The 253,869-nt window shown below is 46.5% G+C and overlaps 4 protein-coding genes across 9 annotated transcripts in view; 3 read left to right on the top strand and 1 right to left on the bottom strand.

Moving 5' to 3' along the window:
* The first annotated feature begins 39,200 nt into the window (after positions 1–39,200).
* Amotl1 (angiomotin like 1) lies at positions 39,201–166,233 on the top strand. Of its 6 annotated transcripts, XM_006990515.4 has the most exons (15): positions 39,201–39,383; positions 56,915–57,043; positions 70,590–70,640; positions 118,366–118,515; positions 121,123–122,083; positions 133,757–134,045; positions 136,067–136,211; positions 137,165–137,254; positions 145,090–145,235; positions 148,460–148,609; positions 152,086–152,276; positions 156,102–156,227; positions 157,251–157,477; positions 159,618–159,893; positions 160,551–166,233. In XM_006990515.4, exons 2-15 carry the CDS (start codon positions 56,935–56,937, stop codon positions 160,655–160,657), a joined length of 3,018 nt encoding a protein of 1,005 aa, XP_006990577.1. In that variant the 5' UTR covers positions 39,201–39,383; positions 56,915–56,934; the 3' UTR covers positions 160,658–166,233. The 6 variants fall into 6 exon arrangements, with proteins under 6 accessions (XP_006990577.1, XP_076431792.1, XP_042136357.1 ...); XM_076575677.1 differs by lacking the exons at positions 39,201–39,383; positions 56,915–57,043 and adding an exon at positions 57,060–57,102; XM_042280423.2 differs by lacking the exons at positions 39,201–39,383; positions 56,915–57,043 and adding an exon at positions 59,221–59,375.
* Positions 166,234–203,596: 37,363 nt separating this feature from the next.
* Cwc15 (CWC15 spliceosome associated protein) lies at positions 203,597–213,939 on the bottom strand. Its single transcript, XM_006990513.4, has 7 exons — positions 213,801–213,939; positions 211,872–212,010; positions 211,210–211,322; positions 210,568–210,656; positions 209,125–209,232; positions 206,279–206,397; positions 203,597–203,770 (listed from the first exon to the last, which is right to left on the bottom strand). Exons 2-7 carry the CDS (start codon positions 212,000–212,002, stop codon positions 203,641–203,643), a joined length of 690 nt encoding a protein of 229 aa, XP_006990575.1. The 5' UTR covers positions 212,003–212,010; positions 213,801–213,939; the 3' UTR covers positions 203,597–203,640.
* A 54-nt stretch (positions 213,940–213,993) lies between these two features.
* Kdm4d (lysine demethylase 4D) lies at positions 213,994–238,185 on the top strand. The gene is made up of 2 exons (XM_006990512.4): positions 213,994–214,441; positions 235,809–238,185. The coding sequence occupies exon 2, from the start codon at positions 236,133–236,135 to the stop codon at positions 237,645–237,647; it is 1,515 nt and encodes a 504-aa protein (XP_006990574.3). The 5' UTR covers positions 213,994–214,441; positions 235,809–236,132; the 3' UTR covers positions 237,648–238,185.
* A 14,102-nt stretch (positions 238,186–252,287) lies between these two features.
* The window catches only part of LOC143274185 (lysine-specific demethylase 4D-like), a 2,914-nt gene continuing 1,332 nt past the window's right edge, over positions 252,288–253,869 (top strand). Inside the window, exon 1 of the mRNA XM_076575675.1 lies at positions 252,288–253,869. This exon is cut by the window's right edge and continues 1,332 nt beyond it. Coding sequence (XP_076431790.1) covers positions 252,797–253,869 — 1,073 coding nt within the window. The 5' untranslated portion in view covers positions 252,288–252,796.

Below are 253,869 nucleotides of genomic sequence, written 5' to 3'. Positions count from 1 at the left end.
CTGGCTTTAATAAAGGGTACTGCATTATTAGATTAGATAAAAGGAGAGGACTTAAGACAGACTTGTATGACAGGCACTGTGCTGGACTCTGAGTCTTATGATTCTCCTTAAAGTGTCACTTTTTTTCCTAGATATTTATCAGTTCCTTTTCTCATTGCTGTGACCAAATCCTTAACAATAAGCAACTTAAGGAAGGAAGGGTTTATTTTAGCTCACAGTTTGAAGGGATAGTGCATCATGGAAAGACAGGCATTCAACTGTAAAGACAGGCATTCAACTTTAGTGTCTGCAGAGGCCAGTGGCACCCTCACATATCCATGGATCAGAAGCAGGGACACGACAGGAAGGCCTGTCTCTCCGGCAACCCACTTGCTCCAGCTAGGCCCCGCCTCCTGAAGATCACAACCAACCCACTTGCTCCAGCTAGGCCCCGCCTCCTGAAGGTTCCATTATCTTGTCCAATAGCAACACCAGCTGGGAATAACGGATGGAACACACAGGCCAGTGGATGGAACACACAGGCCAGTTCACATTCAAACGCCGAAGAGGCAGTGTCAAGTTGGTGTTTAAGGACAGGGTTTGGGGGGATTTCACTTTCATGGGGCACGGGGAGGAGATGGAAGACGTGAGTGCCATAGAGGTGCAATAATCATTTTTTTAATAAAAATCTTTGCAAGGAATGAAGGTGACTGATAGGTTTTAAATGTCCCAGCTTCAGGACCCACTACGATGAGATCTGGTAACCATGGCTCTCTCCATGGTGCCCATTGCCCTGACCTGAGCATAGCAGAGGCAATAGATGTGGACCATTTCTGCCTAGCGGGAGACTTCACCATCACATAGCCTTGCCTCCTCCTGAACATGGCCAAGTCTGTCCCAGAGACGTGCTAGAATTTCTAGCTCTTTCTTCCACTCCACCTTCCTTCCTCACCTGCTCTTACTGGTGGCACACGGGTGCTGAAGACTTGATACCACCCAGCCTCTCATCCACCTGTCTCCTTCCTATGGCCTCGCCCCACTGGGTCTCTGACATCTCTTTCTCCTGGTGTTTGCCACTTGGGAGATCCAAGCTGACCCAATTCTCTTCGTGAAGCCAATCTTGTTTTTTTTTTTTTTTTTTTAATGAAAAGTACTTTTAGTCTCAAAATGTCTACCAATCAAAACATGACATCTAATAGAAACTGTGGACTGTAGGACACCATAACCTTTTCAATGCTGGTTTTGATTTGGCAATTTCCCGTGGGAAACTTTGCTCATACGCCTTTCCTAGCTGACTCCAAGATCCCAAACACAGAATGTCAACTGCTCTTGAGGCTTGTTGTCCAATGTAAGGGACACGTTGCTCACGTTAACCTGAGCTTGGCACTCCAATTTGACCCAGTGCCCACTGGCCAAGAATAACCCAGCAGCTGCTCCTGGAGGAGGAAGGGAAGACTCCTTTTGTAGATTCAAACCACTTCTGAGTGTGTTGTCTGTCTGTCATTCACTGAATCCTTGCTTTCCTGACTACCCAAGCCCTGGTTCTCCTATGGTCGTGGTACCCCCAATGGGCCAGTCCGTGGCATCATTTCCAATGAAGAAAGGATAAAGAGATAAATAAAAAAAGACAAAATAAAGAGCCTGCCTATGTGCTGTTTATTGAAATGGCTTTTTGTTTTGTGTAACCATTAATTTTAAATTGTGAAAATTATAGGTGTGTACTATGAAATATGTGGAAAATACAAAAAAGTAGAAAAAAATCACCAATATTGGTACCAGCCAGAGGTAAACATGGTCAGCGCGTGGACATGTTTCATGTTATACTTTAGCTGCACTGTACATGCAGTTATGTAAACTTTGTTTTCCATGTAAGGTTATAGTGTGTATGTTTTTCTATTGGATTACAAATTTTCTGTAGGCATGTTATAGTGACTAATAGTGCACTGTGTAGATGTAACAAACACCTTTCCCTGTTCTTATTGTATTTTAATTTGTTCCCTGTTATGAAAATATGGCATACAATCTTTCTCCCATCGTGTTTTGGGGTGGCTTCGTGAGATTGGGTTTCTGCAAGAAAAATTTCGGAGTCAAAAAGTTCTAATACATAAAAAAATCAGTCTTTATTACTAATAGTATTCATGTGTGGGTTGTTTTACCTGCATGTATGTCTCTGCCCCGTGTGTGCGCGGTCCTGCAGAGGACAGGAGAAGGCACTGGATCTCCTGGAACTGGGGTGACAGACAGTTGTGAGCCACCACAGGAGTGCTGGGAATTGAACCCAGATCCTCTGGGAGAGCAGCCAGTGCTCTTAACTACTGAGCCGTCTCTCCAGCCCCCAAAGTTTCTAATACATTAAAAGCTGTTCATTGCCAATTTCTCTGTTCTCAGGGGGGCACTATAGTCAAATCTGCATCTCCACCAATCCGAAAAGGACCGTTTGTTGGTGGTGGCCTCATGCCCGGGTTCGTATTTATATTAATTAGATAATTAAGTAAAAATAAATTGAAAATGCTTATAGGTCATTTGTATTTTTGTTTGTTCTTAAAAATCAACTTATAGGAAGCCTTTATAAAGACCATAACTCTTTGTTTTCAATTTGCTGTGCGCTTTGAAGTAGTATGACGTATGTATTTTTAAACTACACACATTTAAAGTTTCTGTATTCAAATGATCACACATCCCTTTAGTTTATGAAAACTGAACTAAAACTTGACAACAAGAAATAGGAAAAAGGCAGATTTTAAGGAATCTGAGGGTGCCCTGCAGAGACAGTGTCAGAACCACACACACCATAGCAAAGTCAGAGACACTCGGTTACACACCACAGCAAAGTGAGAGACACTTGGTCACACACCACACACCATAGAAACATCAGAGAATGAAGTGAATTCAGGGAAAACATAAAAAGTCAACACCCAGGAGTGTTCTATTTGACATGTATGGCCATAGAAAAACAAAGCATGGTTTGCTTTCTGTTCTATCTCTGTGATTAGACACCATGACCAGGGGAACTTTCCATGAAAGATGTTTAATTGTCTTACTGTTTCAGAGGTTAAGAGTTCATGATGGCAGGGTGAAGGTATGGCTGTGGGAACAGGTGAGAATTGGTGAGAGCTCACACCCATCCAGAGATAGGAAGCACAGAGAGAGCTAACTGGGAACGGCTGAAAGCCTGCCCAATGGCATCCCTCCTTAACAGGTCACTCCTAAGCCTCCTGTTTTCACCACCTGGGAATGAAGCACTGGAACACACAGCCTCTGGGACCCTTCCTAACCCAGCACAAGCTCCGAATGCACCTAGAGCATTGTCCTCAGACTGCACGGTACCAGGGTGGAGGAAAGTGTCAAGTCTTCAGGAGAGAAATAGACAGGCAAAGCCCAAGGAGAAGCAGAAAGGTGACATCTTTATAATCTAAAGGGAAATGATTGATGAAGCTAGTATTCTGTCTTTCAAGAAGGAGCAATGTAAAACTTCAAGTATAACAAAGGTCCACTGCTTGGTTATTGAAAGGTCTTCCAGAGCGTGCCCTTCTGCAAGATAGTGGATAAGCCCACTGAAAGAAACACGCTGAGCTTAGTCAGTATGGCTTTGTAAAGCTAAATTGTATCAGCTGTAATCAACGGTGAGCTATCAATGTGGGCAACAGTAACAGCACATTTGGAGGGAAATTTTGATCCTGTCAGGAAGGAGGCTAGAGATAGTAATGCTATGCTTGATTAGAAGATAAAGTTTTCATTGTACGGACCATTTTTTAAAAGTTTATTTTAATGTATATGGGTGTTTTCCTACATGTACATCTGTACATCACATGCACACCTGTCAGCTGAGGAGGCCCCAGGAGGGCACCCAGCAAGAGCAGCCACCACTCTCAATGGCCAAACAGCCATGTCATCTCTCCAGGCCCGGAGGAGGCTCGGCTTTCAACCCAAGACTTGAGCTGAACTCAGTGGGAGGGAAAAGAGAACAAAGAATTGTTACATACTTCTGGAGCAAGACCTCCCCTCAGCAGCCTGCCCTGGCCGGCAAATTAGAATCAAAGCAGAGGAACCACCCAAGTGGCTGTTTGCCTTATTGACTCTGATCGGTGCCTGTCTGTGATTGGCTGAAGTTCAGCTGTCTGTGATTGGCTGAAAGTCTGCTGTGCACAAAAATGTGGCTGTGGTTTGTTGCACAGTAACTCAAAGTATGGAGACAGATTTAGACTCATGCTTCTTGGCTTATTTTAGTTAGCAGGATACAGCCCTTTCAGCAGAGGCCAGAGAAAGTGTAAAGGAGGAAGAAAAATGAACAGAAGCAGAAAATACCATGTACGGCAGGAAAAAGACACGGAAGGACATCATAAAGGCAGCATTATAAAAGTTAGCTAGCTATTACTAAGACTATGAGACTGTGTCTAAAGAACTGAGCAATGTGTTGCCTCTATGAAACACATCTAACATGGAAAACAGAAAGCGCCTAAGAGAAAAGTGAGGAAGAGTGCCTGCTGCTCCTGCAGAGGACCTGAATTTGGTTCCCAGCACCCACATGGTACCGCACAACTGTCTATACTCCAGTTCCGGGGGATCTGATGCCTCCTTCTTCCTCTGCCGGCTCCCACATTTATGTGGTACATACACACTTATACAAGCATACACTCAGACACAGAAAAATAAATTTCAAAATAAGGAAACACATACTTTGTATTAGTAGCTGAAATAAAATCATAATAGGTATATAAGTATCAAATGAAAACAAAAACTAAAAGTAAGGATATCATGTATTTCTAAAAATCACCAAAAAGAATCTAGAAAGGATGTAATAATCATGTAATAACCACATGAGCAAGCACACATGTGACAGCGACCTGAAATGTGAACATAAGACAGAGCGTTACAAAGACAAGCTTAATATTCCCCCCCCCCCCCCCCCCCCCCGGAAACAGGGTTGACCGCCCAATAAGAAGTCCCATTCTTTCTCGTTTGTTTACTTTCCATTGTGGAATCTTCCAGATCCAGGTGTGGGCGTAGCGTGCAGCCCCGCTGCCTCCGGTCACAGTGCTCATATCTACTTCATTGTCTCCCAGTCACTCTCCCGACCTCATTACTTAGACTGGGCAGGGGTGGACTAGGAGGACGAAGTTTTAGCGAAACTCACGAATTTAAAAAGCAGGCGCCGGGCAGGCAAGATGGCACAGCAGGGGAAGGTGCTTGTCACACAAGCCTGAAGACCTGCATCTGATCCCCAGAAGCCACCTAAAGATGAAAGAGGGGACCAGCTCCACGGAGTTGTCCCTGACTTCCACATGCGGGCCACCCCACCCCTCACCACATATACACAACAATAGTGAAAAATATAAATAAACAAAAGGGGGCACGGTAAAAATGAAAAACTTAAGGTTCAGCAAGAGTCAAAATGTGAGACTGTTAGAACATGTTTACTCATCTTTCTGAAATTTGACACACTGTTATATAATTTTTAAGACTATGTAAATTAGCCGGGCGGTGGTGGCACATGCCTTAAATCCCAGCACTCGGGAGGCAGAGCCAGGCAGATCTCTGTGAGTTCGAGGCCAGCCCAGGTTCCACGAAAGGCGCAAAGCTACACAGAAAACCCTGTCTCGAAAAACAACAACAACAAAACAAAAAACAAAAGAGAATTGATAAATTAACAAAACTTGGCAGGACAAAGAGTAGAAAAAGCCACTATAGTGTGAGGTTAAGCACACGAGTTCCGCGGTTGGAATGCAGACTGGCTGGCTTTGACTTCTGGCTCTACTGCTTACAGTGAGCTGGACAAGCGACCTGAGCCCTCTTCACGTCTCTCCTCATATGTACAATGGTAAGAATTGCAGCAGCCCAAAAGACGCTGTGTTGACTAAGTAAATATCAGCCGGGGGTGCTGTAGCTTAGAGGAAAAGCTGGCATTTGGTGTATTAACTCTGCCAGTGCAATAAAAACAGAAAAAGAGCAAGAAGTGTCGGTCACCAAAAGTATCTTCCCCAAAAAGAAAAAAAAGCATCAGGAAAGATTGCTTCACTCAAAGGACAGATCATCCCATCTTATACATGGTGTTCCAGATAATAGCCAAGGACAAAGCCATCCATTCGTTTTATGAGACAATATAATTTGATTCCTAAGCTAGTCAAGGACAGGATATGCCACCCCATCTAGAGACATCTATGTAACAAATCTGAAATCTTTGCAAACCCAGATTAGTACAGACAGAGGAAACGTTTAAAAAATAAGGCCAAGCTTGGTTTACCCCAGGAATGTATAGGAGACTTAGCTTTGGGAAAAACTATCATGCTATTTATCAAACAGCGGATTAAAAGTCACAGTCCATAGGACAGTTATGGGCACTGAACAAGCACTCAGGAATACTTAGCACTCATTTGTGATTTAAAAAGGCGACAAACTCTGAAGCAAGAAAACCTGAAAATTCTTGGCCTCACAAAAAGCATCTAAAACTCCTCCATTGTGTGATGCATTTAATGCATTATAATGGGTGTAATAGTGGCTTTTCCATTCAAGTTAGGAACAGGAAGCTGGCGTGGGACACAGGCCTACAGTCCCAACATTTGGAAACAGAGGCAAAAAGATCAGGAGTTCAAGGCCAGCCTTAGCTACATGGAAAGTTTGAGGTCAGCCTAAGCTACATGAAACTGTCTCCAAAATTACAAAAACAGAAATAAAGAGAGAGAGAGAGAGAGAGAGAGAGAGAGAGAGAGAGAGAGAGAGAGAGAGAGAGAGAGAGGCAGAGGAGGAGGAGGAAGAGGAGGAGGAGGAGGAGGAGGAGGGAGATCTGATAATTTCTTCTTGGTACAGTGGTCTATTACAAAGTCTAAGCAGTCTTACAGAACCAACATTTTCTATGGATGAATCAAAATGCATCCAATGCTATTCTTACAAGGCAATATTTACACAAGCTGGAAAAAATTCTCACTGAAAATAATCAACTGCCTAAGTACACAAAACAAAAGATTTGTAAACTTCTTGACTGAGAAAATATCAGTGTCATTGACGTTTTCCTAAGTTGCTCTTAATGAACTATGCTCCTGAGAGAAGAATCAATGTGGTAAAGATTTGTCCTCAAAGCAATAACCTGTGCAATTCCAATACAAATCCTAATACAAAACTTTATACATTTACTTTAAAATTCATGTGGGAGAATAAAAGTCCAAAATAGTCACTAGAGCCCTGAGAATATCAAGAAAGAACTATGTATTTTACCAGATACCGAAGTCTATTATAGAGTTGACTGAGTGGAATAGTGTGTTTTAACCTGAGCTATTCATGGATAGCTTCAAAATTCTCAAAACAAGTCACCACATAGACACTTCGTCACTGGGTGATGCTGGTACCACACACCAGGAGGCTGTGCTAAGAGAACTGAGCTTCATGATGGTGTGTGTGTGTGTGTGTGTGTGTGTGTGTGTGTGTGTGTGTGTGTGTGTTCTTACCTGAAGCGAAAAAGAAAGAGAAGTTTCATTAGGTTGAACGTAAGCGACCAAACTTGACAACTAGGAGAAACTATGGGGAAGGGCTTTGGGAAGCTGGAGCAGGAAATTCTTCACAAATCACAAGGGAAACGTCTGGAGCCTCAGACTCGGTCATAGTGTGACCTTCTGAATGACACATGAGCCAAAGTCCTGCTCAAATGGAAGACTAGGTCAGTACATTTGTGACAGCACTCATGCAAGAGGAGCAGTGCCCAAAGTCCATCACTGATTTTATTTTAGCCTTAACTATGTGTATATATGTGTGTAGAACATATGTGAACATGTGTGTAAGTGCTTTTGGAGGCCCAAAGAGGGCACTGGATTCCTCAGTGCTGGAGGTACAGGATGTCGTGGGGTGCCCAGTGTGGGCAAACTGTGTTCTGCAAGAGCAACATGTGTTCTTAGTCACCAAGCCATCTCTCCAGGCCCTGGGGATATTTCTGAGCACTTAGTCATTCTGGCACCATGATAGAGCGATGGCCAGTCCTTGGTCACAGCTGCCCATGACCATGAGGTTCTAACATGAGCCAGTTTTGAGCCTGTTCTGAAGCACAGAGAGTATCCTGAGCCACAGTAACACAAGGCTATTTGAGGAGAGGTGACCCAGAGCCCTGGGAACGTCAGAACCTGATCCAGGGTTACAAGCACCCATGATGTCAGTGTGGAGAACGATCCTTGAACTCTGTGAGGCCCACAGTGGAGTTTGCTGGTAATGCACCCACACCCTGGGCAAGAGCCACACCCGGTTCATAAGCATATAGAGAAACTGTGTAAGACACATGAGAGAGTTTCACACCAGCTCCTCTTAAGTAAGAACTGGTAAGAGTGCTTCAGAACTAGCCTAGCTTCAGAACGGGCCCTGCCTCTTATCTTTTGTGTCTCACTCTGCTCTGATGAGGATGTGAGCTGTACATTCTGTGCTGGAACATTCCTCCCTCCATCAGGGCTTATCATCACCCAGTGTTCCCTGCTTTCCTTGCTTTCTGCACTTGCTCCACCCCGTCACCCCACCCCCACCCCCATCAATTCCTGGAATGGTTTCCTAAGATGCTGCTGGGGCTCTGTCTCTGACCTGGGCTGTCTGTGCCTGGGCCTGCCTAACTGTAGCTACTGAAGCCTTCCGTGGAAGCCAGCTTTCTTCTTAGTGTTGGGCTAATGGGCCAGAGTATTAAACTCCTTTTGACAAGAGTTGCTTCTGGCTGAAGTCAAGTTCCTGGTACCTGCAGGATGTGGCATGACCGGAGGGACCCCATAAAACATGCGCCACTTTGCTTCTTCCTTGCCAGCCAAATGTCTTTGCTCTTAAACACTACCCCAGATGAGCTGGGACATGACCACTGGCCACTGATGACAGTATTTAACATGGTCCAGAATCCCTTGGGACTTCCCTTTTTCTCTGAGACCTGCCCCCTGTTGTGCCCAGGTCGAAAGACCGCCTGCTCCCCCCCCCCCCAGCAAGACCACCACAGAGCCGATATCCGATGCAAGCACACAGGGATTTATTAATAACAAAACAAGCCCGGGCTTTGTCCATGTCCAACACTGGACACAGCGGGTGGAGGAGGACGGCCCCAAGCACTCACTTTAAGGGGTTTATATAGGAAAGGTTTACCTGCAGAGAGTTACTTATCTCGGGATTGGATGAGGGGCTAGCGGTGAGGTAGTTCTTTGAAGTTACTGGATGAACTATAAGCATGGGGTTCCTAGTGGCTGACAGGATGCAGGGTATCTACAGAGACATTTTTCTTTTCACTCCCTATGTCCTGTTTTGCCAAGTCCAGGACACATAGATTTACTGTTCCAGCCTTATCTTCCCATGAGCTCAACTTCCGGTCAGTTCTAAAACTGCTGGTCAGTAAATACCTTTGGAGGAGGGGGGTGGGGAGGGAGTGTCTCTCAAGAGGGCTGCTGACTTTTCCCTTCCACCCCCAAGCTTCTCTTTTTACATGGCCACCAGAGGTGGAGTACTACAGCATGATTGTGGCATGTGTCTGTCTACTCCAGCCACAGAGGGCCACATAGACATGAGCAGTGGGGCCAGGAGAGAGAAGGAAAAACAGGGCCTAATTCTGCCTGAGACAATGAGATGAGTGAGCATGTGGCTGGGGGTGAACGGAACACACTCTAGCACTGGAGAAGCTGGGCATGGCTGCCTGGGGTGTTAGAAGGCCATCCTAACTCCTGTGGCCAGGATGTGCCACATAGGACCAACCTACAGGACACTTGTGTTTCCTTAAGAGAAATTCTCCTGATTTTACTAAGGTGAATTGAAGAAAGATGATTGGTTACAGAGGAAACGGGCAGGAGAGCAAGAGATGGGAAGAGAGACTGAGAGGCTACATGAGTGTGAAGTGGAGAGACAGCATGGGGGTGTGAAGAGAGGGAGAGACAGCATGACTGTGAAGAGAGGGAGAGACAGCATGACTGTGAAGAGAGGGAGAGAGAGCATGAGTGTGAAGTGAGGGAGAGAGAGCATGAGTGTGAAGAGAGGGAGAGACAGTGTGAGTGTGAAGAGAGGGAGAGACAGTGTGAGTGTGAAGTGAGGGAGAGACAGTGTGAGTGTGAAGAGAGAGAAAGACAGCTCAGCACATGGAAAGTGTGGTAGGCAGAATTTTTAAACAGCCTCTGTGGTTTCTTTTTTAAATTTTATTTTTTTTATTACTTTAAATTTACGGGTATGTTTGTGTGTCTTTGTGTAGTGTGTGCACATGGGTGTAAGTTTCTGTTGAGGCCAGATGAGTTGGATTCTCTTGAGCTGAAGTTACATGTGGTTGTGGTCCCCAGATGTGGGGTGCTGGGACTGAACTTGGGTCCTCTGCAAGAGCAGGAAGTGCTCTTCACCACTGACCACCGAATCATCTTTCCATCCCCAAACCTCTGTAATTCTCCCCACTCGTGTGAGTGTGTGAGTGTGTGTGTGTGTGTGTGTGTGTGTGTGTGTGTGTGTGTGCATGTGTGTGTACATGAAATCCCTCCTTCAACTGCTCACTGCCTCATTCTTTTTCTGCCATATTGTTCAAGGCAGGACCTCTCAGTGAACCTGGCACGTGGTGTTTTGCTCCACTTGGCTGAAGAGTGAACTCTAGATCCTCTTGCACACATCCTGATGTGCCCGGCTTTCAGATGCTGCTGGGCGTCCAAACCCAGAGCCTTGTGCTTGTTCAACAAGCACTTTACAGACTGAGCTGCATCCTCGGCCCAGCCTCTGTGATCTCCATGCCAGTGTTGGCAGCTGTGATGGGTTCTGCAACTCTCTCTGCAGTCTCTAATTAATTGACTGTAAGTTATTAAGAAAAGGGGCAACAAGGGACAAGATGCTTGAGTCCTACAACTGTGAGAACACGCTTTCTGCACATGCCTCTGTGAGCTTGGAAGACCTTAGGCCTCAGGTGAGACACTGCCCAGCTGTCAATCAGACTTTCTCAGCCTATGAGACTAGAACCCTTACTCTCAATTGAATCTGCTATGCAGAAAATGAGTGAGTAGCTGTTCATCTGGCCTGCCATGGCTCCAGTGCATCTGCAGACAGTGACCTGAGAGGCAGCTCAGTGCATTGGCATTGCTGGGGTTTACTTTGCCCCTGCAGCCTGTCTGCAGGCTCTTCCTTCACTGAAGTCTCAGGAGAACCAACCATTCCTCAGCAGATGTCCTGCAACTGATGCCTTGTCGTGAAGAATGCATTGCTCATGGGCCCCAGGGAGAAGAGAAAGAGAAGAGGGGACATGGTTAGGATCCCTCATCCTGGGGACAGAGCAGGTGTGAAATTACACTGGCTGAGACAGGACGTAAGGGCAAGGGGCCCCAGGGAGAAGTGAGGCAAAGCTGCTACTTCAGTGGAAAGGCCCTGGCTCGCTTTGCATCCAACACTTCACTTGGATCAGCTCCCTGCCCTCCCACCCCATGTTTATTAGCCAGAGTCAACCAAGTCATGGGCGCCAGCAATCCTCTGGCTATTCAGAATGGAAGTTTTGAAGGTTAAGAGGCATGCGATTTGAGAGTCAGGCTAAATAACCATCCCAAATGAAAGACACAGGACACATGACAGCTACGTAATGTACCACACCTTTCAGACTGTTGCAAGTGACATTGCTCATTTGGTTCCAACAATCTTGGGTATACAAGTGACTATCATTCACTTTATTTATTAAGGTGGGGTCTCAAATAGCCCAGGCTGTCCTTGAACTTGCTTTGTAACGGAGGATAACCTTGAACTTCTTTTGATGCCCTTGCCTTCACTTCTGGAATTCTGGGATTGCTGTCATGCACTACCACATCTAGTTTATTCAGTGCTGGGGATGGAGCCCAGGGGCTCACATGTGCAAGGCAAGTGCTCTACCAACTGAGCTACATCCCAGCCTCATTGTTCACCTTTCTAGGTGAGAAAATTGAGATCAAGACAAGTTAACCATGATCACACAGCTTAGGAGTGAAGAAATGGGGAAAGAAGCCAGGACCTTCCTCATAACATCCCTTGGCTCGGGCTGGAGAGATGGCTCAGAGGTTAAGAGCATGACTACTCTTCCTGAGGTCCTGAGTTCAAGTCCCAGCAACCACATGGTGTATCACAACCATCTGTAATGAGATCTGATGCCCTCTTCTGGCCTGCAGAATACTGTATACATAATAAATAAAATTAAAAGACAAACAAACAAATCCTTGGCTGACTCATGGCTTTCCCCAAGATGTGTCAGTGGTTGTCCTAGTGCCCGACACTGTATCATGGGGGCATGTCAGTGAACAAGGCAGACGTGCTCTAAGCACCCATCAGTAACCACAGATTGTGCAGGAACTGTACAAGACTCCACAGGAGCTTAGCTGAAAGACCTGCCCATTCTTCTGTGGTAAAACTCAGCAAGCTAGGTCTAAAAACTGACACTTGCTATCCAAGAGACTGGCAAGGGAGAATATTCTAGATGTGGGGAACAGCTTGGCATCTTTGTGCAAAGGAAAAGTCTGGTAACACAAAAGGGAAACATAGTAAACTAAGGAGGCAGGAAGGGACCAGGGACCTTAAAATTCCGGTCAGAATTCTGCATGATTCAGAGAAGGATGGGAGCCTTGACGTCATTAACCAAGGCTCTAACTTTCAGATTTGCTGTAAGAAAATACTAATATGACTGCGGGGTTGGGAAGAGGGTGGGACTAGAGAGGAGCAAGAGTCGAGATGGGGAGAGAAATCAGGTCACTGTGGTCATCCAGGTGAAGGGGGGGACACAGTGGCAGTGGAGACACGGGAATAAGTTGGGGCTAATCAACACGGCAGTGGCCGAGAGCGGCAGGGATTGTAGACTTGTGTTTGATTCCCTGCACAGGGGTTCTTTATGCCCCAGAACAAATGGTTCCAGCATCTTTTCCTTCCTACACAGCCGATGCCAGGTCCTTGTTCACCACCTCTGGAGCAAGGGCAGCCTAGGCAGCAGTCTGAGGAGAGCTTTGCAGAGATCTGTTGCTCTGGATCCCCACAGCAGCAGGGCAGACACGTGTGTCAGCCTGAGGGTCAGACTCTTAGAGGAAGACGTTGAACCCCTCAAGGGGAACCTAAATCACCTGGAAGCTGTGGTAAAGAGCCAATGTCTAATGACACAAGGCAACCACATTGCTTTTTCTTACCACTTGGAGATCCTCGGCTGAAGAAAGCTACTTCCTGTATACCCACACCTATATGCCTTTCTGTTCTGCATCTCACTTCCTCTCTCTGCCCAGCTACACCACTTCCTGTCTGTCTGTACAGACCTCAAGACCTCTATGGTTAGTGCTGAGATTAAAGGCATGTGTCACCATGCCTGGCTCTGTTCCCCAGCGTGGCCTTGAACTCACAGAGATCAAACAGATCTCTGCCTCCCAAGTGATAGAATTAAAGGTGTGTGTGCTATCATTTTCTGGCCTCTGTGTCTAAACTAGTGACTGTTCTGTTCTCTGACCCCCAGATAAGTTTATTAGGGTACACAATATACCAACCACATTTCCCCCACAAAAAGTTATAACTAATACAAGAAAAACTATAAACAATATATACAGTCAAGAATTACATTAACAATGTCTGGTCCGTTAACATTTGACAAATTCAGACAAAAAATTTTATTATTTATCCTATTTTGGTGAGTCCAATACAAAATTTGTATACAATATAAAGAAATCCAATCCAATGTAAAATATTTAAAACAAGTAGTTCCTTTATAAAAGTAATCAATAATCTACTTTTTTATCTTATCATCGAACCTATTGAGAACTGCTGGTAGCAAAAGACCATGGGAGTATACAGCAGTGACTACTAGAGCTCAGAAGGTCAACCTATCAGAACCAAGGGTTCTGTTGGAGGAAAGCATCATGCAAGGTGTTATGGAATTACAGTCTTTTGAATGAACTGGCTGTCTCTTGTTGTAAACTTCTTGTGCAATAGCAACTATGATATCTCCTCATTTACCATGCATTTCCATGTTATATGTAAATGTAATCTCATGATTACATCTCAATCTTATGAACACACATGATTGTGGATAGTCTAGAAGATGGTTTCTTATTTAACTGTACGATTTTTTATGATTAAAAACATACTAAAATATTCTTCATAACTAGGTCTATTGTTCCATGTGGACTGTAGACACTTAGAGGTCTTGTTCTCCATCCTTAGACACTAACAAGGTAAATATTGGCCAAAGTGTCCTCATAGAACATTCACAGAGCAGAATTGCTGGTGCCTGGCCTTGTTGGATCAAAACTCTTCAGAAGAATTATTAGTTTTTTTTTAAATCCCCCCCCCTTTTATTTAAAAGATTTATTTATTATGTATACAGAAGAGGGCGCCAGATCTTATTACAGATGGTTGTGAGCCACTATGTGGTTGCTGGGAATTGAACTCAGGACCTCTGGAAGAGCAGTCAGTGCTCTTAACCTCTGAGCCATCTCTCCAGCCCTCTTCAGAAGAATTATAGTGAACCAGAAGTGATAGTGCAGGTGTCTGGCCCTGGTATATCTTAGTCCTTCAAGAGATCAATAGCACCTATGTTGCCCTAAGCTTCCTCCACCAGCACCTTCCCCCTCTGATTCAAAAAACAATTAACACTTTGTATTTAATACAAGATTTTAGGTTTAGTAGACTAATTATGTATAGGTCCTGTGATTCAGGTGATTAACAGAAAAAGGCTGTTATCTGATATTATTAATGTTTGGATATTATTAATTACATAAAGTAGTACATGTATTCTTTGCCTTTTCCTTAAATCTCTCACTGGTTTTCTTTCTTCCCTTGTAACCCTTGTAGCTATCCCTTTAAGAGAAAGCCAGAACTTTTTACAACCTACAGCTATTGTCAGTCACCAGTTGAGCTGACCAAGTCTTTGCCAAGTGTGACTCTTATCAGAATACTTGTCCCTGAGAGTTTACTTTGTAGTTTTTACTAACAAGTTGTTAATAAATGGAGATTATGTATCCTAAAGGGTAGAGCAAATGGAGAACGAAGATGGAAAGAACTAGATAGAACAATGAGAGAACAGGAGAAGGGACAGAGAGGAGCTAAGTAGGAGAACAGAAGAGAAGAAGTGTAGATAGAATTGGTTTAGAAGAATAAAGTGAATGGACTAAAGAGCTCAGTGTGCTTAGATTCATTCAACACCCCCAAGTTTAGATCCTCAGCTGGCTGTTAGATTCTTCCACAGACCCTGGGAGAAAGCAACAGGGGCTGGACCTCTTTTGTTTTCATTAGGAACCCAAGGGAAAAAATGGGCTTAGCCAGTTTTTTGATTCCTTGGTGCTGAAAGGAAAAGTTCTTCCTTCTCATTAGCAATAAGGAGAATGGCGCTTCTGTTTGAAATCAGGTACTCATAACACATCTCATAATGTAACTTTTACCTTTAAAAGTCCCCCCCCTCCGTGTGTGTGTGTGTGTGTGTGTGTGTGTGTGTGTCTGTGTGTGTCTCCCCTATCTGCTTATTTTGTGAAGTTGATGTGGAACCTCAGGAGCATAGGACACAAACTACAAGCCAGCAGGAGAGACATGGCAGAGAGATGGGAAAGAGGCCTTTAGGACTGGGTCTTGTCAATTTTAATGGAGAATGAAGGGGTGAGTATTCTCACAAAGAGGACTTACTATCCAGCTGGGGGACAGGGAAAAAGAACCTGTGGCAGGGTCTCCATGGTAAGGGCTGTTCTTCCCAAGTCCGAACACAAGTCCTCAAATCTTGCTCAGAAGAAAGCAGATAAATAAGAAGGCTGGGGCGATAACTCCAGCAAATGTGAGCACCAGAGCTCTGATTTCCAGAGTCCCACACAAATGCCGAATACCGGATAGGCCTGTAATTCCAGCCTTCAAAAGTAACCACAGAGGATCCCCAGAGCAAGCTGGCCAGCAAGATCATCCATATCAGAGCTCGGTATTTGACTGAGCAGCCTTCTTCAGAGCAGGCTGAGGTAGGTGAGCACTGAGGATAATAGCCTACATCAAGTTTAGGCTTCTACATACAGTGCACACAAGTGCTTGTGTACTCACACATAGGTGCCTCCCCCATGTAGCATGAATCTTAAATGGTCTTATTAATAAAAACAAATCCGGGGCCAGGTATTGGGTTAAATGCTGGAAGATCAGAGAATCGGAACAAGCCATAAGCCACAGCTTCCTCACCTTGCCAATTCCTCAGCTGGTCCTGTTTTCTCAGACTGGAAGCCTCTGAGTCCTCATCCAGAATGAATCTCAGCTGAACTGTTTGTTGCTCAAAAGCCTAAAAGCTTAACCAGCCAAAAGCTTGTAGTTTCTGGTCTTCACGCCTTATATAACTTTTTGCTTTCTACCATCACTCCCTGGGATTAAAGGCTCACTTCGTGGCATTAAAGGCGTGTGTCACATGCCTGGCTGTTTCCAATGTGGCCTTGAACTCACAGAGATCCAGAGGGATTTCTGCCTCTGGAATGCTAGGATTAAAGGTGTGAGTGTCACCTTTTTCTAGCCTCTGTATCTAGTGGTTGTTCTGTTCTTTGACCCCAGATAAGTTCATTAGGGTGCACAATATTTTGGGGAACACAATACCACCACACCCCACACAAAAGGAAACATAAAAACAATCTTTTAAGGGTTTTGTTTTAGAGGAATTAGGTTGTTTTGAAGTCAGAACCCAACATGGCCACTTTGGGGTGCATAGGGTTACTGTTCTGATCTAGTCCTGTGACATTATCCATCTCCTCTCTAAAACGAATAACTCAGTGAGTTTCCGACAGCCAGCATTTGCTTTTGAAATAGCTACCACAGAAGGGCAGCCTCTGAACCCACTTTGAGGGACCAAGGGCTCCATCAGTTTTTAATCCAAGGTCAATGGTGTTCTTTGAATATCCATTCTGCCCTGGTTTTACAAAACACAAAGCTGCTGTGAAGATCTTGGGGCTGGTGCGGGGGAACAGGGGTGTGAACAATGATGAACCCACATGTAGAGGCAGCTCTCAGCTCTGAGGCCACGATGAGGAGGGGTGAGAATGAACTGTGTCAGCAAGGAGGTGGAAAGGGCTGAACTAGGTTTGAAGGGAGAACAGCAGAAATTTGCAAGACTTAGGGAACACAGGCAGGCGGGAGAAACACATTCAAGTAATAAGCAGCTGGGACTTCTGAGCAGCACCCCTCCCCCAGCCCCCAGTGGGAGTTTTGTGAACCTTTCTTGCTTTCTGGGCTGCAGAGCATTGGGCAGACTGTGTCCCCAGCTCTGTCCCCATTCCTCGCCATTGCTCAGTGAGCCCACTTTTAGCTAGTTTTGATCCGTGCTCCAACCAGATACCTATTGGGGGTTGTCACTCTTTGCTTTGAACTTTAATGGGGACAAGTTCTTTGTGTTTTATGGAGAAAAGGTGTCAGGTATTTTTAGAGTAAGACATTTTGGGTGCCCAGCCTGCAGCCCTGACCTCCCTGTGGTCCAGGAGTCTGTATGTTCATGAAGTGCTAAGCTCTGGTTCCTGTCCCCTCTTCCCTGGTTCTAGCCACGTGCACCTGATCTCTCCTGTCTGCACTGTCCTTCAGGCTGAGCAACAGCCGATTCTTGGAAAGGGACTGCCATCCCACACACATTCCACAGAAAGAAGAAAACAGGCTGGCCTATCACCCGTGATCTAGCTCTAACAGAAGCCGAGCTTCCTCCTTGGAAAAGTCCCCTCGCTAAGTCACAACCCACAGAGCCACCCGCTGATGTCATCCAAAACAATATTCGTCTTCTGAAGTATCCCATTTCAGTTAGAACCCCATCCTCCCTCCTCTGGTCCAGCACTGCAGCTCTTCTTCTCTGTGAGGGGAGGAAAGTGGAGAAGGAGCCTATGCCAGCAGCCAGTACTGAATGGACAAGCCCAGCTCACTCTCTCTCTCTCTCTCTCTCTCTCTCTCTCTCTCTCTCTCTCTCTCTCTCTCTCTCTCTCTCCTCCTCCTCCTCCTCCTCCTCCTCCTCTCTCCCTCCCACCTGCTGGGCTGTGTTGGAGAGCAGGCCCTGGTGGGGGAAGCCTCCTCCACACGCCCTCTGCTCTTGCATCTTTCCCTGGTAAGGTTTTACCTCAGAAGGGAGGCTCCCGGTCAAGATCTCCCCAGCGAGGGCCTGCAGCTCTACACTGCCATTCCCAATACTCAACTTCTACAATACTGGAGACCATTTACTCCAGCTCTCCCTAGCAGGGAACACCTCCAGGATCCGAGGGGAAATGCAGAAGCATGCTTGAGATGGAGTCCTTACAGTTTGTTCTGGCTTCTTAGAACATCCCCACAGTCAGAGGCCATGGGAATCTTAGGCATGGACACCTCAAGCTTAAAACTGGCTTGCGTCATAAAGGAATGACCATGAAGTGACCAGAGGTCATTGAGCCCCGAGTCCAGGAGGCTCTCTTCTCTCCTGGCCTGTGAGAAACTCACTTCAGAAAACGGAAACAAAAGAAAACAACAAAGGCTGTGGCCAGTGACATGCTCTCTAAGGATAAGAGCGTCGCACCCGGGAATGGCATCTGGGAAGGCCATTTGGAGCAGATATCTGCTGTGCCTAGAGATGCGTGAGGCGATCCCCTCACTCGGGCCAGTGCTGAATCCTTTCAGAGAGTGAAATGTCAGACAGAGAGAGGGCTGAGCTGGCAGTGGCTCCCAGGATAGCAGGGTTAGTGACTACAAGGGTGGGTGAATGGGAAAGAGAGTCAACTCAGCCCTGTTAGGAGATGACAGCAAATGTCTAACATTAGGAGCTGAGACGTGCCACTGAAGGTCACACATTTATACCGCACTTTGTCCCTGGTAGCTGTTGCTGGGGATATACTGACCCAGAAGTCACGTCGCAGGTCTGCACTGCTTGCCCACAGAGCCTAGCTTTCCCTACAATGAGTGAAAAGGGTAAGAGCTGAGGGGACTATGCAGCCCAGACTCACTGCCTCCTGGCTGTGTGGCCTGATCCTCAGTCTCTCTGTCTTTTCATTTCAATCCTACAACAAGGATTTTGACACCCACTCTCACTAATTCATTGCATTTGGTTTTGATCAGATAAAGATATCAAACCTGTGAAAAACCACTTGCTAGAGTCCGAATGTTGAACATTTCTCCAAAGTCCATGTGTTAAAGACTTGTTCCAGGGGTCTAGCGATAGAACTCAGTTGGTAGAGTGCTGTTGGGGTGGCTTGGAAGAGAATGGCCCCCACAGAATCATATTCGAATGTTTGGTTTCCAGTTGGTGGACTGTTTAGGAAGGATTAGGAGGCGTGGCCTTGTTGGAGTGGGTGTGTCACTGGGGTTGAGCTTTCAGGTTTCAAAGGCCCTCAGCAGGCCCAGTCTCCCTCCCTCCCTCCCTCCCTCCCTCTCTCTCTCTCTCTCTCTCTCTCTCTCTCTCTCTCTCTCTCTCTCCCCTCTCCCCCTCTCTCCCTCTCTCTTTCTCTGCCCCCATCTGGTGGATCAGATGTGGGCTCTCAACTCCTTCCAGCATGCTCTTCACCATGATGACAATGGACTAACCCTCTGAAGCTGTAAGTCCCCATTTAAAAGCTTTCTTTCATAAATTGCCTTGGTCATGGTGTCTACTAATAGCAACAGAACAGTAACTAAGACACCTGCCATACATGAAGCCCCAGGCCACGTCCCACCCTGGGACCACTTACACCGAGCAAGGTGGCACATGTCTGCTGTCTCAGCCCTCATCAGGCAGAGGCTGATGCCTGAAATCCAAGCCGTCTTCAGCTACACAGGGAGTTTGAAGACAGCCTGGCTTCCATAAGCTCCTGTCTCAAAAAACCAAACCAAACCAAGACAAGGATGCCCTCCCCTAAAGGACTCAGTGTGAGGGTGGTACTATTGGGAGGCAGTGGACTTTCAGGAGGAGAGGCCTCTGAAGTCACAGGGTGTGACATTGAGGACAGCACTGGGATCCTGGCCTCTTACGCCCTTTGACTTCTTGGCCACGAGATGAGCAGGTTGTTCTGCCTGGCAATTCCCGTCTTGGCCATCTGGCATGACTGCAAGAAGCACAGAGCACAGAGTCTGCAGGATCTTGGACTGGAAATAGTAAAATTGTGAGCCAGAACAAACATTCTCTCTTGATATGTTAATTAGACAGGCTGCCTGAGAAAAGCCTAGCTAGCAGATGTACACAGTCTGCTAGAGTGCAAACGGGCAGCTGGTAGACACGGTTTAGCTGGGGGATAGGCTTTTCAGGCTTTTGTTTTTAAACAGGAGGTTGTCTTGCTGGTGGAAGCCATGCAGGGACCTGTGGCTGCATGTGTGCTTTAATGTGGCTCCGCAGCGGGGTGGTGCTGTGGAAGTACCGTGTACACAGGCAGCTCTTGCCTCAGTCATCCCAGGTGCTGTACTGTCACCGATCTACAGCCTATTCGCCTGCTCCTTTCTCCAGAGGGAATTCAAGTGCCCCCGTGTCTGCTTCAGAACCAGCCTCTCACCCTCTCCGACACCCAGGGTGGGTGCAGTGTCTGTCCTTCAGCGAGGGTGGGATGTTCTTGAAGTCACAAGCCCCTATTTACCAGAGACTGTTGAGAGAAAGTGCTTGAGGCTGACAGTGAAAATCTGTGCAGTGGTGTCTCCTCCCTGGCTATTTCTTGAGTCTCTTACAGAGTCCACCTAACCCCCAGGAGTGGCTGAGATGCGGTCCTGCCTGGAGACTAGAGGAACGAATCTACCACCTTCTGAAATGTCAAGGTTCCTAGAGATTTAGTCACTAGACACAATGTTACCAGCACGTACCCCAAACGTTAGCCTGCTGTGGAGTGGTGAGGGTACAGCTGTGAGCGGCTACTATCTCTAGAACACAAATTCAGTCTCCCCGTGTGCATGAGTAGACTGGGAGGTGAATAATCTGGAGTAGTCCAAGTCTTGCTTTCAGGAGATCCCTGCCCCCCCCCCCCCCCCGCAGTTCCACAGCCTCACCTGCAGAGGAGGAAGACGACTGATAAACAGACTTCTAAATAGAAGGCAGAAGGGAAATAGGAAGGTCTAGGAAGGGCAATTAAAAGGAGGTAGGAAAGCTCAGTCTAACCCTCCAGTGCAGAAGCATGCTTTCCCCTCGTCCACCTGCTTGGCTGTCCTTGTTCTAGCTCCAGACAGTCTTGTGTGTGCTGTCAGTCAACTCCCATGGAGGCAACAAAATACCCAAAGCTGCCACTTAGAAGGAGGAGGGTTTATTTTGACTAGGAGGTTCATTCGCTTTCAGAGGCTCTGTGCATGGTCAGCTGGTGCCATTTGTCTGTGGTGAGACAAGGCATCCTGGTGACAGGAAGCCATGGGTCATCAAAGCTGCTTACCCTGTGGCAACCAGGAAACAGAGAGAAGGAAAGCAAGTGTCCCTGGGACACACACCCAGAGATCCGCTTCCTCTTACTTGGCTCCACTCTGAAGAGCTCACTTAGCTATGAACTCGCCAATGGACCGACCCACCATGACATTAGCTCCCTCTCAGCCCAGGTGCCTCTGTGTTCTAAGGACTCATGCTCCCTGCTAGAAGCCCTATTTATCTTCTGTACAGCAGCCAGAGCAGGCCTTCGGACCTCAAGCCTGCCTTGCTCTTTCCCTTAGTGAAACCTCTGTCTTTGTGTGGATGCCTCAGACAGTCCTATACATAGATCTTCAGCAACTCCGTTCCTACCCTCATTCCCACTCCATGAGCAAATCCAGGCCCCGCCTACCCGTCGGGAGCCGACCAATCCAGCTTCTGCTTATCTGAAAGAGCTATCAAATGACTGCGAGAGTGAAAGTCTGTACTTCTGTGCTTTCTGCTTTAGCGCCCAGACTGCAGTTCTTAGACGTGTCCTGATGTTCCTGTCACTCCACACTCACCGTCCTAGTTTTCAGGGTTTCTATTGCTCTGAAAAGACACCATGACCACGGCAACTCTTATAAAGGAAAACATTTAACTCGCTGGCTTACAGTTTCAGAGGTTTAGTCCATTATCACCATGGTGGGACAAGGCGGCATGCGGGCAGACATGGTGCTGGAGAAGGAGCTGAGAGTTCTACATCTTGATCCACAGGCAACAGGAAGTGAACTGAGATACTGAATGTGGTTTGAGCATATGTGAGGCCCAAAGCCCGCCTCCACAGTGACACACTTCCTCCAACAAGGCCACACCGACTCCAACAAAGTCACACCTCCCAATAGTGCCATTTTCTATGAGCTTATGGGGGCCAATTCCATTCAAACTACAACACTGACCCTCTCTGACATGGCCCATTCTCTAAAATAATCTCAATTTCCTCTCATATCTGCCAGTCAAAATTTCTCTCCATAGGAAATTGGCTCCTTGATTACAGTGGCTGAGCAAGAAAGAGGGCCAGGGTTTGGATGCCGAGCACTCATGTGAAAGCTGAGATAGTGGCACACCTCTGTGATCCCAGCACTGTGGAGGAGGGCTTGCTGGGTAACTGGTGAGAACTTCAGGTTACATGGGCAGCAACAGCAGGAGAAGACATCCAGTGTTGACCTCTGGCCTTCATATGTGTGCACACACAGGTGCTTACACATACATACACACTCACACACTCTCTCTCTCTCTCACACACACACACACACACTCACACACACACACACACACACTCACACACACATACATATACACACAAACACACATACACACACACATACACACACTCACACACATATATACACACACATACACACACACTCACACACACACTCACACACACATACACACTCACACACATACATACACACCTACACACACACACACACACACACACACACACACACACACACACAGTTTTAAGAATTTTCTTCCCTAGCCAGGTGTCCCATACAGGGTCTCAGGAGGGCCTGGGATTTAGGTCCCCTGTAGCTCAACAGTCTTTTCTCCAGGAACTACTGCCATGAGGCCTACCATGACTACAAATGTGACTGTCCTCCACGTGACTTCAGCTCAAAGAACAGCAAAATGGTTGAGAAACATTTCCAAGCCACCTGCCTTCCTGAGCTCAAGAGTCCAAGCCATGGCTTCCCGTCTCCCTTTCCCAGTGCACACAGTGGCAGGATGGGGATGCAGCTCTCCTCGTGGGAACCGCTGATGCACCCGTCCCAGCTGCAAGGCTGTGAGGCTGATGTTGAGGCGCAGCGAGATGCTTCACCTTACTGCACTGCCATCTTTGCAACAGCCCTGTGAGTCAGACAGACAGGTATTAATGTCCCCATCTTTAGCTTCTGAAACAAAGCTAAAAAATGTGGAAATACTGGTTCCTGATCTGTGCCAGATTTCTCCTCCATGCCGATATTTCTGTCCCTTACAATCTGAGGTAATGTGGCGGGCTGGCTGTTCCAACTCCTTCACTCTTTTCTTTCCTTCCTGCTTTCTTTTCATGATCTGGAATGCTGGGAACACAGACAAGCTCAGAGGCATGGGGCCTAATCCCATGATGACAGACAGACAGCTTTGGTAGAAATGCAGATCCATAGGAACTAGAAGACAGGACCAGGCATCTCTCAAAAGAATATACATGCCTTGTACACACACATGTGCAGGAGGGTGGTGATCATGACCTGCTTATAAGAAGAAAGAGCTTTGCTCGGTCCACCTGCCTTAGACTCTATTCAAATTTGATGGGCAGAATTCCTGAGAGCTAGACAAACAGGGAGGCACCCATTGCAGGGCCCTCTCTGGAGGCGTCTTTGAAGACAGCTAACCTGCATGGCATTGGAGGATGACTGACGCCCCTCTTCCAGGATAACCGGGTGGGGCCTGGACCTGTCCCAGCAGCCGTGGGTATGCCATCCAGACTTCTGTCCTCAGAAGCCCAGGAAAGGCGTGTGCAAACCGATCCAGGCAGGCCCTCTGTGGTTCTTAATATGAGCCCGTAGCACCAAAGGGAGGAAAAGGCTCTGAAAGTCTTCCTTTCTCAGAAATCCCCTTTCCCCCACCCAGCTCTCAGCCCCAGCTTCCTCCCAACTGTGTCCTGAGAATCATCCTCCATCCTGGTCCCTGCTTGACTCAGCTCACCCTTACCTTCGTGTGTGTGTGTGTGTGTGTGTGTGTGTGTGTGTGTGTGTGTGTGTGTGTGTGTGTGGTTTGGGGAGGCGTCTAAAGGACTCTGTGGACATCAGCAGTGGCCTCGGGACAGCTCCTGACTAGTTCCACCATGCAGGCCTGCCCTGTCCATCTCCTCTGATGTGAAATGGCCATCCCCAAGGCCTGAAGTGGAGGGAAAGGACACTAGCCCAGTATCTTGCAAATTCTAAATTAAGATTCTGCTGGTGATTGTTATCACCATGTGCTCTTTGGCTGGTTTGAGCCAGAAGATCCAGGGAACAAATCCAAATGATGTTTGGAGACAATTTGCAGGAAATAATCACCAAGAGACCAGGGGACGGACAAGCTGATTAAAATATCCCTGACCCTCAGTTGAGGGCTGAAGAGGGAAGGGAGCATGTGATATGGTGTGTGGCTGGCTCTCTTTGGACTGACAGGGAGGTAATAGGCATGGCTCAGTAGTTAATTCCCCGCCTGCTCCTGGTAGCAGCAAGCAGAAGAATCCCAGCAGAGCTCTTGGATCCTGGGTGGGTCACCTTCCCCAAAAGAACACTGGCTGTCCCACTGGCACTGCGTATTCTTAGTGGGAGTGGCAGTGCTCAGCAGGAGTGCTGACTGAGAGGAACTCATGGTCTCAGCCCTGCAGAACCAGAACAGGGCTCCAGATGGAAGGGGCTAAGACACGTCCTATGTCCGGGCTTCTAACTGCAGAACCATGCCCTGTTCAGCCACTGCATCAAGCTGTGTCCATACTGTGCAGAAGGTGCTCAGGATAAAGGGACCTGCATGATAGGTTAATCCCATCTCTTAGCATCAGTCTACTGAGGCACCCGTCCATCCTGGATGGGTTTGAGAACCAATTCAAAGCAGCTTTAAATTCAAAGCCAAGTGCAGTCTCCTAAAAACACTTACAAGATTCCCAGGTCTGAATCTAGATTTACATTTCTATGTGTGCACATATGTAGAGTTCCAAGGCTGGTGTCAAGAATGATCTTGTATCACTTTTCTTCCTGTTCATTGGGGCAGAGTCTCACAAACAAGTAAACAAGCCCGGATCTTGCTGATACAGCTAGTGTCACTAGCTACCTTCTGTGGCTTGAATTACAGGCTCCCACACCCACGTGGTATTTATGTGGGTTCTGGGTATCTGGGCTCCTATTCTTACCCTTGCATGGCAAGCCATTAACCACTGAGCCATCTTCCCAGTCCCTAGGAAGAGGTCTAAAGGAAGCGGGAGGGGGACTGAGAGGGATTAATGGAATATATGTGATGTGGAAGGTTCCAGGGACATTAGGAGTGGTCTTGGTGGGATGGAGCACAGTGGAGAGTGTGAATAAGAATTAAATATAATGATATATATGTATGAAATTGTTACTTCTCTCAGTATGCTGGCCAAAAGAAATTAATTTTAAAAAGATTTTCTGGTCTAGAATAAGAAACACACTTAGACTCAAGCTGTAACTCATCTACTTTCTAGTTGTGGGATCTGAAGTGCTTTTAAAATCATAAAACAAATAGTACTCACCTCAGTAAGATGCTGAACGTGCCTGGCACATAGCCGGCATTCAGAAAATTCCTGTGGTTCTCTATTGCCTCAGCTCAGAAGCCTACACTCTGAAGGCAGACAGACAAGGCTCAACGCTGTAATTATTTGTCCTAAGTAAATTAACTAAGTTGCCCAATCCAGAAACCTATGAGTCAGTCATGAGTTCTCCCTCTCTCCTCTTAGCCATTGGCGGAGTGTAACTCACTATTCACATATAGTTCTCAAATGTCTTTCCTGTATTTTCTTTGGCAAGGGGATCTTCATCACTTCAAACCATTTTTAATATGCAATATTAGCTTTACTATTGATCAGTTATGAATCAAAGACATGTACATCTGGCCATTAGTCTTATCCTATAAGACAACCACGTTTATTTCTAAAAGTATGGAAGGATGCTGCCCAGGCAGCTTACCTCTTACATGGATGGTTCCAAGTAGCCTGCTGCAGCAGGAACATGGCTCATGCTGTAGTTTGCATGTGAACCGCTCCCACAGGCTCCTGGGCTTGAATACTAAGTCCCCTGGTGGTGGTGTTGCTTTGGAAGGTTAAAGCTGTAGAATGTTTAGGAGGAGGAGCCTATCGGGAGGAAGTGGGTAGCAGGGTGAGGAGTGGAGTGAGTTCTCGTGGGGTGGGGGAGGTGTCACTTCCTGTTTGCTATCTGCTTCCTGAGCTCTGATGCTGTGTGACCATTGGCTTGCTCCTGCAGGCACACCTTATCAGCCACAGTGGACTGTATTCCTGACAGTGTGAACCAGGACAAAGCCTCTCTCGCAGGGTCGCAGCCATGAGCAAAGTAACACAGTGTTGAATCACCTTATCTTTTGCCAGCAGAGATCCTTTACCAGGTGCTTGTCTACAGCTTGTCCCTTGGGGCCTCCCAGGAAGCATTTTACAGACTGACCAGTTTGAATTTAAGCCACTACATTCTAGGTATGCTACTATCTCTGCTTCTGCTACCTCTTGCCTTTGAAAAATAAGATTTATTTGTGGGGATTGAGAGATGGCTCAGCACGTGAGACATACTTCAGGCACTTTGTCAACATCGTAACTAGAGGTCTGATGGCAACGCTGACCAACTCTGACTTCACAGGCTAAACCCTCCCCAAGGCAGCGCATGGAAGGCAGGATAGTCAAGCATGTTGTGCCGCCTCCCTACCTCTGGGTCTACTTCTAATCGGCCTGGGTTTCTAAGGCTCTTCATGTGGTAACAGAAACCTAATGCCCAGATTCTGTGCTGCTAGACGTGGTGGCCTCGGGGAAGTTCTAAGTCCCCAGCCTCTTCCTGATGCCTTCTGCTTTCCTTCCCAGTGAGACTCCATACCATCATGTCTAGCCAAGGCTTTGAGGAGCAAAGTACCTTACAATGCCACACTCTCTCCTGTGGGGCAAAGTACCTTACAATGCCACACTCTCCCCTGTGGGGCAAAGTACCCTACAATGCCACACTCTCTCCTGTGCTCTTTTCTTCATCCTCCTGCTGCCGACTCCCAGGGCAGCCCTGACTTTCACTTCAGCCCAAACCTCTCCATAGCTCCTGCTTTCTGGGTGGTGGCTTGGGCTCTCTCCTGTGCTGATAATGAGCTGCAAATCACCCGAGGGGCAAAGCACCAGTGCACAGCTCACTTCATGAGTGTCTTCTTCCCCCAGACTCTTCCCTTGCTCCCTTGAGTCCTGGCTGCCAAGGCAACGCCCTACCACTCAGCTGGTTTCAAATCCGCATTTCCCATTGTTGTTTGGTCTTCAGTGGGAGGTTGGCTCTGTTGCAAATTCATGGGGTGCAGCTGAAAGTAAAACCAAGGTTCCATTTAAAGAGAATTTCTAGATAGTTTTTAAGGTGATGAAAATGTACCTTAGGCATGGAGCTGTGGTAGCTTACATTTATAACCCCCACACTCAAGAGGCAGAGCCTGGAGAATCCTCATAAATTTGAGGGCAACCTGATCTGCACAGCAAAGTCTAGCAAGCCAGAGCTACATATCAAAATCTTCCTCAAAACAAGAAACAAACGGAAGAATCTAGGCATGGCAGCTCACATCTGTAATCTCAGCTCGTGGTAGGGAGGCATTCAAAATTCGTCTTTGCTGCCCTGTTTAGACAGTTCAGGGCCAGCTGAGCCATCAGAAACAGCTTCAAGAAACCCGAACCCTCAAATTACAACAACAAATAGAACCCAAACTTCTATCCTAAAGGCTGAGTCTGAGCAAGTCCCACTGTGTGTGTTTGGAGCTAGGAAGGCAATCACTTACACCACGTTAAATGCAGCCATGCTTCTGACTGGGTGTGCCCTCTCGGGCAGCTTCAGGGCAGGCCAGACTGAAAGTGACTGGGGGATAAGCAGAGAAGACCATGTTGTTGGCTCCTAAACGCCAGCGGTCTCCTCCTGTTTCATTTCTGTACGGCTAGAAGCCATCTGCCAGATTCACCAAAGAACAGCATTTTGGTTTTGAAACACCCCGCTAAGAACTCTTCTGTGCCGTTTTGAATTTCATGCAATGCTCACCTTGTATGCTAGCTTTCAAAGGCTCTCTCCGTGTCAATGGAGTTCTACCCACGGGGCATGCCTATTTCTGCTCTCAGTACCTCACAGCCCCACGCTGAGAGAGCCCTTACAGCAGGAGGTCTGTATGCCCTTGAGGTGACAGTCACCTCCCAGCTAAGAGGGGATGAAAATCCACGGCACTTTCTGCCTCCATACTGATTGTTCCTCATGCTTTCCACTCCCATCCCAACCACCCCGCCGCTTCCATCTTTGGTAAGTTTTGTGCATGAAAGATAGTCTCATGGCTTTGGTAGCATGTCTTTGGTAGCAAGAGGGCCTTCTTGTTGGTTTCATGCTGAGAAGTCTAAGGATGAAGGATGCTGGGCTCACACAAACTCAAGAAGGGCAGATCATGCTCATTGGCCACTGACCTCATGGAAGGGTTGTGAGCATGTATATACAGAAGGGAGAGGGAAAAAGAATGGAGGAAGGGGAAAATGAAAGAGAGAGAGAGAGAGAGAGAGAGAGAGAGAGAGAGAGAGAGAGAGAGAGAGAGAGAGAGAGCTGAATTCACTCTTTCACCAGGAAGAGTCCCAATTAGATTTCTTTTACTGTGGTTAAACACCAACCAAGAGCAGGCTGGGGAGGAAAGGACTTATTTCAGCTTAGACATAGACCATCATTGAGAGAAGCCAGGAACCCAAAGGCAGGGACTGAAGCAGGTGCCATGGAGGGACATTTCTCACTAGCTTGCTGGGAAGCTTGCTCAGGTGTAGTGCTTCCCAAAGGCTGAGCCCTCCTCCATCAACTAGCAATCAAGAAAATGCCCCCACAGACATGCCCACAGGATAATCTGATGGAGGCAATTTCTCAACTAAGGATCCCTCTTTCAAGATGTGTTAAGTTGACAACCAAGATTGTCCATCACAGGAACCGGTCCTTGAAATGACAGTACCAATTCACCTGCACGGGGAGACTGCTCACACTGGAAAGTCCCTGTCTCAACACTGTCCTTGGGGGCCTGTGGGGCATTTACCCACCAACCCCACAGCTCCCCAGAGTTTTCTTGAGTGCGAGCAGCAGGAAATATTAGATAGAAGGATTTATAGCGGAGAATCTTGCGGAGATAAACAGATAGAAAATAAAGGATAGCCTCGAGAGGGCCTGGAACCTATTCCAACGGGCCCGGACTGTCTCTGGTCCAGGGTTTTTATAGAGACGCCAAGGGGTGGAGCAAAAGACCTCCTCCCCCAGCACAGCCAAGTGCAGACCATCTCAGACACCTGCACTCAGGCCCGTGGTCCTGATCATCCTCTATGCGGATCTGCTGGGTAAAGCCACGAGGAACCTGAGAATGGGCTCCCACAGAGGCCAGAGCTTCCAGCATGATCTTTGGGAACCATGACATGTTTCTTTCCCACCTGCAGTGTCCCCTGTAGAGGTCTGTCTGGAAGCACTGTCTTAGTTAAGGTTTCATCGCTGTGATGAAACACAATGACCAAAAACAAGTTGGGGAGGAAGAGGCTTATTCAGCTTACACTTCCACATCACTGTTCATTGTCAAAGGGAGCCACAACAGTAACTCAAACAGGTAGGACCCTGGAGGCAGGAGCTGATGCAGAGGCCGTGGAGGGGTGCTGCTTACTGGCTTGCTCCCTATGGCTTGCTCAGCCTGCTTTCTTATAGAACACAGGCCCCATCCAAAATTGTCTGGGCCCTCCCCCATCAATCACTGATTTAAAAAATGCCCTATAGACTTGCCTGCAGCCCAGTCTTAAGGAGGCATTTTCTCAACTGAGGCGGCTTCCTCCTCTCTAATGACTCTAGCTTGTGTTCAAGTTACATAAAGCTGCCAGGGCGGTGGTGGTGCCCACCTTTAATCCCAGCACTCAGGAGGCCGAGCCAGGCAGATCTTGGTGAGTTCAAGGCCAGCCTGGTCTACAGAGCGAGATCCAGGACAGGCACCAAAACTACACAGAGAAACCCTGTCTTGAAAAAAAATTGCATAAAATTAGCCAGCACAACCACCTTCCTAGGGCTTTTGTAGTAAGGTATCACAAACAGGGCAGCCTCAGCTATAGAAATCTGCCTTATGGTTTCGGGAAGGCTCTGCTCTACCTCTCCATCTTCTGGTGATTTGTGGCAATCTTTGTCAAACCCTGGGCAGTAGAATGCCTCCCTGACTTCTGTCTTTATCGTCACATGCTGTTTCCTGTGTGTGTGTCTGGCTCCAAATTTCCCACTTTTACTGGGACACTAGTCAAATCAGATTAGGACTCACTCTGGTGACCTCATTGTAATGACAAACCTGTCTCCAAATAAGGCCACATTTGGAGACACCGAGTTTGGGCTCTAGCGTATGGGTGTCCACGTGACCCAGTCTACCAACACAGCCTTTCACTCCTACCCTGAAGCCTGGTGGCAGCCGGACTTAGGCAGTTGGATTTCCCCAGTTAGGGTCACGTGCTGGGTCAGAGACTAGAACACTGTAGAGTTGAAGCGTAAGGAAGGGCGATGAGCTCACACAAACTCACGGAAGGCTGAACATGCTCACTGCCACTGACCTCAGGAATGTCACGGAAAATGTTATAGAGATTCAATAGAAAGTACTCTGCCAACGTCTCCTTATAATCTTACTGCAAGTGACCAGGTCTCTCATGAGCCAATTCCAAGTTTGTCTTTGGTGAGGGATGCCTCATGGAAAAAGATAATGTGAGATTATTCAGCTGAGAGACTAAAAAGAGAGTATTGTTCCATTAAACAATGGAGTAAACACCGACATTGACTGCGAGAAGGTGGGGTAGGGCTAGATTCCCAGAACACGTCTTAATCTTACTCAAGTTAATCAGAAAACTGATTGATAAGCACTTTAACGGGAACCCACTCTAGAGATAACAGTCCAGTCTGATCCAGCCACAAAGGCTGTGCCTTCCACAGAAACAGACTCTGGGTTCCATCCTACGTCAGACTTAGAGGGAGATTTGTTTTGTTTGGGGCAAGGATCACTACTGGAGTTTGACCCCAAGGTGACCCCATGGGGCCACCAGACCCCATGCCCAGACCAGGAAGCTTTCTCTTACAAGGATTTCAGAACAATGCCTCTAAGAGTTGGGCTGCATCCTGAGGATCTACGGGTGCCCAGTGGTACCCTACTCCTTGGTCATTGCTCCATGCTGGCAGCAGGCCCCGCCCCTTCATTCCCAACACTCCAACTCCTCCAGGCCTTGCCGGATCCAGCCTTTCTCTCTCATCTGAGACCCTGGCCTTGGCTCACTCACTCTGTGCACGCGGGCCCGTTTCCAGTTTTAGGACTATCTCTTCACGCAGGGATTGCTCAGTGCTGGTCCCTGCCGGGCGTGTTTGGGGAGCCTGTACTTTCTCCCGTCTGGAGCTCTGTTCAGCGATCCTGGTCCCTAGAAGCTGCCCACCCTTCCATCCCGCCTCCTCCCTTCACAGTGCTCAGCACCACACACCTCTTACTGTGGCCCTTACTCCTGCTCTGGCTGTCTTAAGCTTGTTAGAGACACACGGACAAGAAACCTATCTGTGTTGCTTGCTACAGTATCCAGGCATCTGCTCTCTAAAACAGGCACTTAACAAGTTGTTGAGGAATACTTAATTCAAATGGGAAAACTGGATCAAAGGCCACACAACTTCAAGTGCTGCCTGGAGAATCCCGCTGGACCCCTTTCAGAGTCTCCTTTGTCTTTCTTCTGCATCCCGGAACTAGCATTCATTCATTCATTTATTCATTCATTTCTCTTTCTTTTTATTCCTATTTTGGGCAATCCCATATACGTATGCAACATACTGCGATTGTGATCTCCCCCATTACCCTCTCCTATCTCCCCCACTCCCGCTGGCCCCTCTTCCCAGCTGCAACACCATTTTCCTATTCCTGTGCACGCAGGTCTTATGCACGTAGCCTCAGCTTATGTGTGTTCATGATTACAGTGACCATATCACGCCCAGCTTTTCATAGCTCTCTTCCCTGTCTTCCAGCTCTTACAACCTTCCTGCTCCGTCTGATGCCGTTGTGGCCTGGGCCTTGGAGTGGGTGATAAAGATGTACGTTTGTGTATAAGTGTCTATGGTTGTGTATGTATGTGTATATGTGTGGTGTATGTATGTATATGTGTTGTATATATGTGGCTGTATGTGTGTGCATATGTGTGTACATATGGTATCTGTATGTGTTTATGTATATGTATGGTGTATGTGTGTTTTGTGCATGTATGTGTTGTATATATGTGTGTATGTGTGATGTATGTATGCTGTATGTATATGTATGCCTGTATGGTATGTGTATATGTATGGTATATATGTATGTTTGTGTATATGTGTAGTATGTATATATGTATGTGTATGCTTGTATACGTGTGTATGTGTGCTGTATTTTGGTATATGTGTGTGTTTGTATGTGTGTATGTGTGATAAAAGTGTGTGTGTTTTGTGCATATGAGTGTATGTGTAGTGTAGGTATTGGATATGCGTGTGTGTGTGTGTGTGTGTGTGTGTGTGGTATGTATGTATGTATATGTTTGTGTGGACATGTGCTTTATGTGTATGTGTGTTTTGTGCATGTTTATGTAGAAGCCCGAGGTTGGCATTGGGTGTCTTCCTCTTCCACTCTCACTGAACCCAGAGTTCACTTACTGGCCAGCCTGGCTGGCCTGTGAGGCCCTAGGACCTGCCTACTGCCCCCCACCCCCCTGCGTGCTAGAGTACGTACCACTACTCTTGGTTTTACGTGGGTGATAGGGATCTGAACTCAGGCTCCCGACATTTGTGGCAGACACGTTGCTGACTGAACCATAACTCCAGTCCCAGGAATTTCTTCCCTGTGCTTCATGTCCCCGGCAGCACTGTGATCTCTAATCGGCTCCCTAGCCTCAGATGTTCTTAGAACATCACTCAGCCCCTCCAGGACGTTGCCCACTCGGCACTTGCCCACTGTGAAGTCACCACCAGACACCTGCTCTGTGGAGCCATGTTTCCACTCCAGGGTCTTGTCACATTACTTCTCCATCCACTAAACCCAAGCCGCCCACTAACCTTCTCTGTCTTTTCTCACACCAGACTTTTCCTTCTCTGACCCCAGCCCCACTCACACTTGATTGTCCCCCATCCCAGGGTAGGCAGGAAACAACCCATCCCAGTAAAAGTTTTAGCCTATCAAATTCAAATAGATTTGTGAGGCAACCAGCTACATGCATCCCACGTTCTTGGCATGAGGTAGATTCTTAGGCCTTGCCGCTGCAAATTTGCTGCAGACTGTGGTCCTGAGGGGATCCTGAGGAGGCAAGTGGAACTGCCTGGCCTCGCCTCACATCAGATGTGAGTCTGGGACAATCTAAAATTAGCTGCCTTCCCCGCCAGCCTGAGACTCTGCTGGAGCAGCTGCAGCTGAGAGCACCCGCTGCCCTGGGGCTCAGTGGCACTGACGGGGAGGAACAGGTGATGGAAAATTGGCCCTGACAGAAGAGCCGGATCAAGTTCAGAAACTGGAACCAGAATGCTGGGTCCAGGAACCAGGACCACTAATCCGGGCTAATAAAGCCAGGGTCAAGGAGAGATAGCTTAGAGCCAAGCCAGACCTGCCCACAGCAGTTTCTGCAACTCTGGAGGGGAGGAGGTGTGGGGGCGGGGAGGTGCGAGGGGTGGGGTGGGGTGGGGGGTGGAGGGGGTGGGGTGGGGAGCAGTTAGGTACCTGCTGGGTGTCCTTGTGCTATATACAGTATCTTATGGTGGACCACTGACTTCTTCTGCCATTTGTCTCTTATTGTTAACCACGTGGAAGGCAGAGGTATGCTGCCGCTGTGTCAGGGTCACACAGCCAGTGAATGGTAAAGCCAGGATGCAGATCTAAGCCTGTGACACAAGCTCTGGCCCTTTCCTTGGACTGTTCCTACGAGTAGCAGGATGGGCATCCCCCCAGTGACTTCATTATCCCGGGTCATAGTCTAGTGATCTGGAGAACCTTGAGCATTTGTTGGGGGCCAGGAAGATGTTTCAGGGGGTCACAGTGCTTCAGGCCAAGCCTGGAGACCAGAGTTTGATTCTCAATTCCCACATAGGAGAAGAGGAGAATCAACTCTTACAAGCTGTCCTCTGACCTCCATCATGTGCCGTGGTGTGCATCACACACACACACACACACACACACACACACACACACACACGACATTTTTTTTTTTTTTTTTTTGGTTTTTCGAGACAGGGTTTCTCTGTGTAGCTTTGCGCCTTTCCTGGAACTCACTTTGGAGACCAGGCTGGCCTCGAACTCACAGAGATCCGCCTGCCTCTGCCTCCCGAGTGCTGGGATTAAAGGCGTGCGCCACCATCGCCCGGCTACACACACGACATTTTTAAAAGAAAAACATTGCTTAGGCATTAGCTCCCTGGCAATTCTGAATTAATTGTCCTGGGTTGTGCCTAAGAACAAATATTTCACAAATACCATGAGGAGGTCCACTGTGTGGCTTGGATCAAGAACTATGCTACATTAAACAAATAAACAAACAAAACCACACACACACACACACACACACACACACACACACACACACACACACACCAAAAAACCAAAACCAACCAGCTCAGTGGTGCTTTCATTTAATCCCAGCACTTGGGAGGTGGAGGCAGGGGGATCAGGAGTTCAAGGCCATCTTTGGTTATGTATTGAGTTTAGGCTATCCTGGACTATATAAATACCTTGTTTAAAACACAAGAACCATGTTGTACGCTTTCCTGGCCAGCTCCCCTGGACAAATAGGTCAACAGGGTGAATATAGATGTTGATGCCCAATTCACTTTGTTTCCAAACAGACAGGACATGCTCATAGACACTTCTCTGGTTGAAGACAATATTCTCAAATTCTCAAGTTAAGTGAAGAGTTAAAGCAGCATTCCCACAGAAAAGGAGGGAAGTCAGGAACCTGGGCTTAGAGTTCTGTAAAGCAGAACCAGATAGATAATACACTAAATGTTAGTGGATTAAACAGGCCAACAAAAGGACAATGTGAAGGTGGATTTAAAAAGGCACAGAGGCATATCTACTGTCTGTTATCTATAAGAAATTCTCTTGAATTTGCTTCTCAGTCTTTCAAGTGAAGAAATTTATTTTAAATATAAAATCAATGATTATCTGAGAGTGAATAGAGAATCAGTACTATGTGAACTGTAAGCTTATGACACAATGTTAATAACAGATGACGTAGAATTTAGGATAAAGTATTTTACAAGAAAATTGAGGACATTTATGATGATGAAAGGTTGATACATTAGTAAATAATCAGAAATTTCCAAGTACTCAATAATGGGTTCAAAATAAACAAAGCACAACATCATAGAATTAAAAAAAAATTGATATTGCTACAACCACAGATGAGATCTTAATTCCATAGCCCTGTCAACTCACAGAACAATACACTAGAACTTAACAGAGATCCAGTCTTGGTACAAGCTTGAACAACGATCTTATTATTGGTTGAAATTGTGGACCCCTAAAAGGAATGGAATCTTGCTCATGACTTTTTCAGCTGCTGTGTCCAAATACCTGACAAAGCAGCTCCAGGAAGGGGGTGTTTGCGTTGGCTCCCCGTTTGGGGTACAGCCTGCTGTGCTGGGAAAGCCTGTCAGCAGCAGTCAGTCACATTGCGCCCCAGTCAGGAAGCAGAGACGTGAATGCACTGCTCAGTTCTCATTCTCACACAGCTGGGATCCCTTGGGGGTCCTGCCCATTTCCAGGGTCAATCTTTTGGAAATGGTCCACAGATGTGGCCAGAGGTGTGTCTCCTAGCTTGATAGAAAATCCTGTCAAGTAAGAGTGAAGATTAACTACCATTTCCAGTACTCAGGATGTAATTTTATTAGAAACAGAATCTTTACAGATTTAAACAACGAGTCACAATATGTCTTTGGGACAGATCCTGAAGCTGAATTCTTGTAAAAAGAAATGTGGACACAGACACAGGTTGGGGGTGGAGGGAGCTAATGTAGAGACATATAGAGAGAAATCCATGCAAGCCATAGGCAGAGGCCTACCAGCCAAGGTAGGACAAGGATGCCCATTATGACAAGAGGCTAGGAGGTGGCAAAGAAGAATTTCCTGGGTCATGCTCCTGCTGACGGCTGGATTTTAGCACCCAGAATCATGAGACTATTAATTTGTGTAATTTAAGTCAATTTGGACCATATAGTTAGGACAGCCTTCAGAAACTAACACATTTATCAATCACCTTGACCTATGATAGTTATAGGACAGCATTCAGTAAAATATACACTCTGTACAAGTCCACATGGTCTGTGCACCATGACAGAATGTCTTAGCCATGCAGCTACCAGGCTTGACATCATGCAGAATAAGTCCTCTGACCATGTGGGATTACATTAGAAATCGAAAAGAATGCTGGGCAGTGGTGGCGCATGCCTTTAATCCCAGCACTTGGGAGGCTGAGGCAGGCTGATCTCTGTGAGTTCAAGGCCAGCCTGGTCTACAAAACAAACAAAAAGAAAGAAAGAAAGAAAGAAAGAAAGAAAGAAAGAAAGAAAGAAAGAAAGAAAGAAAGAAAGAAAGAAAGAAAGAAAGAAAGAAAGAAGGAAAGAAGGAAAGAAAGAAAGAAAAGAAAAAATAAATCAGTAAGATATTAGGAAAAATCAGGAATTAAATAACGTCTCTAAACAACCCATTGTAAGGAAAAGAAACAAGTAGACTCAGAAACATTTTATACAGAAGAGCGAAATATAACAGTTTGAAATTTGGGACTTCAGTTAAAGCAAGGATTAGTTAGAGGACATCTTTAGCTTCAAAATAAACTATAATAGAAGAATGTGAAACCAAAGACTTAAGACATCGTCTTAAGAACCTTCTAAAAGGAGAAAGTCAGGCAACATAAATCCAAAGTAAGCGGAAGGAAGAAACTATGTGCATTTTCAATCACTAAGGTAAAGGCTGGGTTTTGTTTGTTTGTTTGAGGTCAGTTCTTCCAGGATAGCTCAAGTTCTCTGTGAACTTGTAATTCTTCTGTCTCAGTTTCTTTAGTGCTGAGACTACATCCAACCTAACAATTAGAGCTTTAAAATGTTCATAAAATAGATCTTTGGACGACCAGTCAAGAAGAAGGGGAAAGAAAATACAGAGTATCAACATTAGAATTTAGAGGTTTTATATTCAAACACTAATTTTAGTAACCTTATAGAGTAAGGGTAGAAAATCAAATAGTCATCTTATAAGTTCAGTGAAGTTCAGTGCCCATTTGCAATAAAAACGTATAGCAAGCGTGAAGCAGAAGACAGCAGCCTCAATTTTGGCAAATTACTTACAAAAGACCTTCAACCCACATCATGCTTGTCAAATAGTGAGTATTTTTTCCCTAAAATTGGGGGCAAGGCAAGGACACCAACTATCACACTGTTTTTCCAATATTTGGCAGAAGAACCTGAGCTGTTAAATAAGAAAAATAAATCAATATGAGACTTGTCATTCTGAAAGACATAAATAAACCTCAGATGACGTGATTGCACACACAGACATTCTTTACATGAATTTAGCAAAAGTTACAGGACTCAAGATTAGCATGCTGGTCATTTGTATTTTTATGCAAGAACTAGAAAATTACAACTTAAAAATAATTTCATTCATAAGCGTCAAAAGGGAAATGTTTGAGACATTTAGGAGCCACAAAGGAGCAGAGCAGAATAGTAGTGATCACTGAAACGACTCAGCGCAAGTCCGCGCATGCTCACTGTAGGGCCAGCTCACCCTTCCTCCATGTTTGAAAATTTTAATACAATGTTGACCACAAAGGCAACTGGCAGGTTCTCTGCCCTCATGGATGATGTCCTGGTTCAGGGGAAAAGACGTGAGTGCCAGGAGATGAGGTCTGAAAGGAGGTCCTGTGTCCAGAAACTGACTTCTTTAATCCACTGTGACTTTGGTAGGGAACCTGAGAGCTGAGACAACACTGAGGACCAAGGTCTCCTATATCCCACAAAACTGGTGTCATCCCCTAGAACAGCCTTACTGACAAGATGGTGACTTCAAACTGTGCTAGCAGGTCTATTCAAGAAACGTGGACAGGGCCAGGCTGATGCCACGTATCCTCTATTGGACACTGACTGTGTGCCTCTCTCTAATCTAAACTTTGAGGACACTATGATGAATTGGATAAAATGGTTCCTGCCTCATTGATCTTACCATTGATAAAACTCCACCTCTCTTCTGTTTGATTAATGATAATTAATTAATAAGATAATTCTGCACCCTGAACAGAAGCCTTCCAAGTCCCTTCCTAGTCAGAGTTCAAACTCCCACTTCTACTGTTAAATTCTAATACAATATTTGATTAGATAGGGATAGTTTCTTGTTTTATTTTCTCTACAGTGAAATTTGGCACAGAGAGATAGCAAAGCCTCAGAATAGCTTAGCAAGAAATCAAATACATGTCCAGTGCCCTAGATTCCCCTCAAATGCCCGTGCCATGGAGGTATGGGCAAAGAGGCAGTCAGCTGCTCAGCTCAATCCTCTGTTCTGCTTCCAAGAGTGGGGAGCAGCCATCACCACTCAGCACCCCAGCTAGACCATGGGGTTGGCGTCAAGAGGTGGTTCCTGGACCACTGAGTAACAGCTCAACATGACCTGACTCCCATGTCAGAAACCCGATTGCTACGGTCTCTATTGAACACACAAAACCAAAACGTCCTTATGTCAATGTCCTTTCCCCTCTGGGAGAATGTGGACACATCCAGGACTGGTTTGTCAATATGACAAATGGCCCCACACACAGTTGGAGGAGTAAGAGAAAATGAAAGGCAGCCACCTCCGTTAGACAGGCCTCTTTGCTGGAGTGAATGCTTGGCCCCTTTGTGTGCCCTCACGTCCAGGAGCTCTGAGAACGCCTCAGCAAGGCGATTGTTACAAACTTCTTACCGCCCTCCCCCTGACGGGATGCCCTCCCTCCTCCCTCCTCCCCACCACTTTCCCAGGGATTATTGCCTCTCAGATGGCTAACTACCTGTTTTCTTTCCCTAGAGTGCTGGTTTTTTAGAGCTGGATTCTTGGGAGATAATGACATGGCTCACGAAGTGCGGGCCTGGCTTTCCTCCTGTGCCCCTGCAGGGAGGCGGAGGCTACTGATTGGTGCTTCAGGACTTGGAGAGGCTTGGAAACAACAGAGCAGGGATTCCAGCGCTCCACCTTGTGCGGGCTGAGCATGTCTGGGCAATGACTGTGGCTCTGGATGGAGTCACCACGGATGAGGCAGAATTGGCTCGGTCAGGGAGTACTCGTTGCTCTTTTTAAACTCCACGGCACCAGGGATGAAGTCACCTTTCTCCTTTTAAAACTGAGCTGACTTACTGTGAGTCCCTGTCCCTGCTGTTAGAACTTAGGGTTTTTTTTCCCACGGCTGGGCACCAGAACCTTCTCTCAGGTAAGCACATTTTCCTTTAGTAAGTTTCCACTCAGGGACATTGGGTTCAGGGACTTTGGAGGGCATCCTGGGGATACTGGAGTGAGGTCAGGAGACACTGGCTTGGATGGGGGAAGGGAGGTCCTTGGTCCTCACCTGTGGTGCAGCAGACACTGGGTGACTCAACTCTGAGCCTCATAGTGGAAAGGGTGCCGAGACTGGGGCTTGATTCAGGTGCCTCTCTTACAAGTTGTGATTTAATTGATGAGGGAGCTAGAAGTGACCCGTGTTGGGCTGGCGGCCTCCATATTCCTTTGCCTTTTTGACCACTGGCTTGAGTCAACTCTTGCAGAGTTGGGGTACAGAAGGACAGCAGCTCTGTGGCAAGCCCCGGTTTGTTCTTTAGCTGGCTTGACCGCCTTCCTTCTTCCCCAGGCATGTAGCAGGAGACAAAGGGGCCCAGGATCCCTGCCCTGACACGCAGGTACCTGAGTAAACAACGGCTGTGTTGCTGCATGCATGGTAGAAATGAGCAAACACATCCAAATGCCTGTCTGTGCAAGTTCTTCTAAGGAAATGGGCATGAGGTGTGTGTGTGTGTGTGTGTGTGTGTGTGTGTGTGTGTGTGTGGTGTGTGTGTGTGTGTGTGTGTGTGTGTCCCTGTGACTCCAAGGACCCTCCCTGCAGCACTATCTCTGAGTTACACTGTCACTGATTGACTCAGAGGTCTTACCACCTTTGGAAGGTTTGAGAAAAGCATCTAGATTATCACAGAGACGCCTGCAGATAACGAATGGAGTCTGGGGAACAAAGCTAAGCTATCAGCTATTCAGGGAATACTGGACGGGCAGACCTTTTACCTTGACATAGGACTCTCTCACACAAGGACTTGGCACAATCTTGAAGGACACCAAGACTGGCTCTTTAAAATTATTGTTTTATGTTTTGAAACAAGATTTTCTATGTAACTCTGCCTGCCCTGGTGTTTATTATGCCTTCCAGACTGGCCTCAAGCTCACAGAGAGCTTTCTGCCTCCGTGTCCTGAGTGCTGGGATTGCTTTTTATTTTGGGGCAGGGTCTCATTAGGTTGCCCAAACTGGATTTGAACTTACTGTAGTCCACATAGCATCCTCCAGTATCAGCTTCCCAAGTCGCTGGGGTTGCAGGCCTATGCCACCGGGCTGGGCTCGTGCACTTCTTGGCCTGGTCTTGGCCACACTGGGCAGTTAAGGACTGCTAGCTACGTTTCTCTATTCCTTTTCTCTGAAGGTTTGTGATCTCTCACTGTGACATACTGTGTGCGTGTATGAGAGAGAGAGAGGGGGGGGGGAGGGAGAGGGAGAGGGAGAGGGAGAGGGAGAGGGAGAGGGAGAGAGAGAGAGAGAGAGGGAGGGAGGGAAAGAGGTGGGGGATTTACCTGTACTTGGCACAACAGGAAGGAGGCACAGCAACAAGCACAGAGGAACACTTTGGCCGGGCCTGATAAATAGCACAGAACATTGAGACAGCAAGCAACCAGAAACTGTAACGGACACAGAAGCCACTGAGCATGTAAGAAGGGCCTTGCATGAGCTGGTGCCAGAGTGTACCTGCTGACAGAGGGAAACATTCGTGTCTAGCTCTTTTATGTTCCGAATCCTTAGAAATTTTAAACACATACAGGATTCTCTGATATTGAAGTAAGATCTTCCAGAAGGATTTGTGCTTTCTGAGTGACTTAAGGATAACCATGTTAATGCTTTAAGGCGAGCTCATTCACTCATTTATTGATTAAAGATCTGGATGTCTTCTCTGAGTGGGTTCTCGGCTGCTTTTTCCATGAAAGATGGATGGCCATTTTTTTCTCATTTGAACCTGAGCCAGCCGTGGGGAGCTGCTTGGCCAACAAAAAAGAAGACAGTGACATTCAGGGACAACCAGAGCTCAGAAGGTTTGCAGCTTCTGTCTGCACTTGTCTACCCCTCACTTGGGGAAGTCAGCCACCATGAAAAGTCACGTGCTGCTCAACTGGCCTCTGGGAAATGAACAATCAGCTTGAATTTTGTGTTGGCCAGTTTTGATGGTGCCAACACCCCCTGGGTGGCCATTTCAAGCTGCCCAAGTGGTATCCCAAGCACAGGTGGAGGGTACAGAGATCAGCTCTTATGAGCTGGTACAAGCTGGTATGAGCTGCTCTTGGACCATCATGGGGTGTCGAAGCCCACATTTCCCACATGAGTGGAAAGGCTGTGGTGAAGAAGCTGAGGAGATCTGGGATTTGCCATTCATCCAGCTAGGTAGGGACAGGAGCCTTTAGGTGACTTCAGAGCCACTGCTGTCAGAAGACTGCTGTGTGGGGAACTCCCAGAGTAGGACTGAGAACCTCCCTGCGCAGCCCAGCCACCCACAGAACCCCGGGAGATAACAACTTGTGTTGTCGAAGCTTGGGGGTGGATGTATGCAGCACTAGATGACTTGACTGGAGTGGGAGCCTCGTTTACTCAGACACCAGCCTGGGTAGAGGCCCTGAGCTGGTGTAAGGCTCAGAAAGACGCATCCCATGATATCCTGGGTTAAAAAACTCAAGGTCATTATTTGTATTTATTTTTGTAGGAAATTTTCACTAAGTCAACAATTCCTGTTTAACAAAAGTATGAGAAACTCAATAACTTTGCTAACAAGTCTTTCTTTTATGTGCACAAATGTTTTGTCTGCATGTATGTATGTGCAACAGGTGCCTGTCTGGGGCCCTTGGAGGTCAGATCCTCTGGAACTGGAGTTACAGATGGTTTGAGCCACCATGTGGGTGCTGAGTCAAACCTGGGTGTTCTGTAATAGTAGCCAGTGCTCTTAACCACCAAGCCATCTGTCCAGCCCACTAACAAGTCTTATCACTAGAATAAAATCATCGGGGAAGCTCCCTGTCACACTTACACACGTTCGCAGCATCTCCTGCCATCTCCTTCACACCCAAGTCTCTTTATGAAGAGATCACAGAAGCTCTGTCTTGCCTGCCCTTTTGACGCCATCTTGCTTGAAATCAGATTGACTGCAGTTAGAGTCAAGGTTCTGATATTTCTAGTTGGCTGACCCACGACAGTATGGAGACATTTCTTTCCTTAGTTCCCTCATCTTTCAAGTCTTGATGGTGATGTCATTGCACTATGATTCTGTGAAGATTAAGTAAGACGATGCTTGTCAGATAACAGTCATACAGCTCCCCACACATACATGTTACATAAGCAAACTTCAGCTAACTGTGGGAGTGATCATGTCGGTATGGAATGTCGGAGTGGCGCCACCACTCCAAAGCCACAGTATCTCGGACACATCCAGGGCTTCAGTCGGTCACAGTCACAGTGCCCAAGAGGAGCCTCCTAGTTGATATTTACATTCAACTGAATACTTGCCTTGTGACTATCTATCCTCATACCCAGATTTTTCCTCTTACCGTCCCAAATGCATGTCCAAAGGTTACCAAGGCTTGCTGGGCAATGTGAGGCCTTGTGTTTTTGACTTCTTATGAGTCATCTTCTAACCCTCTTCTTACCTGTGTAGCTGATAGTTGAGTAGTTTGAAGCTCCACACATTCGAGCCACTATTGTTTTTAAAATTCTGGGCCTATTTTAAGGAGGTGGTTTCATTTGTAAAGAACTCACACCATGAGGACCTAATTTCAAACCCCAGTACCCACATAAAAGCATGCCTGTAAAACCAGATCTGGGGGTGTGAAGGCAGAAGGATCCCTGAGGCTCACCAGTCAACCAGTCTCGATGAATCAGTGAGCTCTGGGTTCAGTGAGAGACTCTGTCTCAAGAAATATAGTGGAGATAGATTAGGAAGACACCCACCATCAACCCCTGTCCTTCACATGCACACACGCAAATATCCATGCACACATGCACACAATTCTATTTAAGGAGACAGTGAGGCTGGGTGACTTTACAGGGATCGTGAGCCCAGGGTGCTCCAAAAAATTTCAGTTTGCCAGCTTACAGCTTCCACTTTGGTAAGACAGTCAGTAAGAATAACATCACTCTGGAAAGCAGGCGGTAAATGTTCAAGTCACCTGCCTTTTTTTATACCTTGTGAATAACAAATTTTAACCTATGAAAATTTAATTTATTGATTAATTCTTGGGAAGCAGGTCTCATTAGGCCAGTCATGCAAGAGTTCTAGATGAAGCATGATGCAGACATTCTGACCATGACAGAATGGCTGGCTCATGTATTTTACATCTTTTCTTATGAAACATTGATAGACCCACAAGTCTGTGGTCTACTTCACCAAGCCTCACTCAGATTTCACCTTCTGCATAAGTGCAGTGCTGTAGCAGAACTGGGTCACTGATGCTGGTACAGTCCACAGCACTCCAGTGTGTGTGTGTGTATGTGTGTGTGTGTGTGTGTGTGTGTGTGTGTGTGTGTGTGTAATCGTGTGCAATTTTATCTCATGAGCTTCATGTGATTACCACCTCAATAAGATACAAAGCCACGTCATAACTGCAGACCTGTTTCCACCGCCTCCTCCTGTTTCCAGCCCCTTGAAGCCATTGTGTATAGATCATGCTGTTTGGAAAGTGTGCTGTGGAGGAATTCATGTGGTGTTGGAATGTAACCTCGAGGACCCCCAGATTTTTGCAAACATCACTGCTGATTCTTTCTCATTAGGGAGTGGCACTGCATAGCATAGATATACTGCAGTAGGCTGGCTATTTGGCATCCTGCCCGTTGGAGAAGATTAAAGCTGTTTCTATCTTTTCTTTATTACAAATGCATTAGTTACTTTTCTCATTGGTTCAACCAAATATGCAACACAAAGCAATTTGGGTTACTGTTTGAGAGATGCAGTCCATCATGGCAGGGAAGGTGTGATACAGGCTTGAAGCAGTGGTCACATCACATCTGCAGTCAAGAAGCAGAGAGGAGACAGGAAGTGGGTGGGACTATAAAATCCCGAAGCCTTTCCACAGGGAGCCACTTCCCCCGGTGAGACTCACCCCTCCTAAAGGTCCCACAATCTTCTAAAACAGCTCCATCACCTGGGAACCTGAGCCTCTGGAGACACTTCACATACAAACCCTAACATCAGGTAAAGCTGCCATTAGCATCACGTACAAGGTCTTCACGAAGGGAAATGTCCACTTCTGTCATAAATGATGAAGATGCTGTGTCTGACTCCCATGAGACGCTGAGACGCCGAACTAGTTTTCGGGAGAAGGGGTTATGATATTGCCAGTAGCCGTGTGTGACAGTGGAATTTGTCTGTCTCTTCGCCAGCATTTGCATTTTAACTGTTTCTTATTTGACTCGTTCTGACGATGGGTCATGAGCTCTACTGCGGGTTACTCTGTGCTCCCGTAGCGGGTTTTAATGTGGTTATTTGCTGTCAGTCTGTACTTTCGGCGACATGTGTATTTGTGTAGTTTGCCTATTTAAAAATTGGCAAAAACTTTACTGCATATACATACATACATAGTCTAGAAACAAGCCCTTTACCATATATTTGCAGATATGTTCCCCAAGTCTATAACCTTTTGTAGAACAAATACTTAATTTTAATAAAGTTCAATTTATCAATGTTTTCATATGATTTTATCAAGTACCTCTCAAATACGTCACATCCCAGCCTCTCAAATTTCCCTTTGCTGCATTATGCTCTTATTGATAGTTTTAATCTTTTACCTAACCATAATTTTTGAAGACTCTCCTTTATTTTTTCTAAAAGAGTTGTAGCTTTACATATTGCATTTGCATGTTTGATTTACTTTGCATTGGTTTTTATGAAGTGCTAGGTTAAATCAAAGTTAGTTTGGAGGGAGGGTGTACATTTGTTAAAATGACCAAGCACCATTTTAATTTTTAAAGGCTAAACCTCCTTCATGGTGTTAGTTTTGCACTTTGTCAAAAGGAAGCTGGGCAGGGTTTGGTGGCACAAGCCTGTAACCCTAGCACTTGGACGGCTGAGGTGGGAGGACCCCTGAAAGTCTGAGGCCTGCCTCGGTGAATAAGGAAAGTCTTAAAAAAGAACAACCTTGTATGAAATTTCACTTCCTTCCCCGTGAGTGTCTCCACTCAAAGTCTGCGTTTGTCCTAGCCCTTCCTCTGTGTGATTTTAAGTATGTGTGTGCCTTTCTTTCATAATTGGACTCTATTCATAAACTGCTTTATAATTTACAAATCAGCATGATTTTCAGCCAGTTCTTAGAGTCTTACAGTGCTAATTTGCTTTAATGGCTGTGCAGTTCTGCAGTATAACTTGTATTTTGTTAACTGTATTTTGAGGGCTATCCACACATTCCCATTATTTTAATTAGGAGAGACTGCACATACACATCTAAGAACCACCTGATCTGTAACTGCATGCTGTGGGGTAGGTTTATCAATGTAGCCCTCCCCCACTGATTTGGCATGTTATTTTTACATTTTATTTTTTTAAGTCAGAGTCTCACTATATAGACCAGGCTGGCCTTGAACTCACAGTTCTTTGCCTCCTAAGTGCTGGGATTAAAAGTATGTGATACTATGCCTAGCTTTACATCAATGTTTTTTGACAAATAGTTTATTTCAGCTATAAGAGCACAGTGCTTTATCTCCGCTTTATGGTGAGTGTTATTATCGATGTTATGTATGCATCCTCATATTACATCTGCATATGCAAAGGTAATTATTGGAAATGAAATCAAGAAACAATAACAGTTACATCTGGGGAGGAACTGTTGGGATGCCACTGACGAGTGAGATTTCTCCTCTGGATCACACTCACTACCTATGTGTTCTTCAAAGCCAAGAAACAAACATTTTATGTGCATTTCTTTTATAATGGAAAAGAATGCTTAAAACCTAAGCCTGTAGGGGGCTTATTCTGTACCTCGATTCCTCCATATTAGAATAGCTTGGGGAGCTTTTGGGAGCCATGGAAGCCTGGGGACCACCCCCAGAAGTTCCATATTCTGCTCTGAATTCAGTACATTAGCATACGTTAAAAGTCCCCTGGAAAGTTCTGATGCACAGCAGAAGATGAGAACTTCTGCTGCAGGGAATGAGAGGCATCTCAGGGTCCCCAGAAGGCTGCCATGGTGAGGCAGTCTCAGCATAGAGAGATTTGGTAACACAATTCAGAGTGAGCTGGATCTCACTTCTCTGTTGTGCTGACAGGAAACTGTACAAAATAATCACAAGGGGAGGTGTGGTGGTCAAACTGCACCTAATTTGTGCACAAATCTTCACTTCTGGGGCAAGCCTTTCTTCACCAAAGAAGGGATATTAGCTTCCTCCACATAAGAAGATGCAAAGAACCCATCCCAGCCATGACCCTGAGAAACCACACCAAAAATCACTAATGGCCGGACAGCTGTTCCCAAGCTGTGATTGGCATCAGTAAGAGTCTGTTGTTCTGAGTGCCTCACAAAGGAAGTCTTCAAACATCTTTTATCTGGGAGCCACTATTTGAATGAAATGGTTGGAGGCCTGGTCTGGGCAGGAGGTTGGAGAACTCTGCCTGGCTTACTCCCCACCCAGTGCTCCTGCTTCAGGAAACCCACGGTGGGACTGGAAGGCCAGTGTGGGTAGCTCTTCCCTCCTCTGCTCCACTCTGTGCATCTCTCCTGATGCCTTTTCCATCCTGAGCGAGTATTCTTGACACAGCTGCTTGGCTTACCTCCCAGTGGTCCACCTACGGTAGGGTGAGATTTTCCACACCAGATGACTATCGGCATGTCTATTTGTTTGTGAAGGTGTGTGTCCCTATGACTGACAGGGCCAGGGGAAGGTGGGGAGCAGGAGTAGGGAAACAAAGCCACCGTGTGCCTGAAGGAAGTGAGCTGAGAGGTGTGCTTCCTTGCTGTGGAGAGTAGATAGAGCATACAACACGAACAGCCTGTCCAAGCCACGCCTTAAGTCAGTCTCCAGTGTGTCCTAGAGGACGGATCTCAGTGGAGTGTGGAACTTCCCAGAGTGGAATAAGATGCTGAGGGAAGCCTGGCAGGAAGATGGGGTTACCCCTGCATCCCAGACATCTCCAAAATCCTGTTCTGACTGCAAGAATCTAGACTTCTCAAAGGCCGTGTCAGCTGAAAAGAGCAGAGAGATGATGTTCATTTTGCCCTTGGTGTTGTATTTTGCTTTTGTGTAGCTCGTCAACCCTTGAAACATTATTTACTCCAGTGTAATATGAAAATATACATTGGACTTCAAATCTTGTGTGATAGACAACCTGACATTTATATTAATAATGTCTTATATTGATCACATATAAAAACACTATTTTGACTATGTAGATTAAATAAAATGTATTAACTAAAATTATTAATTAACTACAATTATGGGGCTGGGGAGATTGCTTAGTGGTGAGAGTGTTGGTTGTGGAAGTATGAGGACCAGAGTCTGCATCTCCAGAACACATAAAAGATGAGTGGGTGTGGCAGCCTGCTTGTAACTCCAGCCTCTCACACAGAGATAGGGGACTCTTAGAGCAAGGCAGCTAGAGAGGAGAGCCACACTTGCAAGCTCTGGATCTGGTGGAGAGACCCTGCTTTCCTGATAACCATTGACCTCTGTGTGCAGGTAGACACGTGTACATGCACCCACCGCATGCAAACACACACACACACACACACACACACACACACCATGTACATATACATACATGGAAATAGAAAAACAAAAATATTTCACCTGTGTTACTTTTTAAAATGAGTACTCACAAGTTGAGTGCTTGTCTCCCTTCAAATTTAAATCTATATGGTCAATATCTAGTCCTCCAGGAGATGGTATTTAGAGGTGGGACCTTTGGGAGTGGGTGAGGTCATGGGGTGTGGTGTCAGGATAATAAGGGTCCTTGTAAGAAAAGGGAGAGGCAGAAGCTCCCTTCTCTCTCTCCACCTTGTGAGGACACAGGGAGTAGGTGGAAAAGAGGCTTCTCTGTGGCATAGACTCAGGCAGTTGGCACCTTGCTCTAGAATCCCTCACCCTCCAGAACAGCTAGACGTAGACGGCTGTGGTATAAACCACTCAGTTTGTGGCATTCTGCTCTATTCAGCCAAGCTTGCTAAAGCACACAGCGATTAGAGAATTCAAAATTATTATGTACCTTATAGTGCTGTTTGGATGGTAACTTATTTGTTTCCCTCCAACTCACATATGCCTGTCAAGATCTGGGTAGGAACCACAGCCTCATGCTGGAAGATCTGCCAAGACTCTATTCTTGGATTGTAATCAGAGCTGAGGCAGTTTATCTCATCTGGCTCTGCCTCCCAGATCTGTGCCTTTTCTAAGACAGTTAATCCCCTGCAGTGGTTTCCCAGCACCCCATGTCCAGTTAGTCCTGGTTGTGGCTCTGCCCCAGGAGTCCTGTGGCACTCTTCACCTCTGCTGCTCCCTCTGGATTGCTTTCCTTCTCCCCATCGAGAACTGGAACGTGGCACAGCTGCACTCTTACCCACTTTTTCCATTGCTTTTCTTCCAGAGAAATGCACTCTAGCCATCGGCCCTTCCATGGAGATAAATGGCAGCCTTCAAAGCCTCTTCCCAGTTCACTGACTCCCTGTGGGACAAAAAGGACCCAGATACTCCTTCCTCTAAGTGTTACCCATGACAACCAAGAGCAGTGGCTACCAATAGCAGTTGATTTTTTAAAAAATGTGGTCAGCATTTCTAGTGGGAACGTTATAGACATTCCCCATTTGAGTCCTATAATGACCCGATGAGCATATGCTGTGATCCCATGTTACAAATGAGAAAAAAAAAAATCAGGCTCAGTTAGGTTATCTTGCCCAAGACTGCTGCTGGTAAGTGATGACTCCGGGATTTAGCTTCAGAGCCATCCCCCAAATCCTTGCTGTTAACCACCATTTACCCTGCCTCCCACAGATCCATCACCCCACAGCTTGAACAGCCAAGTTGAAACTCAGTGCTGAGTAGACTGCGCTGTCATAAGCAAATCTGCTAAGATGAGCTGCTTTCCTTTGGTCTTATTTTATTTTATTTTATTTTATTTTGCATACCCTCTAGCTGGCATCGAGTTTTCCCAAAACTGTGTTCAAGATGGAAGAAGCTTTGTAAGCCTTCCTTCACACATTGGAAAAACTGAGTTCAGGGGAGATTCTCATGTGGGATCAACACAATAAGAAAACCTGCTGAGAACCCCAGTTTCTTCAAATACGTTTCCCTTTTCTTTGTTATCAGTTTGTATCTGGACATTGAACTGCCAGGGTGGTAGAATTTGGTGGCAGAGCTTTCGCTCTGATTGCTGGGCTAACTGTGTTATGTGAGCAGTTTCTCAGCTGACAGTGTGGTACACCTGCCTCTGCTCCACAAGCTTCAACTGAGCCTGCCTGGTCATTGTGCTCTCTGAGAGAATGGAAGGGTAGAGAAGATAAGGCTTTGTCCTGAGGAGGTCACCTCAGTGTGAGAACATCACCTGGTGCATGTGTGTGCAGGGTTGATCCTCCAGCGGAAAAGGACTCTGCCGGAAGAGCACAAGGAGTTCTGGAAAGCAAGGGGACCAGGATCTAGTCTGCATGGGAAGGTCCTGTGGTGGACAGGGTTCCAGGTTTGACCTCCATGGACTAGCTTTAGAGATGAAAAGCCTGAGGTCAGCAGAGGACTTCATAACTTTTTAACTTCATTAGGCTTCCTAAAAATACGCTTGTTATCACAGCTCCTTGGAGAGTGTTACAAATTATTTATTGGCATACTTAAAATATTAACATCAATAAATTACACTGTAGCTTTGAAAACATCCTACCCGGTTGGATAAGCTAGTTTGAAATAATGTTTTTCAAGTTATTGAAAATTTCCCATTCTATGGTGTTGGGAGAATTCTCAGAAACAAGTAAGAAGCCCAGGGAATAGCCAGCTCAACTCCCAGACACCGAGCATCTCAGACGGGAGAGGGTTCGGCCCTTTGAAGTGCTTCCCACCCGTTTATTCACAATACATGTTCACCTGTTTTTCCATAGTTTAAATGCTACAGAATTAGATTTATTTATTTTTTATTTATTTACATTTTGGGTTATTCTGAGCTAGAAGAAAAAGGGTCTTCCAAGTTTAGACATTGAGACTCATCAGAATAAACCCTTGAGGCTGCCCAAAGAGGAAAGTACCCACAATTCAACTGTGGTCTCAGTCAGTTACAACTTTCTGGCATCTAAACTTGGATTTCAGGTATTGCGGTCTCAGCAGTCAAGGAGGTCAGGTCCGTACTGTGGTCACTTTCCTTTCCTGCTTCAACTGGCTGTTCCATTTAGCTCCTGGGAGGGACCACATAAACTGATGTCACCGTGTGCCAAAGGTGCGATGCTCTTCCTACCCCTGACTCATCAAAGAATCAGGCCTAGGTGTACAGCATGGAGAACACCAGAACTGGGTGAGATGTTGTTATTGGTGGAGAGATGCCCATCTCACCTTTAGACAGCCTAGAAGGGCAGAACAGGGTCCAGGAGGTACTGGAACAGTCAGATTGCAGGGGATTACAGTCTTGTTGAAAATCTAAATATGAATTGCTTGTCAGCTGTTCCTAGATGCAGCAGATTTAGCTGGGGAGCAAGAGAGCACTGTGTCCTTGGAGTAGCTGGGAGCAAGGGAGCACTGTATCCTGGGTTATCTGGGGAGCAAGGGAGCACTGTATCCTGGGTTAGCTGGGAGCAAGGGGGCACTGTATCCTGGGGTAGCTGGGAGCAAGGGGGCACTGTATCCTGGGGTAGCTGGGGAGCACTGTATCCCCAGTGAGGTTTCAGCTCAGGCTGAACAGCTTTTCTAGGGAGCCATGAAGAAGGCAAGGCTGGGCCTAAGACCACCAGATCATCTTCCCACTTCTAGATCTTCCTGTTTGCAAATCCTTGCTTCCCTGCTGTGTACCTCCATGTTTTGTTCTGTACTGACCTGTCCAGATATGTTTTCCCAACAACTCTGAAAACTTTTTGAAGAAAGGGACAAAAATCTATCTTTCTTGACTCCAAGTGTTTAGTCCAGTGGCTTGGACAAAAGAGCATTACATAAATATTTATCCAATGTATGGGTGAATTTATATGCATGCATTTATATTTTAATTTATAGTTCAAGTTATGAGTAGTCTTACTTGCCATGGTCCTGTCTACGTTCCTTAGAACCAATGGGTATTTAAATCTCTTAGCCACAGAATACACCACCTGATTCTCCAAGCATGATACTTGTAGTTTACTAATTCTTTAACAAATGGAATCACAGGATGCCAGAGCAGATAAGCAAAGCACAGGCAGGTCTTCTGAGTTGTATTTCTAGGTCAAGTTCATAACAGCAGAAATGGCCCTGGTGACTAGGAGGTTGGTGTCACAGGTATCAGGCATGTCAAGCAGATGGGAAGATATGCGCTGAAGTGGGATTATGGGTGGGAGTATCTCAGCCAGTTAAGTTAGATGGGGGTCAGGGCCAGGCAGAGCAAAGGTAGGTATGGTATGGTGAGGTGGAGAAATCACCAAGGCAGAGCATGTGGGTGAGGTTGCTGACAGCATACTTTTCAAAGAGACTTGTTAAACCAAGATAGGCTTGTGCCAAATACAACCACCCATTCATTCATTCCTAAGTGCATTCATTTGTTCAACCTGTGTTGTTTACTCTGTGATAGCCACTGTGAAAATGTAAATATACCAACACAAACAAGGTACAATCTCTGTTCTTAGCTAATATACTAAACCTTGCAGAGACAGTAGAGTTGTTATACAGTGTTGTAAACAGTAAGCATGGGTGCTGGTGGGAGACTCTGGGAACACACAACCAGGTCAAAAGTGAGGTGGGAAATGTAAATTGTAGTTAGCAAGCTGAGGATGGTGAGCAGCCAAAATATCCTGCTCAAGCTTTATGAATGACTGAAGATTCAAAAGACCAAGAAGGAAGCTTATTCAGGAGTTGCACACCCCAGCCACAGGCAGATCCTGCATGCACCATTGAATAGTCCTCTCTTTCTCCTAGGAGCAATGAATCGATTCAATTAAGGAGTGACATCATCAGATAGGTTTCAGAAACAACTGTTACAGCAAAAGTGTAGATAACAGAATAGAGGAGAGAAGGACCAGGACACACTGCAGTGAGTGCAGTGGGGCAGTGAGAACCAGTGTAGATGGAGTTATAGCAGGACAAAGGAGAGAAGGACCAGGACACACTGCAGTGAGTGCAGTAGGGAGTGAGAACCAGTGTAGATGGAGTTGTAGCAGGACAGGGGAGAGAAGGACCAGGACACACTGCAGTGAGTGCAGTGGGGCAGTGAGAACCAGTGTAGATGGAGTTATAGCAGGACAGAGGATAGAAGGACCAGGACACACTGCAGTGAGTGCAGTGAGGCAGTGAGAACCAGTGTAGATGGAGTTATAGCAGGACAGAGGATAGAAGGACCAGGACACACTGCAGTGAGTGCAGTGAGGCAGTGAGAACCAGTGTAGATGGAGTTATAGCAGGACAAAGGAGAGAAGGACCAGGACACACTGCAGTGAGCACAGTGGGGCAGTGAGAACCAGTGTAGATGGAATTACAGCAGGACAGAGGAGAGAAGGACCAGGACACACTGCAGTGAGTGCAGTGGGGCAGTGAGAACCAGTGTAGATGGAGTTATAGCAGGACAGAAGAGAGAAGGACCAGGACACACTGCAGTGAGCACAGTGGGGCAGTGAGGACCAGTGTAGATGGAATTACAGCAGGACAGAGGAGAGAAGGACCAGGACACACTGCAGTGAGTGCAGTGGGGCAGTGAGAACCAGTGTAGATGGAGTTATAGCAGGACAGAAGAGAGAAGAACCAGGACACACTGCAGTGAGTACAGTGGGGCAGTGAGGACCAGTGTAGATGGAGTTATAGCAGGACAGGAGAGAGGACCAGGGCACACTGCAGTGAGCACAGTGGGGCAGTGAGAACCAGTGTAGATGGAGTTATAGCAGGATAGAAGAGAGGACCAGGGCACACTGCAGTGAGTGCAGTGAAGCAGTGAGAACCAGTGTAGATGGAGTTATAGCAGGACAGAGGAAAGAAGGACCAGGACACACTGCAATAAGTGCAGTGAGGCAGTGAGAACCAGTGTAGATGGAATTATAGCAGGACAGAAGAGAGGACCAGGACACACTACAGTGAGTGCAGTGAGGCAGTGAGAACCAGTGTAGACGGAGTTATAGCAGGACAGGAGAAGGACCAGGACACACTGCAGTGAGTGCAGTGAGGCAGTGAGAACCAGTGTAGATGGAGTTATAGCAGGACAGAAGAGAGAAGGACCAGGACACACTGCAGTGAGTGCAGTAGGGAGTGAGAACCAGTGAGGATGGATTCTACTTCAGGGAGTCTCTGAAGGCCAGCGGTTGGCTGGATGTGCACATGATCAGCCAAAGAAGGCTGACCAGGCTTCTGGCCTGAGTAGCTGGGTGAATGCCTCGCTTAGGAGGCACATACACAAGAGAAGAGGATGTCAGTTTCAAGTGAATTGAGTGACAGTGCTAAATTTCCATGCATCTGAAGACCACTTTTACTCACCTGGCTCACCTCACTTTACCAAAATAAGCATGTCTGCTTTGGAAGTCTAAGACGATGTAAGGCCTGGCTGGGATCCTCACTCACTTGTCATTATTACTTATCCTTCATTTACTCAACCAACATTTATTAAACAGCAAGTATGTACTCACAGCATCCTGGTATCTCAGCCCCCAGTGTCCATGTGTGCAGATGGTTCATCTCTATCAAAGAAATTGTTCAGAGGGCAGCTAAGTTTCAAGTTTACACAGTACTGTATGCTCTGTCCCATGCTGCCAAGGACTGTCCTCATAGCTACAGCAATTTTTTTTTTTTTTGCCACTAAATTCCTATGGCTTTCTTAAATTTTAGCCCAGTCTTTGAAATTTTACTTGGGAAGAGGGTGAATACTCAGGGAAAACACTGGATAAACTGTTTTATATAGACAGAGGCCTGGAAAATATTTTCTAAGTTCTAGACTTTTAAGGGTAACCCTAGGGCTTTCTGGGACTCAGGGGATAGTGCTGAAGTTTCAGTAATAGATATGACCAATCCAAAGCCTTCCTCATGATATTTGAGTCATGTAATTTCATTTCATATTTAATGCTTGGCTTTCCCAAGCTGAGGTGTGACATTCAGGTGTCATAGACGTCAGTGGGGTCTACAGAAAGGAACCCAGAAAAGTTCAGGTGGCTAAAATTAAATTCCTGGGTTCGAGTCTAAGCCCACACATCCAGAAGTCAGTGTCTTGCAAATCCAATCCCTGGAAATCAGGGTTGTCTACATTAGTGGGGCGTGGGCAGAAGGATGAGGACTCAATTGTAAACACTACTCTCTGATCAGCAATTAAAAGTCAAACCAAGCTCTTGGCGTTTTCAGCTCCTCAAGGATACTGCACGGATTAATAAAAAAGTGATTTGGAATTTCTAGTCTATCGTAAATAAAATCTTTTTCAGAATTTATTAGTATTATTAATATTATTTAATGATCAATAAAGACATAATGTTATATATTTATTTCAGAGTCATTAAATGGCACCATTGTGAATATGGCCTAGGATTGGATTTATTCCAGAAACATATTTTTAGTTTTTAGTTTTGTTTTGTTTTAGGGGATACCTCATGCAGTCTAGGCTGGCCTGGAATTTTCTATGTAGCTGAAAATGACCTTGAACCTTTGATTCCCCTGTCTTCACCTTCCAAGTGCTGAGACAGGCTTATGTCACCTAACTTGGCTTACATTTTTAGTTTTGCACAGAGAATGTCTCTTGCTCAATAGTAGGTAACCTTTAGCTCAGTTGGCTATCTATTACATGCTTAGTCAACGAACAAATGATGCAGCTTCCGCAGTCCGCTGACATAGGAGAGAGATTGCCTTTGTGTCTTGCTTTTCTATTGCTATGAAGAGATAGCATGACCAAGACAACTTACAAATGAAAGAGTTTATTGGGGTTCTTGTTCCAGATAGAGTCCATGATAATCATGGCAGGTAGCATGGCAGCAGGAAGGCAGGGAGGAGTTGCTGAGAACTTACATCTGAATACACACACACACACACACACACACACACACACACACACACACACAAATGTGAGAATGAGATGAGATTGGGGGTGCATGGGCTTACATCCTCCAACAAGGCCATACCTCCTAAATCCTTCCCAAACAGTTCCACCAGCTGGGGACCAAGCTTTTAAATATATGAGCCTATGGGGCCATTCTCATTCAAACCACCACATATGTAAAGACAAAATGTTCTAGCCTGCAAACTTTGGAAGCCTGGACCATCCTCTGACAGCATCAATTCTGAGTTCTTTCAGTCAAAGTGGAAAAATTTAGCCTGGACAAAAGAATTTGTTCAAAGTTGGTGCTAGAGGCAGGCTCAGATCTGGATTTTGAAGTCTAGCAGGTCAGCGTGTCATATTCACTTTTGTTTGGAATTCTCTTCTAAAACCTCGAGGCACTAAAACCTTGCGGCTGAACACAGGTGTCTGGCGAGCTGTCTGGTGAGTGCATAACAATTTTTATCACCCTCAGTGCTTCATCGGAGACTTTGCTTGGTATAGCCCCCAGGAGGGCCACATCAAAAAAGCAGTAATCCATCCACTCCGTCTACAGCCCTGCAGGCTGTGCAGCGACCCACGGGGCAGCTCCGAGCTGCATTCTGCAAGGTTTAGAGACTAAATGGAGCCAGCTGCTCTGATTGCAGCAAACCATCAAGTGTGCCCATCCATTTAGGCTTCAGGGTTTCTGCCGCGCTGAGGTCTCACTTGCCACATTCACAGATGAGTCACTCAGTCATGTTCAATTATTCAAAACCCACTTTCATTTGATGCCCTGCTCCATGCACAGTGGTTGGAAGATCGCTTTGTAATGTGCGGAAAAGTCTGACCATGAGTTGTCATCAACCAAGATGCAGTTTATCTTCCAGGATGCTTCTCTGGGTAGCCAGTGTGATGGTTGGACCTTCTCATGAAAGCCAAGAGGCCTGTGACACAAACCTTCCTATTGGGCTTTGCAAATGGAAATGGAAAATTGGTCTCCAGGGTCCTTTGTGGTTCTGGAGTTTCCCTTTAACATAATATTTTTTGCAATGCTCTTCCTCATTACTGAAGCTTCTAAGGAACTGCAGAAATTTATGAAAAAAGAAGTCCAACATATTGATAGGTAGTTACAGCCTTTTAATTTGAAGGTTTTTGGTCTGTTTTTCAGGTATATATATGACTATATTCTCTCTTCCTCTCCTCTTCCTTCCCTCCCTCCATCTTTCTCCTTCCCCTGCCTCCTCTCTCCTCCCTCCCTCTCTCCCCATCTCTTTCCCTGAAAGTCTAGGAGTCTATAATACATACATGAAAGTGAAAAGGAAGTTCTTTGCCCAAGGTCCAGCAGTGATGACGGCAGCTTCCAGAGCATTTCTTAACCAAACGGTCAGAGGAGCGTGATTTGGGGATTTTAGCAGCACACACTCGGCCGTACCCACATCTTCACAACAAACTTGCCAGCCAAAATAATGGAGAGGACTGGAAATGGGTTACTTTGAACCAAGAAGGCTTCAGTCCCCAGGAGGGCGTCAGTAGTAATCCACATCCCTTCTCTATTGTCTTTCAGGCCTTTGATCTGAGGGCTGCATGCAGGAAGAACTTGGTGGAAGCATGGACCTCAGTGAACACTGGGTTTTGGAGGAAGGAAGCTGGCTGTCACACACTGGGGCTCATCACTTCCCCAGCACCAGAGCGGGTATGGCCGCTCCTCATTATTCTTGAGTCACATGGTCTCTCCCACTCCTGCCCCTCACGGTCAGTCTGTCTGTGCTTCCTGTTTGCCCAGAACTGTTGACTTTTCAAGGGCTGCTGGGCTTGGGCTTGAAGTCAAACACACCTATGTTCCGACCTCAAAAGTACTCATTATTACCTACGTTACCTTAAGAAAAACCATTGCCCTGGGGTGTAAGACGGAGTGCTCAACAGTCCTATTAATAAAAAACCGGGAGCCAGGCCGGGTGGCGGTGGTTCACGCCTTTAATCCCAGCACTCAGGAGGCAGAGCCAGGTGGATCTCTGTGACTTCAAGGCCAGCCTGGTCTACAGAGTGAGTTCCAGGACAGGCAGCAAAACTACATGGAGAAACTCTGTCTCGAAAAACAAAATAAAATAAAAACAACAAAAAAACTCCAAAAAACCAAAACAACAACAAAAACCCAAAAACCAAAACCAACCAACTAACCAACCAACCAACCAACCAACCAAACAAACAAACAAACAACAACAACAAAAAAACCAGAGCCAGATACTGGGGTTAAAACAGAGATCAGAAAAGCAGAAGGAAGTCAGCCACATTTTTACCACTTGGAGATCCTCTGCCAAAAAAATCTACTTCCTCTATACCCACACCTATATGCTTTTCTGTTCTGCATTTTACTTCCTCTCCTGCCCAGCTCTGTCACTTCCTATCTGTCTGTACAGACCTCCAGATCTTTATGGTTATCTAGTGTTGGAATTGAAGGCATGTGCCACAATGCCTGGCTCTGCTCCCAGGGTGGCCTTGAACTCACAGAGACCCAGACAGATCCTTGCCTCCCGAGTGATAGGATTAAAGGCATGTGCTACCTTTGCCTGACTTCTATGTCTAATAGTGGCTGCCTTTTTCCTCTGATCTTCATAAAATTTTATTGGGGGACACAGATAAAATATCACCACACTGGGGAGACTAGGATTAAGAACTCTGCAGAGTCCTGATGGGACCAGCAGCATTGTGGGTTGTCATTTTCTGAGCTCCCACTGTGGGTCAGGCACTGGGCTCTCGCTTTGCTGGAGTCCTCTGAATGGGCTCCAGCCACCGAGGCAGAGGGGAGAGCCGCCAGGGCCAGCAGTGCAGGCTGGCTCCCATTCTCCCATTCTCTTTGTCCAGTTATTGAACTGGTGGGGCCCGGCCTTAAATGATGGGGGCGAGGAGACTTCCCTGCAGCGCAGCATACAGATGTGAGTAGGAGAACACTGACACAAAGCTGTGGTCCTCTGCTGAGTTCAAGTCACCTTTCCATGCTCCCAACCTGCTAGAGCTCCATGGCAGTGGCTGGAGCCAGCCACTGAAGAGTTCCAAGATACCCGAGGTCCATGCTTTTTAAGAACATGCCTCCTGATTGTGTACTTACCCATATGAGAATATCATTGAGCACAGAGCAGATGCCAAGCAGCAGAAAGCTGAGAGAGAGGCGGGCGTGGGGGTGGATAGACATTGGGATCATTAGACATCACTCTGATATGCCCCATCTCTGAGATGGAGTAGCTGTCACTAGTGAGCATGGACAGGGCTTCTGTATCATACAGTAGTTCCTCTTCCCACCAGAACGACCAGAGGGAAAGCCTCTAGGTCAGTGGTTCTCAACCTTCCTAATGCTGTAATCCTGTACTACAGTTCTTCATGTTGTGGTGACCCCCAACCATAAAATTATTTCATAACTATAATTTTGCTACTGTTATGAATCATAAGGCAAATATCTGATGCAGGGTATCTGATATGAGACCCCAGTGGGGTTGCAACCCACAGGTTGAGAACCATTGCTCTAAAAGGAATGCCATATGGTCTGAGGGAGAAAACAAAACAAAATGAAACAAAAAACAACGCAGACATTTGATCCAGTGCCCACTCAGTGGTAGCTCCTGGGTGGCTGATGAATGAACGTGTGATGGATGGGCCTGTGCCCTATGGGTATCTCTGCCTCACCCGACCCTTTCACCTTGCTCTCATCATATGAACAGCATCTCAGCCAATGGCCTGAAAAGTGGAGGGGAGAAGAGAAGTCAGTGGGACTCCCTGGTGTCTTTGGTACCAGGCAATAGACTCAACTGTAGACTTTCAGAATGGGAGGACTCGGTGACCATGGTAACATGGGTGTGACCATGTTTATTGTGACCACACCACCATCACCCTCTGTATGCTCACAGATCTACCTTCCTTGGGGCAAGGCTGGTCATAAGAAGGGACTAGAGCTGTGCTGAGGTTGCTACAGGAAGGCCAGCTCTCAGGTACGCGATGAGTGCCTGAAGCTGATGGCGCTCTGCACACCAGAGGTGAGAAATCAGTTCAGATAACCAGTCTGTAGTGATGGAGACATCATCCAGGGCAGAATAATGCAGAATGACATTGGAGGACACAGCCCAGCAACAAGGGGTCAGCCTGGCTAGAACCCGAGTCCTTGTGGGCAGCTGGTATTGGGGTGATCCTCAGAGGACCTGGGCAGGGATTCAGGAAAAGTGCATGTGCTAAAGGGACAGAGTAGAGTCTGGTGAAGACTGGAAACAGGACGAGAAAACACATTCAGAAACCAACTGTACTAGCCCCTCATGGCAGAGCTAAGTCCGAACTGGATAAATTACAGAAATGATTTATTTGTTAGATGCTATTTCCTGACACTTGGCTCAGCACTTTTTGTGTAGATATAGATGATCTCAAACAATTCTTACTGAAAAAAAAATCATTTCAGTTGATGAATGAAGAAACTGGGCCTGAAGTGTTGAGCACTTGCCCGGGATCATTGAGCTCTAAGTGACAACTGAGCCTAGGTATGCACCACCAGGCACATAAGCCCCTCCCGTGACCCCCAACACTTCTCACTCTGCCTGTGGAATTTGAGATTTGGGTGGTTCAGTGACAGACTTGGATGGTGGACAACTTGATTGCTTGGTAGGCCATAGAAACAGAGGCAGAAACCACAGTGATGTTGAAACACTCAGATGTTCACCTGCACCTACATCTGTCTCTGTTTACACATTGCAAGACCTTGGTCCACCTGCTTGTCTCCTGAGGACATCCTCTCTTAGGCCATCTCCAGCCCCTGACTACTGGCAGCTTGGAGGCCTGATCCCCATGGCGGGGTATGCATTATAGTGAAGTTCCAAGGAAAGTTGTGTGAAGGCCTTAGGGCCCTGTTCTTGGCTTCCTGGAGTCTTCATCAAAAGGCAGGCTCAAAGCCGGGCGGTGGTGGCGCACGCCTTTAATCCCAGCACTCGGGAGGCAGAGCCAGGCGGATCGCTGTGAGTTCGAGGCCAGCCTGGGCTACCAAGTGAGCTCCAGGAAAGGCGCAAAACTACGCAGAGAAACCCTGTCTCGAAAAACCAAAAAAAAAAAAAAAAAAAAAAAAAAAGGCAGGCTCAGTGGAAAAGGCTCAGTCATCTTGAGTCACGGTCCACACAGCTGCTCCACTGTTCCCAGAGCTTCTCCAGGCAGCTGTTAGGGAGGGAATACCGCCGGAAGTTAGCTAGGAAGGCTGTGTGTGTGTGTGTGTGTGTGTGTGTGTGTGTGTGTGTGTGTGTGTGTGTGTGTGTGTGCAGTTGTTAGGGAATACCTCCAGGAAGTTGGCTAGGAAGACTGTGGGGTGTGTGTGTGTGTGTGTGTGTGTGTGTGTGTGTGGTGTGATTGTGGTGTTGGTGGAAGTGATAAGGAGTTTCCAAAGGAAAGTCCCTCTCCTGTTCCTACATACACACTTCCACACTTTCAAATACTTCAAAGGACTTGTATGTTCAAAGGACTTGGGATTTTCAAACCTATCTTACCACCTGGAACACATTCTCTGGATGAAATTGTATGCAATTTCTGGTACATAAAACACAAGGAGGAGGAGTGTTTGGCCACCACCCTGCTTCCGAGTGTCAGGGTACAATTTGGTCTGGCCTAGGCTACAATCTACCACAACTGCCTAGTGGATTGGAATTTGGTGCAGGGTGAACTGGCTTTTCGGGTACCCACAAAGCGTTTCCTTTTCTAGCTGCATTCACTCAGCTGTTGGGGCTGGAGGCAGGGGACTTCCCCCACCTCCTTCTTAGGGGAGAGGCAGGAAGACAGGGAAGCCTGTCAGCAGGAGGCGGGCAAATCACAGAAGGTCAGTGGTTAAGATCTCCACTGCGGTCATCAAAACAGGAAGATTTCCCTTAGTGCCCCAGGGCCAGGGGGAAGCCGGATCTTGGCAGAGAAGGAAGGAAGTGGCCATGCGGTGTACGCCAAGCACTGCTAGGCTCATGTCTACAGTCCAGAACTCTGCCCTGCCTGTCGTTTCTCTGCCAGTTTCAAAGGCCACACTCTCTGGACGCTCCACTTGTCTGTGACTATTGATGCTTTGTGTCTAGCATATATCCCATGGGCTGGAACAGAGAAGTACCTTTACCCATAATGTCCTGTTCGAATATGTCCTCCTACTCCATTTTACAAAGAGCATAGCATAGGAAGGTTTGGGGTCTTACCAAGAAGAGTGGCAAAGCCAGGTCCAGAGTGCAGGCCTCTGCCTGTCTCTGCTCCAGCACACCGAGCTGACTGCTAAGGTGGCCTCTTGAGGAAGCCATGTCAATGTGGACAGAGAGAGGCACCCAGGTAACCCAGGAAGACTCTGTGGTATCTCTAAAAGAGCAGTTCTCCCTTGAGTCCAAGACATTGGGGTGGGAATTGTGAGACCAGATTGGTCGTTGCCTGCTGGCATTCATAACCACTCTCCTGTGCACTGCGCTTCTTAGGGCTTGGTTGCAGATTCCAGTTACAGAAAGTGCATTTGCCCTAGTCCTGAAGCGGCAATTTTGTCTGATTTCAGTAGGTCCAGCTGAGTGTTAGCAGAACTATGATTTTCCTCTGCAGGGCCCTCTTTCTGTGTATTCTTGGAATCGTTTTCATTCTGATTCATGTCTGCATACATCTTCAAGGAGCATCTTGGCTCAGCCTGAGATGATTTCCTTTGATACAGTGTTGAGTGCAGAGCCTTTTAAAGCTTTTTCTTTGTACCATACTTGGCCACGGCATTGGGGGAAGGGGCTGGACACATCCAAGTTGCTTGTATGTTTCAAAAGGAATCTTGCTTTTGTTAGCAGTATCTCCTGTGTTAACACTTGGTATTTTAGGGACCCTACTTAGTGTTTTACCAGGATGAATCCTTGCAGTTTCTGCCAAGGTGACAATTGTTGTTTTTTTCAGATGTAGAATTACCTCCCAACCTATGCAGCCCATTTATTTATTCTCAAATTTATAAAGATAACTTGAAGCAGTTATCTGAGGTTTGGCTTTTATTTAAGGGGAGAGAAAACCAACTGTGTTTTCTTCCTCCTTTTCATCAAGGATCATGAAGCAAGCTTGTGCTAAAAGGAAGGAATATTAAACTCTAAGAGAAGGATGACGCCACTGGGCAGATTCAGCTCAGGAGCTAATCAGTCACCAATGACCTGCAAGCATCCTTTTGACAAGCAACAATAGCAGCAACACAAGACTGAACGCTCTACATGGGCTTGTGCTTGTCCTTGGGGGCAGCCTTCAGCTTGTCCTAGGAGGCCTGGGTGGGAGGGAGACATAGATCAGAAGCTGCCCTGGCGAAGCCACCACGCGAACATCGTCCTCCCCTGCTCCAGGGAGAGAAGGCAGGAAGGCAGTGGCTGCTTCTCCACTGTACCCTGCTCTTAGCTGCAGGGGCCTCCAGCAAACGAATACCTGCAGAAAAGATAGGCAAAGTGGGATGCCACAAGGAGGGAACAGCAATCAGAGAGGACAGCAACCGGAGTGCTCGGCTCACTCTGTCCTTCACTGGTGATCTCCCCAGGCACGGGGCTGGGAAGGCTGTTCAGATACCAGTGAGCTCTGGCCACTGTCCAATCTAACTTGTTAGGATGACATTTTCACAGCGCCCCCCCCACACACACACACCTTTTGAGACAATGTCTCGCTCTGTAGACCAGGCTGTTTTCCAGTCTGATATCAAACTCATGGCAGTCTTTCCTCTTTAGTTACTCAGGTGTTGGAATTACAAGCAAGAGCTACCATACTCAGCTTGTAGCTCTTTTTTTTGACAAGATAATTGGTAGCATATCCTGTGTTCTAGTGCTTTCTATTGCTGTGATAAAGACTGTGACCAAAAGTGAGTTGTAGGTGGGGTGGGATTTCAGCCTACAATCTATATATATAGTTCATCATTAAGAGGAAGTCGCTGCACAAACTCAAGGCAGGAACCTGGAAGCGGGAACTGAAGCAGGGACCACGAAGGAACACTGCTTACTGGCTTCCTCTCCTCTGCTTGTCCAGCCTGCTTTTTATAGAACCCAGGACCACCTGCCCAGGGATGGCATCACCTAGAGTGGGCTGAGCCCTCCCACCACAACCGCCAATCAAGCAGAAGCCCCCACAGCTGTGCCTACATGCCAATCTGGTGGAAGCGGGTTTTTCCGTGTTGAGGTTCTCTCTTTCCAGATGACACTACCTTGTGTCAAGTTGACAAAAGATGTGTTCCATGTGGCATTGAACAGTGACCACCCCCTACCCCCTGCAGACGCCAATCTAGAGGGAAAAGACTATTTCTGTAAGACACGTCTCTTTTTCTCCTCTACGTAAGTGATGAGCAGCCCTTGGTGAGTCTGCAAACTCAAAACTGCCCATACAAACTGTTCCTGGCACTTTCTTCAAGCAGACCTCAGGACAAGACTCCCTCAGCAGCGCATGCCCGGCAGGGGTTAGTAACCTTGCTGCACTGTTCAGGGCACACTCCTGCTGGGGTCTCTGAGGACAGTGGTAGTGGGCATTTTGCTAAGAACACCTCCAGCCATTCTAGAAAGCATTTGGAATGTGTTCTTAGCTCTAGAAATGGAGACTCAGGGAAGCTGTGTAAGTATACCTCAATAGTGAGAAATAAGATTCTGCTGAAATGTTCCAGATTTCTGAGGTACAATCCTTTAGACATCTACATTTCATTTAAAACTGTACAGCATTTGAAAAGTGGCCATGCTTTCTTTTCTGTGAGTTTTCAATATATTTGTTTGCTCTCTAAACAGAAAATAGCCATACCTCAGTTTATGCTTGAGAATGAAGCAACATTTAATTTATAAATATGTTGCCTTTAATTTAAAAAGCACTCTTTATTTTACATATGGAAGTACAACTTAGCCTTTTGTGTAAGTCACACCCAGCTTATTTTAACAATTCAAACGGACACTGTTTGTTCTTTGAAACAGGGTCTGGTTCTGTATCTCAGGCTGACTTCTGACGTGGTGTGTAGCTCACTTCAATTTGGGATCCTCCTATCTGAGCCAGGCATGAATTATAAGCTTGAGCCACTGCACACAGCTCACACACACTTTTAAATATGTTCAGAAGATAACTCCCAGGACAGACGAGTAAAAAGATGGAGTTGCATTTCAGGTCGAGGCTAGAGGTTAGGATAGATGGGAAGCAGGCTTTTACTATTTGTATTTGTATGTACCGAACGTACATACCTGGATCAAATGGTATAGTTTGTCTAATACTAATCACTTTTAAAGCTTCAGAAAACAAATAATACTAAGCCGAAGTCTGAAGTCACCTTCTAAAAGCCTGCTGGACAGTGACAAGGGCCGCGAGAAGCCATCATCCTGTTTAGTCTGCTTTTATGGGACCCTTACCTGTGCCACAGAAAGATGTTCTCTTTGCTGCTTTCTCGTTATGCGTCTAGCTTTTTAATATTGCTGCCCTCGACACAGGAGCAGAGACTCCCTCTTGCTCTCCGCAGGGCCAGGACGGCAGGACAGTCTCTCTTCAGCCGGGACGCAGAAAGGTAGCACTCTGAAGTGCTGGGAACCACTGTGCAGAAGGGAGGTTTAGTAGGCACCTGGTTGCCAGACGCCATACCTGCTCTGCTTCTCCCAACAGGCTAGTGAGAAAGTATGTCTTCAGGAGGCTGAGCCTTTGTGAGAGAGTTGCCAATCCTGAGAGAGTGTCCCTTCATAACTGACAGCTGAGGTGTAAACCTAATGAATGTGCAGTGTCCATGATAACTCAGCAATGCTCCCAAACCGTGGCTTCTAGAATAAGTACTTGGCGTGCGGCCACGGGAGCCAACAAGGTCCTCTATAGTGGAAACCCTTATTAGAAAGAGGTGGAAAGGGCAAAACAGATAGGTAAGTGCTTGCCAATCAGCTGTGGGGGTCAGAGTTCAGATTCTCTGAACCTACCTAAAGGCTGAATGGGCATAGCAACCTGCCAGTGATTCCAGACTCAGAAATCGAGGATGAGATTCCAGAGCAAATCAGCTGGTAATACGAATTATCAGTGAGCTCTGGGTTTGATTAAGAGAACTTGCCTCGTTGAATAAGGTTTTGGAAGAGTGATGGAGGATGATTGAAGACATCGGCCTTGGGCTTACACACACAGAGACACACACAGATATACACGGACAGACAGACACACAAAGATACACAGAGATGCACAGATAGTCATATACCCACACATACACACACACACACAGACACAGACACACACACAGACACACACACACACACAGAGTCGTATACCTCCCCACAGACACCCACCCACCCACCCACCCACCCCCCCCACAGATACACATATATACACACACACCCAGAGACACACACACACACAAAGTCGTATACCTACCCACAGACACACAGACACATACACACACACACAGAGTCACACACACAGACACACACACACAATCACACACACACACACACACACACACACACACACACACACACACGGAAAAAGAAAAGAAGGGAGGGAGGAAGACAACAGGAAGGTTGGCACTGGTCTACTCTACATCTGCAGATCAACACAGCCCTGGAAGCCTGGCAGATTCCCAGTGAACGTCTTTGTTGGTTAGAGACAGGGTCTCCTTTCGTAGTCCAGACTGGCCTCTAACTCATATCCTTCTGCCTCAGCCTCCAGAGTGCTGGGATTACAGGTGTGTGCTACCATGCCTGCCATAAACATCAAATATATGTGTGTGTGTATATATATATATATATATATATATATATATATATATATATATATATATATATAGTGTGTGTGTGTGTGTGTGTGTGTGTGTGTGATTTACTTCATAAGATGGAGTTTTTTAAGTAGCAAATATGTAAACTAGGAAATGTGTTCTCAATAGCTTCCAGTTGACTGGGAAAGGCAAGTCCCGGAAGTGCTGGGAGGAAAGTCCTCGGTTTGCATTCATCCATGTTTAGGACAAATCAAGCCCACTGCGGATTGGAGCAGTTTGGCAGAACAGCTTGGCAGGCTCCAGATCGTGATCACTTGTGGGACATTCGTCACACTCTGTCTTTATAGCTTCCTGTTGCTATAACAAAGCACTGGAGACTGGTGATGCATGATTAAAATGTACTTGCCCCATGGTTCTGGAGGCTGGCTCAAGCACATGTTGCTGGTGTGTGCTCAGCATCTGATGAGGATCTTGCTGCATCGTAACCTGGTGGAGGGTACCACATAAGGCCATAGCATGAGTTCCAGCTCAGACTTAGTTCCTCCTCTTAGGAAGCCACTAATGCCATCATGGGAGCCCCATTTACAAGTTCATCAAACCCTAATCACTTGTTAAAGGCCTTCTGCCTGAACACAAGAACTTGGGGGTCACAATTCCAGTACATGGGATGGGGATCATGTTTAAACCACAGCACTCTTCATAGAGGGTGAAGTTGTTGCCATGCAACCAGCTTTCAGCCCAATTAGTAGAACACGAGCCAAGTGCTTAATTTGAATATATTTTGTGGTGAGTGTTTTTCTTTCCATAACTAAAAATTTTAAGTGAACAAAAAGAGCCAATTGCCATGAGCTATAAAGGCTCACCACATCCAACAATAACCAACAACTTTTCAATCTTTACAACAGGCCATCTCTCTTCTTGGGATGACTGAATTAACTTGTGCTCTGACCACAAGCAGTTATTAGTTGACAATATAATCTCCATTTTTATAGGAAATCAAGGCTGGCTGAAATTGTCAGCCAACGGTGCAACTGGTGTAGCTGGGGTCTGAGTGGCACTGAAGCCCTCATTAGCAGGGACTGGCCATGAAACTGACGGCGGTGAGACTATTCTCTGCCTTGGCAAAGAACATTTCAGCAAAGCAGCCAGGCAGAAGCTGGTCGGCCGCCTCTGAGAGTAAAGGGAAGAGCCTGACTGACGCAGACGTGCTTTTGATGAATTCTGCTGTGAAGGGCAGCTAAGAAATAAAGTGGCCCCTAGAGAGAGACAGTCAAAGAAGATGGGAGTGAAATAGGAATTAGCATGTCTATACTCGTGATGGGAGGGCCTAGGGCAAAGGAAAGCATCCCTTTAGGTGGGAAAGGGAAGCTGTGTCCATCAGCTCTAGTTGACAATGGAACTGGCATTGGGTCAGGACAGGTGGTTCCTTCCTAGACCAGGAAGGCAGGGGAGAAGATGCAGCAGGAAAATGTGGAGTGGTTGCTAGGTTGGAGAGCAGAGGGAGTGTGGATTTAAGGGTATGAGAAACGAAGATTCCCACTTCATTATAAGAGCACCAGAGTGAGGCAGTTTACTCCATTTTGGAGTCCTGCATCAGCCCCTCATGGCGGCGTGCTGATTGAGCTGAGAAAACAGGTTTTAAAGCCCAGTGCATAAGCCTCTTCCTCCTCTCCTCTTTGTCTGTGTAATCCGAAGGGGACAACCTCACATCTCATCCAGGTCTTGTCTTTCTCTTTGTCACTTACGTTTGTATGTTTTTCAACAAAGCCACCTGTGGGGTCATCTCAGCATTTTACACCCTGTTTATTTCAAAGCTCTTTGGGCACGTGGTCTTGTCACACCTTCAGGTCACTAGGCTAGCGTGGCTGTTCATTTTCCACCCTAAACTTCCAGTTTGAGTGTTGGTGGAGCAGAGCATAGCTTAGTAGAATTCAGTGTGTGTGTGTGTGCGTGTGCGTGTGCGTGTGCGTGTGTGTGTGCATGTGTGTGTGTGTGTGTGTGTGTAGGAAAAGCTAAAGTGGTACACATTACAGGACTCTAGTGTTTTCTGTTCATTTGTAACTGGACATAAGCTGGCTTGAGGCACCTTTAAAAATGAACCATAGGATGGACTTTATTTGTTACAAGGGGACAAATAAATGAGAAATGATAACAATGGACCTGAAACTATGTTAAGAGATCAAGATGGGGAGTTCATGAGGGGAGTAGGGATCAGAGAAGAGATCCTGGGATGGTTCATTTAAATTCTGGTAGAGTCGAGGAGACTTCAGACTAAATAAAGGGACAGGCTAGAGAGGTAGGGGACGCAGAAGAGCAGAGTCCTGGCCGTGATAATAGGGGCGGTGTTACTCTGACAGTGGGGGCCTGGCTGGGGAGCAGGTCAAGGGTGAGAGAGAATGTCAAAGAGCTGAGCAGACCGAGGGTGAGAAGAATTCACTATGTGCAAATGGAAAAGTCTAGACTGCTCACAGGACTGTGACTGAGGAAAGTACCAGCAAGCCAGATGGCAATACCTTCAAAGGGTCAGAATAATTCCAGGGTCTGCACACGGCCAAAATGAACAGAGCAGCAGGGAATATGGTCTGTGGTTGGCAAGAAGAGCCAGGGTCAGACAGGGAGGATTTCAGACACCTTCAGCGGGGAGGCCGGAGATAATCACAGAAGCAATCTTGCTGCTGCTGAGAGCAAACGGAAGGGTCTGGAGTGTGTGTGTGTGTAAGGGTGGAGGGGTGTGTGGAAGGGTCTGGGGTGTGTGTGGGAGGGGTGAGGTGGGGTGTGGGAGGGTCTGGGGTGTGTGTGTGTGTGTGTGTGTGTGTGTAAGGGTGGAGGGGTGTATGGAAGGGTCTGGGGTGTGTGTGGGAGGGGTGGGGTGTGTGGGAGGGTCATGTGGGGGTGGTGGTGTGGTGTGTGGAAGTATCTTGTGTGGGGGTGGAGAGGTGTGTGGAAGGGTCTGGGGTGTGTGTGTAAGGGGTGGGGTGTGTGTGAGGGGTGGGGTATGTGGGAGGGGTGGGTGTGTGGAGGGTCTGGGGTGTGTGTGGAAGGGGTTGAGTGGCGTGTGAACAAGGTTTGCACATATTCAGTTCTCCAGTTTGGAATCTCCATCTTCCGTAACAGGGCAACAGTCTTGAGGATGGAGTGGCGGTTCAAGTCGGCTGCCTGGGTGGGCAGGACGACCTCTTCTCGGGGCTCCGTGGGAAGGGCAGGCTGGTGCTTCTTTGTAGTCTTCTTCAGTGTCGTGTAACCAAAGCTGAGCGTGGACACCAGGAGCTGTGTACAGGGTAACGCTTTGACCAAGACACAGGGCGGAAGGCTTCTGCAGTTACTGCCTGGTCACTTTGAACCATGGAGGGCCCCAGAAGCTCTGGGCTGCCAACTGCCAGTCCTTGAAGGAAAGAGAGAGCCAGGCTGCCATCTTCCTTCTTTGCCTTTCACCCCGCAGACCCCAAAGACTAGACTCACCCTGGCAGAGCCCTCAGTCACTCCTGGGGGAATACTGAGTGTGTGTACCCACTCTACTCAGTGATCCAGACAAGGTGATTCCCACAGCCGGAAGCTGTCCAGACACTAGTTACAATACTCAGATGGAAACCTCCATGTCTCCATTCTGTACTTGAAACCAGTCAAGGTACGCTAGGGAAAAAAGCCGATTTCTCTCCCTGCCTGTCACGACATGGAAGTCTGTGTGTCCCCAAGTTACTCAGCTCTTGCTTCCCTGCCTGTGAAATGGGGACCAAATTACTTAACCTATTTAAACCGAGGGGGTTATTCAGAGGAGAGACTAATGCTCAGGCTACAGCTAGAATGCAAGTTAAAAAGAAGGATGAGTGGAGGGCATGGGAAGCCTGCCCTGACTGCTGCCAAGGCAGTGTCCAGCTCTGGAAATCCTCTCAGGAGCCCTGGACACTTGGAGGAGGGCAGACCCGATGCAGAGGAGCAGGGGATCCATTCAGAGCTGGCAAGGCTTTAGTTTTTAACAAATGGGCAAAAGGGTTAGGGTGTAGGAGGACATCCTCTAACAGGGAATGGAGGGGAGTCAGCGAACCTCGTGATGGCCATGGTAGCCTAGCAACGGGCGGGCGGGCGGGGATGCACGCAGGCCATGGGGCCGGTTGGGCGCTTTGAGCCCTTGTCGCAGCCTCTGCGCGTTCACAAGCCTCCGCGATCTCGGAAAACTTTGGGCTTTCTCTGAGCTGAGGTGTCAGCGCTGGGTCCGGAGGACCCAGCGATGCGCCCCAGGGGCTGAGGGCAGATGATGGGGTCTCGGCCCTCGCTGCCCGGGAACTGCGCAATCCCAACCAGCAAAGTTGGTGCGCACCTGCGGGCTTCTGGATGAGTGCTCCTAGGCTGAACCGCTCCCCAAGTTTCTTCAGCGAGTCCTCACATTCAGTGGATGAGGCAGTCCGAATTCTGCGTGGATCAAGGTTCGCCAGTCTTAATCGCTGGAGAGAGCCCCGCGCTTTTCTAAGGGACCTGAGCTCTCTAGGATGCCCGATTTACTGAACCTGCATGGTTGCAGCGACTCAGTTTTTGTTTTCTGTTTTCCTTCTTCCCTTAGACAGTGATTTTGTGGACACCACTCCAGCACCTTACAGCCCGGAGGAGTTAGGTAAGTCTTTTCCTTTTTCTCGCCACTGCTGGAATTCCGTCCCGGAACCGCGACGTTCCAGAGGGAATCGGGTGGAAGGTGGATGGAAAAGACCAGGAGACATGCCGGGATGCAAGCTACATTCTCTAGGATTGGCTACCGGCCTTTCCTTGGTTGGAGCATTTTAGGGATCGCGTGCGCGCGCGCAAACACACACACACACACACACACACACACACACACACACACACACACACACACACACACACACACACCAGTTGCCACTTGCAGCACGACAGACTTCCCAACCTGGCTTCTGTGACCATCCTGAACTCCCGCTGGATGTTGAGGTGTCTGCTTCTGTCCTGCCAAGTACCAGTAGGAGGAGGACCCTGCAAGGGTATTCTTTCTCTGGAAGCAGCTGTGTAGTCATTAAATTACAGATCCTAGGGGCCCCTTCCCTCCCTGGTGTTCACTTCTCATTTAGTCTGTAGGCGTTAGGAATGGAACACTGCATCCTCCCGTGCCTGTGGCCATTAGAGACGCGTGGTCTGTGATTAGGGACAGACACTTCCCTGTGTGAAGGGAAGACGATCTTGCATCCCTGTACCCAGCCTCACTTGGTGGCCGGTAGTGGACTCGTTTCCCTTACTCTGCTCTTGGTGTTTGCTCAGCTGCCAGCAGCCTGGTTTGCCAAGGCTCTTCTGGTTGTTCTCTTACTGCCGTGAAATAAGATTTGCGGGGATGATGTAAGGTAGCAATAACTGGGAGGAGGAGATACTGCCCACAGCAGTGTTTGTCCATAGAGCCTGTTGCTGTTGCCGGCCTTATCCTGGGATATGTGTCTCTATGATGCACCATAGGGCTGGAAGTGAAATTCCACCCTAGCAGCAACTTGCATTCCCTTCTTGGTGCCAAGCACTGAAAATAGGTCAAAAGGTAGACATGGTGACTTGTGCCTGAAACCCCAGCACTTGGGAGGCTGAGACAGGAGGATCACTGTGAATATGATGCTAATCGGTGCTACAGACCGAGACCCTGTCTCCAGAATAAGAAAAAATAAAAGCAACCAGCCAAACAAACAAAAGGTCTGTCTCCCAAGGCTGCATCCTGAGGTAGGGGAGAGTGCTTTGTCTGTGCAGAAAACTTGTTCACGCAGTCGTGAGGTTGCTGCAGCTCTGTAGATGAGGCTGCTGCAGCTCTGTAGATGAGGCTGCTGCAGCTCTGTAGATGAGGCTGCATCTCCGATCCAACACTGGAGCAAAGCTGGTCTTACAGGCACAGTGGTGAATCCTCTCTGTAAATGCAAATGACATGCAAGCCGCTTTCCAGAAGTGGGTTATTAGAGGGACTGGGTCGTGTTTTTCACTTGTCCTTTCACACTGATGTCACCTCCACGACACAGTATGGCAGGTACAGTTCAGCCCCTTTGCTGGGGCTGGGCAAGAGCAAAGGCAAGCTCGCTCTGCTTGCTGGGAGGAAGGGGCTGTCTAGCTGCCAGTAGTTTGTCTGTCTCTGAAGGCCCGGGTGTTGGTCCTCTCACATCTCCACACCTCCCTCTGGGATGACAGACTGGACTGCCCTGCTGAGGCCCTCACAAACAGGAGCAGCGCCCCGAATAGGCAGTAAATGAGAAAATGGCCTTTTTTCTCTTTAATTTACAGTGAGAAAATAACTTTTGTTCTTCTCCAGCTTGCCTGAGACAAGCCAGTTTTCTCAGGTGGAGGTGAGGGTGGCTCTTCTGTTTGGGCTGTAAACAGTAATAGTGACAATAACAAAAGCCATCTATAGGCTGGGCCGTTGGTCAACAACAGAAATGTGTTGATTCTGATTACACTGTCTGGAGTCTTCTGCTTCCGGTGTCCTAAGGCATCTTGAGGGGCCGGAAGCTGAAGCTGTCTGTTGGATGTGCTCATGCTTCAGGCTAGTTGTTCTCCCTGGAGAGCTGCTCTCTGCAGGAGCCTGGATGAGTTCGTTCCACACAATTCAGGTCAGAGGGAGTTCCTGTTTCTCCTTTGGGAAGGAAGGGGCATGACAGTTGCTGGCACCTGGCTTGGACACATCAGGGAAAACACCCCTCCTGCTTCAATGAGCTTGGGAGCAGAGGTTGAGCCCTGGCTAGATCATCCCGAGAGGGAGAGGGGAGCTGGAGGAGATGATTTCTCTGCCCACCACCCCGTTGACACCCACTGGTAGGCTCCCTACACCAAGCAATTGTCCTATCCTGTGCAGATCTGACACGGTTGACCTACCATCTAATGAAATCCTGCCATTTCTTACCAGACTTAGTGTATGGTGTGGGTTCAGTCACACAAGGCTGTTCCCTCTTCAGATGCCAATTGCAAGCAGTAGCTTCACACTTCCAAGTGGAGTCACTTGACTACAAATTGACAGTTCCCACCACATTTTCCTCCAGTGATGTGGAATATTACTTTAACTAGGCAAAGATGTGTTCCATTTGTTTATGCTGCTTTTGTTGAACAATGTAAAGGTGTGTTGCTTTGCCTGCCTAAGGCACCTGATCGATCTAATAAAAAGCTGAACGGCCAATAGCTAGGCAGTAGAGGAATAGGAGGGGCTGGTGGCCAGGGAGCAAACATAGGAGGAGGAATCTAGGCTTGTGAGGAGAGAGAACGAGAGAGAGAGAGAGAGAGAGAGAGAGAGAGAGAGAGAGAGAGAGAGAGAGAGAGAGAGGAGAGAGAGACGCCAGCCAGGCAGCCACTAGCCAACAGACACCATGGAGTAGGACATACAGAAAGAAAGGTGAAAGCCCTGAGGCAAAATATAGATGAAGAGAAACAGGTTAAATTAAGTTATAAGAGCTAGTGGGATGAGCAGAAGATAAGACTGAGCATTCATAACTAATAAGAAGTCTCCATATCATGATTTGGGAGCTGGTTGGTGGCCCAAAGTCTGCCACACTCCAGTTCAATAATAGTCAATGAAACTCCAGAAAATGATAAAGAATACGAGGGAAGAGTCAAATGAAGAGCCATATAGGGCAAGATGTGCAACAGTCCTACGCACAGGGCCATCTGTCTTGGAAAGTACGCTGCTTCCTCACGTGGGGGTGTGATGGATGGCCAACCCCAGATCTCTCCAAATTTCATTTAGTGTTTAGAGAGGCTCTATTTTGTGTAGGTATGATAGGGATAATCTTCAGCTATTGGTGACTATTAATTTCTCTTTTGTTGTGTGATAAAACACCATGACCAAGGCAACTCATAAGGGAAGGGTTCATTTGAGCTCATGGTCCTAGAGGGGGAGTTCATAATGGTGGGGCAGGCACGGCAGGAGGCTGCTTGAGTAGGAATCTCAGAGATCACATTTCCACCCATATGTAGGAAGCAGAGAGCAAGCCATAAATTCTCAAAGCCTCCAGTGACATATTTCCTTCAGCAAGTCTCCACATGTTAAAGGTACCATAACCTCCCTTAACAGCACCACCAACTGGGGACCAGGTGTACATGTATGTAAACCTGTGGGAGACATTTTTCATTCAAGCCACCTTAGTGACTGACTCAATCTTCAGCCCCTCCCCCTTCCCAGGGACCAGGTAGGATCCTGGGAACTGAAAAGAGCTGCATCCAACCCAAAGTTCCCAAGTTCTAAAGATAGGGTGGTTCTGCTGACCATCAGCTCCTACCTCTGGTAGCTATGTAGGCACTTTCCATTTCTAGTACCTGATTAGAATAGACTTAGAAAAGGATTGTCAGCTCTCGGGAAATTCCAAGGTTTCTAAGAACTCTGTACCTGTGTTTGAAAAAAAAAAAAATGGCCCCCAAAGGGAGTGGCACTATTAGAAGGTGTGTCCTTGTTGGAGGAAGTGTGTCACTGTGGGGGCGGGCTTTGAGGTCTCTTTTGCTCAAGCTTCCCTCAGTGTGACAGTCAGTTGACTTCCTGTTGCCTGCAAGATGTAGCAGTCTCAGCAAGACATTTGCCTGGATGTTGCCATGCTCCCTGTCATGATGACAATAGACTGGACCTCTGAAACTGTAAGCCACTCCAATGAATGTTTTCTTTATCAGGGTTGCTGTGGTCCAGTGTCTCTTCACAGCAATAAAACCCTGACTAAGACAGAAGTTGGTACCAGGTGTTGCTGTGATAGGCCTGCCTATGCTTTTGTTTAAAAGAATATGGATTTTGGAACTGTGGATCAGAAAGCAGTTGATCGTTTTAAGTGCTGCAATGGGCCATACTAGGGAAGCAGGGAAGACAGAGGTGCTGACTGTGACTTGTTGAACTGTGGGTGCCTGGATCAAGAGGTTTCAGAGGAGAATTTTAGTATGATGCCTAGTGTTCGGATACAGCGGGAGGTTTTGGCAGGTAGGGCTAAGACGCCTCACAGTGGATGAGAGACAGAGATGCTATGCAGATAGCACTCAGTGAAGAATTTTATTTGATGGGGAAAGAGAGAGAGGGGAGAGGGAGAGAGAGGAGAGAGGGTGTACACCTTGTGGGAATAGAAAGAGAGAGGGTAAGGGATGGAGTTTCTCCTTAAAAAGAAGCGTTTATGTCAGGACATAGGGCAGTGCCAAGGGGTGGGATTTCAAGGGGCGGATCAGAATACTAACACCTAGAGATTGTTCTTGTAATATTTTGGTGATTTTTGCCCTTATCCAAAGAGTCTGCCTGAGGCTAAAATGAAGAGTTTTGGATTAATTCTGTTGGCAGAGGAAATCTCAAAACAGCCTGGTGTACACTCTGTCATGTGGTTACTAGTGTTCATACTTATAAAGATTTTTAATAAAAAGGAGCAAGCTGAGTAGAACAAATTACAAAATGTAAATTTTGAGGAGAAAACACCAGGAAGTGAAATGGAGCTAAATCCAATGTTCAAGAAGATAAATGGATTAAGACATATGGAATATAGGGAGTAATGACCTCAGGGTAAGATCTCATCTAGTTAAGTTTCCAACTTGTGAAAATGAACTAAAGAAAAGCTTAGAGCTGGGTATGGTGGGGCACACCTTTAATCCAAGCACTGGGAAGGCAAACGCTGGCAGATCTCTGAGTTTGAGGCCAGATCTCTGAGTTTGGTCTATAGCCTGGACAGCCAAGCTTAGGCAGTGAAGGACAGAAAGCTGGTGAAGATGTAATTGAATGAGGGGGCCATGTTCAGCCCTAGTAAGCAGCAGAACTTGGCGGCTTTGGCCACTTGGTTCTGGCTTTAGAGTTAATGATAGAAGAACCAGGTTATGGAATTTGCCTCCGCACCTAAAGAAAGCTATGAGGCCAGGCATGTGTCAGGGGTGTCCCTGAAGGCCTAGTAGAGAGGCCATTGCATGAAGCTGTGAAGTTTGAAGTCTGGATTGCCTTGGAGAACTCAAGATGTTAGTGATGCCAGAGTCATGGGATACCTGCTGAGGAGAGCTGCTAATAGGGAGTGGAACCAACTCAAGAAAGGAGTGTGTTGCAGTCAATAAAGCTGAACAGAATTAGAGATCTGAAGAGTGTTTTGACATCATACATAGAGATGCAGAGTTTGGAGTTTGTCCGGCTGGTTTTCAGTCTTGCTTTGGTCCAGTGTTTCCTTACTATGGTAATGTATATCCCATGCCATTATATGTTAGAAGTATGTGATCTGCTTTTTGATTTTGATTTTTACAGATGATTACAGTTAAGAGATTGCCCTGTGTCTCAGAAGAGACTTTGGACTTTGAAATAAGTTTGACACTGTTATAGACTATGAGGACTTTTGAAGTTGGACTGAATGCAATTTTCTATTATGATATGGCTATAAGCCTTTGGGGGCCAGGGAGTGGAATGTGATGGTTTAAAAGAAAATGGTCCTCAAAGGGAGGAGCGCTATTAGGAGGTGTGGCCTTGTTGGAGGAAGTGTATCACTGTGGGGGTGAGCTTTCAGGCCTCTTCTGGTCAAGATTTTCTCAATGTGACTGTCAGTTGACTTCCTGTTGCTTGCAAGATGTAGCACTCTCAGTTCCAGCACCATGTCTACCTGTATGCCACCGTGCTCCCCATCATGATGATAATGTACTGAACCTCTGAAACTGTAAGTGACCCCCCCCATTAAATGTTTTCTTTATAAGCATTGCCTTAGTCATGGTGTCTCTTCACAGCAATAAAAACACTAAGACAACAAGCAAAGGAAGTGAAGACCAAATGTACATTTATTATTCTGTACCACGTCACAGAAGTCCTTAAACACTTGGTTAGGATTTTTGTTGTTGTTGTCCATTTGAAAGACTCTGATTTACTATACTTGAATGATGGGATTGCTTTTATCAAATGTTCCATCTAGTAGCTAAACTATTTTAATTTCTGGAAGTCTCCTCATACCCTATCTAACACCCAAATCTCTCAGTTGAGGATGGTGATGAGGTCAATGGATTATCTAGGGACTTGTGTCCCTAGAACAGTGTGTGGAATGATTTTCCATCTGAGGTCTTCGGTGGCAAACTCCATTACTTTCTTGGCATATGATTGGTAGTCAATCTGCCTCTGAATTTTTATATCAATCTGCTAACAAATTAAGAAGAGTTATTTTCACTGTTGCAGATGGCAGGTTTCTCTAGTGTATAATGAAATTAAGTCACATAAACCAGAGATTTTGAAAAGGCAACAGAAAAAGGAACACATCTGCTGATGAATGTTAGTGGAAGGTTCGATGATGGGTCCAGACATCACACCCTCTCCACTGTTGGAGTTTTCTATGGAGGGAAATGACCATTCTGCAGTCTTGCATCCAGTGAATTTGATGGCTTTCTGTGGGAGAGGATAGCAAGGATGTGTGAGACTTGGAATGACCCTAGGCTTCACCACGTCTGCCCTTGTATAATGGTTACATTTCTTCTTGCTGTGTCAAAATATCCAATAAAGCAACTTAGTAGAAGAACAGTTTGCTTCAGCTCAGGGTCTGAGGAAGAATACAGTCAGTGGGGGTTGGGGAGGTTTGGTGTTAGGAACACGAGGCAGCTGGTCATGTTGACCCATAGTGAGGAAGCAGAGAGCAGACAGGAAATGGTCCCAGGTTATCAGACTTCAAGGCACAGTGACCCCGTTCTTCCAGTGAAGCCCTACTTCCATAACATTCCAAAACAGCATCATTAGTGGGGACCAAGTGTTCGCACATGAACCGTAGGGACTTCGCACATTTAAATCACAGCACTCTGCTTAATTGCCTGTAACTGGCTCTCCTGTAAACTAGGCCCTTGGTCCAACACTGGAAGATCTCTCAGATGTGCATTCTCCCATCCACTACAACATTCTAGTTGTGCTGGCCAGTTTCCTAAATCCCTTTGTTTCCTCTGCCTGCATGTTCTTCCTCCTCCCCCTTCCCCCCTGTAACTTGGATCCATCCTTCAACTCTGTTTCCATGTGCCATGCCCTCCTAGGACATCTTAGTTACTTTTCTGTTGCTGTGAAGAGACAACATTTGAGAGACAAGTGATAGAAGAAAGTTGATTGAGGCTTACAGTTTGAGGGTGAGTCCATGACCATGATATCAAGGGACTGGCAGCAGGCAGGTAGTAGACATGGTGCTGGAACAGTCACTGAGGGCTTACATCTGATCCATAATCAGGAGACAGAGAGAGGGAGAGGGAGAAACAGAGACAGAGAAAGGAGAGAAAGAGGGAAAGACAGAGACAGGGGAGAAACAGAGCAGAAAGAGACAGGGAGGAGACTCGAGACTGAGACTAGGAATGGTATGGGCTTTTGAAACCTCCAAGTCCACCTCCAGTGACACACCTCCTCCAACAAGGCCACACCTCCTAATCCTTCCCAAACAGTTCCATCAACTAGGGAACAGCCATTCCAATATATGAGCCTATGGGAGCCATTCTTAGTCAAATCTCCATGTAACAGTTCTCAGCCTTGGCTGAACATTGGCTTCTTTTCAAATCCTGAGACCAGTTCATAATCTTGAATTTCTGCAACACAACCCTTGGAGGGGAGACCCAAGAATCAATGTTGTTTTTCTTTGTTGTTCTTGTTTTGTTGAGTTACACAGTCCAGTGTGCAGGTAAAGCTAACATCCACTACACAGATCGTGGTTGTCCCTTCACCTTTACAGAATGCTGGACATATGTAAATCTTTAATAACTGCTTATTGAGTAGGCATAGGGAGGATGAGTCACCCCTATGGGACTTCCTTTCCTGGGTCGTTTTAGATCTCTAAGATTAATTTGCACTGGATGCAAAAGTGTCATGAGATACCACTGAGGGTGATTCTTCCTTTTTATTGTCCACCTAACCACTTGATTAGGTTAAGGGATGCTAAAGGTGTCACTGAGGCATACCCTTGCAAGTGTCTGTAAGAGTGTTTCAGCATTTCTAGGGATGATTAGCTTAGGGAGGAGACTTGCCCTGAAGGTTATGGAGCCGCCCTATGGTTGGAGTCCCTGACTGAATCAGAAGGGAAGAAGGAGAAAGCCAGACAGCCTTTTGTGCTTCCCCTCAGCTAAGATGTGAGCAAACAGCTTCTGCCAGCGTGTCTTCCCATCATGATGGGCTACATTCCCACCCTGAAACTCCATAGTGACAGAGGGAACTGGATTCCTGATCTACTATCTTCTTTATTTGTTCCTTGTGATTATTCAGTTTATTTTGTATCTTTAAAACTGACATTTTAGCCGGGTGGGCATGATAGTGTATGACCTTAGTCCCAGCACTTGGGGAGGCAGAGGCAGGAGAATGTCTGAATTCAAGGACAGCCTGATCTACAGAGGGGTTCCAGGACAGCCAGGGCTATACAGAGAAACCCTGTCCTAAAACAAAACAAAACAACAACAACAACAACAAAACCCAAAACAAAAAACAAACAAGAAATCCTGACATTTTAGAACTTTAATGTCTTAGTGTGCAGGAATACATGCTTATTTTAGAAAAATTGGACCTTGGGAAGAAACCCACTGGCACCCAAAGCAGACTGTGCCCATTCTCTGTTCCCTGGTTGCTTGTCCTGTGCAGTGGCTTCTTGTCTCGGCCCCTGAGTGAGCCTCGTTGGTGTCTGCTCAGACCCTGTGAACTGCCCTGGGAGAGTGGAAGACGAGGTCCCTGAGAACAGCCTTCTTGGGAGCCATCAGTATTAACACCCCAACACCCCCACCCCACCCCACATGGGCCAGTGTACCATGAGAAAGGGTTTGCACATGCTATTCTTGCCTGCCTTATCCGGGCAGGATGTGTGGGACCAGTTAAGGGAGAAAAAGATAGCATTTGTGTAATTTCCTTAAAATAGTAACTTAAATGTTCGCCCACCACAGCATCATAAACGAGGGAGGGCTTTGGAGCTGTGTAAGAGTCTGTATGTTTGACTCTGGATAGGCTAAACCCGAATGCCAGTGGCCTAACACAGGAAAATCTTGTTTCTGGCTTGTGATTGAGTCCAGCATTGGGATATTAGACCTCACTCCACACAGCATTGAGAATCTAGGCTGCTTTACTCTCTAGTATCACCATGAGATACCAAGGTCTTGGGGTTTATAAACTCCACTGGATCCTCTGTGTCCATTTAACAAAGAAGTGAGTCAGGGGTGTTAGGAAAAGAGTACACTCACCCTTGACAATCCTGCCCGAAGACAGAAGTACTCTTTCCCTCATATTCCAGCGGAGACCAGGGCTGTTACCTCTCTGGAAGGAAGGGCTGGACAGTACAGTCTACTTTGGTGCCAGAAGGACAGGGGAACTCATACACAGATGATCGTCCCAGCAGTCTTAGTTCTCTTACTGCTCAGACTGTGACCCAAGTCTCACTTTGGCCATAGACAAGCGTGGCCTCTTTGTTACTTGGGCTGCTCTCACGAAAGCCAACATGCATATGCTTAAACAGGGTCCAGGCTAATTTCCCTTTCCCAACAGGTATCAGCAGTCCATGACTGGTGGGGCAGTTTCTCCATGCTCGGGATCCTCGGGGGCAGGTCCACGCAGTGGTCAGAAGGAGCTGACTCCGATCCCACAGCACATCCACACTCCACAGGGAGGAAAGAGAAGGCTGAGGCAAGGCCTGAAAGCAGCACACAGCTTTCCTCTCTCCTCTGCAGCCTGAATCTCAGTGCTATTGCCGTTCCCAGCTCTGAGCAGGCTGGAAACTGACTAGACGAGGGAGAGAAGGAGTCTCTTATCGGAGTGGCGGGGTAGAGTAGAGAGAGGAAGAGGGGTACTGGGTAACAGCAGTCCTAACAGATTATGGGCAGTGTGTCTTAGAGGCCAAGAGTATGGACCAGAGACACACTGTGTAGGTTTGGATATTAGCTTACTTCTTACTTGCCTTGTGGTCTTGGGCAGGTTCATCAGTATCCACATCTCATAATCAGTAAGATCAGGTGCCAGCTATTTTCAGACGTATCTCCAGACCTACTCATCAGTCTTTTCCACTCTGTTCCGTGCCTTAGATAATTTCTCTTTGTGATGTGTTTCTAGACTTCCACCTGGACTGGGCTAATGAGAAGTTCTGGATGCATCTGGGATGGGGATGGGGACATTGGGAGTGTCTCTTAACCCAATCAAGATAGCACTTCAAATTAGCCGTCACAGGGACCGTAGCATCCCCCACTGTGACCAGCACTGGGTGATTCATTCTAACTCCTTGCTTTTCCTTAGCCTTGAGCATTACAGTTTGCTAAGCAGTCCTTCTTCAAATTCCCGTCAGTTACTCCTCTTGAACCTTGATTGATGCAGTAGGATAATAATGGTGCTGACCTCAGGCCATAGTGGTGAGCAGCATCTGAACTCAGCAGCTGACAGCAGGAACTCACCTTAGACATCTTCCTGGCCCTAAGCAGGGACTGGGACACTTTTCAGCATGATCTAAAATTTGTAAACATTTAATTTTTTACATTTGCACTTAAAATAATATTGCCACGTCTTCCCCGTTCTGTGTCAAGGCTTTAGAAATCTTGCACAGACCTCTCTGGGAGAAATCATCACAGATCTGGTTTCATCTTTCCCACTTATATGAGATGAGCAAAGATACAAAAGAACCAGACTTTCCAAGCACTTACGCTCTTCACGGACTTCACATAAAGGAACCATACCACCTCATCAGTGGGATTTAAGCCATACTCCCACCCCCACATTTGGTATCCCCAATAAAACAATTTCCAAGGACTCTTCAGGCACTTGACTTAAGTAACCATGGCTTTCTTTCAAGTTACCATCCAGTTTAATGTCCTTTGAATCCTCAAGGGAGGATGATGGCTGTGGCAGCATTGTGTCCAGAGATCAGGAAGCCAGTGTGCCTCACTGGATCCAGGAAACACCATGACCAGGTGGTGGTGGCGCACACTTTTAATCCCAGTACTCAGGAGGCAGAGCCAGGTGGATCTCTGAGTTCGAGGCCAGCCTGGTCTACAGAGCGAGTTTCAGGACAGGCTCCAAAGCTACACAGAGAAATCCTGTCTTGAAACAAACAAACAAACAAAACAAAAAACCCAAAAAAATCCCCAAACAAACAAAAACAAAACAAAACAAAAACCAACAACAACAAAACACCATGGCAAACAGTTCATGACCTCTCTTCTACAAAAGTGGTGGCCACTTGATGCTGGCCATTGCCCTTGGTGTCCTTGTTTACATCCAGACTTAGAGCCTTGGTCTTGGTGTGCTCAGTGCAGGCTGGTTCCCATTGTCCTGGGTTCTGCTGGCTGCAGGCATGAAGATTTGGTACCCAGGATCCTCTTGCAGTTTCAGAAAGGGCCTAGTCCTTCTGATAACTGCAGAAATCCAGCTCATCCTGGGGCTGAGATCCACTTGGCCTTCTGCCTAGCCTGAGCTCTCCTCCATCTCCACTCCTGGATCCAGCCCAGCTGTCTCCACCCCTGGGAAGCCTGTGGGTCTAGCTGTCTGCCTTGGAGGCATCAGACGGAACCTATGGGGGGCGGGGGAGATTTTACTCCAGATGAATTTTTTGTCCAAATGATTGACAGTGGAAAATTCAGTTCCCTTCGCAGGAAACCTCACCCTACCACAGGGTGTGGTCCAGCCTCCTGGCTCTAACAGAACAATCACAGAGGACTTCACATGATTACTGTCGCCCACACTGAGCTAAAGTTTCTGCTGACTTATCTTTCTGGGCATAGCAGCCTATTTCATCCTCAGACCAACTCAGTAAAGCCCACTAAGATATTTGTATTTTATGGAGAAGAAATAGAGGCTCAGAGAGATGGAATTGTCTGCCAGAGACTACCTAGCTAGTTAGCAGATTAGACATAGACTCCCTAGTTTTGGGGCCAATCTCACTTTCCTGGGGAAAAGAATACACCTTATCTTTTGGGGAGATTCAGTTGAGAGTTTAATAAAACAACAACAACAAAACACACACACACACACGCACGCACGCACACTTGAACCTCTTTACTTACTGATTTCACATTTATGGACTCAACCACCTGTGGACAGATTTTTTTTTTAAATTGTGTCTTTATTGAACATATATGCACTTCTTTTCATCATTCCTGAGACAACACAATGTAACAGCATTTAACAGTGTTTGCCTGTGTTAGATGATGTGAGCAGCCTAGACATGATTTAAAGTTTACAAAGGAGGACATGGGTGGGTTATGTGTAAAACCACACCCTTTTACTTGAGGGGCTTGGGACTTGAGCATCATGGATTAGGGGTGGTGGTCCTGAAGCTACTTCTCCCAAGTATGGGGAGAGGGGCCGTACCTATTGAGGGGCCTGGTCATACGTGGCTGTTTAGGACACATTGTTGAAGAGGTGGCAGTTGCTCAGAGCCCTGTGTTTGGGACCATCCAATAATAATAAGTATGCTCCAAAGGCATTTTCTCTGACAAGGTGGAAAGCGGCAGCTGCAGAAACTTCTCTGAGGTTCCTGTGCCGCTGCAGAAGGCCCTGGAACTGGAAATTCCTCTGGTTCCTGGTGATGCTGACACCCGTAAGGGGAGCGGAGCAGGGTGGGTGGGGCTGACACTGTGGGAAGGTGCTGGTCCAGGGTGGGGCTCAGCAGGCCTAAAAGGAATCCCTGTTTTCCCCAGAGATCTCTTCACAAAGTGTGGCCCAGGAGGTGACAGTCCCAGCTGGGAGTAAGAGTGGGCTGAGAAGGGGATAGTGGCTGAGCGTCCTAGAAGATGAGTGGGTGCCTACGATGGAAGAAAGAGAGAGAAAGGAGCAAGGGAGAATGTGGGATCATGGGATAAGCGCGCAGAGGAAGGAAAGAGCCTTTCCTCTGCCAGGTGGATGTTTCTAGTAGGAATGAATCGGACTGTGGCCAGTTGTTCCTGAATGTTCAACCGGAGTGTGCCCCCACAGAATCGCTGGTATTGTACCAATCGTTAAGCACTCTGGGGGGCTGAGGAGTGTGAATAACTGGTCTAGTCTTTTCTAGGGTGCTGTGATCATGGTTTCTGGGCACACTTGTTGAGGCTCTTTCCAGGTAGTGCCCTGTCTTATCAGGTGGACACATTAAGCTGACTTGCTTGTCACATGTTGCCAGCCCCCCTCCTCCTTTCCCTCCCTCCCTCTTCCCCTCCCTCCCTCCTGCCCCTCCTCCCCTTCTTCCCTCCCTCCTGCCCCTCTCTCTCCTCCCCTTCTTCCCTCCCTCTTTCCCTCCCTCCCTCCCATCCTCACGCCCTCCCTCCTGCCCCTCTCTCTCTCCTCCCCTTCTTCCCTCCCTCTTTCCCTCCCTCCCTCCTCCCCTTCTTCCCTCCGTCTTTCCCTCCCTCCCTCCCGTCCTCACGCCCTCCCCCCTCTCTCTTCTCCCTGCTTTCCTCTATCTCTTTCCTTCCCCCACTTCCCTTCCCCAAGTCCCTCCCTGTGCTCAGCTTCTCTCTCTGCTCAGGCCGGCCCCCTCTCTTACCTCTTATTCCTTCCCCTTTTCCATTCGAAGCTGGATGCCTTCCTAGGGCCCCCTGCCAGAAAGTAGAGCAGGTCAAATTATAAAAGGGGATTTAAACAAGAATGTTCCTTGGCAAATGGGGGAAACAGATGTTCAGGGCTGGCGTGGCTCTCTGGTTGTCTGCTGCTGCACATCCCTTCCAGGATCTCTGGAGATGAGCATCCATCCCCAGAGCACAGACATGTGTTTATTTCAACACCAAATGTATCTGAATATTTATTACTCCTGAAGTCTCTTCTCCCTTGGAACCTTGGAGCCCTCGGTCTGCCGTGGACATGGTGACTGGCCACTTGGCAGAAGTGCCATTTTCTGCTTGTTTTTACAGCTTTTTTAATGCTGGACAGAGTGGCTCCCTCACCTCTGTCCAGGCTACTCGTTACCAGGAAATGATTTACGGCAGCTCCTGCTTCTTGATAGAGCAGAGGAGTCTGGGAGTAGAACCTGGGCTGCCGTGGGGACCAGGAGTATCAGTTTGGTTGGGGGATAGAGGAGGCTTCCATATGGTCTGCTGCTGAGAAAGGGCGTTTGTTTGAGACAAGATAGTCTAATCTCAAATTGGCTACATAGTTAAGAATGGTCTTGAACCTCCTGTGTCCGCCTCCTACATGCTGAGACTGCGTGGGTGCACTACCATACCTGTCTGTGTGCGTGTGCACGTGTGTGTGTGTGTGTGTGTGTGTGTGTGTGTGTGTGTGTGTGTGTGTGTATCTATACATACTGGGCTTGTGGATCTGCCAGAATTCCCCTGTTCTTGTCTTCAAGACCTTCAGGAAATAAGAAACTTCTACGATTGGCTACTCAGCTTACTTAAATTTTTTTTTTGTGGAGGTGGGGGAGGGGAATGGGATCTCATGTAGCCGAATCTGGCCTCAAACTCACAGTGAAAACTAAATGTTTTAGTTAGGGTTTCTACTGCTGTGATAAAATACCGTGGACAAAAGCAGCTTGGGAAGATCCCACACGTGTGTTCCTGCATGCCAAGGGAGCCCTCTCCCAACTGAGCGACGTCCTTCTTAAACATAAAGCCCCCACCCCACCCCACCCCCGAACTCTACAAACTCTCAAAGGGAGGCCGCAAACTGATGGTTCACTGTGGAGACAGAAGAGGCAGGCAGCTCCAGGTCCCTGTCAGACAGACCCTGGTGTGGCTTAACCACCAGTGCCCAAGCCGAGGCAGGTATCTCTGTATTCCTAGCCCGGGGCATCAGTAAGTTTGGATGAATGAGCACATCTATAGCACAGCCCACATTCAATAAACACTGTTCTCCTCTTCTACTCCACTGCATTTAAATTAAGTTAAATGGATTGATCTATTTTTAAATTTTTTATCATCTATCTATCTATCTATCATCTATCTATCTATCTATCTATCTATCTATCATCTATTATCTATCATCTATCTATCTATCTATCTATCTATCTATCTATCTATCTATCATCTATCTATCTATCTATCTATCTATCTTTTTTTTTTTTTTTTTTTTTGAGACAAAGTCTCACTGTGTAGCTCTGGCTCCTAGACTTGCTCTGTAGACAAGGCTGGCCTCGAACTTGTGGAGAGTCATCTTCCTCTGAGTGCTGAGATTACAGGCCTGTCCCACCATTGCCTTTTTTTCCTTTTCTTTCACCACTCCCTCATTACTTCCTTCTCCAAGGTCCATGCTGTTCTCCTCCCTGTTCTTTTCACCTAGTGACACGGAATGGAGAGGAATGGGCAGGGGCAGGAAAAACAACCGCCACACCCAAACGCGCGTGGCTGTGCCGACCTCACAGGACTCAGGGAGGAGTTACTCAAGATGCTGAGTGCTAAGTGCTTAGTGTAGAGTTTATACTTCCCTCATGATTACAGTTGCTCTTTCGGGTGCATAGAGACTCTCAGGACTCCAGGGAAGAGGAAACAGACTCAGTCACAGAGGTGAGGGGACACTAAGCTTCGAGGATGAGGTTGAGATGTGAGTGGTATGGAGTAAGGCAGAGGATGTGAAAAGCATCGTGTCTGCCCTAGACCGGCCATGCCCTCCCTTTGAGCTTCTTTCACCATAGTCCAAGGACTGAGTTCAGGGAGGCGGGGGCAGGGGGTGGGGTGGGATCGATAAGGCTGAGTTTTTTTCCACATGCAAACCCAGATCAGCAGGGAACTACATAATGACCCCATTGTGTGCCTCCCAAAATGCTGTTGTGTCTTGATGCCCGACAGACTCTGTTTGTCACCCTCTCAAAAGGCACCCAAGTTTGACTCAGGTTCAGTGGGACAAAGCTGTCCTCACGTGTTTCCTACTGATTGAGTCACTCAGTTACAGACATTGTCCCTCTGTTACAAACGTTACCACTGGGCTACGGTTATCAGCTTCTTGTGGCTGACAGTCCACTGCTTACTGAGAGCTATTCCTCTCCTGGACTCTTCTGTGATGTCTTTGTTCATTTGTTTATAGTGCTGCTCATGTTAACTTGAGTTCAGGGCCCATGGATAGGCTGCCAACAACTCTTTTATCCTGACCCTTCCTGAGGTTTAAGGATATGCTCAGGATGAGTAGGGATTTGGCAGGCTCAGAAAAATAAAAGGACACCAGATTTATTTATTTTAGGTAAGATGATATCTGGGACATGCTGTGTAAACACTTCTGTTGCTTTTCTGAATTCAAGCCCTAGTGGTCTTCAGCTTTACCCAGCAGCCCTGGCTATGGGAACCCCTCTGGGGCTGCTGCGCTCTTTTTACTGGATTTTCTTTCTCTGTTAGCAGATGTGGCAGAGATGACTCAGTGCCATATCTCAGGATTAGATGTCACCTGACTCAGTCAGGGGCCTACAGTAATCAAACTTGATTTTCAATGGGCTATTTATCACCTTGATAAGACAATTGAAGCTAGACATCAACTCCTCCTACGGAAACCCCGGGTAGTCGGGGGTTTGACGTGGGTCACGTTTTGTGTGAACACAGGAGATCCTGTGATGGGGACGTTTCCGACTGCTGTCGTGAAACACCTGGCAAAAGCAACTTGAGGGGAGAGCTTACTTTGGCGTAGTTCTAGGTACAGTCTGCCATGGTGGGAAGGCGCGGCGCAGGAGAATGAAGTGCGGTGCAGGAGAATGAAGCAGCCGCGCAGGTGGCCTCTGCAGCCAAGAGGCAGAATGGTCACTGTGGATGTGCAGACGGCTTCCTCTTTCTCCTTTATCCAGTCCGAGACCCCATGGGCTGCAGCTCCTCAGTGACTCCTCTCTGGGAGCACTTCCTAGGTCCTCCAAGAAAGAAGTGTCTTCTGAATGGTTCTCAGTCTGGTCAAGGTGACAGGAAAGATGAACTGTCTGTCACAAGTCCTCTGAACTGGTGACAGGTCTTCTTGGATATTAAGATTCTGATCTTTTTTCTTCTTTTCCCTATCCTTTTAACAAAAACCAAGGCTGAGCTGCTCCATTTTGGAGAAGGCAGAGCATCTTAGTGTCCCCACGGGAGTGAGCCCCAGGACATCTTCCTTACTTCACACTCAGCATCGTCAGAACATCTGACAGGATGTCGTGTGACAGGGAGAGAAAACCCGGTCTGTCGTTGTACAGTGATAGTTAGTAACAAAGGTCGTAGAGGATTCTAGCTTGATTTCCTGTCTCCTTTGCCCAGTTGTCTACCTTCTGTCTTCTACAGCTTTATATATGTAACACACACACACACACACACACACACACACACTGTGTCCTAGCATAAGGATACATTTCCCATTTGTCACCACACATGTAAATATAAATACACACTAATTAAACAGAAATTCAGTGGAGTAGAAATTACCCTTTAAAACATATTTATTTTAAATGATACATATGTGCATGGCAGGAATATGTGCAGATGAGTACAGGCACCCATGGAGGCCGGAAGAGGATGTCAGAGCACTGAAGCTGGATTGACAGCTGTTGGAAGCTACCCTGTGTGGGTCCTGTGTGGGAGCAGCACCTGTGTTAACTGTGAAGCCACCTCTCTAGCCCTAGTAATCACCTGCTTTTAAGATTTCCTGCTTCGGAATTTTCTGTGATGTCCTAGTTCATTCATTTACAGTACTGGTTACTTGAAACTGAATTTATGGTCCATGAATGGACGGCCAACTACTGTGTAAGATACTGCATCAGATCCCTGTGGAACAAATGTCGAGTAAGTCTTAGCTCTTTAGACACCCAAAGCCAGGCATTAGATCATGTCGCAATCTCTCTTCTCCAAGCTAGAGGTGTTCTGGGTGCTCTGTCCACTTGCCTCCTGCCCAGCATCTTCTGAGTGCCTTGTCCTTAGGAATGTTCGCTGAAACCTGCCTTCTGCACTGACCACACAGCCTCCTGCATAGCTTGACTTATGTGTGGCTCAGTTAGTGGGTCATCAACCCCTGTCTGAGTTGCTATCAGCCCACAAATTAATTCTGATTTATCAGTTCACCCAAAATAGCTAACCTAGCCCATTGGTCCCCAGGGTTGTCTTTTAGGATATCTTAGGATATTTTCCTTACTTATGGGGATGGGGGTGGTGAATATCTCAAATCAACATGGCCATCTTTCATATTTCTTACAAGTACCCCAAACTCAAGAAGTATAAAAAGGAATCTGTATCTACCACAGTCTGTCCTGGCAACAATTAAAACACCTGTAAAATGATGCTACTTGATTAAAAAAAAAAACAAAAACAGGTTAATAACAACAGCTAGTAATTGTGGAGCACCAGCTGTGAGCCAAATGTGTAAGCAGCTGTGTTTGTGATAGCTGAATCTCTCAAAGCCTCTCAAGGCAGATACACAGGTCACCACTACTAATCAAAGGAGAAAACTCTGAGTTTTATGTAACTAAAGATCATCATCAAGTAACTAATAAATGAGAGGGCAGGGAGTCTATTCAGGACCATCTGAGTGTGAAGTCTATGTTTTAAAATATGCAACTGCTTCCTGCAGAGGAGAACATCTCTAGTGTTTTTGGGGCAGAGAGTATGTGGTGTGGTAGGGTCCTGCGAACATGAGGTCTCCAAAGATTTTGCTCCTTCCCAGAACAAGAGGAAGAGACTGAGATGGCCATAGGGACTCACCATTCACCCTCTGTTGCTGATGACTGCTCTAGGCAGTAAGATCTGGAGTCCTGGAGACTGACTGTCTTGGAAAGGTGAGCTGGGAAGGCTTGTAACCATGAGGAAACCTGCTCTGTCCCATGCTACCATGAGAGTTTACCTACCTCTTTTCTGTCTGATAATCCTCATAGTTAACCAGCCCTGCTGGGTCCCCGCACTGATAAAACCATCACGTGTACAATCATAGGACATGGAGGAGACAGTATGTGCTAGCTCAAGGAAGAAAGATCAGGATTTGATCGCTTTGTTCCTGCAACATCACTTGTTTGAACCCTCATTTAGACTGGGATTCTGAGAGAGTGACATGAGGAGCCCCCAGTGTCCTGAGCCAGTGGTTCTCAGCTTGTGTGGTACCTTGACAGGCAGCCTCAGTACCATTGGGAAACTTGTCAGAAATGCAAGTTGAGGCCCTGCCCAGACCTACTGAGTCAAAGCCAGGACAGACCTAGCGCTGCATTCACAAGCCTTGACGACGGCTCCCAGTCACTGAACTTTACCAGGGACTTCCCAGCCCTCAGAGACCACAGGTCTTTCTTTCTTGGTTTCCACTTCAATTGAATCTGTGTGTTCTCACTGAGCTGTACTCTGAGACTCCCTTGCCCATTCTGTGAATCTCTGTTCAGGGATTCATTGTCCCTAACTGTGTTCCTCTCTCTACCATGTCTTCTACAGCCTCTTGCTCTTAGGATGATGCCGGCTCTATCTCAGACACAATCATCCGGCTCTATTGCAGACATACATACTTTCTGATTTCTACATGGATAACTTAGAACATTTATCATGTCAGCTTAACACTTCCTCCAGATTTATGCTGTAAAATGATTCCCCCACCTTCTAAATTGAACTATTCCTAGTGGCTGGAGCCATTAGGAACAGTGGGGTGTTCCCTACTTCCTTATCTTAGCTTTTAAGGTATAAGAGCTGCTGGTCTGTAGTGTCCATTCTAAAAGAGGAGATAAATTGTACCGGTCACAGAGAGGCCGGTCCCTTCCATTGTTCTCTGGCTGTAGGTTAAAAAGATAGGTTTTCAGAATGAAACACCCAAGCTGAGCCTAATCCCTTGTAAGGCCTCAGCATGAACACTGTGATTGAAGTCATCTCTCTCATTGTGAAAATTCTTGTTGGTTGTGCTTGGATAGCCCTGGTCTAGAATTTTTGTTCCTGGGATTATAGGTGTATACTACCATGAAAGGTTCAAATCCTTGCTTTTAACAGTAGCTTAATGTTTTTAGAAACTCAGTGTGTTTTCAGTTTTATATATAAAAATGTGTATCACCACTAGGAATAAAACAATAAACTGTTTTCTTCAGGTGAGATATAATCATAGGGTGAACACAGCTGAGGTTGTTTTCCATCAAGGAAGGATCAATACAGAGAGAGGCCCAGGGGCCTCTTTCTCTATTAAGCAATGTTAATTAATTAACCAACTCAGTAATTCTCAGCCAAGGGCAGCTTAGTGCCCTAAGGTACAATTAGCGATGTCTAGAGAGCTTTTTTGTCTTCCTTCCTTCCTTCCTTCCTTCCTTCCTTCCTTCCTTCCTTCCTTCCTTCCTTCCTTCCTTCCTTCCTTTCTTCCTTTCTTCCTTTCTTCCTTTCTTCCTTCCTTACTTTTTTTTTTAATAAAAAAAAGATTTCTCTGCTGTATGTGTGTGAGGGTTTTGCCTGCATATATGTATGTGCACCATGGATGTTCAGGGCCTGCAGAAGCCAGAGAAGGGTGGATCCCCTGGAACTGGAGTTACATATGGTTTAAGCCACTGTGCGGGTGCTGGGAACTGAATCTTGGTCTCTGCAAGAGCAGCCAGTGCTCTTAAATGCTAACTTATCTCTCCAGTCCTGTTTTCTTAACCAGGCATCAAGAGGTGGTTGCTACTGACCCTCCTGCTACAATGTACAGAGCTGTAGCTCACAATGAAAGCTACCAGCCCATTGTCCGTCAGTGCCTAAGCTGAGAAACCCTAAATCAGAGCAATCAAGCCATAAATCAGAAAACTATCAGGAGCTCAGACCCGAGGGTTCTGTAGTGATAGTCTCAATAACAACCAGAATAGCTTAGTAATTCCAGTGCTCAATTATCTGAATAGTTGCTGCACCAAGCTTGTACCCACAGCTACTTGTCCTGTTCAGCATCCCCCAGGGTTGGTTTGTAGCCAGTTTTCAGAATGAAACACCTTCTACTCCTTCCCACTACTTTCCTATTGTAGATGCATTTTCCCTGGCCATGGTCTTATCTTCTTCGTCTCTCACATTTTAATGGATCCAATTACAGGCTTAGCGCATATTAGATAATAACACCCCCAGGAGGAACTGATGAGGCAAGAGGCCAGTGTGTCACTGAGGGTGGGAAACCGAAAGCATCCGGATAAACAGGCCTCAGACATAACTTAGTCACTGAGCCAAGCTCGCTGTGGCAGTCGTAGCTCAGAGCCTGGCCTTCCGTCAGTCTGTCCCAAAGCCTTCAGTGAATTTTAAATGGAGCAAATTTCCAATTGATGGAGTCTGTGCTGGTTGATTTTCTGTCAGCTTGGCACAAGCTCCCGTCGTCTGGCAGGTGAGATTTCTCAGTTAGGAAACTGTCTCCATCAGATGGGCCTGTGGGCATGTCTGTGGGGCATTTTCTTGATTAAAGATTGATGTGAGAGGCTGAGCCCACTGTGAGTGGTGTCACCCCTGGGCAGGTGGTCCTGGGATGTATGAGAAAGCAGGCTGAGCAAGCCATGGGGAGCAAGCCAATAAGCAGTGCTCCTCCATGGCCTCTGCATCAGTTCCCGCCTCCAGGCCCTGAGTTCTGCCCTGACTTCCTGTAATTCATGATGGACTGTAAGCTGTAAGATGAAATAAACCCTTTCTTCTCCAAGCTGCTTCTGCTCATGGTGTAGATTCTTTTATGTCACCGTTTTCTTAGGAGCAGCTTTCTCGTCCTTGGGCACAGTTTCCAGAACCCCCGAGGTATCTGACCCTGGATATCTGTCCTCTTTTACCTCCTTGCTCCTCCCACTCTGCTTTTCATTTTTCCACAGTAATGAATCTGGCCCTGGCAAGGGACCTTCTCCTACCTCTCCTCCTCTCTCAACACCCAGCACCCTATAGGCATTGGTCCCTGAATCATGGTGCTATCAATACTTCACAAGGTGGGGGCAGAGCATATGCCTGGCTCTGGTAGGAGGCATGCATGGTGTAAGACTTAAGAATATGATTTTATATCTGGAAACAAGCTGGGGAGGGAGAGACAAACTACTATCTTTATAAAACGCACCGATTGAATGAAAAGCTTGGGGAAATCTTTTTGTCTGTGGAGAGTATGGTAATCCAAAGAGGCTTGGGACCAGCCTGCCTGTGGGGCTGCCTCCTAGCGTGGCAGCTAGTTTACACTGTCAGCTTGATTGGGTTAAGAAGCAGGCAGGGCACCAATGAAGCATACTTTTGCCTGTGTCTGTCAGGGCTTTCCCCTGACATCAACTGAGGGTGGAGGACCCACCCGGAATGTGGGCGGCGCCATCCTATGGACAGAAAAAGAGTAAGCCAGGTGAAAGCTGGAACCCTCTCCCCCTTTCTCTCCTTCCTGACCTGCCCAGATGTGGCCAAGCAGCCCCACATTCCTGCCACCATGCCTCCCCCACCAGCAATGGTGTGACCTAAAATAAGTATTTTCTATCTTTAATTATGTCTTGCCAGATCTTTGGTTATGAAAATGAGAAAAGTGGCTGGACGATGGTGGCGCATGCCTTTAATCCCAGCACTCGGGAGGCAGAGGCAGGCGGATCTCTGTGAGTTCGAGGCCAGCCTGGGCTATCAAGTGAGTTCCAGGAAAGGCGCAAAGCTACACAGAGAAACCCTGTCTCGAAAAAACAAAAAAAAAAAAAAAAAAAGAAAAAAAAAAAGAAAAAAAAAGAAAATGAGAAAAGTAATTCACATGTCTACATGTCATATGCTTTTGCCTACACACATATATATATGATAAATTTAAATCATATAATAAGCCTATTAAAAAACTAACAATAATAACAATAAACTAGGGCACTGATACAATATATTGTTCAACCTGCTCAGAATGCCTTATATTGTAAGCACTGATGGGAGGGTAATGCATCCTGTGTGGATACACTGGACAAAGGAGGGTAGTGAGACATCGTAGTACTCACAAGGGTACTCGTAAAGCTTTTTTTTTTTTTTTTTGGAAACTTGCCATGTAGTAGTTTTGGACTGCAGTTGACTAGGTAAACTGAAACTATAGAAAATGAAATTATAAATAAGAGGATGCAGCCAGGCAGTGGTGGCACATACCTTTGATCCCAGCACTTGGGAGGCAGAGGCAGTCAGATCTCAGTGAGTTCCAGGTCAGCCTGGTCTACAGAGTGAGTTCTAGAAAGGCCAGGGATATTGGGATTATATTGCTAGCAATCCATGGAGTCTGTTTAATGATCAAAGGAATTTATTTGGGGGCTTAACTCACAAGACAGAACAAAGGAATTTGTCGCAGGATCCTGGAAGGGTGAGGCACAGTCCAACAGTGTTATCTGGCAAGCTCTGCCTTGGCCTGTCCCAGCATCCAAAGCCACGAGGTAGCAAAGAGAAAGAGCCACATATGTGCATCCCAGGTCTTAAGGGTCTTCCTTCCGCAGTGGCCACACCCCAGGAACATGTACCTCAAGGTCATAGGCAGGTGTAGCAGTTGCCTGCTACCTCACTAGGGATGGTGCTTCAAGACATGGGGCAAACAGCTCCCACTTCACAGGGCTACACAGAGAAACCCTGTCTTGAAAAACCAAACCAGCAACAGCAAAAAGCAAGAGGATGCTACCATGCATGGGTTCCTCCAATCCAGTGTTAATGTGGCCATTGTATGCTTGTGAAAAGAAGAGATCCAAAGGGAGAATGCTGAGGAGCAGATTGGTGTGTGCTTCCCTTTCTGGTGTCTAAGGCTTTGTCTGGAATATCTTCTTTTCAGTCCGGTGTGATGGGGCGCCTGTAGTCCCAACACTTGAGAGAAACAGGACAGTATTACCACGAGCCCAGCATTAGCCTAGGTGACAGTGAATGCCAGGACATCCAGAGCTATCTAGCAAGGGCCCTGCCTAAGACAACACGAAACCACCTGCAAACAGTGACAGCAGCGATCCCCTTCGCGGTCCTTCGGTCCCTTGCAATCCTTTGCGTACATCTGCTCTGTGCCTCAACGGTCCCTTGCTTGTGGCTTGTGTGTGTCAGCCACCACCCTTTACCTTCAGTGACTTGAGTTCTGGTGTAGCCAGTGCTTCTGATAGAATTGTGAGAGTGCCAGCACCCTGGTAAACATCTGAGAGACTCATTCTGAGCTCCAGCTCATGCTGACATGTTCTGAATTTGGAGCTAGGATATGGGGAATTCAAATTTCTACATGCATTCAGAAATAACAATTTGAAAAGTGCCGTGGAGCTGGAACCTTAAAACAATCTTCCTAGAAGGAAAACAAGTCACTTTAATCAAGGCTGCCTGACTGAAAGCTTCCATTGGTTTGTTCTTTTAATAGTCACTAACTGTGACCAATGTGAGTCTCTTCATGGTCATGTCTGCGGACGGCCCTTTTGTCCTCATCCTTCTCTTTCCCAGCAAGCTCAGCCTTCCTCTTTGGCTGCTTGGTGTCCATCTAGCAAGGCACAGGCCGATACAGACTTAGAGTGTGTATGCAGCTGAGTGCGCGTGGATGCAGAGTATTTGCATGCTAATGGAGTATTGAAAGTCCTTTGTATTTTGAAAATCTGGAGGGAAAAGAACATCGATATGTTATCTCAGCCCTCAAAGCAAGCGTAGGAGGTCATGCTGTGGAGAAAGCTGTGGTTTGCAGTGTTACCTTCCTAGTCTGGAAGGAGGTAGAAGTTAGGCTAGCACTCAGGTCTTACCCTAAGGCCGTAGTAATTCTCTATGTGGATGTCACCAGCAACTCATCCTCCCACCCTGCTGGTCTCCTACTGGCAATATCCAATATCCATCCTGTTTGGTCCCAAAGGGCACTAATGGCTCCATCACCTTCCCCAGCAATTAGCAAATGAAAGATTGAGTCACTTTAGAATGGATGTTGACACTTAGTGTGAGTATATAGATTGCCCCCAGAAGCACAGGTATAAATCACTGTTTTGCTTGCTAGTTAAGACAAATTATTTTATATGGTGATATTGTGTTCCCCAAAATATTGTGCACCCTAATAAACTTATCTGGGGTCAGAGAACAGAACAGCCACTAGATATAGAGGCCAGGAAATGGTGACACACATGCCTTTAATCCTATCACTTGGGAGCCAGAGATCCATCTGAATCTCTGTGAGTTTAAAGACTCACTGGAAACAGCCAGGCATGGTGACTCATGCCTTTAATCCCAGGAAGTGAGCCTTTAATCCCAGGAAGTGATGGCAGAAAGCAGAAAGGTATATAAGGCAGGAGGACCAGGAACTAGAACTGGTTAAGCATTTAGGCTTTGAGCAGCACAGTTCAGCTGAGATCCATTTGGATGAGAACTCAGAGGCTTCCAGTCTGAGGAAACAGGATCAGCTGAGGAAATGGCAAGGTGAGGTAGCTGTAGCTTGTTCTGTTTCTCTGATCTTCCACATTCACCCCAATACCTGGCTCAGGTTTGTTTTTATTAATAAGACCTTTTAAGATTCATGCTACAATTTTAAGCAAAATCTTACTAGTCACCATGGCTGGCCGGCCATTCTCTATGTGGGACCAGAACTTGCTGTGACACCCCTGCCTCTGCCACTCTAGAGCTGGTATTATTGGTGTGTACCATCATTTTTTATTTTTATCATCATCATCATCATCATCATCATCATCATCATATCTTGTTTCTGTTTGGCTCAAACGAGGCATTGGAATCTGCAGATAAATTTTCTTTGAAACATTGCAGAGAAAGCAGTGTTGGAGCTGTGGGAGCTGCAGCCTTTTCTTTCAGCCTATAGTTTCTGAGCAATAGATTCAGATGCATTTCATGTAGAAGTTCGCTCATGTCTGCATCCGAGGTACAGATTAGAGCAGTTGAGAGGGTTAAGACACGGGCTGGGGAAGCTGGCCTCCAGCAGGGCTCTCCGTTTGGGCTGCCATATGTGGCTACTTGGAGTCAATGGAGGAGTGTGGAGTGCTGGCGAGACTCACCTAATGAACTCCCAAGCTTCTCCGGCATGCAAGCTGTGCCCTTAGAGAGCTGAAGCCCTGGGCTGAAGGAGCAGCCTTGGAACCTGGCAGACTTTTCTTTCTCCAGCCTCTTCCTCCCCTAGTTTGATTTGGAAGCTTGCTTTCCGTATGAAGAACTGGTTTACACACTCACATCTTCTCTTTCCTTCACACTCCTGACCCCAGCGTTTCCCCCAGCAGACAGTAGGTCACTTACGTTTCCCTCAGACCAGCCTCTCCACTATTCTCATGACTCACTCTTCCCAGAAGGGCCCTTTCCTGTGCCTAGGGCTCCAAATCTCTTAAGTGTGTGGTTTTTCCCCTGGGATAGACATGTCAGTGAGAATGAGATCTCACTTCAGAGGCTGTGATCTTTATTTGATATTCCCATCCTCACTTTAACTTCACCCTCATCGCTGCTGTAGAGATCCAAAATGTCCCCATCCATGGGCTTTGGGGAGGCTTCCGGAACATCAGCAAATATATGCTTAGATACATTCTACTTTATATTTGTAACAAAAATGTACTGACTCCATATGTTTCAGTTCCCTTTCTGTTGTGACAAATGCCATGACCAAAAGCAGCATAGAGGAGAAAAGGATTCACTTCATCTTACAGATAACAGCCCGTTGAGGGACATCAAGGCAGGTACTCAAGCAGGAACCCTGAGACCAGGCCTGCTTGCTGTTCCGAACCGCATTTACCACTGACCGAGGAATTCACAGTGAGACAAGTACAGCAGGAACCCTGGCGGATGCCGCTTGCCAGCCGGCCCACAGGCCACGCTTCTAACTTTATAATACCAATGGGGACTGTTTTGCCCAGGGAATGGTGCCACCCACAGTGGGCCAAGATCCCCCTTACATCAACAATCAAGAGCTCCATTTCTGTTCATTACCTCTTCTCCATGTCTGTACTAAGCTTGTGGAGGCCCAGATAAACCAATGAAGCAGTTGCTCCCTCACCGACTGTAGGGCACAGACTCGGCTCCTAAGCCAGCACTCAGCATTAACACTGTGTGGTAGGAAGCACACGTGGGGTTCCACCCCTGACTTTGCCACTGAACTTGTTCTGTGACGTTAGGGAAGTCATTCCACAGCCCGACAGGAGTTTCCTCATCAGCCAAGCGAAAGGTGTGGTACAGTTTCTTCCATTCTTTCCAGACCTACACTTTTGTGACTTGTTCATCTTCCTTAAGCCAGCTGTCTCTTCCTTTCCCCCATTTTTACTTTCTCGCCAAGCCCTGAACCTTGCCAACTCTCTCTGGGATCCACTGCCCGCCCTGCCAGCCTCCTTTTCCTGCTCCTCTGATCTCCACCCCTCCCCCCTGCACTCTTTCTGCACAAGGCTGGTCTCTCTCTCCTGTCCAGACTTCTAACAAGTGAGGACCCACTACCCTGCCTTTTCTGTGCACATATCTTGGCTCTGTGTGTCGTACAAGGGCAGATGACTTTAAACGGAGCCTCTGCTTGAGAAATAACTTCGACAATTACATTTGGGCCCTCTGTCTGGGGAGCAGAGGTTGCCAAGTCAGAAGGCTGTCATGGAATCTGAATGAAGCCCGGGCGTGGTGTGTGTGTGTGTGTGTGTGTGTGTGTGTGTGTGTGTGTGTAAAGCTGTGAGCAGCTGAGTTAGGGAGCTGTCACAACACAGCCACGAACCCTTTGATGGCCTGGTAAGAAGGGAGAGAGGAGACAGAAGTCCTGATATCCCCTAACCCTCCAACTAAGGGCTTGGACTGCAGCCTCTCCTCTCCGAAGACCAGAAAGGTCCCAGGACATGGCTTCAAAAGGCAGCGAGTGTAATCCAGTATAGTGGTCTGGGTACGGATGTTGCTTAGGAAAGAGAGCCTGCTTTCAGAGGTGGGACAGAGTCAGAAATACTGTCCTAACACTTAGAATTCTTTGCTTCTGCTTGAAGAGATAACGGCCTGGGGATCGTGGCCACAGGATGTGCAGTCCTAGGAACTATTGAACATTTAAGGCTGTGAGGAAGGTCTGTTTAGGCCCTTCCTCTCTTCAGCAAAGCAGATCACAGCCCCTCCTATCCTGATCCCCCTACCTGATGGAAGTACTAGGGCCAAGGCAACGCTGAGAAAAATGTGACCACTTTCACCAGGGAATTCCACATAGGAGAGAGTTGACCCTAAATGGAACCTAGCCAGGAGTTCGGAGGCAGATCCTAGCAAAGGAGTCTGAGGCATTCAAACAGAAACGGTGAGTGTGTCAGGAATTCCAACGCGGCGGGGGACAAGACAGGGGAAGCCAGCTCCCTCCTTGGTCTAAGGGAGACACGTCAGCTTGAGCCCCGGCAGTTTCCGAGGTCCCGGGAGGGGCTACGGGAAGCTGGGGACGGGCTTTAGGGCCCCGCGGCCAGGGCCGGGGCGGGGTGGAGTGTAAGGTTACAGGGACCGGACTAGCGACCCTCCCGGGCAGCTCGGGCGGCCGGGAGCGGAGCGCCGGGCGCTCAGGGACCCGGCAGCGGGGTGGGGTGGGTGGGACTGGAGGGGGAGCTGGACATCCTTCTACTTCCCGAGCATCGGGGCGCCCCTCGCCGCGCCGCCCGACCGCCATCCCCCTGCCGCCATTCCCCTGCCTCCGCTGCCCAAGCCAGGATCGCTCCATGATCGCCCATGCGGAGGGCAAAGTCGCGCCGGGGACCTTGCGAGCCTGTGCTGAGAGGTAACCAGCTCAAGCCGGGGGCTCAGGGAGGGCTCCCTCGGACTGGGCCGAGAGTTCCCTGTGCTTCCTCCCGGGAGCCCAGGCTGACATCAGCTCCTCTCCAGATGTGGGGACTTGGGCAGTCAGGTCGGCGCCAGGGCCTCCGAGTGTCCGGTGAGGGATCCAGAAGGTTTAGTAAGACAAAAAACAGAATCCAGTTCCCTGCCACCCTCGGAGTGCCCAGTACCCACGGGGCAGATCCTCACGGGAGGCCGAGGACTGGGGTCCGCACGGCCCCGGACCCGGGACTGGCCTTTCCCGTGTGGCTGGCGGGTCCCGGTCGCCGGAGGGGCGGGCGGGTTGGCCGGTGCCGCTGTCCCGGAGCAGACAAAGGCGCTCGGGGCGCCCAACTTGGACCCCAGGACGCGCCCTGGCCGGGAGGCTCGGGCCCCCTCCACCCCTGAGCCGTCTTTGTTCTCCCCAAACAAGTTTCTTGCACAAATCGGGGCTTGGATCCGGCTTTCCCTGGCCTGTTGGCACTGCCTTGAAAAGAATCTGGTTTCCGGGAGGAAATGTAAACTTTCCAGGGGGGAGTTGGTTGAACTTTGTTGGAACGTGACATTTGTGGCTGGCGGGAGAGTGGCACCTCGGCCCACGACGGCCCTTGACAGCCCAGAGGACCCGCGGGTACTGCCTCCTAGGGAGCCATGCTGGGGGACGAGGTCCCCTGGCCTCGAATCCCAGGCCTCCCCCCTCCTCCGGCCCCTCTTTTTGTTTTTGGAAAATGTTTGCCTTGCTGCCTTTGTCGTGGGTGTGTTGTCCCCATTATCCGGACTGCGGCTTCAGGACACAGGTCTTGATTCCAGGGCCTTGATGCTTACATTTTGTGTGGAATTTGGCCCCCCTGCTTCCTGCCCCTGCCCACATGGCTCTTTCTTCCTCCTCTGAAGACTGTTAAAAGTTTGGCGGGTTTTGCTTATAAAAGTCCTTGGTGGTGGTGGAGGGTGTGTGATCCCTCAAAACAGTGTCAACTCGTTCATCAGAAATGAACACAAGCAGACTGAAGTAACATTAAACAGCTGCAGTTCCAGAAGACTCCTTTTCAGGGAGTGAAAAGTCAGGGCTTGAAGATGGAACGCTCCTGGCTTCCAGCTTCCAAAACTCGGCTGTGGCTCCTGCCAGACTGCCTAAGATTCTCCCTGGCGGCCTACCATATGGGGCCCAGGTTGGCACTGCCCCGTCTAACATTGCTGCTTAAGGGTCTCTGTGGTTCAAGTTCCTGACGATGCCAGTCGAGTACAGAAAGCACTTGCTAGGACCCTGCTCTGAACAGTATGTGATTTCCCTCCAAGATGGCTCTTTATGAGAATACCGAGGGAGCAGTACTTAAGTCGGACAGTGTGGGAGGAAAGCAAAGGACCAGAATGCATAGATTTGAGCAGAGAGAGAGAGAGAGCAGGGCATAGACTAGAATGTTCTAAAGACTTCTTACTTGGTGGGGTTCCTGGTGTGTGTGTGAGTGTGTGTGTGTGTGTGTGTGTGTGTGTGTGTGTGTGTGTGTGTGTGTGTGTGGTGGGGTCATGAAGGGAGCAGGGCATAGACTAGAATGTTCTAAAGACCTCTTACATGGGGTTCCTGGTGTGTGTGCGAAGGTGATGTTTAATTTTTAGGTGAGCTGGTTTTTGTTTCTTCTTGCATGCCACATTTTTTCCTGATGAGGAAAACTTTGGCCCACCTGGAGGTGACCAGCACATGAGAAGGGGCTATCCCTGCAGCTCCCCTCCTCTCCCCTTTTGAAAAATGTCTAGGTGGTGTTTCCGGTTCTGTCGAGAGGGTGTGGGCCGGAGCACACTGAGAACACATGGAGACTGAAGATTTCAGAACGCATCTTTCATCAACAGTGGTACATGAATGTAGCTCTGCCCATGAGTGGAGAGGGCCTGCTCCCAGCCAGCTTGTGTGTCTGGAGCTTCACTGGGTGGCACTATGCTCCTTCTGATGTCCAACCCCACCCAGATGTGTGAGCCTAGAGCCTAGGAGGGGGGCTGAATTAACTAAGGGGAGGCAGGGCCTCTGCTGGGAAACGGGAGTTGCCAAAGTTCATCCTCCAGGTGTGCTTGTGTCTTCTGGGGGTGGTGGAAGACCACAACATGCTGCAGCACACAGGACTTTAAGTACCCAGTGACAGATTAAGGGAGATATTAGGGGCACTATAAAATTTTTCTTTTCACATCAATAAGTTGAGCTTTGTAAGAATTGTTTGCAATTCTAACATTTACCAAAGTTTTCTCAAGTAACACTCCTTCTTGGCTGGGTTCTGTGTGTGCCCGTGCATGTGGAAGCTCAGGCTAGGAATTTTGTAGTATTTTGAATGTTTTTGTTACCACTGGAGGGTTCTTATCACCCAGAATTCAGTAGGTGACAGAATCCTTGAAAAGCAGGAGGTGGGGGAGGAGGTCAGGCCAGAGGATGTATTTGATTACAAAGTTTGCTGGGGATTGTCTGAGGTTATTGAGGTTTTTCTATTTGTTTGCCTAGAGTTTTTAAAGTCCTGTTGGTTTGACTTTGCTTTGTCTCGCAGGAGTGGTTCTGTGTACACCTGGCCATGGTGAGCAGGCCAGTGCACTACTGTTTCTGGAAGGAAGTTGTTGGCACTCTTGGATGTTGTGCAGGGTCTCGGTTGAGCCCTTCTGTCACTTGTGAAACCTTAGGGTGCATTTGTCTTAAGCTCCTGGTGGAACCCCCAGCCTCCCTAAGGGGCTTGACATTAGGATTTTTGTGTTGGTTTATTCGTTTGTTTTATTTTTCCCCCTTTCTTTTTAGGAGGAAGTAGAGGAGTTGGAGTTAGGAGCTCGTCCCTGCTAAGTCCTGGGTTCGGCTTTTTAAACGGTGTGCAGCTGAGCATGTTTGACTGTGTTTGGGGTCTCACTGGGCAGCTCTGCAGCTCTGCTGACTATATTCCTGTTCGTCGTCGTCTTTTAAGTATGCCTGTGCTTTACTCAGCCTTCACTTTCCATTTGAAATGATCGTAGATAGTTTCAGAGGATGTTGCAAGAATTAGTAGCGAGGTCCAGGGTACTCTTTCTCTTCTGCTGGTGACCATTACATCACCATGGCACCTTAAAAGAACCGAGGTTACGTGAGTGGAATCCTCAGAGCCTAGACAGGGGTCTTCAGATTGCATGCACATATGTGTGTGCTGTGTGCACACCTCCCATGCACTGTGACTCCAGCTCACACTCAAGATGCATGCAGAGCTATTCCGACTCTTGAGGCTCTTCCTTGTTCTCTGATTATGGTGGTACCCACTCTGTCCTCCTCCCCTCTGTCCCCGGATCACAGTCATACTTAACCTACTCATAATTCTCTACAATTCTGTCATGTTATGTTTTATGTAAACAAATCCTCGAAACATGGAACCTTTGAGATTGGCTTTTTACCCTGCGCTGTTTCCATGAGATCCACCATATCTTGCTTGTATTGGTGGATTGTTCATTCCCATTGCCAAGTAGTATCCCAAGGTCTGGATGTGGTTTGAGCACTTCTCTGTTAAAGGACACCTGGGTTGCCTTCAGTGTTGGTTTATCACCGATAAGGTTTCTGTGGATGTTCACAAACAGGGTTTGTGTGGACATGTTTCTTCACTATTTCAGGAAAGTACCCAGGAGGCTAGATTATAAGGCAACTGTGTGCTGTTAATAAAATAATTGCTAAAGGCTTCTCCAGAGTAGGCATTTCATTTTAGATTCCTCCCTGCAGTGGAAACACCTGGCTTTTCTGCATCCTGACCAGCATCTGATGGCACTGATTTTCATTTTAGCTGTCCCAATAGGTATTTTGATAAGTGCTGTAAGCTTACTGTGGCTTTAGTTTGTACTTCCCTGAGGTCCACAGGCTTGCACACCCTCTCTGCATATGCACTGTCTGCATGCCCTCTTTGGGGGAAGGGCCATTACTTCACTGCCTTAAGCTTCTTTCCCAACCGGGTTGTTTATTGAAGCACTGGGCTCCGAGCATCCTGAGTGTGCCCGGCTGCGCCATGCATCTTCTTCCCATAGTGGGTTTTGTCCTTTTATTCTCTTTCTGGAACCATTTTGAAAAACTAAGTCCATACTTTTGGTAAAGTCCAATTCACTGATTTTTTTTTTTTTTTCTCTTTTTATCCATGATGCTTTTGGTGTGCATTGCTCCTGAGGATGTCTTGCCTGGGCCTGTGTCCCAAAGACTGTGTATGCTTGCTTCTAAAATGTTCACATTTTATGTTTAAATTGTAAATTAGGTCTTTTAGAATCTGTGAGACTTAGTGTTGACCTTTATTCATTCTTACATTTTTGAAAAGAAAAGTGATTCCTTGTGTGTGTATCTGTGTTTGCATGTGTGGGTGAGCGTGTGGAGGTCAGAGGACAACTTGTAGGAGTTGGTTTACTCCTCTGCTGCATGAGTTCCGGGGACCGGACTCGGTTTGTCACCCTTGGCAGCAAGCACTCTTACCCACTGAACCCCATTTTTAAGTAAATTAGCATGAAAATGTGATTTGGCTATGATTTTCACACATTTTGTTTTGTTGGCAGTGTTCTCCCACACTCTTGCCTCCCATCCACTCCCCAGAAAAGCTCCACATATGTCCCATTATGACCTCTCTTCCCTTCCCCCTCCTTAAGTCCACCCCACCCCCACTCTGGTGGTCCCTTTTCTGGTTTCATGACCTGAACCTCCCATATGTAAAGCCTGAAGTGTAGGCTCTGTCTCTGACTCACAGCAATCTCCACTTCTAGTCCCACGTCTCTGACTCACAGCAATCTCCACTTCTAGTCCCACGTACTAAGGTTACGAGCTGCCAGGGCCAGCTAGTTGAGAGCTTTTTGAACAGCACATGAAACAATGGCGTAAAACACAGGTAGAAAGCATAGTGCTTATAATTCAGTAACACAAAGACTCTGAAAGAGTTGAATAGATTGAGTTAGGATATATTTAAAAACAAGAAAAGATTAAGAACAATCTTAACCTCTACCACCTCCTTACTGTGTGTCCACAGGGAATTTTGCCTCCGAGGTAGAGTGGGATGAAGATAGCTCCCATATCTCAGAGTTGCATGAGGGCGAAATAGATAACACATAGGTCACACTCAGCTCAGTGCAGACACATTGGTACCATTATTATTAAAGATGGCTACCATTATTATTAAACCATCAGAAGTGCTGGTGAGGTGCTCACTGGGTAAGGACACTACCACCATGCCTAATGACTTGAACGAGTTCCCTAAAGTTGTCCTGTGACCTCCTCATGGGTGTGGTGGCATGTGCCTCGCCTCCTTCCCACTAAATAAAATAAATGTAATAAAAAATTTACAGAAACAGTAGAAAAGCAAACTCCTTCCTAATGTTGTGTGTTCTCATGTTTACCTACAGAAACTCACCCTTCTCTGGCTTGCGGCATTGCTTCAAGCATCACATATGATTGGTCATGTAATATTGGAAATGACGATACTGTATTCACACTCTAGTTCCGACTCTAGAACAGGCCTTTTCCTTTTTTAAAACAATGAGGGAGTAGAAAAAGATAGCCTTTCTGTGCTGACCTCAGCAGGATGCATGGCCACTGCCCCAAGGTTGGATTCAGCCAGGATGTGATCTGAACCTCCTGACCCACAGCTGGGCTTCCTCTTCCTCAGTGACTTCATTATTTTGTTTACAGATGAAAAAAAAAAAAAAAGGACAATAATTCTCACCCTGAGGGTGAGCAGCAGAGCCCACTGGAAGGCTTGTTAGAGCACAGGGTGCTGGGCCAGCCCAGGAATTCTGCTCCAGTGGGTCACAGACAGGCCGCGGACTGTGTTTCTAACACACCTTTGAGCTGTGCTATTTGAACACACAAGAAGAGGCATGGCCACAGAGCGGGGGCCCTTTAAGTGGGGTCTGGCCTGAAGCAGCCTTCTTTGGAAGGAGTTTGTCTCTAGTTGAGAGGTTACATTTGGAATGGGCTGGTTTCTGAGGCGATTGGTGGGTGTCCCTGTGCTTTCTCCTCTGCTCTCAGGTCATACGCTGTCCCACACCCTTTCCCTCTCCCCACCTGTCTCTTGTCACTCAGAGGACATTCCAGGACTGGGCCTGTGCCACTGTAGACAGGTCATATTGCCTGAGAAAAGTCAGTTGGCCTCTGTAAAATAAATGGATTTGCTAAATATTTATATTCTAAAGTTAACATGGAGTTTAAGTGGAATAATGAGTATGAGAGTTCTACTAAGAGACAAAGGTAAGATACTACACAATCAGGTTGAAAACCATTTTATTTTTTAATTAATGTGTATGCACGTGTATCTGTGAGAGGCTATGTGCAGGAGAGTGCAGGTGCCCACGGAGGCCATCAGCCAGCCTTGCATCTTCTGGGGCTAGAGTTACAGGGGGGTCTGAACGTCCTGACACGGGTGCTGAGACCTGAACTCGGGTGCTCTAGAAGAGCCGGAGTTGGTCCTAACTGTTGAGTCGTACTCCAGCCCCTTTTTAAAAGTGATTTTGTGCATCCTTAATATGTCTTTGGAGCAGTGTTTTTGGAGTTGGGGTGGGCCATCTCTCCAGATGCTAAGATGGCGACCACCCACCTCTGCACATGCCAAGCACCATTGGTCACAGGTGCATAGACATATGGGGAGAATTCCGGCAGGGGATGAGCAGTTGGCTTGGGTGTTCTGGGCTTCGACACCAAGATGTTGTGAAGGCACATTGACAGATGGCTACAGCAGCAACCGGAGCAGGCGCGAAGCCTGGAGAGGTGGGACGTGCTGTTCCCTTGCAGGTCAGAAACAGGGTTCTGTGTGTTTTCCCCCGTCAGTTTAGGACAGATGAGATCTGTACCATATCTGTTTATCTTTTTCTTTTTTAAAGATGTAGACCTCTGGTGTTCCTAGACACCACCAGCCCCCTTAAATCAGTGGCTGCTTAAATCAGTGAAAAGCTGAAAGCCCGGGTCTTCAGCTCTGCTGGCCACAATCCAGGCTATAGTAATTATTTCCACCGTTACAGTAATTTCTGCCCAGTGAAGGTAGCTGTCAGGTGACAGCCAGGAGCACACTCAAGGAGAGGCTGAGCTGCTCTCTTGGAAGCCAGCTGCAGCCAGATGGGGAGTGCTCTATCCGTGGATGTCTCCCCAGGCCACTCTTCTCGTCATCTGCAGGACAGATGAGTTGGTATCTGTGATATGCCAGAGTGTAGCTCACAGGCTCTTATCAAAAGGTGCCTTCTGTTTCTAGGGCTGCTCAGCTCACGGGATTCTCCCAGGGGCTCCTCCTAGAGATGGATAAACAGAGGGCTGGGTAGAATTGGCACAGAGGCCCTTCCTTCTAAGCAAGGGTGACAAAGCTCCCTCGGCCACCCCACCGTGGTCAGCCTCACTGTTGAACCAGCTTTGGTCATCCCGAGCTGGGGGCTAGCCCGGTTCCGCGGGCAGTGTCTGGACTTGCTCACATCACTGCCGCGTGTGTCATCCTAACTGTTACGTCATTTGAGAGTCTTGTGTAAACTGTCGAGTTCTTCTTCTAACCAACCTCTCATCCCCAGGTCTCTGCAGATGACCTCTGAAACAGATACTTTGTACATACTTTCTCTTCCTTTGGTGACTAGTCTTCCTGGCTCTTGTTAGCCTCAGGCACCTCTGGGACAGGCTTCTGCCGTTGTCTCCCAGGCCTTCGGGGCTCTTGTCCTTTCTCTGTTTCTTCCCTCTTTTCCTCCATCATCGCAGAACAGGCCCAGCAAGAGAAGAGGGCAGACGGCTTGTCTTACAGGCTTGCTTTGCCAGCAGCCAGCGAGGAAGGAGGCATCTCCCGTTCAGCTGCTGCTGGTCCTCTACCGTTAGGGTAGCCTTGGGTACTGTGGCTCAGGAATGGGCGCAGGAATACAGGTGAGGGGCAAGCCTCTCCCTTCCGGAAGGGCTTTGGAACCACATTTCTTGTGAGCCAGTCTCCTCTGTCTGGGGCCTTGTGAAAGGAGTACTTCTCTGGTAAGGTCTGTTTCCCTGGGAGTGCTCCCTTCCTCCTTGAGTATCTGACATTGCTTCCCTAGGGGTTACCCCTCCCCACCCCCACCCCCCACCCCCCGTAGCTCTGATATTATTTTCATTGCTCATTCTGGAGATGTAGGGGAAAGTTGAAAGGTTTTTGTTTTGTTTTGTTTTGTTTTCTAAAACAAGGTTTTTCTATATAACAGTCCTGGTTGTCCTAGAACTTGCTCTGTAGACCAGGCTGGCCTTGAACTCACAGAAATCTGGCTGCCTCTGCCTCCCAAGTGCTGGGACTAAAGGCATGCGCCACCACCGCCAGGTGAGAGTTGAAAGATTTAAAGACAGGCGTACTAGGAATGTCCTTTCGTAGAGCTGTGGGGAATTGGGGGCACTGGAGAATTGAGGGTAGGTAGTCCAGGGCTGTGCTGTTCTGAGTGACAAATAGATTTACACATGACCCTGGGGAGTGAGAGCAGGAAAGCAGGAATAGATCTAAAAGGCCTACTCTGAAATACATAATTTCCTAGTTCCAAGTTTAAAAAATGAGATTTCCCAAAACTGTGAAGTTTCTTACATTTTCTCCAAAGTAAATTCCAGGAGTTTGTGGCGGGGGGGGGGGGGGGGGGGAATGAAATAAATACACATATTTATATTCTGGTAACATTTACTCAGTGACTTAGGTTATTTTATTAGTTTAGGAGCACAAAGCAGGGATTTTAATAAAAGCTGCTTGCAAACGAACAGGTTTTGCAGTATTGAGGTGGTTTGTATGTGTGTGCACACCCGCTCATGGATGTGGGTGCCAGAGGGCAATGCTTCCTCCATTGGCCCCTCCCCTGTTTCCAGTCTCCCACTGAATGTGGATTGGCTGGAATTGGTAGCCAATGAGCTCCAGAGATCAGCCTGTCTCTGCTTCTTCTGAACAGAGAAAGCAGGCCCTCTGGCCTGGGTCAGGTTTTGATGTGGATGGTGGGTGGGGATGTGAACTCTGGTTCTTACAGGGAAAGCAGGTCCTCTGGCCTGGGTCAGGTTTTGACGTGGATGGCGGGGATGTGAACTCTGGTTCTTACATGTGACAAGGACTTTTCTGACTGAGCCACCTCTCCAGCCCAAGGTTAGCCGTTTTTTATTGTAAGACCGCCATTACAAATACGTTCCTGGAATTTGCTTGGAGTATTTTCACTTTCTTTTGTGGACAAAGGTATCTGCCGAGCATTTCTGAAGTGATATTTCTTGTTTTTAGACAAATTAAGCAAAAAGTGTACAGACGTTTGAATGTGAAGTGTCCCCATAGGTGTTTGAACACTTGGTCCTGAGCTGGGGTAGATGTTCTGAAAGGGCCAGGGACATTTAGGAAGTGGAGCCTCACTAGAGGAAGTGAGTCGCTGGAAGTGGGCCTGGAGGTGTGGTACCCAGCCCTACTTCCTGTGCACTCCTGCTTCCTGATTGTGGGCACATTTTTATTACTGCCTCAGAGCTGCTCTAACCGTTCCCTCCGTGGTGGAAACCATGCACCAGATCGTAAGCCGGAATAAACCCTTCTGCCTTTAGTCCTTTTGTCACACGATAAAAAAATTCCTGATTTCAGAAGTATTCACTCTAACGGTGTCTGCCGAGTGGGTGAATCGACTGTGACCTCACCAAACATGAATAGAGACTCAAGTGACAGCTTGCTGAGGAGGGCGCTGATTACTGGGAACTATCAGTGTGACCCACCCTAGGATCACAATGAAGAACCGTGTGGACCAGGTTGCCTGTGGGACACTGTCTTGATGGTTGACTGACCCAGCCCGCTGTGGGTGGCCCCATCCCCTAGTCCGGTCCTGTTTAAGAGTGAAGAACGCTAAGTGAGCAGCCAGCAGCCAGTGCTGGTGCATTTGTGGTCCGTGCTCTTGACTGGAGACATGGTGTGACCCGAAGTCTCAAGGTCCTGCCACTGTGACTTCTCTTCAGTTACGGACTGTAACCTAGAATTGTAATCCAACAAATCTCTTCCTCCACCAAGATGTTTATTGTAGGGATGTTTTCATCACAGCCACAGAAATGAAACAAGAACAGTCACTGCGGAAACGGTGTGTCTTTTTGATATTCAAGGTCTCCAAGTACCAAATACTGGATGAGTACCAGCTCGACGTCCTCTGCCCCCATGAAACCTATATTTTTTAACTGTTTTTTATGTTTATATATTTTAGTGTGCATGTGTGTGCATGCACGTATGCTGACATTCACACATATGCATGCATGTGCATGTGGAGGCTGAAAGTCAGCAGTCAGATGCCGTCCTTAATCATTCTCCACCTTATTATGTATTTATATTTTTTTCTGCCACCAGGGATTGAACCTAGGACCTCATGCATGCTGGTCAAGTGTTCTGTCACTGAGCCATGGCACCCAGTTTTCTCTACCTATGTTTTGAGACAAGGCCTCTCACTGAACCTGGAGCTACCAGAATAGTGTTAGGCTCGACTCCCTGGCCAGGGGTCACTGGAGGCTCCCCATCGCACCTCCAGCACTGACAGCATATGTGTGCACCACCACGCCTAGCCTGCATGTGGCTGCCTGGGACCGTCATGCTTGTATGACAAGTATTTACCAAGCACGCCGCCTCTGCAGCCCCTGGAACTTATATTCCAACAGGAATTCAGTGTAGGAAGACACCAGAAAATAGACTGGGTGGTCTCCCCAGCCCAAAGCAAGAGCAATTTTTGTGTCTTGTTTCTCATCCTGGCTAGAACATTTCAAGGCTCACTGTGTGGGGGTGCTGAAAATTAATTACCACAAGTGTTATGATTCTAGAAACCTGCTTTTAGCCTCACACATTTAGTTTCCCCTATGTTGTCAGTGAAAGGGACTGAGTCACTTCCTCAGGGAATGCAGAGTACAGATTTGACATTGACCTTTATCTCAGTAGATCACTCATGAACAGAAAAATTATAGAGCAAATGTTCAGGAGAGGGCTGGTTTGTTTGTTTTCAATGCAGAAGGCCGATCTGTCCCACCCCACCTAGCATCCTGTCAGCACCAAGCTGTGAGGTGCTGTGAACCTCAGAGCCTGGCTTCTAATGGCTCTGCAGACCCCTTGACTCTGGGCTTATATGACACAGTAGCTGCACAATTTGGGGGCTTGGAAGAGTCTTGGGGGAACGCCAGCTATTCCTTTCTTTTGGTCTTTGCCAGCAGGACTAGAGCAGCACCGTGTCGGAGGAATTGTCAGGGTAGCCTTCCCTCCTAGTCCCAAGTCCTTAGAAGTGGAACTGGTTTACGTGTGGATTGTTAGCTGGCTGAAAACTCTGACCTCAGTGTGACCCTGCAAGCTTGATCTGCTGAGCTGCTTTCCCCTGCTCTTACAGACCTCACTGACTTCTCATCTTTATGTATATGAGTTCATGTGTGTGCGCAGGTGTGTATGCATGCATGTGTGATTGTGCATACAGAGACCATGGTTGACATAGAATGTTTCATCAGTAGCTCTCCATTGTATTCTTTGAGACAGGGTCTCTCACTGAACTTGGGTTCATGAATTTGTCAGGAGGTCTGCCTCTGTTCCCCAGTGCTGGGGTTTTAGACGCACCACCACATCTGGGTCTTCCCCTGGGAGCTGGTATACTAACTAAGGTCCTCATACTTATGTGACAGGCATTCGCCTGACTGAACCTTCTCCCCAGCTCACTGTGATCATCTTGTGAACAAGATTTTTACTGTTGATTTCCCCATTTTCATAAACTAGATGTATCTTTTACTGAGCACTTACTCTGTACAGGAGCACTGCATAGCCCTTGTCTCTTTTAGTGGACACATCAGCCAAAGTAGGAGTTGTATTATTTGCATTTGCTGTTAGGTAAAATCTGAAGTCTGATGTCCCGTAGTGATAGCCAGTGAAGTGACTGTCACTAAGCAGATTTGCCAAACCAAAGCCCAAAGCATGCATACCTTTGGCTGTTTTCTCCCGTCTTCATCTTTCTAATACTGGTGTTTTGTGCGGCAGGGTCATTCTCTTTCCTCTTCTTCTGTCCTCGTGTCCGTCCCCATGTCTGGGACTGTCCGGGACTGTCCAGGACTGTCCTGGCTTCCTGTTGGATGAGTCACTGCAGTGACTTTCCCACTTCCTAAGAGCAGAGTGTGTCACAGAGCCCTGCTTCACCCTGTGAAGTAGTCCTTGTTGGCTTACATTTTTGCTCATGAGCCTTCCCGCAGGGTCGGCTGGGCAGCTGTCTGTCTTAGGCTGGGCTGTCCTGAATCCACAGTCCCCTCATCCAGCAGAGTTCAACCGCCCTCAGCCCACCTGCCTCAGTGTTCGCCTGGAGGTCCTAGGCCTCCCCCACTTGCCTGGGCTGGGAGGTAACTCACTTCTAATTAGAATCTGTTTTTACATTTTCATCTTAAAATTCTCTTACATTTCACATCTTGCAGACATAGCCCATATAAGGGATGGGTAAAGTGTGTGTGATACAGAGCAGTGTTTCTCAAAGAGGTCTCTTTGGAACCCTGGGAGATTCCTGAGACTTAAACACCACCGTCCCAGTAATCCTGGTCACTGGCACTTTTTTCTGCATGTTGACGTTTGTCCTGGGTACAGAAGCGATGCTGTAGCAATGTTGCAGGGGGAAGAATGCCACACTTAAGTGACCAGTTTATTCTGCACATACAATAGAAGACGAAATTTAAAAGCCTGTTTCCCTCAAGAACACTCTAGATGGAGCAATGCAAATGATTGATGTAGTCAGATCTCAAGTTTGAGTACCATTTACTGTCCCATGTCCAGGAGGAACTGCCTCTGCCATAAGTGGAGAAAAGTACTTATGCACCTGAGATGAGGGACGTTTAATGAGCTGCTTTCAAAGGGAAAGTGTTTTTTAATCCAATACACATTTATTGTATGTGCATGAGTGTCTGCCTGCGTGTTTGTTAAGTATACCATGTGTGTGCAGTACCCACAGAGGTCAGAAGAAGGCATTGAATCCTCTGGAGCTGGAGTTCCAGACACTTGTGAACTACCACGTGAGTGCTGAGAATTAAACCCAGGTCCTCTGTAAGAGCAGCCCATGGTTACTGAGCCATCACTCCAGCCCTGAAAGTTGCTCACGGTTACAAGTTGCAGTAATAGTCTCCCAGTTCTGTTGTATTGTGAAAATAGCATCCTAGTACTGTGAGAACACACCCGTAGATGCTCAGTGTAGAGTCCGCTGCTATAGTTTCCCCCTTCTCTGACCCTCAGAGAAGCTGCCCTGGATTATCTGTTGTTGATATAAGAAGAAACACTGGTGCGACTCAGTCCCACGCTCTGCATTTCCCGTGCCACACAGATGTCCCTCCAGTTCCCCCTGTCCCCTTTATCTAGGGACTCCACATGACAGCCGCCTGCCTGTGTGCGGTGATTACCCCTGGATCTGCAAAGCCTCTCGCTCCTTTATCAGAGCCCTGGCTGTCCAGCAGAATCTGGGCAACTGTGCGTGTTGTTCAAGAAGCAAATCCTAGTATCTTAGGGGCAAGGACGGACTCGCTTATTTCCTTGTATTTACAGGTCCTGTCGCGCTCTTCTTGAACATGCTCAGCACTTTGGTTCACACTGATAAGAGCTCAGAGACATTTCTAAGCAAGCACAGCTGAGTTAAACTTTAGACAAGTTTAAAGCCACTTATCACATGTCATTTGGAGGGAGTCTAAATTAAGCAGGCGTCACTGCATTGGTTTAACATGTTTTCTGGAGTAGATGGCTTGGTCCATGGAATAGGATTCTTTTGATGCCGGTTTGGAAGATCATGTATGGGGCCGAGAATCTTGGAAGCTTCATTCATTACTTCCCACACTAAATCCCGTGTTTCCAATCATGTTTTTTAGGGAAAAAGAGAGTGAGAAAGCCTATTCCACTGTGCATTTCCTCTTAGAAAAGTACATATTGTGAACAGGTTGTGTGTTGTTCACAGGTATGTGTTTGTGCATAGATGTATATTATGAGCAAGTGTGTTGTGTGCAGGTATGTGTGTGTTGTGCCCAGGTGTGTGTTCACAGGTGTGTGTTGTGTACAGGTGTGTATTATGTATAGGTGTGTATTGTGAGCAGGTGTGTGTTGTGCCCAGGTGTGTGTTGTGTTAGGTGTGTAAGAATGAGGAGGACTTGCTGCCTTTACAAGTCTCGCCTTGTCTCAGGTGCCTACCGTATGGCTTGGCTCATTCCTTGCTTTCCGACTGTGTTCTTGAGATTTCCAGCTCCCTTTCAGCCAGTGTTTCCAGGCATGCGTCTCCTTGAGTGGGGTGCCCCACACCTCAGGAGAACCTCCAGTCCTGCCTGAACTAGGCACCAGGTCCCTGGCTCCAGCTACAGGCATTTGCACACTCAGCTAATTCCTTAGCCCTTCAGAAGCTGAGGCAGAAGCTGCAGTTGGTTGTGGTGGCTGAGAAGCCTTTTACACGGTTAGAGGAGGCTAGATGAGCTGGAGTGAAGCAGCTTTTAGGGGCAAGGGAAGCTTCAGATGATATGTAACAAGAAGTTTGACGTGTTGGTGACATCTGGGAGTCATCTTGCTGTCCCCTGCAGACCCCAGAGAACCAGTATTAGCTGCAGAGGGGACAGAAAGCATCCCTGTATTTTAGGGAGCCGAGGGGTGCAAGGGATTATCTGGAACTCAAAGGCTGCTCAGAGAGGGGGCCTTAGCATTTTCTCTCAACTGTGTGGTGCTGAGAGTGTCCCAGAGAAGCCTGCTTTGTTCTCTGTGTGCTCAGAGACTGTGCCTAACTGTATATGCTAAATCCACAAGTGCACAGCCCATCTTCAGAGGCTTCGCGGTCTCATGAGGGTGGTGGCACCGTCCTATCTTAAACAACACTGTCGCCACGTCCAGGGCTGTGGTGTTAAGGGTTAAGTTTTGTATCCTCCAAGCATAGGCTGCCGTGGTGGCTGATGGAGGAGTGTGTGCAGGAGAGGAGAGGGGTTATATGCAGGGGAGGGGAGGCCCTCCAGAAGAGGTAAACCTAAATAGAAGTAAATCTACTGAGAATTTAGAGCAGGGGGAAGGTGTGTGTGAAGCTAGGGGGTGGTACTCGGAGGATGAGGTGACATGCACAGGATGCAGGATGCTGCAGGATGCAGGATGCTGTGGCAATCAGTGAGATGATGGACAGCCAGAGGAGGAGCTTAGTGATAGACAGCCAGGAAACCAAAGACCAGAAGGTTATGTATGAAAGAAGTGGCATGTGGAAAGGAACCTAAGGACAGGGGAGTCTCAGTGCCACCCTCTCATGTGTGTGTGTGTGTGTGTGTTGGGTGACAGTAGTGTGACTGATGCCTGGACTTTAAACCTCAAAGTGTCTTCCGAGCCTGCTCAGTTGACATGGTGATGGATGCTGGAGCTGCCTCTAAGGAGTCCACCAGTTGCCATGGGAACAGAGTTGAGATGCTGCTTACAGTCCCTTGCCCTTCCTCTTTCCTCCCCTAGAAAGATGGTTTCATTTTAACTCTAATTCATTTTTCTTCAATGATGAGACCCTTTATCATCTCTACGGTTAGTGAGAGGAAAAATCTTGGTCAGGTTGCATCACCAGCCGGCTTGGAAGACAGTCACAACGAAAGGACAACCTAGAACTGTGGAGGGACATAGGTTTCTAGTGCCCCCAAAGCAAGCCAGAAGCACCTGAGCTCTGCAGAGGGGTGGGGGAGGGGGCAAGATTCTGTGGCTTGTGGATTTTGTCAGCCAAAGGAACGGCTCTTGGTGAAATGGGTCTTGTCAGTGTAGGGAAACATTGAACTTCCTAGAATTTCCTAGAGTTTCAGGGCATCAGCCTTTGTTGGTCACAATAGAGAAGACCCTTGCTTTTCTTCCAGTCAGGGGCACAGGGAGTTGCATGGACCTCCCTAGACCACCTCCCCAGAGACCTGGCACCTCACACTGAGCTTAGCCTCCTTTCCGGTGCTTTGGCCCTGTCTCCAAAACTCTCAGCAGAGGGTCTGGTTTACAAGAGGTTAGGTAACTTAGATCAGGGGGCCTTGCATAGAAGTAGTCCTTATGATGCCCGCCCACACAGCATGCTGTACAGCCATGCTGGTCAGATAGACTGCTGAGCCAGCAGCCAGAAGAGGCCCTTGATCTCCCTACTCCGGCAGGGTTCTTGGTCCCCGGGTCTGAGCCAGGCCTTACAGGGGCCTTCTGGGTGGTAGTGGCATCTGGAAGGCTTTTGTGGCTTCTTGCAGCTCCTGCTCCCCGTAAGGAAGTGCCAGCAAAGAAAACAGCATTCTGCTCAGGCTGTGCATCTGCTTCCAAGTTCTCATTTCAAATATCCTTGGTCTGGCGTTTTGCTTAAGAAAATAGAATGAATTTTTGCTAGAGAAGTCCCCTGTGCAAGACAATGAACTAACACAGGCAAGAAGGACTAGGAACACAGGCGAGGGAACACCAAGGCCTGGCAGACATTTTCTGTTTGACCTGGGAGTGCCGTCTGGGCTTTGAGACACGTACCACTGCCGCTTCTCCTGGCTCTATGTGAACTCTGGTTTCTCAGGGGGTCAGTGCTGGGGTAACCCCACTGTCTCTTGCTGGGGTGGACTAGAACTACCTGGGCAGCCTGTTCACCTGTAGGGTCTGTTCTCTCATTGTGGACCCTCTTGCCTTCCGTCAGCACCCAGAACCCTGGCAGCTGCGAAAATGTCTGTCAGCGAATATATGAGCCCTGAGTGTATGTGAAAGATGTCTTGAGTGACCATAGACCTGTGATCATAGCCAGACACAGTGTCTTGTGTGTGTGCGTGTGTGCGTGCGTGCGTGCGTGCGTGCGTGTGTGTGTGTGTGTGTGTGTGTGTGTGTGTGTACTAGTTCTTTCATTGACGACCATGTAGTAAAAGGCCGTGTGACTTTGGTGTCCTCTGAGGACAGGTTCCTTTAAAGACTGCTCTTCCATGGCATGCTCACTTACTTGGCTAGCCACGGGAAAAATGAGAAGAGTGGTTGGTCCGAACGCTGTTGCGGCTGTCATGGCTCAGTGCAGAGCCCATGGTGAGAACTATTCTAAAACCGCACACATTCTCTCTCCCCTATGTGCATTTGTATGCACACTATTGCTCTTATCGTATTCAAAGTCTGATCTCTTAGTCACATGACTATACAACAGCCTGTAAAGTTGCTGCATGCTGTCCCACAGCACTCCTGACCCAGCACAATATTAAGAAAACACCAGTTTGATCGGAGCACATGAACTCTTGACTCCAACCCCCACACTTGGTACGTGAGCTTTCAGTGTGGGGGTTTTGTGGGTTACTCTTTCCCCTGATATGCCCTGCTTTCCTCTAACTTTGGGACCCCCAACATTCAGTCCATATTGGAGTCATTCTGAGAGCTTTATAAAAGACAGCCTGGTGATACATGCCTGCAAGCCCAGCTACTCTGGAGGCAGAGGCGGGGGTGGGGAGGTGGGGGGTGCGGCGGGGGGGATGGCATGTTCAAGGTTTCCTTAACTACAGAGTTGAGTTGAGTTTAAGACTAGTCCAGGCAACTTAGTAAGACCCTTGATCAAAATAAAAAAAAAATATTTTAAGAAGCAAGAAATAGATATATCTTAGTCAGTGGTAGAATGCTTCCTGGTGTGCCCAGGACACTGGGTTCAGTACACATACACACACACACACACACACACACACACACACACACACACACACACACACTACAGTTGCTTGGGCCCTACCCTGTACTGGGATTTGAAAAGTACCCCAGGTCTCTAATATGCAGCCAAGCCTGGGCCTTGCTCCCTCTAGTTTGGCGCCCATCTGTGGGTAGAAATTAGGTCAGGATTTGACTGTGAGCAAAGCCGTATAGAGTCGCCAGTTCTAACCCTAGCTTTCAGATTTATAGGTCTAAGAGATGAGGCCCAGGAAGAGGTCTCATTTCTCTTCTCTTCAGGGCGGTCATTGCACATGGCTGGAAGGAGACGCCTCGGGCATTAAGACTGTGGTCTTAGACTGATCATGGTACCATATATCTTCTATGCTTAGTGTGTAATCATCTCTAACGTGAGAATCCCAACTGAATTTATTTATTTTAAATTTATGAGATAAGTATTTCAGCTGTGGGAATCATAACTCTATCTTTCTGAGCTAGATGTGCTCATTAGCTTGAGAGCACACTAACACATACGGATGCTGTTTTACCTGTGAGGGACAAGCACTCAGGGAGAGGCTGCGTTCTGGTTTTTTGGCCCTTGGTGTCATAAGTCACTAGTAGCTCTGATCTTGTGCAAAACTTAAGAGAAATTTCAGATGCCTGGTTTAAAACCATTGCTGAAAATTGTCTTGTTTTTGTTTTCCAACATGGAATTATCTTTCAGGCAAGTAGGCAGGGATTTTAATAAGAAATAAGTAATAACACGAGTCTCCAGAGTAAAGTGGGGGAAAATGCAGAGCTGTAATCCTGATGTCCACACAGAGGTATCAGAGCAGGAAGGGAAGACAGCCCAGTATGCCAGAGTCCCATGGCCCACACATGTGCTGTGGGTATCCCTGAAGTGGGAGCTCGCGTTTGGTAGCTGTGGGTCCGAGTTTGGCTCCGTGTGTGTGTGTGTGTGTGTGTGTGTGTGTGTGTGTGTGTGTGTGTAGCAGATAAAGGAGCTGAATGGTCATTGCTTGGCTGAGGTCCAAGCCCAAGCCCCTGGTTCTTCTGCAACGTGAGACTCAGCCACTTCCCAGGGAGCCGGAGCACGCGGGGCCCCAGCCTGGGACATTCTCTTGCCGACAGCTGTCCTCCTCACCTTCTCTTTCTGGTCTGCTCCACTCCCCCTCTCTGTCCTCTCCCTTGACCATTTCAAAGGTCGTGCCTCTTCCCGTTCCGCTGAGGACGGCGGGTGCTGCCACTGTGACAGTCTCGCGCCTTCTTCACTCAGCAGGTCTTGAGGACTCCTGGGTCAGCATGGTGGGTGGCTGGATTTGGGGCAGTTGTGAGAAGTACCTCTGGAATTTTATGAATGAAACAGGCAGACTCACTGCCAGTTGCCATGTGGGGGACGTGAGTCACGCAGGAAGGAGGGCCACGTGATTGGCACTAACACACATGGCTTTCTTTCTCCAGCTCCTCCCCGTGTCTGCTACAACCCCAGCAGTCCTGTGCAGATTCTAGAAGAGCCCGCCTACTTCTACCCAGACTTGCAGCTCTATTCTGGGAGGCATGAGGCATCCGCTTTGACAGTGGAGGCAAGCGGAGGCCTGAGGGGGAAAAGCGGTGAGTCTTTTTGCTGTCTGTGTGCTAGGAGCACGGAGGAGCAGAGTTTCTCATTTTCAGCTCTTCTGCAGTAAGTAACCCCTGTGCCTGTGGCTTCACTTTCCACCACTCTGCTTACCCAGCGTCTATGGTGATCTGAAGTATTAATTGAAAAATGCTAGAAGTAAATAGTTCATAAGTCTGAAATACTCTTAGGGCAGTATGTTGTCATAACGGAGCTATTTTACTATTGTCTATCACTAATAATCTCTTGTTACGAGTAATTTGTGTTCATTTTCTACATGTACACACACACACACACACACACACACACACACACACACATACACGCACACACAGGCACGTGGCATTTCCTGGATCTGGCACTGTCCTTGTTTTCAGGATTCCTCTGAGGGTCTTAGAATATATCCTTGAGGACGAAGGAGGGGCTGTTGTGTTTCAGACATTTCCTCATTCTCTAGCCTGGGGTCACCATACTGAGCTAAGAGTTGTCTCATGCTAGGGGATTTATTTTAATTTCACGTTGTGCCATGATGTTAATAAGACCATTTGGGGCTGGAAAAACAGCTCAGTTGGTAAGTATTGTCATCCAAGTACTAGGGCCTGAGTTGGATCCCAGAATGTAAAGAAACTGGGCGTGGTGTGTGCTTATCAGCCCAGCTCTGGTGAGGTGGAGAGAGGCAGGTCCCTGGAACTCACTGGTCTAGTTATTGATTCCCGGGTCCCAGTGAAAGATTGTCCCAAAAGACCAAGGTGACCTTCTCCCCCACCCCAAGGCTCAGAGAATATTGCGGGAGAGAGGGCAGAAACGGTGAAAACTTGGGAACAGGAGGGGTGGAGCTCTGTTCTCATGACATGGCTGTGGCATACTTGAGCCCCCAGCAGCTGTGGGACCCGCACAAGGCCAGCCCAGCTCCATCAGGCAGCATCCCAGCTGGCAGCACTGAACTTAGCAGGTTACAGAAAGTTAGAAGAAAGAAAGGGAGAGGATGGCAGGGTGGGTATGAAGAGATGGCGCCCGAGGTGGGTAGTAGGATCGAGATACACCATTTATGTGTATGGAATTGTCAAAGAACAGATAAAGGATATTCTGTTAAGAAAAATAAGTTCATGGTTCCTGAGGAGCAACGCGTGGAGTTGTGGCCGCCACACACACAGGTGTACCCAAACAAGCATGCAAATTCACTCCTATACACACCATAAAAAAGACGATTTCCTATGAGATTCTCTCCAGGAGAATCTTCATGTCTTCATACATAGGCGCTTCAGAATTAAATCCAATTATTCTCTGCTCAAATTCTAAATACGTTCTCCTGCCTGTTCTCAAATTATTTGCCTCTTTTCTTCCCTTCTCTGCTTTCATTTTTTTTTTGTTTTTGCAAATAAGTCAGAACTTCAAAATAAACCCCAAACCTTAGTAAATAAGGGACCTCCTCCTTTCAAACAACTTTCTGGTGGCGATGTCTCGGGGTGATGGAGAGAGTAGTGAAGCCATTTCAGGAAGGATCCCAGGGCTCCTGACAATGTGACCCCCTTTTCCAATGTAAAAAGAATTCAGTGATTTTCTTGACAGGTGAATGAGATGGCCGCTGAAATCCACAATGGCCGTCTCCCCTTGGGTTCGTTTGTTGTTACTGTTTTGCTGTCTCTCTGTGTAGCCCCGGCTGGCTTGGAACTGACTATACCGACCACTATACTGGTGGTCTCTGGGACAGGGAGGGAGACAATAAAGATTTTGTGGATCCGAGACAGAGGAGGTCAGAAGCAAGAGGTTTGGGGCTGTTTGGAATCTCCCAGAAACTGGTTAGCAGAGCCTGGGCCTGGGGAGGGGAGAGCGTGGAAGAGAGTTGAACAGAGCAGGTTGGGACAGAATCTGGGCTTGCTTCTGCTTTCTTACTGTCTGTCACTAGTGTGAAATTTCTTGAAAATAACCAAGAAACGAACAAGACACGGGATGCAGGAGTTGAGGAGGGAAGGACCGTGTGTTGGAAGTGCTGTCAGCTGCCATTGCTGAGGCGGGACCTTGACTTGGGAGCTGAAGACAAGCGTGGACATTTTGTTCAGTGGAGCTTGGGACATACAGACTAGAAGAGGCAGGAAGTGTAAATGGAGCCGGGAAGGAGGGTACTGAGGTGGTGGCCTGGGTGCTAAACCGGAAGAACATTTTAAACAGAGGGTAAACAACCAGGTTGAATGTTCTAGAAAGGTTATATGTGTAACATGAGTCCCAAAACTCAGGTTGGATTTGGTTACTAATCAGAGCAGAGTGTGTGATATTTGGAACAGGGGGACAGCCAATGTGGGTTGCCTTCTGTGGACAGCCCTGAGAGAAAGAAAGGAATGATGGAGGACCATCATTAGAGATCTGGCAGAGGGCCGTGGGTGGGAAGACGTAGGTCAGTTTCTGCCACAGCAGGGCTGTTAAGAAAGGGAAAGGTAGATCCAATCACAGAGGAGACAGGAAAGGGACCGAAGGGGCGAGCTGAGTCCCGCGAGGCATTGCAGGGGGGTGTAGGTGCTGGCACCTTCGGAACCCGGTCTTTAAATGACACCCTATGGGTGTCTCCTGGAGACAGCCTGTTAGCTCGGTTCCTGTTTGTCTTTCAGTGGAGGACCCTCTCTCCAACTTCCACTCCCCAAACTTCCTGAGGACCCCAGAGGTGGAAATGAGAGGTTCTGAGGATGTGGCAGCTGGAACAGTGTTACAGCGGCTGATCCAGGAACAGCTGCGCTATGGCACCCCGACCGAGAACATGAACCTGCTGGCCATTCAGCACCAGGCCACAGGGAGTGCAGGGCCAGCCCACGCCACCAACAACTTTTCTTCCACGGAAACCCTCACTCAAGAAGACCCACAAATGGTCTTCCAGTCGGCCCGCCAGGAGCCGCAGGGTCAAGAGCACCAGGGGGACAATTCGGTGATGGAGAAGCAGGTCCGCTCCACTCAGCCTCAACAGAACAATGAGGAGCTGCCCACATATGAGGAGGCCAAGGCCCAGTCTCAGTTCTTCAGGGGACAGCAGCAGCAGCAGCAGCAACAGCAGCAGCAGCAACAGCAGCAGCAGCAGCAGCAGGGACAGGGGTCCCTCGGCCACACTTACTACATGGCCGGAGGTACCAGTCAGAAGTCCCGCACGGAGGGGAGGCCCACGGTCAGCCGGGCCAGCAGCGGACAGGCACACAAGGACGAGGCCCTGAAAGAGCTGAAGCAAGGCCATGTCCGATCCCTCAGCGAGAGGATCATGCAGCTGTCACTGGAGAGGAATGGAGCTAAGCAACACCTCCCTAGCTCGGGAGATGGAAAGGGCTTCAAAGCTGGAGCAGGGCCATCCCCGGCCCCGCCTGCCTCGAAAGCACTGGACCCTCGTGGCCCTCCGCCCGAATACCCCTTCAAGAGCAAGCCAATGATGTCCCCAGTCAGCAAGAACCAAGATCACGGCCTTTACTACAGCGACCAGCACCCTGGAGTGCTCCATGAGATGGTCAAACCTTACCCTGCACCTCAGCCTGCGAGAACCGAAGTGGCCGTCCTGAGGTATCAGCCACCCCCGGAGTACGGGGTCACCAGGTAACGATCAACTCCGCTTTGCAAGCTCAACCATGTCTTTGTAGTTTAGTCCTCGTGAGGCATGTTAACTTTTTTATCAAAGCTTTTCTCTTGTTTGTAGTATTTAATAAGCCATCTGGGGGCTCAGATACATGGAAGGTAGAAGCAGAGGGCAGCTGGGAATGAGTTGTGTGCGTGTGCACACATGTATGTGTGCACACATGTGTGTGTGAGAGAATGTGGTTATACATGTACAGGTGCATGTGGCAACCACAGGAAAAAGTTGGCTGTCTTTGGTGGTGTTCCTCTGGCACCGTCCACTTTTTTTGTTGTATTTTAGACAGGATCTATCCAGAATTCACCAGTTAGGCTAGGCTGGCTGGCTAGGGAGTCCAGGGATCTACCTGTCTCTGCCTACCCAGCATAAGCATGGGCTGTCACACCCACTTTCTTGATGTGGGTTCTGGTACTGAGCTGGGTCCCTGTGCTTGTAAGGCAAGGACAGCCATCTCTCCAGCCATGAAGTTGTTTTGTAGTTTTTTCTGTTATATTAATAGACTACTCCCTCTCCCCTCCAAATTCCCCTCCCCACCCCCCTCCTTCTCTTCCTCTGGTTACTGGGTCAAGGTTTTACTAGGTAGCCTATGCTGGTCTTCAACTCATGAGCCTCTTGCCTCTGCCTCTCAAAGCTGGGATTATAGGCATGCACCACAATACCTACCTTTAAATTTTATCATCATACAATTTAGAGATGCCTTCTCTGGCTTTCATGGGCACTCACACACATTACACACTCACACACACACATACACACACACACCACACACTCACACATACACATCACACACACATCACACACTCACACACACATATATCACACACACACACATACACACCACACACATCACACATACACATCACACACATCACACATACACATCACACACATCACACATACACATCACACACACATACATCACAATTCACACACATATCACACACACACATCAGACACACATATCACACACATACCACACACGTGTGTGCACACACACATATCACACACACACACACCTCTCTCTCTCACATACACATATCACACACACACATACATCACACATTCACATACACAACACATACACACATCAGACACATCACACACACACACCTCTCTCTCACATACACACATCACACACACACATACATCACACATTCACACACACACCACACACACATCACACACACATATCACACACACACATATCACACACACACACATCACACACATCACACACACACATATCACACACACACACACACACACACACACACACTCACAGACTCTGGATGCTAGAATGGAGGCATTAACAAGACCATGGAAGGCCCTTAGTCCCACCCCTTATTCACAGACGTGAAGGTAAAGCATGGAGATCTGTGCAGGTGCAGAGCCTGTAGCTGTGGTAGCAAGGCCTCGGCTCAGCATCCAGCTTCTTGCTCTTTTGTTCTGTTCCATCTTACTGTAGTGTAAGTGTGCCTGCAGACTGATGGCCAGATTCAGCATTTCTTCCTGCGTGTGCCCTCTGTGCAGCCTCGGTCCACAGACACAGACGTGGTCCCTTCCCCAAAGCTCCTCGAAGTGTTGTCTCTGGGGAAACCGGTATCGGAACGGAACACATCGCTGCCGTTAGTGTGGTGTTCAGCCTGGAAATATGCAGAAAGCACTACTCGGTCGGATAGGATAAAAAGATTCAAAGTCAGAGGAGGATTAAGGAGGCTTCCCAGAGGAGGCAGCATTGACTGGGTCTCAAAGGATTAATAAAAGCTGTAGGTAGAGTAGAAAGGCATCTCTAGAGGCAGGAAAGCCACGGGAATGGCAGAGCCCAGGGGATAGGTGTGGAAAGCTGTGGCAGAGAATGTGTTTGCTCTCTGGACATTATGCCAAGGAGTTTAGCGTTAGCCTGTTAGGCGTGAGAAGTGTGGTGTTTTCAAGCAGATCCTGCATGCTGGTGTTCAGTGACGGTGGTTCAGGTTAGACAGGGAGATGGGGGGTGGGGTGGGGGTGGGGGTAGGGAAGGGGGGGCACGAGGCCTTTCCAGGAAGGTCAGAGAACTGGCAAGGGTGTCCAGGAGTAGAGGAGTGGTCAGGGAAATAGAACTGAAAGAACTGACTGGCATGTGTTTGAGGCATTGGGCATGTGGCCTGGAGAGAATGTGGGAGGGGCCAGCATTGGAGGGAAGAGCACTGTCCCTGAGAAGCCAGGTGCCACCTGCTGTTATAGGATGTCGAGGTTTGTCTGTGTCTAAATTGAATAAGTTAGAGCTCCTGATGGGACCCCAGTGTTTGAGTAGAGGATCCACCTGGCTCTACATCTTCTGGGAGGGGGCTGGGTGCTGGCACCTACTCCCCAGCTCTGACACATTTGACTCTAGGTGGATTTGATTGTCATGTTTCTGTTCCTGTAACCAAATACCTGGCAAAAAGCAACATGTAGGAGGGACAATTTATTTTGGCCCATGGTTTGAGAGCATGGTATCTGTCATGGCCGGGAAGGTGTAATGGAGTTGGAGTGGGGTGGGGTATGGCCTGACCTGTTACTCCTTACATCTCTGTGGACCAGGGTGCGGAGACCCTGGGCGGGGGTCGGATGCCAGCACTCAGCTGATTTTCTACTTAAATCCCTCTTTGTTCAGTCTGGAATGTGGTGCCACTCACATTCCGTGTGTTCCCGCTTCACCTAAGCTTCTCTGGAAACACCCCACACATGCCCAGAGGTGTATCTCCTGGGTGGGTCTAAATCCAGTGTAAATGAGGATGAGCCGTCGCCGTGTGGAACGGTCGTTGGGAAGCAGCCTGGCCGCCCCGAGCCCTCAGAAGCAGCCCATTGCATTCTTCCAGCATGGGCTCGGCCTGACTCTGGATGGAGCCCAGGAGTTCTCTCAGCTTTCCCCTAAAATCGTCACACTTCTGGTGTTTGTATCACACTGCCATTTCATAGATCACCCCAACATTTCTCTCAGCCTCTAGAAAGTCTTGATCATGATGGAAAATCTTTCCAGATGAAGTTCCTTCTTCCTTGCTGGCCTACAGTTTTTATGGTTTTGTTTTACTTTTGTGTATTGTGTTTTGCCTTCGTGTATGTCTGCACTGCCCCTGGAGGCCCAAAGAGGGTGTCGGAGTCTCAGGAACTGGAGTTGCAGATAGTCGTGAGCCACCATGTGAGTGCTGGGAATTGAACCCGGGTCCTCCATAGGAACAGCAGTGCTCTGGCAGAGCCGTCTCTATCAGCATGTAACCTGGGCCCTCTTTATTTCTTGGCAATAAACCATAATGTGAGGTGGGTCATAATGTGAGGTGAGGAGCAAATCACTTCCTGGAGGTAACCCTGGTGAGTTGGGGAGAGCACCACTCGTCTTGAAGTTCTGAGGTCAGAGACAAGAAACGTCCCAAGGATTAGAGTGCCCTGCTAAGCTTGGTGCTGGAATTTCCATGCCACATCAGAATATCTGAGAAGACGTAATAGACTGGCCATTGAGACTGGCCCCAGGGCTAGAAGGCCACTCTGTGAACACAGCCGCGGCGAGCCAGCCTGGCTCCCGCAGTACAGCCTTTGGCCAGCTACGTAAACAAACGTGTCTTCACACTGCCTGCTCCAGACATGTGTCGCAGAGCCTGAACTCTGGGGTTTGAACCTGAGACTCAGTGGTGTGCAGCATTATGCATGACCCAAGAGACAAGCAACCCTCCTAGGGGTCTCATGGGGAAGTTCCCTTTTCTGGTGCTTCAGGGGGTTGTACATTTGTAATGGCGATGACTTAGGATGCTGCAGGCTATTGGGTACATGCTACATACAAGGCAGCATAGACTTCCGAACCAGGATGGGCCCTGACTGAGCTCCCTAGGCCATCTTCCTGCCTGATGCTGCAAGAGGCCCTGCTTGGATCTAACGGATACCTAGAAACTTGGCCCCACTGATTACGTTTTGAGACTTTCTCTTTCTTGCCTACAGGCAGGTCTGAAGAGTGTGTGCTAGAACTTGGGTTTGAGCCCTAGTCACTTATAGAACTCTTTGCCTGTTCTGGCACACTGAAGGGGGAGCTCTTGGTGGTGATGTCATCCCTTTTAAGTCCTGTGTAAACTGCTAAGAGCAGTCAGTGGCCCACAGTCATCCTGCAGCATCGTGGTCATGGTCCCTTCTGTGAATGAGCTCAAGCAGCCACAGGAGGACAGTGCTGAGAACAGGAGAGCCAGGGCTGGGGCTGCTCCCAGGAGGTGGCTCTGTTCTTCCTGGGCTCCAGTTTCCTTTTCCTTCACCTGGAAATGAAAGTGGGTCACAGCGAGGACAAGATGAGACCAGGACTGTCCCTGTGAGGGCGGTGACTTCCTCCACCCCCAAAGCAAACATTTGGCTATTAATTCTGACTCACTCGTGGCTTACGGAGTGGGCACTGTTAATGGACACGAAGGCCCGAATGACGTCCAGGCATGGCTGGGCTTTTCTACCAGAGCAGTTTGGAGTCTATCAGTCAAGATGCAGCTTTGTTTTCCTAAGAAGTCTGTCTATGCTTTTAAAAAAAGAAAGAAAGAAAGAAAGAAAGAAAGAAAGAAAGAAAGAAAGAAAGAAAGAAAGAAAGAAAGAGAAAGAAAGAAAGAAAGAAAAAGATAGAGAAAGAAAAAGAAAGAAAAAGAAAAAGAAAGAAAGAGAGAGAAGAGGAAGAAGAGAAAGAAAGAAAAAGAAAGAAAGAAAAAAGAAAAGGAAAAGAAAACTAGAGCTGCTAAAAATTACATATTAATCTTGTATTTCCCAATAAACCACTAATATTGTAAAACATAGGATTTACAAGCTAGATGTAATCAATCTTAAATATTTCTTGTTCCTATGATTTATATACTTTAATCAGGATCATGTATAAAATAAGACTGGAACCTATTTCCTCTAATAGCTGTTTCAATTTTCCATTACAAATGTATGGCACTCAGTCACCTTAGTGGAGCACTCAGCGGGCCATGGAGCACCGTGGCAGGAAGGCAGAGTTTTCCCCAGGCCTACTGTATGCAGACACTTGGTGTGGCTTCTCTTCCTTAGCCTTTGCAACCATTTGAAGAAGTAGGGACTAGGGTTGGGGCGACTGGGCGAGAGGTGCATCAGTGTCTGTGGCTTGCTCCCATTTGAGTGGGGTCTGTCGTGGAGTGTGGTCAGCACCGGCTGTAGACTAATGACTGTTTTAGTAAGAGCCACCTTAGGAAGAGGCGGGCAGCTGTTGGTGAGGGACTCTGGAAGCCTTTCTTCTCCGCCCGCCGAGCCTGGGCATGCCTTTGCCCTTCATCGTGGCTCAGTTATGTCTGTTCAGCAGAGGGGCTTTGATTTCTAGCTTCCCAGAAACAAAGGAAAGGCTGCTGCCTGTTGGTCGGTCTTCTGCTCGTCTGTGAATGTACTGACTTGACTTTTGGTAGGTAGATGCCTGTAAAGCAGGGGAGGGTGGTGTCTGGCCCCAGCCTTCTATCCCAGGCTGCTGGAAGCTCCGAGAAGCCAGGAGCTGTGGTTTTCCTTGGACAGGGCTGGCTTCTTGCTTCTTGTCAGAAGCATGGCATCACCATCACCTTCCTCCTCATTCTGTTCAGTGAATGGGCACTGGATGTCCTGTGCTGTAGCTGGGGAAAGCTGCAAGTTTGACCAGATTGTGCTGCTACTGTGGTCTCTATAAAGATGCATTGCACATTCCTTCCCTAGAAATGTGATGTGCAGGGTCATTGTGCTGGCTAGTTTTATGTCAACTTAACACAAGCTAAAGTCATCTGAGAGGAGGGAATTAAGAAAATGCCTCCATGAGATCGGGCTGTAGGCAGGCCTGTAGGACATTTTCTTAATTAGTGATGGATGTGGGAGGGCCCAGCCTATTGTGAATGGTGCCATCTCTGGGCTGGTGGTCCTGTGTTCTATAAGAAAGCAGGCTGAGCAAGCCATAAGGAGCAATTCAGTAAGCAGCTCCCCTCCATGGCCTCTGCATCAGCTCCTGCCTCCAGGTTCCTGCCCTGTGCGAGTTCCTGCCCTCACTGCTTTTGATGAAGAACTGTTATATAGAATTGTGAGTGGAATAAGCCCTTTCCTCCCCACGTTGCTTTTTGGTCATGGTATATCATCAGAGCAATGGTAGCTCTAACTAAGTCACCCTCTGGGAACATGACAAATGGCATTCCATGGAGGAGAGGCATGCTCAGGAGCGTGTGACAAATGGACAATCACAACTGTGTAACCAGAGGACAAGTTAGCGGGAGCACGTACCTCTGAGTGTGAGCATGGAGGGTCTGACTATGGGCCAGTGCCGTGTTTGCCAAGTGATGGATTACAAGAAGGTTGGAGGCCCCTCTTATTGTAAGTCAGAAGTAGCTGGAAAAGGGGTAGGGGGAGAATTTGGGGAGTGTGTTTCTAAAGTGGTGAATTAGGATTTGTAGTTTATACAGTCATGAAAAGGAGCCAATGCCTGGGGCCCACAGGTAAACCAGGCCCCTTGGCTGCTCAGTGAAAACTATACATTTCCCTCAGTGAGAATGAGGCCATGTAGCTTCACTTAAGTTCTCCTGTGTAGGTCAGACTCGCTGTCAGGAGTATCAGCCAGCCTTGGTGGTGCTCACCTGTAATTCTAGCACTTAGGAGGCGGAGGCAGGAAGGTCAGTAATTCAGCCAAGGTCATTATTGGCCACATGGCAAGTTTGAGGCTAGCCAGGGTGACATTAGACCCTGTCTTTTAAAAAAAAGGAATTCAGTAATTTAGTAATTAGTAATTCAGGCTGAATTCTGGCTGGGTACGCCAAGTATAGTGCTGCTTTCATGTGTCCTGAGAAACAACCCTTCGGTGTGGGAATTTAAAGAAGCCAGGGTCAAGTTCAGGTCACTTTCCCAGGAAACCTGACACAACCCCAGCTGCAATGCATAACGGGGACAATTTCCTCACACAGAAGGGCCGTCTTCCCACCCACATAGCAGGGATTCTGAATTCGGCTGACTGAGAGTCAAGCCTTGGGACCTGTGGTCGTCCGCAGGACCAGAGCTGCAGGTGGGGACTTCTGCTCCTTCACTTTGCAGAGCTCAGCATCCTTTCTTACTTGATTGTATCTTTGAGGGTCTTGTTGTGTTGCCCAGCTTGACCTTGAGCTCCCAGGCTCGAGCAGTCCTGCCCCAGTCAGCCGGCTGAGTGGCTGGGATTAGGGGTGTCCTTTGTGCCAGCCGTCCTCATCTGTGTCATGGTATAGACCACAACTGAGTTGCTTCCTTACATAAACATCATGTTTATTGTAGAAGTTATATGTATGTCTTTCCTGCTAATTTATCCCACAGAGAAAGAAAATATTGATCTTCTCCATTTTCCTGTTCAAACACAACCTGTGTTAAACACTCTATTCAGTACATTGCTTTAAGGAACAGAAAGTTTTGAGAAAATACTGTGAACTGCAAGGCTTTTTAAAAGTGTGATTTTTTTCTTTTTTTGTGGCTTTTTATTATTTCATCTCATTCTTTTTCTTAATTACTAAAATAACAATGCTGATTATTTTCATATTTACTAATTTTTACATAATATACATGTATTGCTTAGGCAATAATTGTATTAGTTATTTTCTCCTCATCCTGACCAGATAACTGAGAAGAAAGAAATTGAGGAAAGGAGGGGTTTATTTTTGGCTCCTGGCTTACTGAGAACTACAGTTCCTCATGGTGGGGAAGGCGTGGCTTCCAGACTGTGAGTCTGCAGTCTGTGACTCTGCAGACTGTGTGTCTGCAGTCAGGAAGCAGAGAGAGATGAACACAGATGCCTCTCTGGCTTCTTCCTTTTATCCCTTTTATCAGTCTGAGCCCCTAGTCTGTGCAAGGTGCTGCCCACATTCAGGGTGGGTCTTTCCTTGGTTAAACTACTCTGGGAACATCCTCGTAGACACATGCAAAGGTGTGTCTCCTAGGTGACTCCAAATCCAGTCAAGTTGATGAAGATGAACCACAATATGAATTTTTAAAAAACTAGCTACATATATCCAATGAAAAAGAATAGCAAAAAGTAAAAGAAACAAAGGAAGAGCCATAGTTCCACTAACTGGAGACAATCCCTTTTATTGTCTGTTGGGCTATGCAGTAAGATTCTGTCTCATAGCAGAGGACACAACAAGAGTCCCAAGAGAACTCTTGAAAAAAAAAGTTGTGTAATTGCTTGTTGTGCTGACTTATTAATAGATACATTCAAGACTTGCTTCAGTTTTTATTTCTGTTCAGGTTTATGTTGGAAATTACACATTCCATGTTTTCACTTTCTCTTTTGTAAACTATTTTACCACATTCTCCATCTGTTTTCCTACTAATTTTTATTTCCTGCTGTATTTCACAAAATGTTTGTCAGTCAGACAAACCATTTTTTGTAAAGACTGACCTGTAGATACACATAGAGTTTAATGCACAGAATGTAGCATGCACTTCCCATTCTGCTCATTCATGGTCTGAGGCCACATGGGGACAGCTGGGCATTTACCACTGAATTCTGGATTGGCTTCCAAGGAGAGGCTGGTTGGTGTATGTGCAGTTTGGCCCTGTAGCAGTACAGGGGAGGGCCAGTGAAATGACTTGGCAGGAAAGGCACTGGCCACCAAGCCTACTGACCTGAAGTGGAAGGTCAGAGCTGTCTCTTCAAGTTATCCTCTGACTCTAGCACATATGCTATGATACATGCATTCACATGCACACATATATACATATACATGCACAGCACATTCATATACCTGTACAACACATACACGCATGTACATACACATGTACATACAGAGGCATGTACACATAATCAATAAAAATGTGATAGAAATACTGTATGGGCATGTATGTCATATAAAACTTTCCAGCGTCCCCTTTCATAGTATATTTTTTATTTTAAAACTCTATCAATTTGGGGGTTGGGGATTTAACTCAGTGGTAGAGCACTTGCCTAGCAAGCGCAAGGCCCTGGGTTCGGTCCTCAGCTCTGGAAAAAAACAAAAAACAAACAAAAACAACTCTATTAATTTGAATTTGTATTAGTTTGTGAGATAACATACTGGAATATCTAAAGCTCTAGAGAACTCATCTGATTTCTTCTCATGGTTAAGATGTACTATTTGATTGAACTAATCTATTTTGAGAAACTAGGATTTGTAATTTGGATGCTGGTCATCTCTTCAGTTGGAAGCCTTCATACATTCTGCTTTGGACAATTATTTAACACCTTTCTATTTTTTAAATTGTGTGTGTGTGTGTGTGTGTGTGTGTCACATGTGGTGGTTGCCTACAGAGACTAGGAGATGGTGCCAGATCCCCTGGAACTGTAGTTACATGCAGTTGTGAGCCACCCAATGTAGGTGCTGGGAACCAAACTCTGGTCCTCTGCAAGAGCAGAATGTGCGCTTAACCACTGAACCACCTCTCCAGCCCCTTTGTAAAATATGAAAAGATACAGATGAAATTTACTTAGAAGTCTATTTGTTGATTAACTTAAAATATTTGAAAGACACGTTTGTGCTGAGGGGATGATTCAGTAAAATGCCTGCTGCACAATTTGAAAATTTGCATTTGGATCCCCAGAACGTGGTGTGGTGGTGCCTGCTTGTAACCTCAGGCTGGAGGGCAGAGACGGGATGGTGGCCCAGCTGAATCGATGTATTTCAGGTTCAGTGAGAAACCCTGTCTCAAGAATTGAAGGCAGAGAGTGATTCAGGAAAGACACTGGACATTGACCTCTGGCCTCCAGACACACATGCCCCCAAATCTTCATGCACAAATCCACACAAACAAATATGTATGTAGCACTTAGATATAACAAAGTCCAAACAACAGACTCCTCACACTCTAGCTAATCCAGTATCCAAAGTATTATCTTTCAGCAAGTAATCAGTCTCAAAACCATCGAGATGTTTCTTCTTATTTCGTCTTGACGTTCTGATGACTTTCCTCAGAGCACGTGTTCAGCCACCTCTGCATCTGACTTGGACAAGCAGGAGTGAGAGCTGAGACTGATGACATGTTCTGATGTGTCCTGGCAGTGCCCTGCCTGAAGTGGCTCTGGTTTCTTGCCTCCATTCTATGGTGCTGACAGAGGGGCCCTGGTGTGGTGGGAGTGTGTGGTTTGGGAAGTGTTTTTAACTTTGGACAGAATGTCAGCTCTGTGATTCTCTGTAAATCCTGAGAGCCTTAATTTGCATACTTATGAAATAGAATAATGCTGCACCTGGTGTGGGAACAGTGGATGCCCAGGTTAGTGAGACGCAGATTAAACCAGCGCTATTCATGCTGCAGCTGTTTGCTGGGAGAATGTAAAGACTTGTTTAATATGCGTCTGAAGGCTGTTCTGTGTTGAGAGGAACATGTTACTGACAACTTCTTTCTCCAGACAGAGTAACACAGGGGAAGAGCAGAGTCACTGTGTAGGTGTCTTCATGATTGTGTAGTCTAGGTGATTGTGGTTGGAAGGAGACGACTGGAAGGGGTTATCCCTTCATCACAGTGTAGAAGGTTGTCTCTTCTTTGAAAAGCAGTCAAGCAAATAGGAACCAACTTGGTCTCAGAGCTGGGGATTAGATCAATGAACAGAAATGACTGCATGTCAAGTCACTCTGAGTCGTAAGCGTCTTTTGTTGGGAAAGTTGCACACTAATAATTAGATAGAAGAAAAGGCACTCGCATAGAATATTAAGTAATATTAAAGTATAAATTCGAGAGTAGAAATAGAATAAGGCTGTGGCTGCCACAGGCCCTGCCACCCCTGCCTGGCGTGGCTGTGGCTGCCACAGGCCCTGCCACCTCTGCCTGGCGTGGCTGCGGCTTGCACGGGCCCTGCCACTCCTGCCTGGCATGGCTGAGGCTTGCACGGGCCCTGCCACCCCTGCCTGGTGTGGCTGCGGCTTGCACGGGCCCTGCCACCTCTGCCTGGCATGGCTGCGGCTTGCATGGGCCCTGCCACCTCTGCCTGGCATGGCTGCGGCTTGCATGGGCCCTGCCACCTCTGCCTGGCATGGCTGCGGCTTGCACAGGCCCTGCCACCCCTGCCTGGTGTGGCTGCGGCTTGCACGGGCCCTGCCACCCCTGCCTGGTGTGGCTGCGGCTGCCACGGGCCCTGCCACCCCTGCCTGGCGTGGCTGCGGCTGCCACGGGCCCTGCCACCCCTGCCTGGCGTGGCTGTCTGCCCACAGTGCTTTGTATGGGTTTGCTTTCTTCTGCCGAGGGATGCCGGCTGGTGCGAGTCCTGGCCGTAGGCCTTCTGCGCTGGCCAATTCTTTCCGAAATGGACCTTCCCCCACTTCACCTTCCACCCAAGCCACTGCTCCCTCTTGGCTGCCTTGCAGACTTCAGCCCGAACTCCTGCCTGTCAGAGACTCTTTCCCTGACCTCTCGCATAGAAATGGCTTCTCCAGAATTCCGTTCTTTGGAGGGTAGGACTCCACTCTCAGCTTAGTCTAATTCTAGTGTGGCTTGCCTGTCTCTCCCAGAGAGCAGAGACTGGCTTGTCCACTGTCGTCCCAGTAGCCAGTGCTGGTGAGAAGAGTACAATAAATGCCTCTGAGCCTGAACCTGTTGCATGTGGGGAAGTGCATGGGTGGCCCCTGCCCAGGGAAGCCCCGTCACTGCCTGTGCTGGTGACCTTCCTTCCTCTCCCTCTGGAGTCTGATGCCGGGTCCTCTCTTCCCTCACAGCCGGCCATGCCAGCTCCCCTTTCCATCCACGGTGCAGCAGCATAGTCCCATGTCCTCTCAGACGTCCTCCATCAGTGGGCCCCTGCACTCCGTCTCCCTGCCTCTTCCGCTTCCCATGAGCCTGGCAGCTCCACAGCCTCCACCGGCCTCCCCCAGCCAGCAGCTTGGACCAGATGCCTTTGCGATTGTGGAGCGAGCCCAGCAAATGGTGGAGATCCTCACGGAGGAGAATCGTGTGCTTCACCAGGAGCTTCAGGGCTGCTATGACAACGCCGACAAGCTTCACAAGGTACGTGACATGCTGAGGTAACTGGATGGGCCGTGGGAAGGAGAGAGGTAAATAATGGGCGGTCATTGGTGGGACACCATGGGATGCTTGGGTTTCTTTTCTGAGCACAAGAATGTTCATAGAGATCTTATGAGTCTGACGGCCTGGCTTGGCACTTCCTGTTTTGAATGCAATTCAGAGGAAGGAGTATTCTTGGCAGCCATACCACGAACACAATTCAGAACACACCAGCCACTCCGGATAGGTCTGGGAGAAGCAGAAAGGCATTGGTGAAGAGTGGGTGGAGGAAAGAGCCAACTCCCGCATAAGGAGGCCGAAGGGAGGACCATGGTCCCAAAGGAAGCTTGCTCTCTCAGCTCCACCCCCCTTAGATGACATGTCTGCTCCATGGAGGGACTGAAAACATGGCTCTGACCTTCTCGTGACGAGGGTGATGCCACAAGGGCTTTTCTACCCCAGAGCTTAAGGCTCTGACTTCAGCAGTCACCCGAGTTCACGTGTGCGCGTCTCTTTTGGTCCTTTTTTTTATTCCATTCATCTAAACAACTTTTGTCGGTTGGCTTACAAACTGGTGGGTTCCACCCTAACATTTTCACACACCTTGACACTTGCTTACAATCCTTTACCCCCATTGCAAAGTCTTGTCCCCTCCGATGAGTCCCTTTCTCCCCACACAGCTCTTCACATTTCATGCTCTATACACATAAATTAAAAAAACAGAACTAGAGTCGGTTATGAGAAAAAAAAAACATATTGTTGTGTGGTTCTGAGTATGGCTTACTTCACCCACACCATGTCCCTGCAAATGATATAATTTCATTTTTCTTTATAGCTGACTAAAGCTGCACTATATTAAATCACATTTTCTTTACCCATTTGCCTGTTGGATGGGTGTCTAGACTCGTCCCATGTCCTGGCTGTCATCTGGTCTGCGCTACACAACACTGCTAGAAGTTGTGAGTTTCCACTTGGAAACGCCACCATGCTGGGCTCCCATTGTGACAGTGCCAGCCTTGCTGGATCTGTCTTCACAGTAGGTTAACGTGGTAAGATATGAACAAATGAGCTCACACCTGCAGTTTCAATCCCATCCCTCACAGTCCTTCATATGTAGAGGTTTTCTACTGCACATCTGTTTACAGTTAGGTTCAAGTGCATTCATTCTCCATAGAGCTGTTCCACAGACAACGGTCCGTAATGAGCCCAGCCTGGCGTGGAGACAGGAGCAGGGTCTCTGGAAAGGACAGTGTGTTTAGAGTTTGGAGGTCTGAGTTTTAGTTGGAATTCTTGAGTTTTCCCTTACTTTAATATCTTCCTTATGTGAAATTGGAACTTCATTAATCATTATAAATGATAATACAAAAATAAGATATTTAGGGGCTGGAGAGATGGCTCCGTGGTTAAGAGTGCTCTCACAGAGGACCTGAGTTCTCAGTCCCCGTATTGGGTGGTCACATCTTCTTGGAACTTCAGCTCCAGGGGACCCAACACCCTCTTCTGGACTCCTTGGATACACACACACACACACACACACACTAAGCAAATAAATCTTTTTTTTTTTTTTTTTTTTTTTTTGGTTTTTCAAGACAGGGTTTCTCTGTGTAGCTTTGTGCCTTTCCTGGATCTCACTCTGTAGACCAGGCTGGCCTCGAACTCACAGAGATCCACCTGCCTCTGCCTCCCAAGTGCTGGGATTAAAGGCGTGCACCACCACCGCCCGGCCCGCAAATAAATCTTTTAAAAGGGATGTTTCAGTTATACTTAGATGCACCCCTGACTCCTGTCAGTCCTGGGAGACTTTACTGGGTGATGTTAGACAGCATGGCCCTATTTGAGAGACTGTCTCTGCAGGGTCACGGAAGCTCTTACAGGGCAGGAGGAGGAGCAAACTGGAGTAGATGTGAAACTGGAGACCCAGAAAGGCGTCCGGGAAGATGCAGCCTCATACTCAGGGTGCTGTGCAGCCAGCGTTACAGACACCCTGTCACAAATGCCACTTTGATACGAGGTCTTTCTTACAGTTTGAAAAAGAGCTGCAGAGGATTTCGGAAGCCTACGAGAGCCTGGTCAAGTCCACCACCAAGCGTGAGTCTCTGGACAAGGCCATGAGAAACAAGCTAGAAGGCGAGATCCGGAGACTTCATGACTTCAACAGAGATCTCCGAGGTGCGACCTGGTCTCTTACGCTGTTACTGTCAGGGGTCTTCCATGGCCATTCTCCACCTTATTTTTAATTTTGTTACGTGTCTGTGTGTGTGTGTGTGTGTGTGTGTGTGTGACTCTCTGTGTGTCTCTCTGTGTGTGTGAGTGTGTGTATATGTGTGTCTGTGTGTCCCTTTCTCTGTGTGTATATGTGTATGTGTGTGTATTTGTGTCTGTCTGTCTGTCTGTCTGTCTGTCTCTCTCTGTGTGTGTGTGTGTGTGTGTGTGTGTGTGTGTGTATGTGTGTGTCTCTGTGTGTATGTGTGTGTGTGTGTGTGTGTGTGTGTGTGTGTGTGTGTGTGTGTTTACTCCAGAGGAGAACTTGTGAGTGTTGGTTTTCTCTACCTTGTTGAGGTATGGTCTCTCTCGCTGTTTCTGCCATAGTTCATGCTCCAGGCTACCTGACTGATGAACTTGTAGGTGATTCTCTTGTCCCTCCACAAGAGGACTGGGGTTATAGATGCAAACCACTGCATCTGGCTTTGTTGTGGGTCTGGGAATTGAACTCAAGTAGTCTGGCCTTCATGGTTAGCCTATTTACCTGCTCGGCTGTTTGGCCAGCCTCACCCTGCTTTTCTTTTTTGAAACTAGGTCTCTTGCTGAGCCAGGCGCTGGCTGATATCACTAGGCTGGCTGACCATCAGGCCCTGGGGGTCCTCCTGTCTCCACTTCCCAGAGCTGGATGACAGATACAGCCTTTACCTGAGTGCTAGGATCAAACTCAAGTCATTATGCTGTGAGAATGAACTTTACTGAGCCCATTCCCAGCCCCACAAGGTTTTTCTTATGACAACTTGGCGAGTACCCCCAAACCACACTGTCTGTGCCCTGCCTGATCATCTCTCTTCACACGCAGCTCTTGGTGCGGACCGTATTTCTCCGTGGTGTGATGACTTGGGCTCATTTCTCCTTTGTAGACCGACTGGAGACAGCCCACAGGCAGCTGTCCAGCAGAGACTATGATGGACATGAGGACAAAGCTGCAGAGGACCATTACATGTCCCAGAGTGAGTCTGTGTGTCTGCAGGTTTCATTTTTAGAATACAGGGGACCGAGGCAAGGGTCACACTAGCTTCCAGTAGGTTTTGTGCTGTTTTCTTTCTGTGAGTTAATTTAGCCTGTGACCTGCCGTCCTCAGATGAGAGTCTCCTCAGTCAGTCAGGGGAGAAGCCCGGGCTGACAGGCCTCAGCTCAGTAATATTGAGCCTGTCTGCGTATTAGCTAGTCTTCTGTGGCCGTGACAAACACCTGACTGAAAGCGTCTTATGGGAGGAAAGGTTTATTTTAGCTCATGGTTTGAGAATACAGCCCATGATGGTGGGGAAGGGCGTGGCGAGGGGTGCATGAAGCTTCGTGTTCGTAACTGGGTAGATCAGGAAGCACTCTGCTTGCTTTCTCCTTTTCCTCTTTTCATTTAGTTTGGGACCCTGGCCCACATTCTGGGAGGGGCTTCTTTTCTCAGTTGTTGCTCTCTGGAAGTGCCCAAGGTGTTTCTTAATCTAAAGAAGCTGACCTCCAGCTCCTCACTTGCCCATCATCCCCTCCAGGAAGCACGGTGCTTCCTGGACTCACTGTTTCAAATAAGTCATGACCTTTGCTCCAGGAAAGGACAGGCACTGTTAGTGTCACCACCCCTCGGGGGTGCTCTGGACAGGCCAGGGGTCCAGGCCGCTGCGTCCTGTACACACTCCATGTGAATCACCGCACTACTCATCCCCCGGCCTTAGTGTCCCGGAAGTCTCTGAGTCCATTTCATTTAGGAGTAGGGACAGTGTCTTTGTAAGCCTCCAGATTTATTGGGAACATATTTTATTAATTGTGCCAGAGGCAAATGATAGCATCAAATGGATTTGGAAAAACCATCAGCCAAGGTTTGAATTTCTGCAAACTCATTGCATGAGCCAGAAATATAAAACTGCAACTGTCATTTTTTTTTAAAGCTGTTTAGAAAATTGTATTCTGGTGTGTGTCATAATTCTTAGCAACATCATGAGGAAGTGCTCACAGCTTAAAGACAATCCAAAACAACGAAAATTACCATATTCAAGAAGTAGCCATCCATCTTCCCATAATTGTATCCTGATGAGGTTTGTCAAGCCCTAAATTCCTAAGGCTGAGAAATAATTCGCTGAATTTTGTGATTTTCGGTAATTTGGCCTAACTTCCTTTCCAGCTCCCAAACTGACTCATGATTGGATCCAGTTTCAAGCCCCGCCTTTATTTAAATTCCCTCTTTGACAAGGGCTCACTGACCAAGCAGGCCTCTGCCTCACATCCTTTGCAGTCTTGCAGTAGATGATTGCCGTATGCTCCGGAGTCACAGAAACAGCTGTGACTCTTGGACCTTTAACTCTTGCTTTACGGAAAGAAGGTGTCAGTTCATATTGATGTCATGTATTTGCTGTCTCATCTGAGCTTATGTTGGAAAGTTGTGCTGACTGGTTTTATGTCAACTTGACACAAACTAGCGTCATTGGAGAGGCGGGAACTTCAACTGAGAAAATGCCACCATGAGATCTGTAGACAAGCCTGTAGGGCATTTTCTTAATTAGTGATTGATGTGGAAGGGCCTAGCTCATTGTGATATGTGGTGCTCCCCCTGGGCTGGGGTCCTGGGTTCTATAAGAAAGCAGGCTGAGCAAGCCAGAGGAAGCAAGCCAGAAAGCAGCTCCCCTCCCAGGTCTCTGCATCAGCTCCTGCCTCCAGGTTCAAGTTCCTGCCCTGACTTCCTTCAGTGATGGACTGTCATCTGGAAGTGTAAGCCAAATCAACCCTTCCTCCCCAACTTGCTTTTGGTCATAGTGTTTCATTGCAGCAATAGAAACCCAGGGCCTCTGTGCTATTTGCGTGGACGGTATTGACACCTTCATTTTGGATGACTGTGAGTCTTGACAGAAGGAGATACACTGGTTGTGCTCTGTCGGGGTGTAAGTCTATCATGTAGGTCAGTCATGTCATGAAATGAGCATTCCTTAGGTCTCCCAGCCAAGGCTGATGCTGATGGAATAATAGGGTCTGGTGTTGGTGAGCTCACATTCCTGAAGACTTTCGCCTCTGGCTCAAAGCTGAAACATCAGCAATCAGGCATTGAGGCCCTCCTGGATTTATAGGGGATGATTTGTTCTGCACAAACATGCCTTGCTGGCCTTCAAAGGCATAGGCAAAGAGGCCACAGGCATTTGTCAACTGCTTAGAGGTATCCCAAGGTTGATGTGTTAGGTTGAGTCTAGGCAGGGCATTTCAGACAGTCTTGGCAATGGTGCTCCTTAACTAGTCCACCCACAAGTAATCTTCACAGCACATCTTCCCCCTTTGCTCAGTGTTCCAGGATTCAAAATGTTGTGCTCTTCTGGTGTGGCTAAGAGATGGACCCAGGATGTTATTCCATATTTACATAGGACTTTTTCCTTAGTGAACCCTGAGAACCTTTTGAGTACTGAGAAAATTAGCACATCCCTGAGTTACAGTGCAGGCATTCCCAGGTGTTTGTACTTGTAAGCATTTTTAGTGCTGGAGAGTGCCATGCATGTATGGTGGCTTGAATGACATGTCCCCCAGTCTCAGGAATTTAAGTACTTGGTCCCCAGCTAATTTGGGAAACTTAGGAGATGTGTGGCCTTGTTGGAGAAAGTATGGCACTAGAAGCAGGCTTTGAGAGTTTAAAGACTTTCACCTTTTTGGATTGGCTTTCTTAACTTCCTGCTTACAGTTTGAGATGTGAGCGCTCAGCTGGTCCTGCTGCCATGCCTACTTCCTGCTGCCATAGTTCCTGCCATGATGGACTCTTAACCCTCTGGAACCATATAAACTTTAAGTTGCCTTGGTTGTGGTGTTTTATCACAGCAATATCAAAGTAACGAATACAGCAAGCTACTGGAGTCAAAATAATCTCAGTCTCACCTAGCTGGGAACCAGCAAGCTACAATACCAACCTGCCTGTCAAGATAAGTCCACAGGTGCAGTAGTGGCAGAAACGTTGTGGGGCAACCAGCCACTCTCAAACATTAGATTTCAGGCCCACCCACAAGATGTGATCCATGCCTCACACTGTTAATTAGGCCAAGAACATGTGGGACCTAGGAGAAAGCATGCTACATTATTCTGCTAGAAGAAAAATGAAAAAAACAAAACAAAACAAAACAACAACAACAACAACAACAACAAAAAAGCTAATGGCATACTCTTGTATCCATAGACCAGGGCATCACTCAATACTCATCAGAGAAGCTTCTCCTTACAGTAGGTGGTGACTGATTATGATGTTTGTTATCTTACAGATTTTCAAGTAACTGCACTTAACACTTTCCAGGGTTTATGTCATGTTTCGACTTCTTTTTAGTTTTAGGCCATGTTAGACATAAATCTAAATTCAAAACACTGTTCAACAGCGTCTTCTTAAAAGATGAGTGTGATCCCACTGTTGATGTGTAATGTTTTGAAGGCCAGCTAGGTAGGCAGAGTAGATAACAAAAGAGGAGGGACTTAACCTTAACCAGGGAGAATAGACACTTTAATATAGGGGCACTTTAGTGTCCTCTACCTAGACAGCAGCAGTCAGTAATGGAGACTGGGGCAGAGAAGCAAATGATACATGACTAGGGATTGGTGGCCAATTGGGTAATGGCAGTATGGAGCAGATATGACCAAACAACCAGACAGATGATGTCATTAGTTACTTTTCCCATTGATGTGGTCAGACACCTGTCAAGAACAATTTATAGGAAGAGAGAGAGGTTTATTTTTGGTCCAGGTATGAGAGGATAAAGTCCATTATGGCCAATAGGGCGTGGTGGCAAGAACATGGAGTGGATGGTTGCATGGAGGAGACAATCAGGAAACAGGGAGAGGACAGGAAGTGGATATAAACCTCAAGGCCCACTCCTGAGTGACTTGCTTTCTCCAGTAAGGTCCCATCTTCTGAAAGTTCCACAGTGTCTGCAGATAGCACAACCAAGTGTCCATTTTTCAACTCCTGTTCAAACCCTTACTAATAAGATGCAGGAAGTACAAGTTTGGGTCAGATGATGAGTTAGAGCTGAGCTACGGAGTCTCCCCCTTGCACCTGTAGCCTCGGAAACAGCTGTAAGGAAAGATGCAGAGATGTGCAGGATGTTGCGTGGGAGATTCGCTCCACCAGGCTTTAATTCAGCATGTGGATACAGAATTACAAGTATAAAGGACCATATCTCTGCCTTGTTATTACCATGTTCTGTTATACGATATTCTTCCAGAAACCCTAGTGTTAGAACAAAGGTCATCAAACCCTAGTCATCATAATTCCAATATCACTCATTCAAGGGGCAGCATCCTTTTCACACTAGTCCTTTGGAACTCCAGCATTTGGTTCAGAGAAGGGCAAGACAGTCTAACATTAGTAATGACACATGGATACATGGATAAGGGCTGGGGTGTGGAGTTGACAGCCACCTTGGCTGATGCAAAAGAGAGGGAAAGAGAAGGTATGTAGGAAGTAGCTTCATTTTTTTGCTTGGTGTTCACCCTGATGCAAAACATATAAGTACAAAGGGACACACACACACACACACACACACACACACACACACACACACACACAAGAAGAAGGAGGAGAAGAAGGAGAAGAAGAAGAAAAAGAGAGAAGGAGGAGGAGGAGGAGGAGGAGGAGGAGGAGGAGGAAGAGGAAATGGGAAGGAGAGAGAATGCCTGTAACACACAGCAGCCTGAGTGCTTTGCTGAGCCCTTGCTAATGTTTAATGGCAAAGCCAAGGCTAGAATTGGGGTTTGCTTTTCCTTATCTTCCCTCTTTTCCCAAAAGTCAACTCTTAGTGCTGGGGTCTCTGACAGTTTCACAGTTTACCCTGAGATGCATCCTGGGGCGTGAACACAAAGTTCATATATTGGAAGTCTTGATGCCCTGAGGGAACAGAGAGAAACTGAGTGCCTCCCAAGTGGGTTCTGGTAGAATTCACATGCCACGCTCTCACTTCATTGATCTCCCACTCAGGTCCAGTGAGAACAAAACATCCTCTTCAGATGCTCCCAGTAAAAAATATAGACCAGAACAGAATTTAGAGTCTTTAAAAACCAGTTTTCTCAAAATGTCTGTGAAAGCAAATGTACCCCACCCCTGGCAATGACATAAATCAGATAGAATATGGGAGAGAAACTCTGTACCCTGTTCTTTTCCATTAGATTTTGGAACTGTTTTTAAATTAATGAATTACAGTGAGAGCCCACAGCTATATCTCAATGGAACCAGAGAACGCTGGAGAGGCAAACGATTTTTTAAGTTCACAAAATCTGGTCTTTACCATTAAAAGCAAATGTGCATCCACCACTGGTCTTCTTGCTTACAAAGGAAAAGATGGCAAAAAGTACCTGTTCAAAGAGCTACCTAGATTACGGCGGGGGGGGGGGGGGGGGGTGATTTCAGAAGTTATAAGGAGGGATGGTGTTTGGTCACTGCAGAAGTTATAAGGAGGGATGGTAGATGGTCACTGCAGAAGTTATAAGGAGGGATAGTAGATGGTCACTGCAGAAGTTATAAGGAGGGATGGCGTTTGGTCACTGCAGTGGGACAGAAGAAACCCAAAGTCGAGCTCTGCTCTGGGAGTGGGTTTTGATGACCTAAGTCACTGAGCTCCTTTCTAGGAAGTACACCCTGTCCCCAGCTGAGCAGTGGCTGTCTGTCTCCCTGAAGCATCCCGCCCTTGGGACCCACTGACATAACTTGTTCAGTTAAGTGAGAAGGACACCCCAGTGGGTGCCAGGCACCTTGGGTTCCTGCTCTGCCTCAGAGGGCAGTGGGCCTGGACACAGGCCTTTGCTCCTGGTCCTCCTCTCCTTGCCCACAGTGCTAAGTGTGCTCGGTTCCTGTGTGCCCCGTGACTTTCCCTGGTGACTGGTGACTAACAAGGGTAGCTTCAGCCTCTTTAGTCATCACGCCATATATCCAAACCCACCTTTTCTGCCACTTTGGGGAAACACTCTTTCAGTTGCTGCTCAGCTCAAGGTGGTGGACCTCGGTGTTCGAGGGCTGCTTGTTAATCCGTGAGTCATCGCCCGTGGAGGGAAATGTTTGATGGATGAATGCACCCACTGCAGCATGCTGGCTTAGCTTCCGGTGTGTGTGGCTGGTAACAGTCGACAGGTGGCGCAATACAGAGGAATAAATCCTGCTGAAGCTGCTGTCGGAGTTTCGTGTTTCTGTTCTATAAATATGAATGTTGTGTATATGGTTTTGCTAATTACCTTTTACCAGGCCTTCTCATTTGCTTTCTGTTGCTGTGATAAACACCAGAACCAGCAGTACCTTGGGGAAAGAAAGGGTTTATTTAGTTTACAGATTACAATCATCGGGGAAGCCAGGGCAGGAACTCCAGGCAGGAACCTGGAGGCAGGAACTGAAGCCTGAAGCAGAGGCCATGGAAGGGAGCTGCTGACTGACTTGCTCCCCATGGCTTGCTCAGTTTGCTTTTTATACAACATGGGATCATCCGCCCAGGGGTGGCACTGCCCACAGTGGGCTGGGCCCTCCCACCTCAATCATTAATTAAGAAAAAGTTCCACAGACTTGCTTATAGGCCAGTCTCATGGAGGCATTTTCTCGACCAAAGTTCCCTCTTCCGAGATGTCCCTAGCTTGTGTAAATTTGATGAAAGACTAACCAGAAAACTCATCAACCATGATGGTTTTTTACAGTATGAGTGGCTGCATGGGGTTCTTTTGTAGGATTTAATAGTTTAAACAACCCCTTCCTCTTTTTTTTTTTTTTTTTGCTTATAATGGAGATGGAATCTAGGCATGCACATCCTTAGGCAAGTGCTCCAACCACTGAGCCATACCTCAGGCCTTCTTTGATTTTTCTTTTGAGGCAGGCTTTCACTTAAGTCACCCAGGCTAGCTTTGAAGTCACTGTGACCCTGCCAGGCCTTGAACTTGTCATCCTCCTGCCTCAGCTTTCTGAGTATCTGGGATTATAGGCCTGCACCATCTAGCCTGGCTCCTTGATTCTCACATGTAAAATTCTTTTTAGCATTTTCTTACTGTAGAAAGCATATCTAGAGAATGTATTTTTAAAATGAAAAAAAAAATACTGCTTTTTTAGCAAGAAACATATTTTCCATAAGAAACAATTGCCTCGTGACTGTGGTCGTTCCTGTTCTTTGGAAGGCTGATCAGAAAGGTGGAGGAAGGTGACTAGGTCACAGCTCCCTCTTGCAAAGACATGTGATCATCATCTTTCGTTTAGTGGTTTTCCTAAATCTGAATTTCCTATCCCCTCTTGACAGATCTAGGGGGAAATTTGGGGCCCTGCATAGGAGAAGGGGGTCAGGCTAGAGGGCAGAGCTTTCTCCTCGTCATGCTGCAGTGAAAGAACCCCTCTCTAGAGACCTTGGTTTACTGTCCTGTGGGTGGGAATTTTAATATTATTGCGAGTGGTGCCTGCCCTTTGACCTGAGGCTTGAAAGATGCAGTAAGGGAGGTTGGAAGCATGCGGTGAGATCGCAGAGAAGTGGGTCCCGGGGAACTGGGGGCTGTTGGCTCCTGTGTGTACTTTCCTCTTCCTTCTTGCTACGCTGGGATCAAAGCTAGGACCTTGTGCATGCTTAGAACATGCTGCCCCACTGGGCTGCGGTCCAGCACCTCATCACTGGAAGCACGTCCCGAGTAGAGTTAAGGGTGGGTTTGAGGAAGTCCTCACTGCACTCGCCCTCCATTACTGCCTGCCAAGCAGCAGCAACAGAAACTCACTGCCATTTGCATGTTTTTTATTTCCAGTCCTTGCCAGATGTGGCCTGGCAGTGAGCCTGAGGCTGAGCACTTTCTGATGGAGCTTGTTCTGCTTTTTTTCCCCTTCCAGACAAAGAATTCTTGAAGGAAAAGGAAAAGTTGGAAATGGAGTTGGCAGCAGTGCGGAACGCGAGCGAGGACCATCGGAGGCACATTGAGATCCTGGACCAGGCTTTGAGCAATGCCCAGGCCAGAGTGATCAAGCTGGAGGAAGAGGTGAGACCAGCATGGGGAGGGGGCAGAGGAGAGACAGGAGAGTTGTGGGAGACCATCCAGATGCAAATGAATAGAAGGTTTACCCATCATGGAGCCAGGCAGAATCATGAGAGACATGGTCCAAGAGCCCACAGCCTGCCCTGTTGGTAGGCAAGTGCCCAGGGCTTCAAATGATTGGCATGACCAGAAGCCATTAGTTCCTGTAAGAAGAGACTGCCTTCTGCAGAAGGAGTGACTGTGGCTGGGTCTTTGTGCTCCCAATTCTAAGGCAAAGGATTGGTTGGGTGGCGTTGGGCTGGTGCTCCGCTGACCCACTTCTGTGTCTAGGTTGGCCATGCCATGCCGCACACCCGAACCCAGGGTTAGCAGCTTGTGATGACTCCAACTCGTTAGCTTAGCTTGTTCGTTCCATTGACTGTCCCTTTTACCCCAAGAGAGGAATCAGAAGAATCATGTGCAGGGTTCAAGCTAGGGACTGTGGGCCGTAAGCTGAGACAGGAGGAAGAGAGATGTTATCTACAGGGCTGCTTGTCCCCTTGTGGCTCCCTGCAGAGGTGGCTGGCACCTCTGTGATGGGGCATCCTAAGCAGAAATCATCTTGGCAAGGAGATGCCAGGAAGTCTGGAGGACAGCAAGAGAGCATGCCAATACCGAGCTTGGAGCTTGGCATAGAAAGCAGCTAGGGCTGTGCCCCTTGGGTTCATTAACCCTATAAGTCCTGTGTAAAAGCTCAAGTTTTAGTATAATATCAGCAGGAGAATCCTGAGTGGCAGCCAAGCTCTACCTTGTCATCATAGAAAATGCCCTTTGACCTTGCTGACAGGAGGTCTGCTCTGAGCAAGGGAGGCTTGGACCCCTGTATTGTTGGCCTCAGTGAAATCATTCTTGAGGCCTCATCTCCATGCATGGAGCTAAGGGAAATTCTGTTTTGTAAACTCTTTTATTGCTCCCTTTTTAAATGTGTTATTATGGTGTGTGCATGGTGTGTGGAGGACAATGCCATCGCACGCGTGTGGAGGAAGACACATGTCATAGCATGCATGTGGAGCTCAAAGGACAAGTTCATGGAGTCGGTTCTCTCCCCCAACTTGTGGGTTCCAGGGCTTGAACTCAGCTTGGCAGACTTGTACAGCAAGCACCACTGAGCCATCTTGTCAGCCCCTTCATTTAGTTTTCATGTTCCTTCTAGAAGTGAAAGCCGTTTATGGGCCGTTGAAGATGGGACTGATCACTGTCATGGCCCTATCACTGATTCCCAAGCACTGTCATGGTCTTTTCTTGGCCTCACTTTTACATGTCTGTGTTTGGAGGAATGAAGCCCCTCTAAAACAGCTCAGGAAGCCCCTCCAAAGTGGCTCAGGTCTTGGCCTGTTTTTATACAGGTTTCTTTGGAAGGTTCTGATCCACCCCTGTGTCTTACACTCACTACTCACTCAGGTCTATTTTACCGTGGCTGTTAGAAGAGGGGTGCAGAGCCAGGCTGCTGAAAGTGGAGCCCACAAGCTCCCAGACATACCTGCTATGTGACTATGACCAAGTCATCTGGCCTGTTTGCCTTTTCAGCCTCCTCAGACCCCAAGTGGAGGCAGGATAGAATGCTGCTTCTTATTGTCCTGGAGGATTAAATGAGATACAGCTTACAAAGCATAGTGCCTAATGCAGGATTGCTCTGAAAATTCCAGCAAGCAGAATGGCTGTCATAAATCATCCTCATTGGGAAATACTCCTCGCCAGCCTTAAGGTTGAAACAGATGTAGGGACAGATCCACACATTCAAGAATCCTGCAGATGCTCAGGGATACTCTCTCACTTAACGTTACACATTGAGTGCTTGATGTGTGCTGGTCTGTGCCTGGTATTGGAGACACACTGCTCACTGTCCAATAGACACCTAGACAGACAAGTCTCATGATGGCTGTATACTCAGTAAGTAAGTATGTATGGTGGCACACCCGAGGCATTTGCTCCATCGAGGCCGCTAGACCCAGGAACCTGCCTAGCAGACTCTCAGAAGCCTGCTAAAGTAAACAATCAAAAGCACCATGAAAGAAAATTGCCCTGAAGTCGGTGGTAGCTGTCCCCTCCCGGCGCAGTCGGAAGGGCTCTGTATTATTCCAGTGGCTCTGACAGGGCTGAGCAGAAGCAGGCATGGCTCAGGGCAGGGCGGCTGCACAGCCGGAGGCCGCCCGCAGCAGCAGGCTGCCAGGCCGGGCTGACCGGCATGATGCAGCCTGCCTGTGTGATTATGCCTCAGCGCAGGGCTGAGTCACTCAGAGACAGGAAAACAGTGTCGCTCTCTTCTTGCAGTAAATGTTCTGGCATGACTTCTTGGCCCGAGTTGATTCCCAGGAAGCTAGAAAACACCTGGATTTGTGAATGTGAGCCAGACTCCCAGAGCAGACAGAGTGCCAAGTACTGAGGGTTAGGGTTGGCACTGTGGGCCACGACACTAAATCCATACCTGTGTTATGTTTATGTAATCAGTTGACATTCGTTTCTGCTTCCTCAGTCATTGCCTCAGGTGTTCACTGTGCCCTTCCTGTCCCTGTAGGAAGCTATTCAGCTGCAGAGGAAAAAGTTACTCCATAAGCTGCTGAAGCAAGACACTCTCTATTCACTAGCAAATATACAATATGTGTGTATGCATATATACAAATCATATGTATATATAATTTATTGCATGTTGTATTGTTTCATTAATTATATTTGTCATGTATTGATTATATAAATATTTATTTATTAGAGAAAAATTAGAAAATAATAAATTTCTTACTATTCTTGCATAAATGGCTTTTCTACCATACAGATAAACATGACAAATACTTTAAGGATCTTTCCAGGCTTTTTTTTCACAGATCTATATATAGGTAGACAGATACAGTTTGTGATAATGTAAATAACTTCTGGTTTATGATTTTTTATTTAACTTTAGAGACTAAGCATTTCTATACACTAAAACCTTTTTATTGGTCTCATTTCCAATGGCTGCAGGTGCTATGATTAAAAACAAGTGATGAGAGAGACTATGAGCTGTTCACAAGGCCCAAAGCAGGCACCCCAAGGGGCCTTCCATCCCTGACCTGGCCTTCTTGCTGTACCTGCCACAGGCTCCCGAGAGATGGAGTGGGGTGGTGCACACACCTGCAGTTTGCCTGGGGGCTCCAGCTGTCTTCCCGCCCAGTTGCAGCACTCACTGGTGTCCACTTTTCACTATCTCCCCTCAGTTACGAGAGAAGCAAGCCTATGTGGAGAAGGTTGAGAAGCTGCAGCAGGCCCTGACCCAGCTGCAGTCTGCATGTGAGAAGCGAGAGCAGATGGAACGCAGGCTGCGGACCTGGCTGGAGAGGGAGCTGGATGCTCTGAGGACACAGCAGGTGAGGGACAGGCGGCTGAGGGGCTGGTGAATCAGACCTTACGCCCCCTGGGGGCCATCCAGTGGACTCCGTGCACCAATGTGGCCTCCAGAGGGCCTGAAGTCTCTGACTTGAGGGTAGAAGTGGGGGAATGCACTTTAGTTGACCTTACATAGCGGACGTTGATTTGATGGACATGCAGGACAAGAATACAGAGGCCGAGGAGGAGGACATGTAAAGGACAGGGCCTTGAAAGTGTTGCAAGGCCAGGGCAGCTGGATGCAACTCTGTGAGGGGGCTTTTGATGAGGGGATGCCCAACCATGGGAGGCAATTGGCCAGATGCGGAGAGTGGCTTTTTCCTGTAGCCAGTGGAGAGCCAGCGCCTGGGAAGAAGTTCAGGTTAGGGAGCCTGTGGTGGGTCAGGGAAGAGCCCTCACGGGGCTAGTGGTAAAGCCAGGGGCTTCCCCGGGGTCTCCAGTGGTGACATTGGGAAGCTGAGAGGGAGCTGCAGGGAAGGGGAACAGGAGTCACACTGAGCACTGAGTTCAGTTGAGGAAGGAACTCAGGGTCCCCTGCAGTAAGACTGGTCAGAAACTACAGCTCTTCCTGTGTCTGCTCTGCTGCTGACCACTGGTCATGGAGCTCAGCTGTGAGGAAGCACAGAGGGGAACATGCCAACCCGGGGTCCATACATGTCTCAGCAAAGAGAATTCCCGAAGGAAATGCCAGATCGGGTGAGCCGGAGGCTCCTGCCTCAGATGTGCTGGGGCTTGCCCGGTGAACTGGGTGGGTGTGTGTCAACTTCCCACAAGCTGGAGTCATCAGAGAGGAAGGAGCCTCAGCTGGGGAAACGCCTCCTTGAGATCCAGCTGTGAGGCATTTTTGCATTTAGTGATCAATGCAGGAGGGCCCAGCCCATGGTGAGTGGTGCCATCCCTGGGCTGGTGGACCTGGGTTCTCTAAGAAAGCAGGCTGAACAAGCCAGGGGAAGCAAGTCAGCAAGCAGCTCCCCTCCATGGCCTCTGCATCAGCTCCTGCCTCCAGGTTCCTGCCCTGTTTGAGTTCTGCCCTGACTTTCTCTGATAATGAACAGCAATATGGAAGTGTAAGCAAAAAACAAAAACAAAAACAAAAACCTTTCCTCCCCATCTTGCTTTTTGGTCGAGTGTTTCGTTGCAGCGGTAGAAACCCTAACTAAGACACCTGGCTTTCGAGGGAGGTGGGGGAGCTCTCTCTGCAGCTTTCTGGGATATATGCAAGGCAGGCTCCATGGAATTATCTACTGGATAGGCAGAGAAGTTGCGGCTGCACTTGAAAGTACGTCTTCAGGTCAGCTTAGCTGCAGAGCATGGCAGGTCCGTGCAGTCCCCTCTGGAAGTGTGCCTTTGGCTGAGGAGCACAGTGCTGCCAGCGCTTTCTAGAAAATGGAGAACTCGTCCCTGGCCTCCACGGCAGGTTCTGGTTTGTAAGGAAAGGGCTCCCGGTGTTTATACCGGGCGCTCACTGGCCCAGGACAGAGCCTGTTCTCCATCACCATTTTCTGTTGCTCAGCTGCTGAGCCCTCCATCTTCCCACTGAGGGCAAGGCTGGTACACAGATGGTAGACCTTGCGATCTCTGGCTGACAAAGGGAGCTCATTTGGAACCAGAAGGGATGTTCTTTTCCATTTAATGTGCTTCCAGCCCTGTGGGTAGATGGCCCATCTGTGGATCTTTCACTCTGGGTGCTGTGAGACCAGACTCAGCTGTAGAGGACAGCAGTGTCAGGACTGAGGCTCTCTGGGGAGAGCACCCAGCCTGCACCTGGGGTCTTGGCGAGCTAATAGTGGATCTGCATGCATGTGGCTGACATGAGACCAGGATGAGCAAGGCGCTCCCCAGAGCTGAGCAGAGCTTGGTGCTCAGCATCACTGTACAAGTAATTAGTGTTGCCCTGTGTCCTGCAGATTTTTAACTATGGCCCTTTTGCCTGTTCACCCAAAAGATAAGCATTGGGTTTTTGTTGTTGTTGTTTCCTTTATACTTTTTCATTTCTGATTTTGCTAGTGAGCATACATTGTTTTATGAGAAATGGTTAAAATGGCCTTGCAGAAATGTCCAAATAAACCTTGGTTTTTTGTTGTTTTTTTTTTTTTTTTTGAATCATTCATGGGGCAGATGTTATAAAGGGCACCAGTTCACACCTAAGGTGTGAAGCCCAGGGACAGGCAGGAGCAGTTCCACCCATGTCCTCCAGTGCGACTCGATCACCTCTGGAACAAGGAAGCTCAGCCTGTCTGCAAAAGGCTAGCCCAAAGCCTCTGACCCCCACCCACCCCTAGTCACCAGGCCATAGCCCCACAAGTGCCTGGCCCTTCCTGGTGCCCACAGGGCAGCCTAGGAACAACTTCTGAAGCAGCCCATACCACACCTTGCTTTTTATGCTTTGTGGCAGCAAGGCTTGTATCTGGTCCCTTTGGGAATCATGCTGAGGTCATAGGGTGACCAAGTTCAGAGTCATTAACACCTTGTGAAGGGCAAGACCAGGCCACCCTACTGTGGAGTGGCTTGGTGTCAACATGCCACAGAGAAGCTCTGTCTTAACATGGACACTGGGGCACAGCTGAGTCTCCACCCCTCAGCAGAGGCCACTTGTTCCTCTGCAGTGTCCTGCTTGTCTAGGGTGCATGAGACCACAGGACATTCCTGCTGCTCTTTCTCTCTGAGGTTCATTTACCCCAGGTGACAGTGGGTCGGATTGAAGTGAGGAAGGGGGAAAGATGGGTTAGGTATACCTGAGTTAAGGAGGAAGTCTAAAATGTGACCTTTCTCAGTCCCAGAGACGTCCAGATAGTATCCACCTTATTTCCTCTCTCTGAGAAAGGAATGGGCACACCCCGCCCTAAAGATCACCTCCTCATGTGTCACCCCATGTCTCAGGCCTCCAGCAGGGCAGGTCCTGATGCCTTCCCAGGTGACAGTCTGGCAGCCAGAACCTGCGTGTTTGGGCATCTCACTCTTCTTCCTGTGCCTTCTGTTTTCATCTTCTAATGTCTGAGGAGGCAGTTTGGAGCCACTCCTTGGAATCTGGAGGAAGAGCTGAGGCCAGGACTAAGTCTTGTCCTCGAATTTGTATATATTAATGGCATGGTTTACATTGAGCTGTGGAGCCAGAGCTGGACTTGGAACCCAGCTCTGCTGTGCATTAGCTAAGGACATCATGAATACGGTCTCTCAGGCCTTAGTCTCCCCGTGTAAAACTGGAATAGTATGTGTTCTATAGAGCTATGTGGGCACTGGTTGAAATAGAGGGACATGGAGGTGGCATGGGACAGGGACCCCCTGAATTGAGGTGGTTCATGCTGGAGAGGGGGAGCATGGGTCTGGCTGATGCTGATGTGTAGACACTGCAGGACTGAAGAACCCAGGGTCCCTCTTCAGGTGGTGGCAGGCCAGGTTGGTGCGATCCATCTTGTGGCCCATTTGGAGCATCATGATGTTGTTTTTACTTCTCCAGAAACATGGAAATGGCCAGCCAGCCAGTCTCCCGGAATATAATGCCCCGGCCCTCATGGAACTTGTACGGGAGAAGGAGGAGCGGATCCTAGCCTTGGAGGCCGACATGACCAAGTGGGAGCAGAAGTACCTGGAAGAGAGCACCATCCGGCACTTTGCCATGAGTGCTGCTGCCGCTGCCACAGCCGAGAGGTGCGAGGTGGTTCCCCTGCTCAGGGCTGCAGATGGGGGGGGGGGGGCTGGGGGCGGAGCTGACTGTGGAATCCCAGCACTCAGAAGGCTGGGCCACAAGGATGAGGAGTTCAAGAGCAGCCTGGGCTAGAGCTAAACTTTGTCTCAAGAGCAAGTAAAAAATTCAGGGGGCCCCAGGAGGTCCAGGGAGGCCTATCGCAAGGAGCAGGGTCTGCCTTTTTTTTTTTAATTTTATAAACTTTATTATTAAAAAAAAAAACTTGCAAATTAAAAACATCACACAGGAAAATTAACCAGACCCAAAGTCCATACAACTCAATGAACATCTATACAATTAGAATTGGTTTTCAGGATGGACGGGAAGCTGCAGGGCTTTATATTAGATTTATACTTAAAAATACCAAATATATTTTATACACATATCCACCACCCACACCAAAAAAAAAAAAAATCCATGACAGAATTAAAAATAGAAACACTATTAGTTTATATCCTCTTTCTTAACTCATGTCCATTTTTCTTAAACAGTTGTATGTGTGTGTGTATGTCAGTGGGGGCACACACACGCCATGGAAGACATAGGAGGGGATGTCAGAGAACAGTGTTGGTACTCAGCTTCTGCCTTGATTGACACAGGATCTCTTCACACTTTCCCATGGAATACACCGGTCTAGCTAGCTCAAGAGCTTTCAGGGAGTCTTACGTCTCTGCCTCTCACCTTACCGTGGGGGTGCTGGGGTTACAGACATGTGGTACATGGTACAAGCCTGAGACCTACATGGGTTCTGGGGGTTTATACTCAGGTCATGCCTGCATGGCAATTGCTGAGGCGTCTGCCCAACCCAAGGTAAATTCTAAAGCTGCAGTGCTACTTGAAGACAAAAAAATTCTAGTAGATGGAATGGCATTCCGCTCCCACCTGCCCAAACTCCAGCTCCAGGGCATCCTGCACCCTCTTCTGGACACCCTACACTGTGTGTCTGTGTGTACATATGTGCAAGCGAACTTACACACACAAATGAAAACAAAATAAATCCTATAAAAACAAGACAAAAAAAACAAACAAAAAAAACCAATTTGGTCATTCCAACATGGTTTTCCTGATCCTCCAAGGGGAAAAGGACAACACAACCTATTTTGAGAAAGATTAAAATCTTGAGTACTGTATCCATGCTGATTGGCTGCAGATAAATGGGCAAAAGTGACTGTTTACTGCCATTAAGTCCTGACTTTTCAGTCAGGTGTGCACGTCACATTTAAAAGCACTGATTTTTAAACAAACAATATGGTCTTTTATATACCAACTGGTTTTGCTGCCTGGCGCTAAAATTCTTACCCTGGGGGAAATGTGAACATCATCTAGCCCTCTTCAGAAGGTTTCATGGGCAAACCATGGCCCTCCACCAAGGCCACCCTGAGAACTTACAGAGCGGGAGAGGGGTACTCTCTATCCTCTAGCCCTTCCCAAGGCCTTGGGCCATGTGTAGTCAGGGCAGAATTGCAGACAACTGTTTAGGAAGCGTGGTCTTTGGTTGCAGGTCTCATGACCTTCCCCACCCCCTCCTCTTCCAGAACTATCAACAAGCCTAGCTGACATGGGAGATGGACAATCTTTTACAAGTAGACACAGCAGGCCTTATAAAAATGGTGGTTGACCTACACAGGTCTTTATTCACCTTGACCGCATTGGCTAGAATTTTGGAGAGGAGGTTTTTGTTTTTGTTTTGTTTTGTTTTAATGTGTGGGCAAGGTTTTAAAACTTCACAAATCTCAAAGCAAAGTAGTGTTTGTTCAGAGTTTATGGACACTTGCTATCTATGTGGGTTTGACTAAAGTGCCTGCCGCCTCAATCAGCAGCATAAATATGAATTTTTAAATTTGCCTCTGGTGCCACAAGAATTTTGTCAAAGTAACTTGGTAGGAAATGTTTCTAGCCCCTAGTCCCTGTGTAGCTGTTTCTGTGAACCCTGGGGTGTTTATAATTCTGTGTAGCAGTTCAAAGTGTTCTGCCTGCTTTCTCCATGATTTGCTTTTCTGATGTATTCACAGCCACAGTGTTTACTTTTCTGGGTCATGTTCTCACTCCTGACCTTTCGTGTGTTTGTTTTATCATGATGCATCTTTGCTGAGACCTTCTTCCTAAAGACAAATGGAACTTGGAACCATGCTGGGCGTGGTTAAGGGCTCCGCAGTCCTTCGTCTCTGGGCCTGGGTCCCTTTCTATCACTAACAGTGTCCTAGAAGTCAGCCAATCCCAGTTTCACTGTCTGTGAACACACTGTAAGAACGGACACCACATGTACCATGCACTGCCGTTCCCTGAATGAATAAGTGCTTGCTCATCAGTGGCTGCCGTTAAGGAGGGTAAAAGGCCTGTATGTTGAGTAGCTACCAACCCCCATGCAAAATACGGAGATAACAGCACATAGAGGCAGAGCTTCAGCTGTGACTGGGAGACTGAGCGAGGATGAGGGCAGAGTAAGTTCAAGGCCAGTAGCAGTTGCAGCACTGACAGTATCCATGTGTCGGCAGACCACATCTACAGGCACCCTTCCACACCTCATAACATCAACAGAGCTTAGCAAACAGCCTTGATAATAGAAGCAAGGGATTTTCATTATTGAATATTGTTTTCCTGAGATAGTGTCTCTTTTGTTTATTTATTTACATGATTTCACATGGGTATAATGCTTTTGTTTTGTTTGGTTTTGGTTTTGGTTTTGGCTTTGGTTTTTCGAGACAAGGTTTCTTTGTGTATCAACCCTGGCTGTCCTGGAACTCTCTGTGTAGATGAGGCTGGCCTGGAACTTTCAGAGATTCTCTGTGCTGGGATCAAAAGCATGTACTACTACTCCCGGCTTGAGTATAATGCTTTTAATTTTATCTATCCCTCACCATACCCAACTTCTCCCAGAACCCTCTCTTATCCATATGCCTCTCTAGAACTCAAGTCCTCCTCTTCTGTGCACACGCGCACAGGCACACACACACACACACATACACACACACACACACACACACACACACACACACACACACACACACCTACTGAGTCCAATTAGTGTTGCCTGTATCCACGTGTAGTGCAGGGCTGACCACTGGGGCATAGACAAGCTAGCAGGACGTTTGTCTCTAAAGAAAACGGACTCTCTCAGCAGCCCTGGACTCTTCCTCATCCACGCTGGGATGGTCCCTGGCATGGTCTTGTGCTGGACCTGGGCAGGCAGCCATAGCTGCTGAGAGTTCATGGGTGCCACTGCCCTGACGTGTCCCGAAGACACCATTTCTCAGCAGTTCTCCAGGTCCCCTCGCTCTTCCAGTCTCTGCTCCCTGGGTGTAGGGCTTGTTCTAGTGCCCCATCTGGAGACGAGCTCTCTCAGTCAATCACTTACTCGCTGTACTTCAGCCCATTGTGGATGCATGTACCACTCTCTGCCTGCTGTGGAAAGCAGTGTCTTTGATGAGAGGTTAGAGCTGCAGTAATCAAGGTCAGTGAGCATGGCCCTTAGTCCCTTAATTCTTTAAGTTTAGAAAGAAAATCGGGCCAAGATTTAGGACAATCTGGCAGACAGCAGTCTTTTCTGGGACACTTTCCAGCATGTGGCCCTTCGCTCACATTTTTTGAAATGTTTACAGCATTGCTCATTCCAGCCTCTATCGAGACTGACCCCCAAGGTGGGATAGCGGAGGTAGAGGACTGTTGGTTTCCTCTAGAATGCAAAGCACACATCCGTTAGGAAGTAAATCCCACTCTCTCCATTCCGAGTGTGTTTGCGCGGAGGACCCAGGGGAAGGCTTGCACCAAAGTGTGTCTCATCTCCCCAGGGACAGCACCATCGTCAACCACTCGAGGAACGGCAGCTATGGTGAGAGCTCCCTGGAGGCCCACATCTGGCCGGAGGAAGAGGAGGTGGTGCAGGCCAACAGGAGGTGTCAGGACATGGAGTACACGTAAGGACAGCCATGGATGGCCACCAGATCTAAGTGGAGATACCTGCTGCTGGTACACTCCTGCCAGCCTACCCCCGCCCCCCAGGCACACTGTTCTCTGTTCTAACTGGCATGAGCCTAAGGACCCCCAAGACTCTTGTCCTGGAGAGAAGAAGCAAGCGGCTCCATGCAACGGGTCTGTAGGGAGACAAGTGAAGACGAGCTATTTATACCTGGAGAATGTATGTCCCTGTTAGTTCAGGCATTTGTTTCTATAACCTCCACAATACTGTGAGCCGAGAATGAGAAGGAAATTTCACCCCCGAGGTCCAGAGATTTGTAGCCAGAATTACTATTCCCACCAAAGACAAAAAGTTTTAAACAGTCAGTGTGCGATCCTCTGATGGACACACAATTTCCAGCGGGGGTTTTTATGTCATCAGAACGCCTATGGACCCCAGTCCTGAGTCTCCATGTGCTGAAGTGAAAACAGGGCTTCCAGACTGAGCCAGAAATAGGCTCAGCAAGTATCTATCAGAGTTAGTAAAAGAACTCAAGGCTTACTGCTTGTCTTCAGCCATCAGTGGGGAAGTCATCTTCCCTCCAAGAACCTAGCCATTTCTTCCTTTTTTTCCACTGTAGAAGTTACCCTGCAGTTACAGCTTACCTTTGGGCCAGAGCGCCTGTGCTCCCCAGTATTCCTACCTCAGTTCTTTCCTCTAACTTCTTTCCCACAAGCAGCTTAGTCCTTGGAGTCCCTAGCAGATAGCTACAGTCATTCTCACAGCCCTCCCAGGAGTCCTCCGGTCTCCCAAGGCACTGGGAAAGGTGCATTGTTTTGATCTACTGTGGAGGGCGCAGCTTGCAGATTGCTTATGACCGACAGCTTCTGTACACCAACCCTGTATCTCAGAATTACTCTGGAAATCCCTGAGATAAGTGTTCCAGAGTTTTTTTTTTTTTTTTTTTTTTTTTTTTTTTTTTTTTTTTTAACTAAATGGTATTTTAATCATAGTTTTGTTCTTCTTTGGTTTGGTTTTACAGTATTAAAAACCTCCATGCCAAAATCATAGAGAAGGATGCCATGATAAAGGTCCTTCAGCAGCGGTCCCGTAAGGACACTGGGAAAACAGACTCTTCCAGCCTGCGGCCTGCCCGCTCTGTCCCGTCCATTGCAGCAACCACCGGGACACATTCCCGCCAGACTTCACTTACCAGCAGCCAGCTAGCGGAAGAGAAGAAGGAAGAGAAGACCTGGAAGGGGAGTATAGGTGAGATGCAGACCCAGAGAGCAGGGCACTGGCAGGTGGTCTCCCGTTCACTGCCAGGACTCAGGATGTCACCTCATCTCAATTTTTAAAAATACTTTATTATGTATACAGTGTTCCGTCTGCATGCCAGAAGAGGTCACCAGCCCTCATTATAGATGGTTGTGAACCACCATGTGGTTGCTGGGAATTGAACTCAGGACCTCTGGAAGAGCAGCCAGTGCTCTTAACCTCTGAGCCATCTCTCCAGACCCCCGACTCCATCTCAATTTAAACATTCTTCAAGTGAGGAGGAAAGCCAGTCATGTTAGATTGGAGAGTTAAATCAGATGCATGAAAGCGCTGTGTAGATGCTGAAGGTTATGCAAGCTCTTGGGCTTACGTTGATTCTTACCAATATTGTTGACAGGAACTACATAAAATGTCTTAACAGGACAAACCTAGAGCCCCATGTCTTAGTTAGGTTTCTATTGCTGTGAAGAGACACCTTGGCCAAGGCAATTAATTCTTATAAGGAAAACATTTAATTGAGGGGGCTCACTTACAGTTTCAGAGGTTCAGTCCATTATCATCATGGTGGGGAGCATGGTGGTGTGCGGGCAGATGTGGTGCTGGAGCTGAGGGTCCTACATCTTGCAGGCAACAGGAAGTTGACTGACACACTGGGTCATATCCTGAGTATAGGAAACCTCAAAGCCCGCCCCCAAGTGACACACTTCCTCCAACAAGGTCATACCCACTCCTACCTAAGAAAGCCACACCTCCTAATAGTGCCAATCCCTGGGAGATTATAGGGGCCAATTACATTCAAACTACCAAACCCTCAGAATGTCACTCCATCCTGGGCCATGTCTGCGACTGCTCCACAGTGTGTCTAAACCTGTGGGACATGAAAAGGCTTGAGCAAATAATGGGGAAAGGGTGCCCAGAGAATCACTGTCAAGGACAGGAGTCTTCTCGTGTTGTACAGGCAGAATGTTTCGAATTATCCAGGAGTGGTCTTAGCTGGAGTGGTATCCTAAAGTAGACAGGATTGCTCACAGGCTGGGCCAGTGGGCTTGGAGAGCAAGCGTCCAAGTCCTCTGTTCCTTTCTCTGCTTGCTGGCAACTCCAGGGGGCTGGCCTTCTTTGGCATCTGTCTCTGGCTCAGCACATGTTTTCATTTCTCTGCTCTGCCCAGAGTCAGTTTTTTCCAGCACAGGACCTCAGAGGGAGCTGGCTGATTTGTCCTACACGCTATAAGGGTTTCCAGATGAACCCACTGAGCTGAGGGAATCAAAGACTCTCAGCCAGAGCATCTGTTTGAAGTCCCTCTACTGGTGGACCCTATAACCTCAGCTCATCAAAGAGATTTTGTGGGGACAGCAACTATGATAAAGACGATCCCAAAGACACTTAGCTCCCAACCCAGTGAGAGGCAAATCTGGTTAAGAAATCTGAAATTATTCAGTTCTGATGGAAATGTCTCTAGGATAAATCTGTGACATGCATCCAGGTACACATCGCTGATGCTTGGGTTTGTATCTCAACATTTAGCAGGTCAACACAAGGCCTGAGAGTTGGGCACTGTGGCCTAAGGAAGACTGCCATGTTGTCTGCACCAGTATACCTCTTTCTCAGTGTATTGGTGCCCACATACCAGTCACAGAAACAGGAGGGACTCCGAGGGTCAGGAGGCCACCTTCACAGACTCCTGCACAGGACCTCAGGTTTTCCCATCTCGCACATGATGGACTTAAAGAGGTGTCGGAGACGACAGTGTCCACCTTCCTAATTGCTGAGCAGATGCCAGGAGAGATTTATTCTTCTCCCACATCTAGATCACTGTGTCTGAGTCTGGGCAGTGGTGAGGTGGGATTCATGTTGGCGGGGCTGAGTGGCAAGGGTCTTTTTTCCCAACTATGGTTTTCAGTTGTTTGAGTTTAGAATACAAATACCAACCCCACAAAGAATGTAATTTCCTAGGACAGGGGACATAATATAGGAGTATTTCTCATTTCATTAAGCACACACACATGTGCTGCTTATTAAGGGTTTAGTGAATAAATAAAGTAATCCCTAGTCTGGAAAAAAAATGAATTTTCTTACAAAAGGAAATGGAGGGAAACAGATCATCCTTGAAAAGCCATTCTTCTTCCCTCAGGATTCCTGCTGGGGAAGGAGCATCAGGGCCAGGCCTCTGCCCCTCTGCTGCCGACCACACCTGCCGCTGCACTGTCGCCTCCGGCTTCCGGCACGTCGGCCGGCAGCACCCACGCCAAGACAGGCAGCAAGGACAGCAGCACCCAGACCGACAAGAGCACTGAGCTCTTCTGGCCCAGCATGGCTTCCCTCCCCAGCCGCGGCAGGCTGAGCACGGCCCCTTCCAACAGCCCCATCCTGAAACATCCAGCTGCCAAAGGCACCGTGGAGAAACCGGGTATGTGGCCCCTACCTCTACTACGCTTCGAGTCCCCATGACACTGTGTGACTTGAGGGAGGGAATCTAGATGGGAGCTGTGGAAAGTTCAGGAAGCCCAGCCGGCTCCTCTGTTCCAGTAGTGGTCGTCACAGTGACTTTCAGACTGTGTGTGCTCTTCACTGTTAGAGGACTAAAATGTGTCTGGATGTGCTTAGTTCATTACTGAAGAAGAGGAGCCCCCAGCTCGAGTGACCTGGCCATATGTGTGTTCTACCCTGCCCAGGGGGTAGGTAGAACAGATACCTGATAGAAGTAACTTGGGGATGGGGATTTACTGTGGGCTCACGGCTTGGGGGAACAGTCCATCACAGCAGACATAGCAAGGCAGGACTGAAGTGTGAGGCTGCTTGTTCACATCTTCACAGACAGGAAATAGGGGAATTTGGGTCTTCAGCAGCTTTCTCCTTTCTTAATGTTTACTCAGTCCAGAACCCTGAGACACTGTCTTCTCTGGGAGGCCCCCACCAGTCATTCTGTACTCCCCACTGAGATATTCTCAGCCTCCCATGAGCACACCAAGGTGGCTGAGACTCTCAGGCAGGCCATGATGTTAGAAATGCTTGGGAACCAAGGCACCTGCTCCTGGTGGCTGATGTTTTGCCCTCGGTTTGACAGAGAGCTCTCCTGGCCATGGGAAGTCGACAGACCACAGAAGCCGTGTCAGCAGCTCATTGCACAAGCCCGAGTTCCCAGATGGGGAGATGATGGAGGTGCTCATCTAGCCCTCGTCCTGTGGAGTTTCACACCAGCATGCTGACGAGAAAGATGGCTGAAAGAAGAGAAGACCTAGATGGTAGTAACTGGGAAACCAGGCAGTTGTAGACACTTCATGTTACCAGAGCAGCCGCCTCACAGGACTGCAGGAAGGGGGAGAAGATGCATGCAGACTTGGAAGCAGAGTTGAGAAGAAATAGGAGTGAGATTTTCCATTGTAGAGAAAGTGTATGTCATGGGAGGCTCCATGCTTCCCCTATTCTTGGCTTATAGACAGATGAAGAAGAGCTGGGCCTTCCTTGGAATCACCCCGTCCCCTTTGCCTCTTAGAAGGTTTGGTTTAAGAAGAATCTGCTGGAAATCCTGAAAACCCATCTTGGCATAATGTAGTGTTGCTGTGCCATCATGGGATTGCACGTGCGCATGCGTGTGTGTGTGTGTGTGTGTGTGTGTGTGTGTGTGTGTGTGTGTGTGTGTATGCGTGCGCGCCTGCCCTTCGAAGATACATCCAGGGTAATGGGGAATTCCACAGGCAAATTTTGGCACCCACTCGGCTGTTTTGGTTTGTGGGCTCAGTGTGAGGCTGTGCTTGTCTGAACAGGATGGGAATGTTGTGACCACGTCCTCACCCACCCTAACTCCTTGGAGCTTGTCTCTGCCTCTGCTCTATTTCCTTACTTACTTTGTTGTGTTTTTCTCTGTTTTCTGAGACATAGCAGATTTCCTTACGTATGGGACTTAGGAGACTATCACCTTTGCTGTGGTGTTCAGTGGGACAGAGCCTCATGCTGACACCCTGGCTGCCCCCACCCCTCACCTTTGCTTAGCTGAGCTGCAGCTGTTAATTTCACTATGAGCCGGGAAACCTGGATGGGGAGCAGGAGTCCATGAGTCACTGACGTCACATCATGCCTCTGATTTGGTTTTCACTCACTCTCTTGTAAAAATGCCTGAAAGTTAAGCCCCATTGCCCTGCTGGGAAGACCTCAGTGTGAACAGGTGTGCAGGTTCCTGATGGTGGTTTACACACAGCTCCCCAGGCAGCTGCCAAGATCTCACCAGGCATCCCAGGCCACTTTCTCATATTTGAGGTTTTCGGGTCTTTCCATTGGTCTCCACCGTCCCCTTCTGCCCTGGTTGCTGTTGGTGAGCACAAAGCCTTCCCTCATCACTTCTTTCCTGTGGACTTGCTTTGTAATCCAAGATTGGTAGACACACAGTGTGGCCAGTGTCTCACAAGAGATGCAGCTTACCCGAAGTGAGGCAGCCATGTCATGGAAATGAGCCACCATGAGCAAGGGGCAGGGCCCTGGCGGCCACAGTAAGGTCTCCTGCACATTGCTGTGGATGCTGCTGGCTTCCTGCAGGGCACAAGAGAAGCCTTCCAGGGCACAGATGGCCGGCCCTTCAGGCTCCTGAACTTTCCCCAGCTCAGTAGGATTTGTTTTCCAAGTCCCTTTCCTCATCACGACTTTTCCCTCAAGGGAAGAAAGAAGAGCGCTAAGTCTGTGATTTGTAAAGTCCCTCTTAAACGCAGCACTGAAGATGGATCTGCTCGGGTCATTTGCTCAGGACTTGTCCCCAGGGGAAAACCTGAGTGAAATGGTGACCTCCCCAGTTTGAGGTGGTGCATGGATTGTGAGAGGTGTAGCCTGGAGAAGAGATCAGATCAGATCAGAGGAGAGGTGGTGTTGTCCAACACCTGAGCCATCTGACAGGACAAAAGAGGTGGGGCTGGCCTCCCCAAGCTCCACCTGGCAGCGGACACTGGGCTTGGAGCTCCCACCAGCCCCTTACCTCCTCTTGTCTCACGTCTCTGGCGGCCTGAGTACTGAGCTTGCCCCGTGTCCTGTGGGGGAGGGGTGAGAAGACAGTATAGGAGACCTTGCCAGCTTCGAGGAGCTGGAGGATGGATGCAGGTCGGGGTGGGGACCGTTTTGGATAGGGCACGGAGTTCAGTTAATGGCAACTAGCTCTCTTAAGAGCATGTTGTCTCCAACCAATGTTGGGGACAAACCAGAGAGGAGAGTGTATAGAGGTGGGAAATTCGTGAGGGCTTCCAGCCCTGTGCCATGTCTGAGCCCCTCTGCCCAAACTTAGGTGGCATGTCTCCCAGCACGGGGTGAAGCACTGCCCCGTTTACTCCCGGTCTAGTCTGAGTGTTCCAGACACACTGCACAGGCGGGCAGAAGGTCCCTGCTCTAGCTCTCCCTCCTGCACTGTCAGTAGTTCAGTTGTCAAAACAGAAAGGGGACGCGGACAGTTTGGGGGCTTTAACTACATGTGTACTGTGGCTTTCGTCCATGACTCCATGTTGAGAGAACGCCTATGGCTTTAAGGCCAAGGCCCTCTAGTCTTCCATTATGTAATTCTCTTGGAAAATACAGGACGAAGGAGCTTTAGCACTCAGCAGCCATTCCGAGCTCTGGGCTGTCCACAGATCTGATCTTGACACTGAGAACAACAGCACTACGTAGGTATTTTAGTGCTGGCGGCATGCAGGACTGGAAAAAGTGCCTGTTAACTGGTTCGTAAAGCACCAGGAGAACAAGGCGAGGAGCAATCTCCTGAGCGCACACACAGATGCCGAAACTGGACCCAAGAGGCTTACAGCCCGTCTCCCAGCTTCAAAGCCGACGCTAGGACTTAAAGACTCAGAAGAGGAGTGCGCAGCCTCGAACATGATGCACAGAGCTGTGCCGGGGTGCTCTGTGACCCCATTTGTGATAACTTGTGTGCACACAGGGAAGCTGTCACACCTCTTGGGGCCTGAGAACAGGACTAAGCCCAAACCTGTAACTACCAAACCCCACCACCCTCAGGTGGGGACAAAAGTCTTCATGTTCTATTAAAAGCACAACTACAAAGCAGATATTTTTTTAAAAAGCCCTTCCTCATAGAGCAGATGTCTAGTCTTCAGGCATCCCAGGAGCATTTGACCATAGGATCTGAGGCTCTTGTCTCAGGGTAAAGGGTGAAGGCCATGGCGTTTAGTGATAACTTGACCAGCATCCTGCTTTGTCCTTGAGTGGGCCATGCGGTGATGTCTGTCTGCTTCCAGGTGTCATGTAGGACATGAGAAGTGTAGGTCAGGTCTCTGCCACTGGGTGGTTTCATTAAGTGATGGTTCTGTATGTAAGAACTCATCCTGTCTGGAGGTTCACAGCACTAGGCTGCCGGGAAAAACACATTAATTCCCAAAGAATTAAGAGTGTGTGCTAAACACTTGACATTGTTCTTTCTGCTTCCCAGAGGCTGTTGACCAGGAACTGTGGAGTGGCCAGCATGTTCCCACTGTGCCTCCTGGGTGGGGCTGCCCTGCTGTACCCCCAGCTTTCCTTAGGGGTAGGGACAAGGCCTGGGGGACCAGTCCTGTTCAGCTCTGCAAAGGTCTCTCTTTGGAGCCCTTGTAGCTTGACCTTTCGCTTTGAGTGGATCAAGAAAGTTGTTCCAAGTGAGTTTCTGGCCTCAGAACAGAGAACCCGGCAGTTCTACAATCAGGAAAGCAGCTGTGGTGTCCCCTGCAGAGAGGCCACATACGTGTCCTGTGGACTGTCCCCTGCTTGGCCTCAGCCACCTGCACATACTAAATGTAGTGGCTGAAGTTCCTCCTTCCAAGAGCTGATGAGCTGGGTCCTCCTCTCCCTGCCACAGACTAGAGACTCTTAGGAACTGTCGGATAAGGCTGAAGGCCTGGAGACAGTAAGGTGACAGTGATTTCCAGGGGTTTCCAGGCAGGTCACTCGTGTAGGCTGCGGAGAGCTGTGCTGAGTGGGAGGGTGCGTTCTCCACGCACACAGCCTCTTCCTTGTCTGCATTGGAGTGCAATGTTTCTCTGCGTTGTCGGGGTGATCGCACACCCCCTTTTAAGCAAAGGACTCTTGTGGAGTTGGAAGCAAGATCTGGCAAATGTTCTTAAATGGCGAAGCCAGAGAAAAACCAGTAACTTCCCCAAAAGCGGAGTCAGCCAGTCTCCAAGTATATATGTTGGCTTTCTTATACTCTTTCTAATTGATTAATGTGTTGTTCTAAATGTCTTTAGTTGGTGTGAGGATTGTTTAAAGCATTTGCTTGTGGGGCGGCTCCATGGGAGATAGGCTGTATAGTAACAAACCTCAGAAGCCAGCCGGCTAGCAGTATTTTTCCCTCTTATCAGTAGCATACCCTTTCTTGTTTAGTAATTTAATAGTATATTACAATGTGTATATCTAAGTGCATACATATGAGGTGGAATTTCTTAATATCCAGAAACTCCTACTGTTTGCCATGAACTTCCTGCTTGGGAGGGCCGCAGCCTCCCCAGGTAAATCAGTTGTTGACTTCTCTAGCAGAATGGCCTCCAGGGTCTAGCACACTCCCCTGATTCCCCGTGAGGTGAGAGGTCCTTGTTTTTCGAAAGTGGATTTAAGTATGAACACAGAGGGCAATGAGTCAGAATAAGAGTCCCAGGGCCAGCGAGATGGCTCAGTGGACAGGGAATTGCCACCAAAGCCAAGATCCCCAGGACTCATGTGGTAGGAGGAGGGAACCAGCTCCTGCAAATGCTCCTCTGACCTACACACACACACACACACACACACACACACACACACACACACGCACGCACGCACGCACACACACACACACACACACACACACACACGCACGCACACACACACACACCACACACACACACACACACACACGCACGCGCACACACACACACACACATACGAACACACGCATACATGCATGCACGCGCACGCACACATGCACACACTTTTTAGAAGACTATCAAGACATGTAGGAAGAGTCATCAGTACCTGTGACCTCTGGGGCCTTGTTTTCAAGCCTGTTTCTCTTGCCAGGCCTCACGCTTCTACTCCCCCCTGCCCCCTGCATATGCTACAGACCTAAGCACATATCCGTCAGTATGAACACCCAGTAGGTATTCTGTGAAATGGAGATACACTTAAGTGCATGTTATTGTCGTGTGTGCTGTGACTGAGGTGTGTCCTCTGCCCTCCCTCCAGGGCAATGCATATTCAGCAGTTTCTAGGATCAGCTTCTCTGTTTTATCGCCTGTGGTGTGTTTGCCCGTGACTTTGCCTGGGGGTCTGCCCTCACATACACACCTGTGAGTATTTATTACAAAGCAGAGTGGGGACAGGCTTAGCCACAGTACTTGTATTTGAATGTTTTCTAGGAGGGACGGTGGCGCCTCCTGCTCAGTGAGGCACTGACAGAATCTGTGTCAGACTCTGTGAATCAGCCAGCACAGGCACCAGCATCAGCCTGAGTGCCCTGGGGCCACTGTCCTTTCCGCCTGCCCTGTGTGTGGGGGTGTGGTTGTGTGTGTCCCTGTGCTGGGGGCATGTGCCGCCCTGCCCAGCACACTCTGGTATCCACATGTAATCTTTGGCATCTTTGCGTCTGGACTGTATTGAGAGGTGGTGTACAGATCTGTACAGATGGGTCCATATGCAGAGTGGGGGAGTCCCCCACAGTGAATATGGATACTGTTGGTCAGCCAAAGATTTTCCTGTTCTTTGCTGCTTAAACTTTGTGCCTTAATATTGTAAATAATAAATGGGTAAAACAGCAAGGTGGCTCTTCTTTCCCTTCCTTGTACTGTTTTTCTCCACAGGACATAAAGGAAGCGCACACGTCTCATGTTGACACCCTGCGCATGCGAGCGCCTCTTAGTGCTAGCTCCAGAGCCTGCGGCTGCCCCAGCGGCCCTCAGCCCCCACAGACACAGGCTCATGAAGGAGACACTGAGTCATAGCAGCACTGCTGGAGTTGGCAGCCCACACTCCCTGCCCGGAAGATGAATGAGGAGGGGAAGGAAGTGTGGGAGGCTGGGGGGTGGGGGTCCTCTCTGCCTATGCAGGCACCCTCTGAGAACTCATGGATGCTGGCCTGTGACTGTGGGAAACCGTGCTCACTGCCTTGGGGATTCACCCAAGCAGCCTGGATGCCAGGGAGCAGACCACAGTCAGACATGCTCTGTGCCCCGAGATGCACAGGAGAAATGGTGGCTGCTTTGTCACAAGAGAATTGGCAGGGTGGGGGTTAGGGGGTGGTTTGATAGCAGTGAGTCACGTGATAAACTAGAATTCTGGCAAGGATCCTCCGTGACTAACACTGAACAGAATAAACCCCATGAGAGTCCACACAGCAGGCAAAGGCACGTCTGGTGACTTGAGAAAGGGGCCATGTCCTCTGTTTGTCTCTGGCCATGTCTCCTGGAATAAAAATCTGTCTCCATCCCAGGTCCCAGCGTGGGAGGGAATAAAGGAGGGAGCTCCCAACCCGCATAAGCACGGTGTGGTCCCTTTGAATCCTCAAAGTAGTGTAGTCACTGTCCGTCTGTAAAGACCAGGAAACTGAGGCTCAAACAGAAGCCAAAGTTAGCAGGGCGGAGATGTCAGCTCTGGTCTTCTGACACAGTTGGCAGACTTGCTCTCTGTGGGTCCCTGGAGGCGCAGAGCTCAAGCCTCTGTCTGCCTCGCTTCTGGCACATCCTGCCTTCTCTCCAGATACATACATCCTCTGAAGAACTGTTTCCTTTTTGGAGTAATTCTCACACACTCATTAGGAATTCAGTCACATAAAATGGGACCAGCAGCTACTTAAGAGAGATGCTACTATTGGGCTGGGTGTTAGGTCTGTTACCTTGTTGATGAAGGCAAACAAGGAGAGGACAATAGTTCTCAAAACGGAGTTTCAGACAGGTGCCACGGAAGAGCACATTAAGAATGCAAACAGATTCGTGTCACATCCAGCAACAGGCAGCACCCTGTGTCTCTGGTACCGGCATGCCAAGGAAAGGGTTCTGAGGTTAGCCACAGTCTGGGACCCAGGAGGCCAGGCGCTGCTGGGCTGGCACACGGACACTGGGTGTGGTACATCGAGGAACTGGGCTAGGACCTCTCTGACTGACTGCTGGGTCCAGTCTCTCCAGGACGCTGGGAGTGACACCCAGTGCTGGGGCAGAGGGGCCCACATGTGCATTTCACTAGTCAGAGCACCAGTACAGAAGCCCCTGGACCCTCTAAACAGAAGCTATGTGGAAATTGCATGTGTGGATAGGTGGGTATAGACAGGGATGCAAAAGAGGTCAACACCAGAACAACATCCTTCATTCTGACACATCCTCTCTTTCTCTGTGTTACTGTGAACCTAGGCCCTTCCTCAACAATTGCTCTTCATAGACCCATTTACACCAAGAAACAGGTGCTTTTTGTGTAAAGAAAACATGGAGACAAAAGATTACTCAGTGATTAGAGTGTATACTGCTCTTCCAGAGGGCCTGAGTTCAGTTCCCAGAACCCACGTTGGAGGGTTCACAATATCCTTTTACTCTGGCTCCAGGGAACAGAGGTTTGGGACATATCATGCCTCTTCCAAGGAATGCTGTCTGGAGCTAATGAGCCATCGTGGGTGTTTAGGACCTAGGTAGAGAGGACCAGAAACAAAAGGGATTATCATAGCCTATGAGCAAATAATGGCACTCTAGCTCAAGCCGTGAACACCATGGCACCTTCCACAAGAACAAAGCCAGACGAAGGAGAGAAAGAAATGAACTTAGCTGGGAGGCAAGCGTAAGGAGCTAAGTAGGTGAGAAAGATCGGTCCATCAGTGGTTTGGAATGGAATCTTCCAGTCATTTGGAGCAATCACTCCTGGCTAGATGTTTGGGAAATGGCTGTTTCATAGGAAAGTGTTTTTTTATTCCTGTTTCTGATTACCATTTAAAACATTTCAATTTCCATTTCAACATCCCAGTTAATAGTTAGATATCACAGAGAAAAACATAGTAAACACTGAAAGTCTTTGTAACTGAGCAGATGCCACTGGAACTCCACACAACTGTTCCCAGACCACAGCAGACATCCTTAGTGTTCTGTAGTTGGACAGATTGTAGCGAGCATCTTCCCCTTTCAACGTCTGCATTAGGTTTCTGCCACTGCATTAAAATGCCGAGGAATTCAGCTCAGAGAAGGACACATTTGATTCATCGTTCTCGAGGCTTTGCTCTATAATTGTTTGGCACTCTCACGATGGGCCTACGGCAAAACGGAACAAAGCTGGCAACTCCTGGGAGGCAGGAACAGCAAAAGAGAGCAGAAGGAAGGGGCAAGACCAAAACCCGCCATTCAGAGGTGTGTTCCCAGTGACCTGCTTCCGCTCTGCCCCGCACTGTAACTGGGCCCCACCTCCAAAATATCATTAGCTGGAACCAAGCCTTCAGCACAGCCTTTGGTGACATTCCACATCCAAACTATAGCATCCCGCTCCTGCTCTCAGGCTCATCAGGCACAACACAGTCTGTCTCCAGGAAACTTCATGCACTTAACAGTTTCAGTACTGTTGGAAGGTCAGAGGCTAAGACAAGACTCTTAGCAAGTCTGAACAGATTAAAAAGTCCATTGGAGTGGGCAGTGGGTGGTGATGGCGCACACCTTTGATCCCAGCACTTGGGAGGCAGAGGCAGGTGGATCTGTGAGTTTGAAGTCAGCCTGGTCTACAGAGTGAGTTCCAGGGCAGCCAGGGCTGCAGAGAGAAACCCCGTCTCAACAAAAAAACAAAAACAAACAAATCTATTTGCATACTTCCAACACAAAATGGCACAGAATGAAGGTTTCCATTACAGGAGGGAATTGGGAGTGGGGGGTATAAAAGGGAGATAGAACAAAGCAAAACCAAACCCAGCAAGACAAATATCCAATCCTATAACTCCATGCAAGCATCTGGAGCATGTGCTGATAGGATTGTACTTCCATAGGAATGTGGCAGCATCATCACTGTGGCTGCTTGCGCTCACCCTGCTCATTGTGGTACCTTTCCTCGGCAAGTGGCTCCATGTTCCGGCATCTCCACCTTCCCGCTCACCCTGCTCATTGTGGTTCCTTTCCTCGGCAAGTGGCTCCATGTTCCGGCATCTCGACCTTCCTGGGGTCTCCACTGCAGCCCCGCTTCACTCTCACAGCTCCGTGTTCTGTACTTTCCAAGGCTCCCTTACGGCACGACACATGGCCTCCCAAGCTTCCCTGTGGCATTTGGGTGAAAATCGCTATGATCAGCTCTTGCATTTTCCATGTCCATAACACTAGTGTCATGAAGGATGCCAAGGTCTGCCAGCAACTCGGGCAATCAGTGGGCCCACTCTGACCATGGCTGCAGTAGTTCCTGTGTGGCAGAGACGGAGCCTGGTGAAGTAACTTCTTAGAGCCAATTCTGGTCAGTCCCACGTGAGCTGCCCTTCTCAGCGTTCACTCCTCAGAGCAAAGCCTTTCAATTTTGCACTTTTACTGCTTGAGACTAGCCAATTCTTGAGATGCCTCAAAACATGCTCCCAATTGTCCTCGTCAAAGCTCCTGGCTTCTTTTTAATGACACCAATCTCCTCAGCAACACCACTCACTGTCTTTGGCCCCGATTTTCTGGGCACTTTCGTGTCTAAACTGCAAAGTCTCTCAAGTCTTTCCACTCCGCTCTTTGTGTTCCATTTTCATTATAAGCCTGGCCAGTATTCTAGTAGCCAGGAGTGCCCAGACCCCATCAAGAATGATTGTCCTGTCTTAATTTGCTCCACTAGATTAATACGTTCTTTATCACAATGTAATATGAATGACCTCTAGAACAGTTCCCAGTGGAGCCTTCATTTGCATATGAAATCTGATAGCCACGCCCTTTTAAACCAATTTCCTATTAGCCATCCATTGTTATAAGAAAATAATCTGAGGCAAACAATTGAGGAAAGATTTATTTTGCTCACAGTTTCAGAGATTCTCATGCTTGGTCACTAGGCTCCATTGCTGTGGGCCTGAGAGAAAGCTAAATGTCTGGGAACATGTGGTAGCAGAGACTAATCCCTTCCCAACAGCCAGGAAGCAGAAAGAGCAAGTGGGGAACTCCATTTCTTCAAGTTTCTATGGCTGCATAAAGGGGGGCTCTTGACAGACCCCCGGGTCTCTCGGGACTAGCCCAGGAAGATGGCCTGTACATTTGCAGTGAGGAGTTGGATGAGCACCTTCTGAGTTGCCTTCCTACATTCTCCTGACTCCTTCTCCTGACACAGTGCTGGCAGCTCGTGTGAGGCATCCCTGGGATGCTCACCTTTCCCTTCATCCTTTGCACTCTGTAGGTGAAAAGCCCTCATTCCCAAAGTTCTCTTCCAAGCAGTACAAGGTGCACCCTAAAGGAAGCACGGTCTCTGTGCTGAGATCCCTGCTGGACACTACGGAGGACAGCAATGCTTTTTAAACTGCCTGTGCTCAGAAGTTAGCTTGCAAGATAAATCAGGAGCTATGAAAGATCTTTCTGTTGCCAAAAGATGTTATAGGTGTATGTGTGTACACGCGCGTGCGTGATGCTTCCTATATCCCAGCAGGCCAATATTTCACATTGTATCCAGGTGAGGCAAAGCTCCATTTATTCCTGACAGGTGTGTCACTCTTCTGACATGAATGATTTTAAAAGCTGAACTGGTGGCTGGGGAGATGGCTCAAGGGTTAGGAGCACTGGCTGCAGCCGGCTGTGGTGGCTCACTCCTTTAATCCCAACACTCAGGAGGCAGAGGCAGGCGGATCTCTGAGTTCGAAGCCAGCCTGGTCTACAATTCAAGTTTCAGAATGGCCAGGCCTTTTACACAAAGAAACCTTGTCTCTGGGTGTGGCGGGGGGGGGGGGGGGGGGGGGAGGGCGGGGGGGGGGGGGGCGGGCAGGGGAGGAAAACTGGCTGTTCTTCCAGAGGATCCAGGTTCAATTCCCAACACCCACATGGAGACTCACAACAGTCTATAACTCCAGTCTCAGAAGATCCAAAACCTCCTTCTGACTTTCTTGGACAGTGCACACACATGGTACACAGACATACATGCAGGTGAGACACTCATACACATAAAATAACATTAAAAGCAAAAAGGCTCAACCAGAAGCTTGTGAGAGCCTCTCCACCTGTGAGGCCTATGGAAAGGTAGCTTTGCCCATGTTCTTAGACACTCTTAATTAATCTTTGTGTATTATGGACTCATGGGCTGCATTACTGAGTCATTGGGAGCATAACATGAACCTCCACCCCAGGGCCTTCAGTATATAGCTATTCAAGCTCTATAGAGTGACCCAGGCTGGCTTCTCCCCAGCACTCAAGATGGGACCTGGTGCTTAAGACACCCAGAAAAACATCACTATGCCTAGAAATTTTTGAACATTTCTACTCCTCCTGTGCCCACAGGGTCCACTGTCTGGAAAGCTCTCTGGTCATCTTCCCACATCTAACCTATTCTGTAGTGTTCAGATGGCCAGGGTCAAAGTCGATTGCTGCTCTTGCATCATGAGCTGAGTCCCTTAAGAAAGCTGTTGCAGGACACAGAGCAGACATCATGTCTGTTTTCCCACTACTGTGACCCTGGTGCCTAGTGAGTTCTGACCCAGAGCAGGAGCTCTGCTGACTGAGTCAGCCCTGGGGATCTGACAGGGACGAGTTGTAGGGTGCAGAAGTCGGCCAGTTCCATCACAGACACCAGTGCTGCTGCATGCCAGTGGTCCAGCCCTGGCCTCAGCTCACCTTTTGTGAACTATTTACAGAGCATCTGTCGGCTGATTTATCTGGGCTAGGCATCCTGGATTGGACCCAGAGAAGATGCTCATTAAAAGCTGAGCTAACTGAGCCAGGTGGTGGCACTGCCTTTAATCCCAGCACTCTGGAGGCAGAGGTGGGTGGATCACTGTGAGTTGGAAGCCAGCCTGGTCTAAAGAGCAAGTTCCAGGACAGGTTCCAAAGCTACACAGAGAAACCCCGTCTTGAAAAAAAACAAAAAAACAAAAAAGCTGAGCTAACTGTGAAATGCCCTAAGCTTCTCACTACATATGTTCAGTGCCTGTGTTATGGAAACTGGAAGAAGACATCCTGGAGGAATTTTTATTTAAAATGTTTATGTGAGTAATACATATCTGTTATGAAGCCAACAAAACAGTATAGAAAAAAAGCATTCCTTCCTGTTAGTAGTCATTATTACCAGCTTGGAGGATTTGCTCCTAGACTTTTCTGCAGATATATACAAACAAGTAGTCATATACAGGGCTCTGGATAAACACATAGTAATCTGAAACAATAGATCATGTTAGTCCAATAACATGGTTTTCATTGACTACCACACACAGCCTTCCCTGACAGCACATGGAGATCTGTCTTTTATGTTGAGCTGTCCAGACAGCAGGATGGTGAGGGTGACAGGGGCATCTCCGTGGAGACGTACCGGAGGAAGGGCATCTCCGTAGAGATGTACCGGAGGAAGGACATCTCCGTGGAGACGTACCGGAGGAAGGGCATCTCCGTGGAGACGTACTGGAGGAAGGGCATCTCCGTGGAGACGTACTGGAGGAAGGGCATCTCCGTGGAGACGTACCGGAGGAAGGAGGCTTGTTCTACAAGCACAGCTGCACCTGTGAGACAGCATGAGACCCCACAGGTTGCATGCTCACCTTCCTGCATCTGGAGGGCCCGAAAGGCTGAGGAACGCAGTTTACCTAAGGAATGCTACTGAAGATGGCCAGTGTCAGCTCTGTGGAGTTCCCCAGGGTGTAGGCAGTTGGGTGGGCTCCTTACCATGCAAGGGAGAGTCTCCTGCAAGAAGATCTGCTTTCCTCCATCAGGCAGCAGATAGGACCTGAAAGACTATGGCAGAAGCTGAGCCACTGGGCTCCGTGATGAAATGTGCAGAGAACAGAACAAGGTGGATAAAATCTCAGGAGGACAGAGTGTAAGCTCTGCAGATGCTGACTGACAGCTATCCTGCACCCAGGAGGCGATGCTTCCTACAGGAGTTTATCCCGAGAGGTCCTGGCTCTGGCTACTCCACTGGGATCAGGGCATCTGAACTCTTCATGCCAAGGTGAAGGTTTCTACACTCAGAACCTGCTGAGATGAGTGATGGGAGTCTTTCCCTTTTGTTTTGAGGTGAACTGCCCTTCTTTGTGCTTAGATTCAAAATTCCAAATTTACAATTTAATGTCTAACTTTTATTCAGTGGAGGAGAAAGTGCTGAGAGAGTCTCTCACTTGGCACCCCTGGCTGGGCTGGCCTTGCTTGCACTCACCGAGATCCTCCTACCTCTGTGTCCACAGTACTGGGATCACAGGCACACGCCACAGCACTTGGATTAATAGTTTCTTAATAATAATAAAAACCACTGTATAATTCCCACTATGTCTATGAGCAGTGAGATGTTTTAAACTGCAGGAAATGTGGCTTCGCTTTAGAAATAGCTGTCCATCTCTCACGCTGACCTTGGGGAACACTAACATTGTTGTCCGCACCACGCCCCTTGGGACACCAGCTGTAACTCTGACTGAGCTATTTAGAAGTATTCTAAGTGTTTAGTAATGATAAACAGCAGGCCAGGCCGGGCTCATTGGTACCTGGGTTCCTCCATCCCATCCGCACACTGCTCTTTTCTTGTCCACACACTGTTGAGTAACTGTCGTAGCAACTGACATTGCAATCCCCCAAACTCCACAGAACCCCAACTTCCCTCATGCAATACAGCTTGTTCAGCTCCATTCCTACCCAGAAAGCCTCTGGCAGCTCTCTCAAGGGCGGATTCTCCATGCCATGTCCTACCCTTTGGCCTGCAGAACGTAATTCAGCTTGGCCCTCGTCCAGCCCAACTGCGTTCAGTGAGGATTCAGTGAGGATGTGCACACTGACCACTCCCTCATACCCACTCTCACCCTGCAAGGACCTCTTGGAGGTTTTGTGTTCTGTTTTACAGATGTTTACTTTAGGAGTCACTTGTAAAAAGGCTCATTCATGAGGAAACTGGGAATTGATCACGTGTCCAGCATGTTTCAGATCCCGGGTGGATGCAGATAATTCGGACCACCTTAGCAATCTTGAAGGAAGCAGAGGGGCACTGGGTGAAGCACATTAATCCTCACAACAAACCCAGTGGGAGTCAGAGAGGCTCAGCAAACTGCCAAGGGACACATCCAGGTGACAGGGTGTTGTCTGAGAGGAGGCTTGGGTGACTCCCAAAGCCAAGGCTTCCATTGTAGCTTCCAAGTCTGAGGTCACAGACAAGTACAGGAAACTGTTTCTTGTTGACTGGAGCATTCCCCAGCCTCAACGATAGTGTGTGACCTTTGGCCTGTCACTCACCCCTTCAGGACATCAGTGTCTAACCTATCAAGAGAGAACATCAGTGCCCTTCTCATGGAAGTTTCCGGTAGAAGGGCGTGACAGGTCTGTACTCTGTGCAGACCGGAAACAGAGCACTGACCTGAAACTCCAGCCCTCCCACCCCAGGCCATGCGTGCCCCAAGATCCAGGTGACAGGAAGGCCCCTTCTTCCTACAGTGCGTTTCTGGAAGCTGCTTCACAGGTTGACACAGATCTTCCGAGGAGCACATCACTGTTATCTGTGAAAACCTGTTTTCTTCCTCTGACCCTCGCTGGCCTCTTCCCAGAGGGGCTGAACCTGAGTCTCTTACCTTCCCTCCTTGTTTTCAGGCTGAGATCTTTTCTGAAGTGCTTGGAGGTGGCTCACAGGAAATCACACAGCAACTCAAGACCCTCGACATTTGTGATTCTGAGCCCACTGGGTTAGTCTTTAACAACGCTGAAGATCGCTGACATAAAACACCCAAACCAAAATTGAAATTTCCTGAAATTTGAGCCCCCTGGGACAGTCCAGCTATCTGCTGGGCTGTGCACATTGCTCCTACCCTCCCTCTCTCCAAGGCCAGTGGCATCCAGTAGGGCAAAGCTGGCAATACATGGTCCCCTTCCTGTGCTCACAAAGCCCAGCCAAGACTGTGTTAATATCAAAGGGGCTTGAGCTCACTGGCAGCAGCTGGTGGATTTCAGACAAGACTGGGCATAGACAGGTGACTGATTTCTGTGGATTCATTTTTCTTACTTCTCTCCTAAGGTGTTCATAGACACATCTTCAAAATAAAAGTATTTCAAAGGACAAATCCCCACAGTTTCTCCTCTTGGCTAACAGGTCCCCAAAGCCCTGTGTCGAAGTCTGTGTTTAAACCTGACTTTTAAGGGAGTCAGTCAATCTGTGAGTGCTGTGTGGATGCTGGGAGGAAAGCAGCAGCCCTGGAGGAGATGAGGAGTGTTCTCCATCCCTGGAAGTCACAGAGAGATGGACAGTTAGGCAGATACGGTGGCTTTGTGTCCCAGATGAGGTGCCCCAAGCCAAACATCCACTCCCTCTATAGTAAGGGGTGACAAGCTGACTTTGTTCGCGGGGAGACATTACCTCATCCCTCAAGGTGGCTAGCTGCAAACGCAGCCTTGAGAAATGGCCCAGGAAAGAGTAGTAGGGACCTTGCATTCTTGAAGTGCCTACTAGGGACCTGCAGAGGCGCTCAGCAACCATGAAGAGAATGCAGGGGCCACGTCTAGACAGGCCTCCAGAGCACACTGCCCACCGGTCCTGGGTTACCATGGGCAACCAGGACGGCTAAGCTGCTCTGCTCCAGCTCTGTCGCTCCCTCAGAGAGCTCTGGCCCAGTTCTCTGGATGCAGTCTCTGACCTCTGACCTCTGATGTGACAGCCAAGAGCAATAGGGTGGCTAAGCTTCCTGACATCCCGCAGATGTGGTGTTATTTCCTTTCCTTTCGCCTATGAGGAGACTGAGGCTCACAAAAGTGAGAGAACTCACGGCTGGCATCCAGGTGGTGCCAGTGGAACTGAGACTCTTTCTGGTCAGCTTTGACCTCTGACCTCTGGCCTCTGTTCCCTACCTGGCTCAGAGTCAGAGGTTCTTAGGGGACTCTGAACTAGTCTGTCCAAATGTGTTGTAGAGGGTGCCTCTAAACACAATGTGCTTCTAGAACAATCTAAAGCTACTGATGGCTACTGTAACTTAGAAAAGGACACTCTTCCTTCAAGACATTTGATTGTCATTTGTTGGCAAACCACCCACAGGCACATCTAGGGAGATGTCACACTCATGTCACCACTGGCAGTTGGGTAGTGTGTAACCTGTCAACCACGCACAGTCATGCTGAGTCACATATGTGTGTAACCTGTCAATCACGCACGGTCATGCTGAGTCACACATGCATGTAACCTGTCAACCACACACGGTCATGCTGAGTCTCATGTGCTTGTCTCGGGCATGTCACCGCACTCTCTGAGGCTCGGTGCCTTAGAATGGAGACAACATCCCGTTCCTTTCATGCCTTCCTCCTTCCTCCTGCCCCACATGACTCCCACCTTCTGCCCCAGGTCCCCTCACTCACAAGGTTTGGACCAGAAATTAGGAAAGACACGGTACGAGTTCAAGGAGAAGAGCTGCTCCTCCTGAGAGACCCGGAAATGTTGAAGAGAGACGGCTCCCGGAGGATGGGCAGCCTTCCGGATGACACAGCTTCAGGAGACATAAGTGAGGTCCTTCTACACTGCTCCGTGTGTTTCGAGAGGAGCTTGACTGGAGTGAGGTTGCTCTTCAGGCTCCTCTCTTCAGAGACCCAATCCTTCCTCCATGCCTCCGTTCCCTCTCTCCACTCTCCTTCCTTCCTCTTCACCATGCCTGCTTTCAGAGAAGGACAGATGAGGCCTCCCAGTTCCTTGGAAATTTGCCTCTAAATAGTTCTAGGGTGAGATCCTAAGTCTAATCAGTGAATGAACGCTAGCCTTGGGAAAGGACCTTTTGGTGGCAAGGCTTGCATCAGAAAGCTTGCCATCAGGAGCATGCATGCCTTCTGGAAGCTTCTGAAGATGAGCAACAGTTCTCCCCGACTGTGAGAGCCGACCTCCTGCACTGGGCCAGGCTAGCAAACATGGTCTTCGCTTCTGACACTGCGTCCCCTCTGCCTGGACTCAGGTGTTCACCCACAGAATTGAAGTTTCTAACAGTAGTTCTTGGGTACGGAGACTGAGGTGGCATTGAAATCTTTCCTAATGACCCGATAAGGAATCCTTATGGCTACAGGGATTTAGTCAGCTCACTGCTCTGAGAATGAGGCCACATTATGAACTTGAGAAGTGTGTGAGGAAAAGATATGGAAAATCCTTAAGTGAGTCCTGAAACATGAGCACGTTTATATTCAAGGCACCAACCCTGAGCAGGCTCTGGTGAGTGCTAGGACAAACCTGTGGCTTTGTTCTTCAAGGGGTCGGCATCTAAACTCCAGGCTGGCCTGCAAGTCCACCTCAGGACACATAGTCTTCCCTCTGGACACCAGTTGCTCTGCGTGCCTTTTAGGAACAGCCCTCATTTTCAAGAGCTTGAAAGGCTGACTTTGAAATCCAAGGAATCCCAGAAGCACCTTCACCCTATAAGGGTTTTCTTGACACCATGTCAATACATTGAGGATTCCTAGCCAGCAGGGTCTTTTTGGGATTTAGAGCAGAGTCTACAGGGTTTATGTTGTGAAGTTTCTCACAATTCTGCTTTCACTTCTGGGTCACACCATGAATAAGTTGAGAAACGTGTCAGGAATATTCCTGTGGCTCCTCCATGGAGTTCACAAGGACAGAGAGAGCAGGGTGAGAGGTGCCCTGCCGGTGAAGTCCCAGTCATGTGAGAACACTGTCCGGTGGCACACCAACAAAAAACTCACCGTGTATTCTGCAGGGGAACATGGTGGAGACACTCTGTCAGAAAGAGACTCAGCATGAGGCGCACCCCTCACACCTCAGGCTGCACCTCGGCCGTCCTGGAGGAGTCTACACGGCTGTTTGCCCTCTGACCTCCAGCAGAAAGGGCAGAGTGCTCCTTGGGGCCTTGAGAATGCCCTTAGTTCATCACCCTAACCTGGAAGGAAGTGGGATTTATTTCCGGGAGCTTTCACTTCAAGTAACTCTTACCTCTCCACCTAGTCCTATCCCTACTTGCTATAAACGTAAACTCAATCTCCTCCAGTGGTAATAGAGTGCCTAAATATAATCGGGAAGAAAACCCAGGGTCTGTGGGGCTGCGTGACAGGCCATGCTGGACTCTGTTGGTCAAGGACTCCCAGATTTTCTTAATCCTGATTAGGAAGATGTTAATCCTAGCTTAAAGGACAAGGGGCCAATGAAATCATCATAACCTCTCATCAGTTCCTACCTGCTCTCTCACGGAGAGAGAAAAGGATAACAAAGAACAGAGAAAGCTGTGGAGGTTTTCTTCATTGGGGAGTTATCAACCTCTACCTGACAGGTCTCTTTCTTAATATTATATTAAAACACAATGGAGACAGAATCAAAAATTCATAGCCTCTATTAATTCAAGCCCCTTTTGAAAAATCAAAGTAGGGGATGGAGAGATGGCTCAAGAGCATTGGCTGTTCTTGCAGAGGACACTGTTTGGATTCCCAGCACCCCAAAAGTGACACACAACTGTTTGTAACCCCAGTTCTAAGGGACCCGACTTCCTCTTTCAGCCTCTGTGGGCATTGACATGCATTCAGGCCAACCACCATACATCTAAAATTAAAAACAAACCATTTGGGGGCCAGAGAGATGGCTCAGCAGCTAAGAGCACTTGCTGCTCCTCCAGAGAACCTAGGTTAGATTCTCAGCATCCACATGGCAGCTCACAACTGTCCGTAACTCCAGCTCCAGGTGATCCAGTGCCTTCTTCTGGCCTCCTCAGGCACTGCATGGATGTGGTACACAAACACACATGCAGGAAAAACACCCGTACACATAAAAATAATAACAAAATAAATTCTAAAAAAAAGAAAGAAAAGTCAAAATAGAGTAGCTCTGGATGCATTCATAGCAAATAAGTGATCTGATGCGATCAAGATGTCAGTCCCAGCAGAAGTGAGAGACCACACCAAGGTCTTCACTGAGAGACGCCGAACTCAAGCTGCTTCAAGAGAGTCCAGTACTGGGCATAGTGGCACACGCCTTTAACCTCAGCACTTGGGAGGAAGAGGCAGGTGGACCTCTGTGGGTTCGAGGCCAGCCTGCCTAGGACAGTCAGAGCTACAGAGTGAGACCCCGTCTCGAAAAACAAACAAGCAAACAAACACAGGTAAAGGAAGGCTGGTATACCGGGACACCGACTAGGACAAAGTGAGAAAGGCAAGGCTGACACAGGTCTCCTAGTCCAAGTGGCAGTGTTGAGTGCGGGTGTAACGCCCGTTCGGAGGACAGAGGAACGTTGAAGGCTTTGGTTCTTTAGAAACCCTGACCGAGCTCACTGCTGCTGTCATTGCTCACTGCACGAACGCTGCTGTGAGACGACCCTGGAGAGTCCGTGGGTTTGCCACACAGCAGGTGCAGCACTTCCACCATGGAGAAAGAAGTGACCATTCCTATAGGTATGTCCCGGGACGCCCTGAGTCTAAAGCAAAGCCATTCTCCCCTTGTGGTTGGTGACAAAATGAGTGACATGTGACACAGGTTGACAGGCTTCTTTGTATTCATTTTGTTCCCAAATAAACATGTGCTGTTAGAATATTTCCCGTGCTTGTAACTTCCTCCTCGCAGTGAGCCAAATGTAAAACAGTAAATATAAAGTCATTAGGAAAATCAAAAGCATTATTTTTATAACGAACTTTGAGAAGTATGTATGTGTTTAATAACATTCCTTCTGCCGAGGGGAAAGAAAGAAGTTAGCTATCTGTTCCACCTTTTGATGTTTTGACAGAGTGTTAGGAAGTCTTGACACGGAGGAAAGGACCGCCTGTGAGCTTTTGATGGGCTGGTGCTGGCGCCCCCTAGTGGTCAAACAGGGGAATGACTGTCACAATCCCTGGGATCTTAACCTGGGACTATGGGGGCAGAGGGAGCCTGAATGGAACTTTGATGTTCCTGTAACCTTTGCATGGCTTAGTGCCAAGTTTCAGCTTTTGTGTTCGATTGAAGACAGTTGATTCTGGGGATGCTCCCACAGCTCCCACATTCTCAGGACAGGGCAGGGTATTACATTTTCTCTACTGAAGTTTGGTAAGTCTGACTGCCAGAGTGCAATGACTTAGAAAGGGAGACAGTACAGAGATGGAAAATGAGCTGGCCTTCTAGTCTCTGTTCTTGCAAAGAGCTCATCCTAGGAGTCTTTTTGGTTGCAAATTACTTATGGAAAATGGATCTAAAATGGTCACAGAGAGGCCCTTGGGCATTAAAGAACATGAATACCGGGAAGCTTACTATATATATCTCCCGCTCCTCAAGTGCTCAGAACACCAGTTTCCATCCTGCATGCAAATTTTAAGAGCATTTTTAGGGCTAGAGAGAAAGATCGGGAATTAAGAGCACTTGCTGCTCTTACAGAACACAGTTGCTTCCTGGCACCTCTAACTCCAACTCCAGGGGATCCAGCATCCTCCTCTGGTCTCCACAGGTACCACACACATGTACACACACACACACACACACACACACACACACACACACACACATCACAGAACTAGGTGGCACAAGGACGTATTTCCTGTTGGGCTCTTGGGAAGCAGATGCAGAGATCGAGTCTGGGATGTGAGTGGGTGGAGGATTGAAGGGAGGAAGACAGAACTGCACTGTGATCCTATCAAAGCCTTGGGCAAATGGATGCGGGTGCAGGAGAAAAGTGCCTGCTGTGAGTTTTCCAGTCAGCCTGGACCGATGGCCTCTTCTCCTCCCCGCATGCCTCCCGGTCACTGATGTGGAGCTGAAGGTCGGGAAGTGTCTACTGATAGATAGGCTCCTCCCAATTGGGCGGGTCCTTCTTGGAGGGGGCAGAAGTATGGTTGCTTCAGAGGGAGGCTTCTCCATTGCAAAAGCATCTAAACCAAGACTTGAACAGCAAACTAGCGGGGGGGGGAGGGCAGGATGGCCGTGCATTGGCTGCTTTTCTTGTTGGTGTAACAAAACACCCGGCAAAGCACCTTACGGAAGGAAGGGTCTTTGGGGCTGCGTTGGAGGGTAGAGTCTATGACAGCAGAGAAGTCATGGTGACAGAGGGTGGCTGGTCACATTGTACCCGCAGTCAAGAACCAGGGAGATGAACGCTGGGGCTAAGTTCATTGTCTCCTTTTTATTTAGTCCGGGACCCAGCTGACAGAAAGATGACACCCACATTCACCAAGAACCACCTTGTCTGGGGTGTGTCCATGGTGATTCTAAATACAGGCAAAACGGCAAGATTAACCATCCCAGTTCCACTAGACACTTAAGCACATCACCTAAGTCATAATATTCATTCTCTGGCCTTCAAAGTCTCATTTTCATCTCCTAATGCAAAAATGCATTTAGTCAGTCTCCATAGTCCTTAACAGACCCAACACCTTAAATGCCTAAAGTCTGTTCTGAGACTCAAGGCAAACTCTTAGATTAAACCCCAGTAAAATAAAAAGCAAATCACATGCTTTCTTTATCCAACGGCACAAAACAAACAGCCGCCTCCCCAGAGGAGGGATGGGAGGATAGCACGTGAAGACTGGAGCAAAGCCAGACCCAAATCCAGCCAGGCAAATGCCAAACGTCAAACACCAAATCATGTCTGGCATCTGGAGCTTATGATGGAACCATCCCACTCCATTAGGCATAGGTAGTCTTGGCTTTCAGCTCTACCTGAGGCACACAGATTTTCTCTTAGGCTGGGTCCACATCGTGACTGTGGCATTCCTCAGCAGATGGCCCATGGTCCTGACATTGACCACATCCTGGGACCTCCACTGCAGCTCAGCCTTCACCTCCCCACCTTCATGCAATGGCCTCTCGGGGCTTTCTTGCAGGGAGTCCAAAACTGCCACACACTGCCCGGCTTCAGCAGCTTTCTGGAGCTTTGGTGCATGTCTCCAGGATCCCTTCGTTCGTATTTCATGCTAGGAAACCTGTGCAATGTGGACACTGCTGGCGAGTTGAACTGCCAAATCTTTTTACTCATCATGAGAGGAGAGTGACCCATAGGAGAGTGCCACCCACATTCTCATTATGAGAGGAGAGTGACCATAGGATAGTGCCACCCACATTCAGAGTCTTTCCTTCTCAATCAAATCTCTCTGGAACCATTCAGACACACTCTGCAGTGTTTCCATGGTGACAGTGAGGATTGTCACAGGTATACAGTGGGAAGTGGTAGAAGAAGCAGTTGGTGTAGGGGCTTGGGGGAAGCAGGCGCAGGCATGGTTGGGGTCGGAAAGAGGCAGAGTTAGAGTAAGCAATAAGGCCAAGGTACAGGGATGAGAGTGGAAAGGCTGAAGGGTCAGAGCCTCGCAGGGTCACTTGGCAAAGAGTTTGCATTTGATCCTCTTGGTCTGAAGATGCATTTAGGAATGTTTGGGCATCACTTGTGGCCTCTATATGAACGGTAGGTTGGGAGGTGAGGACAGTGTGGTACCCCGAGTGCTGGAAGCAGATAGCCCTATTAGCAGATTGTAGGTCTTCAAAGAATGTCCCGAGTAAAGGAAGCTTCCTGAGAAGGTCTGCCCTCCTCACGGATGGAGAGTAGACTGGCCCAGGATTCCTGTTGGTCATGAAGAAGAGGCAGCAGAGCCCTACACCTCAGCAAGGCTGGGCAGTGTCTGCTTCTATTCTTTTGGACGGAATCCGACCCCAGCACCATTAACAATGCCTGGAAAGGCCTTCGGCTCCTCCTCCATTTTTTTTCTCCTATAATTTGGAAGCAAGCCCCAGATGCTACATCATTTTATACCCCTATTTCAAGGTGCATCATTAAAAATGAGAATGTGCTTTTAAAAGTATAGCCTCAGTACCGTGAAGATACAGGAGAGTGGGGTGGTAGAGAAGAGCTTGTCAGCCGTGAGGGGCAGAGACAAAGACTGCAGGATGGGAGAAGCAGCTGTGTCGGGGATGATGAGGGATGCAGAGCTCATCTTTCGGGGTGGGATGGACTGTTCTTTGGTTTCTCATCTCAGCCTTGTTCCACCGGAGAGCATGCCTTAACCCTGAAGAGATAAAATGTCATTTCGTTTCAGGAATATAATGGCACAGACAAAAATTAAGAATGAGGTTGGTCCTGCTAAGAAAGTAAGATCCTCTCCGAAAGAAGCTGAAAACAGGAGGCAGTCTGGAGAGGAGTCACAGGAAGAGAGAGAGAAGCACAGTTCACACTCAGCTGAGGGCGGGGAAGAGAAAACAGGCAACTGTAAAACCATGTTTCAGCAAAGGAAGACAAATTCTGAACAGGGTGCTCAGAGCTGCTAGAAGATGCAGGCAGTGGGAAGAGCCACAGGAAGGTGAGGCCCTAGGCAGGGACTTTGTGCAGAAGGAAACACAGAGACATGTTTCACCACGGAAACAACCTATACAAATTGTATGTGGCCCACACCAGTGCAACCACACTGCAGGATTTGAAGGTGTCATGTGGTAGGGTCTGTCTACCCTTTCTGGGTCACTTCAGAGAGAAATCTGGAGGCCAGTCAGAACAGAGAAACTCGTTTGGCTACACTCTAAAGAGCATCTTTCTGATAGAGCACTGCATGCAGAAGAGAGATGGCCCCCTGGCTTGGAAGATGTTCTCAGGTAACTCTGGGGGCTACCTGCTCAGAATGTCTGGGTGGCAACCAGCCTGGAGACTCAAGGGAAGGCCCTGTTTACCTCTAAGTCTCCTAAATTCCTTCATGTCTGAAGTCCTGTGGGGGTTTACATAAGGATGCCCCCATAGACTCATATATTTGAATGCTTTGTCACCAGGGAGGGGGACTGTCTGAAAGGATTAGAAGGATTAGGAGGATTAGGTGTGGCCTTGTTGGAGGAAATGTGTCCCACCAGGCCCAGTCTCTCTCTCTCTCTCTCTCTCTCTCTCTCTCTCTCTCTCTCTCTCTCTCTCTCTCTGCCTGCTGCCTATGGAACAGTATGTAGCTCTCAGCTACTTCTCCAGCTGTGGGAGCCCATTTTCAGGTTCCTCGTGGCTTTACCCAGCAGGTCTGCATAGAGGGGATGATTGTACCGCAGGCCTGAGTGCAGGTGTCTGAGATGATCTACACTTGGCTGTGCTGTGGGGGAGGTCTTTTGCTCCACCCATTGCCATTTCTATAAATACTCCAGGGCAGAGATAGTCAGGACCCATTGGAATAGGTTCCAGGCCCTCTCAAGGCTATCCTGTTTTTTTCTGTTTATCTCCACAGTCTAAATCCTTCTATCTAATATTTTCTGCTGCTCTCACTCAAGAAAACTCTGGGGAACTGTGGGGGTGGTGGGTAGCTGCCCTGAATCCATCACCCTGTCTGCCTTCATGTTGACATGCTTCCCTCCATGATGGTAATGGACTAACCCTCAAAAACTGGAAGCAAGCCCCCAATTAAATGGTTTCCTTTTATAATAGTTGCCTTGGTCATGGTGCCTTTTCACAGCAATAAACAGTATTTAGACAAGTCCTATTCCTGGGAAAGTAAACCAAAGCCTGATCCAATTATAACTTGGCCTCATTTGCTTTATGTTGTTCTCATAATTGGCCCTTCCTTACCCAGAACCCTCCATCCTGCACAGAGACACAGAGTACTGGGAATTCAGTCTGATAGGAACACGCTGAAATGAAGGCAATAAACATGAATAAGCTACCTCATGTTCAAAATTCTCCAGCCTACTCATTCACTTACCCCTCAGTGCAAACCCAGGGAAGGGGACGAAGCAGAAATCTCTATTCCTGCTCTACAGAGAAGGGGTCTCCAAGAGAGCCAGGGCTGTCCAGCAGCACTCAATTTTTGGAAGGACAAGCTTGCAGCTCCTTGCTTTCTGCAAGCGAGGACACGGGTGGAACCAGGAGAGGTGGTGTATGCCTATTATCACAGCACATAGAGATGTCCTTGGATCTAACAACTCCAGCCCCTAGAACAGACAGGACACAGGTTGATATGGCATGACCAGCTTCTTCTGGGCAAATGAGGGAGGAGTCTACAGGCATCTCCCAATAAATGAATGAGATTCTGATGCCCCATATCTTTGTGCTGTGGATATCAGAGCCTCCAACACAGAAGAGAAACAAGAAAGATCAAAGGCAGGGCCAGGGCTCAGAGAGGAAAGAAGCCAGGCCCTCTCTTCCACAACCTTTCCCAAGAGAACATTCCAAGATCCCTCCCATCAACACACAGTTGGAGGCCCAGGGATGGCCCTGGAGGCTAGGCATGGAGCAGTGAGATGAACCTAAGATCTAGGGAGGAAAGGCCTAAGCTTGTTTTCAGCTGTGTTACCTCCAGTAAAATTGTCTTCTGAGCATGCTTCCTCATGGGTAAGTTGGGATGGAGACCTCTGTTTCATCTGCTTTGTGGGACCCTGGTACAGGCCAGATTGACTCACCAGAGTGAAGATGCTCCCTGAACTCTGTGTGGGACTGGCACATGCTGCTGCTGCTGGTGAAATGATCAGGAGACTCCATATGTTCAGTTTTTACTTAGTCAAGGATACCAGGGCTTTGCATGTGTTATCTCTTTGAATCCACTTGAAGTGGGTTCCATTAGACACCCCTCCCTTATCTGGCTGAGGTAACTACCCATGGCCATTATTATGGAGTCAGAAAGCACCATAGCCACAACTGAGTTATGTTGTTATTGTCGTTAGTATATTCAATATTTTTCCTTCTATTGAAAATAAATTATTTTCTCATGTAATATACCCTGATTAGTTTCCCCACTCCCTACTCCTCCAGTTCTTCCCCACCTCCCCTCCCATTCGGGATCCACTCCTTTTTTGTCTGTCATTAGAAAGGAATAGGCTTCTAAGAGATGATAATAAAATATAACAAAATAAATATGTTAAGATAAAATGAAACTATCACATCAGAGTTAGACAAGACAAACAAGGAAAAGAGCCCAAGAGAGGGCACAAGAATCAGAGATCCACTCATTCAGTCAGGATCCTATAAAAACACTAAACTGGAAGCCATGCTATATGCACAGAGGACTGTTGCAGATCATGCAGGCCCTGGGTATATTGCCTCAGTTTCTATGAGTGAATATGAGCTTCGATCATGCTGATTTGGAGGGCCTTGTTTTCTTGATGTCCTCTATGCCCCTCTGGCTCTTACCCTGTTACCACCTCTTCTTTCTTGTGGTTCCCTGAGCCCTGAGCAGAGGGATTTGATGGAGACATTCCATTTAGTGCTGAGTGTTCCAAGGTCTCTCACTCTCTGCATATTGTCTGGCTGAGGTCTCTGTGCTTGTTCCCATCTGCTGCAGGAGGAAGCTTTTCTGATGATGGCTGAACAAGGCACCTATCTATGAGTATAACAGAATGTCATTGGATTTTATCAGTGTTTTTAGATTAGTAGTATTCAGTTTTACTGTAGCTGGAGTATTCCTGTGTCCACCCGGCTCCTGCAGCCACTCAGACCCAAATAAACACACAGAGACTTATATTATTTAAACTGTTTGGCCTAATGGCTCAGGCTTCTTTCTATCTAGATTTTACATCTGAAATTAACCCATTTCTATTAATCTATAAGTTGCCACATAACTTGTGGCTTATCGGTACTTTACATCTTCTCATGGCAGCGGTGGCTAGCAGCATCTCCTCACTCAGCCTTCCACTTCCCAGAATTCTCCTCTTTCCTTATCCTGCCTACACTATCCTTTCTGCCTGGCTACTGACCAATCAGCATTTTATTTATCAACCAATCAGAGCAAATCCTTCACAGCATACAGAAAGACATCCTACAGTTATGGAGTTCAAGACTACCAGGAACAAAAACACAGATGCAATATGGATTACAATTAGCCAAATTTATTAATTCTGCTAGCAAGATAGCCACCTCTAAGTCAATAAAAAATGTGCTGAGCTGAAGCAGATAGGGGAAAGGGTTTTTTTAAGGCAAACAATTACTCCACTTCTTTGGAATTTACAGATATATATATATATATATATATATATATATATATATATATATATATATATATATATTTGCCCCACTCCTCCAGCTACATGAAGAATTGCCTCAACTCCCCCTAGCTACATGAGAAACTGCCATTCCTACTGCATACAGCAATAATTGTATTTACAGGAGCCAGAGCAGGCAGTTATTCATTTCTCAGGAGTTACAGAGTTTAGGGGAGGGGGTAAGGGACCAAAGCTTTCAGAAATTCAGGTCAGAGGTCAGTGGCTACTAAAGTGGGTGGCTGGTACAAATGTAATTTCCTTAGCCATCACAACCCGAGAGCCCTGGCTATCTAGTCCTGGTTCTCAGTCACCCATGCAGTGTCTGGTATGAGTTCCATCTCATGGAGTGGGCCTTAAGTCAAATCAGATATCGGTTGGTTACTCCCACAAGCTTTGCTTTAGTATGTCTTGCAGGCAAGGCAGTATTACAGACCAAAGGGTTTACATGTGGCTTGGTGCTTACATTTCTCCTTTGGTAGCATTCAGAGTATCTTCCTGTACCAAAGATACTAGCACATAGGGGTGAAGGCTCTGTGTATGCAACAGCTTGACTTCTCTGTGTTCAGTGAGTTGTGTAGGTGTTGACTTCAGTAATGGGGTCTCACTGTCAGTTTGTGGAGAGCAACCTATTGTCTTGACAATAGTCTAGGTTGTTTGGGGATTCCCAATGGACCCCCTTTTCCCAAAACTCAGTTATTTGTAACCCAATCCCCAGTACTGGAAGCTTCATTTGGTTACAAGAGATGTCCAGTTGGGGCTCTGTCTCCCCCATTATTTGGTAATTGCATTTAGATCACCTTCATATATGTGTATATTCTAGGAGGCTTACACTGTATTAGGTTTCTATTCTACCCTCAAATATCCCATAATTTTAGTTCTCTCCTTATTCCCTCACATAACCTCCTCTCCCCTCCCACTCTAGATTTGATCCTCTCATTCCAGCCCCCCATCCATCCATAACTATCTATTCTATTTCTCTTTCCTAAAAAGATCTATCTGTACCCTCTAAGCCCTTACTCTATACACACCCTCTGTGGTTCTATGGATTATACCTGGTTGTGATTGACTTAACAGCTAATATCCACATATAAGTGAATTCATACCATAATTGTCTTTCTGGATCTGAAATACCTCACTCAGGATTATTTTTTTTCTAGTTCCATCTATTTACCTGCAAATTTCATGATGTCATTTTTTTGATGGCTGAGTAATACTCCATTGTATAAATGTACTACATTTTCTTTATCCATTCTTCTATGGAGGGACATCTAGGTTATTTCCAATTTATGGCTACTATGAGTAGAGCAGCAATGAACATGGATGAGCAACTCTCTCTGTGGTAGGATAAAGCATCTTTTGGGTATCTGCCCAAAATTGGTGTAGCTGGATCTTGGGGTAGATTGATTCTCTTCTTCCAGAGGTATTGCCACACTATCCATAGTGGCTGTACAAGTTTGCACTCCCACCAGCAGTGGATGAGTTTTCCTCTTTTCTCCAAATCCTCACCAACATTAGCTGTCACTTCTGTTATTGATCTTAGCTATTCTGACAGGTGTAAGATGAAATCTCAAGTAGTTTTGATTTGCCTTTCCATGATGGATAAGGATGTTGAACATTTATTTGTTTCTCAGCCATTTGGATTTCCTCTATGGAGAATTCTCTATTTAGAGATGTACCCCATTCTTAAAAATTGGATTGTTTTCTTCATATCTAGTTTTTTGAGTTCTTTATATATTTTGGATATTAGCAGTCTTTCAGATGTGTAGTTGGTAAAAATCCTTCCCCATTCTGTAGGCTGATGATTTGTCCTAATGATGATGACCTTTGCCATGCAGAAGCTTTTCAGTTTCATAAGGTCCCATTTATTAATTGTTGATCTTAGTGCCTAGGTTAACAGTGTTCTCTCCAGAAAGTCTCCTCCTGTGCCAGTGAGTTCAAAGCTATTCTCCACTTATTTTTCTGTCAGGTTAAGTGTACCTGGTGTTATGTTGAGGTCTTTGATCACTTTGGAGTTGAATTTTGTACAGGGTAATGCATATGGATCTAACGGATTCTTCTGCAGCTATCCATTTTGACCAGAACCATTTGTTGAAGATGCTGTCTTTTTTTCAGTGTGTTTCTGCCTTCTTTATCAAATATCAGGTGTCCATAGGTGTGTGGATTTACATCTGGCTCTTCAATTCAATTCCATTGACCAGAGCATCTGTTTTTGTGCTGATGCTGCTTTATTACTATTGCTCTGTACAACTTGAGATCAGGGATGGTGGTACCTCCCACCGTTATTTTATTATTTAAGATTATTTTAGCTGTCCTGGCTTTTTTGTGTTTCCACATGAATCTGAAAATTGTCCTTTGAAGATGTGTGAGGAATTGTGTTGAAATTTTGATAGAGATTGCATTGAATCTGTAGATTGCTTTTGGTAGGATGGCCATTTTTACTATGTTAATCCTACTGATCCATGAGCATGGGAGATCTTCCCATCTTCTTCTTCAAAGACAACCAGGTGTGGAGGCCAAACAAATCCTAAGGCTGTACCAAAGGGCATCCCCAGGTGGACCAGCATGCAATCTGTACATCTTCCCTGTAGGAAGACTGAACTATGGGGAGAAAAGACCTTCATTGCAGGCTGATACAGGCTAATGCAACACCAGGGACTGTTAAGGCAGGAACTCAGGACTCCTCAGATGCATCGTGTGGACCAGAGCTGCAGCAGTGCTTACCGGTCACTTAAGGCCTGGAGGAAATGTTTCACTGCTGGCCCAATGGCTGGGATGGCATGGGCTGAGTACTCCAGTATTATGTTATCTTTCTCTTGTTGGGGTGAAAAAATGCTTGACATAACAGCCTACCAGGAAGACTTATTTACTTTGTATCATAGTTTGAAAAGTTTCAGTCTGTAGTCCTTGGCCCCATGGGTTGTAGGCCTATGGTGAGGTAGAGCATGGAGACAGGAACAGGGGGCAGAGACCACTCAGCTCCCAGCTGACAGGAAACAGAAAGCAACAAGAGCTGCATTCCTGTGCTCAATCTCTATCCCACCCTGGTCCCTAGCATACGGATTGATACTACCTGTGTTCAGAGTGACTCTGCTCCCCTAATTAACCCTCTGGAAACACCCTTGCAGACTTGCCTGCCATACTTTCCCAATCTCCTCAATACGGTCACGGTGGTACTCAAAGGTAACCATCACAAGGATGGTTGCTTTCTATTCTAACTTACTCCTAAGAATGCTGGGCATTCCATGGACAGCAGCTTTTGGCTGGCTGGTGGAGAGGGGTGTGTCACAGAAGCATGTGGTCATCTCTATGTGCATCTCAGCCAGGCTGCAGATGAGCACCCTTAGAGACAGCCCTGAAACACTCTGCAGAAAGAATGTTGTGTGTGTCCTAGCCAGGTTCCAAGAAGCACAGCCCAATACATTTAATGAGGGAGGTTTCTTGGGTGAAGACCAGAGGGAGAGAGGCTGGAGAGCCAATTAGAGAAGGAAAATGGAATGAGTACGAATGTGTTCTTGGGGAGTGCCCTGAATCCAATACCCGGGTGGAGGGTGCTGTGCCATAAAGACCACCAAAGAATTTCCCCTTCCCCTACGAAGAAGACACAGCTATATTGAAGAGCCTGAGGGCTGATGAGAACGTTGTAATTGTGGCAGGCTAAGAGCTTTCCTCAGTCCCCTTTCATACTGTCTACCTCCGTGTTTGACCTCACACCCTCATGACTTCTATAGAAAACTCTTGGGATGTATGCTAGGCCTGCACTTGGCCTCCACGAGCCCAGGGCTAAGAATGTGATGAGGCACATCCAAATCTCGCTCAAGAGATCTCCCTGCCCTGCTGTAGCCCTGATGGCCCTTAAGCAGAACTTTTAAACTCATCAATTCATGGTGTTTTTGTGGAATTTCACAGTGGAACACATCCCATCAGGGTAACTTGACGATATCTTGCAGGGTCATGGTCACTCATATTTAGCTCAGAATAATCCTTTAAAGCAAGTGGTTATTTTATGTCAATATTCTAACACCAGACCAAAAGGGCTAGCTGTTGAGTTTCCACTTCTCTTAGTCATTGGCTGTCAGCCAGAGCAAGGACTTCCTAGGCCTGGGCTCCTGCTAGCCAGGGTAATGTTTTGGGAAATTAGCGCTATCAAAGAGGGCAAATTATGTTTGGTGAGTACTTCCGGTGGTCAGTGAGAAGTCTGCTATTCTTCCCTACTCACAAACTCAAGATCTAGCTTGCCACAGTTGCATGGCTCCTTGTAGAAGACCACAAGTTTGTTTGTCCAACAACAGCAGTGTCCAGGGCATCAGATCCCTATGCCAGTTCCCGAGCTCTGATTCCCAGGGTCTCTCTTAACGAGCTGTGAGCCAGGAGAAGAACTCAGCAGCAGAAACCCGTCTTTTATGATGAGCGCTAAACATCCTTGCCCTTGGCTCCTGGGGGAGACTCTAGTCCTTTCCTCAAGGCTGTTCACTACATACTCGTCTTCAAAAAGATAGTCTGGAACACAAGGCAAAGTTGGCATTATGTTCCAACACAAAACATTTGTGTGCCCACAGACACCATATGGGCTTGTTGCTATGATGAGCTATATTTTAAAATGTAAATTTTAAAATTGAAATTAAATTTGAAATTGAAATCCAGGGCAACTTGCTTAAGCTCCCACCTTGAAAAGCCAGGAGTCAAACCTTGTTTAAGGGCTTAAGGAAAGAATTATTCCCTCTTCATGGGGGTGGGAATTCTTTTTTTTTTTTTTTTTTTTGGTTTCTTGAGACAGGGTTTCTCTGTGTAGCTTTGCGCCTTTCCTGGAGCTCACTTGGTAGCCCAGGCTGGCCTCGAACTCACAGAGATCCACCTGGCTCTGCCTCCCGAGTGCTGGGATTAAAGGCGTGCGCCACCAACGCCTGGCTTGGGAATTCTTTAAAATGTCATAGAGGTTGTGATCCTTGACCTAAGTCTCTTACAGGACAAGTAGATGGTCGACATAGCATTGGCATTTGGGATTGGATAGGGTGGTGTCTTAGTCAGGGTTTCTATTGCTGTGGTGAAACACCATGATCAAAGCAGCTCGGGAGGAAGGGTTTTGTGGCTCACACTTCCACATCACTGTTCTTCATTCAAGGAAGTCAGGACAGGAAGTGCAGCGGAGACTGGAGGCGTGAGCTGGCTGAGTGTTTCCACCTGTGATTCTCACACAGTGATGTCATCATGCTTTGCCATTGTTTCCCTCTCTGTCCTCGAGAGCTGCCCACCTCTCTTCTAACAGTTTTACAGCTGTTTCCAGGCCCTTCCTCAGGCCCACTAACTTGTATGACCTGAAGATGGGATCCACTGACCCTGCCCAATGGGTTTGGAAGCCTTAGGATCAGCCTCAATTTCTCCTAAAAAAAACTTAGTAGAATTAATTCATATAGGAGTTGTGGGTTGGCAATCTAGTGTTGGTGTGGCCCCGGAGTTTGGTTTATGTCTTTCCTCAGGACAATAAGGTTCCTCTTTGGATTCCTGAGCACTGAATGCACCTTGTGGCTGCTGCTGAAGCCCAACATGACAGAGACCTAATGGGTCATCATGAAAAAAATCTACCCTTTTGATGCCAATGGAGATTGAGAGCCCAATATGGCCAGCTTTGGCAAGCATTAATGTAAGCCTAGGAACTGTAGCCATGAGATTGGATTCTCCAGAAGAGCTGCCAGCCAAAGTCATGCTGGGATCAAGAAAAGTGGGCCTTGGCAGTTCGTGTTCCTGGAGTTGTATCCATGCCAGTGGATGTCCACACAATCCAGAAGAGAATTTGACATTGCTGCTGCCGCTGTTGCTGTTATAACAATGACGCACACTGCTGCTACTGTTTCTGGGACTACCATTTCATAATTGCTTACTACAGCTAGCACAGTGGAGACCCTGGCAACAAAAGTAGCTACCACAGTTAGTTAATCTTTCATTCTATTGGGCATGATAAATTTAATTCAGTAGTAATATACATCTCGATTGGCTTTGAAAATTATAAATTTATAAACTCAAGTTCCAGTTGCTTTTGGGATACTATCTTACAAGGACTCCAATGTACAGTATGGCTCAATAAGGAAGGGAATGGCTCAGTTGCCTTTAGCCTACTGGCTATGAGTGAGATAGGACCTCTGTTGGCCTTTTCTGTATCGAACACACAGATTGCAAGCCCAGTGCCACTTTGAGATCTTTGGCAGCAATTAACCATGCAGCTCACACACAATTGAGCCGGTATGATAATAAGTATTCAGAGACGAGTAATGCCTGGGGGGCACTCACCAACCTAAGACAGAGCACCTATGTGGCCTGGGCAGGCATCTCCATGACGGGTAAGGTGACCTGCTGACGTCCCATGCAACCCAAGTCATTTTTTAATAAAAGGGGGACCTGCAGGGCCCTGGCCCCCGTTTTTGGGTAACTGTTGCCTTGCTTGCAGACCTTGACCTTGATATCCTCCCAATGTTAATTTCCTGCCAGGTTCCACCCTCCTGAGTGCTTAAGGGAAGTTCCTTGTCTGTGTATCCTGAATAATGGGCATTAACAGCTTAGTTGCAAGATTGTAAAACATCAGTAGTGAACTTCTGCCCTCCGGGGTCCTCCCATTGTGCTGTAAGCCTGTAATTAAGACCTCCTACCCCCTTCAAGAAATGACATTTGACATTTAAAATTAAATATATATATAAAATTGAATGAATACTGCAAAAATGTAATCTATGAATACCACAAATGTGATTATTATCATGAGTGTAATTTTAAAAATTACTTAATTAATTAATTAAAAAATGTTCCACAGCGTAAAAAAAGAGTCATGGGTTGGACTTCATATAACCTATCATTTCCATTACGGGGACAGGTAAGTGAAAGGTCTCAGGTGAGCATGGTCAAAAAGACTACAGTCAATAGGAAATGGGACAGCTAATGCCGGCCTTGATGATTCCAGGCCATAATCCTATCCTAGAACGTGAGAGGATAAGGCAAGAACCTTTGTCAAGTTCAAGGCTGGCCTGGGCTACACAGTCCACAAAAGAAGGAAGACTTTATAGGCAAGGATGGAAACACAGATGTGACCTGGTCCTTGTCCTCTAAGCCAGTCTTCTCACACCTCGTACCCGTGGCTCTGGCAGTTCAGGCTTCCTGCTCCATTCCTGCTTCGCAAACCTGCAGAACTCTACATGTCTGCTCTCCCTGTTGGGGGCCCCTTCCAGGAGTATCTCATGGCTGGATTCTTCTCATCACTCAGTTCCATTCAGATGTAATGCCTCATGCTGTAAGCCCCTCCTCTGCTGTGATGGCTAATTCCACGTGTCTCCTGGGACAAAGATCACCAAGATATTTGGTGAAACATATACTGAGTATGTCTGTCTTTCTGGGTGATAATAATTGAACTGTAGGGCCACCAAAATGAACTCCCAATTGTGCCTGGCCCCAACCCATCCAGGGAAGGCTGAGGTGGAAGCAGATTGCTAAGCAAGGAAGAATGCTGTCTCCTTCCCCCTCCCCCCACAGACAGGTTTCTCTGTGTAATTTTGGTGCCTGTCCTAGATCTCACTCTGTAGACCAGGCTGGCCTTGAACTCACAGAGATCTGCCTGTCTCTGCCTCCCAAGTGCTGGGATTAAAGGCGTGTGCCACTGCTGCCTATTGTTAATCTGTGATATCAGTCTTTTATTTTTCAGTCTCAGTCTTGAACTGAAACCTATACATTCTGCATCCTGGCCCTCCAGCCTTTGGACCAAGACTCGAACCATCAGCAAGCACTCATGAGTCTCCAGCGTGGCAAACAGAGATCATGAACTTCTGAGACTCCGTAGTTCCACAAGCCAACTCCGTGAATGAGTCAAATGTATGTATATTGGTCCTGCCTCTCTGGAGAGTCTAAGCTGCTAATATACCTGCTGGAAACCACTACTCACCACCACCCCTTGTTTTTGTTTTTTTCAATCATTGTCATGGTGATTACTGCATATCTGCTCTGTTGGCTCACTTATCATCTCTGACCTCTGTCAAAGCCAAAAGGGAGGAAGGCATAGCCCTGAGGACTAGATTGTCTCCGGAAGTGATGTGGATTTGTGTGCATGGAGAAGAGTCAGTGGGTTGGTTAGAAGTGGGGAGTTTGCAGCTGGAACTGCTTTTTCTTTCTTTCTTTCTTTTGTTTTGTTTTCAAGATAGGGTTTCTCTGTTAGTCCTGGCTGTCCTGGAACTCACTCTGTAGACCAGACTGGCCTCAAACTCAGAGAACTGCCTGCCTCTGCCTCCTAAGTGCTGGGATTAAAGGCGTGCGTCACCACTGCCCTGCTTGGAATTGCTTTTTCACTGGGGGGTTGGGGGTGGGGTGGGGTGGGTCTCAGTCAGTGAGCTGAATGGGGAGTGTGCAGCTCTGTGCCTAACTAGCTCCAGGGAGACAAACTTCCAGTTTAAGTAGATCATTCATGAGACAAAACCCACAGACCAAACAGCAAACCCAGACTGTGTGAGAGCCTTTATTTGACCTCTCAAGATGTTTTCCACCTTGCAGAGTCTCTCTGGAATCCTGATAGACTGGCCAGCGAGTGACCAGCAGCAGGCTCAGCTGATGGCTCTTTGTGCTCCGTCAGATCCACAATGCAAAGGAGAGCAGATTTACCAACGTCAGGTTTTATGGTTCTGATGACCTTCAGCATTATCAGCCTGCACTTGAAGAGTATCTGGACTGACCTCAGTCCAGGGATGGGAAATTTTCCCTGAACCTGGGAGGAGACACTGATGACCGGGCAGTTGGGGCTGGTTCTCTGACCCCAGTGCCCTCCCCAGGGAGCTCCGATTTCTTTTCCCTGCCTATTTCTGGGAACTGTGCCTCTAAATATCACTCTTCGCTTTCAAAGCTTCTGAATTAAAGCCTGCTAAGCCAGGGGGACTGTGGGGCACAGCTGGCTCCTCTTCTAACATTTACCTTCCAACCTTCAAAAGTGAGGAAACCTGGCCTTCCTCTGACCTCAGGCCCTACCAACAATCCACCTGGGCCCGGTGTCTCCAGGCGATGCTCTCAAGATGCTGCACTCAGCCAGTCTCCCTGGATCCTCTCGAGACTCCACAGAATAGCCAGGACACACACTGCAGCTACAAAGGCAGAGGCCACAGCTCAGAGCTGGTATCCTGTGGAGACAGATGACCAGTGTGGAAATGAGGTCATTCCCAGGCTCGCTCTTGCCACAGAGGACAGGCCCTGGCTCCACACAGTTGAGTCTTCTGGGAAGCCGCTATGCAATGGGAGCCTAGACTTTGGAGAGAGTGCAGGGAAATTCAGTCTGAGCCCATCATGTGTGACCTAGGACTCAGACTTCCATTTACAAAATGGGATCTATGCCCCATGTTGATCACTTAAAGTGAGTTCTCACCCTCACACGAAGTCAGGGCGAGGATGCCTTGGTCACCTCTGCCTCTCTGGGGTATGGTACAGCTCAGCTGGCTAGTGGGAGAACTGAGCTTAGGAAAGCAATCTGGTACAGTACCCAGTGGTCCCCAAGAAGTGGCAATGACTTTATTTACACTGTGTGCTGGGGCTTGGTGTGGGGACGGAGTGGGGTGGGAGCTGATGAGCGATCCTGGCTAGCAGCAACCAGAGCTTGGTGGAGCTCGCACAGCCTGAAGCAGTCCACCTGGCCTTGAAGCTCACATGATGGATATGAATGGCATGAAGTTACCCTGGGTTGGGAGAAACCCGTGGGCTCATGCCTCCATGTTCCCTCCAGTTGAGGGTCATGTCATGATTCCTTGGTGAATGAGGGCAGGAGAAGCCTCTGAAATATAAGCCCGAAACATCTCAAATAAATAGCTTTAATGCTTTGCAACTCTGGGTTTGAATGAGGCTCTAGATGTCTCAGGAATTCACTAACTTGTGCCCCAATTAGCAGGGACAATGGCAAGCTGTTGCTGTTTGCCCCTGTTCTGAGCCAAGCTGTGGGAATTTGCAGATGCTGCTGAAGGGTGATTTGGGCATGATAACAGACCTGTTCTCTACTAGTGACGTGTGGTATAGATGCCTGTAGGCCTCGCGCTTAGAAATGTGTGTGTGTGTGTGTGTGTGTGTGTGTGCCATAGTGCGTGTGCAGGGGGCAGAGGCCAACTTTGTGGAGAGGTTCTCCCTTTCTACCTTTACGTGGGTTCTGGAGGTTGATTGGGGCTAAGCTTGCTCAGCAAGTGTCTTTATCAAACAAGCCATCTTGCTGGCCTGGAAGAGCTCTTTAAAAGTAAATAAACAAACCAACAAATCAATAAAGGACTAGAGTACATTCTTTACTCTTTGGATAGTTACAGGGCCTTACTTAACTAAGTTCTGACAGTCCATCCATGAAGAGAGTTCCTCTGGCCTTAAAAGCCTCGTCTTTTCTTGTGATATAGCAGAAGCCAGGTAAGCCCTAGTCAGTGGGTCGGGCGTGCCGGAAGTGGGAAGGAAGTGGTTACTCAGGTCTGGAGCGTGGGTAAGTGAAGCGTGAGTGACCATGGAACAGGACAAAGTGAAGGGCTGAGGCTTAGCTCAGGGCTAGAGCACTTACCCAGTATGTGCAAGGTTCTAGGTTCAATCCCCAGTACCTCAAAATAAAAGTAATACAAATGAAAGTAAAAACAGAATATACAAACCGGGAGGGGCGGAGGGAGGGGAAAGTGCAGTTGAGATGTAATGTATAAGAGAAAATAAATAAATTAAAAATCAAAGAAGCTAACTAATAAACTTTGAAGTGAGTTAGAAAAAAAACTAGAGCATACAGAGCTCAGTGAGTGATTAAGAGCATTTGAGGTTCTTCCACGCTCCTCAGGTTTAATTTTCAGCATCATCAGGGAGGCTCACAGCCATTTATCTGTAACTCTTGTTCCAGGGGATCTGGCGCCCTCTTCTGGCAGATGTACATGCAGGCAAAACACCCATATTCAAAATAGAATACAGAATATACAAGGGGCAAGCAGGGCTCAGAGTACCATAGAGGAAGTTGAATCATACAAGTAAAATGAGGAGAACATGGAACGTATAAACAAAGGGGAAAAGAAACCAAGAGGGAGCTACAAGTGGATTTGCATCTGCTGGATTTGGTCATCAGGTCCATGGAGAGACAGCCTCACTGTGGCCCGGGACATCCAGCTCTTGGGATTATGGACAGAGGGAGATGTAAGTAGGCCTCCTGCCTCCTGTCTTGAAGTTCCCTGGAGTACTACTTTGTTGGCTCACTTCATCCCAAGACAGCCACAAGAACTGGGCCTGTCTGAGGCCCAGAAACTCCCATAACTGACATCCCCCTTTCTTTATGTAAACCACTCTCCTGCTTCTGTTTAACAGTTTCCACTGTTGCAGGCCTCATTCAGGAAAAGGGACACCTCTGAGACAGGACAGCAAGAAATTCCTTCCCTTCTCCTCAGGTCTGGGTCGCTGTCTGCTCTCCTAACCCATGTCCTTGACTCCCTGGAGAAGCTCAGGCAGAGTCAGGGCAACCATGGAACCAGCAGCAAATGGAGCATCTCTGCTGTAGGCCTGTTTTCTGAGTAAGGAGTCCCCAGGGCCTGCTAGGGGGTCATTCTGCCTGAATCTAGCATCTCATGGGTGAGCTTTTATTGGTCTCACAGTCTTTTCTTTAAGGCAACTGTGGTAACTTTCACCTGGATAGTGGCTGCTGAAGCTGGGTAGGATTAGTGTAGACTTCTCAAGAGACAATTGCAACCAGACTTATTGAGATCTCTCAGTCTGAGCCCAGTGAAAATGGAGCTAGATCAGCCTCGTGTCTCTTCAAGAGTTTTATTGTCAATACAGCCTGGGACTCTGGGATCTAAGATTCCAGCTACTTCCTTGGCAGGAGGGGAGAAAAAAAACAGAGAACCTACCACATGTAAGGATGTTCTGTGTCCAATAGGGTCAGGCTTTGTTCAGGACACAGCCATAAAGCACATTGTCTGGGCTGCCATTCAAAGTCTGTAGACCCTACTCAAGTGAGTTGCCTCCTCACCCCATGCCAGTAATGGGCATTGTCATCCAACAAGCATTTTTAGCATCTTTTATGCATATATGTATGAATATTTAAGAATTCATAATCTAGACAAGGAAAATCCATGAGCAATGTAATATAGAACACAAGTGGAGGGAACCAAACATCTGGGCTCTATTTCCCTAACAAGGGAGGGAACATCATTCTTAGGCTTCTGAAAATGGCTATTGACACCAAAGGCACTCAGGTCACTGGAAGAAGGGCCTGGAACTCAGGATGGTATGACTTCAAGGTACAAGTATTATCTCTGAGTTCCAGGGTCTGGTAGTCTCTTCTCAGCGAGCATGTGGTATATATACAGTAAGCCACCTGTCCATGGTGCAGAAGCAACTGGAGTCGTGCTAAGGGAGGGGTATGGAGAAACCACCATGCAGGGGAGGAGACATAGCACAAATGTCTACACATGGGGATGTGTGTGGGTTCCACCAAATGCCAAGGCCAGCAGAGAAACAATCTGAGAGAGGCAAGAAGGAAATCCGGTTCAGCACGGCCTAGTTAGTGGTACTGGTTCAAACATTCAGAATCTGACTCCGTGCAGTTTGTTTTAGACATACTTAAGTACAGTATAGTTTTGGGAAAAAGTTTCCTGCTAACAATTTTATCAATCCTATGTGCACAATAAAGCTTAAGGCTTGACTACATCGAAACTGTTTTGCAAAGCATAGGTGGCCTCTTTCCAGGAAGACTGGTTTTATGAAGGGCCTAGGATGTGGTGTGGTCACTAGACTATAAACCAACATCCACTCCCAACCTTCTGGATGGAAAACAGGCATACATACATATCTCTTCTGTTTAACAGGTAAGCTCGAATGCTTAACATTCCTGGTTTCCCCGGTGCTTATCTATGAACTCAAAGACCTCATGTCCCCTAGGGCTGTACTTGTATGAGCATTTCAGGTATCAGGACTGATATTCATTTTACCTGTGAATACCTGCCTTGGTATCTAGACCAGACACACGGGATTTTACCATGTTGACTTATGTGAAAGTCAGCAGTGGGGACTGAAATATCTAGCAGGTGCTCTTCCTCTTTTGAAGAAGTGTTAGTATAGTCCACTAGAGGAACAGGACAAAGACCTACACTAACTTACTAAAGATATATATGTTCTGCTATGGTATATGTTGTGTGTGAACCAATGACAATATGCATTTGAGCTCTCCAATTTGCAGCAGAAACATACAAATATTTGTTTATTATAGTCCATTTGAAATTTGGTAGGGAAGGGTCAGGGTTTAGTGGATAAAAGTGCTGTGCAAGCCAGACAGTCTGAGACTGAATCCCTGAATCCCATGAAAAGCTGAATTAAGTGGCATCGCTGTGTAATCCCACCAGAGACAGGTGGGTCTCGGAAGATTAGAAGACAGCTAGCCTGAGTGTGCAACACAGCAGCAAAAAGAGACCTTGCCTCAAAGTAGGTGAGGGCCAACAACCAAAGTTGTCCTCCGACTCTCCATACATGCTATGCATGCTCATGCCCTCTAAACGAACTCTCCATGCATGCTCTGTGTGCTCATGCCCTCTAAACAAACTCTCCATGCATGCTATGCGTGCTCATGTCCTCTAAACAAACTCTCCATGCATGCTATGTGTGCTCATGCCCTTATAAACAAACTCTCCATGCATGCTGTATGTGCTCATGCCCTCTATACAAACTCTCCATGCATGCTGTATGTGCTCATGCCCTCTATACAAACTCTCCATGCATGCTGTATGTGCTCATGCCCTCTATACAAACTCTCCATGCATGCTGTATGTGCTCATGCCCTCTATACAAACTCTCCATGCATGCTGTATGTGCTCATGCCCTCACAAACACATAAGGGTGTGTGTGTGTGGGGGGCAAGAGATTTAAAAACTTAGGTAAAATTCTTCTTATTGCCAATTAGATATTTTCCTGGACATCCTTATACATTTATTCTTTTTGTTTAAGATGAGGTCTCACTATGTAGCCTTGACTGGCCTAGAACTCAGAGATCCACCTGGCTCTGGAATCAAGGACATGCTGTACCATCACAAACTGATTCTAATGGAAAAATTTTAAATAATCTCACTCTGTAGACCAGACTGGCCTCAAACTCAGAGATCTATCTGCCTCTGCCTCCCAACTGCTGGAATCAAGGCATGTGCCACCATGCCTGGCTTCAAATACTAACTTTTTAAAGGTGTGAACCTACTGGAATTGTGATTTCTCTTGGCTGGGGAACTAACCATTGAGTCTTCCCACTTAGGAAGGTAGTTTTAGTGTCCCATGAGAGTGTTAGGAATATTCTTCTGAGTTCCAGCACATTTTTGTTAAAGTTATGACGACATGCTTTCCATTTTCTGTAGCTACGGCGAATGGCCTTGTTTCCATTCCATCTTCTGAGTGGTGGTCACTCCTGTGGCGTAGGACCACTGGTTGCTACATGGACACTGCCACCCCCTGCTTACCCTTGGTTTTCTGACCGGCAGCTCAAGTTCTCCCTTGTGGCTTTGCAGAAGTAATAAACCATTCAAGGGAGAGACTCAGCCGCCAGTTCTTAACATTTTGGAAGAGGCACAGGACCAGGGGACTTTCAAGGAGTCCAAAGTGTTGAGGAAATCTTAGTGACTTCAGAATCTTCCTCCACCCGCCTCAGGCTATGACTCTTGCTAACATGGGTGTGCTGAGGCAGCTGCTTCTGATTAGCTAACCACCTTTCCCTATCATCTCCCCTTTGTCAAAAAGCAAAGGAATTTGAATCACAGATGAGGAAAGGTCATTTTCGAGAGGAAATCTGGCAGGCATTCTTCTTCCCTTCTCCCTTTACAGTGCTCTGAGACCCAGGCCAGGGGAGAATAGTGTATTTTGCAAAAATGAAATGAAAAATCCCTAACAGAGCTTGCATGTAAAAATGGTTTCAGAGCTAGAGTGTACTCAGTGTCAGAGGCTCTGCAGGAGTGTAGTTTATGAAGAGGCTAGGGAGACAACCATGACACAAATAGGGAAAAGGAGCCCTACCTACCCTTTACAAAGACATCAGAGGATGCTGTGGGATGGAGGCCTAGTTCCCTTCCCAGCTTCACTCTCAATTCAGGCAACCCACAAGTGTGTAAACTCTACACCGGGAAAACACTGGATGAATTCACCACATTTCCTGTATGTGTCTGGGTGTAGTGCACGAAGGCCAGAAGGCCAGAAGGCATGAAATCCCGAGACTGCTGTTACAGGAATTGAAGGCCTCTGCAAGAGCACCGAATCCTAGTAACTAATGAGTCAAATTAACAATAAATTAATTCTCCTCCCCAAATTCATGTTATGTTGTTGTTTAAAAAGAAAATGACTGAAGAACACAGGAAATGAGACACTCTTGTTTTTGGAAAGTCTGAGCTGGCCTGGTGGCGACACCTACAAACCCCAGTATTGAGAGCTGAGGAAAGGGGCTGCGGTTCTGAAGGAAGCCTGGGTGGGCTACACAGAAAACATTTTAAAAGTAAATAAATGGTTTCCATTTGGGAAAGGCTCAATTTGTGGTCCCAAATTTTCTATCAAAATGGCACATTTAAAGCCACATTTCTCAGAAATGATGCTTTTTATATTTCTCCCTCTGACTTTGCACAGGACTATCTTTCATGATCATAAGCCATCAAAGAGTTGCTTTGTGTTGATGTGAAACTGTTCAGCTTTGCATCTCCGAGTGTGGACAATACCTGACTCAAGATAAGCACCAAAGGACATAAATGAAGACACGTAGGAACACAAAGAAAAGAACTGCAGGGAGGACTGATATGGCAGGCATCTCCTGATCCACCCCGGGTGACTAATGGTGACACGTTCCCTGAAGTGGAGCCCCCGTACCCTCTACCACTTACAAACTACAGTGCTGCGATCTACCACAGACCTCCACTCAATGTGAGAGAAGGGGAAACTTAATGCATTAAAAACAACACACAAAGGTACTTTCCATTTTGAGAAGAAATTATGTAACTTTTTATAAGCTGCATAAATTATAGCAAAAAGTTGGGGACATGGTTTACTTAGGTTATTTATTACGTATTCCAAGCAGATTCTCTTTCCCCATATTAAAAAGAAAGTAAGACTAGAAACATTTAGAGACTGGAAACTGGTTAGACCCATTCCTAAATCCGTATCAGATAAAATATCACACTAAGGGCAAGAGATTGAGAAAGTTAAAACTGGGAAATAACAAAATCGCAGAACGGCAACTGATCCTTAACATTTTAGACTTTAATTAAGCACATAAAACTGTACTACTTAATATATTTCTCCATGAACTTTTTGTGAAATTCAGATCGCAGCGTATCATTTACAAATCTTTTGTCTTTCTTCTGATCATCTATACCTTTTGCACAGTTCTTAAAAACGACGTCATCATCCCACCTAAAGGGGAAAAAAGAAAACAAATCCTTTATAAGCTATCAGGAGACAAGAATACCACACAGGCGGTAAAGCTTGATCAGCACACTCAATAAGCTGCCAAATGACAGCAAAAACCAAGCCACCAAGTGCCCTACATTGGGAGGCTGTCCCAGCAGGAGAGCACCCACACTCAGAGCACACACACACACATACCGTGCCGAGGTAGAGGTGTGATATTTCAGGTCCAAAACCAAGAGGCTGGACCATGGTCCTGACCTAGATGTCACTAGACAGTAAGTGATCTGTTTACTGGTGCTTTCCAAGGTTTTGTACATACTTCTTCTAATCAACTACATCCATCATGCTGCTCATACATCATAAAGCAACAAAAGAAGGAACCACAGGAATGTAACAATTAAGCTTCCATTAATAATGAAGAAATATCCGCCCAAGAGCTCAGAGTAGAACTCAGCTGGATTTCAGAAAGCATTAAACACACTTATGGGTAGGTGTTACGGAAAGTGCAGCACATGACTTCAGAGCAGCACCTCCCATATAAAATATGAGCCCTTACACATGACAAAGACACACACAAACACGCATAAAACACAGCCTACATAGGCTTGTATGTGTTGGTGTATGTTTACCAGGAGACACTGCACAAGGGAATGCACAAAAACTGTGCCCGTATGGAAACTGTCAGTAAATGTGCCTTGATGTAGCACACATGAGAAGCTGAGCAGCTGGTCTAACTGCGATGTCTGCTCCTGCATCCACAAAGGAGGAATACATCAGCTTGCTTCACAGTCAACATGTAATTGGTAGTTTTTTCTCTTAACTCATTCCCAGTGAGTTTTTGGTCCTTTGCTCCCTACACCCAAACTGCCCCTGTGTTGCTAAGCTCCAGTCCTCTGTGTTGCTAAGCTACAGTCCTCATTCTCCTTGCACTCACATCAGTATTCAGTATTCCTAGACCATCACTACTCTCTTTCCACAACACTAATGTCTCTTGGCTGTCCTCCTCTCTGGCTGCTTAGTCTTAGCCTAGGATTTTAAATTCAAATACTATTTATTAAGCACTTACTATGAACTTATACTACGCACTACTCCAGGTACTGATAAAATCCGAGTTGTCAGCAAACCTGACTGTACTGCTGTCTTCCAGAATGTCTTGTTAAATTTTTAGCTTTATAGGACTCTACTTTTACTGTGATTGAGTGAAGAAGCCAAAGAGTTTAGAAAAAAGCAATTATTATGACTTTAAAAGCCATGGTGCCAGGTGGTGGTGGCATACACCTTTAACCCCAGCACTGGGAGGCAGAGGCAGGTGGATCTCTGTCAGTTCAAGGCCAGCCTTGTCTACATAGTGAGTTCCAGGATAAGCTCCAAAAGCTACACAGAGAAACCTTGTCTCAAAAAAAAAAAAAGCCACGGTGCTGGGATGAGAAAAGAGCAAGAGAATGAACTCCGTGGTAAATGGGCAGGAGAGTGGCTGAGACAGCAGTGGGGGTGAGAAGGAAGGAAAGACGGAAAGACAGCAGGACTCCTGCTCCTCCCTTACCCAGAATAACACCTCCTACACACACACACACACACACACACACACACACACACACACACACACACACACACACACACACCCACCAGTAGTTCCTGTAAGCGCTCACTCTCCTTTCCTGTGCGGCCCCATCTGATGTCACATTACACTTTCTTCAGCTCTCCAGTGCCCTCCTTCACAGACAGGACAGAAGCGTTCACTCACGGCCCCGCCTCTACGCTTAGCTTTGGCATCATCTCTCACCATCACTGCCTACTGTACACAACTAACTTGACTTCCACTGAACAGAAGGTCCTAAGACAAGTCCCAGTGACCTTGAGCATCAAGTCTCAACTTCCAGGTTCACTGTTTGGTGACCTCTTACAGGGAATAGGAGTTTAAGGAAGCCCATGTCTTTCTACCTCGTGACCTGGATGTCTATCTACGATGGTTCACAACTGTATGATCTGTGTGTATCTTACATTATCAAACATCAATATGGCCATGATGCCGATTATTGAACTGTGAGGGGTGGTCTTGAGGACCCTTCCATTCACATCTCACACACAGGTTTTACAGCTACATTCAAGCTTCATCACTCTGGCTCTCACGTTTAGACCATTATTTGGCAGAAACTTGGTTGTTATGAATATGCATTAAAATGAAGTCACCCTGTCCCCCTTTCTTCCATTACTCTAAAATCTGATTGAGGTTATAAATAGGAGTTGGGGTCTTAGAAGCCTTACATAACACAGATCATGGACCATACACATAGATCAACCCATTACTTCCTGCAACCCCCTCCCCTCCCGCCACCACCCCTTTCCCCCTTGGTTTTTCAAGACAGGGTCTGTGTAGCCCTGGCTGTCCTGGTACTATCTCTGTAGACCAGGTTAGCCTCAAACTCAGAGATCTGCCTGCCTCTGCCTCCTGCTGGGATTAAAGGCGTGCAACCCAACCACCCAGCCAACCTATTATATTACTTTTAGTACCTTCTTTTAACCTTGAAGTTGGCCTGAGGCTGGGATGGGCCAGTGAGATTAAGGAGAGGGTTTCCACTCAGAATATTTTCCATGCGAATTCTCTCCTCCTCTGCCTTTTGTTCTTGTTCCTGTCAATGAGAGAAGAAGACACAAAGTTACTAATTCCACATCAGTTGTCTTTTTTATTAGTCCACAAATCTGTCAGATGGTACAGGGAGAAAGTAGTTTTCTTTCTCCTTCCTTCCTTTCTTTTTGAGACAGGTTCTCCTGTAGCCCAAGCTACATGGAACTTGCTGGGCAGTAGAGGATGACCCTGAACTTCTGATGCACCTCTTGAGTGCATTACACATGTGCACAACCATGCCTAGCTTTTCGGTGCTAGGGATGGGACCTAGGGCTTGGTACATGATAGGAAAGCACATTACCAACTGACCCACTCCCCGTTTTGAATTTTTTTTTTTTTTTTTTTTTTGGTTTTTTGAGACAGGGTTTCTCTGTGTAGCTTTGTGCCTTTCCTGGAACTCTCTCTGTAGACCAGGCTGGCCTCGAACTCACAGAGATCCGCCTGGCTCTGCCTCCCGAGTGCTGGGATTAAAGGCATGCAAATCTTATTTATAGAAAGTAAATACTTTGCCATTTTTATTATAAAGATCTCATCCTTGCCAGCATAGTCATTAGTCTCTCTAAACTGTGAGAAGCTGAGATGCAGATGTAAACATTTAGTTATACACAGATTAAGTTTGAGAGCATATTAATAAACATTTATAATTTAAGAATGTATTATCAAAGAATAGTTTAGCAAGGCTAATGCCTCCCTTTTTAAAGGGCTACAGACAACATAATTAATGTTAATTTAATTTCACATTACTAACAATGTAAGCTCCTATCTCTAGAATTGATTAGTTATTAACTAAAGAGTAATTCCTAAGACAAACGATCATACAAAAGATAACATGTACTTCTATTAATTTACATAAAATACCTTTTGTTCTTATGCTTTATTGTTAGTGATCTACTACACCTTTTATATACTTTCTCCATAGTCACAATGCTGTCTTTGTTTTAAAAAGCACTTTTATATTTATTTAATGTGTATGCATGCAGATGGGTACCACAGTGCAACGGCGCTCAGGGAACAGCTTGTAGGAACCTGTTCTCTCATGTGGGTTCCTGCTGAGCTGTCTTGCCCATGCTCCATTTTGTTTTAAAGACATAGCTTTCAACACCAGCTGAGTTTGGCCTTCAACTTGTGATTTTCCTGCCCTAGCCTCTGAGGGTTGGGATGACAGGATGAGCCACCGTGTCTAGACTGTTTTTTCACTCTTATTTTAGCATCAGTCTTCAAATTCAGACCACCCTGTTCTAAGAATCAGAAATGCAAAATTTCTAACATTACCTATAATTTCCGTAGTTATCTGTTAACATAACTTAAACCAAATATCAATCCCACTTTGCTGTGCTTTGGATAGTATGTGGAGTGAGTAGAAAATTTCTTAATAAAGAAAAATGAAAGAAAGAAAGAAAAAAAAAAGCTGTGCTGAATATGGAGCAGAGGCCTCTAACTTGATGTTTCATGTATTCAAGATAAAACTCAACTACGTCTTTTTCTCAGCAGGCCCAGGCTTCTGCTCTGCAAGTAATCAGACCACAGAACCAATGTACCCAGACAATGGAGGCCATTTCTGCTGCCACAATCAACCAAGTTGTTTACCTACTTTCCCGACAGCTCTACCAACATCTGTTTACCTCTCTTACTTGCAATTCTTTTTTCTTTTAATTTTGATTTTATGTGGTGTTTTGCCTGCAGGTTTGTCTATGTACCACACTCAGGCCTGGTGCAGGAGGCCAGAAAGAAGTGTCAGATGCCCTGGAACTGGAGTTTCAGATGCTTGTGAGCCACCATGTGGGTGCTGGGGGTCAGACCTGGGTCCTCTGCAGGAACAGCCAGTGCTCTTAAGCACTGAGCCATCTGGCCAGCTCTTATTTTCAACTCTCACCATGCACATTATAGTTCGTTTCACTGCATATGAGGATTACTGAAACAGTCTCAGACCTTTTCCAATCTGTCTCCTTGCCAAGAGATCAGCTAATCCTGCTGCAATCAAGGCCTCCATGAACCCATCTGAACAAAACCCCTATTTCCTCAGCACTGCTCCTCAACTCCAGAGCCCCACTGCGCATACTCTGTTCTCGAGGTAGTCTCACCCTGCAGCCCAGGCTGGCCTCAACCTTGAAACCCTGCCTGAGCTCTCAGCACTGGGACCTAGCTTCCTCTTGAATTCTTTGACTTGGATACTATTTTCTCCCATTATGCAGGTGAAGAGACTGTGGATACTCAAACAAGTTAGGTAACTTGCCCTGGATTGTTCAGTTTCTTGAGATACAATATCTCAAATTAGGCAGGAGACAGGAAGAGAATCTTTGTAGACCACTGGTACTCAATCTATGGGTTACAACCCCTTCACAGGAGTTGCCGAAGACCATCGGAAAACAGAGATATTTACAGTATGATTCATAACAGTGGCAAAATGACAGTTATGAAATAGCAATGGAGTAATTTTAAGGTTGGGGTCAGCACACCATGAGGACCTGTATAAAGGTCGGTAGCACAGCAAGGTTGAGGACCACTGCTGTAGTCTCTTTCATTTAATTACAAGATGAAAGTTCACTCATTTGTTCTTCAACAACTTGAACATTATTTATGTGTGAACTATCTAAAAGGAATTTTCAACAAAATTAAAGGACTTAGAATGTCTACAATCTTTAGACATCGTGAGTTCTAATAAACGATACCACCAAAGTTAAGAAGAGCTCTGGTTAGAATGTGTGACAGAGATGTGACTACCAAACACTACCTTCCTGGCCTGCTCTTCAGCTCTTTCCTTCTTGATTTTTTCCAGCTCTGCAAGAAGAGCCGCGGTATCATCGTCATCGCTCTCCTCTTCAAAATCCTCATCTTCTTCCTGCAACAGATGGAGGGGACCCAGGATACCAGGAAGGAAGAAGACATTATTCACCTTTCTCACAGTAACTACACTCACCAAGTCTTTGGAACAGAATTGATTTTCCCAATGGAAAAGCAAATGTACTGAAATATAATTAAAACCAACAAAAAAAATTATGAATACTTACTAAAATGCCAACCCCTGATAAAGTACCTTTCATAGTTGAGATTGTCAAAAAGGATCTTTTGGGAGGGAGGGAAGGGTGCTCGAGACAGGGTTTCTCTGTGTAAGAAAGAGTTCTGTCCTGGAATTTCCTTTGTAGCCCAGGCTGGCCTCGAACCCACAAAGATCTGTCTGCCTCTGCCTCCTGAGAGCTGGGATTAAAGGTGTGTACCACTACCACCAGGCCAAAAAGGGTTTTCATATGGAACATTCCAAAACAAGTACTGCTTCAGAATGAAACACAGTATACTGTACAGTATCTCACCTCAAGAGTTCATGTAGTTCAAAATGACTAAGTTAGTAAGTAAGGGTGCTAAGATTCCAAAAGAAAATATTTTGAATGAATAACAGAATTTCACTTAATGTAAGGATTATTTTAATGACTCTATCAGTCAGCTCTGTAACTGCTGATATATGTATGCAATTAGATAATACTTAAGAAAAGTCACTCACATATGTTCAGTTATATGAAGTTGGGAGTCAGGTGTAGTAGACTACATCTGTAAACCCAGTGCTCAGGAGGGTGAAGTATGAGGTTGGAAGGCTGTGATTACCAGGCCAGCCTGAGCTACATACAACAAAAGGCTGTAGGGTCCCAGTGAACATTCATGCTCAATCTGTTTAGATTCCTTGCCTCCCTAATCGCTAAGGGGCCCATGTGCATTATTTGTCTAAAAAAAGGCATCATATCTAAGGAAAATAAAGGGTAGAACAAGGTAGAATGCTCAAAGGCACTGTTCATAGGGCACTCAGTCTGAGTGATCTGTGGAGTTACAGAAAGGCAGCTTAACCCTCTAAATGACTGACAATTCAGTCACGGGTGGGCACTTCGTTTTTCATAGACTGCTTCCACGCAGCCCTCCAAACTAAAGCTGTAGCAAAAGTCTTTGACACTGAAGAACACTTTCTATTTCTACTTAGAAACAATTATTAAGTTTAAAGTTAAGGTTAATAATATATTTCAGTAACAGTAGTTAAAAAATACTGATCATTTTACAAAATTAAAATATAAAAAAATATATAAAATATATAAAGAAAATATGATAAGCCAGGCCCAAGGCAGAGGCCCATTTCCAGTACTTAGGAGGCTTAAACAAACAAACCCCAAACCCCAAAATCAAACACACATACATCTGTGAGAGGATCATCGGCATCAAGGTTGGCAGCAGGAATCTGGTCTAAGCGGGGCTTCTTTGACACTGAAGAGGAAGTTGTATGTTCTGAAGAAAACAAACATTTAGCTTAATGAAATAAATACTGCATTTAAAATAACATTCTAGAAACTTTTGGGCAAAATGAATCCACACAAAGCATAGTGACAGCAGGAATTCACCCAGTGACTGGCAAGTAAGTCTTTGATAAATATTTGTTAGTAAACATTAAATGAATTAATGAGATATGAGGATCATAGCATCTCAGGAAATTTAGCCAATGTTCACACACAATAGAAACACAAGAAAGGTAACTGATGCTTCTCTCAATACTCTCCAATTACCTGGGGAGTAAATAAAATGGGGTGCTCTAGACAAAAGACCTCAGTTCCAGCTGCTGTAAGGCCAAGTCTATTAACAAGAACTGAATGACGGCCTCTAAGCACTTCCAGACCACCACTTCTTCTAATAGCAAAACATGAGAAGGTGGGATTGGAATAAACCTCATTATCATCCCTAATCATTTATCAAATAGTGCACAAAAATGTTATTTCCAATCATCAAGATACAGACAATTTCCATCACATAGTTTTGAGACAAGCACTTGGGACAGTGTAGGTACCTCGGGTTGGACGGTCCCTATTTTTTTCCCTTGCAGCAGCTCTCTCTCTCTCTTCCAACTCTCTCCTAAAGTCACGGTTGCGAACCTCTTCGGGGGCATCCTGTGTAGTTTGTCTTAAGTAGAAAGAAACTGGGTCAAAAATTGTTACCCTCACTTGTCAAGGAAAAGAACCTATATGGTTATAGCAATTTAAGACAATTCAGAATGCTACTGTCTCTCGAACATAAAATGGAAGAGGACAAGATAATATTCTAATCTGAAGGTTATTAATAGACACTTGTGATGTTTTCAGTATTACTAGAACAAACTGAAGCACACATTTTCTTCCAATATGGCTGCAGAGTGATTGAAATGTCTTTGGCTTTTTAAAATATTAATCAACTGTCACAGTAACATTTCCATATTCACTACAGCTTAGTCTCCTCTGAGGTGGTTATCCTGAATGAGTGCTTCATGCACACAGAGGAATTCCTGGTTAATAGGAATGTCTGCTGAAACAATGTCCAGTAACACTTTCAAACTACCATGCACACTTTAATTGTAAACTCCGTTGAATTGCACTTCTTTGCGGATAGGTAATTCAATACAATAATCTAGACACAATCGTCAGTCATGTGGGTCTGGTCCTGTTCTGGGAGCAGGACAAACGAAGGCCTTGTTACCTGTATTTGATCTTTGTGTGAGAGGGGAGGTCTCTACTCGAATACTGCTTTGAGAGCTGGCTCAGATCTCCTTCTCCTTTCCCCCTTCCGCCTCGTGCAGGTTCAAAAGTCGGTCTGGCTGCTGTTGTCATCTTTTATTCTTGGACAAAAGTAAGTTATATTCAGTAGAACTCTTCATTTTAGAAATCATTCATAAATATCTGTCCCTCTGATTAATTGTCAAAACTCTCCCTGAAATTGCTTAAATAGTTTGCTTCAACACAAATTCCTAAAAATACAGAATTATGGAACTCCAGGTGTACACTAAGTGTGTCCTGCCAGGCAGCTCCTATTTAGTATAAAAAAACTGATCTGAAGATCTGAGTTTGTGCTTTTGTTCTAGCTGGGTAGCCTTGGGCAAGTCTCCTAGCTTATTTCTGTCATCTCTGGAATGCTGACATTTCTACAGTATTATTAGGAGAATTCTGACACATAATGGCAGATCTTGTACAACAGTTTAATGTTGCTTTTCAAATAAGTGTTTTAAAAAATTCTTCTTCGCCAGGCGGTGGTGCCACACGCCTTTAATCCCAGCACTCGGGAGGCAGAGCCAGGAGAATCTCTGTGAGTTCGAGGCCAGCCTGGGCTACCAAGCGAGTTCCAGGAAAGGCGCAAAGCTACACAGAGAAACCCTGTCTCAGAAAAGAAAAAAAAAATTCTTCTTCTTCTACTAGCAATAGATTCTCTTGGGGAGAGAGAACAAATAACAACAAATTATTTGTTTTGCCGGGCGGTGGTGGCGCACGCCTTTAATCCCAGCACTCGGGAGGCAGAGCCAGGCGGATCGCTGTGAGTTCGAGGCCAGCCTGGGCTACCAAGTGAGCTCCAGGAAAGGCACAAAACTACGCAGAGAAACCCTGTCTCGAAAAAAACCAAAAAAAAAAAAAAAATTATTTGTTTTGAGAGAGGATCTCACTATATAGCTCTGGCTGACCTGGATCTTTATGTAGATCAGGCTGGCCTAGAACTCTCCAGAAATCTGCACAACTACGCCTCTGGAGGGCTGGAATTAAAGGTGTGCACCACCACGTCTAGCTAAGATTTGCATTTTTATGAGAAAACTCACACAACAGCAAATAGACTAAAAGGAAAACAAAACAAAACCCACCAAATTTCTTTTAAAGTCACTGATCACTGACAAACTTGACTGTCTTAGAGTGAGTTTGTTTAAACTCAATGACCTGTTTTGGTGTTTTTTTTTTTTTTGTTTTTTTTTGGAGACAGGGTTTCTCTGTGTAACAGACCTAGCTATCCTGGAACTCACAAAGCTCCACCTGCCTCTGCCTCCCGAGTGCTGGGATTCAAGGCGTTCGCCACCACCGCCCGGCTTGTTTAAAACCCAAAGACATTTACATGGGCAACATTATCCAACAATCTTGTTGATTCAATTTTCTTCTACAACAGTTACCCTAACATATATAAGACCTTTGGTAAGCTGTAACTTAAGGAATGCTCAGAAAATCGGAACTCCGCCCAGAGACACATCAAGAACCCATTCTGGTGTAATGGGGTACTCCTGTGATCCCAGGTGCTTGGGAGGTTAAAGCAGGAGAATCCGGAGTTTGAAGCTAGCCTGGGCTACATGAGACTGTGTCGCTACAGCAACAAGAGAACCTTGTGACACTTTCAGCTTTGAGCTGTCAAATAAAAATTCCAGCCTAACCACAGGGCTACTCGGTCTCCGTTAGCAGCACGCTCAGACAGACCCTCCTGCTTTTCTGTGTCAGCGGCGCCGCGCCCGGGACCGCGCCGGGCTCGGCCGCAGCTCCCGCCCGCCCGCCCGCCGCTCCCGCACCGCGGCTCGGGCCGTCGTCACGGCGCGCGGCGGCGATCTCGGCTTCGCGGCGCCACCCTCCCCGGACGGCACACGGCCAAGCCCGGGCTACTCACCCCGGCGGGGGTCGGACGCGGCTCCTTCCGAGGCTCACCCACGAACCATCGCGACGCGACGCTCCCAGAAACCTCTGCGCCGGGGGCGCCAGCCCAAGACCGGAAACAAAATGCCAGGCTTCCAGCTCTCCACCCGGGGCTCAGTTAAGACCCGGAAGCAAAATCTTCGCGCTTCCAACCGCTGCGTCGGAAGCTCGAACTCCACACCCGGAAGCAAATCCGGGTTTTTAACCGTGTCTCAGAGGCTGACGCAGCGACCAATCCGCAGAGACCCAACAGGAAGTTGGTGTGACGTCGTCGAGGGGCGGAGCCAATGCGGCTCAGGGGGCGGGCGTTTGAAATCGGTGCTTTGGAGTCGACCCTAAATATCATCCCGTGTCTTTGAGAACCAATTACTTAATCTCTCTTGCGTCTTTTCCTTCCCCGACCCCCTCCCAGACTCCTTCGCTGCGGCGCTGCGAGGACGGAAGGCGCCGGGGAGTCGGTCCGCGCCTCGCAGGCGTGAGATCTGAGGAGAGCGTGCCAACTGACCCAACGGCTCCTGCTCCTCACACACCCGCAGCCTAGGGACTAGAATTGTCACTTAAGTGGATATGAAGAAGGCGCAAATAAGTGCGGGGGCAGCCACGAGCTTTCCAAAGGTACCATTCCTGCGAAACCACCAGCCCTGGAGGCAGGGGTTATAGTGCATTGCTTGTTAAGATTTATATAGAGATATATAGCTGAATGCAATAAGCGCTGAAGTGTGAGGGGAGATGCCAGGAGTGTTGACGGCAGTGAGCATTTAGAGACTGCCAGGAAGAGCATGAGATGGAATTAAGATGGCTTCCCCAACGTTGTCTTGGTGTCCCATCATTGAGAGCTTGAAGGACGGTAGATTAGGTTCTCCAGTTTGTCCCAAGTGGAAGGGTCTCCTAAAACATTTGAACATTTCAGTGCCCTTCAGTCCTTCCTTTGGAACTTTTAAATGGAGAAAGAGAATTAGAGAAGAAACCCCCTCCCTGTGAAGTAGAAGGTGAAATGCTTCTTTTTTCTTAGGGAAGCTATATACCTCCCTCAGCCTCCCACAACCTAAGAACACTGCCATCATATTAGTGGCTCAAACCCAAAGCCCAAGATCCACTTCCTTCACTCTTGACATCCTATCCACATGCCATTCTTGTCCAGTATTGTAAAAATTATTCTGAGTTCATTTCCTGACCACCACCCTCACTCAGGCCTCTGTGGTTTTTCTCTTGGATTTGTAATTACCTCCAAATGGTCTTTCCTACGGTTTTGCACAAAACGATCGTGTTTTGAGCACTTAAGATAAAATAGCCACGTGTCTTAACTTGATTTTGAGGCCTCTTTACAGTCTGTCTTCCTGGCTTCAGTCAGTCATGGGTACACCACACTCTAGATACACTCAACTGGACATTTCTGTTTCTCAGAGCAAGGCAGGGTTCCATAGTTTCTTTTGAGTTTTGAGACAAGGTCTTGCTGTGTAGCCCAGGCTGACTTTGAACTTAAGCTTTATATATCCTGACTCACAGTTCTCCTGCGTCAACCTTCCAAGTGCAGGCATGCATTCTTCTGTTTTTTACAGTCTTGTACTATGTCCTTTGCCTCTGCCCAAAGACAGCTGTAATGCCATTTTTCAGGTCTTAGCTCACTGCTGCTTCCTCAGTGGGGTTTCCCCTGGCATGCATACTGTTCCCCCATTCCTCCCGTGCATGCATTTACAGCACCCAGTTCTATACGTTCATAATACTGAATATCAGCTGGGTTTACTGTTTGTTTTCATTACGCTATGCACCCTTTTCTTTTTGATCTGAGCCAAAGTATTGAGACTAAGCATCTGCGTGACTCTTAGCTTTGACTCCAGTTCTGTCCTCCCTAGCTGTGTAAATTATTTTCCCTTTCATGCTCTCCATCTTTTGTGCAAAGGTAAGGGTAATTCTTTCTGTTACTGTAGTAATTGCATAACTATTTGTAAAGTGCTTATAACTATTTCAGCAAGCAGACTCACTAAATCAATATTGGCTGTTACTAATATTATTGTCTGTCTAATGGTATTAGAACCTAAATTCCAGAAAAGCAGGAACCCTCTTTATTTACTGATGTCCTCTGCATATAGAACAGTACATGGTGCATAATAGGTGCTGAGTAAGTGCTGGTTGAATGAATGAATGACATGTTATAAAATAGAGGAATGAAATTTCAATGGCAAGATGGTGACAGGAACATGCCTAGTTTTTAATATCCCAGCTGCCTTTATCAACCCCTCAAAAAGTCCATTGAAATGTTGACTTATTAACTAAACACAAGAAAAATTAGTTCACAAAATTAAAAGCATTTGATTAAAATAGTCTGGAAGTATTAGTAAGATAGGTAAAAACAAAAAAGTTTTTAACTTACTGGACCTGATACTAAGAAAATGATACCATAAAGCTTTTGACTTTAACAGTGGAAACACTTAGGAAAAAGAAAGGAAGTTGAAAAAATGTCTGTATTAACTAGGGTTCTCCAGAAGACCATAGCTGATAGAGTGGATATATATTAAAGAAGAGTTCGCTAGATTGGCTTTCAGGATGCAGTATGAGTGTCCATACTGAGTAGAAACCCAGTCCACAAGGCTACATGTCTCAGCAGTCCCAAACAGCCCCATTGTGATTCTGAATGCCTGAAGGATTCCTTGAGAGCCACTGGTCTACAGTCCACATTGGAAGACTAAAAAAGATGGATTCTGAGTCAACTAACAATGGTAGCAGCAGGGGAGATGAACTGGACAGGCTGAGGACAGGGAGCGGAACTGGACAGCAAGCTGAGGACGGAGAGAGGAACTGGACAAGCTGAGGATGAGGAGAGGAACTGGACAAGCTGAGGACAGAGAGGAACTGGACAGCAAACTGGAAGGCAAGCAGGCCAAACCCAAGACTTTTCCGTAGGGCCTTCTTTTGTCTTCTCTATCATTAGAAGGTGCTACTCTTATTTAGGATGGGCCATCCTACTTAAAATAATCTGATCGAGAAAATCCCTTACAGGTGGCCCTGTCAACTTATCTCTTATTGGATTCCAGGTCCAGTCAAGTTGACAGAATTAGCCATCTCCTTTCCTAAAAACTTTTTTGTTTGTTTGTTATTGTTCTTCAAGACAGGGTTTCTCTGTGTAGCTTTGGTGCCTTTCCTGAAACTTACTCATAGCCCAGGCTGGTTTTGAACTCACAGAGATCCACCTGCCTCTGCCTCCCATGTACTGGTGTATGTCACCACCACCTGGCTCTAAAACTTAAAGTTGACTTACCAGCTAATTCTCCTGGTACAAAAAATCATGTAACTTACTAACCTTTTTTGGTTTGCTTTAGTTTACAAGCAGGGTCTTACTATGTAACCCAGACTAGCCTCCAGTTTACTATGTAGCTTAGGCTAGCCTCATGGCAATTCTCTGCCTCAACCTCCTCTGTGCTTTTATTTCAAACTGATTACCACAGAATAGTAATTGTGCCCACCCACCCCCCAATTCTGCCTGCAGTCATCTTGCAGCCCCCTGCTTGCTCATTTTGTCCCTTGGCAATGTTTCTCCCTCCCCATCCTCGTTCTTTAGGAGATTGTGTGTGTGTGTGTGTGTGTGTGTGTGTGTGTGTGTGTGTGTGTGTGTACAACAATAGAACCATCTCCTTCGTCCTGTAATTGAAGATCTTTGAATTTAGAAATAGAATTCTCTTCTACAAGGATTCCTGGCCTGGCTTATCAGGCAGGTTACCCATGTGTCACTAGAGATGAGGTGATCCTGTCTGATTCCTGGTACTCAGTCCTCTTCCCATAACCTTCTTAGTGACACATGACCTGTCTCATCTCTTGCAGATCACACCAGCTTTATATGCGCCTTCATTTTTAATAGAGCAAAGGTAGTGTTTTAATGTGTTAAGATATTATATGTAATACTTGCGATTGTAAAATTGACTGTTTGCATGGAGGAGACAATGTATGCATTCCAGCTTCAAAGGTTATAGAAAAATCGTGTCCAAAAGGGATCAAAAAAGTCTTAAAAACCTCAGAAGAAAATTTCAGAAAGTCTGTTTCCTGCCATTTAGAAGGATAGTTTGATGAAGGCAATGCATCCCATGGCTTTAGAATAGCCAATTTAAAAATCACTTTGATTTTCAATTTAAACTGGGTGTGGTGGCCCATACCTGTGATCCCAGTACTTCTGAGGCTGAATCTAGAACCCTGTCTTAAAAATGTTCATCATGAGCTAGGCCTGGATAGACACTTTTAATCCCAGCACTGGGGAAGCAGAGGCAGAAGGATCTCTGAATTTGAGGTCAATCTGGTCTACATAGTAAGTTCCAGGAGAACTTACTACAGAAGTAAGTTATTAGTAGGAGACGGGAACAAAGTCAACAGCTAAATGTCAGATTAGAAGGTAAGTTTTGCAAAGTCTTTAACATATACTTAGCTCTATTCCTGTGACTAATACACACAGTGTTTAAAAAAAAAATGCAAACAACCAAATAAAAACTGCAGAAAACCAGCCAGTTGTGACATCCTGGTTAAGGTTGCAACTTTTCTTCCCTTGTGTCCTCCAATGTCCTGTACTCCTGTCTCCCATATTATGCTTTTCTTTTCTTTTTACATACCATGTGTGTGGTCCTGTGTTTTTAAGATTACTGTTTCTCTACCTCCATGCAGAACATGCAGAATATAAGTACCTTCAGGGCTTGCTCAGGCCAACGATTTAAAACAATGATTAATATTACTATTTGCCTAGTAAAGCTTTTCCAGATGAAATGAGTGAACAGATGAATGAATGAACCTGAACAGGAAGAAATCTTGTCTGGTGTAAAAGCTGTTTCTTTGTTTTAGATGTGTCTTCTTCTGTGGTATATGTGAGGTAAGCCGCTGAGCATCCACTACTGCACTGATCCTTAGAAGGTCACTTCTCGTCTGCTCACTCAAGTCTTGATTGCAAAAGAAAACCTACAAGACCCAGAGAAAGGAATTCCTTTCAGAAGATAATCTCTTAGTGAAAACTCATGTGATGGTCAGGCTTCTCTCTATATATTAACAAAATTCTATGTAGGCCAGCATACCCCAATCCAATTATAATTGTAATCAAATATCTCTCCATTTCTACCAGTTGAATCATTCCCCTACATCTACTAAAACCCATCATCTATGAACCCGATAGCTCAAAAAAAAGTGAACTTTTTGATAAGAAAAACAATGCATCCCTGTATCCACATACTTATGTGTGAGCTGAGGATTAGTGTTCAGGTCTTCACACTTGTGCAGCAAATAGTCTTACCGAATTAGCTCCCCAGTTCCCAAATATATTTTACTAAATGCCCATGAATGAATTTCTAAGTGAAACTCAGTCTTGTCAACTTTGTACTTTATGTATACTTTAATGTTTATATGAACAAATCTTAACTTTTGTGTTTTTCTCTTGCTTCCCACTTAATGTGTGTTGTGTGTAGCTGTGTGGAATTTGACTGTAAAAACTTACTCTATAAATCTAACTGTTATGTTTCTGTTACAGTGATATTTACAAATAAAGCTACGGCAGCTATTATTGTCATTGTGCAGAGGAGTACGCACATGCATTTCATAGGAACCACTTCAGCACGGGGAGAACTCTCCTTGTGGAATCTCACCATGCCTGATACTGTCAGCATCTCAGTTTCATCTGACCTGGCAGTGTGGGTAGTGACCTGTCATTGACATCTTGACTGTTTCCTTAATGTCTAATAATTCATGTTTATTGTCTACTTTGGTTTCTTTTGTGAGTGGCTTTCCTATTGAATTGTCTTTTCCTTACAGATTTCTGAGTTTTTAATACTTTAGTAGTAATTCCTGCTACTTATGATGCACAAATAACTTCCCACTTCTTTGCTTCTCATTTGGAAATATTTGATACTGATTTTGATACATGGAAATCTTCCATTTGGGGGTAGTTCAACTGATCAGTCCTTTTTTTTTTTTTTGTCAAATGCATGCTATATTTTAGTTGAGAATGTTCTTTGAAATCATGCTGATACTCTCTGTAAATATCTTCCAAAGACTTCCTAGGCCTTTCTCAGACAACCAGGCATTCGTTTGTCTCCTGTTATAGTGGTGTCTTGACATCTAGTTGAGCAATTCTTGTTACTCTTTCTCTCTTCCAAGATCTCTTTGCCCTTTGTATATTCAGGAGCCAACTGTCAAGTTCGAAGTACACTTGGAGTTTTCACTGGAATAACATTGCATTTGCAAATTTAAGAAGTGATGTTTTTATGATACAAAGTCTTTAGATTTAGGCATGAATTTGTCTTCCCATTTGTTTAGATCATCTTTGTTTTCTAAAGCATATCAGTATACCGCTTCTCTGTATATTTACACCGCTGCCTCATAGAAATCTCGTGAGCTCTTGCTGGCTCAAGGTGTCATTATTATTTAATGTTATTGTCAATGATATCATTCTTAAATTTGGATCATTTCTAACTGGTGTACGTAAGTATAATTGATTTTTGCATATATCTATTTTAAATTCAGAGAACTTGCCAAGCTTTCCTGTTAATTCAAGTGGTTTACTCTGAATATTTTTATATACGTACCATCTACCAATAATGACAATGTGTTTCTTCTTTTTCAGTCTCTTTCCATTCTGCTTTCCCTTTTTCCTGGCCTGGTATTGGTTAGAACTTCCAGGACAATGTTGAATAAAGATTCTGATCCCAGGTGGCCTCGTTTTTTTCTTGGTCTTCAAGATAAGACTTTTAACTTACTACTATTAAGTACAATTTTGCTGAAGGTTTGCAATGATATATTTTATGGTATTTTCTTAATATTTTAGATTGCTGAAAAATAATACATTTCAAAATGTCTTATATATTATACCTGATAGAGGGTTTTATTATGACATTTTCATATATGCATATAATATATTTTGATCATATTCATACTTCTTTCGCTTCTACTGATCCCACTTCCTCTTCCCAAATAATCTCTTTTCTGCTTTACCATCTACTTCCTTATTTTATTGTGACCCAGTGAGTTTCTTTGGGTTGCTAACAGGAGCATGGGCATCTTACCAGTGGCTGTACCACTGAGGAAAGTGTCTTCCTTCCTCTGGAAATCATTGATTACGTACAGATCTTCAGAGAAGAACGGGGCCTTGTGAGTCTCTCCCTCTTCTCTGGCAGGATGCTGGCAGATCCAGTCTTGTGTAGTTCGAGCACAGGCAATCATAGCTTCCGAGTTCAAGAGTGCGAAGGCCATGTCATGTCTGAAGAGTAGTCTTCAGCATACTGCACCACTTCCTTGGGCATTGACATTCTTCTTGCCTCTTCCAACATGTTTTATGACCTTAAAGGGATGATATAAGTGTCCCATTTAGGGCTAAGCATTCAACAGCCATTTATTCTCCGCACTTTGACTAGTCACGTGACTACAGTTACCGCTGCATGCTTTGAAAAGAAGCTCCCCTGGTGAAAGCTTGACCTCACACTAGTCTATAAGTGTAAACATCGTCTTTCAAATGATGAGGTTTATTAAATACTGGTTCTGCATTTGAGATGCCCTTTTAATATGTAAGTGTTAAATAGATTTATTTCAGATTTTACCTAATCATTTATTTCTGGACTAAGCCATCTGGACCACAGTGCATATAGTCTTAGTCAGGGAGCTCATATTTTATTTAGGATTTTTGTGTCAGTGTTCAAAAGGGATATTAACTATTTTCCTTTCTCCTAGTGTCCTTAGGATTTGTGTCATAATACAAATTAGGAAGCATACTTTCTGTTCTCTGGAAAAATTTACCCAAGATTGGAATTATATTTTTTAAAAAATGGTTGGTAAAACTACCCAGTACAGCTGTCCTGAGTTTGGAATGTTCTTTTTAACAGTTTGGCTGATACTTCAATTTCTTTGATGGTTATGAATTTTGTTAATTTTTTCTTTTCTTGTGTCTATTTTTCTAGCAATCTATTCCCTTAATTTTAAAACTATATTAGTGTTAAATTTTCCATACTCTTTTTCATTCTCTTTCCACTTCTTTTACAGTAATGACCTCTGTCTTCCCAGCGCTGGTTATTTTTGTCTTTTATTTTTGTTCTTCATCATTTTCACTGAAGATTTTTCAAGAAAACAAAAATTCTCAAAAGTTTGGGTTTCTCTGTACTCTATTTCATGTTGGTTTTGTATTCCATACATTTCTGGTCTCATTTTTAGTTCCTTTTAAAATTTTTTGAAAAATTTATTTCCAGATAGTTGTCTACTTAGTTCATATAATTTTCTAGCCTTCTGCCTTACCTATTTCTTTAAGGTTTTCAATTTTTCTTTAATATTTTTGCTAGCATACCACAATTTGAAAAGTGGTATTTTCATTCTCATTTATGTAGAATGAATTTTCTCATTTAACTTTTTAGTTCATTCTTATTAAGGGTTTATTTTAAAATATTTTCAGTTTTACAAATTTGGGAATATTTTTGTCATTAATTTCTGACTTCATTATTTTGTATTTATAGAACATATTCTGGATATTTTTAATTTTTGCCATTTGTAAAACTTACAGCCATACTCTGGTCAGTTTTCTAAAGTATTTATAGTACTTGAAAAATGTGTTTTGCAGTTTGGGAAAATACAATTCTGTGTTTCTGTTGCTTTTAAATATGATGTATCAGTAAGATTCTGCTGTTATCTCTGGGTCCCTTTATATTTAAAAGTCTTAGATTAGGTGATAAATGATGGAATAGAATAGTATTAAAGTTTAGATCAACTCTTACTACAATCTGCAATGAGTATAAAATTTTTGCTAAGTTAGGCAACATTTAGCATTTCACTAAAGGATGTGTCTAGTTGCTAAGAATTTGGTTTGTGTCAAGTTCCAAAGCAAAGGAGAATAATAACTCTGAGTGATAGAAATATGATAATATATGAAATGTTCTATACTCAGTGGTCAGCCAAAACAGAGCTAATCAAAAATCATCTTTAAGAAGGAATGTAAAATCAAGAAATAATGAGAAAAGTTTGTTACACACACACACACACACACACACACACACACACACACACACACACACACACACAAATCCTAAGGCTTTGTAGAATGTAAGGAAACAGATATATTACTTTCATGCTTAAGATATGATTGAAATACATCAAGATTTGTGTAAATACCAGATAATAGGCATGAGTGCTCCATTAAAGAGCTATGAAATCTGGCTACAATTTTTTTAGTGATTTCAGTGTAATCCTAATTCCCAGGAACAGGAGTGAATTGAATTTATTCTAGAAAGAATACTCAAGTGTAACTATAAATCTAGTCAAATTCTGCAAAGGGGATGGATATGGATGGTGTGATTTTGCATGCCAACTATCAGTGCTAAGTAATATAGAAATTAAAACAGGATAGTCACATAGATATGTACAAATGAAGGAGTGAATGGAAAATTTAGAAACAGGACTTCTAAAAACAAAGCAAAAGAAAATGCTAAGACCCAAAATACAGATTTGTTCTCTCTAAACACAAGTGTTTTATCTGGGGGGTTGTGGGGGGTGGGGGGGAGAAGGTGCCAACAACAACAACAACAAAAAAAAAAACCACCGGACTTGTAGATCAGTGGATCACGGAACAAACAACAAAAAATTTTGACATAAACCCACACTGCTAAGCCCCCTGTTTTTTGACAAAAGTGCTAAAAATGGTCATTGGAAAAAAGACAGTATCTTCAGCAGGATTTCCACATATAGAAGAATGAAACTAGATCCTTATCTCTCATCTTCCATATAAGTCAACTGTAAATGGATTCAAGTCCACATTGTAAGACCCCCAAATCTGAAGAGACTAGAAAAAAATTGGCACTAATAAGTGAAGACTTTCTGAACAGGACTTCAGTAGCTCAGGAAATCGGGACAATTACCAGCAAATGAGACTTGAAGAAATTGGAAGGTTTCTCTTTACAGCAAAACTAGTTAGCCACCTACAGAAGAGGAGCATTCTTTGCCAGCTGATAGAGTATTAATACCCAGAGCACACAACAACTGAAGTGCTTAGCCATCTGGGGATGCAAATAAAGCCACTCAAGAGTCTACCTTAGCCCTGTCACAATAGCTATCAGGAAAATGACAACAAATGCTGGAGAGGATTTGGAGAAAGAAAGCCTCACTCATGTTAATGGGAGTACAAACTGATATTATTCACTATGGAAATCAGTATGAAGGTTTGGCTTTGTTTTTCAAAATGTAAAAATAGATCTTCCACATGACATAGCTATTTCATCTCTAGGCACCAAAAAGACTAAGTGTCCTACTAAAAAGGTAATTACTCATCATGTTCATGGCTGCTAGAAAAAGGAATTGCTAGGAAAATAAATCAGCCTACATGTTCATCAATAGATGAATTAATAATGAGAATGTGGGACATATACACAATGGAATTTTCTACCATAAAGAAAATGGGATTAATCAATTGGCAGGAAAATGGAAAGAACTGTAACTGGATTTATTTATATATATATTTCAAGATATATATATATATATATTTCAAGACAGGGTTTCTCCGTGTAGTTTTCTCCTGTCCTGTCCTGGATCTTGCTTTGTAGACCAGGCTGGCCTCAAACTCGCAAAGATCCGCCACTCTCCCCCCCCACACACACACCGAGTGCTGGAATTAAAGGCATGCACCACTCCCGCCCAGCTGAACTGGAAAATATATTAAGTGAAGTAGCCTGGGCTTAGAAAGACAAACACTACATGTTCTCATATGTGGATCTTAGCTTCACATTTTTTATTTATGTGTATCTACATAGGGGTCAAAGAACAAAGATGTCAGAAAATTAGAAAGCTGTAAGAGAAGCAAAAACTACAGCCGAAAAATTTGAAGTAAATCTCAGTCATGCTATATTTAAAACCTTAAAGTTATAATTAATTGAGTTAGCATCTGACCATTTATGAAGAATTTCCAATTCTAGATTGTGTTCTATTTACTTATTGCTGTCCAAATTTAGTTCCAGATGTATTCTTCTTCTGATTGCCACTGGGAAAAAATAAGTAAATAAAAAGATACATTTGTGGCCTCAAGAAGAGTAGACTACTTAAATAAGACATAAGGGAGTAAGTCATAATGGAAAAGTAATAAATTTAACTGCATTTAATTTTTTCAAAATATGTCTGGCTTATAATTTAAATGGAGCTTATGGGTTAGAAGTAAGGTATTTGCAACAAAATAATCGTCAGAATTTGTCCAAACATTGAAAGTTTACATGTTAACAAGAAGAGTAGTCTAATTGGACAAGCAACTTTAAAAACTACTGTCATAATTCATAGAACTGAAACTTCGGAAATATTAGTAAGTCAACAATAATGAGATAGATCAATCAAATTGTCATCAATCCAAGAAACTGACTAGCAAGTGCACCTGGAGGAAAGAAGAAACAAAAATGACCTATTCTGTTGGTATATTTTTAGAATGGCTACCAGGTAGACCACACTGACACTGATTCAGTGGGACACAGATCTCAAAAGCCCTTATAATCAACAGATTTTCAACAATAGTGTCAGGACAGTTCAAGGAGAAAAAGTATCTTCAGAGAAACCCTGTCTGGAAAAACCAACCCCCGCCCCCCCAAAAAAAAAAATCTTCAAAAAACAAAACGTTGCTGAAGCAACTGAATATCCAAGTACAAAAGAGTGAGTTTGGATTCCTATGCAAAACTTAATTGAGATCATAGACTTAAAGGTCAAACAAAATCTTAGTAGACAGTACAGCAAATGCTTCGTGACCTCGGACTAGGCACTAATTAGTGCCTCAGACACAGTACTAATGGCAGGTAACAACTTAGAACATTAGCAGATTGGACTTGGTCAAGTTTTAAGATTTGTGTTGTGTGCTGTAGCACATTCCTGTATCCCCAGCAGCTGGGAGACTGAGCCACATTGACAGGCCCTGTCTCAAAAAACCAACCCAAACAAAAAGATCCAAACATGCACTTCAAAAGACATACTTAAGATAAAAAAAAAAAAAGACCTCTTACAATTCAGAAATAAATTAAAGCAAAAGGTTTGAACAGACATTTCTCCAAAAGCATGCTGAATGGTCAATAAGCCTATGATAAGCTCCTCAATATAGTTAGTCACTAAGGAAGTGCATGTTAAAACCAGGATGATCACCCTTGGAATTTCTCTGGGAGAGAAGACAATAACTATTGGAGAAGCTGTCTATGCAACTGACACCCTCATAAATGTTGGTGGAAGAAAAAAAATGCTATTTCTGGAAAACTGTAACGATTTCTCAGAATGTTATATAGAGCTGTCAATTGGTCCAACAAGTTTAGGTATCAAGACAGACTTGTCCATGAATGTTCATAAGAGTATTGTTGTTAATATCCTCAGAGTGAAAACAACCTCAGTTTATGTCAACTGATGAATGGGTAAGTAAAATGTGGTCTATCTGTACACCATAGAACATTAATTGGCTATAAAAAGAAGCAAAATACTGGTATGTAATCATAGAACACAAATCTCAAGAATTTGATGCATGGAAGCAGCCAGGTACAAAAGACCACATATTCTAGATTTCACTTACATTAAATATGAGGAGTAGGCGAATTGAGAAAGTAGAAGAGTTGCCTTGGTGTGGATGGGCATGGGAAATGGCTGAAGATGGAAACAGATGCTTTTGGGGGTGATAGAAATGTCTTCCAATGAGTGTGCAGAGGTGATTGTACAGTACTACATGTAAAAAGCACTTCAGCTGCCCAGCATTAAAGTGTACATCTCAATGTGTAAATTCTGGCTCATTAAAGATTACAAACCTGCCTGAAGCAAATGTGAAAGGTGGAGTTACCGATTCTTACAAGCTGGATTGTAAGCTTTTGTCATAGATTTTCTAATTTCTGTCTTTTTCAGAGAGGGCTCCACAGTGTAGCCCTGCCTATCCTGGAACTCACCCCTTAGCCTGGGTTACCCTCAATCTCATGGTCCTCCTGCTCTTCTGGAATGCTGAGATTACAGCATCAACTACTATACATTTTTTTTTTTTTTTTGTGTGTGTGTGTGTGTGTGTGTGTGTGTGTGTGTATGTGTCCATTAAAAAAAAATCTGAGCTGGGCAGTGGTGGCGCACGCCTTTAATCCCAGCACTTGGGAGGCAGAGGCAGGCGGATCTTTGTGAGTTCGAGGCCAGCCTGGTCTACAGAGCGAGATCCAGGAAAAGCACAAAGCTACACAGAGAAACCCTGTCTCGAAAAACAAAACAAAACAAATAATCTGGGCATGATGGAGCATACCTCTAAGCCCAGCACTCAGGAGGCAGAGGCAAGTGGATCTCTGGGTTCGAAGCCATCCTTGTCTACAGAGCAAATTACAGAACAGCCAGGGTTACACAGAGAAACCCTGTCTACAAAACAAAACAAAACCAACAACCCCTCAGACACCACAAATTTCTGTGCCCTAGTTACTGGTTTAAAAATGTATCGCTGCACATGGTGGCACACACCTTTAATCACAGCACTTGGGAGGCAGAGGCAGGAGGATCTCTTGAGTTTGAGGCCAGCCTCACCTACAGAGCAAGTTCCAGGACAGCCAGGGTTACATAGAGAAACCCTGTCTTGAAAACAAAAACAAACAAAAAACCCATGAGACACTAACATTCCTGGACCCCAGTTACTAATTTTAAAATGTATATCTGGGCATTGTGGCACGCACCTTTAATCCCAGTACGTGGGAGGCAGAGGTGGATGGATCTCTGAGTTCTAGGACAGCTAGGGCTATATAGAGAGACCCTGTCCTGTCCCCTCCAAAAAGTATAAATTTCAAGTCTTTTAATTAGACTCACCTTTAGATATTTCCAGGTGTCACCATCTCCAAAGGAAATGACTAGGTTCCTGCTAAAGCCCTCAAAGCAGACAGAAAACACAGCAGTTACTTTAGTGCCTGCTTACACACATTTAACCTGACACAGGAAGCGGAACATCCTCAGAGAGTGACTATGGAAAGAAAACACAGTGCAGAGAGCAGAGGAAACAATCCTAAAACAAACTGACCTCTCCGAAGAGAAAGTCTGCAGCGAGCAATCTGCAGTGGGCTTCCAACTAGCTGAAGCAGTTTCTGGAACTGGGAAATGGAGGAGGCTTGGCTAACAACAGAAGAAGCAAATGTGGAAGAGAGACAGTAATAAAGTGAAGAGCTCAGTCATTCATGAGGTTTGGTGCCCAAGTGTTGGCTGCTGCGGAGATGGAGAGGAGACATGGAGTGGGAAAGGAAACATGAAAGAAATGCTAAGACTGTTCACAGCAGTGCACAGCAGGAGTTTGTGTGAGGCATGCCTAGAACAGTAGCTGAGCAGACTCACCATTCATACCATAACGAAATTGTAGAAAACGATCAGAGGAATATTCTAGAAGTGTGTACAGAATTGGAGCAGAATTTATACAAGGATTAGCAAACTGGTGGGTTTTTGGTTTTTGAGAAGAAGCCAGGAGAATGTCTATAGAATTCTGAAAGGAAAGCAAGAGCATAGAACAAAGATATCTTTAGATGTCCAAACTCTAGCAAACAGGTGTGTTATTTATAGTCATCCAATAACTTTAAGGTTCTTGTTTCATAGTCAGGAAACTTTTGACATGATCCTTGCCTCATTAGAGCTGAAGCCAGAATTCTTTACACAGCTTCTAACTGCAGCAAAGGTGGTAGACAGTGACCTAGGAAGGCCACTTAGATAAGTTTCGCCGTGTATCTTTGTGATGGATGTGGCGAGTTTGCAGAGGCAATGGTGACATAAATACTAGGTGGAAATGACTCTTGCTCAGCATCTTTGGTGCCTTTGGTAAGAGAAGGTTTTATGAATACCCAGTACAGATTGTTGGGATATTCCTCCTAGATGCAGTCTTCAAACCCCTTCTGGAGACCCTTAACCTCCCATGAGGCTCCAGGGATGCTCCCAGTGGCTATTCCCTGCCTAAGCAAGTAAGTACATAAGGAAGGAGCCTGAGGGTTCTAGCAGAGTGCTGATCTCTGCATTATGGAGGATGGAACCGTCAGGATATAGGCTGTACAGCTACCTAGGACTCCTGGCTCAGCTGCAAGCGTGAGGGCTCCAGGAAGAGTATTTCTGAAAGAGAAATTTGCTTCCATAACCTAGTTTGCTCTGTGCATTTTGATTTAAATTTCTAGAAATGATCAGAGAATGAGTATGAATAAAACAGAGAAGAGGAAAAATAAAAATTTATAAATATTATTCACTACACAAATCAGCTGTGGTTAATTTTATGTGGCAAAGATTCAGCACTATAACCAGAACATTTGATAGAGCTAAGAGAGGGCAGGGATAGTCTATGTGTGTTGGGAAGGGGCATCACAGAATAAATTTCACAGCCTTTATTGTATGTGTTCATGATACCTGAGATTGAAAAGTCTTTTTTTAACACACAAATAGCAGAACTACCTAAACTACACAAGCAGCTGGCTTGGGAGAACAGAAATGAAGGAGAGGATATGTATGGATGAGGCTTCTCTCAGTTGTAGGCTATAAATTTCACTGTAATTTAAGCCAAAGGGAGATTGTGTTACAGTGTTGAGTCATATACAAGACTTGCAGACTCACTCAGGGAGTGTATCTAAAACTTATAATTCATTGAGTGGTGTATCTTTGGAAGGAGGCCTCTTTGTAGCTGTAAACCACTATTACCATCCCTGGTTCCATGTTCCAGAAAGCAACTAGAATGAAGTTAGTAATACCATGCCCAGTTTGTCATAGACCACATTGAAGTCACAATGTGACACTTACATTGCTGGATTTAAAAGCCAAATCCTAGTCTTCAGGATTTATGTCACAATATGACCGTTATCAATTCTTCCTGCTCTGTATATTTCTTTATACCCATACTTCCTATATACTCTTGACTTGAATGTCCTCAGAAAATGTTGGCATTTATAGGCACAAACATACAGGAAAAGCCACCTTTTCACTTTCCCTTTCATTTGCAGCTTATGAGGAATGGATCACCAAGGAGTATGGGGCAGAGACATACCCTAGGCCTTGGGTAACAAAACAAACACAGCTCTAGAAGCAATGCATTCATTACCTTCTGTGTCTACTGGAGGTGACAGCTGCCTGCCAAGCAGACTGCCTCCTGGGAGCTCCCATTTCAGCGATTTTCCTTAGGTACCTGCTAAATAGTAACCAGGGAGTATGGAAGACAGAATCCTCACCAGGCCTTGGACTAGTGAAGACTTCATGCAGCAGAGTCTTAGCTTGGCTTGGAATGCAGGAATTGAAACTTTGGTGAAGGCAGAAAGAAGTGAAGTGAGAGAGGAAGAGACCACAAAGTCAAGGATGATGGCCAGAAGTATTTGACATGAACCAATAATTCATACAAGGACACGCACAGCAGTGCATTTGGGTGGGGGGAGCCATGAAAACAATAATTTAAATGCCATCTTTTTTATTTCCCCAAACCCTCTCGAAGTGACAGTAACAGGATTTGTATTTTGACAAACTTAGAAAGGACCTAAAGGAGATAAGAGAGCAGCTAGTGGTGAAATGTGGAAGTTTGAAGTTAACATTAGATGGAGAAATATATGCCGATTTATAAAATCCTACGAAAGAGTCCTAAATTAGCCAAGCAACAGTTTTCTCTACAGGACCCGAGGGCCTTAGGATGCCATGGCAGTGGGCACCTCTGGAAAAGAGACTTTTTCTTGGACATCTAGGACATTGTCACTCAGACAGAGCAGAAGATTACGGTTCATGTTCTACAGCAGGAGCAAAGCTAGTTTCTGGACTGGAGGTTTCTAGGGATCATCAGGAGTGAGCAAAGTTAGGTGAATTTTTACAAGTTAGTGGAAGTTTGAGCTGCTGTTTTCCTTCGGGTGGAGAAAGAAGACCTGTTGCCTCCAGGAGAAAAGTTGGGAGACCCTTCATTGCTGAATATGAGCCTAGAGGAAGCAAGTGGGTCCCCATGCAGGCAAGCACTGTGCCCCCAAGTTTCCAGGCAGCTTTCCTATTCTGTAACCAACTAAGGACAGCCGGTTGTTTGAGGATGATTTGAATGTACATGTGAGAGACCAAAACCGGGAGACAAGCAGATTAAGGGGCAAAACTCTAAAAATCATGAATATTTTAGCTTTTTTTAAAGAGAGAAATTTGTCTGCAAAACAAGATCAATATGAAAAGGGTAATCCACACAAGCAACAAAACCCAAGGCAACAGGAATGACCTATTGCAAATCAAAAGTTCAACAAAAGAAGTGAAAAATATGAGAAAATAAGAAAAAAATCTCAGAAGATGCAGTATAGTGATTTAAAAAGCTAGAGAACTGGGAGAAATAGAAAGATATGTTCAATCCACAGGCATTCCAGTATCCAGTTAACAGGTGATGCAGAGGAGAGGAGTGGGAGAAGCCACGTAAGAAGACACTGGGAAACTTGATGAAGATAGCCTGGTTTGTCAGGCTAATCAATTTAAGGACATTGGGAGAGAAGCTTTCTGGGGCAAAGGGCAGAGCCAGACCAAATGAGACCACCACAGACAACATAGATAGCTTATCCATAAAGAACAAGAGACAGCTCCACCAGAACCCACAAAACAGTCCTAAAAGTTAACAAGCCCCAGAATAGAAAGTATAATTATCACATAAACAGAAAAATTAAGATAATATTTCCATGTGTTTACATGGGGAAGTATATACAACATAAAACATTAAAATACATTAAACATTTTAATTCAGCGGAATTAAAGAAATATAAGAAATATGCCAAATAGGCAGACCTATTAATACATCTAACCAAGGACTTGTTTGTACCATGTTTAAATTATATGTAAAATGTTTATATAAATAGGTTGGAAACACACCACTGTTAGCAAAAAACAGACAAAAGAGAATGAGGTAATATGATGAGATTCAAAGGCCAGCACTGGTGAAAAATGTTTTATCTCCAGGGTGATCCAAGAAATGTAAATTATAACTTGAGTTATACATCACCAAATAGTAAAAGGATTTAAAAATAAGTTTACAACATTGAGGAATGAGAATTTCTTAGAAAATCTCTGGCACTATGTGCTAAAGATCTTAAAATAATGCTACAATAAAGTCATCTCATTTACAAGTATGAACTCTGAGGAATTTTATTCAACCAATATTTTACTGGATGTGCTGTTTCAGATACTTAAAGCTGAGGTAAATATTTGCATGTGGTTGGTAATAACTGTGGACATGTGAGCAAATAATAACTGTCCAGTGAGAGAAGAGGTGAGTCATTTATTTCTAGAGGAGGAAAGATCCTCAGTGTGGTATTTAAGTCACTTTTTAAATGACCTCACTTTTTTCAGACTAACAAAATATTTGCCTATATATTTAAACATGATTGTATATATCAAAGTAATTTATAAAAATCATTGTAGTGTGTGTGTTTGTGTGTCTGTCTCTCTCTCTCTGTGTGTTGTATGCCTAGGTGTGCACATATGTATGTGTACTTGCTCCCATGTGCCTATGAAGAAGGTCAGAAGTACATCTCAAGTGCCTTTATCTCCATCTTGTTTTCTGAGGTAGAGTCTCTCACTGAACCAGAAGTTGATTCTTTAGGCTAGGCTAGTCTTCCGCCCACCTCTCTGTCTCTGCCCTTACTTCTCAGCTCTCGGGTCACAGACATATAGCACCATGTCTGACTTTTACGTGAATATTAGGGATCAAGACTCTGGTCCTTATGTTTGCACAGCAAGGACTCTACCCACGAAACAATCTCTCTAGCCCTATAGATAATTTTTAAGACTAAACTTGGAGAAAAGTGGGAGATTATCACATGCAGCATGGACTATTGGTAGTAGTCAGCCTTCGAGACTGGTTTGAATTGACTTGGTGAGTGCTGTCGGCAGGAGAGGAAAGTAGGGTGCATCCTGAGCTTCCTTGTGGGAGAGGAAAGTAGGGTGCATCCTGAGCTTCCTTGTGGGAAGGCTAAGAGCACAAAGAGGCTTCCTGAGGGGGAAGCTGCCTCAGGATCTCACATCTGCTGATGCCTCTGACATCTGGGAGATAAGATGAAACTGTCAGTGATGACTAGGACAGCTGTGTTACTATTGCTGTAAATGAAGACATTCGCGGTTAGACAACGGGGAAATGGTTCACTTGTCCTTTACAGTTGACTTTCAGGGCCTCCGGGGAAGATCCAACACAGAGAAGCCAAGTTGAAAGCATGAGTATTAAAGGGACTGTGATAGTGAGTTATACAAAAGGGAAAGACAGACCAGCACCAACCAATGCCAACAGCACGATAGGAAGAACTTTACGAAGAATGAGAGTTGAGCTTTGAGATAAGGTTGCACTCATAGGGTGGGTGGCGTTTTGGGGGGCAGGGTAGTCCAAAGAGAAAAAGGAAATTCAAGGAGAAAAAGGAAATCCAGAGAAGAGAGTTAGTGCCCTGGTGATCACGGACTAGGAGGAAGGGGAGGTATTCCACAAACCACCCACAAGAATTAGGTGTAATCCCTAGAGCGCCATCTGGTGGGGGAGGCCAGTTTGTCACAAAAGACTCTTGAATGTAAACTTTCAAGTTTTGACACATTTTAGTACTGAAAGGAAGGTGAATAGGAAACAGCTTTACTCATGAAAGAGACTGGTGACTGGTAATAAGGAAAATGGGGACAGTGTTTGCTTAACAGACTGAAGTCCTGGAGTGAACGCGACATGCAAAGGAAGGGCTCAGGAAAGGAGTGCCCTCTCCTGGGAGGAGAGCAGGAGAGAGAGGCTGCAACCAAAAGGAGAAAGGGCCCTGTGGGCCAACGGGCCTCCTTTAATTCTGTCCCTAATAAAAGCGTTCCAAGTGTCTACAGTAAAGTTCTAAGACCCGTGGGAAATAGTGTGACACAGAGACGAAACTCTAAGTATACTGCGTGGAATACAATAGGACCAGATGGAACTTGAGACTGAGGACACAAGCTAATGGGTTTTCATATCTTCCCCATATCACAGTCTTCATAAAGTGAGAATGCTGATGGAGCCAACTCCACGGAATAGCTGCGAGGTGGAGGGGTAGGATATGAAACTTTTAAAAAATCCCAGCCATCCAAGGTCAAGGTGATAAACTAAAGAGAGCTAGAGGAGATGAGAAGAGATAGTATTTTGTTGAGAAAGAAGGAAGATGAGGGTCAAGTTCATCTAGTCAGGAAAGGGGAGAACAGAAGAACTAAGAAGGATTTGGGGGGAGAGATTGCAAAAGGAGAGAAATAGTTTGTAACAGCACAAAGTAAAAACTAGGGAAGATCTTAAGACAGATACAAAACAAGTATCCAGTTTAAAATGTGGCTAGTTTAGAAACCATTTTCAGTATCCCATGCTTTGCACCTCCCCTTTCCCAGTACCCTCACAGAAATGTTTGACCTGATGGAGAAATGAACCTTAGGATGAAATAGTGTCTCCTCTCCTGACTCCCTCAATGTTCTCCCTTTCTTTCTTATATAGAATAGAGAAAACGGTCCATCATTACTATTTCTTATATAGAGTAGATGAAACCGTCCATCGTTACTATTTCTTATATAGAGTAGATGAAATGGTCCATCGTTACTATTTCTTTCTTTTTTTTGTTTTTGTTTTTGTTTTTCGAGACAGGGTTTCTCTGTGTAGAAACCTTTGTGCCTTTCCTGGAACTCACTTGGTAGCCCAGGCTGGCCTCGAACTCACAGAGATCCGTCTGGCTCTGCCTCCCGAGTGCAGGGATTAAAGGCGTGCGCCACCACCGCCCAGCCATCGTTACTATTTCTTATATAGAATAGATGAAACAGTCCATCGTTACTATTTCTTATATAGAGTAGATGAAACAGTCCATCGTTACTATTTCTTATATAGAATAGATGAAACGGTCCATCGTTACTATTTCTTATATAGAGTAGATGAAACGGTCCATCGTTTCTATTTCTTATATAGAGTAGATGAAATGGTCCATCGTTACTATTTCTTATATAGAGTAGATGAAACGGTCCATGATTACTCTGTGCCTCCTCTTCCGTCCAACCCCCAACACTCTCTGGACCTTCTCTCTGATACAGAGCCACGGAGACACTCTGATTGAACACTACCATTTCCGTTTCTCATACATTTGGACAGCCCTTACTCATGTCTCTGTCACCCTGTATTGGTCTGTGCAAAACATTGATTTGACCATAAAATCACACAATGTGAGTTCAGGAAATTCATGACCCATGTTTACTTTTTTCTTAACAACCTCTTCAAATTCTAATTACCTAGATTTTTAAAATATTTGGTTCATTTCTAATCACTCTTTTCCTTCTAATCCAATTATTCATGCTTCTTTGACTTTAGTGTTTATCTCCCCCACTTATGTTAAGGTAATACAGATCACCATGCTAGATGAATGATCACAATGAGCTATTCTGATGGCCATTAGGCAGCATCTGGGTTCAGAGCAGATTAGCAACTGCAGATCCCTCCTTAGGCTCCCACCCACAAGCATCTCTCTTTCACAGAGATAGTCTGTGAACTTCGGACACTGACTTTGAACCTAAATTTCTTTGTCTCAATTTAATCTTACATAGATGGAATCATGGAATAGGTATCCCCTTGAATTAGGAAACCCTGATATCATCTTTATAAAACTGGTTCCTGTATGAAGCATTCATCTTCCTCACTTGGTGGCCTTCTGTTGCACAAACTTAGAGCAATGCACCTCTTCACTGCACTGTTGACGGGTGTTGGCTTTTGCAGAATGTGCTCATCAGAAACAGTAGTGTCGGCGCTCTCGGGTGTGCTTTCAGTGCCCAGACACACGCGTTTTCAGGGAATGATTGGATCACAGCACATGCATGTGCTCCGTTCTCAAAACACTGTCACAAAGATTTCTAAACTGTTATTTGTGTATTACATTCCCTTGGGTGAGGGACAAGAATCGCCCATGTTCCAGTCTACAGCCACACCTTCATTTGTATTAACAGTAGGCTAAGGACCAACTTCTGAAATCACTATACAATTGAATGTTTCATTTCTATTTCCCTGAGCTTTTGCTTACCATTTCAAACTTTATTCTTTCATATTTTGTTTTAGTCACTTCCCTGAAGACAAGATTCTACTATAGCCTCGTCTGTGCAATCTAACAGACAACAAGAGGAAAGACCCAGGTCCCAACAGAGGAACACGGCAGAGCCGGAGGTCCTTCAGTGCCTGGACTGAGCTGATGCCAGAGTGCTGACTCTTAGTCAGTCAGCAAACCTAGGAAGGCTGTTCCTGTCGCATTCACAGAAGCTGACAGGTGGATCCTGCTACACCACACCCACAGCAATTCATTTATTAAAACAAAAAACAAAAAACAAAAAAACCTGCTTCCTCAATCCTGTGTAGATATCGGAGTTTAGTATTTAAATTGAAGCTATGAAGTCTAAGACCAACTGTGCTCAGAATTCAAACTGCAGCATAATGATATTTCGTCCAACCAAAGAAGAGTTTAATGATTTTGACAAGTACATTGCCTACATGGAGTCCCAAGGGGCACACCGAGCTGGACTGGCCAAGGTCATCCCACCCAAGGAGTGGAGAGCCAGGCAATCTTATGACAATATCAGCAACATCTTAATAGCCACTCCCCTGCAGCAAGTGGTGTCTGGCCAGGCAGGTGTGTTCACTCAATACCATAAGAAGAAGAAAGCCATGACGGTGGGACAATACCGTCACCTGGCCAACAGTAAAAAATACAGGACCCCACCACACCTGAATTTTGAAGATTTGGAGAGAAAATACTGGAAGAATCGTCTCTATGAGTCACCAATTTATGGTGCAGATGTCAGCGGCTCCTTGTTTGATGGGAAAACTCAACACTGGAACGTGGGACACCTGGGAACAATTCAGGACCTATTGGAACAAGAATGTGGCATTGTGATTGAGGGTGTCAACACGCCCTACCTGTACTTTGGCATGTGGAAGACCACCTTCGCATGGCACACCGAGGACATGGACCTGTACAGCATCAACTACCTGCACTTTGGGCAGCCCAAGACGTGGTATGCGGTGCCCCCCGAGCATGGCCGACGCCTGGAGCACCTGGCCAGGCAGCTGTTCCCGGGCAGTTCCCAGGGCTGCCAGGCCTTCCTGAGGCACAAGGTGGCACTCATCTCACCCACTGTACTCAAAGAGAATGGCATCCCCTTTGGCCGCATGACGCAGGAGGCTGGGGAGTTCATGGTCACCTTTCCCTATGGCTACCACGCTGGCTTCAACCATGGCTTCAACTGTGCAGAGGCCATCAATTTTGCGACCCCGAGGTGGATCGACTATGGCAAGGTGGCTTCTCAGTGTAGCTGTGGGGAGGCCAGGGTGAGCTTCTCCATGGACGCCTTTGTTCGGATCCTGCAGCCTGAGCGATATGAACTGTGGAAACGTGGCCAAGATCAGGCAGTTGTGGACCACACAGAGACTATGGGGTCTACCAGCCAGGAGCTTACCACCTGGCGGGTGATCCAATCACCAAGAAAAACTCGAGGACTGAGGCATCTCCGGTTTCGCCAGGGCTCACACTCTCTTCTGCCTATAGCGACTGACAGTAAGATTCCTTGCAGCTACAGGCAACCATCAGATGCCAAAGTTGATGAGGTCCAGAAGCCTGATCTGGCCCCAGCCACACCACCTACTCTGGGTCTATCTTCCGGTCATGACTTGTCAACTGGAAGACGTAGTCTTGGTCGTCGTCCTTGTGAACAGGGAGTTCAGGAGTCCACCAGTGAGGCTCCAGTCAAGAGGCGCCAGCCAGCAGGAGGAGCAGACACAAGTCTGAACCCAGAGTTTCCATCCCAGTCTGTGAGTGAGGACTTGATAGTCAACCCTGTACCTTCGAACCCTGGCCCACAGCATCCTGTGACAGTTTCTGAAGGTGGATTGACCTGTGACCCCTAAACATATGTCCTGCCTTACAGCTCATTGCCTGCACTCAGGAAGCTAAGGTCATTGCCTCAGAGTTTTGACTGAGTTTGCAGGACACTGGCCACGCCTGGGAGAGCTCCTTGTCAGTTCTAAGTGCTAAACTCGCATGCACTTTCCTCTTTGCAGAACGTGGCAAGCCTTTGGATACTGGTAACTCCCGGGCTTCCAGCTGAGGTTTGATTGGCCGGTCATTTTGGGTTTCAGAGAGCTAGGTGCAGCTGAGGTTGCTTAAAACTGACCTCCTATCCTCTAGGCCAACTGTAGAGAAAGATGAAAATTCAAATCCCCCCACCCTTCCATTTCTTGCAAAATGTCAAACTTTTGACCATTAGATTAGTAGTCACAAAAAAGCAGTCACACACACACACACACACACACACACACACACACACACACACACACAGAGTCAAAAGTCATTTGAGAGTCACAGATGACCTCTCAAACTTGGTATATTAAGAATGTATCTTACCCAGTGTTCCCAAATAAAGGCAAAGCAGCCAAAATGTTGAAATTAGACTTTATTTCTAATATTGTAGTTTCCGACAGTGGGATCTTTGGGACAATGACACTTTCTCTGTTTCATGTCTAACCTAGAATAAGTCATTCTGCAGTGAACATTTTCTATTTGTTTCTCCCATAGCACACTTCCCATTCACACCTAAGCCTGTCCACATTTTCTTACTTACACCGGTGCGTGAGTGTGTGCTGTATGTCTGGGAGTGTATGAGCCAGGGTGAAAGTGTGGAGGAGGTCAGAAGATGCCTGCTGGAGTTGGTTCTCCCCATGTCCCATGTGGCCATAGGGATCCCACTCAAATGAAAAGACTTGGTGGCAATCATCTTTGCCCACTTAGCCATCTCATTGGCCCAATGCCATCTCATTTCATTGTGAGGCAAATTCACGTGGCTGTCATGAATCACCACCCCATGAGTTCTTCTTACCTCTATGCCTGAACACAAATGAGCTTCCTTCTATTCTTAGAAGAACAATCTCCAAGCCAGTGTTTCTTAACTTTGGGGGTCAAACAACCTTTTCAGAGGGGTCACATATCAGATATCCTGCATATTAGATATTTCTATTATGATTCATAACAATAGCATTCATTATACTTATGAAGTAGCAAAGAAAATAATTTTATGGTTGGGGGTCACTACAACATGAAGAACTGTATTAAAGGATCGTCACAGCATGAGGAAGGTTGAGAACCATTGCTCCCAGGTCCATGTCAGTCTCTGGCCCTTGCTGGTTGTGCAGATAGAATATGGTGTCCTCACTCTGTTCTATTGTACATTTGGGCCTCAGAAAGGCTCCCTGTGCTGTGCAGTCTTCCAGGGTGACATGGTCCAGCCTTGCCCTCATTCACATGTCTGATATTGTCTATGGAAGGTCAACAAGATGGAGCAGCAGGTAAAAGCAATTGCTCACAAACCTGAAGATCTATCAATCCACAGAAACACCAGTGGAAGGGAGAGCCAACTCCCCAAAGTGACAGCCATCCAAAACACACACCCATGCCCACATTCACACACACTCAGACACTTAGACACACACACACATACCTACACAAACACACCTACACATATAACACACACACATGCAACAAATATACTGAGACACACACACTCAGACACATACACATACCTGCACAAACACACCTACACATATAACACACACATGCAACACACACACACACTGAGACACATGTAACACACACATACTTAGACACACACCTACACACACACAAATAATGAATGCAAAAAAAATCACTAGATCCAGGTTTTGTTTCTTTGTTTACTTCTTTATTTGTTTGAGTGTTGTTTGGTATAATGTATGGTATTATATTTACATGTACTAGAAGAAAACATTTCAGAAATGTATATATAGTCATAACTTATAATTCTCATATATTTATTTTAATGATGTATATGGTGTGGGTATGTGTCTGTGAATGTGCCTTGGGAGATGGAGTTACAGTCCATTGTGATTGGTTTGTTTATTTCTAAAGACAGGGTTTCTCTGTGTAAGTGCTCTGGGTGTTCTAGAACTCTCTCTGTAGACCAGGCTTCACGCTGGCCTTGAAATCTGAAATCTGTGCAACACCACACCTAGCAGTGTGTGTGTGTGTGTGTGTGTGTGTGTGTGTGTGTGTGTGTGTGTGTGTGTGTGTTCATTGTGGAATTTCTATCACGGATGCTGGGATTCATGGGATTCCAATTTGTGTTCTCCGAAAGATTAGGTAGTAAGCAGCCGGCCCGCAGGTAAGAGTCCTGCAGGCCCGCAGGTGAGAGTCCTGCAGGCCCGCAGGTGAGAGTCCTGCAGGCCCGCAGGTGAGAGTCCTGCAGGCCCGCAGGTGAGAGTCCTGCAGGCCCGCAGGTGAGAGTCCTGCAGGCAGGCTGCTCCACCACCGCCGCTATCCATTGGACTCTAGAACCTACAAGACCCACTCCAAGGCACAAACCCACCAAGCCCATCCTCTTCCCCCTGGCCAACCATCTCCCACAATATCAACAGCCTCTAGAGGCACAAGCTCCACCCACACCAGTTGGAAGAACAGCAGCCCCTACAGGCATAAGTACCACCTACACCACACAGACCCACTCTGCTGCCCAATCTCACCTACCCCAGCAACTGCCCTGTGAGCAACCCTTACCAGCAACATCAGCAGACCCTAGAGGCACAAGCTCCACCCACACCAGGTGGAAGAACAGGCACAGGCACAACCCACACCAGGTGGAAGAAAAGCAGCCCCTACAGGCATAAGTACCACCTACAGCAGTTGGAAGAACAGACACTCTGCTGCCCAATCTCACCTACTTCAGCAGCCTCCCTGTGAACAGCCCTCTCCAGCAACATCAGCAGACCATATAGGCACAAGTGACAACCACACCAGGTGGAAGAACAGGCACAGGCACAATCCACACCAGGTGGAAGAACAGAGCCCATAGGCACAGGCACAACCCACACCAGGTGGAAGAACAGAGCCCATAGGCACAAGTAAAGCCCACACCACCCAGAAGACCTGGAGGATACACAGCATTTAGGCACCCAAATCCCCACAAACTTTAGCTGAGACAACTCTACTAGACCTGACAACCAGCCCATCACCAGAACCCTTGGCCATTCAGGCCAAAAGACAATAAAGGAAACAGACAATAAAGGAACAAAAGACCCATCTAACAAAGAATATCACAAGAATCAACACCTGTTCCTATAATTATCCCAAACTCAGATGGGTAAATGGCAGTGTAAGAATACATTCAACGAGCTGGAGAGATGGCTCAGAGGTTAAGAGCACCAACTGCTCTTCCAGAGGTCCTGAGTTCAATTCCCAGCACCCACATGGTGGCTCATAACCATCTGTAATGAGATCTGGTGTCCTCTTCTGTGTACATAATAAATAAATAAATCTTAATAAAAAAGAATACATTCAACAACATGAAGAGCAATACAGCACCACCAGAACCTTGCAGTTCTACAAGAGCAAGACCTGAACATCCTAATGCAGATGAAGCAGAAGAAAACAACCTTAAAAATAACTTTATGAAGATGATAAAGGCCCTTAAAGAGGAAATTGAAAATACCCTTAAAGAAATTAAGGAAAAGACAAACAAAAAATTAGAAGAAATCCATAAATCGCTTAAAGAAAGCCAAGAAAAAACAAACAGCTGAAGGAAACAGTTCAAGACTTGAAAATTGAAATAAATGCAATAAAGAAAACACAAACCAAGGGAATTCTGGAAATGGAAACTTTGGGTAAACAAACAGGAACTACGGATGCAAGCATAACCAACAGAATACAAGAAGGGAGAATCTTAGATGTTGAAGATACAATAGAGGAAATAGATTCATCGGTCAAAGAAAATGTTAAGTCCAACAAATTCTTAACATAAAACATCCAGGAAATCTGGGACACCATGAAAAGACAAATCCTAATAATAATAGGGATAGAAGAAAGAGAAGAATTCCAGCTCAAAGGCATAGAAAATATATTCAACAAAATCATAGAAGAAAACTTTTCCAACCCAAAGAAGGAAATGCCTATAAAGGCACAAGAAGCTTACAGAACACCAAATAGACTGAACAACAACAAAAAAGTCCCCATACCATATAATAATCAAAACACTAAACATACAGAATAAAGAAAGAATATTAAGAGCTGCAAAGGAAAAAGGCCAAGTAACATATAAAGGCAGACCTATCAGAATTACACCTGACTTCTCAATGGCGACTCTGAAAGCCAGAAGGTCCTGGACAGACCTTTGGCAGACACTAAGAGACCATGGATGCCAGCACAGACTACAGACCAGCAAAGCTTTCAATCACCATAGACAGAGAAAACAAGACATTCCATGACAAAACCAGATTTAAACACTATATAGCCATAAACCCAGCCCTACAGAAAGCACTAGAAGGAAAAATCTAACCTAAGAAAGTCAGATGTACCCACGATAACACAGGCAATAGATAATCTCATACCAGCATGTGCCAAAGAAGGGACATGCACACACTACCATGACCATCACCAACCCCTCCCAAAAAAACAGGCATTAACAATCACTAGTCATTAATATCTCTTAATATCAATAGACTCAATTCACCTATAAAAAGACAAAGGCTAACAGAATGGATATGAAAACAGGGTCCATCCTTCTGCTGCATACAAGAAACACACCTCAACTTCAAAGATAGACACTACCTTATAGTAAAGGGTTGGGAAAAGATTTTCCAGTCAAATGGACCTAAGAAGCAAGCTGGTGTAGCTATCCTAATATCTAACAAAATAGACTTCAAACTAAAATTACTCAAAAGAGATGGAGAAGGACATTTCATATTCATCACAGGAAAATCCATCAACATGAAATCTCAATTCTGAACATCTATGCCCCCAAATACAAGGGTACCACATTTGTAAAAGAAACATTACTAAAGTTTAAATCACACAGCAAACCCCACACACTAATAATGGGAGACTTCAACACCCCACTCACACCAATGGACATGTCTGCCAGACAGAAATGTAACATAGGAATAAGGGAACTAACAGATGTTATGACTCAAATGGACTTAACAGACATCTACAGAACATTCCACCCAAACACTTCATGGAATCTTCTCTAAAATCGACCACATACTCAGTCACAAAACAAATCTCAATAGATAAAAAAAAAATTGGAATAACCCCCTGTATTTTATCTGACCACCATGGCTTAGAGTTAGAATTCAACAACAACACAAACTGCAGAAAGCCTACAAACTCATGGAAATTGAATAACTCTCAACTGAATAATCACTGGGTCAAGGAAGAAATAAAGAAATTAAAGACTTCCCAGAATTCAATGAAAATGAATCCACAATACACCCAGACTTATGGGACACTATGAAAGCAGTGCTAAGAGGAAAGTTCATAGCACTAAATGCCCACATAAAGAAGTTGGAGAAATTTCACACTAGCTACTTAACAGCACACCTGAAGGCTCTAGAACAAAAAGAAGCAAACTCACCCAGGAGGAATAGACACCAGGAAATAATCAAATTGAGGGCTGAAATCAATAAAATAGAAATAGAGAACAATACAAAGAATCAATGAAACAAAGAGTTGGTTCTTTGAGAAAATCAGCAAGACAGACAAACCCTTATCCAAACTAACCAAAAGCCAGAGAGAGAATATCCAAATTAACAAAATCAGAAATGAAAAGGGAGACATAACAACAGACAATGAGGAAATCCAGAGAATCATCAGGTCATACTTCAAAAACCTCTACTGCACAAAACTGGAAAATCTAAAAGAAATGGACAATTTTCTTGATGGATACCACACACCAAAATTAATTTAAGACCAGATAAACAATTTTAATAGATCTATAACCCCTAAGGAAATAGAAGCAGTCATCAAAAGTTTCCCAATAAAAAGAGCTCAGGGTTAGATGGTTTCAGTGCAGAATTCTACCAGAATTTCCAAGAAGAACTAATACCAATACTCCTCAAGTTGTTCCACACAATAGGAACAGAAGGAACATTGCCAAATTATTTTTATGAGGCTTCAGTTACCCTGATACACAAACCACACAAATATGAAACAAAGAAAAAGAATTACAGACCAATCTCCCTCATGAACATTGATGCAAAAATACTCAATAAAATACTAGCAAACTGAATTCAAGAACACATAAAAAAAAAACAAACCCATCCACCATGACCAAGTAGGCTTCATCCCAGATGCAGGGATGGTTCAACATGTGAAAATCATCTGTCAATGTAATCCACCATATAAACAAACTGAAAGAAAAAAAACCCCACATGATCATCTCATTAGATGCTGAAAAAGCCTTTGACAAAATCCAGCACCCCTTCATGATAAAGGTCCTGGAGAGATCAGGAATACAAGGAACACACCAAAACATAATAAAGGCAATTTACAGCTAGCCAACAGCCAACATCAAATTAAATTGAGAGAAACTCAAAGTGATTCCACTAAAATCAGGAAAAAGACAAGGCTGTCTACTCTTTCCATATCTATTCAATGTAGTACTTGAAGTTCTAGCTAGAGCAATAAGACAATGAAAGGAGATCAAGGAGATACAAATTGGAAAGGGAGAAGTCAAAATTTTGGTATTTGAAGATTATATGCTAGTTTACATAAGTGATCCCAAAAATTCTACCAGAGAATTCCTACAGGTGATAAACACCTTCAGTAATGTGGCTGGATACAATATTAACTAAAAAAAGTCAGTAGCTTTCCTATATACTAATGATAAATGTGCTGAGAAAGAAATCAGAGAAACAATGCCCTTTACAATAGCCATAAATAATATAAAATATCTTTGGGTAACTCTAATCAAACAAATGAAAGACCTGTATGACAAGAACTTTAAGTCTCTGAAGAAAGAAATTAAAGAAGATGTCAGAAAACAGAAAGAGCTCCCATGCTCATGAATAGATAAGATTAACATAGTAAAAATGGCAATCTTATCAAAAGCAATCTACAGATTCAATGTAATCCCCATCAGAATCCCAACACAATTCTTCACAGATCTCAAAAGATCAATATTCAACTTCATATGGAAAAACAAAAAGCCCAGTATAGCTAAAACAATCCTGTATAATAAAGCAACTTATGGAGAAATCAACATCCCTGACTTCAAGCTCTACTGTGGAGCTATAGTAATAAAAACAGCTTGGTACTGGCATAAAAACAGATAGGTGGATCAATGGAATTGAATCAAAGACCCTGAAGTAAATCTACATACCTATGAAAACCTGATTTTTGACAAAGAATCCAAATAAGACAATGGAAACAAGAAAGCATCTTCAACACATGATGCTGGCATAAGGGGATGTTGGTATGTAGAAGATGCAAATAGATCCACATCTATCACCCTGCACAAAACTCAAATCCAAGTAGATCAAAAAACCTCAACATAAATCCAGTTACACCAAACCTGATAGAAGAGAAAATAGGACATAGCCTTGAATGCATTGGCACAGGAGATACTTCATGAATATAACACCAGTATCACAGAAACTGAGATAGACAATTATTAAATGGGATCTCCAGAATCTGAAAAGCTTCTATAAGGCAAAGGACATTGTCAATAAGACAAAATGGCAGCCTACAGAATGGGAAAAGATCTTCAACAACCCCATATATGACAGAGGGCTGATCTCCTAAATATATAAAGAACTCAAGAAGCTAGACATCAAAACACCAAATAATCCAATTAAAAAATGGGGTACAGGTTTAAACAGAGAATTCTCAACAAAAGAATCTCAAATGACCAAGATACACAAAGAATTGTTCAACATCCTTAGCTATTAGGGAAATGCAAATCAAATCGACTCTGAGATACATCTGTCAGAACGGCTAGGATCAAAAAACGCTAATTACAGTCAATGTTGAGGAGGATGTGGAGTTAAGGGGAACACTCCTCCACTGCTGGTGGGAATGCAAAAATGTACAGCCACTTTGGAAATCAGTATGGCGGTTTTTCAGAAAATTGGTAATCAATCTTCCTCAAGACCCAGTGTTACCACCCTTGGGCATATACCCAAAGACTGCTCAATCACACCACAAAGACATTTGCTCAACTATGATCATTGCAGCATAATTTGTAATAGCCAGAATCTGGAAACAACCTAGATGCACCTCAAATGAAGAATGAAGAAAATGTGGTACATTTACACGACAGAGTATTACTCAGCAATAAAAAACAATGACATCATGAAATTTGCAGGCAAAGGGATTGAACTAGAAAAAAAAATCATCCTGAGTGAGGTAACACAGACCCAGAAAGACAAAAACAGTATGGACTTACTAACAAGTGGATATTAGATGTAAAGCAAAGAATATCCAGGCTACAATCCATAGCCCCACAGAAGCTAGCTAACAAGGAGGATGGTAAGAGGGAGACATGGTCGAGTTGGGGGAGGAATGGAGAAAGAGAGTAATGAAAGAGATACTTTGATAGAGGGGGCCATTTTGGGTTAGGAAGAAACCTGGTGCCAGGGAAACTCCCAGGAGTCCACAAGGATGACCCCCTTCTAAGCAATAGTGGAGAGGGTGCCTGAATGGCCTTCTCCTGTAATCAGATTGATAACTACTCTAATTGTTATCAGAGACACTTCATCCAGTAACTAATGGAAGCAGATGAAGAGATCCACAGCCAACCACAGTGCCGAGTTCCTGGAGAAGAGATGAAGAGAGGGAAGAGGATCTATATGAGCAATTCGGGGTCAATTTCATGACAGGGAAACCCACAGTGAGAGCTGACCTGAGCAAATGGGAGCTCTCCGACTCTAGACCAACAGCTAGAGAACCTGCATGGGACCGACCTAGAACCTCTGCATGAGGGTGACAGTTGTGTAGCTTGGTCTGTTTGTGGGGACCCTAGCAGTGGGTTCAAGACCTGTCCCTGGCACATTAGCTGGCTTTTTAAACCTATTCCCTATGGTGGGATGCCTTGCTCAGCCTTGATATAGGGGGAGGAGCTTGGTCCTGACTCAATGTAATATGTCATGCTTTGTTGATTCCTGTGGGAGGCCTTACCCTTTGTGAGGAGTGGATGGGGGGGGGGAGAAAGGAGGTGAGGGGAAAAGATAGGAGGAGATAAGTGAGGGAAAACTGTGGTTGGTATGTAAAATTTTAAAAAAATGAATAAAACTAGATTAGTTAGTAAATGCTCTTCAATGTTGGGCAGATCTCCAGTCCAAAACTTCTAATTTCAAACCCTGCTCTAGTATTTCAGTTCATAGCTTTGCATGCACACATTAAGGCAAGTTTATTAAAGAACAGTCATTACAAATTCTCCCTGAGTCACAACTGGCTTGGAAGAGGAAAAGTTCCACTATTTGATGGGGAGTAACATCCAGGGTCTGTGAGGTGGGCCAGGGACATGTGGAGCACTGGACTTAGCTCCTGGGTTCACTCAGGGAGTGTAGCATGGTCTCAAGGAACAGGTGACTGACTCAAAGGCCCCCATGGAAATTGGGAAGGAACCCAGTACAGAATTCAACATCAACCAATGTTGGCCCAAGTGACAGTGGGAGTTGGCCACCGGCAACTCAGGAGAAGTGACCTGGGGCCACATGAAAAAGAGGAGAACATGTCACCAGGTCCTGCTTACAGGTCACAGACTTACAAGAAGTAGTATACCTCCTGTGACATCGTGGTGGGGAGGTCGACACCAGTGTTCACGGGGAGACCAACTGTCACAGCAGGAGAAATGATCAGGATGTTTAGAGATCTGAGTCTGCTGTGTGGACCCAAGCTGTCCCCAAAAGCAGGACAGGCTCAGAGGCCTGGTGTCCTAGTGCTACTGGATCAGTGTGAAAACATGGAGGCACACTTACCACTCCCTGGCCTGGGAAGCTAAGGCTTCCCCTTCCCTGCAGCATGGAGCTTGCCTTTGGGGCACTATAGAGCTTCTGGTCATAGAAACTGACCTACTAAAAACCCTTACAACTCGACACCCAGTTTCTTGTTCTGGTACTCTAGAGAGCCCTCCGGCTGGCTGATTTCTCTTTTTCATTCTGACAGACTCTCAGGTTTCCCAAGCTGGCCTCAAATTTGCTACATGAGCCAAAGCCTTAACCTTCAAGTCCAGCTTCTACATCCCCCGCCCCTACGGACTGTGGTGGATTAGGTCTTTGTTTTCATTTGGATAGGTGGTGCTCTCTACAACCTGAATGGTATTTCCATCATGGAGTCAAGTATGCTATGGTCTGGGGCCTGTCATATTCCCCACTGGATTTAGAGAATGAGTCAAGTCATGGACTAACTGTGCTCTCAAGAGGTGTAGCTGATCCTAAGAACCATTAATTGTGCTAAACTAATGTGTAATTCTCCATGTAGTTTAGGATGCAGGGCTACAACATTAATCCATTCAAAATGAAGATTAGAGGCCCAGTTGGTGCCAATAGCTGAGTGGTTAGCCAGGAACAAGAGAACAGAGACTGCTATCAATGATGGGATTTAACTCTTTGTCTCCTTTTCTTTTGGAGATTTTTATTTCCCCAGCAATTTACAGGTGTTTTCTAATTATTCCCGATCTATCAGCAGAGAAACAATAGGTTTCTTCCACAGCCACACATAGTCCCCTTACATCAGGAGCAGTGAGTCTAAGCCTCTACAATTATGTAGGAGCAATTCGGCAATGGAACCTAATTGTTGTTTTAATACACACAAAGAAATTTCTAATATTTCTGGGTCCAGATCAACCTGTCTACTCAGTTTGGAAAGCATCAGAAGAGGGCACACTTAGTCAAACCTTGTATCTGCCAACCAAGTGGTCTCAGAGGCCTGGTAATATTGCCATTGTCCAGATGAGTCAATGTACCAAGCAGATCAGCAGACACCTGCTAACAAGGGGAAATGCCTAGATTAAAGGTGTTGGATATTAGACGAATTTCAGCCCCTTGAAGTCCTGTAACATTAATTTGGGCTGTCCCCAGTCACAGTGAGATTTGTCAGTCAAAGGGGTGACAGAATGGTTTGTTCTCATACCTATCTAGTACAGGAACCTAGGAGTCTGAGCATACCCAGCCATCCTGGCCAGTGGTTTCTAGGGAACACAAGATTTTGCTGCAATGCTACAATATCTTCAGGAAGGTTTATGCTCAAAGCCTAAAGAAAATATAGAAAAATGTAGACATTTTTGAATGATGTAACTCATTGGGAATACTGAGATGAAATTAAGCGAAAAAATTTGGGCTGGCAATGTTAATATCAGAATTCAAATCCAAATCAAAATACACGTCAATAGAAACAGACATTGAACCCCAGGTGTAAAAAGCATACTTTAGAATAATTGAATGGTAGCTGGGTGTGGTGGCACACACCTTTAATCCCAGCACTCAACCGGCAGAGGCAGGCTTATCTCTCTGAGGACTAGGCCAAACTGATCTACAGAGAGAGTTCCAGCACAGAGAAACCCTGTCTTGATCAGGAGTTTAAGGTTTTCTTGGTTCCATATTGAATTCACCCTCAGCATTGTTACATGAGAACTGTCTAGTCGTTCAACTTGAGGAGCTAGGTGAACTGATATCAAGGTAAAATTCAAAAAACCAAACATAAAGGAGTAAAATGAAACAACATTTTATTCATCACAACAGAACCCTAACAGAAATAGGGACAAGCAGGGAGAGGAATACCCTTTCTTAGGAAGGATCTTAGAAGTGAAAGTGGTAGTTAGGAAAAGAGCCTGTATACACATCAAAGCCCAGACAGCTACAATGTATAAACATCTCTGTAGGTTTAGGACAGACTTATCAACCACTAGTAATTCTCCAGAAGTACAAATGTGCAAAACTGACCTAGTATAGAAACCAAGTGGTCTACTCATGTGAATTACTTTGTCTTTTTTGTTTTGTTTTGTTTGTTGTTTTTGTTTGTTTGATTGTAGGTTTGGGTGTTTTTTTTTTTTGATTGTTTTGTTTTTTGAGACAGGGTGTTTCTGTATAAAATCCCTGGCTGACCTGGAACTCACTTCTTCGACCAGGCTGGCCTCGAACTCACAGAGATTCTCCTGCCTCATTCTCTGCCTTCCAAGTGTTGGGATTAAAGTTTGGGTGTGTACCACCAAACACTGCTGGCTCAGCCATTCTTAATGTTATCCTTCGTTTGTTTCATTGAGGCCAAAACTGTGTTCAGTACCAAATCCATGACATTTAAAATGTTTGTATTTCAATACTGATGAAAGTTTCAGAATGTTGGCTATGAAATGATATTTATTTATTTATTTATTTATTTATTTTTTTGCCCCTGGTTTTTCAAGACAGGTTAATCTGTGTGACCCCGGAAGTCCTGGAACTCACCCTGTAGACCATGCTGGCCTTGAACTCAGAGATCTGCCTGCATCTGCCTCCCAATTCTGGGACTAAAGGCATGAGCCACAACCATCTGGAAAAAAGACATTTTCATATTTGTTTTGTGGTGGATTCAGGTTGAATAATTATCCTTGTATAGTTAGCCAAGATTTGAGGACACGGCTTATTTTCCTGTCTGTATCTGTTGTCAGGTGCTTGTGTAACCACCAAACAAAGACTTGTCCAGCAAGACCATAGACCTGCTTGTGTCTCCTGTGGTGAAATTCTGTCATGCGTTCTTAAAATATTCTCTCTCTCTCTCTCTCTCTCTCTCTCTCTCTCTCTCTCTCTCTCTCTCTCTCTCTCTCTCTCTCTCTCTCTCTCTCTCTCTCTCTCTTTCTCTTTGTTTTTTGAGACAGGGTTTCTCTGTAGCTTTGGTGCCTGTCGTGGATCTTACTCTGTAGACCAGCTTGGCCCGGAACTCACAGAGATCCGCCCTCCTCCGCCTCTCCAGAGCTCGGATTAAAGGCGTGAGCCACCACTTCCCGGCCCTAAAAAGTTCTTAGTGGTTCTATAAACACTTGGCATATAGCATATTGCTGTGATGTATAACTTCTTTTTAGTAGTGTATTTCTGGTTTGCCTTTTCTCGAATTGGGGTTGTTTCATTTCCAGTGAAGTTGGGCGTGGCTAAGGGAGGGGTGGGGCCAGTGGTGGGCGTGACTAAAGTGGGTGGGCGGGCACTGATGACAGTATTCACCTTTGCGGGTATAAAAGACCAAGAGCTGAGGCTCCAGGACCACAGGGAGTGAAAGTCTCACAGGAGAAAGCTTCTCTGGTGCTGCCCTGTCTTCAGCCAGGTCTCCATGCTGTTGGAGTAAGGTCAGTTATCTGGAACTCTCTTCAACAACTTTTGGATGTTTGTCCTTCTGAGAAAATGACGAGTATCATTGACCAGATCGGCTGGTCAAGCTCCAGCTTTAGGGTGTCAGATTTATCTGTGTTTCATTTGTGTTCAGTCCTGTTGGCATTTAAGTATGATTATTGTGGGGCAACATTTATCCTGGCGATCCCCAGTCACAATGACTTTTGTCACTCGAGGGGTTGACTTTCCAGTTAGTTCTTATCCCTATGTAATATGGGTGGTCCAGGGGGTGTGAGCACGGCCGTGCATCCTGGCCCATTTCTGGCTGGGAATGATTGATTTGTCCCCAGGGTCCTCCCCTGTGGTATAGAGTCTGATTCCCTAGGTGTTCCCTATTTCCCAAAGGACAGAATCTTGCTTACAGAATTTCCAGATTTTTAATTTTTAAATTTTATGGCCACCGGATTTCATTTTCCTATTGTGTATCTTTTGGGGAAGGGGCTAGTTTGTTTCCTTTTGTGGGTGGAGGTGTGGGACCCCTCCAAAGTGTTACCCAGTGATTTGATCAAGGGAACCCTGGGGACCTGAAACATCTCAAGTTGCATGGCCCCAGGCTCAGGGTGACCTTGAACACAAAACCATGTTCTGGGTTGGCATACCTCAATTAACAGAAGCTAAACAGCAAGGTTAGTTCATTTAGAGACTTTCCCAAAAGGATGGGCATTGATGGAGCTGTGCCTGTGCTGAAGGATTTTGGTTTGGTTTAGTTTTTTTTTTTTTCTTGTTTGTTTGTCTGTCTTTGTTTTTTAGACAGGGTTTTTCTGTAGATTCAGAGCCTGTCCTGGACCTCACTCTGTAGACCAGGCTGGCCTATAACACACAGAGATCTGCCTACCTCTGCCTCTCAAGTGCTCGTATTGAAGACGTGCACCATCACCACCTGGCTCCTGTGCTGAGTTTTACAGTCTTTATAGCACCTCCATCATGGAGTTAGTCTTGCTAAGGTCTGAGGCCTGTTTTCCACTTACCCTTTCTGAGAAGTCAGGTTAGGTTTCCTCTCTGCTCTTCTCTAGTGAGGTTAGGTTTTCTGACAATTGCATTTGAAATCTTAATTTGTCATTTGTATTGTTTTTCTTAGATTTTAATTGATGAAGTTTCTTGAATTGGATGACTAAACATTTTATTTCCCATGAATTCAGGACAACGTTGAAGACAATGTGGATCCAAGAACAACCTTGAGTCCCTGATTATCTCGGCACCAACTTCCAATTGCTAGGGTCAAGGTGAGTGTCACCAAGACTCACTTACTGTAAAACCCAGTTTTCTCCACCTGAATTCAAAATGGTTGTGTCTCTTTACCAGTGTTTTGATTTGAACTTGAATTTTGCCTAGCTCAGTCATTTTTCTACCCACTTATTTTCTGTTATTGTTGATTTCTATTAGGTTTGGGGTTGTTCCTCCTGAAGAGATCTCAGCTTCCCCTGCCTTCCAGGCCACCGGGACAGACCTCTAGGTGACAGGCCTGGACCAAGGCCCCCTGGGCAGCTGGCTGAGGTAGGCCTGGGCTGGCCTCTCTCTCCACAGAGACTCTCTCTCCAGGGAGCAGAGTCCCTGGGAAGTCAAGGCAGCAGGCTCTCTCTTCTCTTACTCTCTCTTGGCTTTTGTTTGGAGTGTGGAGAGGAGAAGGAAGGGTCTGGCTCTATTGACCAGCATCTGCTCAGACTTGTGATTCTCCTGAGAGTCATATTTAATGTTTAAAGTGTGATCCTGACGAACGGGAAACTGAAGAACTAGGAAAAAAAAGAGAAGAAGGAAGAAAGGAAAGACAGAGCTTCTGCACAGAAGAGAGAGTGAAGGAAAAAGACACTGCAGGAAGACAGGGAAAAGAGAAGAAAAGGCACGGAGACAGACAGAAAGATCCCTCTTGCAAAGCTCAAGGTCCCAGAGCAGCGGTAGCCATGGCATCTGAGCACTGTGGCCCCCAGAGCCCAGGGAGTGCCATCATGACCTTCCGCCCAACCATGAGAGAATTTTCAGATTTCAGCAAGTACATTGCCTACATGGAGTCCCAAGGGGCACACCGAGCTGGACTGGCCAAGGTCATCCCACCCAAGGAGTGGAGAGCCAGGCAGTCCTATGAGGACGTCAGTGACATCCTAATAAGCAGTCCCCTGCAGCAAGTGGTGTCTGGCCAGGCAGGTGTGTTCACTCAATTCCATAAGAAGAAGAAAGCCATGACGGTGGGACAATACCGTGAGCTGGCCAACAGTAAGAAATACCAGACCCCGCCACACCTGAGTTTTGAAGATTTGGAGAGAAAATACTGGAAAAGTCGATTCTTTGGGTCACCGATCTATGGTGCAGATGTCAACGGCTCCCTGTTTGATGAGAACACTCAGTATTGGAACGTGGCACAGCTGGGGAGCATTTTGGACCTCTTGAAGCAGGAATGCGGCATTGTGATTGAGGGTGTCAACACGCCCTACCTGTACTTTGGCATGTGGAAGGCCACCTTCGCGTGGCACACCGAGGACATGGACCTGTACAGCATCAACTACCTGCACTTTGGGCAGCCCAAGACGTGGTATGCGGTGCCCCCCGAGCATGGCCGACGCCTGGAGCACCTGGCCAGGCAGCTGTTCCCGGGCAGTTCCCAGGGCTGCCAGGCCTTCCTGAGGCACAAGGTGGCACTCATCTCACCCACTGTACTCAAGGAGAATGGCATCCCCTTTGGCCGCATGACGCAGGAGGCTGGGGAGTTCATGGTCACCTTTCCCTATGGCTACCACGCTGGCTTCAACCATGGCTTCAACTGTGCAGAGGCCATCAATTTTGCGACCCCGAGGTGGATCGACTATGGCAAGGTGGCTTCTCAGTGTAGCTGTGGGGAGGCCAGGGTGAGCTTCTCCATGGACGCCTTTGTTCGGCTCCTGCAGCCTGAGCGATGTGAGCCGTTGAAGCCCCAGGGGCATGGAACTGTGGACTACCCAGAGGTCACCTCGCACCCCAGTCAGGGGACATTCACTTTGAC

The sequence above is a fragment of the Peromyscus maniculatus genome, chromosome 7, assembly GCF_049852395.1.
Source record: "Peromyscus maniculatus bairdii isolate BWxNUB_F1_BW_parent chromosome 7, HU_Pman_BW_mat_3.1, whole genome shotgun sequence".
NCBI lineage: Eukaryota > Metazoa > Chordata > Mammalia > Rodentia > Cricetidae > Peromyscus > Peromyscus maniculatus.
This window is presented reverse-complemented; position numbering and strand designations above follow the sequence as displayed.

Coding starts and splice junctions, on each gene's coding strand:
- Cwc15 (XM_006990513.4), bottom strand. CDS start 212,002: ATGACAACAGCAGCCAGACCGACTTTTGAACCTGCACGAGGCGGAAGG. Junction 209,233..210,567: donor CCGATGATCCTCTCACAGAT/GTATGTGTGTTT, acceptor CATCTGTTGCAG/GAAGAAGATGAGGATTTTGA. Junction 203,771..206,278: donor AACTTCAAGGTTAAAAGAAG/GTACTAAAAGTA, acceptor TTTCCCCTTTAG/GTGGGATGATGACGTCGTTT.
- Kdm4d (XM_006990512.4), top strand. CDS start 236,133: ATGAAGTCTAAGACCAACTGTGCTCAGAATTCAAACTGCAGCATAATG.
- Amotl1 (XM_006990515.4), top strand. CDS start 56,935: ATGCAGGAAGAACTTGGTGGAAGCATGGACCTCAGTGAACACTGGGTT. Junction 57,044..70,589: donor CTTCCCCAGCACCAGAGCGG/GTATGGCCGCTC, acceptor TTCTTCCCTTAG/ACAGTGATTTTGTGGACACC. Junction 122,084..133,756: donor CCGGAGTACGGGGTCACCAG/GTAACGATCAAC, acceptor CTTCCCTCACAG/CCGGCCATGCCAGCTCCCCT.